This window comes from Cydia pomonella, chromosome 3 (genome assembly GCF_033807575.1).
Source record: "Cydia pomonella isolate Wapato2018A chromosome 3, ilCydPomo1, whole genome shotgun sequence".
NCBI lineage: Eukaryota > Metazoa > Arthropoda > Insecta > Lepidoptera > Tortricidae > Cydia > Cydia pomonella.
This window is the reverse complement of record NC_084705.1, coordinates 6,611,435-6,850,096: the sequence shown is the minus strand read 5'-3', so window position 1 is coordinate 6,850,096 and position 238,662 is coordinate 6,611,435. Positions and strand designations below refer to the sequence as shown.

The 238,662-nt window shown below is 35.6% G+C and overlaps 2 protein-coding genes and 1 long non-coding RNA gene across 4 annotated transcripts in view; 2 read left to right on the top strand and 1 right to left on the bottom strand.

Moving 5' to 3' along the window:
* The first annotated feature begins 13,650 nt into the window (after positions 1 to 13,650).
* Positions 13,651 to 21,419, top strand: LOC133515927 (uncharacterized). 2 transcript variants are annotated; one of them, XM_061848571.1, is made up of 6 exons: positions 13,651 to 14,060; positions 14,537 to 14,596; positions 17,723 to 17,812; positions 18,420 to 18,525; positions 20,183 to 20,233; positions 21,127 to 21,419. In XM_061848571.1, exons 1-5 carry the CDS (start codon positions 13,880 to 13,882, stop codon positions 20,214 to 20,216), a joined length of 471 nt encoding a protein of 156 aa, XP_061704555.1. In that variant the 5' UTR covers positions 13,651 to 13,879; the 3' UTR covers positions 20,217 to 20,233; positions 21,127 to 21,419. The 2 variants fall into 2 exon arrangements, with proteins under 2 accessions (XP_061704555.1, XP_061704554.1); XM_061848570.1 differs by lacking the exon at positions 20,183 to 20,233 and having other exon boundaries at positions 13,654 to 14,060.
* A 52,387-nt stretch (positions 21,420 to 73,806) lies between these two features.
* LOC133515926 (protein artichoke) lies at positions 73,807 to 185,487 on the top strand. Its single transcript, XM_061848569.1, has 9 exons — positions 73,807 to 74,551; positions 120,280 to 120,306; positions 149,371 to 149,407; positions 173,289 to 173,546; positions 177,394 to 177,657; positions 178,609 to 178,708; positions 179,955 to 180,244; positions 181,459 to 181,605; positions 181,927 to 185,487. The coding sequence occupies exons 4-9, from the start codon at positions 173,295 to 173,297 to the stop codon at positions 184,849 to 184,851; spliced, it is 3,978 nt and encodes a 1,325-aa protein (XP_061704553.1). The 5' UTR covers positions 73,807 to 74,551; positions 120,280 to 120,306; positions 149,371 to 149,407; positions 173,289 to 173,294; the 3' UTR covers positions 184,852 to 185,487.
* A 48,352-nt stretch (positions 185,488 to 233,839) lies between these two features.
* The window catches only part of LOC133515923 (uncharacterized), a 20,718-nt gene continuing 15,895 nt past the window's right edge, over positions 233,840 to 238,662 (bottom strand). The window contains exon 2 of the long non-coding RNA XR_009799139.1: positions 233,840 to 234,271. This is a non-coding gene — a long non-coding RNA (uncharacterized LOC133515923). The remainder of the gene's footprint in view (positions 234,272 to 238,662) is intronic.

Below are 238,662 nucleotides of genomic sequence, written 5' to 3'. Positions count from 1 at the left end.
GGTAAGTGAAATTTTGGATACGAGGGTGGTAATTCCCGACAGCCGCGAGCTGTAGGGAATTAAAGACCCGAGTTTGCAATATTTTTACCCCCGGAGTAGGGATTGCAAACCGGATTGATTTTCAATCCGGCCGGATTTTGGCCATGATCCGGCCGGATCCGGCCGGACCGGATCCGGGTTGGTATAAGGATATTAAGGTTAATTAAGTGACATATTTTTCTAGTTTTTTGCGTAATACGTATTCCTAAATCTATAATTTGAAGTTAATAAATAACTTCTTAAAAATAAAATAGAACTTAGTAGTAAAAAGTGTTACAATGTCAATATCACTTTAAAAACAAAATATGAAATCGGTTTTTTATTATATTTAACCATTCACAAGTACTCAAATTTTCGATTATATTTATGAATTTGAGTAGTTTACAAAGCCTGATGATGGGATTTGGGGTGGGAAATGGAAGTCCTTGAAAGGACAAGTTTTCGTAACTGTTCTGTGATTGAATTCTTTGTAACGTTGACATCCATTCTAGTAACAAAAGAAGATATATATATTGCTCTCATTTTTATGTGCGTGAAAGTAGTAGAATGTATGATTTAAAAAAATGTTGTTTAGGGATATAAGGGCAAATTATAGGGAACGAAATACGACACAGCGATCTCGTGCAAAAATAATAGAGTGTAGGATTAAAACCATCGCGGAAAGAGACTCCCTAAAAAAAGTTACATGGATCAAGTAAAGGATTGGCTAGACGTAGAGTAGCACGTACGTACGAAGATGTAGGAAATTGCATAAAATAGGATGAAATTGTGAAGACAAAAGATTCCTTCTTAAATTTGAATAGAAAAGAATCTAGATCTACTAAAGATCATCGATATACATATATATGATGAGCTCAACTCAAGTCGGTTGAGTACCGGCGACTTACTCCTGTTTATTTGTTTAGTTTTAATCTTCTATCACAACATTATGACATAACATTAACCTTCTCTCTAGCATAAATTACAAATGCCTTCCATGGCATCTCCATCCTTTAATTATTCCTTCCATTACAGTATTTATGTAATCGTCATATCATGCCACCAAAATGAAAGAAGAAGAAATTCTCTCCTGTTCCCAGTTATCGTCATAATAAATATATTTTTATCTCACTATATTTAAACTTCTTCACTAGTTTTTTGTTCTATCCAACTTTATCTCTCATCCGTCGCTTTTTCCTCACCTAAAACGCACAGCGCGTGCTGTATTTAGGCGTCTTTTTTATTTTACCGGATCCGGTCCGGATCCGGTGATTTTTACCGGATCCGGTAGCTCCTGAAAAGTGCCGGATCCGGCCGGATTACCGGATCCGCCGGACCGGATTGCAATCCCTACCCCGGAGTTACACACAATGTTTTGGATGTAACAATGGAGTCACACTTGTGAAGAAAAAACTAAATTTTAAGCGAAAAAATTCTTAAATACGGTGACATATCAAACATTCGTCCGCCATTTTGTAATTTCTTGACAGGTTCGGCATCGAAGGCACAGACCTATTCGGCATTCAGCCACAATTGAAAATTATGTAAAAATATTTTAAACGGCTGTTAAATTAATCAAATTAAATAATTTTAAACATAAACAAAAATATTCAATTATAAACGTCAGTATTTTAAAAGTAAAACTCATTTATGCTACTTGGTTTGTATGAATAAGTGACACAATAAAAAAAAAGCTATAACTCCCTAGGGATTTTTTTACAATCCATAACTCCAGCGGGAACAAAATAGGCCTTTGTTCTTCAGTACACCTGCATGAAATAAGATATGTTTCGAGCAAGTGTGATGAAAAAAACTACATATAATATTAAAGCAAAGCTATGGAGCTTAGGTAAGGCGCAATGCGATAAATTGGAACAAATTAGCTTCTATTAGCTGCTATGCACTTTCTACTGTAGTACCTACTGCAGTAGCGTAAGTTGCCAACCAATATTAGCAATTTTCAAAATTATCCCACTTTCGAAATGATCCCAATGGGCCACATAGTTCGCGTCCTTAAAGCGTGGTAGTGGACAGATATGGTACATTACTTTTATTTAGCCCAGATTCCAAGTAATGTGAGATAGTAGCTGGAGATGCTTCTCTAGAATACATTTAGATAAGCTATGACGCCAGTTTCGGTCGGACACTAAATATTATTAGGCAAAGTCCATATGTATGATTAAAGTACCTTCCTAACAGAGTTACTGACTAGTGAAAAGGGGTACAAGATACGTCAAAGTTATAAGGTTCCAAATAACGCTCGTACCCTTTTCCACCTAAGCTGCGTGAGACTTAACACATTGAGTACCGGGAACCCGCGCGGCGGGTTCTCTGTTCGTAGTTGCTTTCCTCTACAAAGCGGGAAAACGCTGGGATCGGCTACCAGCGTAGCGCTACGAAAACGTTGGTAGCGAATGTATTATCTTCACTTTTATTTGTATAGTTGGTAAATGATTTTTAGGTAGCTACTGACAAAAGAAACTAACTTTTACTTTTTTTTTGTCAGTATATTTTGTCCTTAGGGCGGTTTCAGATTAGCGTATTTTGCGCGTAAGTGTGGCGTAAGTATACGGTCGGCCGTTTCGGCGTTACACGTGAGTTAATTTTACTAGAAGTATTAGAACAAATTAAATTATTTTCAGAAAATATCAACATACTGTTATGGCTAGGGGGCGCCGTAAGCCTTTAGTAAGAAATGCATATACTTGGAAAAATTCGACAAGTGCCGTCGCGACCCCGGTGGCCGAGTGGCTCAGGCACCTGCCGCGATAGCAGAGGACGCAGCCTGGGGTACTGGAGGCCTTGGTAACTTCTTAGAATGTTACTTTTTCCTACATTTAGCTCATATAAAACGCTAGTCTGAAACCGCCCTTACTCTCACCCATTCGACAAACTCGCCCGTAAAGCGCGGCGGCGGACAGAAATGGTGCATTACTTTCATTTAGTCCCAATGGAGTCCGACGATTGTGAGTTAAGCCGCGAGTTGGGACACATACTAATACCCGGAGCGAGACAATTGGAGACGTGAAATACGGAGCTAATAGCTGGAGAGAAGCTTTTGTTAGCTACCCTGGGATACGAGATACTAGGTATAAAAGTAATAAATTGCGAGTTAGCGGCGACGTTGTGTTATAGCTAAACAAACCGTTTGTACTGCGAAGTCCTGCTTAATTGTAGTCAAGGAAAGATCTACTTAAGGCGTGCTCTTAATACCTATAATTGAAAGCGCCAAAGAGTACAACTAGAAACACAAAACGAAGTCAATCTAGTTATTTAAATCGTAAAAGATTTTTAATATTGATATGGTCACTATAAGATGTTGTTAGGTTAGCTAATTACGTAATAGGTAACTTAAGACAGGAGGTCCCTTAAGTAGGGACTGAATAAATTAACCGACTTGGTATTAGGTACATGGACCTTACAACTTTGTGCGGTAGAAGAACTGAGTTTCGCGACTTGTTTTGTTATGGGTTAGACACATTGAAGCAAACCTATGAATACGTGGTTATATGGCACCTAATTTGTGTAGAAATTAGCAGTACCAAGTTCGTATGCTAGAAAAACATGTCAGAAAGGACCTAGTTAACTTCAATCTTCGTCATGTCGTAGATGAACGACATAGATTAAATCTGGCCCAAATAGACAGTTAAATCCATAATAAATATAGAGCCGGCAGATCGAGTGACAGACGGGAAGCGGCGACGTGGAGTGCTAATATCCGACGATCCGATATGACGGGTAATCGGGTGAGGGAATACTGGAATGTCTTTTATTTATTGCCCCTCATCTTATTTAAGAGCATGTTTTGTCGAGTAGTAACGGTATGCCACTTTTTTTCCTAAAAATCGATAGTGTTGTAAATTACGTTGATATTATTTTGTGACGCTGATGTAGTGAAATGCGTATGTAAAATGTTATCACTTCTTAATTAATATTAACGTCCGTTGTTATAGTAAACAAATTATACAAGTCGATAGGTATGTCACGAGTAGCGGACTGGTGTTCTATACAAATCAGTTTTATAACCGGGAATTCCCGGGACTCGCCATACAAGCGTAGGCCCGGGAGTAATTCATTGTCACAAGACATCAAAAGTAAGCCCCAATTCCGTCCTCTATCTTCAACAGTTTTACTTAACGCTATGTAAACACCTAAGTGTTTGCACTAATGAAATACGCCAGGGTGTACTTTAGCGAATGGACAAATATGTTAATTATTCAATGTAAATGCTTATTCTAAGTATGTTGGGTACGTTTGTTGGATGTGGGAGACCCGACGTGTCTTTATAGATTTCTACTACAATTTCTACTCTTTATCGAACGAGCGAGCGAAGCGAAGTTCTTAAATTCAACTTGGAATACACTTTGGCATCCCGGCATTTTGATGTTTTTAAACTGAACTATCAGAGGATAGTTTGATGGACAATAGCTTATGTAAATTTAGTCTATGTGAAATGAAATTGGGTAGACGTGTAGTTGAGGGCATTATATTTTAGTCATTAAATTATGAGCAGGCTCGATCAAGGGGTTATGGAGCTAGAAGAGCCTAGAAGGACAAAAAGCTATTCCTGTGAGGCTTTGGTCTCGGAACGTCTAGAACGCAAAATTACTAGTGTAATATTTTGCCTATATCCCTTCAAGTCTACATCGCAAACGGTCTAGAACACAAAATGACCACTTATAGGTAGGTTAGGTTAGTTAGTTATCTTTTAGGTACTGGCCGAAGGCCAAACCGCACAGAAATAGGAGCCCCGCGGTAGCGGGGCTCCGTCGACATCGCTAACGTAAAGGTAAATCGACGATACGTAGATAAATAAAGGTCTAAATAATTGTAGTCATTTTGTGTTCTAGACCGTTTTCGATGTAGACTGAAAGGGATATAGGCAAAATATTACACTAGTTATTTTGTGTTCTAGACAGTCCAAGACCAACCCATTTGTGAGGGGTCTTGCTATTCTTGTCAATTTATTTGCAAAGAAAGTATGGTTAAGTTTAGCATCACATGAAAGTGCTCAATTCACACATATATAATATTGTTTTTTAATTTACGATTTTAAAATAATTACAAGAAAGAACGAAATAAAATTAACATAATACTTATAGGTATTTGACAATTGACAAGAAAGATTACGGCTTACCACTAACGTCAAAGTGACATTGGTTGCCCGAATCAAGCTGCTTATGTCAATTATACGACATACAAACGATTATAAAGGGAAATTATCTAAACCAGAACATAACATAAAATAGAACATAGTGAGAATAAAGTGTCACGAAATGGCCTCATCTCAGCGTGTTGCTGGCGACTTCCATCGCTGATCTTCCGATGAGACCATCGAGTGAGAAATAATTCGAATCTTCGAATAATTCTTATCTTAGAATAATTCGTTATCCACACCATCCCCACTTCGTAACATCAAGCTGAGTGTAGACCTTTTATATCTTTTACAGTACATATGGTACTACTTTCCCGCACGGATGCGGGAATGAGCACTTTCAGAGCATATGTCAAAACTTTAAAGAGCCATATGTACTGTAAAACGTACGTTATCGCTGATCTTCCGACGAGACCATCGAGTGAGAAATAATTCGAATCTTCGAATAATTCTTATCTTAGAATAATTCGTTATCCACACCATCCCCACTTCGTAGCATCAAGCTGAATGTAGACCTTTTATATCTTTTACAGTACATATGGTACTACTTTCCTGCACGGATGCGGGAATGAGCACTTTCAGTGCATATGTCAAAACTTTAAAGAGCCATATGTACTGTAAAACGTACGATACACGTGCGAATAGGTAATTCGCAACTCGTGTCGATTTAAAACACTCCCTTCCGTCGTGTTTTAATTTATTACCACTCGTTGCGAGTTTCCTATTTTCTGTATTTGTATCGTAAATAACCATTTTTTCATTTAATTTAGTAAATTTTTTGTTCCTTTATATATTCATTTATGTATTATGATTTATGTTCTTTTTGTGCTAATAAATTCTTTTTATCTTACCTTATCTTCTCAAATAATCATAATTTTCACTTTTACTGTGCATGAGGTCACCTGTAATGGCGTTATGAATTTCTATCACTTCCGAAATTTGGTGAAGTTGCAACAATAATATTTAAGAAATCAATAATTCTTAAAATAAGAGAATTAAGTAGTTAGGAGCTACTACCAAGCGAAAGCAACGGTCTCCGCTTCAGCTTGGGCTAAAATGCTTTCGTATGTCTGTCCGGATGTTTCCCTCTGAAGGTCGCTTTTGTCAACAGATTCTCGTGAAATATTGTGAGCGGGTTATATCATAAGTTGTGGAACCTTGGGTTTTCTCGAGGTCTCCACTCAACAGCTTACAGAGCCACTTTAGTCATAAATCATAAATACGTAATAGGTACGTATATTCTCAAAAACATATATAGGATCTAATTAGTTAACGTAAAACATTTCTTTCGTAATACATAAAAACCGGCCAAGAGCATGTCGAGCCACGCTCAGTGTAGGGTTCCGTAGTTACTCTTCCGTCACAATAAGCTGAACTGGAGCTTAAAGTATAGTAAATTGTTAACCAAGGGATGAAACGGTACCTTTCACCCGAGTTAAACAAATAGGCAAATTTACATAATCAGTATCTAATTAAAGTAAGTCTTTTTACTATGAAGGGAAAACTTTTTGCGATAACTCAAAAACAGCTAAACTGATCATGTCCGCTATAGTTTTCATTTAATGTCTTTCTTAAGCTCTTCTTCCACGATTTTTTTCATATTTTTTGGACCTATGGTTCAAAAGTTAGAGGGGGGGGACACATTTTTTTTTTCTTTCGGAGCGATTATCTCCGAATATATTCACTTTATCAAAAAATGTTTCTTGAAAACCCCTATTAGTTTTGAAAGACCTTTCCAACGATACCCCACACTCTAGGGTTGAAGCGAAAAAAAAAATTCACGCCCACTTTACGTGTAGGGGTGGTACCCTAAAAAAAATTAAATTTTTAGATTTTATTGTACGACTTTGTCGGCTTTATTGATTTATATATCCATGCCAAATTTCAGCTTTCTAGCACTAACGACCACGGAGCAAAGCCTCGGACAGACAGACAGACAGACAGACAGACAGACAGACGGACATGGCGAAACTATAAGGGTTCCGTTTTATGCCATTTGGCTACGGAACCCTAATAAGGGTTCCGTTTTATGCCATTTGGCTACGGAACCCTAATAAGGGTTCCGTTTTATGCCATTTGGCTACGGAACCCTAAAAACAGAAAAATATATCGAAAACAGAATACAAACTAAAACAATGTACGAAATGTATGTTTTTACGAAATGTAAAATGACTGCGCTAGAAGTCGGTGAGTTGTGAATAGTGTGTAGGTGTCCCTGCAGACCACAGTGAACGGCCACAATTGTAACAAGGGTTTGTTTAGGTACTTCGCAACCTTTCTCGAAATTAACACATTGTATGTATAGGGGTGTAGACGAACTAAATTGTTACAGTGTGATACAAAACAAATTATCGGTGTATTTAGGTACTTTCTGCGCTGACACTTTCGACTTTCTAAGTACAATTTTATAGGACGAGTATCCTAATACGTGACGTATTTAAATAATAAGTAAACGCACCTCTTTACTGTATATATGATATTTTTTCTTCACTTGGTTCATATTAATGTGATCTTTTTATCCTTTCTTTCGTATTTCTATCTTTTTTGTTTTTTTTTTTTTTTTTCAGACAACAACGGCAGCAACACTAAATATACAACTGAAAATATTTATATTATGTACAACATAGAATTGTCTATAGTACAATAATAAAAAAGTTACTTCCGTCGTAATGGGGATCAACCATTATAAGTTGGACTATTAGCACAGTAAGTTAGCTCTGTATGAGACTAAACTAAAATGATATTAAAATCATTTCACAAATTTATGAATGAATCCCGACCAACGCTAATTCGCACATAATACCAGTCCTATTATTAATTGAAAACTTAGCTCAGTAGGTAAACCATATTGTGCGAACAATGGGGACATTCTGCCCGTCGGCTTCGAACATAAATCAAAGTCTCGGACAATTAACGACGCATTATCACTGCTCATACATTTAATTAATTTGTACGGAATTTAATGAATTTCTTAAAGAAGTTGGGAAAGTTTTAACGAGTTCTAACAATTATTAGAAACACTTTACACCCTTCTTGGACAAGGACGCAGCCTTCATTTATGGATCAAATATATAGTGATTAATAAAAGTAGGTCAACTTAGGAACTTACTTATTTAACGCAAATATGAATGTTTAATAGTAGGGAGCTAGGGAGTCACGTTATTCAGAAAAAAACCTTCATCCAATAGTTTATATTATAACTAAAGTAATTTCCAATTAGTAGAAGTAAACAGAATCCCATCAAAAAATGTAAAATGTTGCCAAACGAAAACAAGGCTCGAACTGTCAAAAAGTTATCAGACGTCTTGTAGAGCCAAGCTTCTAACTTCACAAACTCTACACCTTTGTCAAAATATATGGCTTGGCTGTTTGACAAGAGATCTGATAACTTTTTGACAGTGTGAGCCTTATGTTTTCGTCTTGGCAACATTTTACACGAAAATGTTTTTGATGAGATTTCACTTCTTTTTGTAATTTGCTTATGACAATCTTCCATCTCCTACGGCCCTATTCGAAGAATAAAATACGATAACGATAAGTTCTGGTTTAGATAAGTTCTCATTAAAAAAAAAATAGATATCGTTTGTATGTCGTATCGTATAATTGATAGAAGCAGCTCGATTCGGGCAACCAATTTTACTTTGACGTTAGAAATATCGTAGATAGAGATCTTATTGGATCGATCACAGCGGAATCGAAATAAACGTCAATTTTGACATGTCGTTTAGTTATCCATCTTTTAAAGATCTTTCCAAAATCTTAAACGTGTCTTAATCATTCTTCGAATCGGGCCGCTAATTTAAAGGGTTAATACTCGTAGAAATCCTGAAATACGTCACTGGGGGCATCTTTTATACAATTTGCTTTTTTTACTGATTCCCCATACAAATTTTCCTACAATCCTACAATCAAAATTTCAGCTTCCTAGGATTTCAGAAAGTACCCTAAGGGTTTTGATGATCATCAGTGAGTGAGTGAGTCAGTGACGAAATCGGGGGTTTTTAGATATGAATAAAATCTAATGTATGAGAGCTATGCAATAATTTTTTTTATGCTTATTAAGTCTACTGTTGACATTTTATCCTGAGAATTTTGTTTGTCTGATATAATCCAAACACAAGATATGAGGGTTTTAAAAAACGACGAAGCGTTTCGAGAAAAGGTAGGAAGTTCCCTCGCGCTTTGCTTTGCTCGTCTTGGCGGGGGTACTACCGTGCCTCCAGATTTTATTAGAAAATACAAGGTATCCCATAAATGCCCTTGTTCTTCCGTTTGTACATGAATGCACTGATTGAGAAGCTCAGAGTGCTACTCATGTCGGCCGCTTTGTCTGTGTCAATAACCTGAGCTGAGCTGAGCAGATGTCATGGTGCTGCTGGCCCCATCAGTCAGTGCAATGCGTCAAGTTATAGCTGTCCGTAAGAAGTACCTGGCATCGCATGGTTTGTCTTACAATGCGAGTAAAACTAGCTACATCGGGAAATAAATGTCCTTTCTTTTTTCCACCAGTTATACTTAATGGTCTTCCCTTAGAAAGAGTGACACAGCTTAGGTACTTGGGGAATTTGTTGACTGACGACCTGAAGGACAATGTACATTAATATGAACCTTAATATGTTACATAAATTTGAACCTTAATACTATCACAATAGTTGCTTTTTAACGACATGGTTGCGTTGGCACAAGTCGAATCTCGGTTCTGCTTAAAATAAACAAAGGCATTTGTTTAATAGAGTAAATCGTAGTATCTCGGACATCTGTTAACCGAGGACCTGAAAGATAACGCAGGTATGGAGCGGGAGCGTAGGTCGTACTTCCTTGTACACTAGCAATCTGTGAGCTCATTTCACTCAAAAGTCGTTTAACTCCTTACGCGTCCAACATAATAACGCGTTCAGGGTGATTTTGCGGCTGCCGCGCCGCTGTAGTGCGTCGAGCATGTTCGCGGAAGCGCGCACCGATTGCTTCTACCCCACTCTGCGCAAGCGGTGCGCGGCGTTGCTCAGCAGATTTTATATACTTTAATGTATTTTTTTATTTAATTTATAACTAACTACTTAACTAAATAAGTATGTATGTAAACACTTTATTGTACATAAGGGATAAGTAAAGATACAATGAAAAAAAATGTAAGGATCTAAGTATTTTGTCAGCATTGGATGGATTGTTGGATCAAAAAAAATCTTGGCCTCTAATACAAGAGCGTGCCACCTGTCCCGATCCTGCGCAACTTCCTACTGACGCGAAGCTGAAGCAGATCCGCTGTCACACTGTCTTCCCAGCGATACTTGAAACCAGTGATACCTGTTTAATTTATAATTTATTTTAATTTATTTTTTATTGTAATGTCTATTTTAAACTTATGTTAATATTTATTTTTTTATTTTTTTATTTATTTATTTATACAAGGAATTCCAACAGCTTTAAAAAATACATTAAACTTTTTTGATAGTAGTACAGAGCCAATTACAGGAACTCACAAATAGAAACTGTATATAATTTGTATTGTGTGTACCTAATATAATGGTCAGTGTGTGTACCTTAATATAATGTGTATTGTGTGGACCATTGTTGTCTGTAAATAAATAAATGATTATTATTAAGACCCGCATCGAAAAAAACCTTTCATTAATTTCATACTATACTAGCTTATAATATTACTAACTTCACAATAACGAGAAAACCCTCATGATCAGAAAGAAAACAGGTCACATCATCAATTTAAAATTATTTTGTGGACGGGAATTCAACGGTCAAATCAAAGGGCTACTCGAGTTGCCGTCTAGTTTGTATGAAAGTGATTGCGCTGTACGGCTTACTTTTTATGCATCTCGCTCGTACTCTCACATTAAATAAATAAATCTTTATTTACTTGAAACCTGATACAGTATGTCTCAGCCTTACACCAAAAAACAGTTTCATTAGGATTGAGCCTCTGTTTCCTGAACTAGGTCTATAGAGTAGTAGGTATATAGAGTCAGACCAAGATAAGTTGGCAGCGATATTGATTGACAGCGATGACAACAGACCTAGTTCAGGAGACAGAGGCTCAATCCTAATGAAGCGAATATGTCAGATTGACACTACTAAGGCAGTCGTGGTGAGGCTACTGGTGCCTTTACCTAACCAACAAATAAACAGGTCACCCTGTCTCCATTAAACACCGGTCCTAATTGCCGTCCCAGCCTCAGCACCTGTTATGTAATCGAACTTTGCTGAAAATACGGGAACATTTTGACGTAAAAACCTATACCAAGAGTAAAGTTACTCGCACAGTTCACAACTTGAATAAACTTTTAATTATACAGCGTAGCGCAGGTACTACAGAACAATACGTCGACAGACTCCAAATTGAGGCCGCAAAATCCGCGATCATTAAAATTACGGCTGAAATGAAAAAGAAAGAGGCAAATTGCGTTGATAATTATCACGCTGACTGCAAAAATGTGCAACGAGTGTTGGAAATGATACAACAATTTTACAGAGAACCCTTGCACGTCTTTCTCACTTGTTGTCTGGAGGGGTTTGTGAGAAGACAGGGGTCCACTTAAGTCGGTCCGTTTTGAAACCCGATGCGGGGGCTTTTGTTCGTGTTGCTCGGCTAAAGGTCGCGTCGCTCATTTGCTGAAAGCTTCGCTTCAAGTGCCGTCAGAAATCCGCCGTTTTCGCCACGTTCTGTTTTCAAATAGGCGGCTTCCATGTTGGAAAGTTGGAAAAGCGTTATTTGGTAGAATAAAGTTGGAACAGTGGGAACAATAACTGACTTTAAACTAGATTTATTAATCATTGGATAGAGGTTGTATGGAGCTCATTTACAATGCATAAAGCAGGTCATGTCGAAATATACCTACATACATCAAATGCGAACAATAAACTTACGATTGAATGACTGATTGAGGAAACAGTTTAAGTAGCCTACCTACTTAAAAGTCAATATATAGTGAATAGAGGCATGCCGCTATTAATTCATGTTGTAAAATAATATTGGTTAATAAAGCGTGATGTCATTTATTTATGAGAAAAATTAAATATACAAATTATTTTGCCCGTTCACCTTTTTCCACAATTCTTATGCAGCTCGGAAAAAGGCCATCTTGTAACAGTCTGTCATTTGCATTACGAAATGACGTCACGCTGGGCTGTCTGTAGCATGCCCGGGTCTCAGAAAGATCGTATTTATGTCATTTCCCTCGCATTTTATGGTACCTCATTCTTCCAGTGGCTGGTAGCTTCACTTTCCTTCCAGCTATTTGATTTTATGGCATCATTTAGAGATTCCGGGGCTCAGTAATGAACTTTTATATCAGTCCGGGTAATATTTCTGAGATGCCGAATAAGAATAATATTAAATAGGATGACTTTTGTTCCTCGAGTTTCTTGTTTTATCGAGGCAGATATCGTTGTAATTAGGAACTTGGAATTGCCTTTAGTATTCTGACTAAAATAACAAAGGACGTTAAAATAAATTAGTAGAAGAAAAAAGTTTTACTTGACCAACATTGAGAATGCCTTGAGATATTCAGTCTCTTAATACACCGAATACGTTGAGTAATCTGAATCTGATTCTTGGCGTGATGAGTCTCGCATTAATGTGAATATGACTACAAAAATAATTTATAATGAATGAAATTTCGATTTCGAACAATATCTAAATAACTCAGATATTTGTTATAATTATTGTAGATTTATTAAAGTAAATAAAGAATAGTTTTTTTTTCTAAAATTACTGCTATTAGTCTCTTCCTTTTTAAGTTTTAACAAACTTAAGTTCTAAAAAACTTCGCTCGCAATACACTTATGTTGATAAATTAACATCTCATTTCAAGTAAATAATAAATTATTAATTTCTCATAATCTGAATGTGGGTCATTGCTTCCATATGTAGCAGGTTGAACGTGATACATTTCGACCCTAGATTTTCACTTAACGGGTAGGTATATTTTATTTACGATTATGTAGTGATGAAGGATCGAATCAAATGTATTTGATTTTTGATTTCAGTTTTTATCTTTACTTTCGCTTCCATAAAAGAAGCTATTTTTGCCTCAATTGCTTATTAAAAGTTACTTCAAGACAGGTGCTTAGCTACCAGTTCATGCTCCGTTCTGATAAAAATATAAGCATGTATATTGATTTCCTCAAATTCGCAATTAAAAGTACCTATAAGTAGATTATCTAACTTTGGTCAAAAGCACATATTTGACTCGAACTATATGCGCTCTGTCTCGACAGAAATGGGTGCCTTTCATCGCTTGGTTAACTGATTGCTTGGTTAGTTATATTTATGATCTTTGGAGACATGTGCCCATTATAGCGAGTACTAATGAGTAATGATGCCAATACTTTTTTTTAAATTTAGGTTATTCATGTTGATTATTGATATGAGTTCTTCATTTCCCGCTACCCAAAGATTGTCTGGAAGAGATCGCTTTTTAGCGATAAGACTGACTGTTGTTACATAGACCTAGTTATAATAATCTCCTCTGTAATGTTACATGTAGGTATAATGTATTGTATTAGCAGTAAATAATAATTACTTACTTACCTACTTACTTGGATACATTGTCGATAGGTAGGTATTTATTTGATACATTATACCCATGTAAATAGTATGCGTTTGACACCACACTTTTTTATGTCAGAATATAGTTTCTTACAAAACAATGTGTTGCTCAGAATCGAATCTCAACTCAACATCCCACGCCCATGACCAAACCCCGCGGATTTATAAAAAGCGCTCCTTCGTTTACCCGCCCTTCAGTTAGCTCGCCTCCTTCAGCTCCATCAGTCTTCATGTCCACTATGCGGGAGGCATTTGTTTCAATACTGCTGCTAGTCGCCACCGCGAACTGCTCAGACCTCGGGAAAGACGTCAATTACTATAAAGGTATTTATTTTCGTAGTTTGTAAGTGAGATTTGTGGTCAACACCGTCTAGACGAGGCATTCGGGTCGGGATAAGAAGGATGATGTTACTCCGTTGCCTGGCACCGTTACATGGACAGACGCTTCAGTCAATGCGGTCTACTATGTTCGTGCGGGTTTTCCAACTTCAACCGAAATCAGTATTTCCTAATTACTAATTAGTTATTACTTACGTAAAGTATAAGATTTTGATGATTTATTAACTTAAATTAACTTACATCAACATTGACAGTGGTTAGTTATTGCGAAATATTACTAAGTCCAAGATTAACAATTTTCGACGGAATATCATTTCTGATGATAGTAATGGTATAAAGTATAATAATTCTTACATGGTTTGAATTGTCTTGACAATGACTAATACAAAATTAATTTGGTATGTAGATTGTTGCGAATTACAGCTACATTGATGTTAAATTAAAATTTTCCTAAACTCCAGATTATCTGCGCGCGCGCTCCGACGAGTTGCCCGAAGGCCCTGCGATGGCGGATCGGCTTTGTAAGTATGGTTAATGGAGGCCTATTCTAAATTTTCAAATATGTTATCTTAATGTCGCACCAATATACCCCGTGGGCTCGAGCAACCCGACAGATTTTAAAGGTTTAGAGACTAACATGTTATACAAAGTTTTCTCAAATCGATTTTGTTTTAGAAATAATGAAAATTCTTGTAAACATTTGTTTGTGTAGTAACTCAGTGAAAAGCGCCTTTTTGACTGTGACGCTGCCACTATATGGCTTGGTTTAGACATACCTACTGGCAGACATTCAAGTTTTAAAGGAAACTTGAAAAAATATCTGTAAATGAAATAAAAACTTTACTGATTCGTTGTATCTAAAGTAATAATGTTTCAAGCGCATGAAATACACAAACATCAAAAAACATTATTTTTCTCCGAGTTTGACTAAAAGTCATATAACATATTTTACAGTACATATAGTGTTACTTTTCGACACTAGTGCGTAAATTAGCACATTATATAACTATGTCGAAAATTTAAAGGGTCATATGTACTGTAAAACATTGTACGATACATGTGAGAATAGATAATTCGTAACTCGTGTCGATTTACTACTCCTACTCCCTTCGGTCGTGTTTCAAATTATCTCCACTCGTTACGAATTTTCTATTTTTCACACTTGTATCGTAAATAACTATTGCTCCTTTTATAATATAAGGTAATAATAATAAGGTATTATTACCTTAGGAATGCGTGGTTGAAATCTTTCGGGTACCTAACTCGAGCCCGCCGATATAGGCGCAGGTAACGTTTAAATAATATTAATACACAATTTTTAAGGGTCGAAACGGCTTTCCGATGTGTAAAAGAAATACCAATGTCAATGTGAAAATTTACCGATATTTGTAGGGTATCTTTATTAAATGGGAACCCCTACAATTTTGACATGTTCGTATGTTTGTACGTCTGCCAGCTGGTTAACTCAGACCCCGGTTGTGCTAAATAGAAAGCTGCAATTGGCAAGATACATTCAATCATGGCGACAAGGTAAAAAACAAAATTAATCACGTAATGTGGGGATGATTATATTTCGCCTCCTGTTGTGTGAAGTGTCCAATTAGTTTGTTGTAAGAATAACAGGAGTCCTAGAAAAAAACATTATTTAACTTAATAAGTTTTTGAATATTTTCGGAATATCGGGCCGAAAGTCTGTAAAAATTAGCTCCTCTACTCTTTAGTCGTCGGTCCAAAAACGATAAAACAAATGTTTCTTGTTTCTTGTCTCTTTTTCGCTTGGCAAATACTTTCAAGTACTAAAACTAGTAAAACGTGCGAGTCGGAGCACGCATAATGGAGGGTTCCATTCCTTCATACAATACAAAGAGTCATACTAGCAGAAGAGTTTTTTTTTTATACCACGACGGTGGCAAACAAGCATACGACCCGCCTAATGGTAAGCAGTCACTGCAGCCTATGGACGCCTGCAACTCCAAAGGTGTTACATACGCGTTGCCGACCCTTTAAAAACTTGTACACTCCGTACTTCCGTAGTCAACTAGGAACCCTTATAGTTTCGCCATGTCCGTCTGTCTGTCTGTCTATCTGTCTGTCCGCGGCTGTTACTCCGTGGTCGTTAGTGCTAGAAAGATGAAATTTGGCATGGACATATAAATCAATAAAGCCGACAAACTCGTCTAATAAAATCTAAAAATTTTTTTTTTAGGGTACTTCCCCTACACGTAAAGTGGGGGTGAAATTTTTATTTTGCTTCAACCATACAGTGTGGGGTATCGATGGAAAGGTATTTCAAGACTAATAAGGGTCTTCAACAAACATTTTTTTTTAAAGTGAAAATATTCGGAGATAATCGCTCCGAAAGAAAAAAAATGTGTCCCCCCCTCCAACTTTTGAACTATAGGTCCAAAAAAAAATGAAAAATATGAAAAAAGAAACGTGGAAATAGGCTTCAGAAAGACATTAAATGAAAACTATAGCGGACATGATCAGTTTAGCTGTTTTTGAGTTATCGCAAAAACTTTCCCCTTCATAGTAAAAAGACGAACATCCACATTTAAACGTTATTACGACATTAAATGGGTTGTTAAAGTTATTTGGCATTATTCATGTAAATAAGCTGAAATTTAAGATAAAAATCTATTACTTTAATTAGGTATTGATTATGCAAATTTGCCCATTTGTTTAATTCGGGTGAAAGGTACCGTTTCATCCCTTGGTTAACAATCTACTATACTTTAAGCTCCAGTTTAGCTTATTGCGACGGAAGAGTAACTACGAAACCCTACACTGAGCGTGGGCCGGCACGCTCGTGGCCGATTTTTTTTGTAGAGTCCCCGGCACTTACGTCGTTTTAATAACAGGATCAATTTATTACTAAACTATTTAATGGCTCAACTTATCATATTCTAATAATTTTTGTGTAAAGTATTTTTTAAGTTATATTTTACACAATATTTTATTAATATATTTGACATTCGGAGCAATTATTTCAAATTGTTTTCACATAATCAAAATACGTTTTTAGCAACTTTAATGTTATTTTTTAATGACCTATCGAATGATGTGTCACGTGTTGGGTTTACATAAAAACTTCATGTATGGACCGACACCCCTCTAAAAATATATTTGTAAATTTTTTAACTTCTTAACTTAGTAGCGGCTCACAAAATACACCTACGACCCAAATTTCTTTTACGTATATCTCATAGTTCCCGAATAAAATGGCTGTGACGCCTGTGACACACGGACGGACGGACATGACGAAACTAACCTTTTGCCATTTTGGCTACGGAACTCTAAAAACTACCTATTTTGAAACTGATCGGTTAAGCCGTTACTGAGTTTACGATAAAAATGTCCTTTATCCCGCAAATGGATAGGTGTGTAGTTTTTTTCTAGTACTTAATAATCCTCATTTCTTAAGCACTCCTTATGCATGAAAAAAGTGGTATCAAAACTATTTCACGGTTTTTTAAAGAACAACTTTTACCACGCGTTTTTTAATTTAATTGAATGTGAAAGTTTCCGAATTTAATTGAATGTAAAAGCTCCGAAGAGATCCAACGGACGAGTAAAATTGAAAACCTTTCAAACGGGTGAATTTCCCACAAGGCTTCCATATATATTTAAAGCTTTGTTTTTAACAGATTTCTATCGGACGCCACTGCAGCTGTACCCGGGATTATTGCCGGTATTGGAACAGGAGTATAGGAAAAGGACAGGAAATGTATTCAAAAGTATGTATACCTACGTTTATTTTTCAAACAATTTTACATTTTCGCTCACTCTCGCCCACAAACCATTCGAAATGAAAACCTTTGGAGTACTTTGAATACATACCGGCAAACACCCATTGAGGAAGAAATCACGACACGTTGGAAATCGCCGGACGGAAGCCGTGGCTCCGGACGCGCTGTATACTCTTGGCAACTGTCCGTCATAAGTGAGCTACGAGCGGTCAGTTTGAACTGGAGCGAGGCCAGGAGGCGAGCTAAAGATAAGATAGGAAGGCATGGCGCGAGTTTGTGAAGGCCCTTTATACCTCTGGGGTGTCTTAAGACAACAACAACAACAGTGTTACTCGCGGGAATTACAATCTGGCGTCTTTTACATGATCCCCGTGTTATTGTTTATTGATAAATGCAATCTTGATTTGAAAAGTTGTTAGAAGGTGAATTAGCTGCCATAAATAGCTCTATTTACAAAATACTAAAATGGAATGGGTATTGAAAAGAAACTGGATTAAATTGACAACTCGCATATTTTAAATACATTTAGTTGCGAGTGAGCGAAGAGCCTCATTTAGGTTTCACTTAGACCGTCACCTGTTTTTGTTTTTTACAGATCATATGCTAAATAAGGACTCGTTGCTGGAAGGGCTGATACCTGAGAAGCGAAGCTCGAAAACTGCCCTGTCGGCGATGCTACAGGGGAAACATGCTTTGCCCACGTAAGAAATTTACTTCGTTGCGTACCAATGGTTTTTATATTCTAAATCTAAATCGTGCCTCACGCGCGTTTAGAGTAGTTGCAGGTGACAGCACAAGATCCCTCTTTTTACTGCCGGGAAGCGTCAATTTGAAGTTTAAAGGTGATGTTTGGATGCCAAGTACAACTGTATTAGATAGGGACCGTGCGCGTTGGAGGGTCTGCCATCTTGTGGCCTGAATCGGAACCATAAACATGCACATGTACACGTCACGTGTTTTCTTGTGCACTGTAGGTTCTGCCATCTTGTGGGCTACATCGGAACAAAAAACAACACATTTACGCCTCGCGCCAAAAATCTGACGGCTCCTGTGCTGCCTCCTACAGTTCATGCACGCTCCATATACTGATGTGACATTGTTGTTGTCACCGCTGTATCAGCCAATTTTTTTTTTTTTTTAAGTTTGGTATCCTTTAAGTTTATTTGGGCACAAACGAATAATTGCAGCCAATTTACTTGATAACATGAGTGACACAATGAACGTCATAATCACGGTAGGAACGCGGGGGCGCACGTCATTTATCAAGGGAATTGACAAATACAGCGGTGGAAACAACAACGCCGCAACAGTAATGCTGCTGCAGTTGAAATGAGATCTTAATTTTCCAATTTAGGCCACATGTTAAGGCCGCCAATGGTTTCTATAACCCATTTATATTCTCATCGTATTTCGTCCTATTTTTTACGTTGTGATTCCCCTGTGCATCCTTACGGACCCTTGGGTTCACTTGAAAATATTATCTGAAAAATTATTGTAGGCTATAGGAAAGCGACCGCTCTCTACCTATAGTTTCCTAATCAACCTAAAAGTAAAATTAAGCCTTGTTGGTCTTAATACAGTTTTTTCAAGAAGTTTTCCTTCACCGAAAAACAACCTTCTGTGCGACATGTTTAATAATTGAAATAACCAGTATATTTTATATCCATAACGAACCTTCGTACTTCGAATCATCCGCTTTGAAAGTTGTACACCTTTGTCCTGTTGACTTGACGCCTTCATTGACTTAGTACCGCTTGGGACCAGGCCTATTTGCACTTGGGCGTATTTCTTAAAGGGTGTACTTAATGATGAATTTTAGGTGCAATTATAGGAAAAATTTATTAGTTGCTAACAACCGGGAGTCCTGTATTTTTGACCATCTTTGTTTTCAAGTTAAGGGACTAATTTATTGTAATTTATTATATATTCACAAAAAATACTGTATTTTTTTGCAAATTGATTAACACTGCGATGCATATGAATCAAAGGGATTCGATGCTATTTAATGCATCAGATTTGAGGAATGTCTTTCTGAAAAACTTAAGTTGAGCATGAAAGCACGCAAGAGAAGCATTAAAACTTAAATAATTGATTTGACATTGAGCGTGTGAGCGTAATGCACTACATGATGTCAAGATAAGTGAATATCAAGGTGTCAAATTTATTTAAACAGACATTTAAATACCTAACCTACAATAATTACACGTTTCATTTCGTTTCAAACGTAATTGGTAAAGAAAAGCAAAGCAAGCCTTTTATTTGTAAATCATAAAAAAGCGCATAGAAATGTAACTATTTTTTTATTTTCAAATTATAGAAAGATGTTTTCGTGCTTAATGTATAAAAAATAATTTGCAGGAATGAAGGGCATTATTGTCCATACGGAAAATAGAGAGGAGGTGGTAATAGGTAATAATAATATCATTTAATATTTTAATTTATTCTATTAATAATATGTATAGGTATATCCAAATGGTTATAGAATCTGGTAATTGAAACTGTTGAGCTGAAATTTTTTATATCAAAGCGAATTCTCCTTCCTAGGTCACGTTTCATTCACCAAATTCTATTAGACTACTTTAAATTTGACACAAAATGTAATTTTCAAGGTGACGTTCAGATTCACTACAGCTTCAGCTGCTGTTGCGGCGTCGGTGCTACCCCTGCTGTATCTGTCAATTTCCTTGATAAAATGAGTGACGCAATGAACGTAATAATCGCATCGCGGCAGTAATACGGCGACGAACGTCACTCATTTTATCAAGGAATTTAGCGGACACAGCGGCGTCAACAATGACGCAACGTCAACTGCCACTGCATTACTGTTGCGGCGTCAACAATGATGCCGCAACACTAATGCAGTAGCAGTTGACATTTGAGCGTCACCTGTATATATGTAATACAGTGCCCGCTTTCAACTGCGAGCTGAACGGGCTTCGTTCGGAGTCCGCGTAACTCCCAATGACGAAGGGCATACCAGTCCTTCTATTGAGTAAGAGTGGAATTCCATTTTACTCCGGTCTGCTCATCCGGTCCGTTGCCTCCATTTCCACTCATTACTCTTTTTTGGTGGAAAGTGGGCAGTCAAGTTATCATGCCAATATTGGTTTTTGGGTCATTCTCAAATGATGTGACTGCGGTCAGACTCAACTTCGACAAACTTTTCAGACATTTATGGTTGGACGGAGTGGAGTTTAGACGCAGACACAAATCTAGAAAATGACCTATTTATTGTTCTTATCTAAAGTATTTCAATAAAATTACGTATGAACGTACCAACTTAAGGAATCTTCTTGTTTCAGAATAGAGTATGATCAGGGTGAGGATCACGATCAGGACAACATGGATTTCATAGTAGAATAAGACATAGTTATATAATGACCTACAAATATTACATGTTGTGTTGTGTTAAGTCATAATCGAAATAATGTTTTAAAGAACACTGTGCGACCAGTAAATGGTTTGAATTTTTATTGATGGACGATGCGACAAATAGGTAGATCTTTTTAATATTAATTTACCTAGATATCTACTTTCAACTTGTATAATGAAATAATTACTGTAGTGACTGAGTAATAAAAAAGAGTTACAAGGATTATCTTTTATTCATCGCCATACAAAACTATCTAATTTGGAATGTTCACCAGAGTATCCGCTTCTTGCATTTTTCTGCAACTTTTTAATTTGAAAATACTTTCTTAACTATTCTTATGTAAATCAAGTTAAAACTAAGTCAATCCAATTCCTGGTTTCGCCTCGCTGTGTAAAATTTAAATTCTACTAAAATCAAATAGTGTTCGAATTCATTCCATTTAACTTTAAAAGCCGAACTGTTCTGTTAAGTTGGTAGCATTGTCTACAGTTTCAGCTGAATGCATAAGCGAGCAGTTTCAAGTGAACCTTGTATATGTTAAACATACGTAATGTCCTGTTGATGGTAGTTTATTTCTACGTACGTGTTCGGTTCTACGCCGTACATTTGAGTTATTTGTTTACCACCCATAGATGGGCCAAACACACTATAACACTTTTTTATTCAATTCCAACCATATTTACAAATTCTTACATTAAAAGAAAAAATGAAAAAATAAAAACAGATTTTCTTTCTATAAAAAAATGACTTATCGCTTCCTGACTTGATGAAAGTTATTCCATACATACTCGATACATTTAGAAGTTACGACAGTCAGGAGGCTAAGTAAGACCTTCTTGTTATTCTAAAGTATCATAAAAGTAAAAGCTCGTATAATACAATTTTAAGGCTAGAGCAAAATAACCTTTTGACTTAACTACATGCCTTTGTGCGAAGGAAGATTTTTAATAACATAATCTTTTAATCTATCCATTTTCCATTTGATAAGCAAGTATAGTACACGAAACTGCGCAGTAATCAATCGATTTCACACCCACCGATGTGTAATCAGGTCCAATATCGAGAGTGCCCCGGGCTGGTAATTCTATCCGCCAGATCGGTACCAGACCGCGTCTGCTTCGATTTGCTCCCGTTTCAACTTAACACTTTTGAGGGGATCCACAAAGAAAATTTAAAAGGAAAACCTCGCAGGAAATGTTTTCAGGTGACCGCCTCCGTTAATGAAACGTGGCAAAGCTACAGTTAGAAGGGTGCTGGAAAATGAGCTTACCGCGAAATGAAGTTTGGTCTAAGCTTTGGGAATGGGTGTAATAGGTTTTTTAGGGATGTTGCAAGCCCTACTAATAGAGTTGTGCGTGCTCGTTCACTGAAAACATCGCTCTTAGTACAATCTCACAAATGTACGAGTTAGGTCTTTTGGTACAGTAGTACACCGAGACAAACTGAGCATAATAATGAAACGGAACCGTTTTGCGAACGTTTTACAAAGTACTACAACTCAAAATTTTGTTGTCTCGCTTACTCCCGTTAGTTGCAACGGAGTGACGGATATGTGCTGTCTTGCTCATATTAGCCGAGAGCAGTTCGGTCGTCATCGCACGCGTTTCGCGTGTAGTGTACTAAAATGTACTAAGAACAGAAACATAGGGAATAGTTCAGTCTAGTACAGTGGAGAGAATTGTGTCTTTTTGACTTTAGTACATGTACCACACAAGCCTACTTACTAAACAAGATCTAAGGAAGCTCAATTTCCTTTTGGCATAAAATCAAAATCAGGCACATTGTGTTTACGAGTGATTGATACCTTAATTTGATGAAAGGCCTTTCGGAAAGCGGATAAAACGGGTTCAGATAGATGGGTTACCTCTCGGATCCGAACAAGTAAAAGTTCTCACGGGCCTATTTGTGAAACGTACAATGTTTTATTAATGGCACAGAATACAATTTAATACAAGCGCTCAACAAAAAAGCGATATCCATAATCAAAGCATTAAGCTTAAGAAATTAAACGCCATCCTTCACAAGTATTCAAATTAAGTTTAAAGGGCTAGGTGTTTTAATTCATTCGGGTTTCGTAGTCAACTTTATGTACTTAAATCTATTGCAGAAAATTAATAAGAGACGTGTTGGGCCTCCCAACTCCCGGGGCGCGATGATTTTCACTAATTTGGCTGGGTTCTAAAATTGTTTCACCAATTTATTAATGCGGTTAAATATTCAGGTAAAAGTTTCCCTGTTAACTATTTTGCAAAAAAGTTTATTGGAGAGTGATAAGTGGTTAATAAACTTTGACTACGACCAAAAGTGTTGTGGTCAGATGTGACATTATTTAAATCATAATATTTATTTGATTTACACATTAAATAATAATATAGCTCACCGATATCGCGTATTAAAAAATACTTGATGTACTAATATTCTTGCCAACTACGCTGAAGTTAATTAAAACTTTTAATGACATGTCTTCAGTCTATGAATTAGGTAATTCATTGCCTCAGATATGCTCGTTAATTAATTTAAACGTGTTTATAAGTACATTGGAAACTGTAGCATGTATAACTGAGAAAAAGCTTAATAAGAACGCCGCTATTTGGGCTGTCTAGACGTAAGAGTGAATGCTTAATTAATAAATTAATTAAGATTTTAACTAAGTCTTAATTTTTGCAAGTATTTGTACAGAAAAATGCGTAAGTAGTCCGGTAATTAGTATCGTCATAAAGCTGAAATATTAAGCTAAAAATTCATTCTAAATTTGTTAGACAAATATTTTTTTGCGCTAAAAAGTACATGCTCTTTGACTCCTAAAACGAATTACAGTTTCTTGAGTTTAAATGCTAGGTATACTGTGCACGATATTCTCAGTTCCTTTTTTCAAATTTTGTATGATAACGGCTAGTTGGTTAACATGGTTGTTTCAATCATACTATATTATACACTTTTGGATAAATACACTAAAGAGCAATGCAAAATAAAATCCTCGTTGGACCTATTTATTACACGCGGGTTTCTTGGATAAGTTGGTATACCTAATGCTGTGCGACGCAGAACAGTCTAAGTTTTCCCTGGTTTTCCCGTGCTTCGGTGGCAATACTGTTAGAAGTATTGATACAAATTATTTGTATATAAACATTGTTAAAAGCTTCGGTACGTACCTACACCATAGCATCCACTAGGCACGCTATTTTGAAAATGAACTAAGTAGCCTTTCCTTACACTCCAGCTTTCAAGGGTACTTGCTGCAAACCCCTTGGGATAAGTACGAGTATTTTGTAAGAATTCATAGTTAACGAACCAAAGCTGCCCTCTGATCCCATCTAGGGTGCAATTAATTTTCAAAGTTAGTATAGGTATTCAGGATAGCCGGATAGCAAGATTTGGCACACTCCGTCTTTTGGATGTCACATTACTGAAGAGTCCACGTTTCTCCTGTTTGAGTAGATGGAGGTCCCTAGATATTCAATAAATTATACGTTTTGTGCGATTTCCGTTGACTCCCTTGAGAAACCTTCTTTTATTTAACAGGTTAACTAACCTATCATTTACTTATGTTTGTGTATGTACAGTCAAAGAATTTAATTTGTGACCCATTTCGTACCTTGCCACAGTGAGAATAGTATGAGGTCTCTAGCGAGTTTAATGTTGTTTGTCACTGTGACAAGGTACCAAATGGTACTGAAATTAAATTCCTTGACCGTACATGAGTACCTTCATTTACGCGTGACCACCAATGTAAAAAGTTAGTACCAGTCCACATAATATAGTCTCGATAACTGGCTACCTCAATAACGCCCACTAACAGGTTCCAACTATACCAATCAAAGAAAGGTATATTAGAAGTAAAAGTTAGAGACCCAAACTAACTTTATTAGGGGCGGAAAAAGTGCCATTCTGAGCGCCACCTCACGTCCACTGTTTGTATTAATTCTGGGCTTATTGAATAATACGTGACCCACATGTGGAAGCATTGTTGATAAAGGAGCCATAAAATTGATACCACTTGAGAAAATTGGGTCAAACTGTACTTACTGAATGTTGAGGAAAAGGTAATATTTTGGATCATTTTTTATGTAATATTAGATCATAGAGGAGGTGAAGTCCGAAAACGAACGATACGAGTATACGGGTAGGCTGTGATGGATGGATTGGATATTATGCTTAATCAAGTAGTTTTAAGCTGCACGCCCCTTCACAGCACCCACGCTTACAAGACGGTACATTTACCGTATTTGTGTGTACATTCTATAGGTAATACTAGAATGTATGATAAATCATATTATATTTAACATTGTATTGTAATTCATAATAAACAAAATATTGAGATCAGTTTGTTCCTACTTATCCTTTTGCACAATCGGAATAGAAAAAACCTCGAAATTTCTTCGACAGTCCTAAAATTTGGTATGTACGTAAATTAAAGGCCCCTTATCCATGTCCATACCATTTGTCATTTGGGGACCTCGAGGAATCGCAGCCATCTTGGAAAATATGAACCATCCTGGAGCAATTCGCGTTTTACTCAAAATCTACGTTATCTAGGAAAATATGGTGTAAGACAATATTAAAGCTTATTAAATTCTACACAAACAAATTTTAGGTATATTGCGAAAAAAATACATCTTGTTATAGAAAATACTTGCTGAATCTAGGTTTAGCGCTTATACACTTTCAGGGGACATTCTTTTAATAGGAAACTCGGAGGATTATGAATTCCACTTTAGTGTATACATTTGTACATGATCTACCCCAATATCAACATTTTACTTGACTGCGACCACACCAGAAAGTAGGGTTATGGGTTTAAGTACTGATGATTCAGTACACCTGCTTAGTATACTGGCCGTATTTTTTAAAATGACATATCGGTAGATTCCTCTTGCCCTTCATAACCGGTTTACACTTGTTTTATTAGGGTTCTGTATTCAACTACCCTTATAGTTTTGCCATGTCCGTCTGTCTGTCTGTCTGTCTGTCCGAGGCTTTGCTCCGTGGTCGTTAGTGCTAGAAAGCGGCAATTGGGCATATATATATATATATATATATATATATATATATATATATATATATATATATATATATATATATATACAGACAGACAGACAGACAGACAGACGGACATGGCAAAACTATAAGGGTAGTTGAATACAGAACCCTAATAAAACAAGTGTAAACCGGTTATGAAGGGCAAGAGGAATCTACCGATATGTCATTTTAAAAAATACGGCCAGTATACTAAGCAGGTGTACTGAATCATCAGTACTTAAACCCATAACCCTACTTTCTGGTGTGGTCGCAGTCAAGTAAAATGTTGATATTGGGGTAGATCATGTACAAATGTATACACTAAAGTGGAATTCATAATCCTCCGAGTTTCCTATTAAAAGAATGTCCCCTGAAAGTGTATAAGCGCTAAACCTAGATTCAGCAAGTATTTTCTATAACAAGATGTATTTTTTTCGCAATATACCTAAAATTTGTTTGTGTAGAATTTAATAAGCTTTAATATTGTCTTACACCATATTTAACATTCAGCCTATAAAATTAAAAAAAGGTACTTTTTTTTACAATAAAACAAGTTATTTGGAGTGATATTCCTGATATTTAACTTATTTTTACTACGGGTACATATTAATTTAAACTGTATCAATAAAAGGAAGTATTGCGTTAAATATATTCAGCAAACTGAGGGCGTAATTAATAAGTTAATTATGGTTATAAATTAAATGAACCTTCTTCACACCTCTAGCTGTATTTTAGGAGATGAAGCGGAATTCTGACACTTTTTTTAATGAGATCGCGTAGGCATGAGAGATACTTTTAATTATTAAACTTCCCTTCGTCACGTACGCACCTGAAATTCATAAGAATGCAAATTCTTTTAATGAATTTTTAAATAATATGAACATGACTAGGTATCCACTCAACAATTGAAGTAGTTGAAGTAGTAGTTAGCAATCTACAAAATTTAAAGTAATTACCTGATAAGGAAGTTTTCCAAAATATTAATCCTTTTATCCTCGACAATCGGCCGGATTCGAACTTTAAGATACGTCAAATATTAGGTCTAGATACGACATGGATGGGATATGAAGGTGTCCCCTCTGTTTAAAGGCAAAGGTAAAACAGAAAATATGGACGGATACCGACCAGTATCCATCATTCCTATCGTCGCTAAGGTGTTAGAAAATGGATTGTGTTGCCGACTTACAACGTTTCTAAATTCGACAGATGCAATTTCCGACTGCCAATATGCGTACAGGTCCGGCCGCTGTACCACCGACCTAGCACGCGAAGTCGTGCGCAAGGTCTTGGATGCTCTGGAGAATAAACAGCAAGTAGCGATGCTCTGCTGCGACCTCTCCAAGGCTTTCGACGTGGCCGACCACAGTGTCATCGCAGCCAAACTGAAACATTACGGCATACGTGGAAGTGCTCTTAACCTCCTCACTGATGGTCTGCGCAGTCGATCGCAGGTAGTCGTGGGAGATGGAGGGCTATCCAGGTCGGATCCGCTAACTACAACTATGGGTGTGGCCCAGGGATCGTCGATCTCGAATATACTGTTTTCCCTGTTAATTAATGACCTCCCCGAAGCAATAACGGCAGCCGAGATCTTAATGTACGCTGATGATGTGGCGGGTATTGTAACGGCACCAGATGAGGATAGCCTGCAGACGCAGCTTAATGACGCAGCAGACCAGTTATCACGGTGGTTTCGTCTGAACGGCCTCGCGCTTAATTTGACCAAAACGCATTTCATTCACTTCCACGTCGGAGGCCGCACACCGAGGTCACTTACGGTTCAGTCTGGTGGCGTATGTATGCAGCAGGTAGATATCATGACGTTTGTGGGTTTCGAAATCGACCGAAAACTGTCGTGGGCCCCCCATATAGATAAACTTTGCGGCAAACTCGGTGGTGCTTGCTTCGCGCTTCGCCGCCTGGCTCGAGTCGTGCCACGGAATGTGGTGCGAACCTGCTATTTCGCAACCATTCACTCACTCTTACAGTATGGCACAGAGTTGTGGGGGCGTGCAGCGGACTGGCAACGCGCTTTCCGACTCCAAAAAAGAGGTGTGCGCGCGGTAATGCAGGTGTCTCAGGATACTTCAGTGAGGCCCTTCTTTAAAGAATTGGGCATACTGACTATGCCGTCGATAATAATTCAACAGATTGCTACTTATGCCTACATTAATCTACACACTTATAAAAAACGCGCAGGCTCAGCCCGTCCGCTCCGATACCCAAATAGGCTTCTGCCGGTTAAGCGACGACTTGCGAGATCAGGGAAGATAACACACGTTATGTGTCCGACTGTTTACAACAGACAGACACACACAGGACAACACACTGTCACAGGAGACTGTCAGCTGTTGAAACGCTCTGAGAAACACCTATGAAAAATAAAAAATACTATTTGAAATCACCTATGAGTGGCATGATTTGTTCGAGCCGTGGTTAGTGCCAAAGGTGACCTTTTTGTTTGAAGCAACGTCACTTTTGACACTGACATATCCGATCCATATCGTATCTAGACCTAATATTTGACGTATCTTAAAGTTCGGGGCGAAAAAGCCCAATTAGTGCAAAAGCATCTTTTAAGTTCCGGTGGTCAATTAAAAAAAAAGAAAAACAACATTACACAACATACAACTTTTTTTTATTTCTTAGAACAATTGTTTTCTATCCTTATTTAGGCAAAGTTAATGCAGAACACTTGAAATTGATTGCAGGGAAATCCGTGACACGGCAAGAAGTCTCGTATTTGTATACGTAAGTCACTCAGATACATAATGGATAAGCTTCACTCCTTCTGCTCTAGCAACACATTGACCTTATACTTAGATTACAAAGTAGCACAATCGGAATAGAACAAACCTCGAAATTTCTTGGAAAGTCCTGAGATTTGGTATGTATTTAAATTAAAGGCCCCTTATTAATGTCCATAACATTGGACATTTGGGGACCTCGAGGAATGGATCCCAGAGATTGTATTTGTCAAATTTTATTACTGTCAACATTAGTGTTTGAAGCCCATTTAAGACCTAAATCCGTTTTCGCAATCACAATATTTAGCCCTAAAAAAATTTCCTCTGTTCATTTTAATAATTTTGTATTGCATAGCACTCGTGTACCATTTATGGATCTACTGATGTCTGTTTTATTGAAATCCGTTCAATAAATTAGGTGCTAGAAGAAAAAATATGATTTAATATTCTGCGTCCTCTCAAGGCGGCTCTAATGATTTTTCTTTTTAAAAAACCGGCCAAGAGTATGTCGGGCCATGCTCAGTGTAGGGTTCTGTAGTTACCCTTTCGTCACAATAAGCTAAACTGGAGCTATTAGTATAGTAGATTGTTAACCAAGGGATGAAATGGTACCTTTCACCCGAGTTAAACAAATTGGCAAAGCATAATCAGTACCTAATTGAAGTAATAGATGTATGGCCACGATTTTTTCCTTTGGACTTACTTGCAATCGGAGACGAAAAAACACATATTTTAGCACTCTGCAGTAATTTTAAAATGATTTTGTTCATTAAACCATGAAAAAGTAAAGTATATCAATAAGTCCTAGACATAATGCATTCTACATGAGTGCAATAAACAAATATGAATATGAATATAAAATTGAAACTGAAAAACTGCCAATAGTCAACGGCAACTCATACAGCTAATGAAACTGTTTTAGTTAAATTAAATATTAAATAATGAGAAAAATAAGGATTTTTTGTCTAAAATTTTAGTTTATTTACGTGAATAATGCCAAATAACTTTAACATCCCATTTAACGTTTAAGTGTGGATGTACGTCTTTTTGCGATAACTCAAATAGCTAAACTGATAATGTCCACTATAGTTTTTATTTAATGTCTTTCTTAAGCTCTACTTACAAGTTTTTTTTCATATTTTTTGGACCTATGGTTCAAAAGTTAGAAGGGCCCCCTTTCACACACATTTTTTTTTCTTTCGGAGCGATTACCTCCGAACACATTCAGAAATGATTGTTGAAGACCCGTATTAGTTTTAAAAGACCTTTCCAACAATACCCGATACTGTAAGGTTGAAACAAAAAAAATGATCATCCCCACTTTACGTGGTACCCTAAAAAAATTAAATAATTCGATTTTTTTGTACGACGTTGTCGGCTTTATTGATTTATATATAAATAAATGTGTGTGAAAGGGGGCCCTTCTAACTTTTGAACCATAGGTCCAAAAAATATGAAAAAAAACTTGTAAGTAGAGCTTAAGAAAGACATTAAATAAAAACTATAGTGGACATTATCAGTTTAGCTATTTGAGTTATCGCAAAAAGACGTACATCCACACTTAAACGTTAAATGGGATGTTAAAGTTATTTGGCATTATTCACGTAAATAAACTAAAATTTTAGACAAAAAATCCTTATTTTTCTCATTATTTAATATTTAATTTAACTAAAACAGTTTCATTAGCTGTATGAGTTGCCGTTGACTATTGGCAGTTTTTCAGTTTCAATTTTATATTCATATTCATATTTGTTTATTGCACTCATGTAGAATGCATTATGTCTAGGACTTATTGATATACTTTACTTTTTCATGGTTTAATGAACAAAATCATTTTAAAATTACTGCAGAGTGCTAAAATATGTGTTTTTTCGTCTCCGATTGCAAGTAAGTCCAAAGGAAAAAATCGTGGCCATACATCTATTACTTCAATTAGGTACTGATTATGCTTTGCCAATTTGTTTAACTCGGGTGAAAGGTACCATTTCATCCCTTGGTTAACAATCTACTATACTAATAGCTCCAGTTTAGCTTATTGTGACGAAAGGGTAACTACAGAACCCTACACTGAGCATGGCCCGACATACTCTTGGCCGGTTTTTTAAAAAGAAAAATCATTAGAGCCGCCTTGAGAGGACGCAGAATATTAAATCATATTTTTTCTTCTAGCACCTAATTTATTGAACGGATTTCAATAAAACAGACATCAGTAGATCCATAAATGGTACACGAGTGCTATGCAATACAAAATTATTAAAATGAACAGAGGAAATTTTTTTAGGGCTAAATATTGTGATTGCGAAAACGGATTTAGGTCTTAAATGGGCTTCAAACACTAATGTTGACAGTAATAAAATTTGACAAATACAATCTCTGGGATCCATTCCTCGAGGTCCCCAAATGTCCAATGTTATGGACATTAATAAGGGGCCTTTAATTTAAATACATACCAAATCTCAGGACTTTCCAAGAAATTTCGAGGTTTGTTCTATTCCGATTGTGCTACTTTGTAATCTAAGTATAAGGTCAATGTGTTGCTAGAGCAGAAGGAGTGAAGCTTATCCATTATGTATCTGAGTGACTTACGTATACAAATACGAGACTTCTTGCCGTGTCACGGATTTCCCTGCAATCAATTTCAAGTGTTCTGCATTAACTTTGCCTAAATAAGGATAGAAAACAATTGTTCTAAGAAATAAAAAAAAGTTGTATGTTGTGTAATGTTGTTTTTCTTTTTTTTTAATTGACCACCGGAACTTAAAAGATGCTTTTGCACTAATTGGGCTTTTTCGCCCCGAACTTTAAGATACGTCAAATATTAGGTCTAGATACGATATGGATCGGATATGTCAGTGTCAAAAGTGACGTTGCTTCAAACAAAAAGGTCACCTTTGGCACTAACCACGGCTCGAACAAATCATGCCACTCATAGGTGATTTCAAATAGTATTTTTTATTTTTCATAGGTGTTTCTCAGAGCGTTTCAACAGCTGACAGTCTCCTGTTTATGTCGAAGTTCCCCAAGATTGGAATACCATTTTTGGTTACGGTAAACTAGTACCTTTCTTATTTAAAATAAACAAAACTGACCCACCGATCTTCTAGAACTCCATCATAAATGTGGGCAGGGGACTGTCAGCGGTTGAAACGCTGAGAGAAACGTCATTGGAGTGCGACATGGCACACGGTGGTTTAAATACAAACATCATTCTGTGTGCAAAATTTCGTCACTTTTGCGTCATCCGCATGATTTGTTCGAGTCCTGACACTAACATATTCATATTCATATTCATTTTATTTATAATATCTATAATATTACATGTCAATTGTGTATATAAAAAAGTTTACAATTTAATAAATTTAGTTAACAATATAGGTAAAAATAAACATCATTAACTACTCGTTAATTTATAATTTAATATTTAGGAACTCTTCCAAAGTATAAAATGTGTGCTCGAGAAGCCAACTTTTTAGTTTTCTTTTAAAACAACCTAGAGAAGGAGCTGAGGTTATTGTTTCTGGCAGCTTGTTGTAAACAGTCGGACACATAACGTGTGTTATCTTCCCTGATCTCGCAAGTCGTCGCTTAACCGGCAGAAGCCTGTTTGGGTATCGGAGCGGACGGGCTGAGCCTGCGCGTTTTTTATAAGTGTGTAGATTAATGTAGGCATAAGTAGCAATCTGTTGAATTATTATCGACGGCATAGTCAGTATGCCCAATTCTTTAAAGAAGGGCCTCACTGAAGTATCCTGAGACACCTGCATTACCGCGCGCACACCTCTTTTTTGGAGTCGGAAAGCGCGTTGCCAGTCCGCTGCACGCCCCCACAACTCTGTGCCATACTGTAAGAGTGAGTGAATGGTTGCGAAATAGCAGGTTCGCACCACATTCCGTGGCACGACTCGAGCCAGGCGGCGAAGCGCGAAGCAAGCACCACCGAGTTTACCGCAAAGTTTATCTATATGGGGGGCCCACGACAGTTTTCGGTCGATTTCGAAACCCACAAACGTCATGATATCTACCTGCTGCATACATACGCCACCAGACTGAACCGTAAGTGACCTCGGTGTGCGGCCTCCGACGTGGAAGTGAATGAAATGCGTTTTGGTCAAATTAAGCGCGAGGCCGTTCAGACGAAACCACCGTGATAACTGGTCTGCTGCGTCATTAAGCTGCGTCTGCAGGCTATCCTCATCTGGTGCCGTTACAATACCCGCCACATCATCAGCGTACATTAAGATCTCGGCTGCCGTTATTGCTTCGGGGAGGTCATTAATTAACAGGGAAAACAGTATATTCGAGATCGACGATCCCTGGGCCACACCCATAGTTGTAGTTAGCGGATCCGACCTGGATAGCCCTCCATCTCCCACGACTACCTGCGATCGACTGCGCAGACCATCAGTGAGGAGGTTAAGAGCACTTCCACGTATGCCGTAATGTTTCAGTTTGGCTGCGATGACACTGTGGTCGGCCACGTCGAAAGCCTTGGAGAGGTCGCAGCAGAGCATCGCTACTTGCTGTTTATTCTCCAGAGCATCCAAGACCTTGCGCACGACTTCGCGTGCTAGGTCGGTGGTACAGCGGCCGGACCTGTACGCATATTGGCAGTCGGAAATTGCATCTGTCGAATTTAGAAACGTTGTAAGTCGGCAACACAATCCATTTTCTAACACCTTAGCGACGATAGGAATGATGGATACTGGTCGGTATCCGTCCATATTTTCTGTTTTACCTTTGCCTTTAAACAGAGGGGACACCTTCATATCCCATCCATGTCGTATCTAGACCTAATATTTGACGTATCTTAAAGTTCGAATCCGGCCGATTGTCGAGGATAAAAGGATTAATATTTTGGAAAACTTCCTTATCAGGTAATTACTTTAAATTTTGTAGATTGCTAACTACTACTTCAACTACTTCAATTGTTGAGTGGATACCTAGTCATGTTCATATTATTTAAAAATTCATTAAAAGAATTTGCATTCTTATGAATTTCAGGTGCGTACGTGACGAAGGGAAGTTTAATAATTAAAAGTATCTCTCATGCCTACGCGATCTCATTAAAAAAAGTGTCAGAATTCCGCTTCATCTCCTAAAATACAGCTAGAGGTGTGAAGAAGGTTCATTTAATTTATAACCATAATTAACTTATTAATTACGCCCTCAGTTTGCTGAATATATTTAACGCAATACTTCCTTTTATTGATACAGTTTAAATTAATATGTACCCGTAGTAAAAATAAGTTAAATATCAGGAATATCACTCCAAATAACTTGTTTTATTGTAAAAAAAAGTACCTTTTTTTAATTTTATAGGCTGAATGTTAAAATCTATATCTGCTAAGACTCGTCCCTGAGTGATTCAGCATCATAGTCACGATGGCTACTATATAAAAACATGAACTCTGAAAACAATACACTCCTTTTTTTGGGCATTCGTGTAATAAATATCTGTAATTGTCGCATTGATTGCGTACGTTTTTTTTGTGAGAATGTACCCATTGGAAAGTCGTGCCATTCAACGCGATTTTCCGTGGTCTCGTGAGAGTAACCATCAGACATACCGTCAAACCGAATATATTATTATACTTTTAGAGCAATGCAATCAGGTCACTTTGTATTATTATAAAATATAAATAATACAAAGTCTATTATATAGTCTTCTTCTTCCTCGCGTTGTCCCGGCATATTGCCATGGCTCATGGGAGCCTGGGCTCCGCTTGAAAACTAATCTCAAGATTTGGCGTAGGCATTAGTTTTTACGAAAGCGCCTACCATTGACCTTCCAACCCAGAGGGTAAACTAGGCCTTGTTGGGTTGTTTTCCTTCACTGAAAACCGACTGGTAAATATCAAATGATATTTCGTACATAAGTTCCGAAAAACTCATTGGTACGAGCCGGGCCTTTGAACCCGCGACCTCCGGATTGCAAGTCGCACGCTCTTACCGCTAGGCCACCAGCGCTCTCAAAGAAAAAAAAAAGAAAGAAAGAAGAAAGTCTATTATATAGTATAGTTATATATTCTTTATTTTGTTCTTTTAAATTACGTAAAAAATACGTTTTAAATAAAAAGCCAAGTGTTTTTAATCCCTTCTTGAAATCTAAATGACAAAAACGAATTCCACGCCTTACGGCATCAATCAAGACAAGACTAAAACTTATCGGACGGATTTTAGTCCCAATAGACACGTTATTCCATATACAGTCATTGAGAGGTAGCCATGAGCCCTAAATGAGCGCCATCTCTCTGAGTGGATCACGTACACTGTATCAATTTGAGACGACGTGAGCGAGGTGGCAATAGGCACCGCTTGCCTCAAATTAGGCTGTATTCTTCCTCTCGGTTAACGATAGCCACTTAATTGAATTCAGGGCCTTATTATTTCTGATTACGCTTTTGTTTTTGTGCCTATTTTGTAAGGATTCTTTAGGTTGAATAATTAGCAGTACGTGGATATTGGATACGTGAAATGTGGTAAGGAAAACCGACTAGGAGTTCGTAATTTTAATAGGTCACGATCACGATAATCGCTAAGCATAGTGGCTTCAGGCTGCACTCCCTGTTCGGTACGGTGGTTTGGGGATTCTTCATGTGGAGGACGTGGGTCTGGTGACGTTTCTTGCATCTTTGTATGAAGCTGAGGGTCCTGTCACTCGCATTTATTCTTTGAGTGACGGCAATTCCCCGCTGCCATTCGTTGCCGAAGCGCTGGCAAGATGGCCGGTCACGGTCCCAGGCGATTTGAAGAAGAAAAAGTCGTATTTTCGTAACTGTTCATCATAACTCAATTTATGAGTTTAGAATAAGCAAGCGTAATCACCTACTGACCAAATATAAAAAAAAAACCGGCCAAGAGCATGTCGGGCCATGCACAGTGTAGGGTTCCGTAGTTACCCGTCCATCAAAATATACTTTTAGCAAAAACTCAAAAACGGCTAATCCGATCAGGTTTGCTATAGTTTTTCTTGAAAGTCTTTACTAAGTTTTACTTTCACGATTTTTCTCATATTTTTTGGACCCATGGTTCAGAAGTTAGGGAAGTGAGTGAAGTGAGTTAGAGAGTGAAACATATTTTTCTTTCAGAGCCCCGAAAATATTACGTTTATCAATTTTTTTTATTGAAGACCCTTATTAGTTTTGAAAGACCTATCTAACGACATCCTACACTAACGAAAGCTATAACGAATCTGATCGGTCTAGCCGTTTTTGAGTTTATGCAAATAGTCTATTTTGACGTAAGGCTACTCGTACTAGGCTAGGCAAGGTACGAAGTTCTTCAAAAAAGGAGGGTACAGATTTTATAGGGTCGACAACGCGGCTGTATCACCTCTGGAGATGCAGGCGTCCATAGGCTACGGTACGGTAACTTACCATCAGGCGGGTTTGTTTGCCACCGTCGTGGTATAAAACATATGAAAAAACGACGTTTTCTTAAATCATAAATTTATTGTCTCTTTGTTAACTTGAGCACCCTGTAGCTCCTAAAGTACCTATTATTGATCGTAGAGTAAAAATAAACATAACCTAGGAAATTTTATGGTAAAATTTTTGTCCAAAGTAATTATAATGCTAGTCCAGTAATTACACAAATTGACCAAGTTCCACAGTAAACTCAATAAGGCTTGGCTTTCTGGACTTTATATATTCACTATTTTTGTTTTTAAACAGAAACTTAGGGACTAACTAGATGGGACTATATTTAATACTACTTAAGTGAACTTGTTTAAGTAGACAAACTTAGGCTTGAATCTAATATTTTACTTATGAAGTTACTAGACCAATCAAATCAAATATTGAGAGAAAGTTAAAGAAGCGATTAGCAGAATGGTCTTTCAGTCACAATGTACATATTTAATGTCTACAGTTTCTACTGCGTATTCGATCTTTTAGTTCTCAGTCGACATATTCTTACGAGAATAGTGAATAATATGGACTGCTAAACTACATATAACTTTAAACTAACTTACTAACTCTTAACTACTCTTAACTGCATACTAATAAAAATGGAAATAATTACTAAATTACTTTTTAGTTTTTAGGTATCAATGGTTATCTTTATTGACATTCTTATTTTTGTATTTTTGGCTTGTTTACTTTACATTTAAACATTGGTGTAAGTAGATTATGTTGCGTGGGCGAGATAGCGGAACGACAGGGTGCCGGGTTTGTGGCGAATGTCATCGTAAAACGTCGCACTGTGTGTAGTCTTAAAATATAAAAATATTTATATAAAAGTGCGATATAAGTTTAAATGTAAGATAGAGATAAGCAGAACTGAATGGTTGCCTACTTGTACTGTGTGGTTTCAGAGGAATTTCCTCCCGCGGATGTTTTGACGGTTGAAGGAACTTCGTGTCTAGGTTTTCTCAAGGGACTGCATGGGGGTTCTTCAAAAAACGAGTATACAAGTTTTATAAGCGTCGGCATCTCCATATTGTCCATAAGTTACGGTAAATAGCTTACCATCACGCGGTCCTCGTTTGCCACTGATGAGGTATAAAATGCAGTCATTATTATTTATTGGTATCTGTTGAATAGGCATGAATCGTAACAAACGAGCCAAAATCTCAAGGAGATAACGAACTCCCAACTTCGTAGATATAAAGTTTTAATGCCCTAATAGCGTAATGATTCAAACGTAATGATCGCGTTTTACAAAGACATTGCCATAAACATCCATTAAGTAAGCACAGTTAAGGGACATATTTAATTCTCGGAATAGTTTATTTTCAAGCAAAACAGAGACATAAAAAAGCTTAACTAGAAATTCCTTAATTATTGTATGGCGTGTCGTGGTGCTGGTACACTAACGTACTCGTTGAGTACAAAAAGCTTTCTGTATGACAAAATGATTAAAATTAATTTAAAAGCACTGCGAAGACATGCAATTAAGTAAATGAATTTTATTTTTAACGTTTTTCGTCCATTTTTCTGACCAATGCGTTAAGGTAACACTCGGTTTCAGCACTCATGACGACTGCACTTCTAGCAACACCGGGTTCCGAGACGTCGGTAGGGAGGAGCCCAAGCGATATCTTACCATACAAATTATTCTGCCATATTTTGCGGAAGGAAACGTGCACACAGTCGCACTTCTCACTTACTACATACAAAATCCAATCTGTAATGACGACACAAATACATAAAAAATTACATACATCAAAAGCAAATCTTGCACACCTCCATCTCTTTCTGTGTACGGACGAGTCACTACAACATGCACCGCCATAGGTACAATCGTACCTATGCTTCGGCAGAGGGGCAATAGTTCGAATGCCGCTTCCCTTCCCGATGTCGCTCGAAAAATAATGGTTCCCATCAAATATTCACGAGCTTTAATGTGGTTTCAATAAAATAAAAATACTTAAGAGAATACGTATCTACGAGAAACTTTTCTTAACTAAGGCATCTGTACGTCGAAATGACCGGTGCTAAGTAAATAAAACAAGCTCCTTGTGTTGTGCCACAGTTTATCAAGCGTTACACATTCAGTATGTGGAGTTGATATTAATGTCGTAATTACCACGAGATGGCGCTGCATTTGCCTCCTAAATGTGAATATTTGGTGGAACGACGTGGCAATTAATATCGCTTTCTGACATCTTTCTCATTAATTTAACTTAACAATACAAAGTTAGCGTTTTGCGTAAGGAAATGGTCTACAGACGAACATAAAGGATCTTATGATAAATTGTGTTATATTAAGAATGGAAATACTGTTAATTAAAACGTTATGGAGAATGTTAGACTGTTTTTGTATTATGATGCTCACAAATCATGTTTTGTTATGATAAACTTGGCTCAGGACTGGCTTGGTACTGTCGTTTTGAAAAGCTTTGATTACTATACTCACGGAAAATAAATATTATAAGAGAGAGTGATTAAAAATGGCAATAAAGGTTTAGTAAAACGTATAACATGGAAAGATACTTAGTTTTTTTACAGGACATGCAGTTGTTTAGCCACAGCTTATTATAGTATGGTAATAATTTACTTTAAGCTGCCAGATTGTATATTGTTCTATGACAGGTTGCGCCGTGGTTGTACCCGTGAAAACGTCTCTCATATATTATACATCCATTACGTAGGTTTTCGACTCAACATATGCGTAGAAAAGCTGAATCTGTAAAAGTCTTCGAAAAATGACTTTTCTTGCACTTCATTTCTAGCTTCAAGCTTTCGAACCCGTAGATTTTGTAAATTCAGCTAAATCATTATGCCACGCGAGTTTACTACGCCCGGCTTTTGCCATAATAAAATAGAATTTTGTGCAACAGGTATATAATAAGGGTTCTTAAAATTCAAAGTGTCGAGAAATTGAAGACCTGCATAATTATGTACCGTTGCACACAATATGTTTTCTAAGACAGCAGCAAACGCCTAAAATTATAAATAAAATCAAAGTAATTATTGGCTTGTAGATCTTTGCCTAGAACTCAGCATTACAAAAAATATCTACAACAGTATCTAAAGTAATAGTAGTAAAACCATTGAGGCATAGTACTAGAGTCGGCATCTCCAACGACTCCAACAAAATTATTCCACACCTTATTGACGTGCCGGCAACGAAATAATACACGTGAACTAAATAAAAAAGTTTGCAACAATCCAAGTTGCTCGTTCACAATTCCACAAGCCGAGTGAAAATAAACATTCGCTAATTACGCTTGTAAATTAAACTTGATTTCATTGTCTTTTAGTTTGCAGTCTCTAAACAACATGAATACTGCAAATCACGTAACTTCGCTCCATGCGACACTCGGCATTCGTGACACGTTCAAGCATGTGTTAAAATGCCCTGAGCGACGGAAAATGAACATCTACCTATCAGGTACCGAGAAAAACGCAAAGACTGTTTATAAATTACAAGCACTTGCCAATATCCGAGCAGCTAAGCTCTGCTCGAAATAAGTCTATTTTGATCGGGTTATTATCTGCATAAATTAAAAACATGGCTCTTGTAAAAATATAAACGTAAAAAAAAACTAGCTCGATTTTTCCATTTAAAATCGGGTAAAAAGATATTTCTCACTAATGAAACCCAGCCAGATCAATAACCCGTATTTGTAAGCCCTTATTTAACAAATTTTGTCTACATCAAAAGGCCTTGTAATTATTTTGAAGTATATTTAAGGGTTTATATTGATCATAGAGTACACTTACAGTAACAACAGCGAAGATTGCAACACAAACTCGTATGTAATAGTAATGATCAGTTAAGATTTTTTTAAACTGTTATACGAGTAAGTTACACCAGCCACTAATGACTGCACTTAAGTTTAAAAAGTATCATTTTATGCAACTGGATCAAAATTATTTTCGTTGTCGTCGCCGTCCATCTCGCTAGCACTGAGGGCCTACCGCGAACCACGTTCGACATGTTGCCTCTCTGTCGCACTTATAAATTTGTAAGTGTGATAGCCTGACAGGGAGGCAATACGTCGAACGTGGATCGCGGCAGGCCGTCAGATGTATTGTCGCTAACGTAAATATCATATGCCACCTTGTTGACCATCATTTCAAAATTGGCTTGTGTTCCATTTACCGTTTGAAAGTAGAAAACTGTAGCATCGCATATACCTACGCCGGTCGGCCAACGCCAACGTTTCCGAATTAATTAAAAGCAGTGCTCATTTGTAGTTTTAGTTTCCGCACTGCGATGAACTTTAAAACCCTGACCTCGTTGCCTGTGGTAAGCTGTCGTTGCATAGCAAAACAAAATTACGCTAGCTCCTCTTTCAATGATCAATTGTATGAATATAAACCTTAATTGTGTCGTGTAAGGTTTTGATTAAAACGAAACGATTGATCCCACTTTATTTTTGGCTGTTCTAACATCTTATTAACTGAGGAAAGTCGAGATAATTTATATTATATTGAAAAACGGAAGGCATTTATTTTTCTGGTCAAAAAATGCTTATCTGATAGAAGAATTGCCATTATTAAATAAATAAAGGCATAGTTACTAATATTATTTATCAATATATGGATTTTAGCTATAATTATATTGATGGTTTCAACTCATGCCCGTTGTGCGCACGGGTCTTTGCCAACAAGATCGGCTACGTCAGCCACACGAGAGCACATGAACGCCAAAAAAGCAGTTGAAGCAGTCGCCGTGGCCGAAAACGGCCTTGGTTATATATATATATATGTATACATTTTATGTCCAACGACAGTTATAATATTTTTATTTCTATAGGTCTGGATGTGTATAACAGTCTGAACGAGTTCCGTTCTCAACAAACAAACATCAGGTTTCCGAAAACTTAGAAATTTTCCGGACGAGAGCGTTATTGCTATGGGGTTATTACAAGGTTTTGTTTGAGTTTAAATGTTAGTTGGCATGTTTACTTAGGTTAAATATCTCATTTCTGATTGATTAGCAAACGTGCGTGGGCTTTCAATAAATTAATGTAGGTACATAAATAAATTCAGCTTATAAATTTTAGATAATATAGTACGTTCACAATATTCCATTTCTAAATGCAAACTCACCCGATAAAATAACATGTTGATCATCTTGCTGAATAAATTCGCTTTCGGGATTCTGCAGGCGTATATGGATGATTTTATACACGTGATAAAAATTTGGTGTTACCATTCGATTGAACGGACACTAATTCTGATGGATTGATGCTGATGGATTGACGAGAACTGTTATTATCACGCTGTCACGCAGACAAATACAACGATCATATCCATACAAAATAAGGCTGCGAACCGGAATTATGTTGTCTTCAGCGGAACCTAATTCTTCTATCAAATTATTTCCTAAAGCGTTGTCTGTCCGATTCCCCGATAATTATGTTAAGGCCAAGTTCCTTTCTCAGTTCGACCTCTGGTGGAAGTGACCTGCTCGATCAGATTAACTGTATTACTCAGCCAATTTACCAACGCTAGCGTGCTGGAGCGGATTTTAGACACGTTGATTTTAGTCAGATAGTACCAAGTTCGCTCATTGTCTGAAATTAAACTGTGTTACTTAAAGAAAATGCTAGGTTTTTAAAGAATTGAGTGCACTAATAGGTAGCAGGATATAGCTTTTAAAATTAAAGGTATAATAAGGAAGATCAAAATTTTAATCGTCCGTCACCATTCCAACTTCTTCTTTTTTCGATTTTTACCTTGTATGCTAAATGAAACAACATCCCCAGTAAAAAATGGCAGAACGATTTGTATGGAAAGATGTCACTTGGGCTCCTCCCTTCCGACGTGTCGGAAGCCGGTGTTGCTCGAAGATCTGCATAGATAATTTAGAAACAAGCCTTTGCGCAGCAAATATTTTCTTAGACTAAACAAGGACCGACGCTTTGCGGCCGTTAGGTTCCTGTCAGCCTAATAAGCCTGCTGAAATTGCTCCAGTTAACTCTGGCACGCCATTTCTTAAAACTTGCTTATAGTTACTGCAAATTGCGAAGCGGTACAGCGCTCCGCTGAGCAATAATAATACTCGTTACACTCAATATGAAAAGCTAATCTTAAGAGTATAGTGAACCACAAAAATTGTTTAAAAAATAAATAATAGCTCAGATTCAGTTAGAGCAAAGGACAGTCACTGGAAAAGATTTGCAGTCTGTAAAACTGAATATAATAATACCTATAAGTGGATCTGTGTATAGACCTCGCGGACTCCCATTTTTTCTAAATGGCGGAGTTATGACATTTTGAAAAAAATCAAAAACCGAACCGCCAAAAAATTTACCTGCTCACAGATTTTCAGGAGAATCAGTTGAGAAATGCACGTTTTTGAATGTAAATGGTTCATTTGTTGATGCAAATACAAAAATCGCCTGTTTATAAGATTTGAAGAATTCTCTTGATTCTTCATCGATTCCATCAACAGAATTGGATTTTGACACAATTTTTTAACAAACATACAACTAAGTTGGTTGATAACATATTTTTAAATTTTGAAGTCATGCCGTCCACAATGCGCTTAAGACGATAATGGACGACCGTTTCTCCACACAAACGTAGTCCCCATTTTCCTCCCTAGATATTGACTTTATGGAAAATATTTCCACACAATTTATTTTTCAAGTTTTAAGAGTTATAAGCGAAAAACTAATTCCACACAAACTTTTTCTAACTCTCATAATAATTTGAACATCGAAAAAACCAAACGAACGGGTACTGTAGCTGTTAATTTACATAAAATTTCGTAAAAATATTTTATATAACGTTAATATCCTGAGAGAAAAACGGGGACTACCTTTATACGGAGAAGGGGTCGTGTGACTTCGTCCCCTTTCCTCTTAACGGGTTACCTCTCGAAGTTGGAAAAGGACGCGGGGGTGCCGTGTGTAAACACGCCTTAAGAGCCTGAGTGTTGTGTTAACAAGAATTCTTGAGACTTTTGTGTTTAACTAGAGCGGCTTGGCTGATGAGTTTGGGAGTTGTCGGCCTCCTTGACCAAGCGTTTTACCGTGTTTACAAGTTTATTTTTAAATTTTTCAGTCACACACGCAGTTATAGGCCAGCAATCATTGTCTGTAGTTACTTACGAGTAGTAGGTACTGTTTACTATTTATGTACAGTACCCCTAGTGTAAATTTAGTCGATAGCGAAACGTGACGTACGCGTTTGCGTTAAGTCTCATTTTGTATGGGTTTTTGAACAGCGCGCCAAGCGGGACGTTTTGGAAAGTCAAAAATCTCATACAAAATGACACTTAACGCAAACGCGTACGTCGCGTTTCGCTGTCGAAAATATTTACACTAGGGGTATCAGTATGTGCATTGTTCGGTACTATTATTTCAAAACCTATCTCTCATTGCATCATCTACTCAAATTACTTGTTTTTTTGCCTTGGCTCCACTACCCCAAGGTTGTCTGGAAGTGATCGCTCTTAAGCGATAAGACCGCCCGTTGTCTACCATAGTCTAAGTTATGTGCTTAATTTGTATATATTTGTATTGTATTGTTTTTTTTTGGGGTAGGTATGGCACATTCAACACCTGACTTTTTTTAACGTTTTAAGTTCTTGACCAAATTCGCAGTAACAAACTTAAACTATATTTATGCCAAACAAATTTTCGGTCAATTTAGAACTTGCCCTAGGAACTGGAATTGCTTTTCATGTTGAGGTCTATAGTTTTATTATAATTTATAATATCCTTCTTGAATGCATATTGGTGAGCACAACTGTTAATTAATTACAAAAACGGTTCAGCTTATGCCCCAATCATTCTGGACTAATACTCATTTAGTTCTTAGGTCGTCTTTTACTGTATTTTAGTTACACTTGCGTGTCTCTACTACATGTTGTTGCGTCTGTTTTTGTAGTCGGTATGTCAAGTCACATTGTAATCAGTTTAAATAATTTATTAACGTAGATGTTGGACTTGTCCGTAATAGGTTTTTATTACACTTTTGCACTAAATGAACCTAGAGGTTTATACTAATACTAAACCTAATTAATTTTAATGGGTCGATCGCGATATAAGTAATATGTTATTATTATTGTTACCATATTCGACGTTTCAACTGGATTACACCAGGCAGTGTGTCACGGATGACGTCCTAGCAAAGTGTCAACGCAGATATGGGTACCTAAACCATACTAAACTACCCAAAAATAGTACGGATATTGTGTGTTGTGTCACAGAATCAAACAAGTAATAGTACTGGCGCACAGAAAATAAACTACCTACAAAACCGAAGTTCCACACCGATTCAGGGACGAATCATGCGGTTCCTTTCTAATGTATGACACTATCCCTTTCGGCTATTTAGGCTTGTCAAAATTCAATACATTATCTTATCTGTGGTTGTGCACGCAAAGGGACGTCAAGCTGTGCCAACCCTAATAATGACTTGTAGCAATGCTGAGCTGAACGGAGCCGAGAATACCCATAAGGATCAGTTTCGTCCCCCCGGGTTGTGTGTCGTGCCGTAGACAACTAACATACGCGTTTTTTTGTCAACCCCATTGTTTTTATATACTATCTTCAAGTTTCAGGTGTAAACGGATGCGGTTTGTCAAATAATGCCAGTGCAAGGATTGATGGCATCAAGATCGAAATCGGAAGGATCGCAAATATTAAACGATAATTAAATGGAGCGGACTAATTTACAATGAATTGGTATTGTGACTTATAATAGTAATTACGGCCATACGTTGAGATTGGAATCGTGATGCGTGTGCAAAATTAACGACTTGCTTTTTGAGTTAGATCAAAGTGCATACAAGGAGACGTTGTTTTGTTGCGGCTTTAATGTTCATAAATCTTTACCGATTTTTCCTAGAAAACCAAAAACTTTTAACCCTATTACACAGAGCAAGCAAACATCTGTTTTTGCGGTCCCGTACCTAACAGCTTTCATGAAAACTCGAGCGCTCAGATAGTTTTGCAGTTGAAAGTTATGAATAACTTAAAATTACCGTTACTCGGTGTAAGTTTACGCCTGGTCTAGTTTGTGCAATTTCATTTCAGTGGATAGAAGTTTTAATGTTTCTGGGATATCGCTTAGTTCTGTAGCCATGGGAAACACATCGTGTAAACAAAATAACATGTTTTTTTTTTTATAAACTGTAGTAAATCAAACACCGAGCTCAGATGACAACTGGTTTATTAAAATAATAACGGGTAGATATACCTTGTTATAGAACTACCTACAACATCTTTCCCTTAAAAATAATAAGCATGCATACTAAACTTACGTATATAAAACTAAAGTAAACTTGAGAAGAATAACTCATTTATACCTAATCATTCCTCTCCTCTTTGTTTCAAAAGAGAAAAGAAAAGAAAAACGAACAAAAGAGATGCGAGAATAATAATAAGTTTTTGAAATGAGTACAAGTAAATTGGTATACTTAAAACAAAGCATTGATATCAATACCCATTTTGCGAGCTCTGTTACGAGTCAGTGTGGGCTCGTTGGGCTGAGTAGTTTGGGTAGTAAGGCTCGTACACGGGTTTGGAGCCTGCTCGACAACAGGCGCACACTTTACATCGAGCGGACTCGAACCCTGTCCCGGGGGTTGCGTGGTCGGTGGCGCTGGGCGCCACGGTCCTCCAGGGCGGGCGGCCTGTCGAGTACGCGTCGCGCACGCTCACCGACACACAAATGAGGTATGCGCAAATAGAAAAAGAGATGCTGGCGATTGTGTTCGCGTGTGAGAAGTACCATCAGTACATTTATGGTCAAAAGAATGTTATTGTAGAAACTGACCATAAACCATTAGAAAGTATTTTCAAAAAAGCATTAGACACTATCCCAGTACGCTTACAGAGAATGTTGTTACGCATGTTCCATTTGCAGTACACTTTAGCACAAACACAATAACTTATAATTCTTACACCAATAAACTCCAATAACTGCACAAAAACTATTTATATCCCACCGCTGTCACCATGTAGTAAATCAAACACCGAGCTCAGATGACAACTGGTTTATTAAAATAATAACGGGTAGATATACCTTGTTATAGAACTACCTACAACATAAACAGTCCAAGCTCAGCCTAAAATTGAAATAGTAGTTAGTGACTGCTACATAATAAAAGGCATTAAAATACACGAGTGTGGGATTAAGAAACGAACGAAGTGAGTTTCGAAAAAAGATCACACGAGTGTTTTGATGCCTAATTATGTACAGTTACATACACTATTTTATCTACACACATATTATAAACTTTCTATGAAATATTCACTAACCCAAATTACAGCCTCCGTTAGGGCATTGTTGCCAAATCGTTGACTCTTGGCGGAACTCGCGGTGTGGTGGCGTCACCGAAATATTTTTATCGCTTATTTTACACGAAATTTTTGCTATAGTTACCTTAAAAACAACAAAACATATTTATTTTATACTAAAAACTAATTAAAACTTGAACTGTATGTACGTCAAATATCGGTAAATGAAACCTTTTTTCACGCATGTAGTTTTTTTTTAATTCAGAGATAAACTAGAGTAGGGGGCCTATTTCCGTATCGACGACGAGATATGTCAAAATTGTATGCAATTGACATTTCATTTCGAGCAAGAGGGCATCTCGACTGATATTAGGATAGAGGTCAAATCGAATTGCTTTTTTTCAGAGATGTTCCAAATTTTAATGCATAACCAAATCGATTTTGATATAGTTATGAAGCTATAACTACATTATCATAGATAAGAAATTTGTTGTAACAAAACAGTTTATCGTAATGTAGGCCATTATTTACGGATTTTGAAGGCATCATAGAGGGTTTATGATATGTGTGTAGATAAAATAATTACCTTGAAAATGAAATTGAATATTTAAATTTTTTTTTCACAAATGTATACACAGCTTTTTATTAGGGTTCCGTAGCCAAATGGCATAAAACGGAACCCTTATAGTTTCGCCATGTCCGTCTGTCTGTCTGTCTGTCCGAGGCTTTGCTCCGTGGTCGTTAGTGCTAGAAAGCTGAAATTTGGCATGGATATATAAATCAATAAAGCCGACAAAGTCGTACAATAAAATCTAAAAATTTAATTTTTTTTAGGGTACCTCCCCAACACGTAAAGTGGGGGTGAAATTTTTTTTTCGCTTCAACCCTAGAGTGTGGGGTATCGTTGGAAAGGTCTTTCAAAACTTTCGGAGATAATCGCTCCGAAAGAAAAAAAAAATGTGTCCCCCCCCTCTAACTTTTGAACCATAGGTCCAAAAAATATGAAAAAAATCGTGAAAGTAGAGCTTAAGAAAGACATTAAATGAAAACTATAGCGGACATGATCAGTTTAGCTGTTTTTGAGTTATCGCAAAAAAAAATCCCTTCATAGTAAAAAGACTTATTTTAATTAGGTACTGATTATGCAAATTTGCCTATTTGTTTAACTCAGGTAAAAGGTACCGTTTCATCCCTTGGTTAACAATTTACTATACTTTAAGCTCCAGTTTAGCTTATTGTGACGGAAGAGTAACTACGGAACCCTACACTGAGCGTGGCCCGACATGCTCTTGGCCGGTTTTTTACATGACACTTTGATAGACAACTGTGAGGGCTGCGAGGATGTTCTTAACTTTTTTTTGGATAAACTGTCTCGTACATATGTCGGTCCTTTTTTCGCGCATACGACTGGGAATCATTTCCTTTAGGGATCAGTCAACACGTATCTCCCTTAACTGTATTATAAGTAAGTGTCTCAAAACCTAACTTGTACCTTGTAACTCGAAGTGAGTGGGCGCTTTGAAATGGAAACCAAAGGGCATTTATTTTTAGATTAGATTGAGACGACTCGCTTAAAATTGTGGGAACAGTTCAAACAAAGTAGAAATTATGAGTTTTGCTGTTGACATTCTCACCAAAGAATTGCGTCCTAATAAAGAATTTAAAAGAGAAACTTGACCTTTTAAGTGTAATTTCGTTTATGAGCGGATACTGAAACTTTGGTATAAAATTAATGTAAATAGACGAATTTTGAATTAAGTTATAATAGTAGATCGTGCAGCAAATGTATGGAAAATTGTGTCCAAAAATATGCTACTGATAGATCGAAAAACATAGTACTTATCTAAATAAAAGTACCTACTAAAACTCGGAGAAGGTAATAACAAAGTTCAAACTTACAATTTTTGTTTACTGTCCAAATGAAAACTAGGCAATTATTAGGTCAAGTGCGCTTTAGGTAGGTAGGTAGGTGTGCAGGATGTACTTACTACGAGTAACTACAGATAAAATAAAACACGAACGCGTTACTCTAGAGGCGTATTCTGATTATAATAACATGCTATAAATTTGATCTGGATTTGTTATGGTTATATATATGTCAGTGTCAAAAAGTGAGGTTTATGAATGAAGATATGCCACTTTTGAGATTGATATTTCATATCTATAACAAATCCAGATCAAATTCACAACCTATTATAACAATCAGAATATACCTCTTGGAGTGTACTAATGAAGAAACCCGCCTTGTTGGTTCTTGTTGACACAAAGAATACCGCTTTAGCCGCTTTCTATGTAAACCAAACTTGTACGAGCTCTTTTCCAGCCATGTGGAAAATCTATTAAGGCGATACATCTTTCTAGTTTGTACTAATCTAAGGTATGACATGCGACTATATAATTGTTAAATGTATCCTCTGCGAGGTGAAAAAAATAAATATAGCTGTTAACTTTAATAACGTGTAATTGTTGTAGGTCTACTACTTATCTCAGGTGGTTGGAAATTAAGTTATGCAGTGACAAAGTACAGTAGTAGGTTAGGACTAAACCTAGTTTTAATTAAATTTTTAATAACTTGATATAATACAAATCAGCTTCATCCAAGCCAGCCTGCCACCTGACCATAGTAACTTCTTACCAAACGCCTCAATTAAACGCTATAACAATCGCACATCAAACCTTCGATTACTCGGCGTCAAGTTAAAGTTTATTCTTTATATTAGACACAATTGCTGGTGTACAAACTACAGGCGTTTTAAGCTTAGAATAAATTTTAAAATGGAAAAATTACTGTCTTGGGTGAGACTTGAACAGGCGTTTTATTGTTTTTTCTTTTTCGAATACTACGTCGGTGGCAAACAAGCATACGTCAAGCCTGCCTGATGGTAAGCAGTCTCCGTAGCTTATGGACGCCTGTAACGAGGAGTTACATGCGCTTTACCGACCCTAACACTCCGCAGTCTCCGCACCCTCGTTGAGCTCTGGCAACCTTACTAACCGGCAGGAACACAACACTATGAGTAGGGTCTAGTGTTATTTAGCTGCTGCGGTTTTCTGTAAGGTGGAGGTACTTCCCCAGTTAGGCTCAGCTCTAGATCTGGAATGACATCCGCTGTGCTGTACCCTACCACACAAAGCAAGATGACTTTCACAGTGCCCATACCTCTCTTTTGGACGTAGTTTAAGGGCATACCCGGGTCAAACGTAGTTTAAGGACTTACCCGGGTCATCGGTTGCATGAAAACACGGTGAAACTGTTATTTTTCGTAAGAAAAATCTAACTATAAAGATTACATTGAGAGTCGTGTATATTTATTTAGTCGTTTTAGAATTAATTTATGTACCGATCTCTCTCCAGATTCTCATTTTCCCTCATAAACACATTTTTTGAAACACCTATATAATGTATGTAGATTTAAATATTCCCCGTTTAATTGGTAGCATAATATTTATTATGAAACAATTACCGTTTAAAATGTTGATGTTTACTGAATTAACTAAATTAACATACTCATACTCATACTCATTTATTCATAAAGTCAATTTACATGTCAAAAATAAAACTAGATTAAAGTTAAAACTAACTTAAAATTAAAATTACAATAAAAATTAAAACAAAGCCAAACAAATTAAAACATTTAAAATTAAGATCAGAAATTAGAATCAGTATCAAAATATACATAAAAATAAAAATAAAATTAACAATGCAATGAGATCAAAATTAAAATCAATTAGTATCAGGATAATCAATAAGTAAAATTAAAAACAAAGCCAATTTATATGTAAAAAAAAAAAATATATATAAAATTAGAATTACAATTATAATAAATTAAAATTGGGATAAGAAATTCAAATAACATTAGAATCAACAATATAAATAAAAATAAAAATATGATTTAATTTTAAAAATAGGTGAAACGCAAGTAAATGTCTGGTTAGGTACAAGGTATACATTAAGTTTCTTATTTAAAAGTCTGTTCGGATAGGTACTGACCCTGTATGCATAATAAACTCCTCGTAGGTGTAGAACGGGTGTTCAACGAGCCATTTTTTTAGTCGATGCTTAAAGTTGCACACACTTGGTGCGTCAATAATGTTTTGTGGCAGATTATTATAAACAGTAGGTCCCATTACATGAGTTAATTTATTAGATTTTTTAATTTCCTACCAATTCCTACTAGTTTCCTAGCATTACGCGTATTGTAATTAGACCCCATCTCTTTCTTCTTCCTCGCGTTGTCCCGGCATTTTGCCACGGCTCATGGGAGCCTGGGGTCCGCTTGACAACTAATCCCAAGATTTGGCGTAGGCACTAGTTTTTACGAAAGCGACTGCCATCTGACCTTCCAACCCAGAGGGTAAACTAGGCCTTGTTAGGAATAGTCCGGTTTCCTCACGATGTTTTCCTTCACCGAAAAGCGACTGGTAAATATCAAATGATATTTCGTACATAAGTTCCGAAAAACCCATTGATACGAGCCGGGGTTTGAACCCGCGACCTCCGGATTGCAAGTCGCACGCTCTTACCGCTAGGCCACCAGCGCTTACCTTCCTATCTTCTTGTAGACCCCATCTCTTTCGTTTTAAATAAGTTCAAGTTTCAAGTATTATTTAATGTATCTTGGAATGAATGTCGAATGTCACATCAAAATGTTATTTTAAGTATAATTTTAATAAGTAATTAAGTTTCTATTTTACATTTAATTCCTCCAAACAAGATTAAGAAATAAATGTCTACAAAGTTTCAAAGTTGTGCGTCACCTTTTGTGGTCTGTTTATTCGAGTAACAGTTCAAAGTAATATTAAATTAACGGAATTCAATTAAGATTCCATTATATCTTGATAAACGATTGCATTTTAAGTAAACATCACAACCTAATAAAGATTCCCCGTTTTAGTTGCGTACTAATAGGAAAAAGATGCTATAGTTATTTACGATACAAGTGCGAAAAACAGGACGTAACGAGTGGCGATAAATAAAAACACGACCGAAGGGAGTGTTTTAAATCGACACGAGTTGCAAATTACCTATTCGCACGTGTATCGTACAAAATTTTACAGTACATATGGCTCTTTAAAGTTTAGACATAGTTACATAATGTGCTAATTTACGCACTAGTGCGGAAAAGTAGCACCATATGTACTGTAAAAGTACTTTTTTTTGAGGTTTTTCAACATTTATATACAATAGTTATTTACGATACAAGTGCAGAAAATAGAAAATTTCTTATTCGCAGGTGTATCATACAACGTTTTACAGTACATATAACTCTTCAAAGTTTCGACATATGCACGGAAAGACGGAAGGGAGTGTTTTAAATCGACGCGAGTTGCGAATTATCTATTCGCACGTGTATCGTACGTTTTACAGTACATATGGCTCTTTAAAGTTTTGACATATGGACTGAAAGTGCTCATTCCCATCATTCATTAATTATTATATATGTATAATACGTGTGTTTATTTGTTTAACTGAAACACATCTAAGATTCATACGGAAACCTAGAACCCATCTCCTATCTTCTTGTGACAGGCATACTGGCAGCGTTAAGTTATTTAATTTATATTTTTTAAAAGTGTTTGACAATTTCTTAATTAGGTACATAGAATAAGCAAGTTTGCTGTATAGGTATTCATTATGTAGTACCAACCAACATGCCATTCTCTTAATGACTCAACTGTACTTTCTCACCACAACCGTAGTATTAGTAATTGTGCATCAATGTGAACAACTAATTATGCTTTGAAATAGATGTTTTATATGTAGGTACCGTTGTTAAGAATTCCATTTGTTTAATATCTGTATGTAAAAATTTACAATAATAGTTGGTTTCAAGGTTGTCGTTCCCTGCCTTAGAAGAAAGGTAATGAATAATATATAACGTTTTCCATTATATTAAAAGCTGGTTAAAATACATTGGTTTAATAAATATTTATTTTAGTACATATGATGCTACTTTCCCGCACGCGTGTGGGAAAGAGCGCTTTCCGTGCTTATGTCAAAACTTTATAGAGCCATATGTACTGTAAAACGTTGTACGATACACGTGCAAACAGGTAATTCGGAACTCGTGTCGATTTAAATCACTCCCTTCGGTCATGTTTTAATTTATCACCACTCGCTGCGAATTTCCTATTTTCTGCACTTGTATCGTAAATAACTATTAGGTAATCAGGTTAGACGTCAAATGTTGTATAATTTTTTCTCAATCCTCAATATTCATTTACGCACTTTTTACTTTTCTTATTTGTAAAAATAATGAACTAGGTCATGACCAAGTGTAACGCGTTTCAAATTTACATCTAGTAAACATTTATATGAATCGACGAGGTCCAGAAAGACCTGTGCGACATTCAAGCGGCTGAATGGCGTCGGATCGCGCAGGATAGGAACAAATGGCGAACTCTAGTGTCGGAGACCAAGATCTACTGAGCGCTGAGCCAGTGAAGTAGTAGTAGTAGTAGTTATATTTCTCTTGAAATACTCGGGTCATTGGGTACAATTGCTTATCATATTGTAGAGTAGACCACTTATCACCCACCAGCTTGTACAGTCAGCATCAAAAGTAGCGGATCAAATAACGCTTCATAAGTATCTACCATTCTGTAACAGCTAAACAAAAAGTGATGTGTTTAATATACAACAATTAAGACTGTAAAAGATATACTTTTGAACATGAGTTTTATAAATTTATCTATATTAGGAAAAGTTATCCGGGATGTCAGATACTTTTGGCGCGTTATTTCACCCGCTACTATTGATGCTGACTGTATCACACATGTGATCACATAGTAATGTGAAGGTTAGAAATTATTTAAACGATTATTTGAATTCAGAATGAAATCGCCTGCAGATCTTTATTCCTTCAGCAGGGCGATAGTTCTGAATTCAGATAATCGTTGCCAGTTATCTATCTCGAGACTGTGAAGGTTTCCAATCTTCACATATCGATTAAATAACCTAGGGAGGTTTGAACACACAGTAAGCAGGCCGGGCTTGTACATAAATTCACACTTTTGCATCTGGATGTACGTGACCAATAACCAATAACTGTTGTATTATTAATTATCCCTCAATAATGACAAACGTGTGGAGTTTTGGACGCACTGAGCAAGGAAGACTTACCGAATTTCTTAATTCACTATAAGTGCGATCTCCGCTTAACGATTATTTGTTACGTATACGTATGTTAAGGTTACGTGGAAATGTTTCGTCGTAGAACTCAACTAGCTTGCCTAATAACTAATGCGAATACTCGGCCGAGTCACTGACGTCAATAACGGGTAGCACTTCGTATTGTGCCTGCAATACCAAACGGCCACTTGGGCACCAAAAGAAAATTTAACTTTATTATTTTTAATGAAGATTTAATTTCCAATAATCATAAATTTTGAGATTTGGCCATATTGCAGGCAGCATATCACTTGTTCTTCTTATACATATGTATATAATTTGCTGGAAAACCTGTACTTATAAGACTAAGAATTCTTCAAGCAACATGGCGTCAAAATTTCGTAGTCCAGTAATTTTACGGAATACGCAAAATAGCGAATTGGATATAATGTATAATTTTAGTGTAACAAGTAGTCTATATGAATTTTAGGAAATTATTTTTAGGTGGTTTACTGAGCGAGAATTTCAAATTGAAAGGAAAAATAGTATTTTATACAATCGTGATATAAACGAGAGCTTTTCAGTCGAGTACCGTGTTTAGGAAACGAAGCTTGCTGCGTTGCCTAAGTGAGGTATGAGATTGAAAAGCTTGATTATATCACTATTGTATACAATAATTTTTCTACGAGTTATCAAAAATTATATTCTTTTACTATAAAACCTCAATAAGTAATAAAAATTGGAAAGTATTTAAGTAGAAAAAAAGACATAAACGCGCGAGCCTCCGCCCGCCCGTCCCCCGTTCTATGGGAGCATGGCGGCATGTGGTTGGTCAATTTTTTTTATAGCCGACTACAGCGTATCGAAAAAACAAATTATTGTTGAGTTGGGAGCCCATACATGAAACGTACGCAATTATAGTTTGGTATACGAAATCTTAATTCAGCCATTACAGTCGACGAGTAGAAAAAGGCTATTATAATTGAAGTCGTTATGCGCAACAGTATCTATACTGTAGGGCTATTAGATTGTTGGCTATTTATCACAACTTCTAACAAGTATGTAAGTGCGAAAGTGACAAGCGATCAAAAATGGAACCATGCTGCCACCACAGTACGGCTAAGATGGTCCGTGTTTTATGTATGTATGTATGTATGTATGTCACTTTATTGCACATAAACAGGTTGACATAAAACAGGCAAAACCAAACAAAAAACAAATGTTATGTACAAAGGTGAACTTATCCCTGAAAGGGATCTCTTCCAGGTAACCTTTTGAACTAACAGCTGTTTTATCATCTGCCATCATGCCTGTCACGTTCTAACAGGTATGTAAGTGCGAAAGTGACGTATGACATGACAAGTGATAAAAGTACGACCATGATACCGCCGCTGGACTTAATAGGTATCGATAATGTTATATAAATATATATCTCTTAAAGCAAAACTTCCTTAATTTCAGCACTCTTATAGGATAATTATTTAATCACCAATGAAATATTCAAAGTTGTCGGTTATAACCAGAGCAGTTGGCGCAAAGGGCCGCATATGGCGCGGCACGAGCATAAACCTTTTGTTAATTTTTGACCCTCCCCAACAATCGACTTTAATGGCCGAGGGCCCCATTAGGTCTCCGTAATTAATTCCTATGTCTCGTCTGTAAACGGGTTGGAAAATAACTCTGCTGGGTTTTTGAAAGCAGGAAATAAAAGATCCGGTTACCCCGGGGTGATAAGAAATTATTCAGGTTTTCTGTTAGAAAAAATTGTACCAAAGCCAAAATGTATTTGAATAGTTTAGAATAACATTGAAGACTATTATGGAAATTTTAAAAACTCAAATACGGAGCATAGTGATTCATGTCAATTTACGAATATTAATAAAATAGATCTTTGACACAAATAAATATTTGTTGTCTCTAGTTTATTTATGTCAAAGTATATTTTGTGCTACAAATATCGGGGAGTATCGTCCTTACACTTAGCTCCAGAACATAATAATATTTTATAAAAAATAACTTAATTCATTTCGTTTCATTAAACCTAATGTACCACATGACATTAATTTAGGTTTGATGAAACGAAATGAATTAAGTTATTTTTAAGGCTATGTCACGAACTATCATTGAGACATTTACAATTTTCGCTCAGAAATGCGTAGGCGTATCAACATAATGATAGAAAAAGATTCTTGCCCACGACAGAAAATGAAGGCAATTTATACTCCGCTCTGATTCGATATTTTAATGACGCCATCCCGATTTGGCCCTTAAAAACTGGCTTGTCGGGTTTCATATTTTAATTTTTTTTCAGTAAAGTAAGCTTTTCGTCTTCGATGCTTCACTAATCAATTTTAACTTTTTGATTGTATTTGAAGAAAAGAAAAACAGAAGATAACCACGGATGGCTAAAAAGCTCTTGACAGTGGATTTTGCGAGACGTATCCGAAATATACGTATGTACTTACATATGTTACATTGATGATGATTTAATGATAAAAGAAAATAAATAATATATATATCGCTTGGCATGTACATTTTTATATTATCTAGAAAAAACCTTTTGAATTTGATGACATATTTTGATCTTGAGTACTTAAACCAAATATCTCACGAAAAAATAATTTGGCTGGTTGTCGTCGTCGTTTTTACAAAAAATAGCATTTTACCAAACCATGAAATATAGTTTAATAGACGCACTTATTCTACGTCTATCTTCCGCTAGATATATCATCTCCATCTCAAAGAAGATACGTCAGTGTCGCCGCGCATACTTATTCGCAAAAAACGATTGCATAACGACTGGGTTCGAAGTCTTTGAACGGGTTCATATCAGACTCGTTTGCCTTAAAATCCTTAATCTAAGATTGGAATATGGATTATGCAAAGCACCTGCCAGGGTGGATACGTCATACGTATTGGCACATTATGCGCATTAATGTGTCTGTAGGTAAGTCAGTCGCTGTGTGTGTTAGGTACTGCAGCCTACAGCTGTTCGCTTCTGCAGTCCCCGAGTCTTTTCCCGTCCCGAGTTTTCGTGTGCGAAGTTTCGTAAGTAACGATATTTCATGTTCTTCTTCCTTAAACAAATCATAAATTCAAAAAAATATTCTAGCAACATTCATAAATATAACAGCCAATGCCTGGATAAACACTACATTATAATAATCTTAAAATAAATAATTATTATAATATAAAAGAGACGTATAGTTTCCATTGTTAATAAAACATAGAATTTGGAGATGTAAAAGGTCCCCAATTTCAAAGTAAAGTACTAATAAGATTTGGAGGTGTAAAGGCTCTCCAAGTGTCAAAATGATATTATATGAAATAAATGTTTCGCGTCAGGACTGTTAAGCTAACAATCTTATAAACTAAACTCTCTGCTTCTAAGTATTGAGTCTTAAGGACCAATTTTGTGATAGAGCCTTATTAAAAAAACATTCCAGACCTAGGTATAATAATAACGGTTTAATATCGGAATTATTATTCCGACATTCAAAATATTTGAGCATTTTCACATGTCTGCACTCCGGGTTTAATTAAAGTGAAATTAGGCAAACAATAATAGTTCAATGGCTTTCTAAATGATGATTTTGAGGTCTCGTGATAAATTTTGGTTATTTTGCAGTTGTCTTTATGAATAGTTATTCAATGAATATGTAAAATCTGCAGTCAAAGTATAATTTTATTGTGTTTTGGATGTGGAAACGTATATAAGTGTGCAACAGCTAGTATGTAATACATACTAGCTGTTGCTCAGGACTTCACTCGCGTGGATTTATTTTCCGATATAAGTTTTTAACCCCCTTGACTTATTCTAAAAAAGCTAAAATTACTTCTTTTCATTTGTTGTAATATGGTATCTTTCTACAAAGTTTAAAGTTCTTCACTCACAAAAGAAAGTCGTTCCCTGTAGGTACAAACTTTCATCCCCTTTTTTACCAGCTTAGGAGATGAATTGTCAAAAACGCTGAAACTAGTTTTCTTCTATTTTGATAAAATACTTTTTTACAGAGTCAAATTTCTAGCTTTAAAAAAATCGTGTATCCTGTACAAACTTTGTTCCCTTTTTAACCTTCATAGGGTTTGAATTTATTAGGTGTAATTAAACCTGGTTTGCAAATTTCAACTTTCTAGCATTTGTAGTTTCAGCTCTATGTTGATAAATTAGTCAGTCAGTCAGGAGCAGGATACAAGCATTATACTTTTATACACATATAGATGTATGGTTTTATATATAGTGTGCGATAAAGAATGTTATTATTATTTGTATCTCCGTTACAAAATCTCGGGGTTTTAAGACCGGTCATTTATAAGGCGTGCGTGGGGATATAGATCCAACACGTAGAAGCCGTTTGGAGAGATTTGATGTCATGTAGAATGCCTGCTGGAACCCATTCATGGGTACATAAATAATCCATAACCGGGTTTCAGCAGGCATTTGAGGCTATTGTAGAAAAATGGAAAGAGTCCTGGTCTATGGTTTAAATTTGGGTGGGAAATAAGACTGGGCCATAGCTAAGACTTCCGGACACCTACCATAACATTGTGATATACAGTGTTGTCGAGGCAGGCGGTGACTCGCCACTCGCTAGATGGGCACCTGATGCGCCATCGTAAAGACGGCCAGGAGCAACACCAGCGTGAGCACTCAGGAGTGTCGAGAGGTGTGCTGCGCTTTCTCCGAAGTTACTCGCGGCGTTATGCCCTTTAACACTTTCGCCCCTGGAGCATATAGCTCTAACGTCTCCTCTCTGGACGGTCAATTAAGTCAAGGCAAGTCAGACCCGAGTCCTATGGGTCCCCTTGAGGTTCCACTCCGACCAAAGAAGACACCTCGCCGGAGACGGAGACCCTAACCGACTCTCTGGAGCACTCGGGTCCGTGGGGTCGTTACTCCCCAACAGCTCGCCACAAGCTGCCCTATTATTATTATTATGTTTAAAATATTTAGATACCTCTTCATCCTCAGCTCTTATACCAGTATTGCCTTTGAGCCAACCTAGATCTCGCTTTTTGTAGGGGCCGATCTTGTGGGGACCCACAAGGGGAAGAGTCAACGTCTGCCGGAAATTAAATTGTATACCATTTTATTAGACAGACGTCTTATTTTAAATCCCATAGCCTAGTATTTAGTCCATCGATTTACTCAATAGCCTACTTAGTCCATTTTAGATTCCATTAACTCTCAATAGTCCTTACATTCTTGCGGGTGTGTCTTTGCGTGCGTGTCATGACACGGGCAAGGGCTGCATAACCTCGGTGACTCGGTGTACCCCTTACATTTCATTAAAGTGTCAAAAGGGGCTCTACGTGTTGGCTTCGCCTCCGTGCACGTCTTCCGAATGTCTGGGACACCATTGTCCCGTGTTGGGTAAAGATATTGAGGTACTAAGCTAAAGGAAATTGAATCTTAATAGGCACCATGGCATTTATTCTCGCGATTGATGACAGGTATTCTCACGACCAGTCCGCCCGTGGACTATTAAACAGTAAAGGAATTTGCATCCCTAATTATAGTGCCGTCTCTTTTACAAGGGTGACGTAGCGTGGCGTGAGAAAGAGAGATTAAAATCGCGAAAGCGTGGCTTCGTCCGCATCAAGATGAGATATTTAATGCAGTGGCATGCGAGTCGCTGGAATTTTTTGCTAGTAATTACCTATCTGAATAGCAGTAACAAATTACTTACTAAAAAAACATGATCAAACGGAGGTTTTTGAAAATTAAAGCAAAAGATTCAAAGATTTTATTTTTACAATAAAGGTAGAATACAAGATGTTACATAAATATTTTGGTATTAATGTCGTGTCTATCTATTCAAATTCAATAAGAATACACACTCTAATCATAGTATCACAGGCAAACAATAATAGTCAGAACAGGACTATATCATGAGGAAATCTTAATTAGGTAATTAGAAAAAAAAATATCTTAATAGAATATGATATATAATAGAGGTCAGGACAGGCTCCATTGTCAAAACATTTTAATTTGCAAATGAGTCAAAAATAATTTATAGAGCAATATGCTTTCTTGGTAAGAAAAGCTTTTAGGTTTCTTTTAAAAACATTATCCTTGTCCATGCTTTTATATTCGCGGGTAACTTATTTTGTAAATATGCTGTTTTACTTGGTACTTTTTGCAAAGACTTCACTTTATTTTGATGGCGAATACTTTTAAACTACTAAATAGGCTGTAGTTCTTATTTACAAAATTGGCCATTTCGTATATATACAAATATTGATTACATGATTCATCTTCTTGGATACCACAAATTGTTCGTATGCATTTCTTCTGAGCCTTAAATACAGATTCTTTATTGCTGGAGTTTCCCCAAAAAAGGATACCATATCTTAAATTATTAGATGTGACATAAGCATGATAGGCGGTTAAAAGTGACGATACTTTTGCGATTTTTTTCAAATTGTATAACGCGTATGAATATTTATTTAATTTATTACATATATTGTCAGTTTGTATTTTCCATGTCAACTTACTAATCCTAGAAATTGTGTTATGTCCGTTTCATTCACTTTATGTTCCTTATAAGCACCGTTTTTACTACAACGGTGGTAAATAAGCGAGCGGTTCACCTGATGTAAAGGAGCAGCCGCAGCCTACTTTACGTATAGGGGAGGTACCCTATTTTTTTATTTAAATTTTACCACTTTGTCAATTTTACGATTTTTATCGCAACCAAGTCGTTAAAGACTACCCATGTTGTTTTTTTTATTTGATTTATTTGAACACAAATGCCTGCTATCATTTGGGTTATGGGCTTACGAAACACAAGCCACATAAAGTTGGTAAGGCCTTCCAGATGTGGACGAATTTCCATATGACACGTGAAGCGTAAATGCGTAACACGCGTAGGCTGCCTATCTACCGCACCTAAGGCTGCAGCCTTTCTTGTCGCCTAACTGAACTTACTTCAACTTCAACATTTATTCAGCAAATAGGCCACAAGGGCACTTTTACACATCAATATGGAATTTACGTACATTGACAATTATGAAATACAATTAACTGAATATATCAATGCAAACTAAGTAACTTAGTCCTGCATTCGACTGTATTATGTTGTTATATACACACTATTTTTAAACTTTTATTTCATTATTACAATGTTACAGTTAATTAATATAAATAATAATAATATACTTAAATAAATGAAATGTTATTTATAACACAATCTTTAACAATTTAAACTAAATTAAATAATCGTCACGAATCGTGCCTGTTGTTTTATTTATTTATTTAAACTTTATTGCACAATACATGAAGAGTACAAATGGCGGACTTAATGCCAGAAGGCATTCTCTACCAGTCAACCATGAGCCAAACCGAAAGATCCTAATTGGTGCAGGGTCAGAATACACAGTAAAATGACAAAAAAAAATATCACAAAATAACCTATATATAATTATACGTACATAAATAATATGATACATAAATATAAATACATACATATATAAATATATACCCATTGTGAAACATCATGAGGACGACCTTTGAACCTTGTCAAACAGATGCTTGCGCAACATGCGCTTGAAGGAGAATTTGTTCTGGGCTTGTCTCATAGAGAGAGGAAGATCATTCCACAGCCGGATTGCCTGAATGTTGAAGGAATTCGACATGAAACCTGTACGATGTCGAGGGACAATAAGTTGAAGGCTACGGGAGGTTCAAAGATCAGTGCCGGGGCGCGAAGTAACAAATTTGAATTTGGAACGAAGGTAATCAGGGGCTGAAGGATTAAATAAAATTGAAAACAAAGTGCAGAGAATACGCAAGGATCGACGTTCACGAATAGGGAGCCAGTTAAGTTTTTTGCGATAAGCGGAGATATGGTCGTATTTTCGGAGTCCAAAGACAAACCGGATGCAATTGTTAAGTTGTTGTTATATTAATGCCATAATTAAAACGCTCAATTCGATACTCTTCTTGTCAAGGAGTTTTACAGTAACACCGCCAGTTGCAACAGTTATGCAGAATCTCATCATTATTCAAATAAAATTTAATTACATAATATCGCTACAAGTGCACACCTTAACCTTCAGAGGACAGGATATGATAAAATCGCATTCGGTATCTGGATGTAGCTACTTCCTAAAGAGTTTAGCTTGGTTTAATGGGCAGTAAATCAACAACTGTAATTTATAATTTCCCTCTATCTCAAAGACCATATCCTTACCGCACAGAATCGGCCCAAGATGTTCGAAGTTTGAGTTAGCTGCGTCAAGAGTTCGGCCCGCACTGATGGATTCGTTAGGGCGTGTCGCTGACGTCTTTCATGTCCCGAAACTGCTATTTATAACCCGTATTGGCATGACATATAAGTGAGTTAGAGAGAGCGTGAGATTGATGGACTTGGTCCTTGCGAAATTGCATACTTATAAATAGATAGCCATATACCTATGTATCGCAATGGTCTTTCTGATCGTGTTTTGATTGTAATATTTTTCGATAGTTTGAATTGCGCGCAAATCAACAAGTTTGCTTTTGTGAAATTATTAATTCATTAAATAAATAAATATTATGGGACATTCTTTTTCTTACACAGATTTACTAAGCCCCACGGTAAGCTTAAGAAGGCTCGTGCGGTGGGTACTCAGACAATATATATATAAAATACAAATACTTAAATACATAGAAAATACCCATGACTCATGAACAAATATGGATTTGAACCCAGGACCATCGGCTGTGAAGGCAGGGTCACAACTCACTACGCAGTCTACGCACTAGACCCGACCGGTCGTCAATACCGATATTAGGACATTACACATTGACATTAATTATTATTTTACTATTTGAATACGTAGTTTAGCAAATTACGTGAAATTACAGTCTACACAGACCGCATTATAAAGCGTTTACAAAGAGCTCTTGGTCACCACACATAGGTGCAACTTTATTTGTGAAACGCTACGATTCAAGCAGCACAACTAATTACTACGCCATTTTTTATTATATCAACTCTACATACAGTCAGCAACAATACTCGTAGTAGCGGATAAAACGAGGCGCTAAAAGTATCTGCCATTCCGGATAACTTTTTCAAATATAAGTAGATAATAAATCTCTAAAATTCACGTTCAAAACCCGCTACTTTTGATACTGACTGTACACCCTCATAACTTATGTTTTGTAAATATTTTTAATTTTCACGAGTACTGGTCGTGATTGTAGGCGAAACTGAAATAAGCCGTCGTACTCCCATACTAAATTTGTACGAGAACGCTTATGTGTGTCTGTGTAGATCTCGACTGTATGTGCTCCGCCTAGTCTATGCGTATAATACACAAGCAAGGATCTCAAATAACCTTGCCATTGGCTTGATTAAACAGGAGAGAAGTCAGGCAAAAATATAATTTCAGGAATTTACTTCATTAAAGATAGACTTAATAAAATCAACCCAGCCAATTAATCCAAGCAAATAAATCTTCGTATTCAATATAACAAAGTTCTGCTATTCACTTCAAAACTTTTAGTTGTTAAATTTAAAATATTATGCTTGAAATATGAGTACACTGTGGAGAAAAAAAATGGTTCAGATGTCTTCTTATGAAGTCTTTATTCAACCAATCGTGTATAAGATCAAATTTAAATTAGAAGATTTTATCGTTTAGTTTCAAATTCCGAAAACATAATTCCATCTGAAGAAGAAAACCTTTTAACTCTGTTAAAATTACTTAGGTATCAGGTATTTTTATCAAAGTAAATGAAAGCCCGAAAGTGTGTTAAGAGCCCTTATTCCTTGTAGCGTTCTCCGATTTCACGAAATAACGCTCGATAGATGGCGTTGGCGCTCGGTACGCGAGCGCCGGCAACGCGACGCGTGACTAATTACACTTTGCACATACAATGACATGAGGTATATCAGCGCTGTGGACTCTTAACGAACGAACTAAAATCCAACGGAAACTATACAACATACACAATATGCATCAGCAAGGTTGCTTATCTTTTTCCGATCCCTATTATTAGGTAGCCGTGTACAACAAGTAAGTTCATATTAATAATTTGGCTAACTTAAAAAATATATCAAAATGATGGCCATTTTTTTTTGTTGATTTTTTTGTTAATTTTAATAAAATAGGTAGTTATGAACAATAGCTTTACGGTTACGTGGGCGATGACTCGCGAATGCGAGACGGCGTGGCACTTCCATAGGTATCAAAGGATTGAATTCACCCGCGCCGCGCCGCGCCGCTGTGCGTTCGCGAGTTATTCGCTCAGGTAAGACACTGCCTAAAAAAAGGGTGTCGCGTTCTGTATGGATCGTAAAAAAGCAAAGAACGAAATTATTATTTTTTCGACAGTACTAGTAATTGTACCCCATGTAACGGTCACCAACGCGTCACGGCCGACTTGAAGCGGACGGGTAGTACTAAATGTAACTCTAAGTCCGATAAGATATAAAGCAACGTGAATTTTCTCACCCCTACCCCACTGGATTGAAAGTATAAATAAGTTCGAGTTATATTTGTGGTGCAGTAGAGTGTGTTGTATAGGATACTTATGTAATATGTAAAAATAGCTATAAGTTTTAAGAACAGTGTGGGTGCGTCTGCGCTCGCTCTTGGCTTTAAGTGTAGGTAGTCAATAAAAGAACTCTAGCCAGAACGCATGGTTTTACTGGACTATTCCCTTTATTCCACATGGCGACTTCTGCCTAAAGTGTGCGTTATAAGAGCATATATACGATATGAAAGGCTAAAATATTTGAAGGACTCCCATATTTGTCTAATTATTTTAAAAAAAACCTTTTTTGGTCCGTGAGTGTATGAAAGCTGATGCGCCATTTCACGCATGAGGCCCGTAACTTGTAAGATGAACGTCTTCGCAACTAACTGAATTCTGAACAACTTTGACGGGGCCCTTTGAACTTCACTTTTCATACCCATTTATAAGTTTTGGATAAGTGGTAGTATATTATACTTAAACTATGTCCGTGTATTGAAATGCTTGATCCATCGTAATGTGCTATTCAGTCCTATTTTATTTGACTTCTTTGGTAGGTAGTTGGTAAGTTTGTTTTAATTTTAGTAATAATATAAATTAATACTTTTACTGAGGTTTTAATGGAAATGAGCATTGTGATGTCTTAGAATTCATAAATGGCTTTGGATCTAACTATGAATTAGTCTTTTGACCCCAACCTCTTAAAATCTTAGCCTGATATTGCATCTAAATTAACATAATGGAAAAGTGGCAACGAGCCATGGGTGCAAAAGTGCAAATCGATATAGTTTTTTTCCCGACTGCGGAAAGAAGGTAATTTTTGGACGTATATGTTTTATAATATAGGTAGTAATAATCTAGGTATGTATGTTTAATTCTTTTAGTTTTTTTTAATCAACTTGTTAGGACTTATGCCTGACTTTTTATGATTGAATGTATTTTGAATTTGTCATTTTTTACTTATGTACTTTGTCACTGTATTCGATTCGTCTGTCTGTTATTCGATTATGCCTATATTATTATTTACGAAAGTATTCTTGGTTTTTCATTTATTTAAAGTATTCTTATGACCTAAAATTCCTTGAAACAGAAGCTCAGCGCTAGGCACAAACACTAAATAAGTACAACGAAAACAACACAACTCCAAATTTAATTAATTGTTTCCAACGACACGAACTTTATCGGGCTTCGGGGCCTACATAAATCAGCGGTCGAAAAATAAATAAGAGACGCCGCATATTGTATGTGGAGGCACTTCGTAAGGACTCTTGACAAGTTTTGTTTTGGTTGTTAAGTAATTTCTAACTTTCTACAGACATGCGAGCTTGTTATGAAACAATTTATCGCTATCCGAGCCTCTCAGGCTTATGTGGTGTATGTGTATGGAAACTCGGTCTCATTGCGGGGATTTGTGCAAAGTAAGGGTCGTGTAGCTTATTGTGTACTTAATGACGTGTATGTATTAAAGTGGGTTTCAACTGGTATGAAACGAGAGGAATTGATCTCAGGATTAGTTTCGGAATTATTTGTGTAGGTAGACGGAGATGATATTTGTATTTGCTGATATTTTGATACACACATACCAGTATTTGGCTGAGAAAATGTCTGCAGGTAAATAATTAGTGTTTTTGTTTGTAGTATGTATTTTTCAAAATGATTTTTACTCCTTAGACCCTAATCTGTTAAACCTACCAGGGCCACCAGAGGATCTGCTGCATCTCACACCCGACGCAGCTGCTTGGATCAGCATCCTGAACGTTGTTGTTTAAATTACAAACGAATAATTTTAATGTAAATACTCGTAATTGCACAAGATTAAATAAATAATCTGTTAAACAAAAGCCTTTGTCCTTTGTTTCTTTTATGGAGAGGTGCCTTAGGCGCATGCTAAAGCAACCATGCGGTTAAAAAGCCACTATCATGACAGCATTAAGCTTCAAAACGTAACAGCTTATTCTGTGATAACGAGTTTGGGTGATGTAGGACGACCGGGTGTCAGTAGCGGTAATCGCTGCACAAAAGAAACAAAGGCTTAACAGATTAAGGCCCTAGCCGAAAAAATAATTTCATAAAATTCATACCATATTTGAGTCATGTACTAGTGAGTCATGTATACTTGTTGTATTTTTTATGCCAGGAAATATAATAACTGGAATTCGTTCATTAGCAAAATACTTATATCGATGCCACAACTAAAATAAAACCTACAGCACCTCACACATTAAAAAACGACAATTTCAATTAAGACTGTAAAAAGTGGTCTGCTCGTAAAATACGTCTATACATACAAACAAATTTTAAAATCCTTATCTATAATATGTAATATACCGAATTTATTATAGAAACGGAATACAATGATACAGTTATTTATATTGTCTGTCATTAATAGACTCCAAAACACTTTTTTGCCAGTCAGCGCATAATTAATCACCTCAGTACATTATTTAGTCTATAATGCCAAAGTTGGCAATAACAATAATGTATGTATATATTGTATATATCTAATTACCAGTGCCATTTTATTTATTGGCTAGAAAATAATTTGGTACTTACCTATTACATCCATCGGAGCTATTAAGTAAGATGGTTCATAATGGTTAGTAACATTTAAGATTTGAAACTAAGCGTTAGTAGAACAAAACCAAAAAGCGAACAGTAAAGCAAAAACAATCAATCACCTGGCAGCGGTCATGACACATTCAAAACTTCGCACAATAGGTGAGTCGTATCGGCCCGCTACAGTAGCCAGGATGGGGTTGGAGCTGGCCCGCACTCTGCAGAGCAACGAGGCAATTCTCCTTCTTAGAATGGCTTAGAGAGCGTAAGTAGTGAGCGAACATTGCATTTTGTGCAATCATAAAATGAAATCTAAATAATATTATATTAGTAAATAATACTATAATAGTACGTATTACAATTATTTAAAGTTCAAATTGTAATCTATTTGTAGCCCTATACTTATTTTTTCCGTAATTCATTTATTCAAAAAAGAAGGTAGTTGTAGTAAGTGATTTCGTATGAACGTAAAAATTACTTACTTGATTTCTTAGGTAATAAGTTTATTACGCTAAACGAATACACCTACAATTTCAAATTGAAAGTTTAGCTGCCATGTAAGTATGGCAAACGAGACCTAGACCTGCCGAGCTGAATAAACATCAATTTTTCGTTCGAGGGCACGGCGGTCGGCAGTTCAAATAATGTTTTGATTCTATACTTCTTATTCAGCGCACAATAAACATTAATCGAAACACACATAGGTACAGATATTTAGAGGAACACTATTTTGAGGAAAATACGTGTGACTCGGACTAACACAAAAACATGTAATGACGAGTACTGGAGGAGCGATGTTGGAGCAGGAACGCAGCGTAGCGAGTGAGAGGGACAGCGCGAACTTGTTTTTTAAATATTATATCTCTAAAATGTGTGACTTGGATGGCACGATAACGTGTACTGCTGCTAGTAAATTATATTTGTTGTCTTGGATTTGGATAGGAAGTATAATCCACGTTCTTACATCAAATAATTAAATCAAGTCATTTTGATTTCACAAAAGGCTCTTGGGTAATGCTGTTGCACTAATCATTTTATCAATCATGAGCTCGTTTGCGAGAAACCGTTGTCGACTAAACCCCACTAATTGTATGAACGTGAGAACTGTGTGCAGAACGGTACTCTGATTTTTTGCTCAGTTTTAACATTTAAAAGGCGTCACAAGGTTTCATAGGTTTTGACAACATATATATTTTATTTATGGACCTACCTGTATCAAGTACATTTTTTTAAACTATAAAGATTAAAACTAGCTTTAAATTTTTTTTAATAATGATAAATTGAAATAAACAGATTTATTTATTTTTTATTTAAAACCACATGCATGATTTATGAATGTAATCACAATTCATTCATCGGAATTATCAAAATGGTATTCATTGGTATTTCTTAGTATTTATTTAATTACAAAACTAATCAGGTTTATCATTTGATTGTATCTGGCAGGTATGAATTGTTATTCATAATATTTCGATCGCGATCATAAATATTCACGACGAGCAATTTCGACGCGAAAGATAAAATTGAAGCTCCCTAAATTGATACATTTTCGGGGTTATTCGATTCGTTCATGTCCCATTAGGAAAGGAATCTTGTTGATATTAATTTACGTATTTTAAGAGTATAAATATGAAATGATTGTATAAATAATGTTATTGTAAATGTGTTTTGGATATGATTCTGTTTTTCATTTCTAATCTATACCTACCTAGTAAAGACGGATTATTAAGAATCCCTTTTTTTTTTCTTCATATGTTAGGTTTTTTTTTTTTTTTTTTTTTTATGTAATAGGTTGCAAACGAGCAGACGAGCCGCCTGATGGGAAGCAGTCATCGCCGCCCATGGACATAAGCAACATCGGAGGAGCCACTTATGCGTTGCCAACCTTTGAGAACCCTAAAAACCTGCTTCTTGAAGAACCCCATGTCATAGCGCAAGGGAAACACCTCAGAAGGTAGCTCATTCCACAACTTGCACGTTCTGGGAAAAAACGAGCGAGATGCCCGCTTGTTCTTGGTTTGCCACGTGTCGAGAAAGTGAGGATGAACTTTGTTTCTTTGGCGGGATGTGCGGTGATAAAAACGTGACGGTGGCACCAATTCAAAAAGTTCTTCAGAACATTCCCCATTGTACAGACGGTAGAACAGGCATAGAGAGCCAACGTCTCTCCGAAGACTGAGGGGTTCCAAACCGACTGTGAGATCGGGGTCACCAACAATACGAACTGCCCGACGTTGGATGGAGTCAAGTGGAAGAAGTTGGTATTTCGGTGCTCCAGACCAGAGGTGAGAACAGTACTCCATATGTGGTCGAACCTGCGCTTTGTATAACGAAAGCCGGTGACCTGGTGTGAAGTACTGTTTCGCTCTATTGAGCACCCCGAGCTTCTTAGAGGCCAGTTTGGCTTTGAGTTCCAAATGGCCCCGAAACTGGACTTCGTTCGTAATGTCGACACCGAGTATCCCGATACTCTTAGAAATGGCAAGGGGAATGTTCTGGAACTTAGGCGCTAAGACAAATGGGGTTTTCTTAGCGGAAAACGCGCAAACTTGTGTCTTACTGGGGTTAAACTGGACGAGATTACGTTTGTAACATGAATATAAAAAACATGTAAACATATTATAAAAAAACCTAACCTACGGTGCCTTCGTGTAGCGGAAGGAAAGCATTCAATCAATAAATCGTAGTGCTAGGAAAATAATAGGTAATACAAATGAAAGCAAGGTAATTTGACTAGGTATTCGTTTGCTATACTATTCCTTTTACTGGATCTAGGTGTCTGGCAGTTGTTCATCAGTGGAAGTTAGTTGAACCATCATTCAATTTATTTTAGCCAATAATCACTCCGTTATGCACAAATTACTGTATTTACATATTATCATTCGCGGTCTCTGAGGTATTTCCCAGAAGCACCAGGTATGGTAAAAACCTCTTTACAGAAAGAGCAAACACTGCTCTTAAACGAAAAAGTGTATTCTGTTTAGTGCCAAAATCTATAATGAATTGCTGGATAGAATTAAAACATTGTTAATACAACAATTTAGGAAAAGCTAGCAAATCTACTTATTGATAAATGTTTTTATTCAATCTCAGATTTCTTGATATGCGAAATCTCGACATATAGTTAGATTATGTATTGGAAATGTTTTTAATTTATGTAATGAATGATTTTACTGTTATTATTTAAGAATGTCTATATTTTATTTTATGTGATATCAATTACCTAGCTAAGTTATTGTATAAATTATTGTAAGGACATATTTTGTACGTCAAAAGGCAAAACATAGTGCTACAGCTAAAATTGATAATTTTATACGCCACTGTAACAGTTTCACCTGTTTTACAAATAAACACTTTGACTATTGATTATTAGTATAAGTACCTTTCAATAAACAATATCATTAATTTATGGATAGATGTCCGTGAGTACGGCGTCAGTGAAAACTGGCGTGAACCCGCGCAGAACCGGGTGAAATGGCGTGCTCTTGTGTTGGAGGCCAAGACTCATTTCGGGTCATTGCGCCAAACTAATAGTGTTTATTTATTAAGTCTACTCGAGTACGTGTCGCGTGGTCGATCAGTATAGATGGTGTAGATGCTCCAGTCGAAGATCCTCAAAAACGGATCGAAACATGTCGAGTTTTTAATACATGAGTAACCCGTTTAAATCAGTTTTGAGATGTTGGAGTCTCACTGTAATTTTACAGCATTTATTTAGTCATCAATTTACATGACATGTCATACAATCATGAACACAAAATCAATTATGTCTTTAGTAATTAGACTAAGTAATAATAATAATAATAAAATTCTTTATTGCACACTACATAAAGAACAGATACAGAAATTGATAAAATATACACATTGGTAGGTAACAACAGGCGGACTTATCGCTAAACAGCGATCTCTTCCAGACAACCTACCTACCTACCTACCTAAGTACCTTTTTATATACTGATAATTTATTTTGAAAGCCATGAAAATTATTACATAAACTGTCAATTTAATTCAATGGCGATGACCAACCTTTGCACCAGGTACATTTTAATGGAATGTATGTATAAAGAACTTTATTTTCTCAAAAGAAATTGTATATTTCACTTCATGAGAATATATTCTAAAACGAAAGTAAATCTCTGAGCAATGCAAGTTACACGAAACAAACAAAAACCAATAACAATGGTAGATTGTAGAACAAGGACATACAGCGATTCATTTTTATCCTACTTCGATTGCGAGGAAAATTTACAAAAATTCCAATATTTAAGGTTATTTTATCGTATTTGTTCCAGACTAAAGAAAATCTTACTCGGGCTGTCTGGGGCGCGCCAGCAGGCCTGGCAGTTAGTATGGCATATTTTTACTTTAGTGCAAGTTAATAAGGGTCGTAATAGATGATTTAACTTTATGCTCTAGAGCATACATAATAAGCAATTTTATGTCGCTTAGACACTAATTAAGTGTCAATTTTACGAGCGTGATAAGTGAAAATGAAATTGAGACATTTTTATCACTATAACTAGTATTAGCACACTGTAGGTAGCACTACAAAAAGTCCAGAACTAACACGTAAAATGTAGAACAAGTTAATTTCGCAAGATGGATTACCTTACATGGCGGTCCAACTCTCCCGAACTCTTTTCTCTAAAGTACCACATAGGTAACCTTAATGACTTTGACGAATTACAAAATAGTTGCGTGATGAACACAACAATTTTGTCGAAGAAGGAGACGGTTACTGCATCATTATAAAAAGTAAATTAGTTGGATAATACGTTAAAACCGCAGCGTACCGTTGTAGCAATAACTACCTATATTAAAAATTTAATATATGTATATTACCACACTCACTCTTTCCACAAGAATCACATTCGTGGTCTCTCTAATTCCAGTTTGCGGTATAGTCAATAAATAGATTTTCTAAAATTATCTAAACAAAGGTTGTAAAATGCCTGTGCCCGTTATTGTTTTAACATTCCCCCTCGAACATCGGTTTCACCTTACCTATCCAATGCAAGGATGCTTAAGATGGAACATAGGCAACACCTTCACTTAACGTCTCTTCTGTTTGGTGTAATTAAATACGGAAAGCCGTCCTATCTTTCGGAAAAATTAATCTGGCGGCAACAAAGGCGGACAGAACGTAATATCGCTAACCTGAAGCCGCTTATCACCCCTAAATATAAATGTGCTGCATTCCGTGGCAGCTTCCGGTTCCAAGCTACCAAGTGCTGGAACGACTTGCCGCCGCCTATTAGAAACTGTGGTTCCAATTTCGGTTTCAAACGGAAACTGCGTGAATTTCTTTTGCACTTTCAAATTAAATCTGGACCCGCTGCACATTAATTATTGTTATTATTTTAGAGGTATAAATTGGTATAAATTGTTATTGGCATGAATATTTAATATTTTAATTTAATTTAATCTTCACTATACTATACTATATACTATACTATAATTTTACTATATTATTAGTTCTTTTTTTTTTAAATACCATTTTATATTACTATATTAACCTATTTATTAATATTTATATGTCACTCCCCAAGGCCTTGGCAGAATAACAGCGTTGCAATTTGCCTCGTTTGCGAATAGCAACAATATGCTGAGACAGGGCCTTTTCCCTACTGCACACATTGCTGGACCCAAGTGTGTAATTTTCGGATTTTAATGTGTACATAATTTAATTTTATATCTGTTGTTTTTTTTTTTTTTTTGTTTTGTTGTTCTTTCTATCTTATTTTTTTCATCTTCTTGTCCTGTGTATGTGTGCTTTATGGAATAAATGTCATTTCTTCTTTCTTCTTCTTCTTTCATTTTCTGATAAATATATTTTGTATGTTTAATGTCTTGAAGATTTTTATAGTTAGTAGATTTTGTTTTATATTTCAGCAGTGAGACTTTGCCTTTGTTATAAATGTAATGTGTGATTGGTTAACTTTGTTGTTTTAAAATGTAATATTGCATGGGTTCATGACTGTTATGTGGAGTTAGCGCCCTTTCAGCAACGATGAATTGGAAACAAATTGCCAATTCTTTTAGATACGCTTGACGCTCCCGCCCCGCAGTGCACCATGGACTGCTGCATTCCCCCCTACCTACTGAGTCCCCAACCTACGAACGACGAGTTTTGATTTGTCAAATTAAAGATTTAAATTTCGATGACCCGGGGAATCAGTGGACTAAGGTGAAAAAAGTATACATAATTATAACCATAACTGTACATTCAAAACATAAGTAAGACCTTATAAGGTTGTAAAATCCTAAATTTCTTATGACATTTCTAGAGAAAGCCTACCGATCTATTTGTCACAAATTTCATAAATAACAAAGCTCTTGTTTGCTAAGTATTTTGTTCAAATCAAAACGTTCAACAAAATATTCGCTGCGTACTTACTGCTTCTCAGAAATTTCAATATATATATTTTTTGAAATAGAACTCTGTTTCATGCGGTGTAAAGTTGATTTTGTAAGTAAAATATAAACTTAGATATGAGATTTAGAGGGTCAGAGTAGTGTGATATCTGTGCCAGCAACACAGCGCGAGTCACGACTTCGGTATTAAGTAACGAAATAGCTCTGAAATGCTACTCACCGACTTGGCTCACTATGCCAGTTTCTTGTCTAGGTAAGTATTTCAATGACTCGGTGTTTTGATCGAAATTGAGATTTGTTACAATGTAGTTATTTTATAGTAATTTTCACATAGCTTGGGCACGGTGACAGACGTTACTGACAGCTGTCATCTCGATATAGGTAGGTATATTTTACGTTTTAAAGTTGTAAATTGTATGGAGACAGCTATCACTGTACCCATATCCAAGCTATGTGAAGAATGATATTAGTAAATTTAGTTCCCACTATTCACCAAGACCTAATTAGTCTACCATATGCGGTACTGGCAATAAACTACCTTGCCAATCTTTTTAATATAAATGAAATGAAACCATGTTTAATCTCGTTCATTAGCATTAAACAAATACCGGTCCCTAATAAAAACAGGTTCCTAGTGCTCTTTGCTAAGTCATTGAAGTCATTCATTGCTTAGAAATCTCTGGGTCAACCTTTTTTACAATCATTCGATCAGCGTCTAATCGCGTCTCACTTTCCGCACCGGTAATTTAAGGATAACGGAATGTGTCAGACGAAGAGCTAGAGTGTCCCCAATAGCTAATTGCTTCCTTAACAAAATCGATAGCTTTGAGGGAAGTAATTAACTATTAAACTCGAATCGAAACGAAATAGAAAGGCTTGGAAGCTCATTAGGTACTAGCATTACAATCGAGGCAGATAGTAATCGAAGCTTTCCTATGTTTATGTCTTCGAGTTTATCAATCTCATCGCTATCTCGGCCATAAAACAAAGTGAACTTGAAGTTAGCTCGCTCCCCTCTCACGCAACGGTACTCACGGCGCGGCGCAGACGCCGGCTCCGCAGGTCCCTGCCCTCGCCGCGCCGCCTGCACGCGTCTGCGCACATTCTTTTACACAACAATATAAACCTCCATCTAAACTAAAAGTGTTACTGATCGCGCGCCAGAAAACGGAAAACTCCTCCAAGTTTGTGCTAAACTTTTAATGTGACGCATTAGGGGACGTGTAACAAAACTTTTGTCAACACAGCCTTTCGAGACCCCTCCGAAAGTTCGGAATAAAATGTGATTTGTGAAATGTTGCCAATTATGGAGATTTTTTGTTTGCATATCGATTTGTGATTTGTGTTTTAGCGGTAAAGTGGAATTTGTGAAATATCAAGGAATAAACGCACTGATTGGAGTTAGGCAGGTGGGAGGAAACAGCAAAGGTGAGTTCCAGGCCTGTGTTATGAATTTTAAACAGGCACTTTTCAATATGAATGAACGTCTTCAAGCTTTTGCTAAAAGGGTCTTCCAAAGTTCTGAAGAATATATTTGTAGTAAGTAAATTTACAAGACCGTCGCAACGAGGTGAGCGGTCCATTTGAATAAATGCTCGTGTTTCGCGGAAGCCTGATTAGGTGAGGTCTTGGTAAAATTATGCTAATTATGATTGCATTACTGTTGCTTTTAAAAGCACAAATACATAATTGCTTTATTCAGAATACGTTTTTCATTAAATTTTGGGCACATTAGTATAGTAGTAGTCAAATACATGTCTTAAAGCGTGACATTACGGTCTCTTAGAGCTATTTCATATAAAAGGACATAGTCAGGTAATTCGTACCAAAAGCTTGACCTACTTAGAAGTCGTAAAACACGCTGTCTAATAAAACAATCTTGACCCGTGTACCGCAATTCCCCAGAGTGTGTCGCCGCCTCTCAGTTTTGTTGACACATATTTAAAGGCTAGATTCTGACCACGCTAAGTTTTCACATACTTCGCAGTAAGAATTCATGGATATCACCAAAAGTCCCATACTTGACGCAGCATTATATTCAAGTGTTGAGGCGAAGGAGAAAAAACCCAATTCATGCCGTGTCCTGAGGAAATTGAAGTAGGTATACGCAATATTTTTTCCATTTTATAAAGGAAGCAACATCGGGGCCGATAAAAATGAATCTTGGGTGAAATGCCGAAAGCAAATTAAAATGCTTGAAAATTGAGATGGAAGCGCTATGTGTATCAGGAAAATCAAGGAAAAAAATTGGGATCCAATTCATACTTTCTTTAAGTGGATTTAGAAACGAGTTTCTATGTTTAGGAAATCTGAAATACTTCAGATTGATGATGAAGTCATTTCTAAAGCGGAGGTTAGATTTATTTTTACTGATATTTTAACTATAGGCTATGAAAACTTGATAGGTACCTACTGAATCTGAGATTTGCAGTTTATGAAGATGATACAACTATTGTGGTTTAGAGTGAGCTTCAGACGCTATTGTTAAAATCTGATTGCATTTATACGCAAAGATAAAGATTAAGGTTGTGAATCGGAAAAACTTGGACCTATCTTAATCAGCGAGTGTGTTCGCTAGCTATAAGAATGTTGATCAGTTGTATACTTGGGATCCTAATCATAAACAAAGGTGGACACTGACGAGATATGCCGACGAGATGCTATGGGTAAAAGTGTAATGACCAACCTTGAAAACTGGAGGATTCGAGGTATTCGTAGTACAACCAAGGTGCTGTTGTATTCTCCATATTCGTATATGGTACAGGCAGAGACATGGACTTTGAAAAATATAATAATTCTCATGAACCGCAAGAAGATTAAACAAGCCAATTATGAGTCATCTAAAAAATCGCCAAACCAGGGGGCCTACCGCGAAAATCGAAGTTCGTCAATTGCGGGCATTTTTCTTTGTCACTCTAATTTGGTCCTAGTGAGAGTAAAAGAGAAAGATCCCCGCAATTTGCGAATTTCCGTTTTCGCAGTAGGCCCCCTGTTACTACAATTTGCTACGAGAAGATCCTCACGTTCTATGGGCACATCACGGCTTCTGACCGGCACCAGCTCGAAAAAAGTGCCGTACTTGGTCTAGTAGACTGCGGGCTTGGTCTAGTAGGTGTGGTGTAACACCATCTGGAGAGCTTTCGGCTTCATGTAGACGACTGTCCACTTGACCTTTGATGGAGTGCGAGGCTAAACTACTGAGATGCTATCTTCGCAATTAGTTAGTTAATAATAAATTAAATACCGTTTATTCACTAACAACAATATAATTAATTGAATAGGTTGACAAATAAATAAATTCGAATCATATCAACGTAGGCTTCGCCAGGTGGGTACTACCATAAATAAGCAACAGGCATCATCACTACACACGCACAATAAGCTATCCACAACAGGCCCCGTCATTTTCCCTTATGCTAATTATTCCGGTACGAAGGGCGAAGACATTCAAAAAGAATCGGCTCGAATCACACTCGGCCTAAAAGTTCCCATTACACTGGCAGCGTTTTCACGCTGTATAGCCAACGAGATCCCTGCATCAGATACGACCCGCGTGGATCGCAGCCCCTATCTCTAAGCCGGCGACCAAGTTCTTTTATAAAAGCTTTAGCAGTCTTCACCATAATTGGCACAAAATCGTACATTGATTCCTAACACTTAAAGATTGTAAGTACTTGTTAAGTACGCTTAAAGTTCTCTAACAATATTTTTTAAAGATATATAGGCGTTTTCAGAACTCACTGAAAGTTGACAGACGAATTCTTTATAATGTAACTTGTAAAGTGTGTATCTTATTTACCATTGTGTTGTAAAGAGACATAGAAACTTACTAATAATAGTCTGCGTTCAATTTTAAATGTGAAACAATACGAGTTGTACATTACTAACTTCAGTTTATTCTTACGACCATGTCGCACTAAGTTTCACACACACGGATTATAGGTAAAAGTACATAGGTAATGTGATTCTTGCTTAGAGAGAGTCTTGAAATATTATCCAGCTAATACTCTTAGGCAATAAGGATGAAAGCGTGAGGAAATATGCGGGGTTTATTTTCATAAATTCCAACCTTCGCTGATGGAGTTTCACAGAATATTCGATTTTTGCGATCTTGCGCTACTTTTATCCTACATTCTTTTTAATCCGCACTCCTTGAGATGTTTTTGATATAAGCAAGAAAAATCAACAATGATGTAAGTTTTTTTGAGTATCTACATATGAACATATTTTAGATAGCATCCTAAATTTCTATTTGAAGGTTTATATACAGGGTTTTTATTTAGTCACCTGCAATAATTAACGGGGTGAATCGCGAAAAAAAAATTACTCTCCCATACAAAATGTCAAGGTCAGACAGCCAGAATCTATGAAACATAAAAATTTTTTCAGATTTTTTTTTAATTTGTTAGACAGTAGCTGTACCCATAGGTTCTTTGTATTTTTTGTGCCTCTGCGTATGAAAATCATGACGTATATTATATGCATAATTTTAATATTTAGGTATTAGTAAAATCTCATAACAATAAAATACACATGTTAAAGCCAAGCCCACCTGACACCATCACGTTAGTTTTGATGTAGGTAATAAAATAAATTTGGATATCTTGCGACCATAAATGTGTCGTTTTAACCGATTAGCCGAGTTTTTGAACAATTTAAACCCACGGGAAACCTTAATCACCTGACTTGTAAATTGACATTTTAATCTTGAAAATGAGTACGAACCGTTGAGCAACATTATACCAAATGATTGAGATATCCGAAATTTTAGTGCCGTTTACAAGTTGCCACGGAGATCACTTAAGGATCAAATTTCTCTAAATAATGCGCTACCGTTAAATCCAGTATGAACGAAATCGGGTCTTGTTGAACGAAACTCACTCAATTTTCTCTAAACATCGTATCTAATAACAGGCAAAAATAAACCAAGGCGAAATAATATTTGCGTACTCGTACGGATTTTATAAAACGAAGCTTGGTACATGTGGAAGTAACACGTGAGTTTTAGCGATAATCTTGGTAGCGCATCCAAATAAATAAACATTTTTCTATTCCTAAAACACTTAAGGCCACTTGCACCAATCACTAAACCGGGGTTAACCGGTTAAACCTGGCGTTACCATGGTTACCAGTACAATTTGACACTGGGTTAATGGTTTAACCGGTTATCCTCGTATTAGTGGGATGGTGCAATCGCAGTGGCCCTTAGTAGTATGGATATTGGATTATCAGAAGATGGCACCCGGGAGAGAGCTGAAATAACAAGATAATGTCGCGATTCTTAAAGTACACATACCTACTTGACGTAAAGACACATCGCTTGCTCTCATGAACCAACATGATGGCGACCAATAGTTTTTCGTTTTTTGTCTAAAATTTGACGTGAAATTTTGGCTGTAAATTTTTTGCATATGAAAGCTTTCAATCGTTAAAAAGTAAATTTCTAGATTTCAATTCAATTTGTGGTCAAATAGTGTACACTAGTGCTTCATTATTCACGAAGCCACCAGCTATCGAACCTACATAACCTACACGTACTCGACGTAATTACACGTCTTCGCTCGCACGCATTTCACGCGAGCACCCAGCCGCGTAACGTTTTTATGCGCAGCCCGTATAACGAGTATCCGTAATTGAGGTACCACTCGTTCAAACGTAATTACCCCAGTGTTCTATATGGACGGAAAAGCGTTTTCAGAGCTCGATACATTGATGTATGCTGATAAATAATAAAAGCCAATTTACAGTACATATGTATTCCTAAATTTAGCATAGGGTAGGAGAATTCAGAAGTTTGAATATGCTGAGATAAAAGGCTTTGTGTCGAAGTCCCCACGGTAGTAGGGGTTAGAGGCTACAAGCTATACATATACATATATCTAACTTTGTTACATTAATTGATTAGGATTGTATCGCGGATTGGCAAAGCAATATTATTGTTTTAATTGACAGAGAGTACCTACCTACTCAACTCATTTAATATCAGTTCTTAACTTATGCTAGTGTTGGTGTAAATTATGTATTATTACTCGTATACAAATTAAAAAAGCGGCCAAGTGCGAGTCGGACTCGCCCATGAAGGGTTCCGTACCATTTATGACGTATTAAAAAAACTACTTACTAGATCTGGTTCAAACCAATTTTCGTTGGATCATATATTTTTTTTAGATTTTTCATTCCGTTATTTTAGAAGTTACAGGGGGGGGGGGGACACACTTTTTTGGGGTTCCGTAGCTAAATGGCAAAAAACGGAACCCTTATAGATTCGTCATGTCCGTCTGTCTGTCCGATTCTGTCACAGCCACTTTTTTCCGAAACTATAAGAGCTGTACTGTTCAAACTTAGTAAGTGGATGTATTCTATGAACCGCATTAAGATTTTGACACAAAAATAGAAAAAAAACAATAAATTTTGGGGGTTCCCCATACTTAGAACTGAAACACAAAAAATCTTTTTTCATCAAACCCATACGTGTGGGGTATCTATGGATAGGTCTTCAAAAATGATATTGAGGTTTCTAATATATTTTTTTTCTAAAATCAATAGTTTGCGCGAGAGACACTTCCAAAGTGAAAAAATGTGTGTCCAAAGTGGTAAAATGTTGAACGAGATCTAGTAGGTAGATTTTTCTTAATACGTCATAAATGGTACGGAACCCTTCATGCGCGAGTCCGACTCGCACTTGGCCGCTTTTTTTCATTTTGGAAATGTCTCTCGCGCAAAATATTCAGTTTAGAAAAAAATGATATTAGAAACCTAAATATCATTTTTGAAGACCTATCCATAGATACCCCACACGTATGGGTCTGATGAAAAAAGATTTTTTGAGTTTCAGTTCTAAGTATGGGGAACCCCCAAAATTTATTGTTTTTTTTTTTCTATTTTTGTGTAAACATCTTAATGCGGTTCATAGAATACATCTACTTACCAAGTTTGAACAGTATAGCTCTTATAGTTTCGGAAAAAAGTGGCTGTGACATAATCGGACAGACAGTCGGACATGACGAATCTATAAGGGTTCCGTTTTTTGCCATTTGGCTACGGAACCCTAAAAAGGCATGTGTAAAGAGTTTTACCTTCACTGGCACAAGTGTGAATTAAATGGCAAGTTACCTCCGATAAGCATTTAGTGGCTATTGTCACGCAAGGACGTGCGTGAAAAAGAATTAGGATTTTCTTTTTCACGCATAAGTGCTGAATTGCATATTGTTTTTAAAGCAAATTATAAAGCCATGTTTTTTTTTATTCATACTAACAATAAGTGTTCATTATACAGTGCGATTTGGTAGCAAAATGTAAAAATTCATTAACAATTTTCTCGAAACCTACCTTTTGTACCAAATTTATCTTATTCATCGCATATGTATAAAATTAAAATTAGCCCCAAGACTTATATTCTGGTCATCATGAGCAGTGCCATTTTACTCCCACAACTGAGACAAATGTAAAATCATCACGCGTGAATGTTCATTAAACCTTTTTATATTATTAAGACGTGCCAATAAATAGACAGGCAGATATATACAAAAAAAACTCTCACCAATACAAAAAAAAAAAAAAAAATTATAGCCTGACTGACCACAAGCTTCTTAGTTACAATTGCACATACCGGTCTCATTGTAATGCACGATCGTATTCATACTATTATAAAATATGACACAACAACAATATTATTGTTCAACACAAACTGCCACTTTCACTGTCCTTCGTTTCTAATTGTTGTTGACATGTCTACGATGTGATATAGCTCATTGTTTGTTATGAAATTAATCATTACACGGTACTCGCTGTTTGCTCAGAGAAAGTTCAAGTTATCTGGTTTTTATACGCTTTAGAAAGATATGCCGTTGACAATCAGATCAAGCATGTCATGTTTGATTATGATTTTATTGCGACCAAAAGTGTTCTAAAATAAACAAAGGTAGCTGAAAAACTGGTTTTTGATAACATCTTTGATATAACAAAAACTACCGTTACCAACATCGGCTTTTGTAAAAAGATATAATATTACTCAATTTCAGTCATAAATGCCATAATCGAAGAGAAAAATAATAATTGAAGTATTTGCCAAGTAATTGTACCTACATGTGGTTTGTACGGGAATATAAAAAGTTCCATGATTGATACCTTATCGAAGTAGAAATGCATTAACTTAACATTAACTAATGAATCATGTGCTTTGTAGGATTTTTTTCTAAAGAAGAGAGCGTTTATTCGTGGCAAAATAAAAGAGAAAACAACAAGTAACAAAACATAACAAAATGCCGCGAAATGGTTCCGACTCAGCATGGTGCTAGCGTGGCTGGGCTACTGTATCTGGCATATTTAAAATGCTTTGTGATTTATACTCAAAGCCAACAAATGATTATCTACGCCAGACATACAACACGCCATCAAACTTCTCAACTACTTATAGATCTTAAAAATTTCAGACCTGGATAGGTATTTTATTGTGGACTATTTAGAGTTTTAACGAACCTTTCTCGATACCGCCCGCCTAACAAAGGCGGTTAAACAGCCATACGGTTCTCCCACCATTAAAAATTTACAACCCTTTTAGGGAGTACGGAGTTTGAGACCTTTGGGAGGCGGACAAGATACTTACCGGAAAGTTTCGGAATTTTTTACAATAACTGAGTGAAAGAATTTACACGTGTCTCATTTTAATAAATCGGTCAACGAACCGTCAAGAAATTATGTGTTATACATTTATCTACAGAAATAAAAGTTATTGTATTACTACTATGTTTCGAGTTGAGGCTTCATTTATGAATAGTACTATTGTACGAGGGAAACAAGTGGAACAGTTTGTTCAAAAAATGTGTTATCACCTTCTACTAAAATGCTTACTAGATGCAAAGGCCCATTATGGAATGGAATGGAGATGTCAATGGAATGACAGTTAGCACCGCCATATTTAAAGTTAATCATTTCATTGATTGTATAGTGCTTCCTCTCGCATGGTTACTCTAAACTATTACTACTACAACAATCGGGATACTTGCAGGTACTCTGACCTAACCAGTTCATTACGATGCGTCCTCTCTGACGGCCTCAACCCAAGTGAACGAGCCTGTCCAACATTTACCGTGTCCCCACCACTTGCTAAAACTACCGTGTTGTCAACAGTATAATGTTATTTTCCCAACTACCCCTGTATTAATCGGGGTAACATAATAATGTTGTCACGGTATAATTATTATTTAACTGCTATCTTAAATGTAAACATAAATAAATCATGACAATTGTGCATGGTGCAACTGGCCCTAAATAAGTATTACACGCCACGTGGGGTCATCGTGTGTGCGATTATTGCATAACGTATATTTTTGACAAAAATATAAAAAAAAGATATTCAAAAATACCTTACCAAAACAAAAAGTAAAAGATGACTATATTGTTTCAGTACCGGAAATCTGGCTTTCACGTTTGAGGTCGTTATTTTAATCAAAACAAGTGTATACCTGTATCATCATACGCAATCATGTTTTATAGTATAACTTTGAACCAATTCCGGCCAACACGCTAACTAATTATGGAAACATAAACTCATAATTAGATTCCATAGGGAAATTACACCTAAATTAAAGCTCGTAATAGTACCTACTATAAATTTTCTAGCTTGTCATGATGAGACGACTAAACTCGTTTGAAATTATCATAGGTTTTAATTCGCTCGTGTAACGAGGGAGAAAGTATGAAATGGGCAAGTGAAATTGCCTGCCATAGGCACAGAATCACGTAACTTACAACTCTTTTTAGCCATCTTGCCTGGCCGCTAGAGCGTTGCAATTAAATTAGATATTTATGCATAACCAAGTGTTAATGTTCGTGGGTTACTTTTCACACTTATATTTTTACCGCAAAAAAAGGTAGTAGGTTAGGGAACTTTGTTTTTATAGAACTTACTATTCCGTTTTGTTGTTGAGTTACCAACAATCTCTTAAAGTTATCCTATTTCCCTAATCTCCCTAATATTTGACGTATCTTAAAATTCGAATTGTGCCGTTACTTTATATCTGTGAGAGATGTCAGCAGCAGAATGCGGGCGAGGTGGTCAAAATTAACTGAGCACATTCTTATTGTTTTGTGTGTCGAGATCATATTCAACACCTCATCCGCTTAGTTGCTTTTGTTGCTGACTCTGAAAACTGCGCCTACTGCGGGACTACCGCGGAAAACGGATATGCAAGAACGATAGAGAAGCAGATTACGAAATTTTGATTTTCATTTTTCGCGGTATGTCCTCTGATTTACCTCAGTAACGATATCGTAAGAAATCGTGCTTGTACTAACGTAAGGTACTACTGGTTCAATAAATAATATAAAACATAATACAATCTTAAAACCAGGTGTAACCAACACTGAGTCATGTTTGACGAAACTGAGACCATGAACCTTTCTCTTTTATCAGATAATTCTATTTAATCAAGTGTACCTAATCTAATAGAGAATGAAACAATGCCCGATTTCTTTTGGACTGTGGAACTGGTGTTTCCTGTCGTTTTAAGAACGGGTTAGAGCTAAATGAAGAGTAAATGAACGTTTTATCGATTTAAAGCACAATGAATATAACACGTCAATAAAATGAAATAAAGAAAATATATAAAAAATTGAGACAGAGACAACATTTTTTCAGAAAGACACCACAAACGATTTATAACTTTTCATGGATGTATAAAAGCCAAATAAAACTAAAGGAGTAGAAACAGAATATGTCGATTTGAATTGTCTCATAAAATATCAACTCAACCGATTTAAAAAAGCGATCAGCATTCACCTCGCGTACGTTACGTGGAGTTCACAATGGTGCGAAGTGTAACGATTGTGCAACGACTCTCGCAACCCTGACCCCTATTCTGAAAAATATTCAAGCGTGCTTAGAAATATCGCTAACGTGGTGAATGTTGCTAAACATGTTAATCTTTACAATGGGGAATGCTCCGAAGAACTTTTTGAATTGGTGCCATCGTCACGTTTTTATCACCGCACCTCCCGCAAAAGGAGCAAAGTTCATTCACATTTCTTAGATACATGGCACACCAAGAATAAGTGGGCATATGAGGCATATGGCTCGATTCTTCCTAGACCGTGCAGAATGTGGAATGAGTTACCTCCTGAGGTATTTCCTTTGCGCTATGACATGAGATTCTTCAAGAAGCGGGTATTTAGGGTTCGCAAGGGTCGGCAACGCTTAAGAGGCTCCTATGATGTTTCTTATGTTCATGGGCGATGATAACCGCTTCCCATCAGGCGGCTCGTCTGCTCGTTTGCTAACTATACTATAACAAAAAAACCGACAGTGTGTTTAAAAAAAAAATGGAATTAGGTCCACTAACCTAGTGTTACAACCTAGTCTTGATAACTGTGAAAATATCTATGCAAGCGAGTTTGATACCAATTTTTTTTATCAGAGCCTAAGATAGTCGTCCTTTTATCGTCTGCCATGGTGGCCGTCACTTTCTGACAAATATGTACTACTTAAGCGAAAGTGACCTACGGTTCAAAAACAATAAAGTGCAAGAATAATATCCGTACTGCTTTTATTAAAGTCATCTAAAATGTGACTGGGAGCGTTATTTGGCTTTTTCTGTGTAACTATTTAATAACTTCAAGTTATTGCGACATGCCAACAGTTCAAATAGCAATGTAATAATTTTGTTCGTGTAAATTGGTCTCGTTGGCATTAAACAGTGTTTAAATGCACTCACTTCATAAGTTCAAGGAAACGGATTTAGAAGGTTACGCGATATCGATACGGTATTTTCAGTTACCTAATAGTGGGGTTTAATATCACCTAGAAACAAATATTGAGTAATTCCCCTAAAATAATTTTAATGTAGCAACTTGTATTCTGGAGCAGGTACAATAATGTTATACCACAAGAAACTTGACGTTATACCACTAAATACTTAGAAAATAAAGGGAAAGTGCCTCCTTAAGACGTATATGAAGGAATTGTTGGAAATATTCGCTGTCAACGGATAAGTCTCGGTAGCTCAGTTGGTAGAACGTCGGACTTAAAGTTTACTCAACAGAATGAATTTAGAACTGTTTAGTAAAAACTAGGCCCAATGATATGTAGTCAACTAGACATAAGTACAGGCATTAGACTCATTTGTCCAAATTATATTAAAAATGTTTTTATTGAATCTGTTTTTAAATTTGTTTTCTTTGTGGCGCAATATAGAATATTAACTAATTACTTAAAGATAACCATATAAAAACTGTCGCAATTAGAACGTTTCAACCTTCACTAATTTTATCAAAAAGATTGACAGTGACTTCGCCAGCGTCAAAATCCACTGCGACTGCAGCAGCTGCAGTGCCAATCTAAGGATAACCTATATGTGTAAAGCCTGGCCAGTAATATATGCACACGCGCCATATTGCGGAATTTCGTCGGAACAAAATTTTTCAAACTAAACTGAACTGTCAGCCTATACATGAAAATAACAGCGCCCTCTTGACAATGATCATATTTTTTTGGTCGGGCGTTTGGAGGATTTAGATTACCAATTTTGGAATTTGAGCGAGCTCAATGTATACAGCGCTGGTGGCCTAGCGGACAGCGGTGGTGGCCTAGCAGCAAGAACGTGCGACTGCAATCCGGAGGTCCCGGGTTCAATTCAAACACCGACTCCCACATTCGGAACTTATGTACGAAATAACATTTGATATTCACCAGTTGCTTTTCGGTGGAGGAAAACATCGTGAGAAAACCGGACTAATCCCAATAAGGCCTATAGTTTACCCTCTGGGTTAGAAGGTCAGATGACAGTCGCTTTCATAAAAACTAGTGCCTATGCCAATTCTAGGATTAGTTGCCAAGCGGACCCCAGGCTCCCATAAACCTTGGCGAAATGCCGGGACTACGAGAGGAAGAAGAGCGAGCTCAATGTATATTTACCTATGTACCTATGTATATTTACCTATATACTAATGTACCTATGATATATTTAGGCTGCAAGTTTGTCTCGGCCATAGTAAAATCATGACATAATATACCTGGATAGGGAGCCGAATTAACCAACTAAAATAAATGTTTGCGCAACGTGCACAATCAAGCCAGACATAATTTAGAATGGAATCATATTAGCTTACCTCGTTTAGTTTGTATAGCTCTTATATCCCATCCAATCCCATGAAATCATATTCCATCTTTATGAAAAGAATAAGTAATGAAACTATTCAGTCGTCATATAAGAATGAGACGAAGTAAACGAAAAAGTAATGAGATGGTTAGACTTTAATAATAATAATTCAGCATATATATGTCCTACTGCTGGGCACAGGCCGCCTCTCACGGGCGAGAGGGCTTGGGTTATAGTCCCTACGCTAGCCCAATGCGGATTGGGGACTTCACGTACACCTTTGAATTTCTTCGCAGATGTATGCAGGTTTTCTCACGACGTTTTCCTTCGCCGAAAAGCTGGTAGCAAATATCAAATTATATTTCGTACATAAATAAGTACCGAAAAACACATTGGTACGAGCTAGGATTTGAACCCGGGACCATCAGAACATGGGTCCAATCGCTTACGCATTTAACGCGTTAAAACATAGAGGGAACGAATGGAAAATCGCACACATCTGGTAGGCATCCGTGGCTCAGTTGGCAATTGGACTTGTGTTCCAATGGTCGCAGGTTTGAGTCCTGCCGGAGGATGAATAATAGTTATTTGTACAACAAGAGAGCAAAGTTTGATATTTCTTCGAGTCCTTTTTTTCTCTCGCTACGCTCGTCTCATCTATTGTAGAATCTTTCGCTTGCACGGGACTCAAAAGCGCACGAGATGTAAATAACTTTGATCTCGTGTACAAAAAATTTCACGACAGCAGTGTGAACATATTTGAAAGGTATAAATACAACCTGACAAAATGTAATCCGTCTTCATTACTATTTCATTCATGTTTTCTTAAGGTATTCTAACAATGAAGTTTAATTACCGCAATAAAACAAAACGAAAGAAATTTCAATAAAATAATACGGAAATAATGAAGTAACAAACATCAATTGACAACTTTTTTTTGTAACAAAAATACTTTGTAAGATACGGTTCGAATCGCGGATACAACTATTTGTCAACTATGTATACGAGTAGTAAAGATCGTTAAAAGTAGAATTATTTACTTTGCGTAACAATTGCGTATTTTTTAAGGTTCATTGTTTTTATTGTATATTAAAATATGGTGTTTTTACAAATTTTAAACTCTTATTTCATTAATTAATTATTACCGACTATTATTGAGGACTCGTAGGGTGTTTTCGAACGATGCGATCTGACTTATTTCGGGGGTCTAATATAAACCGTCAATATACCGTTGAATTACTATGCACTTATTTTTGTCTCTATCTTTTTGCTAATGACGTGAAAGGGACAAATACAATGGAATCCAAATAATTCGATCTTGTATTAGGCCCCGCACGATGAAATGACATGCGAATATAAAGGTCAATTGAATGTTATTTTGTCTCAGTCAGTGAGCAAAATCGCATTTTTCTCCCTGTTTTTAAGCAGCAAATTACCCTTGTTCCAGCTGCTGACGTAAAAAACTTATTTATAAACTGGAGACAAAGTCCATTCGTCATTCATTAAGTCCTTACACGAGTGCTCACTTACACGAGATCGAAAATTCCCTGAATTACCAATTAAGCTCCTGATATAGCGGTATAAATAAATATTGGAACGTGTACTGGAAACTAAGTCCATTTTATGTTTCATTAAATAAATTTGATAAAGTGCGCGACTGTACGCAGTTCGAATAACGAATCACCTAGATTCTACTATGACACCAAATAATTACTGGTGGAATTATTAACTTACGTGGCGCTTGTCTATGCATGCTTACCTAAACGTTTTAAACATTAGCGAGATTTTGTTTACCAATATTTGAAAACTTAAAAGATAGTTACTGCAAACTTACTTCAAGAGAGAAGTTCCTCTCCATAATTAAGTCCCTAAGTACATAGTAAAACTTAGTTAACCTATTATATTTACGACTACTTATCCGTACTAGTAACCGTCAGCAATAAAACACGTTATGGCAGAAAACAATTACATGTAGGTACATTTATTTTAACGTATTAAAATGTACTAATTCCTTTATGGGATCTATTGAGATATCGAAGAAAGGTAATTCGTACAAGCCCTTCAATATTACTAAAAATACATATTAACCTCTTTGTATTGGATGTGAAATGTAGTAGATGGCTATTTTAATCGGCATATAATATATCGGGTGTGGCCTGTAACATGGGCAAATAATAAAAACATATATTGTACTCCTCAAACGATAACTTTTATTTAACAACTTCTTAGAGCTCCTATTTTTCAGACAAAATAAATATTATCTTCAATGTACATTGTGATTCGCGTTTCTTGTCACCATTCAAACAAAAAATTCGTAATAACATGCGTCTTAGAATACTCTTTAAAGTATTTGTTGTGCAAATGTTGCTCAGTTTGAGGTAGTTTAACTATAGTCTCATTTAGGTATTTCTCCTGTTACAGGACACACCCGGTACGCTTAGCCTAACTGCCATAATATACTAATTTTAAAGTTTAGATTGAATTTCGGATAAAATATTGGAGCAAAATATTTAAAAAGAGATAAAATGCGTTAGTCAGTTTAATTTAATATTTATTTATTAGAAAATATTTTAGGGTAAAAGTCGCTTTAATACTTACTCGTTTCGGCTTTATTTATCGTCTCCGTATAATTTCTTCTGAATATAAATAACTCTCTTTGCGAGTGGCGACGACGTGTGTGTAAATTTCCTGCGAAGGATCTTGACTTCATACGGAAAATGGCGGTGGCAATAACCTCATTACCTGCCTCTAGGGACTAAAAATAATTCAATCTTACAATTGTATTTTACTCTGACAGGCTAAGGTTATTTGTGTGTAATTATATTTGATTTAGAAACGAAGCTCGAGTCCGCAGCAAGTTCGATTCTCCATACAAATGTAAGTAGTTACGCTCGCATTTTAAAACGACTAGCTGAATTGCTCTGAAACTTTGTACTTACAATAGGATGAGGTATAGCCACGCCTGTAAATAGTTTACGTAGCTTCAGATACCATAGTTAAAAATACTACGAATTTAAGTTTTTCATACAAAACTATTTCGTTTGTTTTATGAGCTGGAGCTATACAGGGGTGGATATTGAATATATAGGTCATAGTGAAAAAAAATTGGCTGTTTTTTGACAAACATTTTGGCAGCCTTGACCATTCTAGGAGAGTCCATTTTTTTTCGCGATTTCGGGGTTTGTCCCATGGTAAACGTTCCTAAATTTGACCTATATATTCAGCCCGTAAATTATTGCAGGTGACTAAATAAACAACCTGTATAAATTAAGTACAGGCATAGGCCTGAAACGACATAAGTGACTCATGTCATTGTACGTGGAAAGTGTGATTGCAATCCAACACGTAGTTTTAAAATAAGAACGAAACTCCGTTTGTATGGGAATGTGAAATTTGGCCGAGCTTGCTGCGAACTCTTAAAATACAATATTAAAATCCGTAGGGTCCTATTCAGGGACGAAAAAGTGTTTTTCTCCTTTAGCATACAAAATTGGCACTTCAAAATTTCGTGAGTAACCAACCCCCTACTAATCTATTTTCTGCCGCAGTGCCGCATAAACACTAAGTGTTCCTCTGAAAGCCGTATTTTCAGAAAACAAACAAAAATACATTTTGAGCAAATCACTTAAAACATTAGGTGCGCTTTGTGGCCCCAAATTAAGTGACCATTTATTATTCAAGCGCCATTTTAGAAATTCTGACCGCATCACCTCGGCTTGAGAATTTAACGCGTTGAAATTTTAGTGATAAACGTACGTCCCAGGTGTAAGGAAGTTACTAGAAAATGCTAAAGTTTTGTTTGGATCATAACCGATTGTTTAAGTATTAAAAACATTTAAAAAATATATAGTGAGTTATGTACTTAATCGGTCCGAAAATTTACAACGCTATTCCGAATGTCATTAACATTTAGAAAATAATAATTCATTTTATAAATAATAATAAAAAATGGTTAATTAATAAGGCTTTTTATGACATGCGTGAATTTTGTGACATTTAATTTTAATTTTTAATATAATTGTTATTATTTTTCATTATTATTATTAGAAATTTGACACTGAAATTTTATTATTTAAACTGTTTTTTGACGTGTAATGTTTATGTTCATTTACGAAATAAATGAATACGAGTAGGAAATACCAAGGCATTCCATTCGATATGTAACTTTGTTGCTGTAAAGCTTTATTCTCGAGAATGTTGCAAAAATAAATTAAAGAGAATGAGCTTTAATGTAAAGTAGATGTAATATAGTAGGTAATTATTGCGTATCTTGGGCATTGTATGCCATCTAGGGAGCAAATATCGGTTTATAAATTGCCGCGTGCTTATCTTTAGTGCCTCATCTAGCGCTTTGGGTGCTGTTTTGAATTTGTATTGGTTAATATTATTATAATGTTCTAGCATTTAGGCCAATTATGAGTAGATTGGTTTTGTTTAGTTTAAAAATAGTTTAATTAATTTTTAACTGAATGTCAAATGGTATTTTAGTTAACACAACCAAACAAGATTGGCCGCAACACATATGTCGCATTGGGCAGAAGGGTTATGGAATCATAAAAAAGAAAAAGTAGCTTATGCAGCTAAAAGATAAGTAGGTAGTTGTGTTGTGCGTAATATGGTGGACGAGAGCCAAAAAGCGTCCATGTGCCAACCTCTTACCTTGCAAGTGTAACATTTGGCCTCGGCTTGGCTGATAAAATTGCAAACACAGATTCAGAACTGTCTAATTATATACCTACAATATAGGTGTATTATTCTCGTCTTATTTAATATTTTCATGTAGGTCTTGTATACCTTATAGATTATACCTTAATATTTTTTTAGTTTTGACAGCCTGTCTGGGCTAGTGGGTAGTTATCTAGATATCTAGATTTATTTCTGTGATGAGCACAGATTTTTGTTCCCGAGTCATGAATGATGCCTATGTATTTAAGCATTCATAAATATTCATATATTATATACATATATATATCGTTGTTTAAGTACCCAAAACACAAGCCTTATTGAGCTTACTGTGGGACTTAGACAATTTGTGTAATAATGTCCTATAATATTTATTTATTTATAATTAAAATACACTCAGTAACTACACGTAGTTATTCGAAAAAATATTACAAATAAATATAAAAATATTGCACGCACGGAAAGGGTTATATTTCGACGTATGACATTTTTAAAAGCAATTTTCATAGTTTAAGCTTTTGTGCATAAATTGCTATAAAAATTTTAAAGTGCATTTTAGACCTGTGTGTGATTTTTTCTAGCGAAAATCAAAAAATCACGATTCAATTTTTTTTTTTCACAAGAGAAATTTTTTGAAAATCATATTTTGATGTCAAAATGTGGTACAATTATTCAAAAACACCGCTCTCTGACCCTATACTACGGCACCATAAAAAAACATAAAATGCTTAGGGAAATTGACGATAACACCGACGACGTTCAGGTCGCTGCAATAATGCCGGGATGGTAGTGCAGCTGCAGTTGGAAATACTTTTAAATCACCATGCTACGTGCAGTCGGTATTGTCATTCAGTTTACCATGGAAATTGACAATAACACCGACGCGTTCATGTTGCTAGTGGTGCCGGGATGCTGCAGTCAAAATGGAATGTTAGGATGTATAAAGAAATCTGTGCACATAATCCCCATCAAATTTCTCTTGATGGAACGTTCCTTTCCCGTGACCTTTAGGTTTTTATCTCCTGAATTAAAGTTTCTCGTCACGTGTTCGTCTCCGCATATCTCTCGAAATTAATGCCTTTTTTCATGCTTTCTTAGACAAAAGAAATATGTGGACTTGCCGTTTGTAGACAAGGGCTATCACGCCTCCGTTGTGAAGATGGAATGCTTCCGGAGGCGTTTGCACATAAACGTTAGTCACGTAAATAAAACAAAAAAGGTACAATAGGAATAAGTTTTACTAGCACCAGATACTGACCATGTGACCTTGATGGTAAATTTAGCGATTGAGAAATTAAGGCCAAAAATACAAGATCGATATAACAGCATTTAATTTATGAATTCGACTTTTATTTAACGGTCAAATTCGTACTTTAAGATACGTCAGAAATATCCTAATGATTTCTGAAGATTCTTAGTTTTTACTCAGTGATGGTTTTAGCAATTTAGGTACGAATACATAAAATGGTATTTCCGATCATTCCTTACTTTTAACTTTAGGGTGGGTTTCAGTCATTATTGGATTTTACTCGGCTTTGAACGGGTTTAAAAATGTTGTGTTTCAAAAGCCAATGGTCGTAAGTTCTTTACATGTAACCTTCACATCAGACCAAAGGGCCAGACTAACAGGCTGGGTAAGGGCTGTTTTACTTGTGTTCGTTAAGTTCGCTCACGACTATATGAGTCGTTAAAGGAATTTTAAGTATCGTCTGGCGTCTGAATATTGGGAATACTTGATCGCCGACCTTATTATGGGCACCAAAGATAACGAATTCAATTTGCAAAAGCAACAAGGCGAAGCGAAATAAATTTCGCCTTTGAAGATAATTTAGTCAGTTACTTAAATTTTTTGCGCTTTCCTGGATAAATGCAAAAACGATTCTGAAATTGCGGTATGTTTAATTTAATGCCTCTGTGTCTGCTAGAAGCACCTTAGGTTATTGATGAACTCAGTGATTACTGATAAAATTAAGAATTTGTTTCAGTAGACTGTGAATGTGATTTTTCTTGCAGCGAAATTAGCAACAGGTATGTCATTTTACTCAATATAAGTAGTTAAATATTCAAAATTCAATCGCTCCGCATTTCGGCTGTCGTAGTTTGTTTATACAAATATAAAAATATGCTTGGAAGGCGTTATTTACATGCCTTCATGTATTAAAATATTAAATTTGTGTTTTGTTTATTTTGGACAAAAATACTTGAAGCTTTTTCTTCACAAATTACCTAATTTTCAATATTGATTTAATTATTGAATTGATCTAAATATATTTGTAGATTTTAATATTTGTTCTTTTCATTTATATTTATAGGACCGAATTTGGGGTATAAATTGCTTACAAAGGATGGTCTAGAAATAAATTAACATTTGAATCGGCCGTTATATTTGTTTGAGTGATAATGGCAAATGCAGGGTATGTCAAAAGAAATAGTGGCCATTACGGATTTAAAAGCATAATCTCATTTGCCGGAGAACAGTTAGCATTTTGTGCACGCAAATATTATTTAAACCATGATGTTTTACACCAGGCTTTTAGGCAAATTATGTAATGTTCAAAATATACGCAAATACGCAAAGAATATCTTGGCCCCGCTTGCTTAAGCAATTAGAATTGGGTTCCGAAGTCCAGAGACGAGCGTTTAAATGATTGAATATTACAATCCTAGAATCAAAAATGTTACGTGGCTTTCAAAATATGGGGCGAGTTCTATTAGCTCAACCTGGTTTTTCTACGATAAAACGGTCTGTTTCTTAAATGGTACCAGTGAAAGGGTATGTATTGCAGATTTTTTTGTAACCAACCTACTTGGTATCAAGAGGAAGGGACAACGACTCCCCTCACCCTCTCCAACGAGGCTATTTCAGCAGTTTGGAAAAAATCGCCGGAAATCGTATTTCCAAAAGAGGTAACGATAACTGGCCACCTCACGACCCAGATTTATCTCTAATAGATTTTTCTTATCGGGGATATCCTAAAAGTAAATTTTTGTCAGCCGTCTAAGCTCCATGGAGGAATACCAAAAAAAAGTATATGGGGAAAAACATAAAATATTCTTTGGAGCTTTTCAGGTTGTAATGAAAATTTTCAGGTTCAAGTTGCATTGCAAGTTGCAACATTTTATATTAATCGCTTTTGAAAAAAAACCCTATGGATGTTACCACACTAATCGATTGATAAGTAGAAACTATCGATCGACGTCGACTGTTCCATTCCACCATCGATCGATTATCGATCGATTGGTGCGGTAACACCCTAATTTGTCTACTTTTATTACAAATATAAACGTTATTCCTCTGTTTGAATACTTTGTTATTTAAAATAAGATTTTAAAATCTTTACTTATTTTTGTACCTCCCTGTATAAAATAAATAAGTATTATAGTATAGGACATTCTTACACAGATTGACTAAGTCCTACAGTAAGCTTTAGAAGGCTCGTATTGTGGGTGCTCAGATAATGATATATATAAATACTTAAATACATACAAAACACCCACGACTCAGGAACAAATATTTGTGCTCATAATACAAATAAATGCCCTTACCGGGATTCGAACCCGGGACCATCAGCTTCATAGGCAGGGTCACTACACACTACGCCAGACCGGTCGTCAAAAATAAATAAAAGAAATAAATTTTAAAAGATATCCAATCTAGTTATCTTCAGGGTTTTTCTAAATAAATTGTAGGTAAAACCTAAGGAGGGGTGCCTTTATTATTTAACAGGTAATATAATTTCTCTTTGAGCAATCCCTGCTTAATACATTTCTCCGAACCAAATTTCTCTGTAAAATAGGATCCTTATTAAGTTGATATTGGATAATGTACTCATTTCTATAAAATTCCTGTAAATAATTAGATATTTCTATTTCAATTTAATTTATAATAATTACCAGTTGTTTAGGAGTTTATTTAAAACAAAGTGGACATCTGCGCGAAATCTCCTTTTCATATAAACGTCCCTCCCTATTAATTAACATTATTGAAAATGTTTTAACACAATTAGATATATACCAACCATAGATTGAGCAACTTTTTGATTTTTCCGAATTTTCAATTATTTAGTTTGGAGCATTTAAACATTTAATATGGATATTGTTTTTGACTTTTAATGCTTACAATAATCAAAAAATCCAAAAAAGTCAAACGAGGGGGCATAGCTATAGTTAATAAACTACAAATAACGTATAAATATATTCCATAATGTACTCGTAAATATTCAGAGAAGGAAATGAAGACTACGTTTGTATGGAGAAGCGGGCGTCCCTTTTCCTCTTAATGACAACTGACCGCGTAGCCAACATGCAAATCGCTTACGCTCCGTAGCGATCGAAACGCAACTGTCACTGTCGCACTAATATGGAAGAGTGATAGAGAGACACAAAGCGTTCGTTGTCGAAGCGATAGCGATTGTCACCTTGGCTAGGCCGGCAGATTAGAATACTCAATATTGTCAGAACCCCTAGTGTAAATTTATTCGATAGCGTGACCTGACGTATGCGTTTGCGTTAAGTCTCATTTTGTATGGGATATAGAAACAGCGCGCCAAGCGGGACGTTTTGGAAACTCAAATCCCATACAAAATGAAATTTAACGCAAACGCGTACGTCACGTTTCGCTATCTAATAAATGTACACTAGGGGTACTGATTTCAAACTCATTACCTACGGAATCTGAGGCGCACAGTCAGCATCAAAAGTAGCGGATCAGGCTTATCGTCGAAAGTATCCTATTATTTAATAGATCAAAAAGAGACATGTCAAATACGGCGAAGAGATATGTTAAATGTCTAAATTCCATACGGGCGAATATTTAAATGGCGGTTAGCATAGGACCTAAGAAATATCGAGATAATTTTCGCTTGGAAATATGAAAATAATAACCATACCTACAAAATAATTCGGCAGATACTGACTGTACATATTTATATAAAAAAGAAAAAATTAGCCTAAAAATGTACATTATCGTCAATCGAATACTTTTGGATCACCCTCAAAGTGATGATAATAAGTAGGTGCAGGCATTTTCTTTGCTATAAAGTGCGTAACAACTCGGTCACAATGATTTTTCCACATAATTAAACATACAAACCAATTCGAACGTACACTGATATCAAAATGATATCTAAATGTTGTCATTTTGTTATCGTGCTATAGCTAAATGACATCATTTAGATATAGATTGTGGCATTCACGACGACGCGTCGCTTGTCTCATATTTTCATTTTATTACAAGTTAGATTTTGCAAATCTGCGCGTCATCGTGGATGGCACGAACTATATCAGCGTAATACGTTCGAATTAGCCTGAAGTTAGATCAATTATTTTTCAGTAGGTATTTACAAAAACGAAACCAATTTTTATAAACTGTGTAAACAAGATGAGGCTATACATGTAGAATGTAGATATAGATATTTTGAATACTCTGTGGTAGGTACAGTCGCCATAAGATATATTGGAGCAGCTGAGGTGCTTAAATATATATAAACATGCGCTCCAACGCCTTGACAATAGAGGCGTGTGCGGATATTTGTTAGCACCTTGGACGCTCCGATATATCCGATGGCAACCATACTACTAATCTCGATTAACTAAACAAAGGAGTGTTGTGCAAGACGAAACTACGATTCGGTTTCTTGCATTCAGTTTGAGTTAGTTATCAAAGATATTATTTTCCAAAAGACCCGTAATCTTCTCGCAATGTTTAAATGTTCGTTCTTGCGTAGCTCGTCTACAGCATACGACCCGATTCGAAATACTATACGATACATCAAATATTAGGTCTAGATCCGATATTGATCAGATATGTCTACATGCCCTACGATGACAGTTCAGTTTCGTATGAAAAATTTAGTTCCAATGAAATTCCGCAATATGGCGCGTGATCATATATTACTGGTCAGGCTTTACCTACAAGTTGGGGAAAGTTCCATATTATTAACAGAAAATAGCGTCTGTTTTCGGATTGTTTGCTCCTCGAGATTTGTGTGAAGACACTCAAATTTGAGGATTAGTAAATTTATAAGGAGATTTCTTTGAAACGGAGTTGCTGGGAAATGTTCATTTCAAAATACTTACTTAGTAGTTACTGAAAATCGCATTGAAGTAATGAATTTACTTAGGTACCTGTTAAGATTCTCAGGTTTAGTTTTGTAAAGAATTTATGTGTGTATGTATAGAAAACTGATATATACTAATATAATATTCTTAAAAAAATACTCATATAAATTTTGTAATATGAGGTTCCCACGCTAACTACGAATCCATTGACGTTGAAATTGTCTGCATTAGTCGCGCTGCTGCCTCGCTCATTCAAAATACCAGATTTTCTGGTTTCAGTATTCTGGTTCCAGTGGTTTCTCAGACGAAAATAACTATCGCAGTGTCAATGCCACACGTAAAGCTGGTAAATAATTATTTCAAAGAAGTGAATTATCACTTCGTAGAATTATCTTAGCCCTGTTCAATCTAAGTGTCTGAGAATTAGGTAGAATAAAATCTGCAGCTGTAGAAAGAAAATTTTGAAAGCAACCACAAAAATTCTAAGGTTTACGAGTCGCGTCACATCATATCTCATCTAGAGCAATATAAATCGTGGTCTCCCCCTTCCGCGGCCCCCTTCGCCGCCTCACTTGCCCTCCGCATAACCTAATGCCGTTTTTACATTCTCCTCATCAAATTAAGAGTCGAGCTCCAAAGAAATATACGACGTAGCAATCTTACTAAGTATTACGCTTTTTGTGAGCACTTGGATGGAAAATCTCATATTATTTTCCTAGGAATGATTCCTTTTTTATTTTTTCCGTTTAGCACAAAAGCACGGTGGAACAATAACGCCGAATGGACCTCTTTGTGCAGAGACAATGGCATAAAACGTGAAATCGGTAGACGGCTTTATCCGGAAAGATTCAATTAATGTGAGTGAGACCCTCGATCGAATTGATATGTGGATATCAAACCTTTCTTATTCAGAAATACGAGTATACTTTGTTAATGGTAACTTATGGCACGTATGTTCTTTATCTTCCCGTGCTTGCCGCGATTTGATTACATGCGTTTCTATGAAAATATTACTTACACGATAATATTAAGTAAATGATATTACATTTTACATATACTCTTTGAAACATAAAAGTAATTTTATAAATTGGTTTTGGCGTCTTCGAGACCTTCTTTCAAGTCGGTGAAATCTTGTTGGCATATCAAGAGCTGAGGAAAAAAATGCCGAATGCCTCTCGTAATATGCGACAAATGTGTAAATGGGAGTTAGAATTATTTTTATTTCATATGAGATACTTTGTGAAATCGCGGTTGTAGAAGACGAGGTTTTCACGGTGCCCCTTTCTCATTTAAAGTACCGTTTTGTGTTTAGATTAATGTTCCGAATAGCGTAGTTATATTAATGGGAAAGAAAGTAAAATTACGTGGTCTGGTTAATTAAGTACCTTATGTTAATGTAACAAGAGCTAATTTCAGAACGGATAGGAGTTTATTATCATGCTGGTACGCATGACAAGTGCATTCATGCGTAAATCGTATCTAATATTTTATGAGCGTGGGGTTGACGATATCTGTGTAGATATGTGTACCTAAAGAGGTGACAAACGGAAACTATTACAGATAGCATGTCACAATTACCATAGATAAATAAGTAGGGCTCACTCGATACGATGAAAGTAAATTTATAATAAGTTTTAAGCAAGCTTTGCGAAATTTTTCAGCGAGTTTTAAAATTATTAATATTACGTTTTACCATACTTTTCATACAACTTATTTTTAATTAAGTAAAGAAACTGATGTATGGAGTAAGCACTATAAGTTCAGGTTCCTGTTCCTTTATACCTATGTCCATTAATTATGCCTATGTTAATTAATTAGCGGGTTATTTATTTAAAACCTGAATGATACATATTTTTGGCATATTATCCGTGTCGATATTTGACACTGACTACACCTACGTAATTGCGTTCAATTTGAAACTATGCAACTCGATGCCTAGCTATAACTACCCAGAATAGCAAACGTAGAATTATTCGGACAAAACTGGACTACAATTTGTAGATGAATGCAATTGGATTACATGGTTGGGCTAACAGACGAATACGGTATGTGAGTTACGACTAGGTAATATTCTGTGAGTGTTTTTAATTTTCAATAATTTCAGAATAGGAAAAAAGTAGGTACCGCTAGTAAAATAAGATCGAGGTCGAAATATGGAGCAATAAACGTGACACTTTTTGTGCGGCAAGATAATCCTATGACACTAAGTACCTACCTGAATTTAGTCTATTTTATTTTAATTTAAATCATAATAATTATTGGATTTTGGGCTCGTGCATATCGTTTTGATTTGGCATTCGCATTACCCTTTGTTCGATTCGATTTGTACGATAAAAGCAATGCGATGCGGTTCTTCACACTAACTGATAAATAATAGGTAGTATACAACTAGTGATAGCGAAAGCTGTATTTGTATTCAGCTGTAGCGTTTTTCGCTACCTACTAATTTGTGTAGAACCACAGTAATCAGGCTTAATAAATAGATCATCATATCGGCCGATAAATGTCCATTACTGAACAAATATCTGCCGCAGTGATATCCACAATGACGTGAAATTTAGGTCGATCCTTTGTCACGTTGTAGGACAGCTTCACTGCTACATAGAATATTTAATATATTATAGTATATACTCTAACGTACATCAAACAGCTAGTTTCCTGCTTTTACGTAGTTTAAGTTAGTTATTAAGTAAAGCGGTGCTTGCAACGGTTCTGTGGCGGTTTACCTCATTGCACCTTTCGCGGTGACATTGGCGCGATATAGGTAATTATGTAACTTATCCAAGCAAATATTTAATGCGCACTCTGAGCATAAATCTAAAACATGTCACTAAGCCTTTTTTATTAACTGCTGAAATAGAGAAGCGTATGATGTTTGTAATAACATGCTATAAATAGGGAATATTACGAGTATTGCGTAGGGGGCGCCCAAACAAACAATATTAGCACAAACATTAGGGCCTGTCGTGAAAGGCGAAAATCTAAATTTCGTTATCTGCCTCTCTATCATTATTACATATTTGAGCGATAGAGTGGCAGATTTTCGGGATTCGCGGCAGGCCCTCTGTAAACTAACCGCCTTGATGCATCAATGTCATATTTATTCGTAACAAATTATCTGTGAAAACTTGTCAAAATTGTTTAACCTTTGGTATGTTTAAGAGCAGATCTGCTCCATATATATTCAACCCAATTCAACTTAAACATGAAGATAGTAGTCATAGTAGCTAAATAAATGGCAAATTTTTGACAGGCGCATACGAGAGGGTAAGGCATAGTATGCGTGCCGCTTTTTTGCTCGACTTGGCGGGGGCCACTGCCGTGTCATTGTTACTAGGTACATAGGTACAGTTAGCTTTAATAGTAGCGGACAGAATGATGCGCCAAAAGTATCTTACACCCTGATTTTTTTTTTACATCAATACATTTCGCAGTCTAATGTGTCTACTACACTTTAATTGTTTCACATAAAAATACTTATCCGTTATTTGAGAGCTATTTGAGAAACTTATATCGGAATGAAACTTATACTTGGAAAATGATTGCTATTAATGAAGAATTATTAATAAGCTTTAATTACGGTATAATTTAGTGCCCATTTCCTCCATCGTGTCAATCAATATCGTGTCTGAGGAAACCGCTATTTAGTATTCGAAACTTTTACGTGACCTCGATTATGATTTGTTTGCTAAAATCGGTCTACTAAGTTGTGTTATTTAAACAATGAATCAAATAGGAATACCTTACTGGTACCTATTCAATCTATATATAAATTACAAAATTCGTATCTGAATTTTATATTTTAATATAGACTAAAATAGTCCCCTGTAAAACTGTATATGCAGTTTGACTGCATGTATGAGTCTCTTTAATTGAGTCTCTTTAATTACATACAATGTTTGGCAAACAAAAATTTATAAAACTGGATACGAATATAAGGTCAAAAATGATTTAATGTACACAAAGATTTCGGAAGAAACAAAGCTTTCTGGTCTTTAACTAATAGACAATTATGTACAGTTAAGAATTTACAGAATCAGAATCATTCAATCTATATATAAAATTCGGATAGGAATTTTAAAGCTAAAATATAAAATTCAGATACGAATTTAAGTAAAGTATTAATGATAATAAAGAAAACAAAACAAAGAAAGACTAAACTGACAGTTGCGAGCGTGAATTTAATGACTTAAAGTTACTTTTAATTACACGGCTCTAAATCTCCGCAATCATATTTTTACACAACGCCTACACCCAGTATAGTTCGTGTCATCCACGATGACGCGCAGATTTGTCAAATCTAACCTTTAATAACATGACAATACGACTCAAGGCACGCGTCGTCGTGAATGACACGATCTATAATACTTTAACTGCTATCAATGTTTTCCTTCTAATTGTGGATACGAATGAATAAGATTAATTTAATCCAGTAATCATATTCACAGTTAAGTTTAAAATACAATACCTAACGCAAATTATAAAACAAAACATAGTACATGAATCCAATAAAACGTCTCTAAAGAGCCTGCTAGGCCAATTCTTGTTTTAGTTTTTCGATCTGTTTCCGATATGATCAGTCAGTCAGTTTTTAGTCAGTGTCAAAAGTGACGTTTTTGGTTGAAGAAATGTCACTTTTTACACTGATCGAATAACTACAACTCACCCCAACCCTTTAGGCCTTAACTCATATGAGTACCTACAAGACAAAATCAAATTGAAGTAGGTACCTTTAAACTCGACTGTGTACCTACCAACGCATGTGGGTGAAGCGGACGACCTCGGCTAAAAGTTGACATTTCTAAATTTGTGAGAGGTTCCGTATCAAAGCTTACACGACCTTAATCGGATCTCAGTAAATGCACTGTAATACCAAGGTGTAAGGGCCAAATTTAAATGGCGAACAGTTTTGTTAGATGTGGTGTACCACGTATTTGGAATGCAGTCGACATAGTCGGCGTTATTGAATTGATCAATGATATTTTGCGGTTTTGTTATTGCAGTGTTAGTTTTTATATTGTACCGCGCATATTTTGCCTTACCTTGTTTATTTCTGGGTGCAAAAAATGAGCTAACTCAAATGAAAAACTCAGGTAACTACTTATCTATTTTTATTCCTTTGTTCCGATAGCATTTTTTATTTATCTCGAGATATTTCTACTCAGTTGCGGCAAATCACTTACAAAACGTTTTCCTTGACTTGCTTTTATACATATTCAGTTTAGTTTACATAAAAGATGTAACTATGTTTTTATATCTACCACAACTTCAATTATGACCTACGGCCCGATTCGAAGAATGATTAGGACACGTTTAAGGTCTTGGAAAGATCGATACTTAAACGATATGTCAAAATTGACGTTGATTTCGATTCCGCTGTGATCCCAATAAGATCTATCTACGATATTTCTAACGTTAAAGTGATATTGGTTGCCCGAATCGAGCTGCTTTAGTCAATTATACGACATACAAACGATATCTAAATGAGAACTTATCTAAACCAGAACTTATCGTTATCTTATCTCATTCTTCTAATCGGGCCGCTAGTTATTTATAATACTGCTACTACTACTAATCTCTTTCATTAGCTTTTAAAATCTAATTAATCGACTTAAATGCTACAATTTTATATATTTTAGTATTTTTATATTTGTATGATATTAATAGTTAAACTTTTAAAGTTTAACTCAAAGGTTCCGTAGTTTGAGGGCAAAGTTCTAAAACTTCATATTCACCAATATTGAGCTTTGCGGTTTCCGTGTCTCTGTGTGCTCACAAATTAATTTAGAGACTTATTATTTATTAGTTTCTCATCTCATTTAAAATCAGAATCCGAACACTCACGCCCCCTCGAACTTGAGTAATGAGATAGTTTTAAGATAGGAATGGAAATGAATTTGGGAAACCACCTATCCTATTGTTGTCACACCACCCATGGTGGACACATTCGACATTACTTTAAGGCAGGAGAGGCAACTTTTATTTAGAAATAGATATGAATGACTGGTTCACTGCCTATGAATGTTTATTTATATAGTTCGTGTCATCCACGATTTGTCAAATCCAACCTTTAATAACATCAAATCAAGGCACGCGTCATCGTGAATGGCACGATCTATAGACTCTGAATCAAATAGGGGTGATTACAATAGGTATATGTGTGTCCGAATTATATTCATAGTACGTTAAAATGAATTGTACTGTAAAACACTTAGCATCATTCTTTTAGTTTCCAATGCCATCTTTCCAACTTCACTATCGCAAACTTGTAAAAGTTAAAAGGGCATTTTGCGATCTCGGTCCGGGTGGTCGTAAAGCGAGAATTATTCACGGACTTCTGGAGAGCCGTGGGCGTTCTCGGATTCTTTGTAAATTAGCCGCCTTAATCACGGATTATATTTTAATTCCCAGGGGAACGCGAGTTTTGAGGCAGTGATTACAAATCGCTTATCAAAGAATTTCGCCTCAGAGTTTGCGCAACGTTATTGGAAAAGTTTTAGCCGGTTTCCCAATCCGTAAATGTCTACAGAGATATCAGTCACGAGTGTTTGAGTTGACGATGAGCATTCTTTGATTGGAACTAGCGCGTTTGCAAATAATGATCATGGGATAGCTTTAACGTGGCTCGGAGGACCAAGTTTGGTGGCTGCCGATTTGGATTCAAATTAAGATGTTCACCGCGTTTTAATGTGACTTTGTTATTTGTTCTTTTTCATAATACCTTTGAGTCCAATGATTTATTTTAGACAGGATTGTGGTTAAAGTAATCGATATTATACTCCTATTTATTTTCTATATTTACATACAAGTTATTGGCGAGTTATTGGCTTCTAACAATTAAATATGCTGCTCGTGCATATATAATTATACACCAAAAACAATATAAGTAATCGTCATATGTTCGCAATATTCGTAATATATTATCTAATCACTATGGTATCATCTACAGACATTTTTTCTTCATAAAAAATAGTATATTCATAATAAAAATCGATTTTGATACAATTTACATATAATTAAATAACCAACAACCTCCGTGCCCTAAATCCTAAGAAGTTTCGACCCAAATGTAAAGAATCTGAAGAAAAACGATTTGTACCGTAGTAAACACAGGAAAAGTCACGAGGGTGATTATGCACAATGATGTTGACCATGTAAACAACGCGGCAAAGCGGGCCCAATCTTTGCGGAGCAAATACAAACATGGCGGCTGCGGATCGACCCGTGAGCACTGTCATTTGCTTTACTTAAGTCTTGTGCTGAAATGAGGTTTTAAATCTTTTAGGATTGGGTCAAGGACGGATTACGACTCAAATATTACTTAGACCTTGAAATTCCGTATTGAGAACTACCTATGTATTCAGACAGTTCGCAACTTAGATAACTATTATATTATATATAAACGTTATAAATACGAATTCCTTAAAACAGTCGTAAGTCACAGATTTTACGATTAGAGTGGCAAACGTAAAGAAAACGCGACACTGTTTTTTTTTAACTTTAAATTGAGAATCTTATGATTTGTCACCAAATTGCTTATAAATACCTATTTAATTTTGGGTATCAATAAAAAATTGTACTTAGGTATATAAATACTTTCTTGTACACGATCGATCTTTACTATCTAAAATAGGTGTTACAGATTTTCGACGCCTTTTTCCATTGTCCTTTCTTCAACGATACCATCCCTTCCCAATGACCCTCCATCCATCAGCGTCACGCTCGATGTATCTCCATTCCTGTCGATATCTTATTCTCTTGTTCGAGTAATAGCTTATAGATTTAGACATATCCTGACTAGTTATGAGATAATAGCTTAAAGTATCTTCGCTATTTTATTATACAAGGTGCAGTACAGACAGACCACTTATCTGGGGATAATATAGCGAGTACCTATATTTTACGAGCATCAAAGTCAGTAATATAAGTAAGTATCCATTATTTTCTATAGGATGCATTTATGCAGTTGCATAAAAGAGATAATATAACGCTGCAACTGCTGCACTATTTGTCTGCAATTGTTATAACTATTAACCTGAATGAATGCTTACATTTATAAAGAACTTACAACCGCAGTAATTTATACTGACATGGCAAGGTTTTTTTTTTTCTAAAACTATGTAACTGGCCCCTGATACAGCCCTAAACGATTTAATCGAATAATATGTAGTACTTATTACAGTACCTTAATTAACTGCTCAGCAAATATACACATACTTTATACAAAATAGCAAACAAAAGCAGTTGACCTGCGAAAGTTACATTAGGCTTACGAAGACTTTTATTTGTTTCGGTCGTTTAGGTCCAATCAATCATTTCTAAGCCACCTCTGTGGGACTTGTGCAGAATACGTAGAAGTTAGGCTGGCAACAACGGTTACTATATGATTTATTGGATCAAATATGGTTGCTACATAGTTGAAGTAAAATAAGGTACAACCAGTTTGAGATTAGAAAATGATTACGCAATAATTAAAATAATGAAATTCTCTCAATTACTAAAATAAACATCGTATTAAGTTGTGTGTGTTTTGTACCTACAGAACAAATACAGTCATACATGACCATTTGCTTTAACCACATTATGAGCAACTTGCCCTACTTAAGGCAGCCAACGTAAACCACAGCATCAAAAACGACTTAACCAGAAAACGATGTCAAGAGTTCAATTTGTGGGGGGTAATCACGAATCCCAAAAAGATACACAAGGTAACAAATTGCCTATAAAAAGCTAACAAAATGCTGTGGGTAAGCATTTCGGTCAACGCTGTAAATCCCCGGTCTGAAGCAATAAATCCGGGGAAAAAATATCGAAAGCCGTGTAATACAGTTAGAAGCAGATTGTGTCGGAGTAGGTTCCCGAGGGATGCCATATTTGGGACTTTACCAAGCTATTTTGAATATTAAAATGCACAAATGATTGTTCCTTTCATACGGCGTTTGGATCTGATGAGGGTCGTTGTTTGTTTGGAGTGATTGCTGATGTTCAGATTGCCAGACTAAATAGCGAAAATTCTGAATAATAAAAGCGAGATGACGAGGGTAAAAGTTTACATTGCTATTTTGGAAAATGTACGTATAAACTTTATTCTCGTAAAGCCGCAAGCATTTTTAGATTTCAGCTTATGACACAGTGTCTTAAAAAGGTGAAAGGTGGCCTAAATTAGCCGTAGTAATAATTATTGTTTTGTGTATTTTAAAATCCACTTATTAATACGTCTCTCATACTTTTGTACAGGCACCTTAGATTTATTATTATTATTATTTATAAATGCACAGGCAGCTTATAGCTGATATGTGCACATCAATGTCCTGCACTTGTGTTATGTCCATTAATAAAATGTCAAAAAATAAAGTTGAGTTAATGTTGTGTAAATTTATGTCTCTTCAAAGCACCAATTCTCACATCTAAATAATCGTATATAGGCACACAAACACGGCAAAATTACCAATTTTTGTTTGTGTTTGCGTCATAAGATTACTAAGTAGTTGAGAGCGTATGTGCCTGTGGTATGTGATTATGAGGGGCACTCAGTTTAAAAATGGTTTGTCTCTAGGTAGTACCCAAGGCAATGAAAAATAAAATAAAATCCGTTTCATTCATCTAACGGCCCTAATCCAACTTTAAAATATCAAACATGTGCTAAAAATACTTTATGGGTTAGATATGTTAGTGTCAATAGTGACGTTTCGTTAAACAAAAACATCACTTTTAACACTGACATATCCAATCAATATCGTACCTTAAGGAAATTATTGACGTTTCAAGTTCGAATAGGGCCGTAATATTATCGAACCCACCAAAGTCCAGTTTTGCAGCAATTGCGTGCGTTAATCATGTCCGATTAACTGAGTGACCGAGCAACCTAACCACTTCATAATTACCACTGAATGCAGTGCATATTTCGCTTCCGAATTAAAATACCAGCACTTGTTTATACGTACTTGATGCTGATGTTGAAATAATTGCTCTTAATCAGACGATACTTTTGACTTTTTTTTAAATCTTATTTGTGCATGAAAATATACTTATGTTCGTATAGGTAAGAGTATCATAAACATCAGAATTTATAGAAAGACAATAGATCTATTAATTAGTTTTCCTCGTATCTATCCTTTTACTTTCAGCCCAATGTCTAAAACACGATTGTTTTAGAGATTGTACTTATCAATGTATTAAATGTAATTATTCATAATACAGGTTTGATTTAATGAATAGAAAAGTCACAAAAGCAAAAGATTAATAACACTCGGTAAGGATTTTTAGGTCAGCAGAGTGGCTTTCTTTGACTCATCGGGCAAGGTCTGGTGCATTTTTCATTCTAAGCAAAAAGGTTGTAAGTCAATATGAAACTTCTTTCAAGATACGACTTTTTGATACAGCACAGTGCAGGGACCGGTTTTTTGGATCGTGGCCTTTATACTACGTACTCTCACAGAACACGTCTGCATAGGTATGCAGAGAGAACAGCCGATTTGAACAAGAACAATTTTTTATTTACTTGAGTAGCGGCCCGATTAGAAGAATGAGATACGATAACGATAAGTTCTGGTCTAGCGATAATTTTCTCTGCAGCCTACTGTACATTACAAAAATAAAATAACTCTTTACTGATAACGATAAATACTCTGCTATTTTCTTACTCTATGTCGATGTCGCCCATCTGACGAGATTTCATTGCTGTCAACGTACGGTAACAGTTATTATTATTAACTACATTTTTGTACGAGCAGTTTTTTATTCCTTCTTGCCAGTGACGGAATAGGTATATAGATGTCAAGCAGTTTGTAATTAATCTTTAAAACAATAAATATGATAAAACAGAACTAATATCTTGACGAAATTTGCGTTACTTAAGAAACTAACAAACGATAAAGTTTGCTTGATAGAACTTATTTCATTGGCTCAAGAACACTTTCGCAAAAATTTCTACTGCGACATATTGTTGATAATTATAACAAACGTTGGCGTTGGCATTTATATATAAAGCTAAAGGAGAATAGATTTGAAGATAATACGTTTTGTTTTAGTTAGATTATTGTAGATTTAATTTTTAATGACATTTTGTAATAGACGTGTAGGCAGGGGAGCAAAACGGATCCTTACGGGCATTCTCGGCTCCGTTCAGCTCAGCATTGCTACGGAGCTATCATTAGAGTTGGCACAACTTGACGTCCCTTTGCGTGCACAACCACAGATAATGGCTTGAATTTTGACAACCCTAAATAGCTGAAAGAGATAGTGCCATACATTCGTCCTTGAATCGCTGTCAAACTTCGGTTTTGTTGGAAGTTTCTTTTCTGTACGATAGTACTCGTATTCTGTGGTGTAAGTAAGAAAAATATTCCAAATAATTCTTTGTTATCGTATTTTTGGATCACTCTGTAGGGTAAATATCCATTCTAAACGTGAATAACTGGGTATTATATTTACAAATACTAACATTTTGTGGTAATTGTAGGCTGTCGTACAGTTATGTAAACAGGGGCCTGTGTGAATCGGTTTTGCCTTTCCGGCGAACCCATAGCGGTAATTGCTCCGGCCACAGCCATTTGGATTCGTTAGGGCTGCTAACAACGTTTATACAACTTCGTAATGATAAAACATTTAAAATTTAAATCCATTTACATTTAAAAACCCATTTAACCATTACAGGGTTTTAATTATATCCCGCCCTTGTATTAAGGATAACGGATTTTGAATTAATATTACTACACAGATACATAAAAAATTTTCATCCCTTATTTTGCCATTCAAGTCATATTTTATAACATAAGTTTATATATACCTAAGTCAAATTGAACAATTTTTAATATGGCATAGGACCAATCACGAAATCACGATAAAAAATTAGCCTATTCATACATTATGGCTGTTCAAATTTTCAAATGTCAATGCTTTATGGAGAGCTTAATTTTTTTCTCAAAAGGGTTGGCAACTGTCACAAGTTTGCATAGACAGCCATCATAATATATCTTGCCCCTTTCTCTAGTTTTGTTCTATGAGATTTGGTTTAAAGGGCATCCAGGCCATGCATTTTTAATAAAACTAGAATTTGACACAATTCTAGGGATTAACAGGACAAGCTATGCTGGCGCCAACTGTAAAATACGTCAACCGGTCAATCCCATTTCGGGGTTGGTCCCATAAGTAGAAGTTACTCACTATGACCTATAAATTCATCTCACAGAATTTGGTTTAAAATCGTGTTTATATAGGACATATCTATGTCCTCAAGTAGGTACCTACTTGATACAAAAATCTGTTACGGTCTAATTGTTCTACATATAAATATATACATAGCTCTTACTACAGTACAGTCACGCAGCCGGGTAGATATCAAAAGACGGTTATGTAGTTTTTAGGGTTCCGTAGCCAAATGACAAAAAACGGAACCCTTATAGATTCGTCATGTCCGTCTGTCTGTCCGATTATGTCACCGCCACTTTTTGTATATATGTATTATATAGTATATAATGTATTATAAGTACTATATATTATAACTATATATGGCTGGTTACATTTTCACACATCATCTTTCTGGTTTCATTTCCCACACTATACTGTATATTGTTGATTATATTTAAGGAATATTTTCTTTTTATGCCGTTTAGTACAGTTTTGATATCTACCATTCTTCAATTCTCCCTCAATTGCTCAAAGGTTAACTGGAAGAGATCCCTAAAAGGGATAAGTTCGCCTTTGTACATATGCTGTGTATTTTTTCATTTTAATGTTTATTTTTGTACAATAAAGTATTTTACTACTACAACTATTACAGTAAGCATAACCTAGGCTCTGTCTAATGAAAGTAGGTAATAGAAAATGGCGGCAAAATAAAAATAAAAAACCGTCGTTGTGCAACACTGTGTATAAGGATACAACAATAATGATACTTGAAAACGTTTATTCTTGTAGTTCAATACATATTACATCGAATTTGGCTCTTATTTGTCTGCAATGTATTCATGGCTAAGCCGATAAAAACATTTAGATGACAGAATATCTCTGAACAAAATTTTATGCGACTCAATGCGTGCGAGATATCAATATTAACATCTCCTTTTACGAGTATCGTGTCATAATCATACGTACAGTCTAGAAACTCTAAATTAGTCGCTGAAAATAAATAATAAAAGCTATAAGTCATTAACTTAACCAACTTCATTAAAATAGCGGAATGAGACGATCCACAAAAAATCCGTTGTTACTAATTTCATTTTCATTCCTCTAATAAATATTTTCTAGGTATAAAAATTTTTGGTGTCAAATAAACTCATATTTATAACGAGGTAGGTATTTGCTTTTTTCTTTGTATTATTTCTAACAGTAAAAAAACAAAGGTTTCATATGTCAATGAATTTGATTTCTTGCTAGTGCCAGCCCTCAGGGGGCGACTAGAGACGTACCAACGCCCTAGTTTTGTTCATCTATGTTAGTGAGTGTGGCCGCCAAGTTTAGTAGGCCATTGTTTTAAACAGTCGTTTTGTATGTATGTACCTAGTTCATAAGCCACTTCAGACTGAATATAATATATGTTGATTAATGTAGATGTAATGGACAATTTCGTGTTTTCAAAAACATAAAAATAGTACTCTATGAATTTCAGAACAAACCAAACGTCCACGAATGATATCAAAAAGTAACCCCATATCCAGCAGGAGACGTCGATCCTCCAGCGAAAGTAAACCATAAGCTTTACATTTCTCCTTATACGAAGTATGCACGTATGCATAGCAATTTTAATACATTTGTAGTTCATATGTTTAACAAACTCTCTTTGTATGCGTTCAATGCGATCTTTATATATAGAGTAACATGGATACCAAATAGGACTGGCATATTCAAGTATACTGCGAACATAAGCATTAAATACAACTTGTAACGTAAGTGGAGATCTATGTGCGGATAACAAAGCCAAGATTACGGTAAGATTTAGTCACAATTGTGTCTATGTGGCTTGAAAATAACATTTTGCTATCGAAGTAAACTCCTAAATCGCGAACTAAATACACCCTTTCTATTTGTACATTATTAAAATGATATGAGAATTCAATAGGGTTTTTTTTACTAGTAAAACTTATTGTTTGGCATTTCTTGATACCTACATTTATTCTATTTGCATTGTATTTTGATTGGCATTTTCTATCAATGATTGCCACTAAGCTCGGCCCCTAGATCATTGGACAACATAAGATGTACAGAAGAGACGCTGCGACAGCCGTAATTGTGGAGGTTCTTGGGAAATACCCTTATATTAAAATACTATTTTTCTTTCGATGTGCAAGCGATTCAAATTGGTAATAATGTTATTGTGTATATTTAATTTTTACATTTCCGAAATACTCTTTGTTTTCACTCTAAATTGTGAATTACGAGTAATTTGTCACCAGCGACTTGAGAGTAATAAGTTACTTGGGTAGAAGTAGTAGTCATTTTTAAATTAGCTTCAATGGAAATACTACAGTGAAATGGAAGCTCCTTTTCAAAGTGTTCACAATCAGCTCAGGCTTGTCCATTGCAATGTTCATTGCAGTGGAGAAAACAAAGAAAACAACAAAAGTTCTGATTTCGGGCAAGTTTGCAAAGGAATGGTCCTAAATAAACTAAAATAAAAATCGCTGTAACTGAGAAAAGAAGCATTGCAGTTTGGCTCCGCATATTGTATTTTAGCTGTACAAAATGGTTTAGTATAGTGTGGTTTAAATAGTTCTATACTACGTTGGTGGTAAACGGTAACATAGCGGTAAGAGCGTGCGACTTACAATCCGGAGGTCGCGGGTTCAAACCCCGTCTCATACCAATGAGTTTATCAGGAACTTAAGTACGAAATATCATTTGATATTTACCTGTCGCTTTTCGGTGAAGGAAAACATCGTGATGAAACCGGGCTAATCCCAATAAGGCCTAGTTTACCCTCTGGGTTGGAAGGTCAGATGGCAGTCGCTTTCCTAAAAACTAGTGCCTACGCCAATTCTTGGTATTAGTTGCCAAGTCACCAGTTTTTGTTAAAGCATGTCTAATAAAATATGAAAATTGATAGTCTTAATATTAAACAGGAGCATTCCATGGGCTGTCCCGTACAGATGCATTTTATTTCCTGTGTTGCGACTTTTTTAGGGTTCCGTAGCCAAATGGCAAAAAACGGAACCCTTATAGATTCGTCATGTCCGTCTGTCTGTCCGATTATGTCACCGCCACTTTTTTCCGAAACTATAAGAGCTATACTGTTCAAACTTGGTAAGTAGATGTATTATATGAACCGCATTAGGATGTTTACACAAAAATAGAAAAAAAAAACAATAAATTTTGGGGGTTCCCCATACTTAGAACTGAAACTCAAAAAATCTTTTTTCATCAAACCCTGTGTGTGGGGTATCTATGGATAGGTCTTTAAAAATGATATTGAGGTTTCTAATATCATTTTTTTGTAAGCTGAATAGTTTGCGCGAGAGACACTTCCAAAGTGGTAAAATGTGTGTCCCCCCCCCGTAACTTCTAAAATAACAGAATGAAAAATCTAAAAAATATATATGACATGTATTGCCATGCAAACTTCCACCGAAAATTGGTTTGAACGAGATCTAGTCAGTAGTTTTTTTTTAATACGTCATAAAATTTAAAAAAAAATTTTTTTTCATCAAACCCATACGTGTGGGATATCTATGGATAGGTCTTCAAAAATTATATTTAGGTTCCTAATATAATTTTTTTCTAAACTGAATAGTTTGCGCGAGAGACACATCCAAAGTGAAAAAATGTGTGTCCCCCCCTCCTGTAACTTCTAAAATAACAGAATGTAAAATCAAAAAAAAATTATGATATACATTACCATGCAAACTTCCACAACGGGACAACAGTTGACAATTTCATGGAATGTTCCAACAGAGCTTAGACTTAGACTAAGACCCAAGTAATCCATATAATATTGTGACCAACAATGTCAAAATGATATTGTTTTTATTGAAAGTGCATATTCTTAATTAACTTATTTAGTTATCTGAGATGGTCGTTTGGAGTCTTTTGGAAATATTATTTATTCGATTTTTGGTTAAATGTACCAACCACGCTATGAAAGTCTTCGAATCCCGGGAAAGCACACATTTATATCTTTATGTGAGCTCTGTATGTGATAAATTTGACTTCACTCTTTACATACCCAATCAAATCCACAGATATCGTACGCATTACGTTTTCCTTTAAAATTAACTCGTATCTTTAAAATTATCTTAGCAAACAATCCAGTTTTCGCCAGTCACCGACCCCAACGGCACACTTTGGCCATGAATGGTTGCATATCTAAGGCTGTGGTATAGCCCCTCTGCTTATCAAGGCTGTTAAGAATTAACGGGACCGCTGAGACCAGCCAAGTGACAGCTGCCAATAGCCGGGTCTGCACCGACCGTATATTTAAAATGTAACTTAGATCAATATCAACCGTAGTTTTTCATATAGCGATAACTATCTGTAACTTTAATTCAATGTCACTTTAAGGTCTTTTTTATGAAACTTTTGGCTAAGGTGCCGATAGACTTGAGCATTCACTAAAGCAGAACATCGAGCATTCGCAGTTTTTGAGCAGTTTCTGCGATTGTAGTTTTTGAGCAGTTTCTGCGATAGTGAAAGGCTTGTGTTGAGGGTACTTAGACAACGATATATATAATATATAAATATTTATAAATACTTAAATACATAGAAAACACCCACGACTCAGAAACAAATATCCATGCTCATCACACGAATAAATGCCCTTACCAGGTTTTGAACCCGGGACCATCGGCTTCATAGGCAGGGTCACTACCTTCTAGGCCAGATTGGACCATAGGACGCATCTATCGAGACAAATTTAACCTTCTAAGGTCTGCTCTTGCAAATATAGTTTAGTTTCCGTGTGATATTTTTCATGGCATTTTCCCAATGAAAATGTGTATAAATTCGATATACTTAAAACCTAAGTCCTAAATGTTTGAGTTAGCCCCCTCTTAATGACAAAGCGCGATGTCAGTTGCAAAATGTTTTGATTTTCTCTAATCCAAGCTTTCAACTAACCAGCAGATAACTTGCTTTTAAGAGGTAGAAATATTAGGAAAAAGTCAAAAGCAGCAACCTTGAAGTGTCACTCGGTAGGCAGTAACCCGGCTGTCGACTTTTCGCGCCCAAGTAGGCTCGCGACCGTTCAAGGACCGACGGCGTACTTCTGCGGAATCCAACGGTGCTACGGATTTTTCTCACTACTCGCCCTTCCTTACATTCATTAAGTCTTTAATTCGATTCCGATGAAATTGTTAGTCTCTTAACGGCACTGTGTCCTTGTATTTATATATTGACAATGACCGAATTAAAATTAAATGAAAATTTCGTTACGGAAAAATATAACGAAACATAAGTCACAATTTTTTATAGGTCGTGATTTGATAACTTGGTCCATATGAATGGTGGTTTCAGTATTCATTAACGACTTACATCCCGTCACTCCCATCAGTAAATGGAAAGGTTACGGCAGCAGCGACATTTAAAGTAGAAAAAAGCTGTTATCACAGCTTCTATAAACAACCTCAGTTATTCTGTCTGGACCCGGGTACGTCAAATTACGTCCAAAAGAGAAGTATGGACATTGTGAATGTCATCCCGCTTTGTGTGGTAGGGCACAGCGCAGCAGATGTAATTCCAGATCTAGAGTGGAGCCCAACTGGGGAAGTACCTTACAGAAAAGCGCAGCCAAATAACACTAGACCCTTTTCTCATAGTGTTATGTTCCTGCCGGTGAGTAAGGTTGCCAGAGCTCAACGAGGGGAGGGAGGGTTGTTAGGGTTGGCAACGCGCATGTAACTCCTCTGGAGTTGCAGGCGTACATAGGCTACGGAGACTGCTTACCATCAGACGGGCCGTATGCTTGTTTGCCACCGACGTAGTTAAAAAAAAATATATATTACGATTTATGCACGGTTTAGACAACAAGTAAATACAATATAATTATATCCACCAGGTACGCAAGTTGATACTTTAATATTAAGTTTTTTGTTTCATCTGCCCAAAAAATTATAGCCTTTTTTTATTTCGACATAAAATTTATGCAAAAGGATATATGCTATTTGATAATTAAGTGATAGATCTTTCCCATAACCACATTTGGTAACGCTATACTGGATAGTCTGGATAGAGTGATTAGTCAGGACTTCTCTTCGCGAGTCCTCGAGGAAGTGGTGAAAATACACATGGCCGCTAATCTAGTCTGTTGTTTTACCTATTCTAATAGTTTCTGCTATACCGCTTTAAGCCAAATAGTTCGCCCAAACTTTGTGGGATACACTCACATTATCTATTCCGGTATATCTTCCCAACTAAGGGGATTGTTAGATAATCAGCTCAGTTGATGTGTTTCAAAACGTAAACTATTAATATACCGATAGAAGCCCTGGGATTTAACATTAAATCGAGTAATCTAGGCATGCAAGGGTTTATTAATTAGTAGGTACCGATAAATTAACGGCTGTGATCATAAGCAGTGAATAAACAAATGTTGTTTAAAATGTAAATGTATATATTTTTTAATATTACATACCTACTTTATCATTTCATAGGAAACAACAATACTTATTAGATTTTTATTTATTTGAGGAATAGATGCCTATGGAACCTGGTCTTCAACAGAAGGACATGATGTCACGATCCTCGGCATTGAAGGACCGACTGAAGAAGTGAATAAATATTTGTACAGTATTCCATTGTCATAATACGAATAATGTACAGTGGTTTATATTACTGTGAAAATCCATTTTTCCGAAATGCCTTGGTGAAAACTACTTTTGACTAATCGTTCAAGAATTTATTTTAGTGAAAACTTGTTGTAGTACCTATACATACACAGTAAGTACAAAACAAAAAAAGGTTTATTGACATTATCAACTGTTGTCATGTCAAGCGAACCTGGCCCTCAAGATATTATGTTATGTAAATGTTTATACCAAGTTTTATGTTAATCAGCATGTCGTTTTAAAATAAGAGCGTATCTTCAATTGTATGGGAGTGGTATTATGGCGACGAGCCCTTAAAGCTTGATTTATAACATGTTCGAACATTTATGTTAAGTACGCTTTATAGATATTAAGGATCGCCAGATCAAATTAAGCTGGACATTCAATTTGTTTTGTGCATTAGATGCGCTGTTTCCGATAGGGTCATCAGCTCATCACGGCTAATGGACAGATTGGACAAAGCGGGAATGCGGAGTGGGTTATCTGCCAGTGTTCTCGCTTTGAAGCGCTATGCGGGTCGAACTATAGCTATTTATAAAAAAGTTGCGGACAAAATTGAACTGAACATCGCAAGTTTTCCGTGGATACAATTTCAAAGTGCTATCCGGTAGGATATAAGTGGCGCAAATAAATCTATTAGTCAAATAGAGAATGAACAGTACAATTTTCAATCATGGTAGTAAATAATATATATTTTTTCTTGTACATTAGTTTATACTTGTATTGTAAAGTTTGTAGTAGTCTTGATAAAGACACATTTTGGTAAAGAATGTACGGGTGGCTGCTTAATACACACAACATTATTTATGTCGTAACTCTCTTTGGCACTTATGCCTTTTAATATTATAATTTAATATCTAAGTGGAAGCAATAACCAACATAACTATGCTAAAAATGAGAAAGCGCGGAAAGTTTCCACAATTTTTCTTTTGCTTTTGCAAAGTTATACGGATGATAAATTATGTGCTGGCAGCCCTGGTTTCAGCAAAGTCATGCGGATGCGCTAAGGATCGTTTTGACAATGGCAAACGATCCATTCTTTGCCTAACGAAAGTGTGGAGTATTTCGTTTGGCTTCGGTCGTGCGTCCATAATTTCTGCAGGTAGCATAGTAGCATGTCTGAAAGTATATTTGAAAGTAATTTGTACAACTTCTTGTATTGCTATCAGGTAAAAAACCGAATGAGTTTTCAAATTGACTTACTTCATACGATAAGTATGCGCGTTTTTGTGTTTGGATTGCGGAGTAGATAAATTAAAGAATTAAATACAAAAGAAGTAGTCTCAATTTAACGCCAAAACACAAAAATCGATACTGCTATTTTAGAACTGGTTTTATTACTTTTACTATATTAATATTATACAATACAAAATATTTACGAACAAAATCTTTACAAACATAGATCGTGTCATTCACGCTGGACTCGTATTTTCATATTATTAAAGGTTAGATTTGACACATCTGCGCGTCATCATGAATGACACGACCTATAACAACTATAATGAAAATAAAATTACCGCAACAAAATAATTTGACAGTCCTAAATCTACCTAATTATTATGTGTCCATTACGATATTTCCGATATAAATCTAACTGTATTTCACATTTACCTAATATGTATAAAACGTTTGTAGAAATACTTAAATCCATTATTTTTTATTGCAACTGCTATAAAACGGCATAAAAGCGGTCTCTCATTTGCGCCGGTTAAAATAAAATTAAGCCGGACTGTTTTGTGTAAACTTTTGTGGACCACGCTTAAACTTAACATGCAGGTTTAAATTTAAATATAAAGATCGTGTCATTCACGAGGCCGCATGACTCGTATTGTCATGTTGTTAAAGATTAGATTTGACAAATCTGCGCGTCAATGTGGATGACACGAACTATAAAAATGACTCGTTTTTCAAGTAAGTAAGCAATTTAAATAATCTTTTTTTAATTCCTTTTGTAATGGTGTTACAGGTGTTTATTGTATGTACAGTCGCCAAAACTATTATGCATACATGGGTGCCAAGCTAATAGTTTTGTTGGCTGCTCATAAGACATTTTTATTACCTACTGCTTTAGTTAAAATATATTTTTAGACAGACATAACTATTTGGCATAAATTATGAAATTGTTTGAACATAGTATTAGTTTACCCTAACTCATGTAAAGAGGTGCGTAATTGTAAGGCGTTTCCATTGAAGAGCAAACTGCCCAAACTTTTAGCAACAAGACAGTTAAGAAGGAATAGCTTTGCGATCCTAACCCAACGTACGTACATTTTCGATGAAATTTCCATTTCGGGAGAAAACGGTTTACACTAACTAAATCTTAACAAATCAATATATACCAGGTTTATAGGTTTCGCTTTAAAAAAATACATAGTTTTTATAAAACAAACGTATAAAATGTGATTAAAACTTGGTCGATTTAAGCCGTTTGTTTTTAAAAACCATGTATGTTTTTTTAAACAGAAACCCTAGAATATATAATGCTGAAGCGATTGACATCAAAATTAAAGTCATTTGTTCAGATTTATTTTGTGGAAACCGTTTTCTCACGAAAGGGAAATATCATCAAAAATGTACGTACGTTCGGTTAGTATTGCAAAACGATTCTTCCCTCCTAAGCAACATTCGATATTCGCCTCTGGCTGAAGCAAGATTTTAAGAGGATTGCAAAAAGTTAACTATAGGGTGAACTCCACGTAGTTAAGGACCTATGTTTAGTCTTGATTCCATTGTGCTACGAAAGTAAACCATGTAAATTGCATTTATTGTACTTAGTTTTATTTAAGTACACACATAAGTTATTACATACGTCAACACACTTTCACGAATATAACTTAAACAGAAAATTCATAAGTGTCGTAACACAATGGAGTTGATTCAACTAATAAGTACAAGTCCTTAACCTATCTATATATTTTTTTGTGGTTCACCCTATTCACGAGCTCATAAACTTCCATAGGTATCATGTTTTCAAAAGTCTTGACTAAACATATAGTTCTGACCAAGTTGGCATGACTGATCTTTGTTCGTACTTCTTCTGTGAAAATATGTAGTTCTCTAGAGGGCATAACACTACTCTGTTACCGACTTCAGGCGAGAAGAAATTTATAGAAAATCCTTCACAAACAATTTACACAAAACGGTTTTAAATGCCATTATGGCCATGATAATCACAAACATCCGCTCAAAAATGGTTAGGACACATCGGTAGATTACGAATCAACTGGCAATGATCATTATAAAACCGGCCAAGTGCGAGTCGGACTCGCGCACGAAGGGTTCCGTAACTTCCGTACCATTACGCAAAAAACTGCAAAAAATCACGTTTGTTGTATGGGAGCTCCGCTTAAATATTTATTTTATTCTGTTTTTAGCATTTGTTGTTATACCAGAAATACAATATCTGTGAAAATTTCAACTGTCTAGCTATCACGGTTCATGAGATACTTACAGCTTGGTGATGGTGACAGACAGACAAACACACGGACAGTGGACTCTTAGGAATAGGGTCCCGTTTATACCCTTTGGGTACGGAACCCTAAAAAGAAGTAATTTCCAAATCGTTTTGACATCAGTTATTTTGAGATATGGTGAAAGGCATAAAACAAACTGATGAAATAAAATATTCTTCGCTTACTATTATATATAGAGTTATGCTTTTGCAAGATCATTTAAAATAATTCATAAATTAATTGAACAACAATGGATAAGAAAGAGCCCCGAAAGCCCTCGTAAACATAGGTACTAAAAATCAATTACCCATGTTTCTTTTATTATTTGCTAACTTTATCTTTATAAAGCCCCTCATTCTAAAGGATTTGATTCCATTGTATGCATTGTACGACAAGTCCTTAACCTATATATATATATTTTTTGTGATTCACCTTATTCACGAGCTCTATTATTTGCTAACTTTATCTTTATAAAGCCCCTCATTCTAAAGTTTTAATATTCTACCTAGTTATGTAAAATAGCCCATTCTTTAAGGCTAGAAGAAATATGCGCTCTCACGAGGCAGGTGTAAATGGCCATTATGTCCAGTAGACATATAAATTCACTGTTATTGGACACTTAATGTATATGGACACAATCATATCTACAGCGTTGAACGGTCAGCTACGATATACTACTATATTATATGTTTGTGGGATATTTTGTATAAGTTGCGGTCTACTAAGACAAATATAATTTCGTTATTTTTTTGTCGTAATAACTTGGCAATATAACCATGGACATATATCTAAGGATAGACCTTACGGGCAATAAGAATGAGGCCAGTAAATCGGTGTGGCGCACATGAATTCGAGCCAATCGTGCAGTCTAACGCCACAACGCGATTGTTTGATGAGTTCGCATCACGCGCGCGATTGGGCGCAACTAGTTGCGTTAGACTGCACGATTGGCTCGAATTCGTGAGTGACACCACTGAACTAGCACCATTCTTAGTGCCGGTAAGGCCCGTCCTTAGATATATATCAATGAATATAACTCGACGCGGGCAATTGAATCAATATAAATTGTATTTTTTCATAAGTTACATTGATAACTATTACATTTGTTTCAGATAAACCGATTCGTGACGGAATAAAAGGTCAGTAGCTTCACAAGCTTTAAATTTTACGAGCCAGTCATCAAACGTTTGCAATGATTAAAATTTTGACCAAAAGATGTCAATTCGTTTTTGATAATAAACAAGTATAAATTTGTTTCTAAGGATGATTTCTTTCAAACACTAGTTCCTATGTCTTACCAATATTAAATTTTGACATTTGCCTGTTCATATAAAAATCTGATGGTGTTATGTTTTAGAAGCCTACTGAGAAGAAAATCAACGACATCATACGTTATTCATAAATTCGTAGTATTATGATTTCAGGTGGTAGTGTATACAGTGTTTTTTTTTTAAACTACGTTAATTTGAAGGGTGCATTCCTGTGCTTAAATTTAGAAACTTTCTCTAATACACCGATATTCTAATTAACTCCATTTTGGAGATATCTTTTTTTCTTATAAGGCCCCCATGAGTACACTTGCATTAGGGCCTATTTACGTATTGATTAGTGTTTAGTATTAGTTAATACATTGGCTATTAAACGAAAGTACTATTTCAGATTATCAATATTCGTATTCGTATTCGTTTCGTTATGTCAAAGTTTTCAATTGTTTGGTCGAGTCGTTATAATACCCGTGTTACAACAACGCTGTATGCATCATTCAAGTACTTTTTATGAAAAAAAAAATGTTGAAAATTAGCTATGCCATTTAGTTTTCATAAATATACTTGGCCATACCACAAAGTTTATTTAAAAAACACGCTTTATTTCCATAGTTCTCCTACTAAGACTTTTGTAACCTCTCGTCGCAGACATTAACAATAAATTGAAAATGTGCTTACTTAACAATGAATCACAGTAAAGGATAACGAAGTTAAGCAAACAAAAACGTAAATTAAATTTATCAACGAAACAAACACCCTTTTCAATGGAAACACACCAAAGATGAGATCCGAAGAGTTCATTATGGGCCATAATACCAGTGTATGAACTAATTATTAATTAACTCCAACAATAATTTGGAAAGCTAATTAAGTTGAGATGTCACTTCCGTTCTATTAACTTTGCTTTGTGTTATTCTGAGCCGACATTAATTTGATTTGATTTTTCGTTTCCAATTTCCGTTTTTGAGAAGCCATTTCTGCTATTGCGATTACTAAATTAATAAGCGAGCTCAACAAACTTTTGAATATAAATATATTTGTTTGAATCCATTGTCGTATTTAATTTCGGTTCAGTGAGAGTGAGTTTATCTACTACTTATTATTTTACATTGGAGTTGGGTTTCGCCCACGTTTGCTAGCTAAATATAGGGATACCATATAAGATCTCTTTTTAAATATAATCTTTGGCTTTCTTTATCTTTGGGCCCGAATATATATACGATATGGATTGTATATATCAAAAGGAATTTTTTTATTTGAAGAAACGTCACTTTTGGCACTGATGTATCCGATCTACATTGTATCTAGACCTAATATTTGACATGGGTAAGTACCTTAGAAATATATTTAAGTCTAGTATATACATATATATTATTACATATTCACATATTAATATGCCTAATTATAACTCACTTAATCGTTATAACGAGCATGTTGTGTGTTATGATAAGAAAAATGGTTATTTATGTTTACATAGTAAATCATGCTGGAGTACACTTCCTTTAATTTTATTCCGCGCTAATTTATAATTAAAACCAATGATTGCAGACAGGTAGCATTTTGTCACTTTGACGTCTATTATAATAACGAACATGGATAAGCCTAAAACAATATGCACGGTGTTTTTTTTATTTATGTTAATTTCAAAGGTGTATCGTAACTTTCTTGAATACACCGGTATTCTAATTTACTCCATTTTAGAGATAATCAGTAATCTATTTTTAACTGATAAGGCCCCTACGAGCGTGTACACTTTTTATATACTACGTCGGTGACAAACAAGCATACGGCCCGCCTGATAGTAAGCAGTCTCCGTAGCCTATGTACGCCTGCAACTCCAGAGGAGTTACATGCGCGTTGCCGACCCTAAACCCGCCCCCCCCACCCCGCGTTGAGCTTCGTTGAGTTGAACTTATCTTATTGTCTAATGTTTGCGTATTGATTAGGGTGTAATTAAAAAAAAACTGCCATTTAGTTTCCTTAAATGTACTGTTAACAGAATTCAAGACAAACACGGTGTATAAGGTGAGAAACAACTTTCTGATTTTTATTATTCTAGTAAATTACGGATTTTTTCTGTTTGCTATTTACAATCCATCGTTTAACATTGACGACCCACTTGTATAAAGAGAACGACCTCTACATCAACTGACGTTAGCTGTGCGAAGTTGTAAAGCGATAAAATTAAAAATTGATACTTGATATATAAATTATACACGAAATGCAAATTATGTCCGAAGATTGCCACCTGTATCGTATCCCATCATTAATTATAATTAAATACAGGTTGTACAATCGAAATAAAACATCTTCAATAATTGGATTGAACACAATGGACGAGATGCACTGAGCGTGAAGTATTGCACAATACGATATGATCGGGACACAAAGGCAACCACGTACGTATTGTACGATGCCATGTCAACGCTTAAATCTACTGTAAATTGATTTATCTACCTCTTTACTTTGGACTAGACTTTAGCATCGGTCTGTGTTCATAGCCTTTGTTTATGAGTTGATATTATCCGCGAGCCGTTCGCTGCTCAATCAACACTACGTTACGGTTTTCTTTATATTTCTGGATGTCCCTATCCCTTGCAAACAGAATCGTCCTAAAACAATATTGGGGACCGAACAAACAATACCTTGAAATTATACACCTTATAACAGAGGCTTGTGATAAGACCGATCAAACGACACTTGCAGTGGAAATTTATTGGTTACGCATCTATACCGAGGGTATAATAAGTTGATAATGAATATATACGAGTATAAGGTTTCATCCACTTTTGTTTTATACAAAATATTGGATCAAGAGACAAAAGTTAAAAGAGGTAGGTAGGGGAAATGGGGTACAGTGGATCGTGGGTCACAGTCGATCTTTTGCAATAACTTTGCTAATATTACTTGTAATAGACATAAGCCCACGCGACGTTACCGTTTTTACGGCCCTCTGTCTATGCTGCTAACTAGTTACTATCGTAGATTCAGAACAAAAATTCGAAGTGGTAGCTATAAAAATAATAATTTACATTATTTCCAAAAAAATATTGACATTAGAAAATCTTTCAGTATTTTTCATATTTTTTAATTGAACGAAACATCGATTTATTCCCTTAACTTACAAAGAATAATAATTTTGAGATTTTTTTTTAACTACTACCAAAGTGTGGGACATATAAAACTAAGGCACAATGGATGAAAAACCGGGCCTAAAAATGTAAAGATTTGTTTTAGTAAAAAAGTTGTGAAACTGGAAGTATGTCACTTATACTTGTAAAAGTGTCCACGCAAAGAGAGAAATGCGTGTTGTTCAAAATGTAACAAGTATGCAAATAATAAAGTCATAGCACACTAAAAATCATAGCCAACAGATGTGTTAAAATTTGGACATATATATTATAAAACTTAAAATTTATTAACGGCTAAAGCCCCTTTCAACTTTCTTTTAATCGTACGGTGATCCACGCATGAGTAAAAGTGGATCTTTCTCCATTTTTTTTTCAACACAGTCTTATTTTATTTCTAAGTTTCTAAGATTAAAAATTGGATAGGTACTTTAGGTTAAAAAAAAAAAAACTATAAATTTGAAAAGAATACCTACTGGATGCTCTTACAAAAAAATGTGTTCCATTGTACCCCGCTCTCCCCTACTTACTTAGTAGCTCATATTAGGTACCTATAAAGTGACTCTGGTTACCTCCGTCGGTAACATTTCACTACACGTACGAAGTAACACCACAACTATCGCGCTTAGTAGGTAAATAGCAAATACACCCAGTATATGCTGAAAAAAATACATAAAGTAAGCCTGTGAAGCTTTCGTATAAATGTATTTTATTATATGATAAAATACCTGTTCCTCGCAAGTGCGACACAGACAAAGGCATACAAATGTCCAGAGATAAATCTATTTACGGTAGATTTGAGCTACAATCCGTTTTGCTGTCGCTGGGTAACGAACCAGGAAAGCGTCTTACGATACCTTATGGGGTACGTTTGGCTACTCGAAATTTGAGGGTTAATCTTTGTGAATTGGAGATAGAACCAGACGAAGCGGAAGATCGTTTTCTTCGCGATTCAAAAGGTTTGTGTAGAAACGTATTATTTTTATATTTCCTGTTTTTGGAGGGATTTATTTAGAAGCGGGTTATTTTATTGAGCTCTCTTTGTTCTCTTGAATCCACTATGCAGATTACTATTTTATTGTGTTGGTATCAAAGAGCATTACTGTTTGTTTATATATCGATTCATGTCATTCTACTTACCACAAGGATTTCGTCTTTCTATCGAAGATATATTATTTAATGATTCTAATACACGGGACATTAGTGGCCTATTTGGCAGGCGTGTGTGGAGCCGATGACAACATTTAGAAGCCTTTTACTGCAAAAAACTGCACCTATCAGGACGTAGGCAGTAAAAGTAACAAGAGTAAAAGAAAAAAATAAAAGTAAAAGTAACGATGTATTTAAAAATAATAAAATGTACTAAAGTATTATTTAGATATTTTAAATACTGGGCTTACTCGTATTATTGAACTATTCTATTCTGTTAGCGTTACGAATTTCACATCTCTTAATTAATCCACTTGCGGTTTACATACCTAACCTAACTTAATCTAAGCATTAAATAAATAATGTTTTTAAAGGTATAACATGATTTAATTTGTTTACACACCTTCCTTTAATTACGGCGGGATATGCGGGATTCATCGGTGACCTTTGGTTGTACAGGGCTGTGAAAATATAATAATTATGTAATTAGTTTGTAAGTAATATAATAGGCTCATTGACTTTCGTTGATTAATTTAAAATAAATTGTTTGCGAAGCTATGTCAATACGGGTAAGTGTAAATAGCCGTCACATTAATTAGTGTTTATTGCGATTTCATACAATTGTCACTTAGCGCAAGTAGCCAATATAATAAACCCGCAATATACACTTATCGACCTTATTATGGCCTGATTCGAAGAATGATTAAGACACGTTTAAAAAAAAAAATGTATATATATATATATATATATATATATACCTATACACGTATACACATATAAATAAGTTTAGTAGGGAACGACAGGAGCTCCGTCTCATATTTCAAACACTTGAAATTATCTAATTAAGTTCCCACGATTCCGAGAACGCCGAAGTTTATATTGATTGCTATCGAGCAAACTTGTTCTCATACATAGATCAGGTACTTATTGGTAGTTAGTAATGTTTCCCGTGTGTATGTAGTATTTGTGTTATTTTTGGGTCTATTAATATTCATACCGTTTCATTTCAAACCGTTTATACGGTTAATTCCCATAATATTCATTATAATAACCATTTTATTTTATTTAGGTACAAAACGTTAAATTAGAACAAAAGTAACAAAGTTGTAAACACAGGTAGCTTTAAATTGTATTATTTTAAAATGTTTATGTGCGTTGTAACTATAAGAATGTATATGTGAGCATAGGCGATCTGGGAAACAGCGTGCATTTTATGAGTATAGTTATTCCCTGTCAATGCCAAAATTGCATTGAAGACAGCTACGGCACGGCTACAGAGGCTAGAGTACACCAATGCACATCCGAATCACTCATGAACGCGCACTCTTTTGTGTCTTTGCGAATATTGTTGGAAGCTTCTCGAACACCAGCGTCAGCAATACAACGCCCTGTGGGAGACAACGCTGCAAATTGAAAACTGAACAAGTTACCGAAGATTGAGTGGTTCTAGTTGCAGCGTGTGCCATGCGTGCACCTTTGCATAGAATGTTACAAGTAACAAACGCAATACATATTCGTCTATAACTATAGGTAACCATCCACGCAGTAATAGTACATTGTAGGAGAGGCCGGAAAACCACTCAAAGATGGACGACTGACTTTAAATAATACGAGTTCATCTTTAGCGTTTCCGGCCAAGGCATTACATAGTGCTTTTCGCGACTACTGCGAGGAAATAAGAAATCATTTGCATATGTACTTTAATAGAAATTAATATTTATATTGGCGTGAGAACAATTGTTGAAAGAAAGCGATGTATTTTTGCCAGGAACATTTATATTTTCTTCACTAGAAGAACTCAATTTTATAGCTCAGATACGTGTTTCTTGTATTATTTAGTCAAACACAATTTACACTATCCAATTCAGTAAGTATTTTCCGATCCCGCCTTTTTTACTTTTTTTTTACCACTTTTAGTGGCGTTTTTCTATTGTTTGCTTCAAACCGACTCTAAACTTAGAACGTTTTTGCTAAAAAAACACAAACAGCTAATTGTTTTGCGATGCCACGCATAACATATACACTAAGGACGGCGCCTACTTGGTTTTTTAGGCAAGATATCAGTGCTTTCGATGGTGTAGGTACTCAGGCTCCATCTTGAACGTACACTTGCAGGCAACGCTTCCCATTCGTTATGGGGTTGTAGGAGTCCGTGCCATGCACTACTCACGCGTCGTCGGTACTTGTCGCTAAAATATTGTATTTGGATGGTGGCAGTATCTAAGTTTCGTTGGTTAGTGAGGCGCTGGTTGAGTGGTCTTTTCGCTATCCAGAAGGTTTGCAACCGGAGAATCTTGCATCTCAAAGGCTTTGGGACGACATTTTCTGTAAAATTATATATACGAGTTTGTTGGATGGCGCTCTTGGGTCAGATGCGGCGCAATTGAAGGCTGTTGCGGAGCCCGAATCAGATGGCAAGAGGCCGGATGGTCTAATACTGGTCCCGTGGGCAAAAGACCGGTGCCTGCTGTAGGATGCCAGGTCTGTCATTGTCAGCCGAATAAGTAAGAAGGCAGGTGCAGCGGCTGAGGCTGCTGCTAAGTTCAAACACGGCAAATACGCCAACCTTGGACCAGTGTATGATGCGCCGATGCCATGGTGCGCCGAGGCCAAGAAGCTGGTTAGGGAAATCGGACGCCGGTTGAGGGACAAAGGCTGCGACCCCCGGGCTGGATCTTATCTCGTCCAACAAATATCCTTAGCCATTCAGCGTGGCAACCCAGCCGGCATATTTGGAACGTTTGGGCCAGGTAGGGAACAGTTCGGTGCTTAAAAGTAAATTTTTGACGGGGCTAATAGTTTGTGGGGTATTTTTATTTTATCTCATTCATATATAATAATAACATTTTTGTTTTTAGTCTGCTTTATATTAATCTAATGTTTCTATACAATATTATGTTATTTATTTATTAAATAATTATCAGGAATATTTTTTTGTATATCAAACAGCTACAAAAGTAAAAACGCTTTAGGCGTGAACTGAATGGTTTTGACTTTTCTTTTTTTAGGATTTCGTACCCAAACGGTAAAACGGGACCGTCCGTCTGTCACCAGGCTGTATCTCATGAACCGTGATAGCTAGACAGTTGAAATTTTCACAGATGATGTATTTCTGTTGCCGCTATAACAACAAATACTGAAAAGTACGGATCCCTCGGTGAGCGCCTCGCACTTCTCCGGTTTTTTTTAAACAAGTAATTAGTCCTATAAATAACATAATTTTGTTTTTGAATAAAAAAGTTGCGCCAAGACCTTTTACCATCACTAATGACAGATGATGATAACAATGAAACATTGTAGTAGTGGTAGTTACGGTGCTACAGCTATTGCCTACTTTCCAGCTTGGTTTTAGACCATCTATTGCCACATTTCCAAACAGTGAAAAGATAACAACTTATGATGTGTTTACGTGTGAATTTTCTGTTCATTTGAACAGTAACCAACTAATGGGGATATTTATTTTCCCAGTTGGTGGCTAACATGATAGATATATTGTGTATAAAAAAAAGGGAAACTCTGCCTAGTCTCTGCCTAGAATATAGCCCCTCTATCATCTATTAGTACAGCCCTGATCCATGAATAAAGAATAAACAATCCGCTATAAGTGTCACTTCGCCCAACTCAGCACCCTAAAGGGGGAAATTGCGACTCTTCCATCGCAGTATTCTGATACTGCATGCAAGAACAGCGGATGCAAGCTACACGCCACCTCCGCGAACCCCATATCCGATTTCATGCTGACTGTACATGTAGAACAGGTAGCATTCTATTTGAAACTTTTGTTTAAAACTTTCTTTTTATTACCATAATGATTCGTTCTCAGATCACTTCTAGGCGCAGTTTTAATTTTTTTTTACCGAAAGATCTTTAAACTGCATTGTAAAGTGCATAAATTAAAATGAATTGACTGTAGCAGCTATAGCTATACACCTATGTACATACATGGGATATAATGTTATTTGAATATGGGTATTATATATAATAAAATATACTTAAGTATAAATTATTAATACAGTGAAGAACGATTTGTAACATATTTTTGGCATCGCTTTCAGCTTCAATTCCAACACAATATTAAATGAATTTGTTCGGTCGGTGAAATTTCATCATTTGCAAACTTCTTCGTTTTACTTTGTAATTTATAAGTCTTCGAGCGCTGGCCTTTCCCTCACTCAGCAATGGTTAAATTTTGGTACAAACTCTATTTCTCGTAATGATTCAAAATTTCTTCACTTTTAACAATCGGTCACCATAACTAGGTAGTTCAGTGGTGGGGCAAAATAAGGTACTTAAGCTTACTAATAAGAAATATTTTTCGTTAATGATTCACTTTAATATATCACTAGACTCCGACCAAGCTAACCCTGCATGGTATTTTCAATGACAAAGTGTAGCCATGTCAACGTATCAAATTAATATAAATATATGACGTTCACACACACTCCTCACTTTTTATATTCAAATCAGTGCAAAATTAGATAAGACGGACTCTATTCACTAAATTCCCGACACCACCCGATACTATTGCACTTCAGAAAATAGGTACGAATAGGTACGTAGGCAGGCATCATTTTGCACACAGCAACCTGACGTGCGACGTGTTGATTTGAAGGAACGGCAATCTCAACAACGCATGTGAACTTCGAACTTTTAAAATAGAAGGCACTCTGCAAATTCCTAGGTCCCTAGACACGTGCGATACAAGCTTGCACAAAACGCAGGAACATTGCACGCTAAAACCTTTGGCTTTGCTGTATTGAGGCAGGTTTGGATATTTTACACAGCGAAAATCTTTAGCCGGTGGCCGAAACAAAATTGCACGAAACCGCTGGCGGCGTCTTTAATGGTCAGCATGTAGGTGAAAATGGTGAAATTTTAAACATAATACGTATCTTTAATTATTTATCATAATTCTTCATTCGAATAAAATACACAAATCAGACTTGTACTTATAACTGTTCAATTTATTTATGATATCTATATGTACCAAAATTACCATATTTGAGCAAATAAAATATTTATATTTGTTTATATTGTATTTCAATTATTTTATAACAAATTACACCAAAACAGCTAACTTTAAAAAGAGTGTATTTTATATGTCTGTTCACAACCACTTGCCTAATGAAATTAAAATACTTGAACAACGTGAATTCGGACGTAAACTGTATAAATGGTGCTTAGACAAAGCTTACTTTAGGTAAGTGACCACTTTATGCCGTCGAGCAATAATTAGTATGACACATTATTTATTAATTTACTTATTGACATAGTAAAGGCATGATATTTGTATAAGTATTTAGCTGTAAGATTAGTTTTAGTATTAACAGTGTACGCCGCATCGCATTGTTGATTGTGATGATTCTACCCTGACATAACTTTAAGATCAGTGTAACTCAAAATATGACAATTAAGATTTCAATTTCAATGTCAATAGATGTAGTTAATTGACTGTACATTTTGCTTAACTCGCAGTAATCAGCGGTCTGCCCGACCGCAACCGCAGTCGGATTGTTTAGTGGTTGCCGGGATTCCGTTCATTTAGACGGATTTGGGACGTTTTTGGTTAGCAACTTGGTTTTATAATCCAAAGATTCTATCAGTCAAATTATTACTAACATAAAGCATAGTAACCAGCTTATGAAATGGAGATTGATTTTATCAAGTGAATACGTATTTGTATATGTAAGGTAATGTAAGATAGGGTCAATTCCGTACACGACCGTATGGGATGACTCACGCTCACGCTAGACCGGCGGGGCACGGGCCGAGGCGTCCGATACGTCATTTTGTATGACGTGTGATCGGTGATCACGTGGTGTCTCCATCCAAAACGAAGCGCCGGAAGCTCCCGCCTGGCCCCGGCCCGGTCAGTTCGTGGACGGAATTGTCTCTATGTCGGAATTATCTCCCTGACACTGCGGGGTGCGTAATTCATCGCAACCATAATGTCAACCATCAAATCATTGTAGTGTTTATAGTTTTAAAATATATTGTTAAAATATGTATGTTCGTTTTAAAGTGTTTATTTATGGGCTACTAGTTGCCTGAAATAAAGATTTTCATTCAATATTTGATCTCAATCAATTTATCACAACTCTGATCCGATGAATCTGAACGTGGCGTCAAATGTACTACTGGTGCGCGTGAAATGCACTGCGAGTCATTTTAAGGTTGTACTTATCGCTAGTTTAGAAGGTAAAACTCAAGAACGATAAAAAAATGTGATTTAAATTTAAACTCATGGTTTTTTGTGGAATCTGCATTTATCCGTACTACAACCGTGCTGCTCCCGTCGGCACAACTGAACAATTCATTTAAAATTAAAAATGCTCCTTATTCCTCTTGAAAAATTGAGTTGCAATGTTACTTTAAACTGAATCTAATAAAAAAACAAGAGAAAATATACGAAAATGTACTCGTATATTCGATAGGACGTCTCCAGATATTCCCCGGCTTGCAGTATAAGGCGCGCAGTGAAGTGAAATTCTACTTTTTTTAAACAATGAATTACAACAAAAATTGGCTATATGTCCACGTCATACTTTTCTATGGTTAGATTTTCATTTTCACCTTAACGTAATGTGACTAGAGCATCAGTTATGACCAACTATTGTTGGTTATAACTGATACTCTAGCTGGCTTGACTTGGCTGGTCGTCTACTGTCTGGGAACTGTTAGACCTCGCGAAACCCGAAGGCTCCGAAGAATAGTAAAAAAAATTATATACCTAATTATCGAATCTGCTCACCTAACTTCAACCAGAATTGGTTAAAAAAAGCGACCTGTAGACGAGAACATACGAAATATTTTTTGCCAAAGCTGAAACTGTGGCCTTCGCTTTCGCTCGGTTAATAAGTAGGCACCTTCATTCTAGTACAAATTTTCATCAAAAAACAATACATCCCCTTTTTTGAGCAGTCCTGTAAAAACAAACATCATGAATTTTCCTATTCATTCAGTCTTGGTTTAATTATGAGTCTTGTGACAACGACAAGTCCCAAGCTTTCGTACTTAATAGCTCGTGAACGCTACTCCGCGTAATTTAACATAATGAGCTGCAAAACTTCTGAATCCTTTGAGACGAAACAACCAAGTGTCATATCCACTCTAGCATTAAACGCACTTTGAGTGCTATTTTATTAAGCCAGTTCACCTTAACGAGATTATTAACTTAGCAACTTCAGTTATCTAATTGAGGAGATAAACTCTGAACTCTTAAGCGGATTATTATTGATAAGATTAAAAACGATACTCGCGATTGTTTTTTTTAAGAGTACATTAAAACGAATCGAATTGGGAAAACCAGGTGAAGCAAGACACGATAGATTTATTTAAAGAATGATATTATAAATACCAGATGACAACTTATTTACGCTAAACTGACCATAAATTCGAGTTGCTATCAAGTAAATCGTACATACAGTGCTTACATCAGAACCCCTAGTGTAAATTTATTCGATAGCGTGACGTGATGTACACGTTTGTGTGAAGTCTCATTTTGTATGGGATTTCGAAATAGCGCGCCAAGCGGGATGTTTTGGAAACTCAAAATAAATTTACACTAGGGGTACTGAACACGACACGACTGAATGCGTTTGATTCCTTGTAAAGATTTTCGTAACCAATGTTACATATTTTGATGGCTTTAATATTAAAAAAATTACTAAATATGTATTAGGTACCCATCTTATTATTCTCTTCCTTATAATCTTTTATTTGACTGTCTTGTTGCTGTACTGTTATTTGCTACTTTTATTCAGAAATTATGTATTCAGAATACCGCCCTGAAAACAGCTCTTTTCATGTGCTGCCGGCTTGAGTATTTAAATAACTTATATTTTTCTGACGGGACAGATTAAAAAAATATATGAGATAGAAAATGTGCCTTAGAAATGTCTCAAATTACTGGAAAAAATTGTTTGGTTTAAAATGCCATCACAAAATAATCCGCAAAATTCATTGTATGAAAAATCGAATTTCGTTAAAGTTCTCCATACAAAACGCCAATTTCATAGGTAATGACCTAATACATCGCATCTTAGCGATAATTTACTTAGTTTTTATGGTGTTTTTTTGATAATTATATTGGTGAAGAATTGTTTGACTTTTTAAACGTACCACACTAATATCACATACATTATGCTGTTTAATAAATAAACAAGATTAGCAATTAAAAAACCAGTAATACGATTAGGAATAGCAACGACAGAAAGGATCACAGGATTAAAGATATGGCTCTAAATTACATTTCAATTCGATTCTTACACTGAAAGTTTTCTGTGTAAAATTTATTTTACCTATTTGTCTCCGATACGTTCCTCTATCGGACCAATATCTGCCCTCGTACTTTTCATTCCGACGTTTTAGAAAATGTAATTCTATTTTTTGTGCTGCGATGTATAAAAAGGGTTAGTCTGGGAGACTTGACACATGAATCTAACTATCTTTTAAATCTTAATTGAATTTTGCTCAAAGTCATAGAAATTTGCTTAGTTTCTAAGTGTTACTAGTAATATGTGTCTTGGTTACTTACATTAATTTGACAAACCCCGGATACAATCAATATAGTCGTATGATATAATGGTTTTATCATTAAGAGGAAAGTGGATGACCGCTTCTCTATTTATTATTATTTATTATTTTCCTCTGTGGATATTAAAGACATATACCTATCGAAAATATTTTTTTCTACTCGTCGACTGTAATGGTTGAATTAAGATTTCGTATACGTATATTTGCGTACTTTTCATATATGGGCTCCCAACTCAACTTTAAAATTTCTTACGATACACTGTAGTCAACTATAAAAAAAAAACCAATCACGTGCCGCCGCGCTCCCATAGAACACGGGACGGGCGGGCGGGGGCTCGCACGTTTATGTATTTTTTTTTTCTACTTATTTAGGTTTTATAGTTAAAAAAGTTTTATTTTAAATGACTCGTAGAAAAAGTATTGTATACAATAGTAGTATGATCAAGCTTTTCAATCTCGTACGTCACTTAGGCAACTCAGCAAGCTTCGTTGTCTAAACACAGTACTCGACTGAAAATCTCTCTATTATATCACGATTGTATAAAATACTATTAAAGAATTTGATGTATATTAATCACAGCTATGGCCCTTCTTTTGATTTTTTATTTTATTTTTTGGTATTATAAGACGAACTTTTGAGACGAACTACATATTACGTATTATAAGACGAACGAGGAACTTTTAAACATTTGTATGTATTTTTTGCTCCTAAATCTTATAATAATAAAAAAAATCGAAAACAGTCAAACGAAGGGGCATATTTATTGGTAATATGTATCAAATTGTGCAAAATTATTAACCATAATGTTAGTATCCAGTAAACGACCGCTTCTCCATATAAACGTAGTCTGTTTATATGGAGAAGCGGTCGTTTACTATCCATTTAGTAGTACATAAATTCAAGAAAAACGGTATTCAATATTTCAGAGGTTTAGTAGAAACATTAACAGAATTTTACTAAAAACATTTAGAGTTGAATACGAAATGATAATTTAAGATTTACCTACCTCCTGCTAAGTACTGTATGTCTAGAAATCACGCATCCATAGACCATTTATATAATCGATGCAGCCTTTCAGCCTACACAATTCAAAACCCATAGTATGTATTTATAAATTAATTTTTATCAAGCAGAAACGTCTGCGAGCGATGCTATTAAGCTTAGAATAAATTTTAAAGTATTTAAAAGTGGAAAAAAAAATATATAAAAAAAACAAGAATTGAACTATATTAACCTCTAGATTTCTTATCCAACATTTCGACCACACGTAACATAAATCGTAATCATAATACACAAGTCGATCTAGCCTTACATTAGGTTCAAAAAGGCTTGTGTTAAAAAAAATTGATATGTTTCTAAAACTTATTGTTTAAGAACATAAAATAAATATTATTTATATACTTTGTTTGCGTCTAAATGCTTTAATCCTATTTTAAATAATTAACCTACTTTTATTTATATCTAAGTAGGCAAAATATTTAAAATGTGCAGCTCAAATATTTGTTAAACGATGTAAGTATTTAAGATACTTAATAACAGTGTCGTTCACATGCTCGCGTCTCTTATAATGTATGCTCGAGCGTATCTAGTGTAAGTAAACAAGCAAAGTAGCAATTTACGTGGCGGGGAAGGAATAATATCCGCTCTGCAAACGTTTAACATGACAGCCAAGTGTAGCTACCTAATGCAGTTCACCAACTAATATTAATTTTTATACACTCTTATTTTATTAATCTCATTTCGTATGAAAAAGGAAAAATGCTGTAGTTGTTAAATTGTCAAAACACTACTTTAAAATAAGGTTAGGCTTTAAGATATTTACTAGAACAGCGGTACTGTTTGCGTCCCATACGATTGATAGGTAGATAGCTTAGCGAAGTTTCTATCAACTTCATCAAAGAAAACAATTTTACACAGTTTCTTTATTTGATATAGGTATGTGATACGCGTTTTCTATTAAATGTAATATTACAGTGGAGTTTTTATCTTACATATGAAAAATATTTTTTAAACTCTGTTGCACACCAAATATAAAACTTTTTTTCATTCCATTTTCAGTCCACCAACTATTTAATAAAAAAATACATACCTGCTCTACATTGTTATAAATATTTATATTGAGTACATAGAGAAATAAGTAAGCATAGAGTGCTAACTCCATACATTCATTATGTTACCAAAACGCTTATTATTTTCGTAGTCGATATCTAGTGTCAAATAGCGGATTTATCAGTACTGCTTGACAATAGATGTAACGAACGAAAAGTGTAATGCTAAACAATTTTCAGCTAATATTATAACCAGATTAACCGGAACTCTATTTTCAACTCCTTCTGCTTGTAATATTGTAAATAGTTGAGCAACTTTTCGTCAGTCGTGACATCTAGTGTCAAGTAGCAATACTCATAAATCCTCTACTTGAAGCTAGATGTCGACTACGAAAATAAGCGTTTTGGTAAAAAAAAAGATGTATGGAGTGACCACTCTATGCTTACTTATTTCTCTATAGCCGAGTATAAAATAAGTACTTACTCGTAGGTATCCTTTTGCGAGTCATATTAATTTACTATAAAATATATTACAATAAAGAGTACAAAAAGTGAGCGCGGAATCTCGTAATAAATCTAAGAGCATCTGATGTTTGTGCAAAGGACAGACCTGGACACCGTACAGGACTTCATCTACCTGGGATCACTGATTACCGTGGACGGCGACTGTGAACAAGAGATGATCAGAAGAGCTTAGGGTGTGGAGCCAACATTTCTAAATAAATAGAAAAAAAAAAATGCCAATCGTTTACGCTCCGTAGCGAATGAAACGCAACTGTCACTGTCGCACTAATAAGGAAGACTGATAGAGACAGGCTGTTCGGCTGTTCTCCTGTACAGTTGCAATTCTCAACTATTTTCGTGAAATTTATGAGCAGGTTCGATTATTCAAAATGGCAAAGCTACAATTTCTTTAGTTTAAATAAAAGTTATACTCGCGATACATCTCACAGAGCTACTACCTGTTTTAGAAGGTTCAAGGCGACGCGTTTTTCCAGACTATATGTACAATAAATCGCTAGTATGAAACAATGCTATATTTACTAATAAAAATCCTTAAAATATCCAGCAAATATACCTAGGTACTTCAGCAAAAACATATAAATGTGTACGATGCCGCCCCAGCTTGTTTTAAACGAAAAAGCTTTGGCACTACGCCAGCCCACCGGCGATATTGCCCCGCTTCGCAGAACCAAATACCTAATACAATAAACAACAACATAGAACGGTGATGGGGTATCCCGTAAACGTACGTACAATATTATGTCTACCGAGCTCCTTCCGTTCGTTCATTCTATTTTTCTTGAATATCAATAATTTTACTATACAGGGCATCCCAATACTATGGGACATCAAGGGAAAGTACCTTAAATATCGTAGATATGATATTTTGCTTTAAAGATTTGCTAAGAATTACTTGCTTCGTCTGGGTATCGAACCGACTTAAATGTGAAAAATAATCACCCCTATTTTTATGATGCCAATCGAAAGAATGGACAATAGTTATTTGTACAACAAGAGAGCAAAGTTTGATATTTCTTCGAGTGCTTGTTTTGAATCCCGTGCAAGCGAAAGAATCTAATCTAGAATCTTGAGCGTAGTAAGGGACTCAAAAGTGCACGAAATGTAAATAACTTTGATCTCGTGTAGTACACAAAATTTTTCACGTCAGTCAGCCATCAAAAAATACAACCTGAAAAAATTTAATCCGTCTTCATCACTATTTCACTCATGTTTTCTGAAGGTATTCTAGCAATTAACTTTAATTACCGCAATAAAACAAAACGAAAGAAATTTCAATAAAACGATACGAAAATAATGAATTAACGAACATCAATTGACAGTTCAATCGTCAACTTTTTGTGAGATACGGTCCGAATTGCGGATACTACTATTTGTCAACTATAGTAGAGATCGTTAAAAGTCGTTAAGTAGAATTATTTACTGCGTAACAATTGCGTAAATTTGTATAAGTACATTGTTTTGATTGTATAATAAAATACGTAAAATATGGTATTATTATTAAAATTTAAACTTTTATTTCATTAGTTAATTATTACGAATGAAGACTCGTATGGTGTTTTGGAACGATGCGGTCTGACTTATTTCGGGGGTCTATTATAAACCGTCAATATATCGTTGAATTACGTATGCACTTTTTTGTCTCTTTCTTTTTGCTAATGACGTGAAAGGGACAAAGACAATAGAATCCAAATACTTCGAACTTGTATTAGGCCCCGCACGTTGAAATGACATTCGAATATGAAGGTCACTTGAATGTTATTTTGTCTCACTCAGTGAGCAAAATGCGATTTTGCTCACTGTTTTCAAGCAGCAAATTACCCTTATTCCAGCTGCTGACGTGAAAAAAATATTAATTCTTCTTAAGTAACATACGTTTCTTAAAAGAAAGGAATAACGTGAAATAAATGATCCTTCAATCCCCCTCTACACCCTCAGCATAGCCCCCACCCTCGAGGATTTTTGGTATGTTTATCTGGAGATCACAAGGTATAACATAACTATACCAATTTTCAAAACTACTCGAATTATTTCTCCTGATATTATTAATTTTCTTGAGCTATAATTATTTCTACAAGCTGGAAAAATCAATCATCTTAAATCAGGTTTCAGCAACTTCTATGTTTGATTTTGGAGACGCCTTGTCTGTAATTTTCGACAAAGGGCTAAGTTGTTAAAGGCGACTCCAGTTGTTAAAACTTAAATCCTCCAAGTATAAAATAATACATACACGCCCCTACACAAATTTGACGACCGGTCTGGCCTAGTCGGTACTGATACTAGTGACCCTGCCTATGAAGCCGATGGTCCTGGGTTCAAATCCCCACACACAGATGTTTGATCCTGAGTTATGGGTGTTTTTTACGTATTTGTATATTATATATATCGTTGTCTGAGTACCCACAACACAAGACTTCTTGAGCTTACTGTGGGGCTTAGTCGATTTGTGCAAAATATTCCTATAAGTATAAACCTAGTTTACTTACTTATTTATTTATTTTCACAAAGTCAGAAAATACATAAGTCTTATGGATGCTTAGTAATTACTTAGCCCAGAAGCAAACTTTGCAGTTACCTGTGCTGTTATCGCTTACTGTACTGGCTACTCTGTCGCCTAAGGATAACCAGAATAAAATGATTCCTTGTCTGTGAACAATTAACATATAGACATTGGGGTCAAAATCAGTTGGAATATTTGAATGGATGAAATTAAGAGGGAAGTACACTACGTGATTATCCGTACAAAAAGAGAAAACGTTTTTCCACTTCTAAATATTTTCAATTCTCCATGATTTTTGAGCATGTTATTGACACAATGAAAAACCAGGTTTATAGGTTTTCGTATTTTTTCAAAATTGGCAAAACAAAAAAAAAAAAAAAAAAATCTGAAAAATTAAGAGGGAAGTACACTACGTGATTATCCGTACAAAAAGAGAAAACGTTTTTCCACTACGTGATTATCCGTACAAAAAGAGAAAACGTTTTTCCACTTCTAAATATTTTCAATTCTCCATGATTTTTGAGCATGTTATTGACACAATGAAAAACCAGGTTTATAGGTTTTCGTATTTTTTCAAAATTAGCAAAACCAAAAAAAAAAAAAATTTTTTTCTGAAAAGCGAAAGCTATAAACCTAGAATATTATTATTTCACCATGGAAACCGTTTTCTTGCGAAATGGAATTCCATAGAAAAATTACCGTTATTTCGTTAGATTCGAAAAGCTACTCTTCCCTCTTATATACATTTCATCACATGAATCGAGACCTCAATAAAAATTATATACTTTCAATTATACATTTTATTCGGCCAGGTAAATGCATACAGGGTTTTTATGAAACAACGATTCATAATTATGAAATCAAAATCAGTATCAAGTTCTTCAGAATCACACTTTTGCTGATTTCGTTAGAGGCTTGAGCTCGGTTAGCTATTAGAAATAACAGTTCGACGAGGTTCTCTGTTTGCTTTCGTTAGTCAAGCCCAAAACACGTCTTCGATCCTCGCAATAGTCAAACAGTGTTAGGTTAGCAAATAGGCTAGAGTGATTGGTAGGGGAAATTTGTACAGCTACAAAGTAAACTAGGCTACAGCAAAACAACGAATTTTGTTACTCTAAAGAATGGTTTCGTGTAATAAAAACTATTGTATACAGTGTGTAAATTCAATACGGGCAAACCTTTAAAGGGTGGTTAGCATAGGACCTAAAAAGTATATTAAGATAAATTTTGTTTAGAAATACAATGAAAATATTGACAATGTAAAGAAACACACAAGTTACTTTAATACACACAGTTACTATAAAAAGTTCGTTTCTCGTAATGTCATGTTATGTCTCGTATTGTTTGCAGTATATTGCTGCACGGTAAATTATCAATCTGTCTGGCTGGATTTATTGCCCGTATTGGATTTACACACTGTATAAAAAAAAATTGATATTACAGTAACATCTTGTCACTGAGAATTTTAAGAGGATAGTGATCGATTCTCCATAAAACATAGTCCCCATTTTCCTCTCCAAATATTAATATATTTTTTTCTATGTCCGACTAATTTAAAATAAAAATATTTATTTAGTGTAGTTATTTAATTTGTAATTTGTACGCCGAGAGGCAAAACATGACGGACATTATTGTAAAGATCTAGATCGCTACGTGTATGTACACTCATTCATGTTTTACAAATAAATTATCTATCTCTCTCCCTCTCTCTCTCTAGCTTTTTCGATATAAATTAAAGAATAGGTGCATGAGTAAAATCAAATCACCAAATCTTGATCACATTTATATGATTAAAAAATATAACCGACGTTACCCCTTGTAATTAATTCTAAACTTAGCACCGCAAAGTCTTCCTGCTAGTCGATACGTTTCAGTTGATAAATATTGAAATACATCTCTAACTACAGTTGGGTAAGGTTTCCCAAATCGACAACAATAGTTTGTTTTAATGTTGAATGAAAGCAATTTTTAATTAAGAGTTAATGTTTCGGAAAAAATACAAATTAAGTCTAAAATTGCCGAATAGAAAATTGTAAGTATCACGTTTTCTAGCGGAAACTCATCGATCAATTTGTAAGATTTTAGTGTAGATCAAAACAATTATTTTATTCTTAACGTGAGCTCCTTTCATGATTGTAATGTCTATTATGTCTGTAATAAAGATTCATCTAACTCTTGTTTTAATAATTTTGTACACATATTATAATAGTTCGTGGCATCCACGACGACGAGCAGATTTGTCAAATTTTACCTTTAATTATATGACATTACTACTCAAGGCACGGGTCTTCGTGAACGAATCTTAATCTAATCAGAATTTACCTAAAATCACAAAATAAGATCATTTATTCAAAAAAAGCATTTCAATACACAGAATAACATTAAAATTATAACTTAAAACTAGCTTAACCCTAGTCAAAAAGTCCCCCTCGAGTTGTACCCAGTGCAAATGTACCTACAAATTAAATATTTAAAATTATCATTTAAAGTCCATCCTAATAGCTAACGAGAAACAACTTAAAGTTTGCATCAAATTACGTGTAACTTATTGTAAATCTTAAAATGCAACTATATACACTGATTTCAAAGAAGAAGAGATAGCTTTTCCACTATTTTAGATAGCTATTCTTGCTATTTAATAAATACTTTATTTATTTTTGTACAATAAATAACCATTTTATGGATATATAATATTATATTTCTTTCAGCCCATTGTGTTAAAATGGGGTTCATTTTTCTTGTTACTCGTACTCGGTCCTCGATGCAAATTATTCCTTCCACGAACTTCTTGCTTTTCGGAAGACAAGTTTATTGTCTATTAAATTTTATTACACAAAGGTTTGAGATATTACATTAATATTTGCCGTTATTGTAAAGGCCTCCAGCAGTACAATGTTCACACAATTGCGTAAAATTCATGGGCGTTTCAATTTAAACTGAAGTTATTTCAAATTCAATTCGACAAGACAAGTGTGCTGCAGTATTGCATCGATTTCTTGTGTAACTTCCACTCAATACTTTGGACAAAGCGTTATAAAGCTCAACTGGGGAAGCACCTTCACCTTCCAGAAAACCGCAGCCAAATAACAGTAGACCCTATTCATAGTGTAGTGTTCCTGAACGCTTGCAACCTCGACCCTGAGCGCTGGGAGGAGCTTGCTACAGATAGATCATCTCAGCGGTCTACTATTTTTAAACATATCAAATCGTTTGAGGAAAACCACCTCAATGCCTTAGATACCTAACGCCAACAACGTAAAGAGAGACCGAAGCCTTCTTACACGTATACATACAACACGTATTGTAACACCCGCAAAAGAGTCTTTAAGACCAAATTCGGCCAAATTAGGGCGCATAATCGGCATAATCCGTATTTGCTGAGGTCGCCGTCATCGAAATCCATGAGGACTATATATATATATATATATATATATATATATATATATATGTTGTGTTCCTGCCGGTGAGTACCTAAGGTTCCCAGAGCTCAACGAAGGTGCGGAGTGTTAGGGTCGGCAAAGCGCATGTAATACCTCCGGAGTTGCAGGCGTCCTTAGGCTCCCGAGCCTGCTTGCCATCAGGCGGGCCGTATGCTTGTTTGCCACCGATGTAGTTTTAAAAAAGAAGAACTTCAAACGACAAGCAGCCAGTAAAATAAAATAATGCGGTTATGACACTGCTGCAGATAGTGCAGATCCGCACACCACTACAGTGTGTGAGCGATACATCACACAATGATATGCAAGCACATAGCGATATCCCGCTCGCACACTGAAGCGGCGTGTAGTTCCGCATCCAATTAGAAGGCTGTCAAATTAACTTGTTGTTTAGGCACATGAAACATTGTGGTATTCGTAAGTAACTAAACATTGCTCATTTTATGCAACTATGAGACATTTAACTTGTCTTCTTGTGGAATTATTTAACTTGTCTATTTTTACTTTTTTGTCTATTAATTTAATATATAACCTACTGTTAGATACCTAATACTGCTGACTGTGAGTAAATACCTACTTTTAAAGGTCTACGATTCACTTATCGATTAATTTATATGGGAGTGTACTGCCACTCCAATGATTAAGTGACTAAAACATTATGCAAGTAGACAATTCTGTCAGCGTCTGTAACTCCTGTAAATGAAGTGTGAAAGTTTGAAGTACCTGCTTACTCTTTAAAAGTAATTTAACGCCGCTTCTTTCTTGAAAATGTAAATGGCTATTACAAAAGTTTCTTAAAAATCTGTCGTCAGTCTTCTTTAGTTTGCCTCAGTAACAGCATCAAGCAGTAGGTAAAGAAAACATTTTCTTTACAGTTGAAATGTTGCCTACATTGATGTTACCTAAAATAAATTCGTGGGGTTCGAACGCGTCTACTCTATTCTAAATCCTTAGCTACAACAATAGCAGAGGCCACCGGCGATAGTAGAGCTGGTAGCTTCCTCGCACAAAGAATAAGTATTGCCATACAACGAGGCTGCCAGCATCTACGGCACCATGCCGCAGGGGGATAGTTTTTAATTATTTATTTTAATTTTAGTTTTATTTATTTTTAGATAAGCAATTGTAATTTGATATTAAATAAATTTAAAAGTGGAAAAATTACTGCCTTAGACCGGGTGAGACTTGAACTCATGGCCTCTGGATTCATATTCCAGCGCTTTGCCATCTGAGCCACTAAGATCTCGATTGAGTCCTGTTTTCGTAATTAACAATGAATTTACAAAAACTAACAATAAACATGTACCTACCTACACAAATTTAAATCAATAGGGCTATTAGATATTTAACATGCATTATGTTGAATTTTATTGTAAATAATTTGAATTATTTCACAGAATTTTGCTTGCGATTTAATAAAATTTATTTAAAACAGTCAGTCAGTGTAGAAAATAAGTCTCATCACCGCGATCAGTTTTACAGAATTTATTCTAAGTAAAAAATACCTACTCAAACATTGTTGGAACTTCTCCAACACAAGCTTAGTTCTAACTAGGGTGTCCAAGCAATTTCCCGGGAGCCGGGACTCGAGTGCAGTGTTATCACACTACTTACGGACGGGATCGAGATTCTGTTTGTGGAATACGTAACAGGACTATTTACTTGACTCAGTATCTTTGGGTTCATTAACAAGTCTTTTGCGGGGTCTCTAACCTGAAACCTCTCACAATTTCTCTCGTAACAAAATTTTCGGATTGGGTTTTATTTAATGTTACTTATGTACGTTAACGTCAACTTTGACGACCGTTCTGGCCTAGTGGATAGTGACCCTGCCTATGAAGCCGATAGTCCCGGGTTCAAATCCTGGTAAGGGCATTTATTTGTGTGATGAGCACGGATATTTGTTCCTGAGTCTTGGGTGTTTTCTATGTATTTAAGTATTTATATATTATATATGTCGTTGACTGAGTACCCACTACACAATCCTTCTTGAGCTTACTGTAGGGCTTAGTCAATTTGTGTAATAATGTTCTATAATAAAAAAAAATCTTTTCCGTTAATGTGGCAACAGACTAATACACAAAAGGCCCTCAACCTATATAACTTATACCAAATACCGAATCATTTAAATATTTAAAACTTTTATATGTAGAATTCAAACGGTTGCCTAAATTAACGGAATACCAATTACAAATATACAATACTCGCCAATTTTTCCAAAATCTGAAAGTTACAATATGACAATGAGTTGCAAAGTGCCGTGGGGCGCCAGCAAACTTTGATGAGCTTCCACGTCATTTAGATTCATAGCTTTGTGATAGCAACTGGATTGTTTACTCCTATTCAAACTTCTAGATTTGTATTTTATTGCGCTATATGTTCCTGATAGCCTTTATTGGAAGCTCGTAAATTGAGTACCGACTTATCCAATAATAAATATAATCGAGGACTAACTTACATATACCTACGGCTTGTGACTGAAAGTAAAATTACCAGCAATTTGTGGGAGTGATATGAGTTATTAGTTCAAGAGTTATTCCTATATTGATAATGTGCCCAATGATTTCTGTAGAAATTCAAACTAAGTTTATTTACTTTTATTATTTTATTGGATTTAATTTAATTGGTTTATTTTACTTATTATTATTATATATGCTGCAGTACCTTAATAACATTCTAAAGTTGTAGTTTTTTTTATTCAATTTCATTTCATTTTTTCATTTCATTTCATTTAATCCATTGTTTTATCATGTTCATCAGTACAGAAAGATCTTATTTTTTAGACTTAGTAGGTACATGATACCCTGTTAGGGCATACAATATGGGACATGTTACTTAATCCTAAATAAAAATTACAATAATAAAATTATCATGCAACACTTGGTTTAAACTAAATTTAAACATGAGAGCAATTTAGTAGGTTAGTTTATAATTATTACAAGTCGTGCATGTCAACATAATTACGTATATGCCAATATTTTACATTAGAGAAAATATGTAGATAAATTCAATTCATTCTCAGAAAATATAAAATTAAATGTTTTATGTCAGGTTCGCTAAAGATTGATCCTTAAAAAAATCGTCTATGGTATAATAACATTTCTCAATAAGTATCTTCTTTAATTTATTTTTAAATAACTTAATGTCGCTGAATTTTTTAACAGTATCGGGATTTTTTTGCATTATTTGGACACATCGATAGAAGGGACCATTTTTAACCATGACAAACTTGCTAGGCGGTAAGATAATTTGATTTTTCCGTCTACTTTCGGGTTTGAATACTTCCGTTACGTTAAATAAGTGGGGGTGGCTCCTGACAAATACTGCTGCCTCCATAATATACATAGAGGGTAGTGTTAATATTTTAAGGTCTCAAAAATGCTGTTGACAACTATTTGGAATGCGTGTATTGGTTAGAATGCAAACACACTTTTTTTGCATAACAAATAGTTGGTGAGCATCGGTGCTCGCACCCCACAGGACTACGCCGTAACTCAGCTAGGCGTGCGCGTACGCGTAATAAGCCGTCATAGCAGATTCCAAGTTGGTATTTATTTTTAAAACACTAAGTGCATATAAAAACTTTGCAAGTTTTGATTTAATATTTTGGATGTGCGATTTCCAGTTTATGCCGGAGTCTAATTTTATGCCTAGTAATTTAAACTCACCAACTTCTTCAATTGGACTATCGTTGATATCTAAGTGTAGTTGCAACGGTTTCTTCTGCGTGGGTTTAAATTGAATGACTTTTGTTTTTGTTAAGTTAATGTCTAAATTGTATTCATGTAGCCAGGTGGTGACCGTGCCTACTAGAGTAGGCGCGTATTACATTCCGCACTATCAGTACAACTCAGTAATATTGAAACGTCGTCTGCAAACATAACGCACTTAGTATTGATAATTTTAGGTAAGTCGTTGATGTATGCTAAAAACAGCAGGCAGCCGATCACACTCCCCTGAGGTATGAAGCATGAGGTATGCCGCATTCGCGAAGTGATTATATGCGTTTCTCCCGTACTGTTATCAATATAATCGAGCTGTACATATTGTCTGCGGTCTTCTCGATATGATTTAAACCACTTACCCGCAATTTCTTAAAGCTTTATTTTAGGCGATTTATTTTTATACAATTTATTAACTCGACTTCATAAAGCATCAGCTGTGTTAACGTTTTCTCGTGGTTTTAATTATCGGAACACTTTAAAAAATATCTTCTTTAATTATCCCAACTCCTTTGTTTTAAGTTATAATTTGCACAACAAAGTTTTGGAAACAAAGTTCACTGGGGTGTCAATTAAATGAAACAACTTTTACTTATCTAATTTTGGACACCCGACTCTCAAGTCATTCAATTCATTCGCACAAGAATATACAAAATTTATTTTAATAATTACTAAGTTTTCTTTTAATTTTTGTTTTAGTATAAACCACCTTGAAATTGAATACTTACACCGAACAGTTTTGCCTATAAAAACCAACACTAATTATGAAAGTGATGTTAAATTTCAGTATAAATAATGTTGTGAAATAAATCTTTGAAGCACAGCAAAAGCTAGGATCGATTTGTTTTCCAGAAAGCTTGTTTGAAAAACAAATTTCGCTGTTGCTTTTAATGAAAACGTGTGTACTGGTAAGTGATAATTCAATCATTCCGACAGCGTCGCCGGCAGGCGGCGCATGACGGAGTACCGCTCCAATATGAACGTTGCACTTTAGATAAACAAAGCCGAAGAATTTATAGCGTTTGTTGGTATTGAACGCCTAATGTATTAAATAGGCTCTAGGGTAGAAAGTTAGGCTAAATGTTAGAATCGCGCACCGAGGACACCGTACCGCAACACATCTTTTATAACGGTTTTTTGACCACACATATTAAATTTGCTATTCCTATTAGTGGAATCTCAAAACGAAACAAGGTACACAGTAACTAATAATTACAGAAAAATCTTGGCAAATATCAAACATCCTAAAAGAGCTTGATTTTAATTCGTACAAAGGCTTATGTTATGACATTATTATCGGCGAATATTTTCCAGCTTACTTTTCAGAAAAGGATGCCAAAAATGAGAGCAAAACTATCAGAACTTACACGATATACAGATGAATAAATTGCTGTGAAGTGAATGTACCACAGTATAATATAATTTTGGTAAACTAATGTTAATTAGTAGCAAACCTAAGCAAATATATTAGTAACCTCTAAATCCGTATAATGAGATTGGCTTACCATGTCACCTGTTGCAACAGACCGCCGAATTACCTACGCTTTGTGGCCGGGACGTTACCTCGCTGAGGGTTGAAGTTACCGGTTCGTTATAATGTGAAGTTGGTGTCTTGTCTACAACGGCATGAAATATAATGAGGGGAAATGGTAGAACGTACAACGAGAGCATGGAGTATATGTAGACAAATATATTAGAGCCAATATTTATCCGTGGCCTCGAAAGTGGCCGAATTAAATCGAGGAAAAAATACTACCACTACTCGTAATCCACTAGTGCATTAGTATTTTTTTTTTTCATTTGGTATTGTTGTAAAATTTCCATTCTGATAATTAACTCCCAGTTCCATAAATAGCGATATTGTTACCTAACAACGCCCTCAAGAAAAACTTCTGAAATTTATAGTGTAAGGGAACTTTATACTCGTACTTAGCCGTTTTTTAAACGCATTTTACTTTCCTCGTATTCGAAATGAAAAGTAGAGTGTGTAACTCTGATGAAAGGCATTTATCCCTTGGTTAACAATATACTATTATATGCAACTTACCAATCCCTAATAATCTTATAAATGCGAAAGCTGTCTGTGTCAGTCTGTCTGTCTATTACCTCTTCACGCTTATACTGCTGAACCGATTTAGATGAAATTTATTAAAAAGATAAATTGAACCCCGAGAAAGGATATAGAATAGTTTTTATCAATTATCAGCTCATGCAGACGAAGTTACGGGCAGAAACTAGTAGGCTAGTATGATCGCTATATTACGAGCTTTCATTGGAACAAATCGCATTCGCTATCAGTCAACAGAGCAACAGCTCATTACGAGCATAAACTAAGCGACTGATTGATGATTATCGATCGTTTCCTGAGAGGCCATGCCGGCATTTCGGCCACGGTGGCTGTTGCAGGTCGCTACCCACCGATAAGTGGAGGTCAATCATCGTCATTTGAAGGAAGAAGTTGCAGCTATTGTAGGCCAGCTCTTCGCTACCGATCTTTACCCAACCCCACGACCCCTAGCCGGTGATATCGTTTGAGCGTGATCGGTTTTCTGGGCCGCGGCAAAGTCGACCAGTGGCTTAAGTTGTCGTGTGCGGCGTGCTGTTAGGCTGTATCCGATGTGTCTGTGGGTACAGTTCTGCCAACTAATAGTATTATATTTAGTACCACAACGGGGACAGTCCAGCGTCCGCTTGATGGTAAGCGGACCCCGTAGCTCGACGCGAATACTTCCAGAAGTACCACCAATCATTGTCAACTGTTTATATTATATGTAAGCTAATCAAATATTTATTCGTACTTTACGCCATTGACGAGCTTGAATGAAGCGCTGGTGGCCTAGCGGTAAGAGCGTGCGACTTACAATCCGGAGGTCGCGGGTTCAAACCACGGCTCGTACCAATGAGTTTTTCGGAACTTATGTACGAAATATCATTTGATATTTACCAGTCGCTTTTCGGTGAAGGAAAACATCGTGAGGAAACCGGACTAATCCCAACAAGGCCTAGTTTACCCTCTGGGTTGGAAGGTCAGATGGCAGTCGCTTTCTTAAAAACTAGTGCCTACGCCAAATCTTGGGATTAGTTGTCAAGCGGACCCCAGGCTCCCATGAGCCGTGGCAAAAATGCCGGGATAACGCGAGGAAGAAGACTTTACGCCATTGACTAGTTAAGATGAGCTTAACTATTCTGTTCTGCATAGTTTATGCAGGTTCCCCAATCTCGTGTCATTCACGACGACCGTGGATAGTTATTTAGAATATTCTTTAATAGGGATGTTAATTGTATAAAAAAAATATTTCACACCATACCTACACGAAATAAATATTATTATTACGGGTTCTTTAAATATCTCAGTACACAGAGTACTGGCGTAATGAAGTACACGGGCCAAGGTCTGTGTGGCTATATCATTCTGTAAAAATTTTAGGGTGATTCGGCAAGTATTCAGAATTACAGCTTTCTGCATAACAATGTAAGACGATGGAGGTAATGACAGAGATTTTAAGGAGGTGTGTAATTGAGGCGGGATGACACCTTATTATTACGAGCCTATTATGTCCCACTGCTGGGCAAAGGCCTCCCCCCTCTTCTTCCACTCCATATTAACACACATGCACTCCATATTTACACGAAATAACGCACTAGAAAATTATTAAATAGGGAAAGGCAGGCGGTAATTATTTGACTGACGTCACATGTCTGTGTTTCATATAAACTACAGAGACCTAGGTATCGTTTTAACAAACGACATTGATTTAAGTTGTCAGTCACACACCCTTATGCTGTATACTCTTATGTGATGTCCCCAACCCGCTATGGTTCAGCGTGGGGACTATAGCCCCTCGTGAATTTGTTCAGCAGTGGAATATATTTTGATTATTATTTATTTGTTACAGATCGGCATCAAATTCTACTGAATTCGTCGAAGTAAAGGTAATCAAAAAATATATAAATTATGGCATGCTGGCTATATAATGTAATCACAATTAATTAATTATTTCTTAATGTAATCATAATGTTGTTAAATTTTATTAATTAACTAATTTATTTATTTATTTTGTTGTAATGTAATATGTTGTTTGTTGTATGATCCCAGATGGTCGAAATAAATGATAATTTAATTTAATTTAATTTTAGTTTATATATCTAGGTTTATGAAATTAAAAACCCTGCTAGCTTATTTATCTCTGTTGCAGCCTACATACGCAGTCATATACGCAGAAATATAAAGAGTCGATCTTCGTGACCTTTGTGTTTGAAAAAAAAAACAATTTCACATTGAAGAAAATATCTCTAATACCAGACTGTTTGAACAGCTATATATTCGTATAAAGTTCTATAAAGGGTTTATGTGCCGTGAAGGCATTCCAGGAGCGGATCTGGGAATTGCGTGAGCAGCAATTTTTTGCCGATGCTAGTTGGCTTGGAAAAAGTTGAAGGTGCGATGTGAATTATCATAAGTAGTATGTTTGAATTGAAGCCGGCATCTGGTGCTGGAATTTAGTACAGCGCTATTATAGAGTATAGAGTTAAGATGTGATCGATCGACCAATCACGGATAAAGACTCTAATAAAGACGATATGACATTGATCTTCCTGTACCTAGTAGTACCGGTCTTTTTAATGAGTAGCCTAGTAGTACCGGTCTTTTTAATGAGTAGCCTGGTAAGTGATTTCCACCTCACTACTTTAGGTAGTCTAGTACTAATCCTTTGTATGAGCGATGAGAAAAATTGGTCTCATGTAGGTAATGGTTTTTTATACAGTTTTTTTTAAATATATTGTCAACTTATTTTTTTATTAGAGCTTTTTTAGCAAAACGCTGTCTCGTATTGTGATTTACAGTAGTAAATAAAATAACTAATAAAATATACAATCTATAAACTAATCTAAATATATTGTTTACTCTATAAATGCTCATACAAAAAACACAAAGGTGATATAATATATTATCGGTACTGTATACATCTATAGGCCCTGCACACTTATAGGGCCTAGATTAGCTTCCTAACAATTTTAGAGAAATTGTTTCTATTTTAGAAGAATAATAATTACGTGTCTCATTTAACGCACGAGTTTGTTGTTTCGAGAAATCTCAAATTATGTCTCGGAATTATTAGTGAACGGTGGGAAGACTATTCTTACGACGCGCAAAAGCTCTCAGCTAAAGAGCCATCAGCGGGATTTTGCTACGGCCTCGTTTTGCAAAACGGCACAAATCTAAGCCTTCGTGGTTTTACTCCGAAAGGTTTCCTTGTTTTTTCTTTTCTCTAATAAGCAGAAAATGTAAAGGTTCTAAGGCTTGCTTTTGTGTTGTGGGCAAACGCGGGCAGATTTTCTTTTCAAAGGCAATTCTAATCAGCATTCATATATAGACAAGTATTCGCAGGCGTCATAACCCGCTGAAGAAGTTTAGGTGTGTATTTTGTTAGCACTGTTTGCAGTTTATTTAATGCCCTTTAATATTTTTATTAACGGGAGTTAAACGGAGTCGCCACTATCAAAGTCGAATGACTTTTTTCCTGCTCAGTAGAAATCTACTGAGCAGGAAAAAAGTCGCCACACACCAGTACGCATTTTTAATCGGTATTGCACCGTATAATAGCTACGTGAGCAGCTAATAATCAGATTATTAAAAAACGCCATTAGGACCCCAAGAAATAATAATTTAAGATCTGGTTTTGTTTCGAAATGAAATGAATTACCAATTCAGATATAATTTAAAGCACAATTTATAAACATAATATCATTGCTTTTGTAACATTATCCTTACGAATAACATTAAATTGAATTTTATGTTCATTAAATGTAATATATAAACCTTTTTTTTGTTACTCAATCAATTTAGATTAAATTAGAAGCGCGTGAAACCAAACGATAAAATGAATATATTATTATTAATTTACGACAAAATTACTTGCGCAGTAATATTAAGCATAAATCGTTACTAAAAATTAACTTATCTACCTAATAGAATTCATGTTTTCACACTGTCCATTCTCTTAATTTATTATTGCAATCTGTGGCGATGTCAGAAAATCTGAAACTCATTAAGAAAACAATCTTTTATTTTCATTTTACGGACTGTAAAAACAAATCTCGGCTTTATGAATAGCAATACAAAAATATGCTTTTATAACTTATTATTTTCTGATTAACAGAAACAGAACTCGTTTAACTTTATCTGAATAAACATAGGATAACATTTGTATATCAATAACGCCAGTTCCTTTTCGGGCGCTATTGAGCTATATTGATAGTTACGTATGCGTTACTCAGACTTTATATAGCTATTATTCAAATAAAATCGTTTAAAAATGTGCCCAAATGGCTTGAATAATAGCTGAGTATACGCTTACACAGACTTTTTTAAGCTTGCTTTGTCAGCTTATTAATTGGCGCACAGCTATTACGAGAACCTTATACAACATTTCTGTTTCTTGGGAAAACATACAAAATTTTCGTCACCCGTCCTACTGGAGTACGGGCAATTCGGCGATGGCGACGATTATTATTGTGCACAGTATTTATTCATAAAACGATGAATGTGATCATCGAGTAATGGTTTTTTTTATAATTTAAATTATTTTAGTGTTAATTTATGTTATTTATTGTAATCACCAGACTGTGAGTGCTTTTAACTAAAAACCGTAAGTTATTGGTTAACATATTTACCGCGAGCTACGGTCATAGCGCTACGTTGTAGCTGATAACATGGCTTTCCCGGTATGCAGAAGAAAAGGCTTCGTTACAGGCAAAACGCGGTGAATGGGTGACATTAGACTTAACTACGTAAGTAAAAAGGTACCTACTTGCTGTTAATTAAATACGACATTGGATATTTTGGAACATACGTGGCAACCGCATGTCAAATTAAGGCTCGTTATTTTCTCCTGGGAGTAGAAACGGGAAATCAAGGAGAATTATTGGCTGTCTTGGGAACAGATTTCGTTTTGGCACGTGTCTCGTTACGTTTTCCTTAAACGTGATCGATGATAGAGCGTGGTGTAATCGAAATCCTGCTGCTTATACTGAGTTTACCTGCGGCATTATAACGATTCTTAGGACGAACGCTAAAAGTTTCGCTAAAAGTAGAAAAACCTGAATAAATATACAAATCCTCCTCGTCTCGTCAATATACCTCGAGAAGGCTGGCTTATTTATATTTACTATCTTAAAACGGCGTAAAGGTTTTTCATCAGTATCCGTTATTTTTCTTAGTTTTTAGGATTTCATACCCAAAGGGTAAAACGGGACCCTATTACTAAAACTCTACTGTCCGTCTCTCTGTCTGTCTGTCTGTCACCAGGCGGTATCGAATGAACCATGATAGGCTGTTGAAATTTTCACAATTAATGTATTTCGTTATAGCAAATATAACAACAAATACTAAAAACAGAATAAAATAAACATTTAAGTGGGGCTCCCATACAACAAATGTGATTTTTTTGCCGTTTTTTGCGGAATGGCAGAGCACACTTCGTGCGCGATTCCGACTCACACTTGGCCGGTTTTTCTTTTAGGTGGGATAATTCTAGGTCTGTTAGTAGATTTTTTTACTTTCGAGGGCTATTTGGATTTCTGTTGCTAAACAAGAATTAAATACAGTGAGGATCTTAAGTTAATAATAATATTACTAGTTCTAAATATTCACACTATTACATAAAGTTTGTTCGATAGACAGACAAATCATTATATTGTGATATTTAGAGTATTTTTTTTCGCTGTAATTATGATATGGTGTTAAATTATTTGTAACATTTGCGCTTACTTGTAAAGCATGTTGCGTACACTGGTTTTGATGTCGTGCAATTTTTTAAGCCATGGTATGCAATGGTATGTTTCTCATGATATTGTACGATTTCTGTTAAATGTACCCAATAAAGTAAAATATAAAATAAAATCAATAAAAATGCCACAAATCGGCATAACTCATCTTATTATTTTAATTATTTCTGAGCTTATGTGTTTATCATCTTAAATACAATGTATTAAAACGTCTTGTCAGAGATTTCGGATAATTTTCCATGAGGTTAGAATGCGCTGTGCGAAGCAGAAGACGTGCCTTATCTCCCGGCTTCTCACTTTACGTCCGTGAATAACAAAGGGAATGTTTTCTTTTCATTTTATTCTCAAGAGCTGTTATTATAATCATGCGTGTGATATTACGGCCACATTTATAAACATTTCTTAAGAATATGTTACGTTTTTTTTTCAAATTGAATAGGAATGTTGTTGTGATGTGTTTGCTTAAATCATATGGGTAAAATTACGGTTTATGTTGCTTTATCCTTTGCTGTTATTACAAGCAGGTTATAAATAAGGCTGTTATGGATAAAAAACTTCAAACGATTTCGTAATAATATCCCTGTGTATATCTTAAGCTATTTTATTTCCAATTATGCCAACCTAACCAGATTTATGTAAGCTGATTGAAATGATAGAATATCTTATTTTTCTTTTGATAATAAAACTACTTAGATACCCACAAAATACTTAGGTACCCAAAAAATATCAGCCTTCTTTCATGCTTAGATATTGAAATCGGATTTAGGTTTATGAATATAATGAAACCACCATGTAAACGGATATCAAAAGCAATAATATATTAAGTCAATCCATATTCGAAATACAAACAGTCACACAGTTCAAAAAGAATCCAAAGAGTCTTTTAACTAAAGAGTTTCTGTTTATAGTTATAAGTGGCGCTGCTATCTATTATTAGGATATCAATACACAACAATAAGTAATACTCGTATGAGAAAATTGCAATGATTTTGACATTGTCTTCGGATACATATTTTGATGTAGGTGCCTATATGTATGTGTAAAACGAGATAAAAAGTTATATCTAAATTTCCATATTTTTTTAGTATGTTGGTACAGAAATTAACTTTTGAGATGAATCAATACATATTAAAATTTCGTGTAAATTGCTTTCTAGGTGCACTTATATATTAAATGTTTAAAAATACACACCAAGGCCACAAAAAAATTATACTCCTATATTGAGAACGCCTGCGTAGCCATCATGCCAATCATTAATGCTCCGTGGCCAAGAGTAGTCATCTCTTTATCACTCTTCAATATTAGTGCGACAGTGACAGTTGCGTTTCGTTCACTACTGAGCGTTAACGATTGGCATGTTGGCTACGCGGGCCGATCCCTGTCGCACATGAGAGCCTGCTTTAAATTATTATTACTAATACTACTTATTATTATTACTAATATTGGTTTTCAAATGTTCACAGGTAATAAAAAATATTTACCTACTACTAACATAAATAACCCAGGCACTACAAATGATCTCTTTCCATAGGCAACTTATCAACATGTTCCGAATGATTGATTCCAACGGAACCACACGGCGGTTGATGGATGCCCTGCCCTTTGATTGATATAAAACAACTAATATATATTTGCTACAAATCGAGACGATAACAAACTCTATCTCTACGTGATAAGAACTTTATCATGTTACAGATAACTTGGTGCTCCTGTACATTGTTCTTGATTGAACAACTCACGGTAATACAGGTCAATGTTTTAGGAAGCATGTATAATGAATATTTTTAATATTAAATGGCATACAATACAATACATAAGTATAACAACTTCAATTCAATTTATAAAGGCTTACGAGTATGAACATCAGTATGTGATACACTAAGATCATTATTCGGATTGAATCAAATGAATACCTACATATCATAATTTAAAATCTGAATTCGCGTAATTAGGCCTGAACTAATCTAATCTAATGGCAATAGCCCAATTACCGCATTGCTGCATCGGACCCACTGAATGAACCTGATGAGAATAGACCTCCTGTTTGAACAAGTGCTACCTGTCGAAATAATTAGTGTCGATTGATACGTTGCGCCAACCCAATATGAACGGTTGGATCGAAACACATTTGCTGATTCTAAATGACATCAAGCCCAAATTAGATTGGTGCCACTCGTTTTGTTGCGCAGTTATCTACACGTGGGCGGGAGGGACACGTTACTGCAGAAGTCAAATTGGTACAATATTGGCAAATAATTTATTTTTTGTGAATATGCCTCCGAGTCGATACAAAGCTGCACATTAAACAATACGCTGGCTTATAACTCACTGAAGCATTGGGGAGAAAACAATGCACTGATTCTGTTGACGCTGCAGGAAAACTGAAGACCACACGGGGAAATTCCTTAAAAAAATACGGTACGCCGCTTAAACTGTAATTCTTAACGCTACCTGAGAGCGTGGGAGAATTCACTTTAAGGAACCATAATCCAACCGAAAAATGTTTCGCAAAATTTAATTTCCCGGCCAACTTATCGTAGAATGTTCAGTAAGCAAACCAAGGTATAAAAAGACTACTTTGAAAAATCATCTGGGACTGGGAAGTATAAGATTAATTTGCGAAGCGTTGTATGCCGTTGCGATTTGTCCAAATGAAATTATGGGAAAAATTGTTTGGGGAGTGATAATGTGCGGTAAAATAGCTGACGAAACGTGCTAACGTCATCGTAAGCTATTATGAACTTATGTTTTAACTGTAATACTATTAAAATTAGGTTGGTACAAAATATTAGATACCTATTATCTAGGCAAAAATTATTGGTTTCTGGGGGGCTTAATTTAATGACAGGTACGGAGTGCCTGAGATAGTTCAAAGTTTTTTATTTGCTAGAATCATGCTCAGGTATGTGATGGATTTAAAATAACATGAATCAACTCACCATTTTTAGTGGCATGCAAATAGATACATTAAATTATTTTCCTTACTAGGTACTAGTGATCGCCCCTGCTTCGTTTGTAACTGTATATTATTTGTAAGTAGGTATTATTTCGGGCCCGATGATAAAGCTTACTCAAAGCATATTTAATATGTTTGCTAGGTTACACACTTCAACATAAAGAAGAAGGAAATTAAGTTATTATTTTGATGAATGTTATTACTTTCAATAAAATAATAATTTTGCGAACAAAACTTGGAGTAATCATTAGTAAATAACTATTAGAGAGAAGTCTCGATAAGTGATCGAGTTTATTGATATAGGAACTCCCTCCTGTCATTTCATTTTTCCTCCAAAATTTCGATGTCCGTTTATGTCGTTAATTAGCTGAACCTTAACTAGCTGAAGTAAAAATTCATTATTTTCAAATATATTTACTAAAGTAACAGGAACGAGTTTTGTTTTCGTGTCAGAATCAGCGTCCTGTTTGCGCTCGCCAGCGCCATTGAACGCCGATATTGTATCGAAATTGTAAATCTGAGCTCCGATTTAACGGGAAATGTTTTCCGTCAGTGGCATACGTCGCCTTTTATTATCGGATGAGTTGATAACGCTCCGAATCTGGACCGAGTACAGTCAGCATCAATAGTATCGCAAGAAACAATGCGCCAAAAGTATCTGCCACCCTCTAATACTTTTACAAAGAGATATATAATATTTATTTAAATAATTTGACTTGTTCCCTAGTTAGAGATATTGGATCTATCTATACAATTCGCGTTCAAAATTGAAGACGTGAGTCGATGAACGTGCTATGTGACATTTTTCAGATTTTGATTTTATGCAATAAATATGGATTTGAATCTAATATGAATAGCTTAATAATTTCAGATTTCTTGTGTTTAGGCTATAAAAGCCTTGAACTCAATTGATTAACATGTTGTGTATACAAATAAGTCTCTGTGGATGAACATGCTAAGTGCGCAACTTAGCATTTTCTTCCAATTTTACTCCGTTGAGATGGAAGAACGTATCACGTTTTTATTTGAATCATAGCATCTTCTTCCATGTCGAGGTGTATTTCATTTCGCATAATATAAGAGTAAGAAGTGTCAGTAATGAGATGAGGTTCTGCTGTCAAAACAGTATTTGTTAATGGAACTTGAAATAGGTATATGACTATTTTTAAAACAAGTTTCGAAGTAATGGAATTTCGGATTCTTAAGCGAAAGCAAGAGGATCAAAAAATACCTAGGCAATCGACACCTTCATGCGCTGAATTGATTTACTCCATGAGTGAATTATGAACGCGAATCAAGATGCTATGTACCCTTTTTCATAAAAAATAGTAATATGTATACTTCTAAAATAATGATTATATTTTTTGTTTATCAGTGTATACCTTGCATTTTCACAAAAAATCTGCTCACAAAAATTCACGAGAATCGGTTGAGAAATGCGACCTGCAGAGTAGAACATTCGATTCGAACATACGAAAGCCGTAATACCAAGCTGAAACGGAGAACTACCCTAACGCTCGGTCTAAAATGGTATATACTTTTGAAGCGTAGTCTGTTCCGTTATTTTTCATGCTGATTGTACGACCTTCGTACGTACGAATAATGACTTCTCTGATAATGACAACAGTAAACTTCATGAAGACGTTTTTTTCAGAGCCGATGTCTGAGTATATTTTATTATATGGTCACAACACGATACTAGTAGCTCTGTGAGCTGTAAACCTCGCGTTAAGATTCATCAGTTGAAAATATGTAAAAAAAACTTACTTTAATCCATTATCACAGCGTTTTCGCAATGGTCTTCAGAGCCATAGACGCTAATGGCAAAATAAAATCCACCATCCACCAGTCAATTTATTTTTAATCTTTATGTGGTTTAAGTATTTGTTTCTCTGATAATTTGTCTTCCGAATTTCCTATGTTATCCCCTAGATGACATAAGCAGCATTTTAGAAGTGTTACAAAAATAATGTGGTTCCTTCGCAAACACATCCAAATATCACTTGTCAAATATTATGAATATGATAAATTAATATTTATCCATCCTCACAAACAGTGAAACAGCGGCCACGAGGCGAGGCTTCATTACATTTTAGATTATTCGATAGAAATTGAACAATAAGGCATTTGCATCGATTATTTATGTTGATTCGTTGATTCCATATTGTTTTCGCTTTGGGCAAAATGTATAGTGATCGAAATATTGCGATTCCATGAACAATTAATCAAATTCGATGATAACGTATTTTGTTACCTATCTATTGTTTTATTATCACGTTCGCCCGGACCGGATTTTTATCACAGATATTTATTTGTTCCTAAATTATGGATGTTTTATATGTATTTAAATATTTGTCTATCTATTATTATGTCGAATTTATTGATTTTTATTTACAATAAAAATATAGATAATGAATATATAATATATCTATTATATCGTAGTCTTAACCTAACATAAGCCTTATTGAACTTACTTCGAGACTTGGTAGATTTGTGTAAGTTATCCTACAATATTTATTTTAAGAGGCCTAAAAGGTAATTTAATTCAGATTGAAATTTAAAATCTGACGAGATCCATAAGGGCATGAATTGGGAAATAATTAATCTTGCTATTCTTTTACAAATTTGTCCCTCCATTAAAAAAAGCTTAGCAGGCATCTCTTTATCTCGGTCTCCACCATCCCGCACAGTAAACTCATTCACTCTATGACGGAATCAATTTAATAGACAGCCTCTAAAACCTGTCAAAATATTAAAAACTTACAACTCGTTGACTATTTTTGTCATTAGATATATTTAACCAACCACATATAGCACCACTACTAAAGAAAAGTAACTAAGACATAAGATAAGTAACACAATTTATTATCAAGATGATATTATATACTATTTTTTTTCTTTTACACAAAGAAATGCTTCGTTTTCTGATGTAACAACTTGATACGGTTTTGATCTTATATTATACGACCTGGATGATCGCTCTATCTGATTGGTGCATACGAAATGAAGTAAAACTCATGCGCGAGATGTACGCCTAATCACCAAGATGATCGTCAAGGTCATATTAAAATCAGTTCGAAATAGCAACAAGTAGTTTATTATCTCAATCGGGCTCCTAGTCTCTGTTACGTGCAACAATGGTTAAATTATTCAGTCGGATGGCACAGGTTATGTTATCCGATGGATAAACAACATCGACAGGAACAAACAATTGCAATATTTTGCTAACAGTCCAAACAAAAACATTTTATTGAACCTGTATGTATGTAAAGGCTAGCTAGATTTTTACAAGCTTTTATAATACACCAATTTCTATGCCAGTTATCCGGTAACTCCAATGTTTAATAAAATATATAAACACCAGTCAGTCGAAATTGCAAACGAATAAAATGCTTGTTCGATATACTCCTCAAATTGAGCTCTTCTAATGAAGAATGAAGAACTCCAGGATAGTACTAACTGCCAATAAAGTACATATGTATTTAGCAACCTATCTATTTAGCTGAAACCATTAGGGATATTAAAGCCTCATTGAATAGCCTCAGTGCTGAAACGAGTGCGCGGCAGAGGGCCGCAGTGGCAACAGCATGCTAAGGTGTATGGCCGAGCGTCTCAACTGCCCGCTAATAAAATATTGGGTTCATGTGACTATAGGGAGGGCCAAGTAGTCCAAAAGTATAACACAATTAGACTGTGAGAAATACTTTTGAACGCCAACGATAACGATATGTCCTGATCCCGATTTGGATAAATATTCTAGGGTAGCGTGGCAGATACATTTGGCCCGTTGTTTTATCCGCTACTATTGGTGCTGACTGTACTTTAACAAAAGATACAGTCCAATATTCCTTCTCTTGATCTTAGCGTTTCCCGATTCAATTATATAAAATAAAATGTTGGTTACCCCGACTCACTAAGGTGATATTCAATGGTAATATTTGCCAAACGATTTTGATTTGATAACTGGGTCAAACTTCTTTTCGCTGTCTTGTTTTTTGTCCCCAAAAATGTGACGGAGTGGAGCTTTTTGTGTGAGATCTCATGTAAAATATAATCTACATCTAGAAAGGTATATAATAGCTCTCGACTTTATTTATTTATTTGATAAATACACGCGTGACAATTTTGACTCAACTCTTCGTTTTGCTAATTACCCCGTTTATCCTATTCCCCTTACCTTATTTTCTTAGTTACCTACGCGTCTTTTACAAAATATGAGTATACATTAAAAATAAAATCATTACAGTAAAAGAAAACTTAATATCCACTTAAGCATTGATAGACAAACGCTTAAGTTGTCAAAATGATCAATCGGCGGATCGGCCCACCCTGCATTACGCTATCATTGCTGAGTATTGTCCTAACAACGAGTGTCAGATATCAAGAACTATCTCCCGTTGCAATTGTTTTTCTACTCTGAATATTGATTCAGTAATTGGCTACCTGGCGCTGCATTATGAACAACTTTAATGGAGATTAAAATTCATAGATCTCAAGATGGGAATTTTGTGTACATAACGCTCCTACTCTCATATTACTTTTCGAGAAACTTAAATAGTTCTTAGTGAAGCGTGATTATACGGAGTGGTAGAATTTTAAAGTGCTCTGAGTCTAAAATTGTACAAGGTAATTACAATTCCCACTTCTATTTTTTTTTTTTTTTTTTTTTAATTTATTTATAAAAGAGAAATTACATCGGCTATGATCGCTTATCTGCCAAACTGCATAGCAGTTTGTTGGCAGAAAACTTATTCTACCCTCCAACATTGTTAAGTAAGTTATTGCTTACTTGATTTATAGCTATATTTATAGTGCGAGTGCGATTTCTTACAAACAATTGTAATAGCTTTAGACAGGCAGACTAGATAAACATTAAGCTAACATAAACATTAGTAGCAATAACAGACTATCTAACTAGGTTTGTTTACCTATTTAGTCAGTCTGTTACTGCATTGTCATGGGAACAGTAGGTATAGGTGCTCGATTTTATTTCAACCAGATACTGGAAAACAACAAACACACGGAGTGAAGCTAAACAAAGTGTGTGGGATAATGAAGCTATCAGGGTGCAGCATCCCACTGCCCCCGAGTGTATTAATATTAGCGCTATACTACCTATACATAATTATACATTTTACGGTAACACGTGCAAGGTATTAACTTCCTTTTACATAAATACATAAAGCAATCGGTTGGCCTATTAATCATGTGACCCGTTCCAGTCCAAGCATTAATGCTTTTTTTAATCGTTTTTTATACACAACCTTTGATACGTTTTGACAGGATCTTAACTGCTCTGGTAATTTATTTAAAATCATGGGCACTAAATATTTTCGAGTACGTTTTCCATAGTAGTTACAGACTTTCGGTATAAACAACCTACGTAGGTTTATTTCCTTGGTGACGCTTCTTGTTTGTATTTTATGGTCTATCGGTTTTTTATAATCATTACGCTGATACTGTTCTGTATTGAATATATAACTACTTAAACTAAATGAGCTTATATACAGTGTGTAAATTAAATACGGGCAAACCTTAGCAAAGGACCTAAGAAGTAAATGGATAGTTTGCTTAGAAATATGGACAATGAAAATATTAACCATATAAAATAATTCGGCCCGCAATGTAAAGAAACCACGGATGTAGATAATAAGGTGTGGTATATAAGTATAGCTCACAAATCCACCACATTATGTCATTTTTTATTTTTTGGTAGCATTTGTTTTAATGGAAATAAAGAGGTTGCAAATCAAGTAACAGAACTTAGTAACCAACTAGGTATACTTATAATACTTGAAGCAAAAACCGTGGCTTAGCGGTAAGAGCAAGAGCGTGCGACTTGCAATGTGAAGGTCAAACCCCGGCTCGTACCATTGAGTTTTTCGGAACATAAGTTCATAAGTACGATAAGTGATACTCGTACGTAAGTACGAAATATCATTTGATATTTACGAGTCGCTTTTTGGTGAAGGAATACATCGTGAGGAAACCGGAGTAATCTCAATAAGGCCTAGTTCATTCTGGGTTGGAAGGTCAGATGGCAACCGCTTTCGTAAAAACTAGTGTCTACGCCAATCCTTACGATTAGTTGCCAAGCGAACCCCAGGCTCCTATGAGCCGTGGCAAAATGCCGGGACAACGCGAGGAAGATGATGATTAACAATACTTGTTTACATCATTTTTACGGTTCCGTACTCAAAGGGTAAAACAGGACCCTATTAGATACTAAGACTCCGCTGTTCAGTCCGTCTGTTTATCTGTCCGTCTGTCATCAGGCTGTATCTCATGTGATAGTTAGACAGTTGAAACTCTCACAGATAACGTATTTCTGTTGCCGCTATAACAACAAATACCAAAAACCAGAATAAAATAAATATTACAGGGGGCTCCCATACAACAAACTTGATTATTTTGCCGTTTTTATAAATAATGGTACGAAACCCTTCGTGCGCGAGTCCGACTCGCACTTGGCCGGTTTTCCTTTATTATTTGTTGTACTGATTTTCTTAATTAGTCCAGTATACGTATAAGTAAGTAAAGCCCAAGAAAACTAAGATTAAGTAGGTTTTCGAAATTCATATATTTTGCTCTAAATATGGGTCATCTCGTACATCAAAATCTGATGCCTTTTACAGCACATCGTAAAATTTAAGTATTGTTGCGCTATCATAATAAAGTTTTACGGTTTATATCTTGTCGGAACAAGAGCGACGGGTTTATATTGGCTTTTAGAAAGAGATTTCTGACTATCTTTAATTAAGTTTTTACTTGATAAAGTGGGAAAATATATATTTATGTAGTTTCACAAGCAAAAAGCAGAGCGGATTGGGTAGAAGAATTAAGAAATGTTCCATTTATATGTTTATATTTTGTTGGGTTCCTTATTTTGTATCAAAAATCTAACTCTCTTTTTGATTCGATAAATATTGATTTTAATTTTTTTCTCGCAATGTAACCTCGCAACCTATAATTTATAGGTTCGCTTTAAAATACCTTGTCATTTTTTACTGCAGCATGTTGTTATTAATTGTAACAAACGTTTCCATTTGACATATATCCAAGACGGAAACTATGTAAGGTAGAGTTAAGGAACACAACCTCCATAGGCAGAACTTATGCAAACGTGTCCAGTAGTAGTAATATTCGTAGTTCTAAATCTCTCCAGAGTAGCGCAAGAGTAGCTAAGAACCTAGGCGTTAGGGCGTTACTGACGGAGTGAAGTGCGCTGTCTATGATTTGATATTTTTTCAAGTATTCTAGGTATTGTAGCGCCACCTATTTAAGGTTTTTTGATGACACTTTTTGGTATATGGAGATTCCATTCCTTATCTCCACCTTGCGTAACGGAAACCACAATAAGAGATGATGTCGATAATTTTGAGTTTCATACATGTCCTGTTAAAAATATAAAAATAAAATAAAATAAAAACTGAGAGTTAGTAAATAGTATCTTATTAAAAATAATATATTTTGTTTTCTAGAAATTGATCAATTTGGTTCCAGTCATATTTTTCATACTTTTGTATGTTTTCTTAACTTACTTGCATGTAGCACACAACTAAACCGGTAATTTATAATTGCGTAATTTACATTTCCATGTAATAGTTTTCTTAGTAATGTAGGAAACTTTGGGCCTATTTTTAGTTCATTTACTTTAGACATATTTGTAAAAGGCTGTTTGTTTTCTAAATAAATTAAAAAAAAAAAAAAAACTTTTGCGTTTGTAGAATATTTTGACGATAATAAAAAGCGCGCGATCAATAAGTGGTTGTTTGATTGGGTACCCTTTTTTACGTTTTAAAATGTTATAATTAATTTAGTGCCTGTACATTCATATCCCAATTATTATAATCTTTTCATTATTAATGTTTTATCTCGTGTAAGTGAATTGTAAAATTCTGACTGAGATTAAATGATCTTAAACCTAAACCTATAATATGTTGTGACATATTTTGTTGAAATTACCCCGTTTCTGCAGTGCGAAGGGCATGTTCGCGGACGCGAGGGTCCCTGACTTCTTCGCCATCCTGAGAGCCAGGTCGGCTGCCTTCCGGACGAGATTGCTAGCCTCCAACAATGAAATTCTGTCACTGGTAGCTAAAGACTACAGTGACGAATTTAACAAACACTGGCGAAAACTGCACCGGTCCGAGAACGGCCTTTTTTAGTGCATAAGTTTTGTAAATGGTTTATTTCATTGTTTTAGGTTATAAGCATTATTATTTATTTATTTTATTCTTTACTGTATTTTATGTTTTCTTTTACACCTTTTATTATGTGCATTGTAATTATTTTTTTTTTTGGTTTCTTGCCTGCCAAATAAAGAATTTATTTATTTATTTATTATTATAGTTCAAGTTTGAATAACATTTTAATCAGGACGTGTAAGTAAGAAAAATATTCCAAAACGTATAAATAAGGACTTTAAAGGTTGAATACAATTCCTGTTGTTTACAAAAAGGTCAGCTCATACTATAAGCAGTTGTCATAATACTTTTTAGTTTTACCAATCAGTGCTAGGCCAGGACCGGAAATTTAATTACCCAGTCAGTCCGCGCGTAATCGCGCAGTTGCGAAACGCGGTTCATTAGTCGGAGCAAACGAACCGACTGCAGCTACTGATCATTATTTCACTTTTTGACGTATGTACTTAACAATACGTAATGTATAGACAGCGAAGTAGTTTTGTAAACATCGCTTCAGTGTAACTTGACACAACAACACAACATTCTATTGCTAGTTTATGGTATTAAAAATAAATTGTGCCGAATTATTGCCGATCGGTCTGGCACAGTGGGTAGTGACGCTGTGAATCAGATGGTCCTGGGTTCGAATCCCGGTAAGAGCATTTATTCTTGTGATGAAAACAGATATTTGTTGCTTATCATCAGGCGGGCCGTATGCTTGTTTGCCACCGTCGTGGTATAAAAAAAAGTCGTGGGTGTTTTCTATGTATATAAGTATGTATTTATCTATACAACTATGTATATTATAGTCCTATCCTAGTACCCAAAGAACATAACAAGCTTTGTTTAATTTGGGGCTAGGTTGATCGGTGTAAGATGTCCCTTAATGTTTATAATTTTTTTTTTATTAATTTTATCCTATGTTCACCAGAGGTTAATTTGAATTCGATTGTATTTGTTCTCGTAATTTCTGAACATTTTAAATCCCAACTTCGAGACTTAATTTCAATAACTAAAAATAAATATAATGTTTTTTTTTTTCCAAAATGATAAAAAAGTTTAATGCATTATTAGTTGGGCTGTAAAATAAGAGATGCCTGTTTATAACCCTGATCAAAAATATCACAGATAATTTTCAGAAATCTTGTGTAAATAGTCCTTTGGCTTATTAAGAGTTAACGACTTCTGCGCGGACGAATCCGTGAGATGATTCTAGAACAAATATATTTATTTAATATAAATATACAAAAATCTCAGCATGTATGTTTCTTGATTGAAACAGAACGAGCAACAGCCAGAACCCATACAGGCAGTCAACCAAAGGCTCAATAGTGATAGATGAGTGATTGCTCTGAAACGCCAATTTTGAAACGGCTAGACTTATCTTTTTTCCGCGGGTGACACGACTCTGCACTAGATATATTGGAAAAGGAAATTAAAAAATGTGGTCTATCAACAATATGAAGCTGTTAGTTTTTTGGCGAATCTAAAGCAGAAAATGGCCTCAATTCAATAAAACTTCAAATATAAACGAACATGTTAGTTACCACTTTGAATATGTACTGTATAAAATATAATATTTCTGCACTTCACAGGACTTGGCATCCATATACATAGATCTCAATTCTTTTGTCGGCGAGTCAACAATGACTCATATTAATAATATTGAACTTGGCTCTTATTTCAGATTTATTTGCATTTAATAGAAATGTGCACTAATTACAGGTAGATACAGTCAAGGACTTTAATTGTTACGCCATTTAGGGTTCACTTTACATTGGACCATTAATACTATTAGTATTATCAACCAAATTAGCTTGAACCAAAATGACTGTACTTATTTCATTAAGCTAACTTAGCACTTGATCAATATTTGAGCAACATATAATTCATATTGTAATGTAATATTATAAAATAAATAAATCTAATACAAGACGCAAACAACAATAAGACATTTGGTCGTTAATGTTGAGTTTCATACCTGTTTCATATTCATTTTCTATTCACTAATATCCCACAATGTTTTGATGCCATATTTTTTCGGACTAATTGCAATTATAAAGCCCCCATTTTGAATGTAAGATATAAATTGACAGACACCTCAACCATTAAAATCCATCGAAAGTTGTGAAAATTTGAGAGCAAAGAATAACTCGTAGATTGATACGCGTCAATAACATAACTCGGAGGCGTATTCTGGTCGTAATACATTCATTCATTCTTTTAAAATTATGACTTCAGTCCAGTGGGACTATTTCGCCAGTATCAAGGTATTAGGAGCTTTAAATACGACTAAAATTGTACAGTTAGTACAAAACACTGTACGGTGATTTTATTAGCTCTTGTTAAGCGATAGCTGGACTTTACAAGTAGCACGCGGACTACCGGCCGTTGACTCCAAAATGATGGTTAAACGCGTTTCAAGATAAATTCTCCCTTCACTGCACACTACCACATTAGTTGACTGTATAATAAGCTATCTTTATAACATTAATCACGAGACGTGCTATCAAGATGGCGCTCGAAACGGAAGCCTGATTGTAATAACAGATCTAATGGATATGATCTGTCAGTGTCAAGTGATGTTTATGGTTACGTGGTCGTAGCCATCGCCTTATAGCGAATGGAACCTTTCACACGTTAGCACATCAGTATCACTCCTAATTTTTATTTTTATTTTTTGCACCTGATTGCGACTTGTTTGCTGCCAAAAATCATAAACTTTATAAATATTTTTTACGTTTCTGTGAATCAACATCAACTTATTAATTATTCTTGTATTTATCGTATAATTTTATTACCTAGCTTATAGCTCTATTACTACCTAATTTTATAGCGTTTTGGCGCCCCTTCACTATAATGCTGTAAAATTGTATTTCAATCAATATCAATAAATATCAATGGTTGAAGACATGTCACTCTTGACACTGAGAGATCTACCCTTATCAAATCCAGATCAAATTTATAACCTGTTATTACAATCAGAATACGCCTCTCGGTCCCCGCTGACGCACGCCCGTCAGGCACGTTCTCGTAATAAGGCTGTAGCTACCTACTTAGTCAGGTTTAGGAATCTCAAATTTCTCAGAACTAGATGTCAATTCTTAATAGTGTAGTTCAAGTTTATATTGTGTTTATTTTTAATCGTTTTAGTTTAATTACTTCAATTAACGACACGTTGGTTCAAATCGGGTTGTGATATATTTCGAAATTGAATGATAAGTTGTTGTTGTCCTAATTATAGGTGACTACAGTAATTTTGTGAATTAGCAAACAGTTTGGTTCATGTGGTTGTGAGATATGGCCTTAGCTGCGGTTATTGTTTACTGTGGAAACATGTCATGGTTTTAATGGTGCATGTGATAAATAATGTGATAACTATTTGCTTCTAAGTGATTTGTACTAATATTCCAGTGAAGATCACATCAAGCAGGTACCAAGAAGATCTTAGATACAATCATTTAATAATTAAAATAAAAGTATTATGTCGATAACTGGCGGGAGATGGCACAGGATCGAGACAACTGGCGTGTACTCGTGTCGGAGGCCAAGACTCATTTTGGATCGCAGCGCCATTGACGGCGGATGTCATATGTTATAAATGCGCGCGTAAAAATGGACATACAGTCGTATTTTATTTTAACATAGGTTTTCTAGGGTTGTAGAGAATAGAACTCCTTAGGTATTAACTATACATGGTGTAGATGCATGGTATGTGTGGTGATGTATTAAGTATATATTTTAAGTCCGAAATACAATTAAAATATTCATTAGGTAGTTTTTCACCTACCCTAAATTTACTGCCATCTTTCGACACAGGACAAAAACACTTAAGGGGCCTACTGATTACCAGCTTGCCGGACGATATCGGCCTGTCAGTTATTCGCAAAGCTGACAACCGCGAATAACCGACAGGCCGATATCGTCCGGCGAACTGGTAATCAGTGGGCCCCTTTAGAATAACATATGATTTGACCCACTTTCTTTCACTGATACAAACGGTGTCGCCATCTACTCGAGTATAGGCCAAAGGTATATATCGCCATCTATATAGCACGTTTTTTCGTAGACTTTATTTATCTTATACGGAGTTATATATATATCTTTGGTTTTATTAACTTTAATAAAATTGTTCAGCAGCTACCTTACTAACCTGTAGAATATTACATACATACCGTGGAATTTAAAGCTAAGTTATAAAACGTTTACGTACCAAATATCGGCGTTTTTACTTTACCAGAAGTGTTAAAAAAAGCGTCCCGTACCCTTCACCGTTCAGGAATACAAAACACTGTTTACTCCTCGTTTGAGTATAGTCCAATTTGATTCCAAAAAAATAGCAGCGCTAGTGACTATCTAAACTAATATTGTTGCCACCGTGTTTATCAAATATTAGTCTAATGTTGCAATTTGGCACGCGCCCAGAGGATTTGGCCCGGCCCGTCGCAGGCGACATACTTTATTAGTTGCACTACGGACACAGACAACAGGCGTCCAGGGACTGCATTCGGAGACAACGATTCATAGGGGTTATGTTATAAACAGGAACCACATAATATAAACTAAGGTATAAAAGCACGAAATTTCAATGAGAATAGAGTTAGAAATAATTAAGAGTGCCGTGCAGAAAAAAGTAAAACAATAAATATTAAATAAAAACCCCTACGCTGTACGCCGACTAAATCCATTTTATACTAAAAATGCCACACATCATTTTGGAAAAGTATTATCTTCAAACTGCTGGATCGATTTCTATGAAACATTTATATATTTATTTATTAAAATGCAGTGGTATTCTTAAATATAGTCGTAGCCCCACAAAATTCAACAGTGACTTTGACTGTGGGGTCGTGAAATACGAGTACCCCCGCAAGAAAACTTACTTTCACGTAACTAAAACCGCATCGCAATCGGCCCATCTGATGGAGAGCTACGATGCCACATGCACACATTATACTCGTAACACCCCTCTTTTGCGTCGGGGGTTAAAAGAGAACTATTATTTCTCGTTTTAGAAATTCTGATATATTTGCATTACGAGTATGCTAACAGATCTTTTTTGCAAGCAGCTTTAATTAGGGCTAGTGATTAGCTGTAAAAAAAAAGTAATGTATACAAATTGCATGAAAATTAGAAGAAAACAAAATGAAAATTGGCGAAGTGAGACAACATTACAGGGTCGCTCAAAAATATGTTGACGTTTGTTGAAATTATTAACGACATGCACTTTTTTTAACTTATTTTTGAGCCCTACTGTAATGAAGTTAGCAGAGCATTTTATAAAGCCTAATCTGTAAATGGTGCTCTGAAGTTGCGATGTAGCGACGTGGCTCACGGACGCCCTGGAAATTTGTTACGTGTCTCTGCTCTAAATTATCGCCTTTGTTTGATATTGCCATGTGCCAGCAGGCCAGCAGGCAAACTCGGCCGACTTTGGAGCTTACGTTGTGTACGTGTTTCTAACAAATTTTATGTGCAGCTAAATATATTAGGTACTTACTGATATTTCGGCGGCTAAATGCATAAATTTAGCAGTTTTTAGTTACTTATGTATGACTTACAAATTCAGTCGACTTATAGCATAGGTATTTGAACATCCGCTTATCACTAAAAAAAACCTTCTTCCTCAACACAGAATATTAAATTTGAAGTATTTCTTGAGGTCATTTCGGTTCGATTCGATTCCCAGGCGAAGCAAGTAATTCTTAGAAAACCTTTAAATGCAGAATTACTGACTTTTAAAAATAACATAAAGTCTTCTTTTAGCAAAATATCCTATCTACGATATTTAAAAAGGTACTTTCCTTTGATGTCCCGTAGTCTTGGGACGACCTGTATACACCATTCATTTTCCACCTTGCAATTCGACTACAAATGTAGGTAAGTAACTTTAATTTAAAAAAGTAGAATATTTGGTTTTTAAAATTTCTAAGATATAGGTAAAAGAAAGTTCAAGCAATACAAACGCAATGATGACGGGCAAAGTTCAGGACAACCAAACTACTCGTAGTTTTGGCTCCGTGCGCTCAACTTTGCACATAAATCTAGCTACCATATTAAACCCATTTGGTATTCCTCGATACTTTCTACCGAGCATGGACGACACTAAAGTAAAATTTTCTCATCTCTATCCTGTTGAGACTTTCATCCGTAATGCTTTACAAGTTTTTAACTATCAGGAACACGGGGCCTTTTGAACTTACTTGAGGCAGCTCTGCTGGGAAGACTACAATAAAGGCGGAGAAAATTGTGTAAGCAAGTTAAGCAGTATATTACCTAAAACGTCACTTTGCGTATTAATTTATGTATGAGATTCTTTGCAAGTTAAGTAAGGAAAGTCTTGTTAAGAACGCCGCACTTTCAAACTGTTTAACAAATGCATCTTTACCGGTAAAACGGGGCCATTATAGAATAGTTAAATAGCGTGAAGACTTATTTAACAATCATAATCGTTACATCAAGGAATTATCAACGGTAAGCTACGCTAATTTCTAAAATATCCAAAACCAGGTTACAATAATTGGTTAGGTAATATGTGTGCTCTCTATTTGAAAATATACATTATTAAAAATGGTCCTACGAAATCCTTTTAAAATTAGAAACCATATGTAGGTATATAAATAATTGCCAAATCTATGGTTTCAACAGAATCAGGGTTAAATATTTTTGCACTGGATGCATCTGCATCCAATTATCTAATTGCTAAGTTGGTCCGATGTTAACTAATTCTTAGTGGTTAAAAGGTCTAGTAGGTACTCGTATTAGTCGAAACTAATTTATTTTATCGAACGTAAATTCAACGCAGCTTGGTCGCACGTAGTATTAACACATAATTATTAAACATCATGATATTGTTATTCAAGTTTATCAATGATTCAAATACAAGACATAAGTAGGTGATTAAGGACCAGTTGCACCAACCATAGTTAACAGAGTGATCAACGTGACGCAGCAAAGAACTATGAAACTTCCCATACAATAAAATTTTGCGAACACATTAACGGTGCCAAACGGTTTGATGTAACCGACTCTGATCTGAATTCGTGTGATTCTTTTGACACCTCGTTAGCTCGCAAATCTTACCTAATGGCTGCTAGCTAGTTATTATAAAAGTTCTTATTAAGACGACGAATTTACCTCGATACTTGTCACAAATCACATCAATTATGAAACTTCGATCCAAATAAGCTGAAGTTAACGCGACGTTTGAAACAAACAATGGTACCCTCGTAAATTCTGCTTACTACGTCTTTGTTTACGAGGTGTTCCTTGGTCTCAGCCCGTTTAAAGGTCTGCCAACTTATACAGCTTACAGGTTAAGCCATAAAGTACTCTTTGCTGATACGATAAGAAGTTTCATATTAGAATGCCATACATTTGTGGATCTGTATGTTTGTATTGGCTTTTGAGGTCCCGTTTATGGTAATGAATACCGATCAGCGAACAGTTGGTGTAACAATTGTGGAACTCAATGTACTGATAAATCATTGTATAGCGTTCGTACTACGAAATATAATTACTTTACATATTGATTTGTTCAAGGTTTCAATCAGTTTTAACTTTAACCAAAAATGTCTTCGCCTGACTAAAATATAGTTGTTACTTTAATAAAATGGATAATGTAAAGATATCAAAAGAGAAGCATATTCTCATAAAACTTTGAAGGTAGATGAAGATAGTCTAGTACATAGTATGTACGTAATACATACGTCTAGTACGTTAATCTAGTAAGCTTAGTGTGAACAAACATGATCTCAGCGAGTTAAACTCTCGTCTCTTCCATTAGAAATCGTAATTATTTTTTCTTTATCCCATATATTTTGTAAAAATTAGTCAGATTTTAAACAGATTAACACACGTATCAAAGCATGTAGGGGTTAAAAAATAACTATAACTATTATTAAAGTTGTCCCATATGCACTAGATGCTATACCATTCAGTTTAAACTCCTCGTCCATAAAGGAGGATTATACGTATTGAATCTAAACATTTATTTATAAGCCAGCTACCTGTTTCATATAAAAAAGAAAAATAACATTTCAGAACTTCAGAAGTTCAGACGTAAAAGTCTGTCAAGAATGCTACGAATAAATGCATTGTTTGAAAAACATGCAGGTGTCATGTACGCTTTATGGTGATTGTTTGCTATGTATAAACATTTTATAGAGGACGGAGATACGTGAGTTAGCCCTTGAAGGGACACTCGTAAATGTCACGAGTTTTGAAATGACTCACTCAACTACAAAGGGTTCATAACATAATGTGACATACTCTGAGTAGGATTTTCCGAATTGCAGACGAACAACGAGTTTTGTAGATTCCGACCAAGATCAGTTGGCAGCGATTTTGATAGTCCGGATGGTGCAAGTGTCAAGTAAACGTCATAATTTCTCAGAAGTTTGACGTTTAAAATAACCCGTTTGACTATATGAAATGTTCTCCACTTTGAAAGTTGACTGTGCTGTAGCCAAGCACTGTGCTTGCTGCCTTCCTCATAAAAATCGGCTCAGTAGTTTTGACGTTGCGATTAAATAAACGATTACATACGAAAATTACTAAATTCAGATTCCTTTTTAACTTTGCTTTAGTCGGGTAAAACAAAAAAAGGGGCTAGTTTAATTCGTATTTTTTTCGTAAACTAATAATCTCTCTCTTTCTCTGTAGGTATGAAGAATTAGTTAACTTATGAAGTTTTCTCTTATAATAACTTTCCATGAATTTCGGCATCTGCGTTCGTATGGCATTCAGTACGTAGGCGTAAACATGCATTTTTCAATTGGAACTTAGCAGAGGCGTCACAGCTAGAAATTTGTGCCGAACGTTACTTGTCGTAAATTCTGATGACGTTACTTGTTTAAATTAACAAGAGGTACTTTGTTTCCAGATCACGATGTGGAAGTTCCTGCTCGCGCTGCTGCCTCTAGTGGTCGCGAAGCACCCGTGGTACCCGTGCTCGGAGCTCCACGATGACGTGCGGTACCCCTGCCGTTGCGCGGTGAAGGTGGACAGAAGCCTCCAGCTCACCATACATATGGATTGCGACCGAGTGGTCTTTGGAGGGGACTTCCCGCCATTGCCGTATGCGGCGCCCATAGTCTCGTTTAGGCAAAGGCATGCTGGACATCAGACGCTTCCTACTCAGGTACTGATTTAGTATTTTTTTATTTACATAGAGATTTTTGTATAACTTTTTTTATGACATCTGGCCTTTGAGAAACGTCTGGCCAGTTGATGTGCTTACATTGTCTCGCTAGCTTCTACTAGGACTAGCATGTTGCTACTGTTTATGTACCTGCCACGGAAAAGCCAATGTAGTCCTATTTAAACTTGGTGATCTTGACATTTATGTTAACAATGGACATGCATAAACGATTTAAATATTTACTTACGCTAAAACAAAGGTTCCTATTCAAATTTCAGAACATTAAATGTCGATTATTGATTTTATTTCAAAATAGTATGGAGTATTTATTTCCAACAAATTTATTTACTTATGTAAACTAGGTAAAGTATCATAAATACATTTTTTTTTTTGTGTTTGTAAGCAATGACAAAAAATGAAAGCTAGATTTTTATTTAATATGTTTAATACATGAGCGATATATCCTCCTAAGGCCCAAGGTCCTACCTTCGGTACTTATTCATTCCGATGAAATTTAAGAGGAAATAATAGCTTTGCGATCCTAGGGAAATAATGGTACTTTTTATAATAAATTCCATTTCAGGAGAAAACGTTTTCCACTAACTAAATCTTAAAAAATCACTTTGATTTTGATGTTGATCGCTTAAGCATAATATATTCCAATACAATTTTTTTTTGAAAATTTTGAAAAAAGGAAAGCCTATAAATCTAGATTTTTATTGCGTCAATAACATACTAAAAATCATGGAGAATGGAAAATGTTAGGGTCCTACTGGACGTAGAAATAATAATGCGGACTGTATAAAAATAGGCTGGTTTATTCCTCGTTAATTACAAATAAATCCCGACCAAACAATTATAAAAACTAATTCGGTGTTCGTCCGTTGCCGGTGGAGTATGTGAAGCCGAGTGTGTGTCGCGCGGCGCTCGCGGCCTGCCGCGATGACGTCGCGCTCTGTCCGCCGCCCGCGCGTCTCCTCCCGTGCGTATGTCCAGTACTGAACAGAAAATATTTAGAAGTGGAAAAACGTTTTCTCTTTTTGTATGGACGATCACGTGGTATACTTTCCTCTCTAGTCATATTTAATCCGAAGAATCGGAAGTTTCTTTCAGTTTTCAAACAAATAAAATCGGCTTTATTCCTTGCACTATAGGTTCAAATTTCAGTGCCAGATTCTGGACTTTTCATGTTGATAACTGGAGGATATGTTAATAACTTAATAACTTTGTCAAAAAATGTAAATCTGCATAACAATATTACCACTAATACTACATTAAACACTATAATCACCTTCAATTTCAGTTTCCGCAGAAATCAATTATAGTACCATTTTATTCTTTCATTCATGTTATACATTACCGCTACTTGTCACCGCCTAATATTTGACGTAGGTACATATTTAAAAGTTCGAATTGACTTTAAGATACATCAAATATTAGGTCTAGATACGATATGGATCGGATATGTGAGTGTCAAAAGTGACGTTTCTTCAAACAAAAACTTATAGACCTACTATTTGACGTATATTAAAGTAGGAATCGGACCGTCTGCTACGAGTAGTTTGATTAAAACACATACGTGTAAAACGTCCGCAGTTTTCTATTCCTGCACGCAATTGTTCATGATCTGATAACCACATAGAATCAATAGGAACGCAGACGGCTGCTCCATATCAACACTCATTACTGGTTATTTAGAAGACAGTTAAAAAGTTTTTTTTTGAAGACTGTAGTGAACGACCGCTTCTCCATACAAATGTTGTACCCATTTTCCTCCCTGAATATTGACATTATGAAAAATATTTTTACACGATGAGAAACGAAAAAGAATTACATACTTACAAAAATTTAAAAGCTCCTAACTCTGATTTGTTTGTTTTTATAAATGTGCCCCTTTCTATGCCTATTGTTAATATGTATGTATTTTTTATATAACCGCAAACGTAAACTAGACGTAGGTTTTAGTGCTATAAATCGATGCTACTTTTTTTTTAATTAATTAGTCTAAACTACCAGAGCATAAATAATTTTTGTTTTTTTTTTTCGAGCGGCAATATATTTCATATAACATAGGCACTTGCGACAGTTATGACTTCGCGTCATTAAACACGACGTTTTGAGTTATAACAAAGCAGTTAGACATTGCTTGCTGAATTATTTTATATGGAAAAATAAAAGTCATTTGGTTTTTATAAAACCTATGAAACGTTGAACACGCCTAACTATGCTTTGGTTATGCGATCGTATCAAAAATACACGCTGTATAAATCATTTAATTTAATTTAATTTCATTTATTTCTTGCAACCATGGTATTTACAGGATGTTCATTTTATTTACCAGTACAAACATGGACCCTACTAGGGTGTAGCAATGTTACACTTACATCTACGAATATACAAATATTATATACAAATTAAATCATAGCATGCAATTTTTGAGACATTTCTAATCAAATTAAATAGACATTGTACTTAGCTATCACAGGCATTATTCACAGATATTATTATGACATGTATTTAGGGTTCAGTTTCTAAGAACTCCCGCAGTGTATATGGGCACAAGTTTATAAGGAACAGTTTAAGTTTATTAACAAAGGTAGTGTATCAAATTGTGTATTAATATTTTCTGGGATATTAATATCCAGAGAGGGAAATAAGGACTATGTTGGTATGGAAAATCCTTCGTCCCCTTAAATATATATATCTGTTTTTAATGGGATTTTAATATTTTTACAACCAGTTTAGTTGATCGATAGGTATCATGGATGGAGGTAGGATATACATATGTATAGTTCCAATTCGTTTAACGTTCAACAACGTTCGTTTACAAAACTTTTACAAGGTTTTCATGTGACACAGCTGTGCAATCCAATACATGACTCCACTCCGAAATAGACAAACATTTAACCGATACCAATCTATATATGCGGTTTTAAACAATTTCGTTTTGGCAAATACGATTAGTTGTGCTATTTCACAGTTTGCTTTGTCGGCTGCGGTTGTTTGTTGAGTAAGATTGTTTGTATTTAACCATTTGAAACTGAACTAGTTTATAAAGCAATATTATAGACGTTCTATCGTTATGCCCACATCTAACTACTTTAAAGTCTTTATAAGAATACGTATTGAATCAAGCGTGAAACAGTCAATGAACCTAAAGTTATGAAGAGCCGCGCCAAGACTTCCTTTTCAGCCCAATTCTATTAATCTAAACTACTCGTCTCGATTGTCAAACTTACTTGAGTATAGTTCGAAGCACTCTAAGATTTGGTACTTGGCATCGTGTTGGGACGTCAGCCGGGAGTTTACAAAGTTGTGATCTCGAATATATTATCTAACTGACACTCCACTCCGCACTTGCCGCAAACTAAACCATAAGCAACGCAATTGTATACCCGGCTTTCTGCCCATAGAGACGACAGCGCTTTACGTAGACAATGCAAGGTGCACGAAGTGGAGAACTTGTGCCTTTTCTGTACTATAAGGTTAAGTGCAGAGCATCGCCCGCCGCCGGTTTCCGACATTGTACAATAGACACAGTGCCATAGTACGAGATACTAAAGTACCGACAACTCCACTTTATTTTAAAACAATATATTTTAGCAAATCGTTTATTCTTTCAGGCACTTCAATAGATTACTTCTTAAATTATACCGAGAACTGTGAGTAGGTTAGGTTAGATCTAGATGTAGACAGACGTCACTCTAATCCACTGAAATTATTGTTTTGTTCAGCTACTTGGTATCTCAATTAGTGTCCGTATCATTTTACTGAAATGTATTTAATTCCAGTCCTGTTTTTATCCAAAGAAAATGCTTTTAGCATTATTTATGCTTTATAATTTCAGATATTTTCGTCGTACGGTCTGCCTCTGAAGGAGCTGGACTTCTCTCACAACAGTTTGCGACGGTTGCCCGACCGTCTCCTCGCGGGAGTTCGCGGCAACCTCACCAGACTGGCGCTGGCTGACAACCTCCTCGGCGACAACTTGAACCCGATATTCTCGACTGCTGAGCTTCACAACCTGCCCGCTTTAGAAGAGCTGGATTTAAGCGGGAATAGCATTAGAGGCTTAGAGGAGGGCCTACTGATTGGGTGTGACCTGTTAAAGGCAAGTTATTTGATTATACTTTTAATTATTTCATAGGGACCTACTTGTCTTGCACTTCGCACGTAAATGTATTTGTAATCTTAGAAAATAAAATAGATAAGTAGTAATAGGTTAAGGTTTTTTTAGATCGCAAATAAATTAAGGAACAAGTTACGAAATACTAATATGCTCACTTTGTGGGTTTCAACAGTCATACAAAGATTGTATACAGGCAGTAAAATATGCCTAAAGCTGACTGTACTTAAAATATAATGTTATTAAAATATCCCAAGACCGCTTTCATTAATAAGACAGTATAATTAGTTCAGTACTAGCAATATTCTCTATAGTAACATAATTATGGCATATGTATGAGTATCATATACATACACAGTTTATAATCGTTAAAGTGTAACAAATACGTATCAAACACGATGAGTACTGTGAGCATCAAAAATGGATGGACGGTCAAGGTGACCAAAAATATCAAAATTTTCTGGAGTATATATTTTTATGATTTTCTGTATAATTATTTAAAATAATGAGTCCCGCTGACTGTCTTTTCGGGGCTGTTGTGTAGAGTAGGACCAGTGATAGTTTTTGACGTTCATAAGTGCATTATAATATGCCTACATTGAAGAATAAAGACTTTCATTTTCACTCATTTTCCTTTTTTATCATATAAATAAGGTTTTGCCCCGGTCATCTAATTATATTTGAAACTGACTGTAAAATCACCAATTAAATACAACTAGAAATATTCAAAATGTGTCTTAACAGTGTTCATTGTATCTGTTGTTCAACATTCATTTTTTTAATATGGTACACCTACGTGTACTTACGGAACACACGGAAAACGTAGGATTTACGTGTATAAGTATACGGAATAATAACATTTTGATGTACATTTTGTTACGAAGGATTGATTTCTACGTTTTTAATCTACATAATTTATCAGGAAAATGTTTTTAGGTATTACGACTGGATCGAAACAATATGAACACCGTGCCATCGTCCTCGCTCAACGGGCCACGGTCGCTCAGAGTGCTATCGCTGAGGGAAAATAAAATTGGTACGTCCCACAGACCACTTTCCAGATAGGGTAGGTATATAAGTCATGATATAGACTTACCTTGTAACAAACTGCATGCGATTTTTGTTAGATAAGGCATTTGATGGATCATTGAATCCGTTGCACATTTAGTCGGCAATGCATGAAAAATCGTATACTATTTGTTGCAAGGTCAGAGGACTGCATGATGTTCCCACAAGGAGGAAGAGTCCTTTTCCCGTAAAAAATGTAATTAGGTAACTATGTGGAGTACTTTTTAAGACGACACGTGCTCACCACGCGTTGTTAAACTTATAGCAGTCTAGGAAGACAACTTTGTCAGAATAAAAACGCGGCAAATTTAAAAAATATATAAATCCTAAACTCCGCTCCCTTTTCCACTGCCAATTTGATTTGAAAACCTAAGGTTTTGACAGCGCAGCCCCTTATTTTATAATACAGACGCAACATAGGCTTACAGTTATTTGGAATGCAATTAGGCAATACACTCGCAGCGTGGTGCCTACTTTAAGAGTTTGAATGTTTGCGGACTGCTAGTTTTTGTTTATCATTAATAATGCGGATTCTATGGGTGGTAGTGTATGGTAAGTTCAAATTGCTAAGATAAACAAAGTAGGCGAAACTGCTACCAATACCGTTTCGATTGATAAGTAAATGGTCGGGTTGTCTATTGGGAAATTAAGGATGGTCTTGAGAGTGTTGTTTAAATTAATTCTAACGAAATATATATAATGGTGAACCAAATATCAAAAGTTTAAAACGTAATACCTTGCTATTGATATATTACCTTACATATTTTAATAGTTTACCTTTACCTTGTTACTTGTTACAATTTGGAGTTCAAAATTGGGGCTGTGATGGATGAGCCGTTTTATGCTAACTTAAGTCATAGAGATATAAGTAAGCATAGAGTGCTCACTCCATACATCAATTTTCTTATCAAAACGCTTATTATTTTCGTGGTCGACATCTAGCGTCAACAATTTACAAGCAGAAGGAGTTGAAAATAAAGTTCCGGTTAATCCGGTTATAATATTAGCTGAAAATTGTTGAGCATTAGACTTTTCGTTTGTCGCGACATCTATTGTCAAGTATTAGCTGTATAAATCCGCTAGTTGATACTAGCTTGCTTGACGAAAATAATGAGCGTTTTGGTAAGAAAACTGATGCTAACTTATTTCTCTATGCTATATGTATAAGTTTGGTGATACATTACATTTGCTGTTAATTGACTTCTCATTTTCAGCTCTCATTCGACAAGGATCATTTTTCTCTCAAAAGACATTGGAAGAAATAGACTTGCACGGCAATATGATCTCGGCAATCGAAGGCGGGGCATTTGCCGGCTTAGGTCAGCTCCAGACGCTCGACCTGGGCAGGAACAGGCTTTCGAAGTTCAACAGCGATGTATTCCAGGGCACGGAAAATTTGGAAAAGCTAGACCTCTCGGAGAACTTTATCACTGACTTCCCTACTGTGGCACTCAAATCTTTCGCCGCTCTTAAGCATTTGAATCTCTCCAGCAATATGATCACGGTGAGTTCAAAAGTTCGTTGATTTGATTTCGCTAACGGAAATCAGGATGGCAATCAAAACGTGAAATAACATTTTATTCCATTGACAGTAATTGTCAAAGCGCCTTGTTCAATTTACTAACGCTAATTAAATTAATAAACGGCCCTAAATTTCATCAGCAAGTTAGCAAAAACCCGTTCAATGGAGTAAAATTAAATTTTATGTCAATGTCACAAAAACTTTGGCAACGGACTTTGATAGAGTAAGTGTCAGTTGCACCATCCGCACTTGACAGACTGATCAACATCACCGGGCGCGCCGCGGCAGTTTACTATGAAACTTCCCATACAATAAAATTTAGCGAATGCTTTAACGGTGACAGACAGTTTGGTGCAACTGGCCCTAAGTAATGCAAATAACAAACACGTGACAAAACTTTCAAAAAATTTAGCTATATCCCCAAAGCTTCAATTCCTTCTTTCATACGTTCAATGTTCAATTAATTCTTCAATCATACGTATATATGGGATCCTATTGGAAGCAATCCTACAATTAGGATCATATACGCCTAATTTGTTAATTTTTTGTTATTACACCATCACAGGTTAATTTAATAACAACAAAATTAACATATTTGGCGTATATGATCATCATTGTAGGATTGCTTTCAAATAAGATCCCATATATATTAATATGGTCATTTCCATGATAGTCTAATTGCGGCCTAACTGCGTTTCAGAAATCTACTACTTGCGTTTAGTAGCAAATGTAAGAACTCGCACTTAACACTAATCAATCTGATCTAACACATTTTATTAAAACGTGATTAAAACGTTATTGCATTACAGGCAGTTATACAAGGTGTAACAAAAATTGTGGGGATCGTATTCTGATTAGGATAAAGTAGACAGACTAGTTTTTCACGTCCTGTACAAATTTCCATAAATTTACTTTTTTCCATGTTACGCTATAGTTTTAAAATATCAAATCTACCTTGAAAATGAAAAATGATGTAATGTATTCTGAGTATGATTTCGATGATTTCATGAGAAAATACCTACGTGTCAGCCATATTTTTTCTACCTTCTTTCTTGATTTTTCCGTAGCAGCTGTCTGCTGATTGGGGTGGACGAATGCAACAAACCTGAAATCACTAAAATCGTTCCACCCGACCGGTAATTCATCTTCGTTTTATATCTTTCATCTAGATTAAGATTATATATGGAATATTTCAGAACATAGACAGCAGTCACTTGAACGCGCTGGTTTCCCTTCAAGTCCTGGATTTGAGCCGCAACAATCTCGTCAAGCTGATGCCGGGCACCTTCGTGGGTCTCACAGAACTGCGCTATTTGGATGTTGGAGTTAATTCATTACGAACAGTACGTGTGCAATCTAAATTTTTTATAGCTACTTGGTTGCTAATATGGTTTATTTTTGACCAATGACAGGTTTTTTATCGAAAGTTTTTTTTAAATTGTTTTTAAATGAAACTCGGAAAAGAGCCTAGTCTGAACGGACTCATACGAAAAATAAACTTTGAAGCCAAATTATTATCAATATTATCATTAAGTCTTTTGTTTGTAGTTAGTAAACATTGTAAAGAAATATAACAAAAATGCATATATATAAGTAATTAAAAGAATTTGCTTCAATTAAAAAAATATATATTTTACTTTACAAATTAATGTATCTTCATTCAGGTGGAAGATGACGCATTTGATGGATTGACCAGCCTGGACACGCTACTGCTACGAGACAACAACATCTTGCTAATTCCAGCGACGGCGCTCTCCCGACTGCCTAACCTTGTGTCCGTGCACTTGGGCTTTAACCGTGTCACCGCCCTCTCCAGCGACATCCTTCGGGCAGTGTCCGACAGAATTACTTCCCTAGTTCTCTCCCGAAATGTCATAAGGGAATTACCGACGGCGGCCTTCAATCACTTCAAAATGCTAAAGCGATTAGATCTCTCCGGAAACTTATTAAATTCTATCTCGGCCGATGTCTTTAGCGGGCTAGAAGCCTCTCTCGAATTTTTGAGTCTCAGCCAAAATAGAATATTGGGCTTCACAGGCCAGCAGCTGCAATTCATTAACTTATGGTTTTTAGACATATCTGACAACCAGCTTTCGGAAATACCCGTGAACGCTTTCGACGCTATTCCTAGTCTAACACACTTGAATATTAGTCGCAACGACCATATCAGCGTACTACCGCAAAATGTCTTCAAACAAAATCCAGCTTTACTCAGCGTCGACTTAAGTTATATGGGTCTGAAAGCGCTTCCCGTAAAATTATTTTCAAACAACGTGAATTTAGAGCGCATTTGTTTATCAAACAATCTTTTACAAGAAGTCTCGGAAAACTCTTTCAAGAATCTTAAAAATTTAACTCATTTGGATTTATCTTACAATAATATTGTAAATATAAGGACTCCCGCCTTTGTTAACGTCATGTCCATACAATATTTGTCTCTAAAGGGTAATCAGCTGAACGCATTTAAAGGAGAATTTTTTAATACAGGAACAAGTTTGGAAGTTATAGATCTCTCCGAGAACCAGCTTAGCTATTTATTTCCATCCTCATTTAAAATTCATCCCCGTCTTAGAGAAATTATATTAACGGACAATAAATTCAATTTCTTCCCATCCGAACTTATAAGCACTTTACAGTATTTAGAATTAATAGATTTATCTGGAAACGCGCTAAATAATGTCGACGAACTTGATTTCGCTCGGCTCCCTAAGTTGAGAACAATATTGCTTGCTCGAAACGAACTGGAAACAATTAGTGAAATGGCATTCCATAACTCTAGCCAAATACAACTGTTGGACCTGTCCAATAACAAAATAGATCGCTTGGGAGACAGGCTATTTGAAGGACTGATTCGGTTGGAGAATTTGAATTTAGAAGGCAATCAACTATCTGAATTACCAGACAATATTTTTGATAGATCGCGGCTAAATATGCTCGAGAAAATTTCGTTAAGTAATAATTTATTCGAACACGCTCCTTTGAAATCTCTACAAAAACAATATTTCTTTGTATCGTCTGTGGACTTGTCGCATAATCAAATTGTAGATATACCAGCAGAAGATAGCGTCTTGGTCAATATTAAGAAATTAGATCTTTCATTTAACCCGCTGTCAGAAAAAGCAATTAAAAATGTAATTACGGAACCTAAAACAGTTCGAGACCTTAACTTGGCTGGTACTGGAATACAATCTGTATATCAACTTGAAACACCTTTCTTGTATAACTTAAATTTGTCATACAATAATATTACTAGGCTTACTGACAAAACATTTAGTAGGACAACGTTATTGGAATCGTTGGATTTATCTAACAATCAGATTGTGGATGTTTCTGGAGCACTTGCTATTTCTTGGCCAAAACTTAAAAATCTCCAGCGCCTGAATATTTCTAGCAACCCAATAGCAATACTTGTTGATGGAAACTTTGAAGGTCTATCTTCACTGCGAGTACTTGATATGAGATATCTAGACGAATGTACGAGGATTGAGAAAAATGCATTTAGGCCACTTCCTAATTTAGTTCAACTGAGGGCTTATGGATTCCCTAGATTAGGTTACTTCGATGTCCAAGGAACTTTGCAACATTTATTGGCGTTAGAAAAATTAGATGTTGAAGTTAAGGATACAACAATTGGTGCAGATCAACTGCATTCGATATTACACCCGAGACTTGAAGAGTTAGGATTAAGAGGCTCGAGGCTTAAGACGGTTTCTTCAGGAGTATTAGCTGGATTAAAGGCTCCTGCGATTACAGTACGTTTCCGGAATACTTCCGTTACTAATTTACCACCAGCATTGTTATTCCCTTTGCCGCGATCTTCTCAAATAACTATCGATGTCGCTGGCAGTCAACTGTCCACTCTGCAACCTCAGCTGCTAGTAGCTCTCGATGATCGACGAGCCGATTTGTCGATGTTCGGTCTTGATACAAACCCGATTCGTTGCGACTGCAATGCTCGCGCATTACGAAGATGGCTACCAAACGTTGGTATTGAAGACGTCCGATGTGACTCACCAGACTTTTTGAGTGGATTTTTACTCACAGAAATAGGTGACGATGAACTAACTTGTGACGCGAGAAGACGCACGACGTTACAACCTTCGTCATCAAGTAGTATTTCTACTACGGCTCCACCGCGTTTAGTTCATCGAACTTCAGCTGAACCTGATATTATCTGGTCGGTAGCGCCATCTCACGATCGCCCTAAAGTTTCCGGTGAGCCAAAAGGAGCGCCCGTGGTCGGCGTGGCATCTTCTACTAACGACGATAATCTGATAATAGGTATTGTAGGAGGCGTTGTAGCGTTTATCGCGATCTTAATAGTAGTTATTTGTATTGTGCGGTTACGAATGACAACGACGTCGTACCGCGGTGGGCCGCTAGCTAGCAGCCCGACGGCAGGCGCGGCTCCGCTTTGGGGAACAGCCTGGCCGGGTTACGCCGCCACATTACCTCCGGCTTCTCTATCTACGGCCACTCTGCCGCACAAGGTGCAATCAGGGCCCGGATCTGTCCGATACTTGGCTCCGCCGCCGCCAGCACCCTACTTTATTAGCTTGCCACCGTACGACGATAAAATTTATCGGTAGAACGATTTGGTAAATAGGTTTTGAACAAAATACGTTTTATTATTTAAACTAAAATGTGACTTTATCGCATAAACTTAGTTTATTATTTACTTATCCTGGCGTTTTAGTTTAAATAATAAGTGGATATTGTGTAAGTTTAAATCAATATTCAATACGTTTTATATACGTTCAATGTAGAATTAGCCGGTGTAAATAAATATTTAAGGTTAATTTATACTATTTTGCTCATTTTTCATGTGCTACGTGTATTATTTTTAAGAAAATGTGCATAAATAATTTACAAATATCGTTGTAGATATTCTTTATACTAGAATACTAGACTAACTTTATATACCTACGAATAAATATAATACAGAATATTTAAATAGCTATAAAATTTTCTTACTTAAATAATATTTATTTAGCTTTTAAAGGACTATGAAAGCTCGCAAGCAGGATTTATTAGGGCCTTCTAGTCAGCAGTAAAAGCTTTTCCCGATACCACGTGTGAAATAAGGAATATGTTTAAAAATAATATTGGGACAATTTTAGTAGGGTAAATGTGGAATATTCAAATACTTTACGTTTATCCTGTACTTGGCTAGGTATGAAATAAGAAATGTTGTATTTATTTAAAAATAAATCATCTAAATATTCCTGAAGGCTTTTATTTAACTTTACTATTTATTCTCAAGTTATTATCGCGCATGTCTAAATGAAATAGGCCCTCGTCAATATCAGCCCAAATAAAAATTATATTATAAGCTTTTCTCGCGAAGAAACTGAAAGGTATAGTTATCGCGAGCTTAATTATTAACCAGGAGCATTCGAACTTAAAAATCTTAATTTAACTTGATGTTAATTTCATAATACTCGCAGTGCATCATACTAGCTTGACATACATTGAAAGATCAAGTTGGATTATATTTAAGGTACATTGTGGTAACTACAAAAGCATGATAATTTTGAAATGGCATATAATTATCTACAAAAGTAGACAAACTTTCTACTCTCACAACAGTAAGCAATATGCCTTGGTAAACGTTGCAGCACCGTTGATGTTGCTAAAGTATGAAGCATTTCTAGTTTTATACATATTATTCACGAAATTATCTGGCCTTACTCCAACGCACCTTAGACATGTAGTTCGATTGCAAGTGCGGATTCCCAGTCTGTACTCGTAGAACGAGAAATATATTTATTTATTTTAATCTTTACACAAATAAAGTAATAATGATTAAATATCTCATATTGCTTGATCCCGCTAAGTAGTCAAGCTTACTCAACTTCTACCGAGTGAACCGACTCTAATTCCATCGTGTATTGGATTATGGGATTCGATCATACTGCAATAATAAATACGTAGGTTGAATAATGAATTCTCTACCATAGTGACTACACTACCTAGGAAATGGATGTGTTTTAAAAATTTCACACCAAACATTTTCCTTTGAAGCTTTGAGGGGAAATCTGCAAAGCTTTAATCCCAGGACCTTCCGGTAACTAAAGGCGGCACTTCGGAAAATTCACGCCGCGCTCGATTGGGAGCTGGCAGGGCCGGGGATGGGCAACACTATAATCTTCAATACTTTCCTGACATAAAAGCACTTTGCTTTCGTAATAGAAAGCTTAAGTAAGGTGACCCCTCGATATCATGTTATGTCTAAAGGAAACTGGGTATTTGAGAAATATCGAGAGAAAATGTTGTTTATTAGGTATTCCAAAAGTTTTATGTAATGGAAGCTCCCGTGGTTCCGTGGAAATAATATCTCGTTAAACTTACGTCCAATCACTCAGAAGGAATATTTTTGTACGAAAAGTCCAACCGATCATATTTGCAGTAATTCTAATTGCAATAAAAATATTATTTTATTAACCTTTATAGTTTTTAAACTCTTGGGGAAGCCTGCACACATATTTTGGAGCGATTATTTCCGTAATTATTCACTACCTAATCTCGGAGAAGGAAGTTTTATTCACCACACCAGCTGGTAAAGGCTTTCTTGATTATTCAAAAACTGATTAGTAAGTTGAATTTTATCCACATGACTCATGAGTGGAAAAGTAATCTGATGAAAATTTTGAGTTGTTTCTTTATGTGGGCTGATAGAATCCACTTTTAAATTATGATTTAGAATAATAAATATTTAATGACGTCCATTTGGATTTAATTTGTTTTGATTTTGTTTGATATTTTACAGTTAATATTTTCCTCGAGTTGGTGTGGTGAATAATGTTGTGTTTCACTCGGTGGTAAAATTTGTTTAACCCTCGTTCCTTGAAACTCTCGCAACGCTCAAGGGCCCATTTTCCACTCTCGCTACGCTCGTGGTTCAATTTTCGAATCTTTTGATTGCTTGGGTATCAATATTATTACGAGCGGTTAAACAATAACTTTGCCCCATTGTAAAACAAATAACTAAGAGTATTAACATGGTGACGGAGTACCTAAAATACAGGTACGTCCAAATCGAGACAAATGTAAATTATATTTTGTATTATTAATTTTAATTTTATTTGTATAAGATATATGAAGTTACGATATCATAAACAGATCAGTACCCCTAGTGTAAATAAATTCGATTTTGAAACGTGACGTACGCGTTTGCGTTTAGTCTCATTTTGTATTGGATTTAGAAAGAGCGCGCCAAGCGGGACGTTTTGGAAACTCAAAATCCTATACAAAATGAGACTTAACGCAAACGCGTTCGTCACGTTATGATGTCGATAAAATTTACACTAGGGGTACAGTTACTTAAACAACTCGGTAAATATACCTATGAATAAAACTAAATTGAATGAATAAAGCTCAACGAGGTTGCGAAGTGTTACAACGGCAACGCGCATGTAACTCCTCTGGAGTTACAGGCGTCCATAGGCTACGGAGACAGCTTACCATCAGGCGGGCCATATGCTTGTTTGCCACCGACGTAGTATTAAAAAACTAAAACGCCTAAACAAATCTTAAAAATTGTACATACTTTTAAAGTAAATTAATAACTGTTTCTGAAAAAGAAAAGTACTTAGTCTGTAAATTCCTTTCATATCTACATCGTTAAACGCTCGTTCAAAACTGGGGCTATTTTATGGGAATTTTGCAGCATCACGACTGGAAAAAGCTTTTGTTTATAATCGGGGGAATTTGCATAAAATTCAGGCTGGCACTTTTGTGAGCGCGAACGAAAATAGGTTTCGTAAACATTGTTTCGGATTTTCACCAACGTACATCAAAACAGCGGAGTGATCTGTTGTTGGAATGAAAAAAAAACTGTAGGTATAGATTTTGATGTAATACAATAAAGGATAATTCAATGAGAAACGTATTTTCGACATTTTGACGTTACATGCCACAAAAGTGGCGAGTAATTTCATGCAAATTTTGAGTTGTTTCCTCCTATTGGCTAGTGAAATTGACTTTTAAATGATCGTTTTGAATGATGAATATTTTATGGCATTCATTAAGATTTGATTAGTAATATTTTACAGTATTTTTCTTTTTTGTTGGCGTTTCAAAAAATTGTGTTTGTTAACCTGGTAAACAAATATTTAACCCCCGCAACGGTTAGTTTATGAAACTTTCGCTTGCTCGGGCATCTGTTGGGCACACGGGTTGGGCACGAGGAGTTAAGACGAAAAGGGACGGCCGATTCTCCATACGAACGTATTCACCATTTTCCCCTCTGGATATTGCCATTATGGAAAATATTTGGAAAATCAAACGTAGACGGATAGTAGGTAATATAGTGTGTAATATACAACAAATTGTGTAAAAATATTTTCAATAATGAGAATATCCAGAGAGGAAAATGAGGACTACGTTTGTATTAAAAGGCAATTACGCCCCGGTCTCAAGCAAAAAATTTGCCCCCTTACAAAACAAATAACTATTATATGTATATTAAGCATACTTTGATACAACACAGGAAGCTCATCCAGCAAAAAAGTTTAAACAATAATTATTTAAGTTCTGTAGACGACTAGAGATAATAAGCAGCACTTCCGCAAAGAACTGAATTGGGTAAAGCAGGTACTCAGCTCGAGCATCGATAGAGGTCAAGAAGACCGTCAGCTCACTTTCAACGTTTAGCGGGCCGGATTATTTTATGATTTTCCGACGATATGAAAACTGGCTTGAAATTTAACTAAAGAACGGAGCTGCGTTAGTAATATTACGCGTACCGTAGTTATTTAACATGAATTCAATAGTCTAGGTGAGACTGAGATACGTCCAATATGTTAAACATGTAAAATAACATCGGTTCATTGCCTATTTTATTGCTTTTCAATTCAATTCAATTCACTTATTTGCCTCATAATACGTCTTTAATAACTTGACCCTTTTATGAGGTCTGTTTAGGCATTTTTCGCTCTGATTTGATTCATAATACTTTAACGATAAATATTAAAAATATATATGGCACGTTTTAATAGCCTTAAACTATATTCAGATAATGTCAAACAAAAGTATTGTTAATAGGTCATATTTAATCCATCAGCAGAAACGTCAGCCTGTTAGAAATGTTTTAAAACAAAAATAAACACTAAGGCTCAATATGCCCTATTCAAATCCAGAAAAATATGTAGACATCAGGGCTTTTATTGTCCATAAGCTCTTTTAACTTTGCAAGTTGCAATTTTACAAAACACCCTCCGGGATCAACTGGTATAATCTGTAATCCGCGCAGGTGTAGTAATTGAAATTCCATGTAGCAATACTGCATGCCCGCTCTGCATTTAGAATTAGTTTGTTTCGGGAGGAATTTATTGATACAAACACAAAGAATAATGCCCATGAGTGAAAAGTTCAGCATAGTAAATAAATAATAAATTGGCATTGAACATTTAAAAATAGTTTATTATGCTCTAATAGAGTCTAAGTTGGGATACAGTATTATCCTATGGGGAAACAGCTTTCAGTAGAGGGAAGCAGATCAAAAAAGAGCTAATAGAATAATTTTTCGCATTCCGCAGTGGACCTCTTGCAGGCAATATTTTGAAAAACTTGGTATCCTAACGGTGCCTAGTTTGTATGTGCTCGTATTACTCACGAATCTCGTTAAGTCGCTCAAGATTTGAAACTAATGAGGAAAAGGAGACGCGTCGAGCACCAAAAATATAAAAGTTCATTTCGGTCCATTATCAAAAATAGAGGAACATTGTATAAGACTTATAAGACTTAAGGCTGTTAAATTGTTTAACTAATTACCTCTAGAACTTAAACCAATATTTGAAAGTGAGAGTGTTTTTATACTGTAGATAAAGTTTTTTAGTTTTAAGCGTTTTTGGTAAAGCGCTGGTGGCCTAGCGGTAATAGCGTGCGACTTACAATCCGGAGGTCGCTGGTTCAAACCCCGGCTCGTACCAATGAGTTTTTCGGAACTTATGTACGAAATATCGCTTTCATCATTTTATCAGTCGCTTTTCGGTGAAGGAAAACATCGTGAGGAAATCGGACTAATCCCAACAAGGCTTAGTTTACCCTCTGGGTTGGAAGGTCAGATGGCAGTCGCTTTCGTAAAAACTAGTGCCTACGCCAAATCTTGGGATAAGTTGTCAAAGCGGACCCCAGGCTCCCTTGAGCCGTGGCAATATGCCGGAATAACGCTAGGAAGAAAGAAAGCGTTGCGTTACTTTTAAATTTCAGATTTATATTTATTTATTTAGTTCCTTCGTTTGATAAGTTCTTTGTTGTTGTTTTTTCTTCAATCTCTTTAATGTATTTTCAAACACAATCCTGTATTGTTAATGAATAAATACTATGCCTATGACTATGACATGGCGTGAAAAAATATAACGGTGACCCGAATGGCGCGCAAGCGTTTTGCTTATTTGCTTTTGGCGCCATCGTTGGGACGCAAATACTCTTACTAAATATAAACCTTAAGCGAAGCACGACCTAGCATAATTTGTATATTTATTACAAATAGAATAATTTGACCGTATCACTATGTGCGTATGTGGTGATTTCGTTGCTTGAAAATGGAGACCCGAGCTTTCCGAAATATGTCGCGCGTAGTGTCTAAAAATATGAGACAAACTAAAAAAACCGTACTAATTATCCTATTCAGTCCAACCGTTGTAGTATTTGTAATAATAGTATTAGATACTCAACAAGGATTTTGTTTCCATAAAAACGGTTTCAGAACGCTAAACCCCCGCGCTGCAAGCCCGATTTGCATTTAGAATTAGTTCGAATCGTGAGGCAATTTTCTACAAAAACAAAGCCTGTTGGAATAACAAGTCGCCTGATTTAACCTCGTATTTTCTTTCTTCTAAAAGAAACCGTGACGAGAATAGAATAAATATCACATTACAAAACAGCATTGAGGGACATACGAGATAATTAAGTAAATTGTGGATTTGTGATTAATGAGAATCGTGTTTTGTTTTCTATTTTAAGCTATACTTAAAACAGAAGTGAAACATAAGTGTTGGGAGTGTATAAAGCCATAACTAAGCACGTATGTGTTCGTATATAAGTTCGTATAAAAGACCTTTATATATTTATAACTATAAGTCTTATAATGCTGTCGATGTTTATCGCGTGGGACTACTGGTAGGTAACCCTGAATTCATTAAGGAGTTTGAGTTTCTAAAATTAAACCTACTGAAAATGATATTTTGTTTTCTCTAAAATAGTCTCAGGTTTTAGCATATATACTGAACATGTGCAAATATGTTGTTGAACAATACTTATCGTTTTGCAAGAGTCGTTTGTCAGTAAAGCACAGGCAGAGATAAGCATACTACTATTAATTTCTTCTTCTTCTTCTTAGTCGTATACTCTTGTCAGAGTAGTCGTGGTCATTGCGGTTTTTGTTGTATTAATTTACGCTAGTATTATAACCCCACAAAGAGAAATAGTTATTTTATTATAGTGTGTTGACAAGACCGGTTTGCCCACAGGGTTATCTTGGGGTTTCTCAGACTATAATTATAATATTTTTTTATTTGGGACTCGGGTTTCACGCTCTACGGCCTCCGATACTTTCTGATGCGAAGAATGAATGTTCCGGAACATAAATGGCATTCGTGTAGAAAATCTTTGAAGTAAACTTCCAAATGAACCAAGCGGGTACACCCCATTGAACATTAGGCCTTGTTTCCAATATTACGTCTCCTTACGGCTCCGCTTCAGTAACAACACACGTTTATGAGTATATTTACATATCCATAAAAAGTCAGTATTTTAAATATATTAAATTATTATCCAAACCAAAAAAAAAGAGGAGAGAAGGCGCAATATTTTGGGACTGGGTTGTAAGATTTGTAAAACATTTCAACCAATTCATCCGGTCTTTAACTTTCCTATTTTGATACCAATATATTACTAACAATAAAACCTTAATAATTATTAATATATCAATAAAAGTTTTGTGTATGGGCACCAAAAAAAAATGATTTAACAATTTTACCTAATTGAGAACCTATCATTAAAAGAATTACTCAGTGAGTAGCTTAAAGGCGGGAAAATCACATGACGGTTTCTAAAATTTCCGATAAAATTTCCTGTTAACCGAAGTTTTTGTTATCGTGTAAGTATCATTGTAACGATCGTTGGTCTATTCATGCTACTGTAGGATCAGGCATCTCCACGTGTTAGTAATTATTTAGCTCATTGTCTAGTAACTAATTACAAATGAGTGATAGTACTAATTGTATGAATTTGAATACTAATTGCTTATACCAAATTCGCTCGACAGAAAAAACAATCGAATTATTTACAAATCAGTAAAGCACTTTGCTTTAATTTTTGAGCAATTTTATATACTTTTATTAATGATACTCATTATTATTAATAATTTAGTTTACGCAATATGTAGCACACCGTACTTGTAGCCCTGTAGCAGTTTGTAGCGAAACCCTTTGTAGCGAAAATACCTAGTTTGTAGAGCTGATGTGAGATATGTGATTCATTTTATGATAAATTGAAATAACAAGATTTTTTTACTTTATAACATTATTTTATAGACAGTAAAAACCTTTACTTGCATAAAACTTTTTTCTTAAATCAATTCATAAATAGGTCAAAATAGCAAAATTTAATATGAATGACATCTCTTTTCGTCTGTATTCTAAAACCACAAAAAATAAACACTCGTAAATTTGCCGACAGCAAATCACCACAAAACAAACGAACGCTTTTAATACCCACAAGTCACACGTGATAGTAATAAACAGTTATCAGGGGCGAACAGTTGTTGAAATCCTACTTATTTCCACAACTTCACATATCTATGCCGACTTGTTTCGAAATAAGCTTAATAAGAGTATGAAGAAGGTTGATTTTACAATAATACAAATAACTGAGATGCGAGGTTGACGAGTTAGCGAGTTGAAATGCGACGTTGTTAGCAATTGTATGGATGCATATTTATTTGTAAAACGGTCGTTTCGTTAATGCTATCGCCACGCTTGCTCGCGACACACGGTCAGTGTCACCTTGCGTTATATTTCATTTGTTTAATGAATATTTTTTGTTAAACGGGCTTAGGGTATTCTCAAGAAATATGCTGTTCCCAAGAATATTCTCCGTTTACTATGAGAATAAAATATTCTCGAGTGAGAACGTTTCCCATAGAACGCAAAACGTTCTCGGGAACGGCACGACTCCAGGCTTAACCTTAAAGTATTTCAAAGAACAATTATCTATTACATTTTAGCTAAAACTAGGATTTAATAAGTGAGAAAGAAATTTTGAAAAGTTGCCTATGAAATATTTAAAGGCCGATTTTATTTGTATGCTGCTGATGTTTAAGCATAGGTACGTTGGTATATGCTTTTGCTTAGCATTAAGCCCTCTAAAATTAAAATTATGGACTCATTTCGGATGCACCAGCGTGAGCGATCTTCAAGGTGGGATCAAAATAAGATCAAAACCGTAACATTTTTTTTAATCTGAATAGCGCTCCATTTCCTTGCTTTTATTTCAACTTCAGTCATTTCAACATTTCAACTGCGCGTTCCTCAAAACAGTAAGTATTTATGTTGATGTTCGCAATTTGTATTAAATTACGCTTTTGAAGCTTTTCTTATCTATATCCATTAAAACATTTCCCTTTACGAGCTTTAACGCTTTCTGACTCCATTAAGCAGCAGGTTCTACCTAATCGTCAATAAAGTATTTGAAGTGTTGATTCTATTCGGGTAATTTGCTTCGTGTCAATTTTTATTTAGTTGTTAAAAAAACGTTAAGTGCAGCTCAATTAGCTTATCAGCTTGATTTTATTGAGTAGGTAATCTGGGTTTATCTCAAACATCTTCGTATGTCATAGGTTAATATTAACTGTATTTATCGGATAAATTTGTTAAAAAATACTTTTATCTACTCACATACTCGTATCATAAACTCTATGATGCGTTCAAAAATCGCAAATTACGGCCAGCATAAAAATAAACTATTACAGTACATATGGGGCTACTTTATAGCACTAGTGCGAGAAGTAGCATATTATGTTACTGTGTCGAACATTTAAAGGGCCATATGTACTGTAAAACGTTGTACGATACATGTGCGAATAGGTAATTCGCAACTCGTGTCGATTTAAAACACTCCCTTCGGTCGTGTTTTAATTTATCGCCACTCGTTTCGAATTTCCTATTTTTCGCACTTGTATCGTAATGTACTATTTTGTTTCAACAAATGTCTTATCTTTGAACATATTCTTTTTACGTAATAAGACGAATATCGATAAAATAATTATTTGTTTAAATTTAAAGCAAAACAATTTGATTTGACCTTATTTCTCCTACCAGATGACTTTTTATTAAGTGTGAACAAATGCCGATGCCGCAGAGGTCATAACAAGCGGTTTCAGGACACATCTTAAAGAGCCTAAAATGATAAAGTGGTGTAAACCTGTAATTGTACATAGATAGGAATTAAAACACTCGTGCGATGTTTTTGTGTCGCAGTCATAGAAACTACTACTATAATTTGCCTTTTCTGCATTTTTTTTACCAGAATGTATAAATATGTGTTAATTGTAGGTAACAGTGAATACATACGTTAATGCGTTAGGTGAATTATCCGATTAAACGTATAATTGCCTAAATATGCTTGCCAAAAATCTACAAAGACAAAGAACTCCGAATCAATGGTTGTACAATTTGCAAAACTAACAATTTTCTACTGCAAATCTCGCGCCAAATAATCACTGAGAAATTACTGGACATCTTATATTTACAAATAACGCGATCTTTAAATTAAAGAAGTTAAAATTGGTTCACCCGAAGGAAGCGAAAGTTAGGATCGACTACAAAAGAGCGCGATCTTGTTAAACAAGAACTGTTAGCAGAATCAGTGCAAAAGTTAAAATTAAAACTCATTCTTCGTGCTAATAAGAGAAGATGGCGAAGATACTCGCAACGTTTTCTTAAGTCTCTAGTCACGTCTTTTGTTCACTTACTTTAGGCATTGGATGGTTCTAGTTTTGATTACATTCATAAAATCTGTTATGTTTAAAGAAATTTCCACTTTTTAATATATCGTTATTTTAAATAGATACTTAAAACAACGATATATATAATAAGATTACTTACCTACTCTAGAAGAATATGTCACGTAACGATAAAACACATTAAGGTATGTTAGCCTTTATGAATAGAAATGGCGAATAATGTAAACAGATATGAAAAATTTTGTTAGCATTTGCACCTATAAATTTTACGAAGGTATTCACAGAAAAAAATATAATTCACATATTTTACAGAAATAAAATATCTAACTGTTGATAAAATCATATGTGTCCTAAAAAAGTGCGTGATTACGAAGTAAGGAGGTAACTGGGTATGTTTATATTATTGGCAATATCTAAAGCAAGACTAAATGGGCTAGTACTGAACCGGTGAATTCCACCTTAGGTCCTGTTTACACTTTCCATCAGGTGTGACTAGGGCCAATCGCCGATCAGTTTATAATTATAAAAAAACTTTTGAACTCGAATTTATATCACTCAACTCGGTTGCAGTGAATACTTCTTTGGGCAATTCTGATTATGATTAGTACAGTACTTAGACAAACGAGTTTTTTTTTTTTTTTTAAAAGGTTAGTGAGTGTCGAGTGAAGACACAGGGCCCTCGCTAGGAATACGGGCGACCCTGTGCCCGCGGTGACATTCGCGAAAGGCTTCTATGATTTATGCGATGCCGGGTCCGGCATCACCATCAGTCAAAAACAATGGTGATGCTCGAGTTGAAGACCCGGCGTTGTTGTTGTGATTTTAGATGGACCCATGGTCCCCGCGTTAAATACGGGCGGCCATGGTTCCTGGTTGGTATTTGTTAGGTTAAGTTGGTTGTTGCGATTTATTTTAAATTTTTGTTGGCGAAAGTTGTGTTGTTATATTAGTGAAATTTTGTTTGGTTTGATTGGTTTAAAATTTTTGGATTGGTTTGGTTGTTGGATAGTGAAATAGTTTAGTGTTTTAAATTGGTAGAGTTGGTTGTGGTTGGAGGGACCGCAGTAGTAGTTAATAATGCACTCAACGAACGCTGCTGCCCGTCCGTCGGTTTTTTCCCTTAGTCGCCTTTTACGACACCCACGGGACGAGATGGGGTGGTGCTATTCTGACGCCGGCACCACACGGCGAGACAAACGAGTAGACGAAATGTCTGATCACCATCAGTGATTACGGTCGGTTGTAATTGTAAGTGCGTTGCCCTTTAAGACGGGAGTGTCGGGACACCCTTTACTAAGTTTAAGAAACTGTTTTTTGACAGAAATGAAATATCGATAAATATATCAGAAAGTCGTTTTGATTAACAAGTTGTCGTTTTTTTTTTTTTTTTTTTAACAGAGTAGGTAGTTAAAAAAAAAAAAAAAAAAAAAAAAAAAAAAAAAAAAAAAAAAAAAAAAAAAAAAAAAACCGGTCAAGTGCGAGATCGATTTACTCGCGCGCTGAGGGTTCCGTACAAACTCTAAATTATCTCGTGTAACTATAAAGGCGAAAACCTTTTGATCAGAAGTACCTATACTAAGGTGATACTAAGTATAATTGTTTACAGCGCCATCTATCGGTAAATTGTCTAACTAATTTGCGCTATGTAATGCACGTAGGTATGATGGTTCTATCATGTAAACCGATTTCAAAAATTGTTCTTTTATTTGAAGAAAAGGTGTCTTTAATGTAATCTCTTAGCAATTTCCAGTGCAATACACTTATAAACAAAAATTGCAAACTAAATTCGGATTTTTTCTGTTAATTAAAAAAAGTTATTAAGTTAGAGGTCTGATTATATTATTCCTGTAAAATTTATAGTAATGTTACGATTATGTAAAAATTTCATAATTTTTCTTCGGTAAACTTCGGAGATAAGGAGAGTGGAGAGGGAATGGTATTTTTTTTCACATTTCCCTACATAAATAATTTTTTCTCCACTACTACAAAATAATAAAAAAATGTTTCAATTTGAGCTCTTTCAAATGATACCACACTTGACCTAGTCACTAGACTTTGAAATTTTGCCCCCTCTTCATATCGGCCATTCATTCATTAACTATGGGAGTTAATAAAAATAAAATAATACTTTCAATGTGTCTAGATTAGCGTTGTTCATAACTATTACAAATTTCAAATCGATAGCTTAATTGGTTCTCGACATATTTAGCATTGTGACAGACGGACGGACGCACGGACAGAGTCGTACCATACCTTTGTACCCTTTTTGGTACGGAACCCTAAAAAGGCGATACATGAAGACAAACTTTTACTGCCCATTTGAAAAAGAGAATATAAATTTTAAATTGTTTTTTTTAAACGCTTCCGTACCAAAATATACATATATCACTCTCAGATCTAATATTAGTAAAAACTCTTTTGCGAACATTTGATTGTAATTAACATTTTATGTTTATACTGAACAAAAAAAATGTCTTTTTCAGTTTCATTAAGCAACGGTAAAAATCGGAAACTCGTCATAAAGTGTGTCCAAAGACTCGCAACAAAGCTCTTAAAATTTATAGGTCCTATAAATAAGCAGGGTTTCTAAGAACTCTGTCCAATATTCTATCAAATTCAATTTGCACTAAACAGTCTTCGTGACGGGATAAAATGAGCGAAGCGGAAAAATTGATGAGCGCTCGATATTAGCGAAGCACCTTGATTTTGGGTGGAAAATGAATATTGGCTTCCTACGCAACAATATTTGTGCACCTGTGGTATGTACAGTTTAGTGTAAAAATATGGGTGTACATATCTTACTTAAAAATATGTCCCACAGCATCTTATTCCAGTGTAATAGGAGCGTAAGTACCATATTTATGAGACGATTCTCTCAATACATATTTTTGCAGCTAACTGTACCTTTAGCTTGTGATACATACATACATATATACACACTATTACACACATACATATTCATACACACACACACACACATATATATACATACTATTGATATCATAGAATACATGTGTTTTCTGTATACTTTCTATCTATTCTGAAGACAAAACATACTTTGAACATCGTCCAGAAGGGTCTTACAAAAAGTATTATAATACTCGTAGCTGTTTTTAGGGTTTTTTTTTGTGTAAAAGTGATCCTTTCTGGACTATATTCAAAGTATGTTTTGTCTTCGTAATAGATGGAAATAGCAAAATTATTTTATAATTAATAATTACGTTGCGTGTTAGAATTTTATAGTGTATCTACTAAGAATCAAAACACAAGTTATTTTTAAAAGTCGCTGGACAAACGTTGGTCAGTTTGAGGAGTATAGCCCGCTGTTTAATTTATTACTCCTGTTACAGGAAATACTCAGTATGTACCATACCGTCAGAATAGAACTCCAGCGGTGGCAGCTTGGTTCCATTTTTATCACTTAGTAACCTATGCCCGTCACTTTCGCGCTTACATACTTGTTAGAACGTGACAAGCATGGTAACAAATGATAAAGAGCCGACCATTTTAGCCCTACAGGGGTATGTTTGGACAAAGACATTTGAACTCTATTGACACATTTATACAGACATTTTTAAACAAATTCGTTTATGTAGCCGACAGGCCGTAGCGGTCCTCTCTTATTCTTTAAACTGCGTTTATGCAATAGTTATGCGGATGCCTGCGATTGGGAAAACGTTATCTGTAAAGTCTGGGTGCCTAGTGTCCATTTTCTCGTATTTTGCCGTACAATAATTATACTAGAGTTCAATAGAAATGGCGACATGACAAATTTGGTTAGCATTTGACAGATAACCTATAATTTTTACGAAAGGTATTCACTGAAAAATTTGAAATTACAAATTGGAAATAGATTACAATAAAATCCATTTCCAATTTGTCATACTAGCTGTCCGTGGAATGAATAAGCTTCTCTGTCACTTTATCCAAAAAAACTGTAGAAGCATAATTTTCACGTTTTCATAATTCTAGGTATTCACAGTTGTGCTCGTATTTGATATATAGACTGTGATCTGAGATCTACAGCGTGTAAATCCAATACGGGCAATGAATTAAACCAGACATAGAATTTATATTAAGAGGCAAGTATACCACGTGATCACGGATGATCGGCCATACAAAAAAAGAAAACGTTTTTCCACTTCTAAATATTTTCCCTTCTCCATGTTTTTTTTTTGTATGTTATTGACACAATGAAAAACTAGGTTTAAAGGTTTTACTTTTTTTTTCAAACCAGTAAAATGACCTGCTGAAGAAAAACTACTGCAGATAGGTGATTTAATTTAAATTAAACGTTAACCCAAAAGAGTATTCTTCAGTATAAAATGTTTTCTTTAATTCTTAGAGCTGTAATTGCAATAATATAAGAGATTGAAGTAAAATTGTTTCAACCGTACCCATCATCCCCGCCGAGGGTTTCAGACAAACTACGTATTGATATGCTTTTTTCCAAGAAAGTGAAAAAGCTGTATTATTGTCTTATCACGAAAAACGTTCATCTGAGATATTGGCTGATATCGCGTCTCATAAATCGGTCTGACAATGAAATGAAACCCGATTCATCTATACCCACAATTTCCATAAATTGCACAGTCATTCCAATGTCTGAATATCAATTGTAAAAAGTTTGATCATACCTATAAATATAAGATTAAAATACTTTAGAAGGATTTGAATATTTCATCGTAAGTGCTATCTTCTCCAAAATTTTACATGCAGCATTTATTCTGTCTGAGAAGTTGGTATTTGAACAAAATATAAGAAAATGTGAGGGTTACTTTACTTCTAAAACGCTGATTTGAGCATTCACTCTAAAAATACTAATAGCAAAAAGAATACTAAGATTATATCTATTAACATGAAACCGTGACCACGCAACAATAACTGTTGAATAGCGACGTTTTTGTTGCAGAGCAATCATAACAAGAGTCTTTCAGCAAATAATTCCCACCAAAGCAACCTGCCAAATCCCGGAGAGATGAGGTCAATAAAATCATACCCACATGTCTAAGTACTTCAATGAAAACGGCGAAATACGAGTTGGACTCGCGTCCTGAGAATTGTGCAAAGTTACAAAAAATAATAATAAAAAAAAAATTCCGCTACTTACTAAAATATTTTTTCTTTATATCGTTTATAGGTACGTTTAGCCGCTCTATAGGGACACGATAAAAACAATAAATACAGTTCTGGTACGTATTTGTGCCTACATTGTTCTTGTGTGGTTTTTGTATTTATAAAATACATTATATTTTATTATTATTTGTTGTTGTACAGTCAGGGTCCTAAAAGTAACAGTGTAACAAAAAGTGATAATTCTATATGTAGAACAATTAAGACTGTAAAAGATATACCTTTTAACATGAATTTTAGACTTTTATCTATGTATATTTGGAAAAGTTATTCGGAATATCAGATACTTTTAGCGCGTTGTTTCAACCGCTACTATTGATGCTGACCCTACAGGCAATAGAAATGCCTACACATACTTGTTAAAATTTTAATCATATCTTTACTTACACACATGAGTTAATTACAGAACAGTCTAAGCGGAGAAAGAGAGGAAAGCGTTGGTAGGCTAGCGGAAAAAGCGTGCGACTTTCAATTCGGAGGTCGCGGGTTCAAAGTGTTCAAACCCTAGGTTGTACCAATGAGCTTTTCGAAACTTATGTACGATTGTACGATATATAATTCCAGTCGTTCAATTACCAGTCGTTTTTTTTGTAAAGAAAAACATCGTGAGGATACCGGACTCCCATGCGCCGCGGAAAAAAGGCGGGGCAACGTGAGGAAGATGATGATTATGGGACATATGTATACAAATCAACCTTGTCTTACTGTAAGCTTAATAAGTGGTGTGTGGGTGTGTAAGTCTAGACGATGATAAACAAAAGTCGATAAACAAACTCATACCTTAACAGTATATTCAGACCGTGTTCAGAATAGTTTGCGGCATATTCAACACTGAGACAATAAACATATTTGGACGTATATATTACATACACATACGTTGAGTAAAGGCGATTCATCAAAGGGCAGTGCTCCTTAACCGTGTTACGAGTAAATTATCCCCAAGAGCCTACAGCGCATGGCATTACGTGTGATGTTAATATAGTTGGGTCTATGTAGACTATGTAGGACCCTGAGTAGTTCTCGACAATGTATTTCGTAGTTGCTATGCTTTGATGGTTATAGTAACGTCGTTTAAGATAGCTTTGAGGCTTCAAAGTGCTTGTTCGACGTTCGAGATGCTCGTCAATTAATTAGGTTTACAATTTAGGTTTATTAAGCTGTGATATTGAGTTAATCAAAAATAGTATTTCACGTACGGTCAGGTTACAATTGCAAAAAGTGAAAGAAAACGAATTAGCAAGGTATTTTATTTTAGTTCTGTAGGTATAAAAATGGTCGTTCAATAACAACTTAATACTTTATCATTAGTAATAAAACTCGTGTTGACAGTTGCAAGCAGACTAATTTTATTTCATCCGAAATACACCGTTATCGAGTAACAAGTTTTTACTTAGCACTAACAGATGGCAGCACTGGTATGGAATGCATATTATAAATAATGATTTTGTTACAATTTTAACACCACCACCTAACAAAATCAAAAAACAAACTTATATTTATTATACAGCTGTAACGCCTAATAATTTAACAAATTTATGGTGTTTAACAGAACACAAACTTTTTGTTAAAACATCTGCTGGCATTTCAGCTGTTGGCATATACTTAATTTTAACAAACTTATTTGCCACAGCCTCTCGGACAAAATGACAGCGAATGTCAATATGTTTTGACCGCCTATGAAACATGGGATTTATAGCCAATTTTTGTGCACTCTGATTGTCGTTATATAAAACAATAGTATCACAGCTACCTAATATTTCAGTAATAAGATTTTTTAAGTAGATAGCTTCTTTACATGCTTCTGACATGGCTACAAATTCCGATTCAGTACTAGAAAGTGACACAGTTCTTTGTTTTCTACATTCATAGGATATTACACTATTTGACAATGTAAAACAAAACCCAGAATATGACCGTCGGTCATTGACATCTGACCCCCAGTCAGCATCTACAAAACATTCGAGAGATGAATTGTCCTTTTTATACACAAGACCATAATTTTTTGTTTTGTGTAAGTATTTTAAAATCCTTTTAGCATGTTTCCAATGATTTTCACTGTGACAATTATTAAATTGGCTTAAATAACTCACACTATATGAAATATCAGGTCGGGTCAAAACTGACAGATACATTAAACTACCTAACAATTGTTGATAAGGATATTTCTTATCTTTACATACATTTCCTGATTTTTCACATTGTAGATTAACTTCCATAGGAGTTTCAGCTAACTTACTGTCAATCATATTAAATCTATGAAGCAATTCAGTTACATACTGTTCCTGATCTACTGTTATCATACCATTTTGGACCTTGACCCTCATGCCTAAACATTGTTTTAATTGACCTAAGTTTTTGATCTTAAAATTAACACTTAGCTCCTGTACTAATTGATTAGTAGCTGATTTACTGTTGGAGAAAACAAAAAAATCATCAACAAACAGAGCTATGATAATTTTAGTATCACCTTCAAACTTAGTGAACAAACATGGCTCGAATTTAGATTTCTTATAGCCAAGACTATGCAAGTACTCCTCTACTCTTTGATACCAAGCCCTAGACGACTGCTTGAGCCCATAGATAGCCCTTTTCAATTTTAAAACTTTATTATTAATTTTATCACTGCAGTCAGGAGTAACAGGCCGATTCATGTACACTGTCTCATCCAAAAACCCATTTAAAAAAGCAGTAGTTACATCCAAGTGACTTACATCTAAATCAAGTTTTACAGCAAGAGCAAATAAGAGTCTTAATGTGGAGTATCTAAGCACTGGAGAAAATGTCTCATGGAAGTCGACACCTTCCTTTTGGGTGAAGCCCTTTGCAACTAAACGCGCACGGTATCTCACTTTATTTTCTAAATCTATTTTCTTTTTGAACACCCACTTACACTGAACCACTGTGCTATTCTCAGGATAGTCCACTAATTCCCATGCACTGTTCTCTTCAAAAGAATTTAATTCTTCCCTCATAGCCTCCTTCCAAAATAAAGATTCAGGGCCATTCAGAGCTTCCTGGAGACTAATACCTCCTTCAATTGAGCTTTGACTTGATTCCACACACATATTTGTGAATCCATATCTCTCTGGTTTCTTTATTTTTCTTTTGGTAGGTGTGGCACTGGATGTAGTTTGAACTGGTGCTTCTTCAGTCACTGAAACGCTTCCCTCTCTGGTGTTAGGCTCATGGTCATCTGGAACGCTTGGAACCTCAAAAAACTCTGCCTCATCAGATTCAACTGAGGAATTCAGTTCTTGTCCACCATGATCTTGGGTCTGGACAAAATGCTCCTTTTCAGTTTGAACTTCTTCTTCTACAGAATCCACCTTCTTTTCAGGACCTGAAATATTAATCTGCACGCTGTTCTCCTTCTCAATTCCTTCTTCAATTATAATTACATCCCTACTTGTAATTATATTGTTAATATTAGGATCATACACTCTATAGCCTTTGACATTATCAGCGTAGCCAACAAGTATACACTGCTTTGCTTTCTTGTCCCACTTTAGACGACGCTCTTTAGGTACATGAACCATAACTTTACTTCCGAATATACGTAGGTTACTTACATCTGGCTTCTGCCCCGTCCACATCTCATATGGTGTTTTGTTATTCAAACCTGATGCTATAGACCTGTTTTTCAAATACACAGATGTGTGAACGGCCTCTGCCCAAAACTTTTTGTCTAAATCTGCATCAAACACCAAACTTTTAGCCTTCTCTGCAATCGAACGATTCTGTCGTTCAACAAGACCATTCAGTTCACTTGTATATGGGTTGCTCTTCTGATGTACTATGCCCGAGTCTTGTAAATATTTTTCAAAGATTTTATTACAAAACTCTAATCCATTGTCTGTCCTTATGGACAGAATTTTCTTTGAAGTTTGGTTTTCAACCAACAATTTAAACTGCTTGAAGTGTTCAAAAGCTTCATCTTTTGTTTTCAAGAAATAAACAAAAGTCATTCTACTATAGTCATCTACTAAAAGCATAAAGTATTTTGAGCCTCCTATAGATTTTGCTTCCATAGGCCCACATAGGTCTATATGTACCCTCTGAAGAACCTCTGTGCTTCTGGTACCAATGTGAGAAAATGGTAGCCGAGCTTGCTTAGCCTCACAGCATACCACACAGTTTTCTTTGGTAATATTTATCTTGTCGTTCACTGACATTCCTGTAACTGCACCTTCATTCATTTTTTTAAGGTCGTCACTATTAATATGTACCATATCTGCGATGCCAAATTCTTGCCGTCGTCGAAGACAAAAAACAGCTGTTCGATTTAAGAACATTCAGCTTATATACACCTTCGACTAAGTCCGCTGTAGCCACCAACACATTATCTTTGTTGAAGATGCGACATCCGTTTTTCTCGAATGAAACTGTATTGCCCTTGCGCAAGAGCTCGCTCACTGACAATAAATTTGTTGCCAAACACGGTATATACAATACGTCCTTGACTGGAATCTCGTATTCAAAACCCTCAGCTTCTGTGGTGATGCACAAATCACCACTGCATTCGACTGGTATTACGGTTTTGTCGGCAACCACGATCTCATTAACTCGAGGATTGTTTGACACATTTGTCAACCATTCTTTATTCGGACTCATATTACAACTCGCTCCCGAATCCACGTAGAAATCTGACGCGCTGAATTTTGCACTCAAAAATACTGCACTAAATGCGTTTGATTGCTTTCGTTTTTCAGTTTTGTCGATCATTTTACATTGATTTCTGTAGTGGCCCGGCTGATGACATGAGTAACAGGTTATATTTTTCTTGTTCGACGACTTGACATTGACATTTCTAGCCATAGACTCATTTTTAGTGTTGCCAGGTTTCTGCTTCTGAAAACCTTTTACGGCAAACGCTCCGCTAGACTGCGGTTCACTCGATTCCATATCGAGCAGTTTCGACTTAATAACATCTGCGTCAATAGGAATTCCCGAGTGCTCGATCGCCATTATCATTGGCGAAAACTTGTCCGGCAATCCTGCCAACAGTAACGATCCAATCCATTGTTCGTTTATGTCAAATCCCGTACCTCTCAACCGCTGGGATGTTTCAACAACCTGAGTTACGTATGACGTCATTGAATCACAATTCTCCAGCCTAATTGATATTAAATTACGAAGAAGGGTAATTTTTCTGGAAAAACCTCGATCATCAAACATTGATCTTAACTTGTCCCATAATTCCTTTGTGGTCTTCGTACTTTTAATATGGACGTACAAGGTCGGGTCTATTGTTAAAACTAGCTTCGCTCTGGCTTTTGCATCCAACGTCTCAGCCGCCGCAGCCGCCGCTGCCGTAGTCGGTTTATTCTCCTCGTCCGCTTTTTTGCTTAGAATGACATCAGTCATTCCTTCCAAGACAAGCAAGTTCTCAGCCGCAAACGCCCACTCATCGTAGTTTTCACGGCCCTTCAACTTTGGCACATTCGCGATAAAATTTGAAGCCATATTTTAACAAAATTAACACTGCACAACTGAACAATAATTCTGGACTAATCTGATCGCTTTTACGTTACTTTTAGTGAAAAAATGCACTGGGACACATAACCTAATAAAACTCGTGTTGACAGTTGCAAGCAGACTAATTTTATTTCATCCGAAATACACCGTTATCGAGTAACAAGTTTTTACTTAGCACTAACAGATGGCAGCACTGGTATGGAATGCATATTATAAATAATGATTTTGTTACAATTTTAACAATTAGATGTATGTACCTATAGGTTATAATATAGTCGTGGTAAAACTTTTCCACTTTTGCAAAACTTCACAAAGTTGTAATTTTAACTAGCAAGAAAAGTACCTAGTAAATTTAGCACTGTACGCACTGATGCCTTGTATTTTTTCCTTTTCTGAATTCAGTAGTGTTTCCCAAAATCTAGTTTATAAAAAAAAACGGTGAAGAGTACGTCGGACCATGCTCAGTGTAGGTTTTTGTAGTTACCATTCTGTCATATTAGGCCAAACGGGGGCTATTATTATGTATCATGTACAGTCAAATGCAGAGAGACGTGACTCCCCCCCTGCATAGACTGATTGTATGCAGGGGGGTCACCTCCCTCTGCAGCTGACTGTATATTACAAGCATAAGGATCTAATTGAGTACCTTCGCAGCGCAGCGTTTTGTACGTCTTTTTACTAAGAAGAGAAGATTTTTTGCAATAACTCAAAACGGCTAAGCCGGGCATGTTCGCTATAGTTTTCATTAAAAGTATTTATTAAGCTTGTGTTTCACCATTTTTTATATTTTTGGACCCATAGTTCCAAATATTTTTTTTCTTTCAGAAGGATTATTTCCGAAAATATTAACTTTATCAAAAATGGAGTCTGAAGACCTATCCAACGATAACCTACACTATTTGTCAAAGCAAAAAAAAAAAAAAATGAAATAAAAAGTTGTGTCCTACCCCTACTTATTTTTTTTTTATAGTGTTTATTTTACCTTTCTGTCGCCATGCATGATTAATGTATTCATGCCAAATTGCAGCTTTCTAGCACTAACGATCACGGAGCAAAACCGTTGATGAACGAACAGACGGACATGGCGAAACTATAAGGGTTTTTAGGTGTTACTTGCTAAAAGTCGATGAGAGAGTTAAGGTGTTGTGAGTCCAGGTTCTTCTCTGAACATAGCACTGAGCAGACTGCCGTGTGTGCCCGGGAGCGCGGATATCATTCTAGTTATCGAATTGTTATTTTTTTAGCTATTTTAAACAGAAAAGAAATAATTAACAACATTACGCATTTTTAGAAGCAGTTTTCATGTTAATATGCTTTCATGCAAAAAATAATAATTGAAGATCAAACAAACTTTTTGAAGTGACGTTTGATCAATATTATATGAGTCACTTCATTTTATAATAATGGTTCGTTTTAGACTTATGTTCGTGACGTTTTTCTATCGGGCGAAAGTTGTTTAATCAGCCCGCATAGCCAATATGCCAATCCTTAAAGCTCCGTAGCGTAGCGTAGTAACCTCTCTCTACCACTCTTCTATATAAGCGCGACAGTGACAGTTGCGTTTCGTTCGCTACGGAGCGTTAAAGATTTGCATGTTGGCTACGCGGGCAAGTTTCGAATCGATGAAGCTACTATTTAACGGTCTCAACATTGCTATAGATATTTTTGGCTAATTATAAGATGTAAAAAAAGCGCTATCATTTTTCAAAAACTGCTGATTGAACCTAAGATAAGAACTCTACTGATTGCATCTTAAGAGAACAAGTGAACTGACATGAATACTCATGCTGCTGCAATTAGGATACTGGCAGAGGGTCGAATCGACTTGTTGTAACCAATGTTGTAACAGTTATCAGTGTCTGAGTAACTTAACTTATAAAGCACTATTATGTTAATTTTAAGTAAAACGCGTTACATAGTAGCCGATATTAACATGATTATTCCGCGTTGTAGCGAAAAGCGCCTACAAAGGGAAAACCCACCTAGGGGGTTGCTGGTGAATATGTTGATTTACCCTAATAAGCATCGAAAGTACTGAAACCTGTTACCTGATATTATTATGTATTATGTAAGTACATAATAAAAGTTAAAGTTTTCATATGGAAGGCTCTCGTTTCCTTAAACCACGCTCTATGACGCGGAATGCTATGAGCAGATAAAAAAAACGTTTTATTCTTATTAGCACACCGGTAAAAAATATCTCACGAGTTGCCGCTCAAGGCATTTCCAGATTTCAAATTGTGGGCATTATGTAGCAGAATCGTTGCTATCTCTGTTATTACATTCCACAGTAAGCCCCCTCGGATATACTGAGGGAGCATGCCAGGCCAACATATTGCAATATTTGAAGAATCAGCAGAATATCACATTATTATCGTAGCGGGACGGAGGGATCGAAAACGAATAAACAAGATGATAGACCTTCGCGGATATTACAAAAAATAATATTATATTATCATTTTTAGATTCAATATAGAATGTATTGTTGTCTGCCTGCTTTATATTCTACTGTCCTACATCATGATTAGATACCATTTGAAAGTCGTTTACTTTTGTACAGGAAGCGTGCGTGAAATACTATTCGTAGCAGCGTCGCAGTCGATTTCGTTGGGTCTAGAACAAAATCGACACTGCGCGGGTTAAATGCAAAATAAAAAGATTTGTGTCAAGCTATCATAACTTTAATTTAAAATACCAAAATAAGCCATTGTGGCTTTCCTGTGGCAGAAGCACCGAACGCTTACCCCGACATAACAGCATCAATAAAGTCATCCGAAAGGCCTTTGTCAGCGTCAAATTTTCGGTCACACTCGAGCCCGTTGCCCTGGCATGAGACGACGGCAAACGGCTCGACGGCATGGCGGCACATGTGTAGAAACTCTAGGGCCTTCCCACCTTCCGGGCACCAGCAGTGATGCTGAACATGCCTCATCCGCGGCGAAAGACCTCAACCAAAGCAAATATAATGCCACTCTGAGCACTGGTTACATGTTTAAGGCGTTTGGGGTCGTAACAGTAGGAGCCAAGCGCGCGTCGGTTTTACAAGAGTTTAGCAACGCGCCTTAGTGACACCATAGGTGACCAGAAGGCTGGCCAGTAGATATTCACTTACCACCTTATTCATAAACGTGTACTAAAGTTACGATGCCGCTGATCATAGTTTGTCCCTTTCCATCATACCAATACGTCGGAAAGGGACAAACGATGATCAGCAGCATCGTAACTTTATTACACGTTTATGAATAAGGGGGTTAGCGTACTCGTACAAGTGAGTACTGCCACTCAATGTGGCTAGTCTTCTGGACACACTTCCCAACGGCAGCGATTTGGAGGGCGATTTCTATATATATTTCTATATATAAGACCCGTATTTTATGTTTATCTATAGTTTATTTTTATCGTTATAATTTGTATCGTTATACATAGAACGTAATTATTGTATATTAAAAAGAAAACGAATTGCTGCAAAACAATGTTAAAAATCATAAAATAGGTGCATTGGTCACATATGTATATATTTTAATAAAAAGCAACCTCCAGCGTGGCCAAAATACCATACTAAATTATTTCAGGCGGGCCATGTTTTGGATGTTACTGGTAAGATGATCTATGTATTTCTATTGCATATGTGTTATTTTTCTCTTTTTTTTAGCTCCTTGCACATCCTGTTCATTTTTATACGGGTTCTCCTTTTCCCCCTACTCAAAGGTTGCCTGAAAGTGATCGCTTTTTAGCGACAAGACCGCCTGTTGTTACCTAGTTGTATTATTCATCTTACTTTCTCTGTTATTTTACATGTAAGATGTATTGTTATTTAGCGTATTAATAGTACATTGTTAAACCAAAAGTTACGAACAAGTGTTAATTAAAATTGTATAAAACATTATGTCCAATATGCCCATAAGCAAAATGAAATTTAAAAAATCTGTTACAACCATGGGCATAATACAGCTCATTCCATCTCAGTATGCTGGCATACAACAACACCGTTTAAGAGCAAGTGTGATGAAAATTATATTTACAGTACATATGGGGCTACTTTATAGCACTAGTGCGAGAAGTAGCATATTACGTTACTGTGTCGAACATTTAAAGGGCCATATGTACTGTAAAACGTTGTACGATACATGTGCGAATAGGTAATTCGCAACTCGTGTCGATTTAAAACACTCCCTTCGGTCGTGTTTTAATTTATCGCCACTCGTTTCGAATTTCCTATTTTTCGCACTTGTATCGTAATGTACTATTACATACCAACGTAAAGTTCATGTCAATTTATAATGTTTTTTTTTTTCAAAATATAAGAAACGGAACGGAAGACGGAAAATGATTAACACATTTTACCCAACTAAAAAAGATCATTGAAGTCTTACAGGATCAGTCGGTATTTAGAATTTCGGGAAAGAAATCATCAACCACTAAACCGGGGAAAAATAATACATTAAACCTTTACCTAAAACAATAATAGCAAACAAAGAACAAAAACGGCAGCCAGTTACCGCAAATAGTCTAATAGCAGAACAACGCAATTGCTCCTATAAAGGTAAATAACGTGACCGAATAAACCTTAACAAATTGCAAGCCCGGTTTGCCGTGAACGCTGCGGTGCAAGCTTATCATGCGCAACAAAAATTCAAAAGTTGGCGCAAAGTTACCACAATCCCAGCTCCCAGGAGTCTCGACTCAATGCATTGCCGTATTTATGGGTAAAGTTTCCCAGTCATGTTTAACGCATCCTGGATGCCGCAACTTTCTTTTTATTGCTTTATTATACAAGTCACAATGGATTTCAGCTCACGGAAAATTTATAGTCAGCAATTCGAGGCTCATACAAAATGTTCTCGCCGCGGTTTTCTTCGGTGATGAGTTGACTCCCGCTTTGTGTCGTGTACAAAGCTTTTCAGGGTTATTTAATTATTTTATCAAAGTACTTTGCTCGACAGTTTATGTAAAATTTCAAAGGAATTCACTGTCGCGTTGGAGTGTCTTTTAGTATTATTGTTTGTGTACTCGTAGTTGCGGTTGTTAAATTAAAATATTCTGTTTGTCACTTGAAGGTGCCTTAAGTTAAGCTTTTAATAAGCCTAACATATTTTGAAATATGAGCGTTATAAAGGCGCTACTTTTTTTAATAATTGAACCAACCACCAAGTAGAACTTCAAAGTATTAAAGACGAATGAGTTTTTAACCGATCGGTAAAAAGATACGCTAGATACAAACATGGATACATGCATAATTTTTATGGCGATTGCTCGTTGTCCAATACACATAATTATGATCTTGTACCTACAACATTAATATCTACGGCAATAAGTAATTATGAGCTTTATATTTTTACTAGTATAGAGAAACAGCGAGCTTGAAAAATATGCATGATATATATTCGGAACTTGCGTCATTACAGGCAAGATTCGCAGTTAGGTTATAAAGTGGTCCTTCTTTCATTTTCATAAAGTCGTGTGGGTATTAAAGTGCCAGCACTCGGCACCGTGGATCAGCTGGAACGGTGCCAGCCGCTATGTTAGAGCCAGGAACTGAGAACTCCTTCATTTCGGCTTATTACATTTTATTAATTCTACTTTGTTTTTTTTTTTAAGAAAAAAAAAATAACTTAGTATCGGTAGCTGCCTATCTTCTGACATTAGGTTAATGGTAATCTCTACAATTGTATAAAAAACTTAAACCTTAGCATCATTATTTGCAGATTTTTTCTTCTCATCAATCTTTCCTTACTTACTCCGTTCAACCAGCCACCAACGGGCTCAATGACCCACAAATCAAACGTGGCCTCCGATATAAGACAGCGCCATTTTCGTCGTTTTCTCGGTCCTGCGTCAGTTCTCGCCAATTGTTGACTCGAAGTTTGCGCAGAAACGTCTCCTACATGTCGCTCCAGTGATACCTGGGGCATCCAACAGGAAGCCGAGAGGAATATTCTCCGTATGATTCTGGGCCCCAAACAAAGATCGGATGGAAACTGGCCAGTCCTTTGGAATCACAAAATTGAAGTCCTAGTGACTGCACTTAACATCACAGGGGAGACTTAAGCTCACAGACAATCTTAGCTTAAAAGTCTCCATTTTAAAAGAAAAATCTGACAGAGAACAGATAATCCTTTTCAAACGGCACTGCATAAACGCTGCGTTATTTTTTTAGACATAACCATTGTTAGCTTATTTCTGTTGCGCAGAAAAAGGGGTCAATATTGTATTGATACGTGCTTCCCATCTCGTATAAACTTTACTCCCTTCAAAGAAACTAAGAATAAAACAAGGACTTTTTACAAACGAAATGTTAAAACTTTCCCTTTTGTGTGCAGAAGCCTTAAGTTAAACAAATTATATAAAAGTTTCCACGAAAATAATTTCATCAAAAAGTACCCAGGTGAAAACAATACTCAAAGTTAATTCGAAATTTTAATATCAGGTAGGTACTTACTCCGATTAATAATATTGTGTTAACAGCGAGAAATCTACCTTATACTAAATTTATTCTATGAAAAAAAAATCTTCATTCTCAGTAGGTCACAAAGTCACACAAAATTAAATTAAGTAATTTAGAAGTTTTACAGTCAATGAAATCAGTTTCAGTATTTTTTGGATTTGTCAAACACTAAATTTGTATTTAAAAATTAAATCAAAGTGTTATTGATTTGATATTTATATGACATTACTCGCAGTGCACCTTGCTTAAAGTGAGAGCGAGCGCAATGCGTGGAGAGTATCATATCAATATCAAATCTGAATACTGCACTTAAAATCAATAAAAGATTTTTCAAGTTTTCAAATATTTGCATTAAAAACAACCAGACACAACACCACACAAGACCAAACGATTCAACGGAGCCACGCCGTTTTGACACCTAAATAGTGTTTAGTTTTTAAGTTTATAAAATTCATATATATTATGTTAGTCTGTAAGGTTTTTGAAATATGGGCCTTGTTGCCTTGATTTAAATTTTGAAATAAACAACCTGTAAAATTAAAGCTTAATTTAAATTTTTCGTTTTCATTTCCCGATATAAGCGGGAATGGAAGATATAGTAAAACAATTGATATATTTTTAACAAAATTTATCATTAATAATATGACAAGATTGCCAAGTTTGTTTGCTGATGCTAATAAACTTCATGTTTCTGCATAAACGAATGACAAACAGAGACGGTCAAGATTCATTTTCCAGATACTCTGAAGGCCTTGAAATCTTTAATGATGCCGCAAAATCGGTTTCCAAACCTTCATTTCGGCCGCGCCGCCGTGAAATACCTGCCATTATTATACTGGAAATTGTCTTGTAACTAATGTTGTTAATTTGAGACTCCATCTCGACAGTCCGTTGATTTGATTCTTAGGAACTTTGAGTTTTAATACTAGGTATTAGAAATACTTGGCATTCTGTTTCGTTGCCGCAGAAATACGCGGTGTTTTTGTTTATTGCAAGACATTAGTTATTTACGTCTGCCGAGTTCAAAGAGCAGGCGCCAGCTTTGCTTTCGGGGTCATTTCGAGCAACTGTTAGTTATAGCACAGATTAATAAAAGTTACTGGAACGACTTGAAATTGTGAAGATCGGTACTTAGTAAGTAAGTAGCGGTCGAAATGGAATTGCCATACTTCTCTATCTTACAGCCTACCGAATATGGTATTTTATTATAGTTTGTATAGTCTCTCCGTTTTTCTAAGATCAAGTACGCCATAGTAAATGTATGGCGAACTTGATCTTAGAAATTGGACGTATTATGAACTCAAATATTGGTATGGTTTATTAGATAATGCCTCTCTATTTCAACAGTCTCTTAGGGCTAATGTTTATGAAAGCAATATATTTCGACCTTTCTGTCATTTCTTTTCACCGTATTATGATGGATAAGTACTAAGGTATAAGTACCTTAGTACTTATCCATCATATAAGTAGGATAATGAAAAAACCTATTCTTGTAGTATTTCGATTTTATTATGGACTCAACCTTTATTCACCTCTAGTCTAATCGAGGGTATTGGTTAAGTGTAAGTGGATCGAAAACTTTCGGGAAAACCTCGCAGTCTTTTCTGCTGACATTACACAAGTTTACGATTTCGATAAATTTTTCTAGAGATTTATCATACAACTTTTAACAAGTAGATGGTTTGAACATGTATACAAGGATATACAAAAAGCACTTTTGTTGGGACGCCACGTGCGTCGATCCACTGGCATCGTCCCATAAATGAGGTCTCGGCCCCCAATACCACTTAGTGGCATTTGGAGTCGAGACACTAGGGCCGTGGAGACCAAGCGCCCATGTTCTATTCAAGGAAGTAAGTAAAAAGCTCATTGATTCTACCGGTGACTGCTGGTAGCTTTCTCTCGCAGCGCATAAGTATTGCCATTCAGCGAGATACAATGCCGCGGGGCCTTATTTAGATATATTTTAATTTAGATTACTTTTTAATTTTAATATAAGTAGCTTTTTATAATATTGTATATACCTTTAATTTTACTTTAATAAGATTATTATTTCTTTATTAAAATAATTAGACTTTAAAGTCTGCTTATTTTATGATATCCCAATAGGTACTGTTGGCAACAATGAAGAAACGTCACTGACTGCAGCTTCCGGTGGCGCTATGGCGCGTAAGCGGTGGTTCCGGCCGACAGAGGGCGCCACTTCGTCGAATAAAACCGGCCTGCTCGGCGGTGCGCGACTTCTTGCGGGGTTGGCACTCGACACGAGAACATCGTCTATACTGGAATTACTATTGTATCACGTGATTTAAAAAGCATAATTGTAATTAATATATTGTTAAATAAAATAACTTTATATATTGGGGTTCCTGGTTTCATTAAGTTATCTACCGGCAGTTTTCATCAGAAGTGTTTATCCACGCGTCATGGGGAAGCATAAGAAGAAAAGTCGTAAACATAAACGCGCTCGATCAGTCAGTAGTTCTAGTACCGTCATAAGTTCTGACAGTGAGAGTGCCGGGACCCCGTCACCTCAGCATCCGAAACGCAAGAAGAGCAGGAAACGAGACCGGTCAAGTAAGACTTTACGCATAAATGGACCCGAAACTGTAAGTCACAACAATTCGATTACTTTGTACAACATTATACCCGAATTTGACCCTCTGAAAGATGACATTAATGCATGGCTTAGAGTGATTCAATCTTACGCAAGCACATTCTCTTGGTCTGACGAGATAACTCGCTATCAAGCTCTGAATAAACTTAAAGGCTCAGCTAAATTATGGTATGACTCGTTGTTACGCACTGATCACCAATGGCCGTCATGGAAATGGTCTGATTGGCATACTAGGTTATCTGTTAGCTTTCAGATTCAAAGGAACATGTTTGAACTTTTGAAGGAAATAATAGAACGAAAACCAGCCGAAAATCAATCTCTGTATGAATTCTATTTCGATCAGAAATGTAAGATCGACCGGTTACGTTTAAACTTTTCGGACCAAGACGTCATTTCAATAGTGCTCGGAAATATAGGCGATGGAAATATAGAATCTAATACGTTTAGTTCGTGTGATCACTTCGCAAGTTATTTACATAGTCGGATATACAAAGCAAAGAAACAAACAAGCGTTTCTCTTCCAAAGGCAAATCACGTTCAGTTACCCGCTGTTAACACGACTAGTAATGCAGGCTTAGCTGCAACGACAGGGCGAGCTGTTTCGTCAGGTTCTGCCGGTTCCGGTTCAAATGACATTAATTCACAGGCGCGTAAAACAATTAAATGTTTCTTGTGCGGCGGAAATCATAAGCGAATGCATTGTGACATAAAGTGTGAATTTTGTGGGATAAGAGGACACATTGAATCGACATGTAATCGAAAGAAAAATGTTAAAACGGAACAGAAGTCGGAAAAACCAGAGGTGAAGTTTGTGTCATCTTCAAATTCTCGAAACAAGTTTGTCAAGAAGGTAGTTCTTAACAATGTTTTGGTTCACGATGCATTCATAGATCCGGGAAGTAGCTGTTCGATTATTTCACAATCATTAGCAACGAAACATTGTTTACAGACGGCCGAGTTGCCTTCGCCAGTGACTTTAAATGGATATAAAAAACATTCGTCAAAAATTGTTACCACCATTTTGAAGGCAAATTTAAAACTTGACTCAGTCGAAGTAAACAATGTAGAGTTTTACATAATGGATGATCTGGTAGGTTGTGACATTTTGATTGGACGGAATGTGACGGAACGGCCCGACTTGATGTATTCTCGGATAGGTGAAGTTTTAAAATTTGATTATGTTAAAACGTTGAATGAATTTTGCAATAGTATTGGTGAGACTGAACTTGATGCCGATTCGAACCATGCTGAATTAATGACATTGTTCCGAAAATATAGTGATTGTATCGCTAGGAATGTGAAGGAATTAGGCAAAGCCAATAATCACGAAATGGTAATCAATGTAACAGATCCGCGTCCAATTCAATGTAGGCCTTTTAGATCGTCCCCATCAGATAGGCAGATTATTCGCGATATGGTCGATGAATTATTAGCTAACGATATAGTGCGACATAGTAATTCTCCATATGCAAGTCCCGCACTGTTAGTTAATAAGAAAAATGGAGAAAAGCGACTTTGCATAGATTATCGTGCTCTAAATAAGGTTACAGTAAAAAACAAGTATCCTATGCCTCGGATTGAAGATTTAGTAGATAGGTTACAAGGAAATGAGTGTTTTACCAGTCTCGATTTAAAAAGTGGATACTACCAAATACTAATGAGTTCAGAATCTATACCTAAAAGCGCTATTATTACAGAAGACGGCCACTTCGAATTTTTAAGGCTCCCGTTCGGTTTGGTCAATGGGCCGGCTTGTTTTCAGGAAATGATGAATAAGGTGTTAGGAAATTTAAGATTTGGGAATGTGATTGTTTACCTGGACGATGTATATTTAGTTACCAAAACTGTCGAAGAGAATCTTAAATTACTTGAGGAAGTTCTAGAGATTTTTCGTAGAAACGGATTAACGCTTAATTTAAAAAAATGCCATTTTTTTAAAACACAAATTGAGTTTCTGGGTTACAAAATTAAGCCAAACGTAGTTATGCCTAGTGATGTCAAATTAGAAGCGGTGAAATGCTTTCCAACACCCAAAAATATTCACCAACTTCGTTCATTTTTGGGATTAACAAGTTATTTCCGAAAATTTATTAAGAATTTTGCAATGATATCGTCACCATTGACGAAGTTGCTGAAAAAAGATGCTGTTTGGGCTTGGGAAAACATTCATGATCAAGCATTTCTCACTTTAAAAGAGAAATTAATCTCTGGCAATGTTTTGTCCATTTTTGATCCGTCAAAAGAGAAAATTTTGTATACGGATGCTAGCCGAGAGGGCGTAGCTGGCATTCTTATGCAAGTGACCGATAAAGGCGAAAAACCCATCCACTATTATAGTAGGCAAACTTCCGAGGATGAAAAACGTTATTATTCTTTTGAACTTGAACTGCTTGCAATTATTTCGTCATTACAGAAGTTTAGGCTTTACTTACTGGACTCTCCATTCAAAATTATAACGGACTGCAATGCTGTTCGATATGCGCTAACAAAAAAAGATATAATTCCTCGTATCGCGCGATGGGTATTGTTAACTCAGGAATTTGCTTTTGAAATACACCATAGGGAGGGCTCGCGTATGCAGCATGTTGACGCGCTAAGTCGAAACCCGGTACCATCCGGCGAGAGAGACGAATCGGAAGTAGTGCTATCTATTACGGAGGCCGATTGGTTAATGTCTGTGCAATTACAGGATCCGGAGTTAGTTAGAATCAAAGCGATATTAGAATCAGGAGAAGCCGAGGAAAATAGGGACATTTTTAGTAAATATGAATTGCTAGGTAATAAAGTTTACCGAAGAACAACCCGAGGTCGTCGTTGGGTGGTACCAAAAAAATGTATCTGGCAGATTATAAAAAGTAACCACGACGATTTGGGCCATTTTTCGGTGGATAAAACGGTGGAGCGTATCGAATATTTATACTGGTTTCCAAGAGTACGACATACAGTAAAAAAATACATTAAAAACTGTATCAATTGCATTTATTTTAAAATAAAAGGCGGTCCCAAAGAAGGAGAGTTGTATCCTTTACCAAAATATGCTCAACCATTCCATACGCTCCACGTAGACCATTTAGGCCCCTTTGTAAAATCAAAACGCGGTAACAAGTATTTATTAGTCATGGTAGATTCTTTTACCAAATTCGTTTTTATATCTGCAGTAAAAACAACGAATTCAGCTGAAGTAATAACGGAGTTAGATCAAATTTATAAGCATTTTGGAAATCCTAGGCGAATTATAAGTGACGCTGGAACGGCTTTCACTTCTAAAGATTTTACGCAATATTGTACGTCAAAAAATATTCGTCTGCATACAGTCGCAACCGGTATGCCTCGTTCCAATGGTCAGGTTGAAAGATTCAATAAAACTATTCTAGATGCCATGAGAACCTTAGGTGCCAATAACGACGAGGATTGTTGGGATCAGTACGTTACGGCGTTACAACAGGGCTTAAATAGTACAGTTCATAAAACTACGAAAGCTGTTCCAAGCGAAGTGTTCTTTGGGTATCGCTTGAGAACCAATGCAGATAGTATTATAGGATCAGAGCTTGATAACACGGACTTAACGGATGTGACCAGTTTGCGTAAGAATGTGGATGAACACCTAAAAGCCAGTGCAATTAGTCAGAAAAAGAGGTTTGACAATTCGCGAATAAAAGCAAGAAGATATTCAATTGGTGACCTTGTACTTATCAAGATTCAGAGTAAGAATAACGACGGGCAAAGTACAAAATTGATGCCAATTTTTAAAGGGCCATTTCAAATAAAAAGCGTACTAGGCAATGATCGATACGAGGTGACGGATCTGCGAGGGTCTGAGCGAAGTAATAAAAACTATAAGGGCACGGCAGCGGCCGAAAATATGAAGCCATGGATTAAAATCGATGATTGGGCTTCTGAATAAGTATTTGGAGATTTGTGAGTATTTCGTGTTGGCAAATAATAGATATTAATTATATCCGTTTACATAAACAATTTAAATTAACAAGTCCAATAAAAATAAAAATAAAAATTCAATATTAATGTCATTTATTATTTGTTGTTACTAAATAATTATTGAATATAAAATTCAAGTTAACTATATAATTATTTTATTTGCTACATTAATAGGTATTATTTTGAGAATGTTTGCTTTGCGTATGAGACAGTTATGCTATATTTATGTTTGGAGTGTCCATGATAACACTTAAGTGAAGCGGTCCGCTCTTTAGGTGTGTATGACACTCTAAACATGTATATTCGAGATTAAGCAGCTATGGTCGTGCTACTGGATCAACTCGGTCTCTCAAGTGAAGCATTTGCTCTTTGGGTGCGAGGGTTCGGTGTTCGATATAGCGCTAGTTGGCTCATACGCAAAACAAAATATTACACAGGTAACAACCATACATCACTCTTTATTTCAGATAACTAATGTCGTTTTTAACATGCCATAATATGTTTCAGAATCATATTCTTGGCATGTGTGGTGTCAGGCGCTGACACCGTGCAGCATGGCCGTGTTGGCAACAATGAAGAAACGTCACTGACTGCAGCTTCCGGTGGCGCTATGGCGCGTAAGCGGTGGTTCCGGCCGACAGAGGGCGCCACTTCGTCGAATAAAACCGGCCTGCTCGGCGGTGCGCGACTTCTTGCGGGGTTGGCACTCGACACGAGAACATCGTCTATACTGGAATTACTATTGTATCACGTGATTTAAAAAGCATAATTGTAATTAATATATTGTTAAATAAAATAACTTTATATATTGGGGTTCCTGGTTTCATTAAGTTATCTACCGGCAGTTTTCAGTACCCATAACCTTAACTCATAGTAAAAAAAGTTTTTTTACCAAAGCACTCATAATTACAAATAGTACGATATATCGGCAATATTTTTACCTTTAATCAATACCCGGACTGTACAGAGACTACAGAGTGCACCGTTCTACGCCTCCATTAATCGTCGCCTTTGAAAATGAGTTCGTAAAAGGAAATTTTGCTTCGATAAAGATCATTATTTTGACTCTTGATGGGAATCTATAAATTCGTTGGACTGGTTAATCGTTTTAAACTAATATTAATCGTATTTGAGGGCTTCAGGTGATTTAGAGATCAAACTTTGGAGATTCTTAACTTAAAATACTAATTGGATATTTACTATCATCTTCATTACTGACGGATAACGTTCATAAATATATTTTCTTTCATATTTCGGTGATATAGATATTAAGTTGCGCTGCAGTAATTTAATTTTAAAACTGTTTATTGACCGAAGCGTAGCGTAGGTCTACGTTTTGACTCGCGCAATCTGCTTTCGTATGTCCGGATGTTCTCCTCTACAGGTCGCAATTCTCAACCGATTCGCGTGAAATTTTGCGACCATATTCTATGATCAAATAGAATTTTTTTGTCGATCCAGTTTTTGGAATTTTTTCAAAATGGCGGAGTCATGGTACGTCGCGCCTAAACAAATAGCCGTATCGATATCATAAGAGTTTCCTCCTTGTGAGACATGGTTACAGAGTGATTTGCGAAAAATTCAGATATTTTAGAACGCTGGTTTAGGGGGTATTTAGATATTTAGGTTTTACTCGAGAATAAGTAGCCTAATTTCACCGTGTCGCATATATTCATTCGTGGCTCAATTGGAATACACTAGCTTTACAATCATAAGGTTCCGGGCTCAAATCCCGAACAATGAAATCTTTTTTGTTTTTTTTTTTTTGCACTTTAATTTCCTATTTTTTATTGACTAAGCTTTGTAACAGGGAGAGAGAAGAGGACCCTGGATCTATTCCCTGAATTGTAACATTTTGTATTTTTTTGTATTTAAATTTCGTATTGTTGATCAAGCGAGCACGAAGCGCGAGCAAAGCGTACATTCGTTTCAGTTTTATTGTTTCAACTTTTTTTACGGCCGTTAAAGTTCAAGGAGACGGACAGTTGCGCAGGCGAAAACGGGTTCATGTTTTAAAAAAATCTGAACAGTTTTTGCATTTAGATTAATTTATCAACTTTGGCTTTGCTATAGAGACGTAGTTGTAGATTGGAATATTGATATTATGTTATATTGCCTTAATAAAAAAATATATATATATCATAGCTAAAAGAGGGAAACGGTTTTTTAGAATATTTCCTGCGTGCAGTCGCCGCAGAAAGTTTTGGGTACGGTTCGTGGCATTCATTTAGAAAATTTTGGTGCATATAGATTACTAAGAGCCAGCGATGCTTGCTATAATCTTGTCTACAAAAATTCAGGGCACAAAATTTGCAGGAACACAATGTTCCGAAGATTTATTATATATCTTCTGTTGATATTTTAGTCAAGGTATTCGATGTAGCAAAATGATGTTTTAGCGGATTAAATTGCCAAATCCTATAGAGATAAAATACTACAGAGTGAAGCTCTGATGGCCCTTCTTCTGCCGACGAAGATGGAGGTGGTTCTACTTTTACCATTCAGGGGATGACCGACTAACTGTGGGCGTTTGGAAACGGGAAAGGGAGTATTTTCTCTTTCCTTCCCATTTTGTAGGCGTTGGCAAAGAGAATTTGAAATGGAGGTGGACTGTCAAAGAAAATTTTGTTGCTACAGTAAAATTGCTGCTGTATCTTTCGACACATGATAAAAATTGTAGAACGCCATTTGACTTTCCTTTCCTTGATGATCTTTTTGATCCTTATTCGTTTACTAATATATGATAAAATTGTTAAAGACATAAAAGTGGCGCCATCTAATAGATAAAAGGCCAAATGTTTGACAGCATCGTTTCGAGCGATGGCACCATAACGTTCCAAAAGTTTTAATCATATGTCCAAAGATGGCAGTAAATTTACGTGTCTACAAAGTTTTCTTAGTTAATAATTATTTAAAATTCCTTTTCCGTGCAGGCTTTTTAAATTCTGATATACGAAAAAGTATCTATAAAAAATTTAGAGCAATTAACATTATTTAGAGGTCGCTATAAATAAAACAATAATGCTATACAAAATAGTATGAAAATAAATTGACCCATCAATAAATCTGCTTTGGAAATGTCTTTAAGGGCTCTTTATCGATAGTTTTTTTTTGTTTTAGGTAACTTTGCATTTTTTTATTTGTATGAGGATATTGCAAATCACAAAATCATAGCGACCACCTAATCATTCGCAATGAGTTCAAATTTGGCACATAGATTACTGTTCTATAAAGGGAGCCAAGTGAAGATAAAATCCTTTCAACTTTTTTCTACATACAAAGTTGGACCATCCTATTCGATAATTATGTTCTTTTGTCAATTTAGTTTTTATAAATTCTTCTAAACAGCGGAGCCATAGGTACATTTATTCAGTTTTAAGGGCTCCTCTACACGATGGCAAAGCGTAGGACGCAGCTATGCGGTGAAATGAGATAGCAATATCACTTGCTCCCTCTAACGCAGTGGTTAGGACCTTGTCAGTTCTGCCACCCCTATGACTAACTAGGGAACCCGATTTTATCCCTACTCCCAATAAATATCAATATTCTTTCTTACAAGTCTAATTTCTGTTATATTTAATTGAGCTTATTACCTCCGTAAAATACCAGATTTACCACTACGGGGGTAATTACCCTCAAGTTAGGAACCGCTGCTCTAACGCATAAATGCGCCCCTAGGACTGGCCTACGCTGGGCCATCGTGTAGAGGAGCCATAAGCTATGCTCGCGAGGTCTACAGCTCACAGAGCTACTAGTTTATTAAAAACAAATGTTTTAGTATTATATAGATAGCTAGATTGAAAAAATATGTATCTATGTACTAACATTAGGTTTAAGATTAAAACTGTCACTAACATACGATTATAAAAGTGATGAATAAAGTACCTAATTTAATTACACCTCCATTCGGTGTTGGCCCGGTACTAGTCGTCACGTTCGCGAAATGAGTCTCGCTTGAATTTTTTGCGCGATTTTTTTAAATTTACGATAATTCCTAAGATATTCATTTAATCATGGTGTAAATGACCATTATAATCAGATTTTTTTATACCACGTCGGTGGCAAACGAGTATACGGGCCGCCTGATAGTAAGCAGTAACCGTATCATAAGTCAACGTAAGTATCTCCTCTATTTTCTGGAATCCTTAACATGTAATTAATTTTGATGAGGCTTCATTGTCCGAAATGCTAAAGTATTTCAAGAGAAACGTATAATTTCGTTATAGCGTAGTATTTCATATTTACCTAACTTACTAAATAAGGTAAAACAACTTTGTGCCTAATACAAAGTTGTAAACCTACGACATAAATACGAACTTTATAACACATTTTAACGGTTGATATATATTTAAAACTACTTTTTAAGATCGCACGCGAAGGGTCGTAATTTAATCAAAGCATTGTTAACATTCTTCAAAGAAATCATCTATCAAATAAAAAATTGTAACAAATGATATCTTAATAAATTTGACAACCTAGCGATAATTTAAGTAATGATTGTTGACAATTAATATTTACTTTATGTTTTGTATAGTTTATCTATTTATCTACTTAAATTATTTATTTTCACAAACTTATCAAGAAATCCAGTTTTTTTGAATTTTTATCGTTTTATAACAGTAGAATTGTCGTTTGGCAGCTTCACGTTGTACTTTTTAAATTTAAAAGCGTAATGAAGGGTAAACGCAATATTTTATAAGTACGGAAGTAATGAGATAGTGGGGTGTAAATCAAGGGATGTGAGCGCCATTAGTCCGAGACTGAAATGGGGCCTTTCACCCGAGTTAATCACTCTACTTTTTATTTCGAATATAAGTAAAGTAAAATACATGTGTATTAAAAAAAACATTCTTAAGGGTACTTTCAATAAACACTTTAGTATTCAAAGTATCGTTATTTATATAGTGGGGAGTTTAATATCAGAATGGAAAACTGTCCAATAAATCCATTTAAAACCAAATTTTAATTGCTTATTGTAAAAATAATAAAAGGGTGCAGGAAAACATCGTGAGGAAACCGGACTAATCCCAATAAGGCCTAGTTTACCCTCTGGGTTGGAAGGACAGACGGCAGTCGCTTTCGTAATAACTAGTGCCTACGCCAATTCTCAGGATTAGTTGCCAAGCGGACCCCAGGCTCCCATGAGCCGTGGCAAAATGCCGGGTCAACGCGAGGAAGAAGTAAAAATAATAAAAAAAAAACCTCTTGGAGTGTAAAATTCACAAACTTATCACTTTCTGCACACCTTGTAGAACAACAATGACCCACTTACAGAGCATGAAAAAATTTAAAAATGAAAAATAAATTATTTGTTTACATTCATTTTTGTTTTAATTAATTTAAGATTTTCTACGGTTAGAGTAGACAATAACGAAATTTATCTACCGAAATTGCAACGAGAACTGTCCATATTTGCATAAAACCAACGCCGCGTAAACAACTGTCAGTGGCCGCTCGACAATGCATAATATCCGTCTCAAAATGCTCGATGCCGAATTCAGATACAATTTTTAAACCGAGTTACGCACAGCGTATTTTATTTTTATTGTATACCAGATCTGTAAATTAAACTTTAATTTTATGTGCTGCATCGTGTTTTGCTCAACTTTTTACGGTCACATATATTGTGGCCGTATAAACGAGCACGTAACTTACTTCTCTGGCTCAGTGACTCAAGAAGGCCCTTGGACACAAGAGAATGCCTCTTTGCCATATTTTGCGCCACATCACGCAACTTGGGTACTTTGAGGGTGTACATACAGGTCTCTTAGGCTTCGAACTCCAGCGCTATCAGGGACGCCTGGTGTCGCGTTCGATAAAGTTCTAACCTCCTAAACGTCTCGTTAGGAATGAGGAATTATAAATGAGGAGGCAGAAGAACGGTCAAAATATTTATTACCACAACCAGCTCAGTTCGAGATCGGATTCCGTTAGTCGTTTGTAGCCAGAGTACTCCCCTGACGGTGCCGAGGTGGTAGGCGCCGATTTTTCTGGTCGGCGCTGAGTTCAGCGCAGCTCCAAAATGCGTGGCGCTGAGTCGGGGAAAGGGTCAGAAGCACGCCAGTAGCAAAACGGTAAGCGGGTGACAAGCAGGAAGCCAACAAAAGTCCCTCTGTACTTTGGACCCTGGAACGCGCCATCGAACAATGCGTTAGAAACGGTCCATAGGCCTTTGTGAACACCAACGGCAAGCAGGAAAACACTATAGCAGTTGTGTTACCGTGGGAGTTCACAATTCAGATACGGAGATTACAAAAAGGCTAAGTAAATTAACGAAATAAAGAAATTTAAATGCAATAATTATCTTTTAAATACAAAATGGAGGGTTGTTTGACAAAAGGTCATAATGACTATGCACAAAACTATTGTAAGGAAGTGATATATATTTAGTTAAATGGCAATTACTATGCAAAGGTTGTGATTTCAATATGCAAGTAAAAATTCCTATGCAATACAATAGCACTACGACATTCTAAGCAACTAGCATATAAAATGTATCCACTTACCCAATTCGGGGTACCCTTAAAAACATAATTAAACACCACGGTGATTTTACAAACGTATTAAGTTACACTGGTTGGACGTTTTCCACCCGAATGCCCCACATACGCTCTTATCACAGCTCGATCCTCTCCCATCCTCTCCAGGTATCCGAGCCAGCGAAGTCATACCACTTTGATATCGCCAACCATATTGGACGCCAGCTTCTCTAGCTAAGGTCCGAGAATATTCCACTAGATTTTCCTCTCCGCCATGATTAAGAGCTTGCTCTTTTTTTTCTGAATCAGAGTCTAAAGTTTACAGCCATACATCAAAATCAGTCTAATCACTGTCTTGTAGACGCTAATCTTGGTCAATTAGCTGATCACCTTGGATATTAAAACTCGATTTAGCACTACCGAGCGTCTTAGGGCGGTTTGTATTCGAACCTAACCTACCCTAACCTATCTCTTGTTCCCTTCGGTTGTACTGCATGTTCAGTTATACTGCAGTACAGCCGAGGTACCTTCAACGATCCACACCGTTGTAAGTGGTTGCTCCGACTACTAGGTTTTCTCTATATATGTATAGACGAGCAACGTGTGGTTGATATATTATTATTTTATTATTACAAATATTTATAGGTAAGTACTTAGATGACAGTAAAGAAATGTTTACTCCACAGAATAAAGTTGTTTCCAGACATAATTTCGATATGTAATGTGGTACGTTCCACAATAAAAAAGGAAAAATAAATAGTTACATTTAATTTCGATATTTTTTAATTTAATTTTTTTTTAAATTTAGATGTCGATTTGGAATTGTAAGTGACAACGAAAAATTAAGTTTGAAAAATTATCGCAATGTTCCAATAATGAGAACTGTCCATATTTGCAAAAAACCACCGCTGTGCAAACAAACTTTCAGTGGTCGTTCGACAATGCACGAGTAATATACTTCACAAAATGTTCGCTACTGAATGCAGATACAATTTAAATTTAAACCGGCTTATATCCCGCAGTATTTTATTTTCAATGTAAAGCAGATCTATAATTTACTTTTAATCTCGTGTGTGCACTTTGTTGTAGTTTTTCATAAAAGTAGCTGCAACGGAGCGTAACAAATTAAATGTAAAAATTATATTAAGGTAAGGTTAAGGTACAAAATATATAATTATCGATTATTGAATTTACTTTTCAGATAGGTTATTGTAAAAAATATATACCATATATTGTCTTTTTGATATCTTTATTTAGTTAGGCAAATTTAGACGCAGAATTCTGTGTCCCTAGGCATATGGTAAAAACCCTCAGTTCGAAATGAGAGTCAAAGTCAAACACAGAGCACTGGCTAAGAAGCACTCTTTGATAATTTCATGAAAATTATATTTCAATTCTTTTAAAATATGGCTTTTTATATCTATGATGATTTTGCGAATGTAAATTGTCGTCTTTCAGTAGTAACTTTTAAGTATGCACGTAGTGCATGACGTTGTTCAGCGGTTGCTTTTAGTAAAGAAATTGCTGGACTTTACTAAAAGTCACGATGGATTGCCAGGTGTTGATTAAAACATGGTTAAACGCGTTTCAAGATTAGTATTTCATTAGCTGCACAATGTCACGATAGTTCACTGCATAATAAGCTATCAATATTACACTTTAAACAATATTAATGAGCAAAACACAAAAAAAAAAAAATCTCGAGACGTCTACGCCATCTTGAATATTTTAATTCGTTTGGTGTAAAATTATCGTTGCCGAGAAGTTTGGTTTTATAAAGATAAAGATATATTTATTTGCATAAATGTAGTGATGAACATAGGTGGACAGTAATTTGAAATGCGTACATTTTACTTGAAGAAGCATGCAAATTTTTCTTATTAGCTAGGTACTATAACTAAATAGGTATATACAAATTTAAGCTGTAGGTAAGTTATACAATAATAATATATTGTTTGTGTTTCGGCATAAATAAATAGAATACTGGAAACATATCTATCAAGTAGATCAATAAACATATTATATGTATTGCATGTTGGATCTATTAAGATGAAAAAAATCTTTTTAGATCCATTTTGATAATAGTATAATTTAATGGATCTAATGATATACAGTATTTTCCCTATAGATCCAGTTTTAACTGTCAACATAAAAATTTTGATCTAAGAAGAAAAACATTTCTCACTAGATCCATTTTGGATCTATAGACTGAATCTATCGAGAATTAAAGGAATTGACCAGTTTTTATGACCTAATTATATTAATTCAGTATGTAATAATGTCTCGTAGACATTTTTTAAATACCTCAACCTCAAACGATATAACTATGTTATGTTAAAAGCTTCACGCCATAAAATATTAAATATTCGTTAACAAAAACGGTGATCCAGCAAGATACGCCAGGCCAATTTTATTATGTAAATTCCTATGAAATGCACGAGGAGCGGCCCGCACAAAGCACTAATTGATGAGCAAATTTACATGTTAATAAATACCGTCTGTACCTACCCATCACAGATCACTTCTATGAAACATGGAACATAACATATGGCGGGAGTCCCGCCGCGGAACTGGCTGTTGCCATACATTGGCACTCACGTATAGGTAGTAATTTATGGCGCTATTCGTAAACGCTTGTCAAACCGGTTTGTCCTTATCCGTCATTTTCTCTTTTGTGGTTGTTAGAAAGAGACAAAATTTGACAGAGGTTTACAATTTTTATACATAAGGGATTAATGGATCGCGACCGCTTGCTTTGACTGACTTGTATAAAATACGAGCAAATGGAGTTCTAGTGGTAACATGAGCTGCTTTTATATATGTATATTAAGCAAGGGTGAGATACAATAGATAATACAGTAGCGGCAATTAATCTATCATATTTTTTCAGAAATATTTGCATATATTTTTTAATAACTCCTCAAAAATGGGTCTAGCTGTTTCTATGAAATTTACAATGTGGTTTATGGTTTAAGAACTTTATTCCCATTATATAAATGTGGGGAGTATGGAAACAATTCGAGCAAACTAGTGTTCATTTTTGAAATAAATACTTTGCCCGAGTTTTCGTAGTAGCCCGGTGGGTATAAAATTGTAATGATGCGAATTAAGTCTCAAATTAGAGGCTAAAAAGGGCAAAAAAAACAATCCATCTAGGTTAAAATGTTGCTAAAATTCGCTTTCGAGTGTTTTCAAATAAGAAATTCAATATTTATAACATACATTAATTGGTGTGCATGGAGTCCCCAATCCACATTGCGGTAACGTGGCTGCCGACGTTGCCACGTGCAGTGGGATGTAAATATTATGATGATGTTACAATAATTGTTTACATTATATAAAGTCTTATTTCACGAATTTTCGAATGAACACCTTAAGAGAATAACAGTAATAGGTATAGATTTTTTGCCGCTACTGTATATGTAAGTAAGGATTTTAGGAGAATCTGACGGCTCGATTCGAACTTTAAGATACGTCAAATAATAGGTCTAGATACGATATGGATATGTCAGTGTCAAAAGTGACGTTTTTTTTAACAAATTTATTTTGGACACTGACATATCCAATCCATATCGTATCTAGACCTAATATTTGACGTACCTATCTAAAAGTTCAAATCGGGCCATATGGTAAAGTGACCGCGAGTATTCGTGGTCGTTTCATAATGCGAAGTCTATGGATGGGCATCTATTGACATAACTATACGCTCTGCTTGTATTACCCTAGGCAACATAATGAGTGCAACGAATACCCGATAATTTATTTAATTAACGTAATGTGCTTCCTCAAATTATGTTTTGATACTTAGGTGATTAGGTGATTAGGTGATTAGAAGAGCTCATATGGCCAAAGCTGCGGTGAAACGACTCGCCAGGATATGCATATGGGATAACATAAAACAAGGATCAGACTAATGCGGGAGCCTTGGTTTCTCGATCATATTCTGTACATGTCCGAAACTTAGAGCATTGAAACAAATTTAAGATGTGGTGCTGGCGAAGAATGCTCGAACGTTACTACGGTACAACTGCTTCAACTCTTGACAAACTCAACATCAAACCGAGGTTATCCACTGTTTGTACCCATAGCGTTCTTAGTTTCTTCGGCTATCGAGGCCGAACCAAGAAAGGAAGAGCCAAGGAAGCGTAGGGATGGACGTATGGTCACACGTTGTTGGGTGAACAGAATAATATTAAAGATAAATCCATATTACAGGCTAGCATACACCGCCTAAGAAAGAGCGGCTTGAAGAGCATTGGTGAAGAAACACACAGGACAGGTGTTCATAGTGACTTATGAGGATACGGCAACGAATAAGACTTTGATAAATCTGTCTTGTGACTATTGCTACTGTAGGAGTCGTGCATAAAACAATTACGGCTCCTCTTCCCGCAAAACACCGCAAAACCAAGTTACTCTAAACCATTGATACTTTCTGAGCAGCAAAAAATATGTAACAATCTACAAGATATGACCTGCGATATATTTTTCTGGAAATCTATTTTAATTTACACAACTATATTTCTTTCAGTTAGATCGGTATTACTTTTGCAACTTTTATCGGAAATATATGGAACTTTACAATCTTTCTCACTGATTTGGTTTTCTTGCTTTTTGCAATTTCATAAAACTATGCCTCAATTCCTAAAAAATAAGCCTGAATCCCGTCCAGATTCCTACCATTACCCCCCCTCTGCGGAGGCAGTGCGAGGCAAGTCGTATTGCTAGACGGACCTGTGTTGCATTGCACGCGTGAGCAAGCGATATTCTATTTCGAACGCATAGCTCTACGCGCTCGATCTTTTGCAGCGGGTGGTGCGGTGAGGGGTATAAAGCTCCGGCCACACGCGCGAGGTCATTGGCGTCGAGTGCAGCCTTAACACTACGATATTTCACGGCAATATTAAAATGAATCAAGAAAGATATCCAACTTCCTTATGTGACATCTGGTTCTAATTGTGATTATGATTCTTGGGATCATAGTGTAGCTCCAGTCTGCATTTCAATCTGATTAAATCTGATAAACAAGCTAACAAGCTGAGGTGTCTCGATCATACGTCAATAATTATTTGGCTTATGATTAATCTCTTCCTTTTATAGGTTTAATGGTCTGAGCTTTTGCAGACTAAAATAATTAATAATAAAGTCCTTTTTATTGTTTCTAAAGATGATATTATACAACATAGATGATATTATATCTGAATTCCTTCTGTCATTACATTTATTAAAATAACAGAAAACTTGAGAAATTCTGATCTTATTCAGAAATGTATCTACCATGGCCTTACTACCGGCTTTGTAATTATTACTATGAATATGAAGGTTGAAGGTACTTAATATGTACATCTACGACGAGTAGACTCGATCGAGTTGGCGACATCAATTAACATCTACTGCTCGATTCCACTTTCATTTAACAAAATTAAAATAGTTACCTATACATGGCTAATGACTATTCCTTAAATTATCTGCCACTCCTTTACCTGTTTTTGTTCCATTAAAATAGATAATAAAGAAATCACTAGCCCATTCAATTAGTATGCCTTTCATTTGGAGTCTTCGCAATAATAATATATTTTAACATTTTTAACCCTAGGTTTGGGTCATCGTATGTACATACATAGATACATACACAATTCAGAAGTTAAGTTAATTTTTATCTAATTAGTTTATATCAAATCGCTAATCTATGACTGTCCACACTATGAATCAATGGTTGAATAATAATAAGAAGCCCTTATACCTACAGGGTATTGCTTAGGTGCAAACATATTATAATAGCCTGGTGGCTTATACTAAACAGTTTTGCCTTTGCAATTTACTGTTATACAAGTTGATATTTACTGCTTCTCTGATGACAGTCTCTAGATTGTAATGTTAATTGGGATTAAATCAAGATACTGTGCTGAGTTACATCAACAGAAAAAGTAAGTATATATTATTTAAAAATAATATATTCGGCAGTTCTTTATTCGTTTAAAATCCTTTTAACCGTTTATTTTTTCAGGACAGAAATATCATGCATGCCAACTGTTAAATCTAGCGAGCCCCATTATTGGCATGCCAGCAGGTTGCTGGTGCCATTGGAGTGGCTGCGCGATTCTGATTGGGTCTCAATGATGGTCCTGGTCCTTTGAGTTTGAGCCATGTACATATTATGACATCAAATTGTAATCTGATTTCAAGTGCCTCCTGCATTTTCACTGAGGCACGTTACAGGTTACTACACCTAAATGATACCAACTTGTAAGAAACCAACCCGTAACAATTCCTTACAACTGTAACAACAAACAACAATGAGGCAAGTCATTCCTTAACATCTCTTATGTTATGAGTGATTTTAGTCCTTCGAACGAAGTGAAAGGGTTAAATTCGAATTTTGAATTACTTGCAATGCTTCTGATTTTAGCCTAGTGAAAATATGGATGCGCAAAACATGCGATTATAATAGCCTAGTTTGGTTGTTTGGAAGATGTTGCTCTTCAGCGATAAGACCGCCTGTTGTGCACCATAGTTTGAGTTATGTGCGTAATTTGTATGTTATGTTCCTTTATTATTTTATTAATCATGATAAAATAAATTGAAAAATCTAAGAGAACATTTATGGATCATATAAGTATAACGAACGAATGTTGAATCTGGTTCCTACCTAATACGTTAAACATGTACATTACGTACATGTACATTCGTTTTCTAAAAAGACACGCAGTATAAATTATTTCCATACACCACACTTGTGCGCACGACGAGTCAAATCAGGGCTGAGCTGATAATTTGTGATAAAGCGGATATTCTGCAAGCAATGCGTGTTATACAAAAGCATCATGATTCATAAGAGATTATGGTTCTTTTCACAAAATATTATATTACACCAATATAACTAGATCCCGAAGTTACAGAAAATATACCAGGTCGGAGGTTAGACCTAAACTGGTTTGTAGGCAACAACAGTCCGCCAGCCATAATATCAACTATCCGCATGATAAATAAACTTTAAATTTGGTACTATTACCCATAACAACTGTTCCGCCAAACAGAACAATGAATGTGAGATTTTGATTCTTATTATTTTAATATTAAGATATTAATTATTTTGTTAAATTGTTGATCAACCGCATAATTTGAATCTGTGATGAAGTCGCTGTTTGAAAGGATCAATTCTGGTTCACAACACAAATCGACCAGCAAATTTTAATTCAAAATGTTTATTAGTGCATGATTTAATTTAATTTATATCAAAGATTGGTCAGGCAACTAAATCTAAACACGTAAAGCACTTTGTCCCCTACATAATCAAACATAAATATCAAATTTAACGTAACATAATATACCTAAATATATAGATTATAGTTAAACTTGTTCAATTTAAACATGTTAGGTATGAGCAGGTATGGTAATGGCACCAATTATAGGACTTGAAGATAACAATTGGATAATTGCTGACACTTCACTGACAATTGAAAAAAAATCTACCGCTTTGGGCGTTAAAATTTGAGTTGAATGTCATTTCGCCCTTTATTATTTTCGACATGTATAATGAAATATTTAGTTAGGTACTTGGTTTCAATATAATGAAATGTGAGACTTAAGAGTTCTCTGGCTCTTCTTGAAGGTAAAATGTTACTAAGTCAGTGTTTAAAAACTGATGATAAATACTTGTTTTATAGAATTTATAATAAACATACCAATACTGGTGCCACGTCCGTAATAGGGGTGTCAACTGTACCTAATTACCAATGTTTACTGATACCTACCTGATAAATGACTTACAGATACATGAATGATTACTGATTACCTTTTATTAGTAGGTAGAGGTAACTATATTTTCTGATGTGACAATCTTTGCCACTCCTCGAATGAGAGAATGAGAATTCTTTTAACATAGAAATGTTGAATCTGTTTAGTAACGTCACACATAACCATGAGCGTAGCGAGTGGTTAAAAAAGTAGAATCTTGAGCGTTCCGAAGGGTTTCAAGTCACGTGAGTTGAAAACAAACTTTGCTGCTCTGGTGAAACACAAACATTTTTATCACATCAATCAGTGACAAATACTGGGTCTTAAATATAAAAAATATAAATGAATCCTTTCAAATATCAAAACCATCACTTGAAATTCCATTCCACTGCTTATTGCTGCTTTAGGGCTAATTAACACACTGTTTTCAAAGATTAAAGAGAGCCTTTTAATTCAGACTACCCTTTGTCGCAAAATATTAATAATCGTGAAAGTATGTATTTAGATATCTGCTTTTTATAAACTATATTATGATACCTACTGACACTTGCAATCTCTTGTATATTAAAGAGCAAGAATGTTCAGTTAAAATGTAGGTACTCAATTGCTTATGTGCTCAGGTGAACCACTAACATTCGCCTGCTGGATACCTTTTTGCAAGAAAAGGGTTACATAAATATGAGCTTCATGGTTGAAATAAAACATTAAATTGAATTAAATAAACCAAAAAATGCAGCTTTGTAGTTGTACGCGCGTAAATAAATTGACTTTTCATCTGTTAGAGAGAAACATATGTTACTTTTGATGATGATGACAGTACATGTGAATAAAAATTCCCAGCATGCTCCACCATGTCGTCAAGCTCACCATACTTATTAACCTATCGAATGAGCTAATGCTTTTACGGATACTGGAAAGCAATATGTAAACATACTACATACCTATACGAGGCCTGGACGTTAGTGAGATGACGATATGAGTTGTGCTGGTGTCCGACTTTATTACCTGCATGTAAATGAGTTTCACATGATTATCCACCTGGTTTCTTGAGCTTAATAGTCGCCTCCAAACCTCCCCTTATAGCGACCCCTTTCCTCACACAAAGTTTACTTTAAGTTCATATTAGCCTCACTGGATCACTGTTCACTCTGAGAACTGATAACGTTGGTCACAATCAACAAGAGACACATCATTATTCTAATAACACCATGAGAACGTCCTTGACTTGATCTAAAAGCAAATATCACTCCGCCGTAGATTTGTTCCACACAACCTCCTTTTTCCTACTGTCGTTCTCATCTACCCTCTCAACTTCAGCCAAAAAACTTTTAACTTAAACGTGACTACTAGCGCCATCTACTCCATGACGTTGGCAAATATTAGCCGGTTCGCAATACGTTCGCGACACCCATGTTGGATTATTGGAAGTGCCGGATTGTTGAGTCTCATGGCAATAATGTTAACATGTTGGGTCTCATTATTATTATGCTCAACATGTTAAACGTTTTCAGTCTCGGGAGAGGAAGATGATGCTTCATCGAATAAAAATTATTTACTTTAGATTGCTTCTTAATAAGAGGTTATTATTTTGTTAGTAATAACCTTTTAACTTCCTCAAAGTCAGTAAAGTATCTTACAGTTAAGTAACTTTTTATATACAAATACTTTAAAAATTTTGGTAAAAAAAATTATAATTTTTTTCGACAAAACTTAAACTCATATAACATCTTTTTCCTTTTTTTGGCCTCAGAAGTGCGTGCTTAAAATCTTTCGGGTTCCTCGTGTTACACCGTGTATATTATAAATTAGACAGGGTAGGTACTTTATGTTCTTACTACGTAATAACCTTTTAACTTCCTCAAAGTCAGTAAAGTATCATTTAAACTAAAGCATTGTTTTCAACTGCCCAAGATCGAACTGCCAAGTGGAAGCGAAATCACACAAACAATACCGCTCTGTGATTCGGCGTTCGGCTGTGTTACTGCCGGATTGGCGAGCGCCGGATTACCCAGCGCCTACTGTAATTATTATTTATTATAGCTAGAAATACCGTATTCTATTATAGTATTGTAGATTTAAATAAACAGTGTATTTCTGATAATCCTGATCACATTTAGAGACTAAAATGTCATATACCTAAACTTTTCTGCCTAGTTTCAGAGTTAATACCAATAAAAAACTTCTTATTGTAACTTAGTAGAAAACGCCATTTTGATGGCGATATGCCGTTATAGGGCGAAGTCTACATATACTTATTGGTACATGCAAAAAGTGACAAGCATAGAGTATATTGAATATTAGGGTGTGACAAGTAACCTTTGCAAAAACTAAGTTATACAAAAAAAAATCTAAACAAATATTTTTTGTGCCAGTTTTACCATATCATTAACTTTTTATATACAAATACTTTCAAAATTTTGGAAAAAAAAATAAAAATTAATTTTTTTTGACAAATTTACTTAAACTCATATAACATCTTTTTCCTTTTTTTTGGCCTCAGAAGTGCGTGCTTAAAATCTTTCGGGTTCCTCGTGTTACACCGTGTATATTATAAATTAAACAGGGTAGGTACTTTATGTTCTTACTACGTAATAATATATGAAGAGAATGATAACCATGTTATATTAAGCACACGTCTCTGCCATACAATACAATTACTTTTAATTGCTTGTTAAAAAAATACAGGAACACAAGTCAATTTAACAACAGACGACCTTATGGCTAAAAAGCAATCTCTTCCAGACAATTAAACTTTAGCGGAAATTAAAAAATTGATATACAAGGTGCCCGTGAGGAAAATTTTTAACCACGTATTCCTGAGGTCATAAGAAGGAAAAAATGTTATACAAATTTAAGTCAATTCCGCCAAAAAAAACAATTATTTTTGTTTATTCTTTTACTTTTTGTATGTCTTGGAAAATTTATAATAAATATGAATTGATACATTTTTTTCCGTAAAAACTAGTCTATTCAAAGTGTTCCTTGTTACTTTGATACCTATCTGTCAAAAAGGATGTCTAAATTAGACATCCCATGAGTCCCCATCCCCGAGTGGCAAAAATCATGGCCAGCAAAAAGGTGTTATGCACTGAGACACAACACAAAATGTTTTTTTTTTATTGGTATTAACTTTGAAACTAGGCGAATTTAATTAAAATGACATTTTTGTCTCTAAATACGATCTGGAATATACCGTTATAATCTTTCCGTCTCAATCAATCGTTTCTATTAGTAGTTGCTGCAAATGCAATGAAAGAAACCTACCACAAAATCTTACAAAGCAAACAATTTAAAGTATCCGCCATAGAGAATGAAGTACCTGATAAAATCATACGTAGCTGTATTAAGTACTTTATCTATGTTTAATGCCTATCAAATTTTAACCTGTTTGGTACAACTACAGTTGAAGTCCCTAAATTGTTTTAATCCAATCACAAATACATTCCATTTACTAAAATTAATTACCTATATGATGACAAAGCTGGTGTTATGGGTAAACCGAATGATACACTTAATTGGTATAATAATAATAATTGGGTAGCTCATAATAACATATCAACTACATAGTTACAAATTTGGCACACACGAACACACGCGGAAGCACAGTGCAAAATTAATTTTCCGTGAACTTAGATTACAGAAACTCATGAATATGATTTGCAGATACCTACCGGTACACTATTGTTTTTATCTTTCCTGGGAACGTTATAATTTTAACTACTATTTGAAGGCATTTTATCTAAAACATCTTGGAATAACGAATGGCATAAAATCTAAAATAATAAGTTTAGTAAAAGAAGGTAACATTACAAATTGTCTAGTTAAAAAGCATACGATAATTATAATTAGTCAAAACATTGTTATGGCAGGCGCCCGGACGACTTTGCAATAACTCAGTTTCATTGTCCACCCAAACTCCAACCGAGACCGTTATAGGGACCGTGCGCGTTGGAGGGTCTGTCATCTTGTCACCTGAATCGGAACCATAAACAATTACTTTTACACGTCACGTGTTTTCTTGTGCATAGTAAGTGCTGCCATCTTGTGGGCTACATCGGAACAATAAACATCAAATTTACGCCTCGTGCCAAAAATCTGACGGCAGCTGTGCTGCCTTCTACAGTTCATGCACGCTCCCTATACTCATACTGTTCACTTTTTCTACAATAGTCCTAATGCCTGCTGCGTCGGTTCATGGGTGTCATGGGGGTTAATGCGTCTGTGAACGGGCTCCAGCAGGCGTTTCTACATGACATTAAAGCTCACCAAGGGGTCTCTACTTGTTGGATCAATATCCCCACGCAAGCCTGTCAAAAGACCGGGATTTATGCCGTGAAATCGAAGATGGCTATAAATTCGCTCGTCTAATCATATAAGTTGCACAGATAAGACGTTAAATTATTTTTGTAAAGTGGTTGTCAGCTCTTTATTTTTGCGCACTGGTATTAGTGGTTTTTAATACACAATTTGCGGACAGGTCATCTGGCCTAGTGTGTCACTACACTACCCTATAAACCCTGCCTATAAAGCCGATGATCACGGGTTCAAATCCTGGTAAGGGCATTTATTTGTGTGATGAGCACGGATATTTGTTCCTGAATCATGGGTGTTCTCTATTTATTGAAGTATTTATAAATATGCAGTATACATGCATATATGATATACAGGATGTTGGTCCATCGTTAGCCAAATTAAAATGGCAGGTAGGTGGGGTCGTTTCCTATCTCTCCACGCCTTTTAAAATTTTTGTGGGCCCCGGTTGATTTTTTTTTTGGATTATTTTGTTGTTTTTGGTAAATCTTCTGGCCCGTGTGTATATTGATATTACGTACATATATAAATAAAAAATATGTATATTCGATCTTATAAAATTAATGATATATTGAATCCTTCTATTTTACTCTGATATAAACAGAGGTAACATGCTTGTCAGACAAGCGGAAAGTTTGATCCAGCCATAATTCGGTTGTGCGAGTGACAGCTGGTGCTCGGAGTCTCCGTCTACGCTGTGAGGAGACAAATACAGTAAGTCAGGTAAATACGGACGGTTCCACTAGGTCGGTTTTTTTATGATATATTTTCTGTAATAGAGCCGAACTAACGAAAGGCTTTCTCATTCGCCTGTTTCTTTTGAAGTTAAATTATAAACTTTTCATTTTTTTTTTGTTTTAGTAGGTATGAAAAATGTAACATTTGTAAGCACGCAAATAATCTATCATATTTTTCAGATACATTTGCATTTTTTTTTATGTTTTTAATTTAATTTCTCAAAAACGGTTTTAGCGGTTTCGCCGAAATTTAAAATATAGGGACGTATGAAACCGACAATTCGATCAAACTAAATTTTTAAATTAATTAGTTTGCTCGGATTTTTGCGGTAGCCGGTGGGTATTGTAAAGTAAAGTAAAGTAATTTAATTTCCAAACCAGAGGCTAAGAGGTTTTATTGTTTGTAAGGTTCGCTTTCGAGTGTTTTCAAGCAATTTAAAATTTATAATATACATACATTTATACATTCATTGGTATGTGTGAAGTCCCCAATCCGCTTTATGCTAATGTGTTGCCGCATGCAGTGGAACGTCAATATAATATATATATATATATATAAATC

What these genes read in the sequence shown, in the direction of transcription:
- LOC133515926 (XM_061848569.1), top strand. Translation starts at nt 173,295, where the DNA reads ATGTGGAAGTTCCTGCTCGCGCTGCTGCCTCTAGTGGTCGCGAAGCAC. An exon ending in TTGGGTGTGACCTGTTAAAG is followed by an intron (nt 177,658 to 178,608) that starts GCAAGTTATTTG and finishes AAATGTTTTTAG; the next exon opens with GTATTACGACTGGATCGAAA. An exon ending in GCTGAGGGAAAATAAAATTG is followed by an intron (nt 178,709 to 179,954) that starts GTACGTCCCACA and finishes TCTCATTTTCAG; the next exon opens with CTCTCATTCGACAAGGATCA.
- LOC133515927 (XM_061848570.1), top strand. Translation starts at nt 13,880, where the DNA reads ATGACCAAACCCCGCGGATTTATAAAAAGCGCTCCTTCGTTTACCCGC. An exon ending in TGCGATGGCGGATCGGCTTT is followed by an intron (nt 14,597 to 17,722) that starts GTAAGTATGGTT and finishes TGTTTTTAACAG; the next exon opens with ATTTCTATCGGACGCCACTG. An exon ending in GACAGGAAATGTATTCAAAA is followed by an intron (nt 17,813 to 18,419) that starts GTATGTATACCT and finishes TGTTTTTTACAG; the next exon opens with ATCATATGCTAAATAAGGAC.